The sequence below is a fragment of the Narcine bancroftii genome, chromosome 1 (genome assembly GCF_036971445.1).
Source record: "Narcine bancroftii isolate sNarBan1 chromosome 1, sNarBan1.hap1, whole genome shotgun sequence".
NCBI classification, from domain to species: Eukaryota; Metazoa; Chordata; class Chondrichthyes; order Torpediniformes; family Narcinidae; genus Narcine; species Narcine bancroftii.
Window position 1 is genome coordinate 149,347,093 of NC_091469.1, and position 257,624 is coordinate 149,604,716.

Here is a 257,624-nt window from a genome sequence, read left to right on the forward strand (position 1 = left end):
ATGACCACATTCATGGGGTTGTATTATAGACCGTCCAATAGTCAGTGAGAATTGGAGGAGCAAATTTATAGAGATCGCGGACAGCTGCAGAAAACAAAGTTGTGATAGTAGGAGATTTTAACTTTCTAGATATTGACTGGGACTCCCATACTGTAAAAGGGCTGGATGGCCTGGAGTTTGTCAAATGTGTTCAGCAATATTTTCTGAATCAATATATAGAGGTACATACTAGATAGGGTGCAATACTGGATCTCCTATTAGGGAACGAGACAGGACAGGTGACAGAGTATGTGTAGGGGAACATTTTGGGTCCAGTGATCAGAATGCCATTTGTTTGAAGTTAATTATAGTGAAGGTCTAGGCCTCAGGTTGAGATTCCTAATTGGAGAAAGGCCAATTTTGAGGAAATGAGAAAGGATCTAGAATGTGTGGATTGGGATAAGTTGTTTTTAGGCAAGAATGTGCGAGGTAAGTGGATGAAAGAAATTTAAGGATTATGAGGTAGGGAGAGTTTTTTTTGGTGGGAATATATAGGTAGGGCCCTTACTGTGCTGTAGTGTTCTGAACTAACCAACACCCCTCCCCCCCCCCCCACCGTTTCCTTTGCTCTAGAGAAAAAAAGACCTGTTCTCTCCTTTCAACACAAGCCCTCCAATGCAGACAACATCCTTGTGAATCTTTCCTGCACCCTCTCCAATGTAACCCCCATATTTCCTGTAGTGTGGTGACCAAATCTGCACAAAATACAAAGCGTCGCCTGACCAAGATGTTATACAATTGTAACCTGATGTCCAACTCTTGTTCTCAGGGTCTTGGCCATTGAATAATGAAAGCGATATGTCAACATAGGAAAGTCTCAAGCAAACTCCCAACAAAGGTTTACTGTTTTAACGGAGAATTTAATACAATATGATATAATCAGACTTTCACAGTAACCATAATTAAGCTCACCTTAAGAATGTGAAATTCTAATACACCAAATATAAATTAAAAAATAACATTGAGGATCAGTATTAAATACAATTCTAGGCAACATCGCAGGTTAACAAAGACAAAGCATTCTTCATTAACCAGAAGCAGGGCAGCAGTAACAACTGGACACAGGCACCACCCCAACAGGATCTTCCTTTCACATTTTCTGCTCCAACTGGCGCGAGGAAGCAATTGGAGGGAATCCTTTTCGGTTCTGTAGACATCACATTGCCATATCAAAGCAAAATTTGCCAGAGATACCCAACAAACATTCTTTCCCCAGAGTGGAAAGAGGAGGAACTTGCAACACAGGCAGTTGTTGAGGTCAATTTCCCTTGAAACATCCTCAAAGAGAAGTTACACAAGTACAAAAAAACAATTGCTTATGTTGATATCACTGGTGCAAACTTGCTTTGGTTCTGAACCTCCTAGCTACAGTCTTTAACCACATAAAGAAGGGGAAAAAATGGCCAGATTTTTTCATCGCAGACATCAGAACCATATTTGGCCATGATTTTTACCTGAATTAGTCAATCTACCTTCACCATTTTCAATTGTTAATTTGCCTGCTCTGTCCCCTCTGGTGTTTCACATTGATTTGATTTCCAGTATTTGCATGGTTTTATTTCAGTTACTACATTGTGTTGCATTGAATTGTCAATCCATCTCTTTCTCAAAATGCTATAATTTCAACCACAGAAGCTGTCTGAGATATCTTTTAATTGCATATGCTGTCTGACATGTTAAATTTTACAATGACGTCATCTGGAGATTTTGATCACCTTTGCTAAATTAATTGGCTGATGTACTGCAAGGAAGCAATTAACTGATAATCAAGTAGATCACACGGAGTTTATTTCTGCTCAAGCACATTTGAGATCCATTGAAATCACTCACAAAGGGCTTCAGTCTCCTCCCAGAAGCTCAACAGAACAAAAGAAACACAAACCTATTCAATGCTGCACTGGGATCCTGGAGGTCACCTCCATCACAGTTAGAGACTTAGTGCAAACTTCAAGTTATTTAACAATTGTGTCTATGAAATGTACAATTTATCACAATAGTTTACTGAAATCGAAAGCTACGTGCAAAATTCCAGTCAGAAAAATTAATAATCATACATGAATATTAAAAGTTCAGATATGACACACAAGCAATTATGTGTGATGTAGTGGGTGTAAAATTGTTGAAAATGTAAATGTAATCCAGAGATTCTTAGGAAATCCCTTGTGGGAACAGAAATGGGGCAGTGGGGGTGGGGAATCAATGCACAGAGAAACATCTTATCCTGCAATAACAGACATAACCATTGAATAAAGAAAAATGCAGGACGGATGAAACATTCCACAGATTGCTAAGGCCCACTCCAACTCAGGAAGTGCTTTCTTTAAAAACTTTTTAATTTTGGAGGAAGTACTTTCAGATCCGATGCTGCAGGCAAGGACATCACACTCGGTACTTTTTTTTGATTGGATTCACTCGATCTTAATATTGTAAATTTACCCATGTCAATGACGCAGATATTCCCACAAAATGAGGTCTCTGTTCTCCTTGGCTTCCCCAGTGGAAAAGTGGCTAAACATTCAGGGAAATGAGCACAGCTCATTTTAAAGCAAGCACCCTGTGCCCCATTCTCCCTCCCACAACAAGACTCCAGCTGTCAATATTTCTAGAATGGACTGCATTTGGTGTGAAGATGCAATGCCTGGTAGCAAGTTTTGGTACGTCTGGATACACCAAAAACCAATGACTGAGTATAGTGGTCTAAATACAGCAGGAGGACCATTTACATAGGAATTTTCACCATTTCCCTCTCTTTATCTGTAAATAGCATATCTCAACAGTGAAAAAAAATCTTAGAAGTGGAGATTTTTAGGTTTTTTTTGTAGTGGTGGACATCAGTTTTAATATTGACTTGGACCACTGCTGACACCATCCCACGTTAAAGCAGATTTCAGTGGCACCTGAACTGCAGCAAGATTTTTCTCTTCCTTCTGTGATGCCCTTGAGCTGGAATCTTTGGAGCTGTCAGATTTCTGTGCTCTTTAACAGGTGGACTTCCTCCTCATTTTCCTCGGGACCCTCTGATAAACTGTTCAGTTGAACATGATCGTCTCCGGGTCGAGATCTGCCATTTGAGCCATGTGGCGAAGGATATCTTTCTTTGTGATGATGCCAAGGAGCCGCCTGAAAACAAAAAGAGGAACATCAAGGACCAGGTTCATTTGAGCGACCGGATGGGGACCGCAACGACCAGAAGCCAGGACAGGTTTGGGAAAAAGCAGGTGAAAAATGGTGTTCGTATGGAACCGAGTCTCCAACTAATTGGCTTGGACTTAACAACTTCCAATATTTACATCCCAACAAGGAAACAACATTTAAGATTGGTTTTGTTAATTTCATTGATCCAAAAACGTAAAGGGAGTGGTATTAGCTGTAGGATTTGACAAGGAGATGGTTGGATTTGACAAAATAAGGAAAAAAGAGAGAGTAAAATTGGATAGTGACCAGCCCCACTGATCTGGTTAGTATACACACAGCAGCAGGATGCATGAAACGTGAACTATGAACCAATTAGCAGTGAGCATCTTTGCCTGTGGTGAGCAGGGACAGATGGGGATTGGGGGTGGCAGTGGAGGATGGGACGCACTGATCATTTCCAAATCTAATCAACGTGAGAATATTCAGCACAAGGATTTCATTGGTGCCTAAACACGAGGAGGTGAAACAATGTTTATACATACCAAATGTCACTGTTAAAGAAAATGGAAGGTGATCTCTATGACTTGTACAGTCTCTTACCACTGAGGCAATCTTGACCATGAGCTATAAAGCACAAAACAGAACATGCCTACTGTACACTAATGTTGTAAAAAGGGTTATAACAGTAACAATTAGTGCAAAACGATTACAGCACCGCAACCAGAGTTCAAATCTGGCTGGCGCTGTCTGTTCTCCCCGTGTCAACGGGGGTTTCCTCCAGGTACTCTGGTTTCCTCCCACCTTCCAAAAATGCAGGTTTATTTTGGTGTATTTGGGGCAACTTCTTAGAATAAAACAAAAATAATCAGTTTAATTAATAAAATATATTAAATGGAATCTAATTCACTGCAAATATATATTTTGTGTGTAAGTTGTACATGTTCACACAGGTTTACAACGTACTACTTTTTATGGTCATGTCTCACACACGCAGATACAGACAAATGCGCACGTGCAGACGTGCACATACAAACACACACTTCACTAATAACATTGTAGCTCTCCAGTCCAGCCCTGTACACAAGAGGGTGAATCACCACGCACACAGCCTACACACAGAGACCGCCTCCTCACTGAGGAGAAGTGGACCGCTCCTGAGACTGTGCGCTGATGTCACTCCAGTGAGCCAGCGCGGCGGGTGGGGGGGTTTTTCGCAGTACTGGCACATACGGGCCATTGTCGTACTTAACTCACAGGGCCTAATGGATCGCAACCCCTCTGACCTTATGCAGGAACAAGTGGTGTTAGCAGACAGACACACCAAGTGTTTCCTGTTAGAAGCCCTATTCTTGTCGAAGTTGCCTGTCTATCTTGCCTCAGCCATCTCCGATATGGACTTTGCTCACCCGCACCTTGTGGCCATGGAAGCGGACTGGCTTTTCCGAACCCCTCAGCCAATCTCAATCCATGTCCAGCCTATTTGTGCAGTGGGTGCTACCACACCAGCAGGGACTACTCAACCCCCCTCCCCAGCACTGACAAGGTTACTGGCTACTGCTACTACCACCGTCAAAGGGGCCATCATGCCCGATGTTGCGTCCCTCCCTGTAATATCCCCGAATCCACACCCGGACACGGGGAAATAATTAAGCCAGCCATCATTAGTGGCCTCGGGGCCAGTAAAGGCCTCCTGTACCTTTGGGACCTGAAGACTGGGTGACTGTTCCTTGTGGACATTAGTGCCAAGATCAGCCTCATACTGCCCACATTCTTTGAGAGAAGAAACAAGCCCCAAGGTTTCCCCTTACAGGCAGCCAACGGTTCTACAATCCCCAGCTACGAAACCAAGGATACAGTTTTCCAATGGGAGTGCGCAGTCGCCTCCGTGGTCAGGCTCTCCTAGGGGCAGACTTTCTGTGGGCCAATGAACTGCTGGTGGATTTGACCAAGTGCCGCCTAGTGAACGCAGCAACCTTCCAGGTTTTTCCCTTCACCATACCCCAACAGTCTGGCTTGGACACCATCGATTTCCTGGGTCATCGTATCACCAGCACGGGAGCCGTGCCACTGCCTGACAAGGTAGAGGCCATCTGCAGTGTTCCCAAAGGGGTGAGAAGACTCTCACCTGGGCCACTGAAGCACTCCAAGCCTTTGACGCAACCATAACAGCACTATCTGAAGCCACCTTCTTGGCCCACCTAGACCCAGACACCACTTTGCACTGACGACGGACGCCTCCGAGAAAGCAGTCAGCGCAGCAGTGGATCGATCAACAATGGAAACCACTTGCTTTTATCAGCAAGAACCGGAGGCCACTCGAACTTAAGTTCAGTGCTTCTGGTCAGGAGATGCCTCCTCTGCACATGGCCATACGCCATTTTAGGTACATCCCAGAAGGTCGGGTATTCTTGGCATACACACACCACGAACCACTGGGAAAGATCTCGGACTCATGGTCGGCCAGACAGCAACACCACCTTTCCTATATCTCGGAATTTACTACAGACATCTGACACCTCGTAGGGACGTCCAATGTAGTAGCAGACGCACTCTCATGCCCAACAATCTCCAACGTTACGGGTGGTATCGACAGGGCCCAGCTAGCCAGGGACCAGGCCAAGGATGCAGACACCCAGGCCTATCACACGGCCATCACAAGACTGCAGGTACAGGATTTCGCCCCTGAACCAGGAGGACCACTACTCCTTTGCGACATGTCCACTGGCTACCTGAGGCCCATCCTTTCCGCTGTTTGGAGACGCCAGGTGTTCAACCAAGTGCATGGACTTTCGCACCTCTCCTTCAGATCAATGGTTTGCCTCGTCTCAGATCACTTCATATGGCACAGACTATGCCACGAAGTCTCTCACTGGGTGAAGACCTACGTACAATGTCAACGTCCCAAAATCCAGTGACACACCGAGGCACCTTCCCACCTACTGAAAACAGTTTCCACCATATCCACATGAACATCGTGGGACCACTGCCAATCAGCCAAGGGATGAGGTACCTGTTTACTGTGGTCGACTGTTTCACACGCTGGCCAGAGCCATCCTGAGACAGAGACGTGCGAGCATTCATGTCACAGTGGGTCGCTTGTTTCGGCATCTCCTCACATATTACCTCTGACCGAGGAGCGCAGTTCACCTCCTCCCTGAGGACAACACTATCAAAATTCTGTGATAGCCAGTTACACCACACGACTGCCTACCACCCCAAGCGAACGGACTGGTGGAGCACTTTCAACGCCACTTGAAAGTGTCTCCAAAAGCGCGATTCCAGGGCCTGAACTGGTTGGACAAACTCCCATGGTTCCTGCTCGGCATCCGCACAACACCCAAAGGCCTCCCCACCTCATCGGTTGAGATAGTCTACGGGACGCCATTCACCATTCCAGATGACCGCCATTTCAGCTCCATTGAACCTCAACCCAATGTCATGGACGTCTACAGTGTTTAAGGGACAGCATAGACAACCCACGCCTACTCCTTACTACCACACACGGCACCCAACCCTGCCATGCCCCAAAAGATTTGAAAACTGCGGATTTCATTTTCATCAGGAAGGGCCAGCCAGGAACCCCTTTACAATTCCCTTACGATGGACTTTTTAAAGTGCTTAAGAGGGATGGGGTGGTTTTTACTCTGGACGTTGGGGGTAGACAGGACATGTTCACTATGGACTGTTTGAAATGGGACCAGTTAGATTGCATGGAACCTTTCCCTGCTCCTCAGATGTGGCAACATGGCTGCCCTCCTAAGGACTCTAAAACAATGTGAGAACTGTTTGTGATTCTGGGGTCGGGGTTGGTGTAGCAGTCTGGTCCCATGCACAAGGGGCCGAATTGCCACAACAGACAGCCTACACACAGTGTAGAGACCGCCTCCTCACTGAGGAGAAGCGCCAGGGTTAAAGAGTGGGCTGTGGAAGCAAGTGCTGCTCCTGGGACTGTGCACTGACGTCACTCCCATAAGCCTCCGCTGCGGGTGGGGGGGGTTTGCAGTACTGCTTTTGTAGCGCAGTCTGTTTGAATAAAGACGTGTTCCTTTCTTTTCGCAGCGCTACCATATCGTGAGCGCTACAACTTTACATTTTGGCTTATGTGGAGCATAAAGAGCAAAAGAGACCATTTGGGATGAATGGCTTCTTTTGTGTTAGAAATCGTAAAAAGAAACCACGACATATTGACCGACAGGTCAGGGTAACAGATTTCAACCAGGCTTGGATGATCAGGCTATTATTATTGTTGTGGCGGGCAGACTTCAGTCTCTGAATAGCTCATTGATAGTCAAATGAACCAGGTTTTGATCCTGGGGGATTTTATTTGGAGAATAACACTATCTCATGGAAATGGAAGACAGCAGCTCCTGAGGGTAACCTACAATTTTACTAATAGTTTACTCGCTCAACAAACTGCAAATTCCCTTTTTAAGTTCACCAACTGGGGCCTTGTACGAGGACAGGCTGTTTTGGCAATCATCGTTCCTTTGTACAATTTAGCGGGACAGATGCAAGTTACTGAGCGCTAGCAGCCATAGAATGCTCAAGGGTGCAGACACTATGGATTTTGTTTTAGAACAGAAAACATTTACCGGACAGAACGGGTTGTGCCATCTGATGTAAACCTACTCCACCACAATAATTATTCTCTACCTCACACCCATAACCTTCTATTTTTCTTACATCTACATGCCTAGCTAAAAGTCTTCTGTATATCCCTAGTGTACCAGTCTTCACCAGCATCCCTGACAATGCATTCCAGGCACACACCACCATTCTGGGTTTAAAAAAAACACTTCTGACATCTCCCCTAAACTTTCATCTTTAAAAAAAATTATAAAAATGGAACTTGGGTTCTTGACAGTTCCCGGAGCCTTGTAGGGAGTGGCGTTGCGTTGCCAGATGCAGAATCCACCACTGCAAGGCTCACTGCATGGACCCCAAGCACTACATTGGCAAGATCTTTGGTCTGGATTGTCACTGGCCAGAGCCAGGCCCTTATAAACTTCCCTTCATTAAACAGAAGAAAATAGGCAGAAATATTAAACCTCGTCCAATCATCAGGAAGGAAATAGATTGAGAGTCCTGCCGGTCAACATCTGTCCTAATTCCACTCTGGAGTCTCATCAGTATTGAGCAAATGCAACACTGTTGCTAGATCACTATTCCCTCTGTTATTTGATACATCAACAGTTTAATTATAGACAATTTTCAAAACTGCAGATGTTTCATATTTGCAGGAAATAGGAAGAGAATTCCAGCATTGCTTTGCCACAGGAGAGAGTTCTGATCACTCTGGATGACCCACCAGTACCAATGCCCTCTGAGCTGGTTCAATGCATGGTGCACTGGGTGCGCCTGAAAGGAAGTCAGATGGTCCATCGAGCATAATTCATTCAACAATGACTTCAGGACTCGTTCACTCCACCCACCTTCTCCCAATGATGTAATCACCTGAAGGAAGGAATAAAAATGCACAGCAAATATATGGTGAAAATGTCCTGTGACTTGGAAAGAAGTGATGCTTTCTAAATCACATAATGTCAAGCGTTGAAGGAGCAGGCAGTTGTCACTGGACCAGAAGTCAAAAGGAGCCAGGAATTAATTAGTGGATGATACTTGCTGCGATCAGCACATCAAATGTAATTCCAAACCATCCCACTTGCAACTCATTGAAAGTACCAGGCCCCACGTTAACTTTCTTGCATCAGTAGTCCGTGAACCTCACACCTTTACTGTTAATGAAGGAAAAGAAATATATGCTTGCAAATGTTGGCTGAGAAGGCAACGGAGATCAAACAGTAGATAAACAAGAGCCATAGATGGCGCTTCTAGTTGTTCACCTTCCTTTAAACTGGTCAAGCTTCTCTGGCTATAGAACACACTAGCAGACTGCCGATTTTCAGACCCTTTGTCCTGTGGCAGAAATAAAATGAGCACAGGTCTCGGTAAAAATTAAATAAATCACCAATAGCTGGCGAATTTAATCCAATTAGATAAAGACTTCTTCTTCACAGCTATAGAAGTCAGACCAACTTTTATGCTTCCAATTAAAATACATGATCTCCACTATTCTCAAAAATCAGAACAATTTTGAGTAGAGGGGTTTTGTAATTGCATTCATTTCACAGTTTCATGCTTCCTCTCGCTGTAGTTTTTAAAAGTAGTTAAATAATAGTTCATTCCTCTATTGAGCAGATCTGCCGTGACTAATCACCAAAGGTTCGACGTGTTGTTTTAGTTGCTCGAGGTGTTCTAGAATGTTCTTCTTTGTGATGATCCCCAAGATATTCCTGAAACAGATCATGTGACGCTAATGACTGCATGTTGCAATAAAATGAAGCAAATTATGTTTGGACAACAGGTAAAAACAGGCTGCAGAAAATAAATGTAGCAACTGAAATGTTGAAAAGCTGAAAATAAAAATAACATGCTAGATGGCTTCAAACTTCAGAATTGAGCTTAAAGCACCCCTTCCCTCTCCCCTGCAAGTCAACAGAAATCAATAATTGCATTTCATTAATTACATTGGTTACGATAAGCCTTGAAGGATAGGTTTGCATTATTAGCATTACATCAGCCACACATCTTTGTCTCCAGCACTTGGCCTGACAATCAATCCGTGTGTTACTGATAAGCCATCACAGAAAGAGTCTGAACTACTGACTTTCAATCTGTAAATATTCTCCAGTTCTTAATAACACTCAATACTTTCAAGTTAAACAAAGTGGGCAAATGAATTTCATGCTAAATCCATTAAAACTTTGCACAATAGCATTTATTTCATGCAAATCCATGCATCTATCAATTGGAACACAAGGCGTGTCAGACCTTTGTTGTTACATGCAGTAGGTGAAGCAAGTATGTGGAAGAAGATTCACAGATCGTTTCCAAACAGCTGAATGGAGGAGTCCACCTTACCTTTTGAAGTTCTTAAAAAGGTTCATTATTTATTAATGAAATAATAATGATTTAATGATGAATTATTAACAGTTTCTAAAAGTGATGAAGAATATTTAACTGTTTCTAAAGGCTATTTGGCACAATATTCCCCACAATCCTCAAAATACTTTGATAAATCCACAGCATTGGTGATCACTGAGGATGCCCATGGGAGAAAGTGGCTGAAAATTAAAGCAGTCAGAGCTGGATTAAGCTGTGGCATGTGGAAATGGAAATCTGCACTGACTAATCAAGTGAGCACGCCCTGCTAAAAACAGTACACGGCGAAATTAGAGAACTTAATGCAAAACCCTAAGCAGGATGGAGTGCTACAACATGTTTATCACACAACTGCATGCTGAAGCACACTGTAAGGGTAAAACAGAGGACAGACAAGTCCCGAACAAATATATGGATAGGAAGAGTTCAGATGAAATGCAGGCAAATGGGACTGGCGCAGAATACCCAAGTAGCTAGCATGGATAAGTTCGGCTGAAGGGCCTGTCGCTCTACGACTTTAAATGGTAGACACTTCTGGAGAAAAGAGATGCTGCGAAGGAGGAGAGGTGGGGAAGAGAGCAAACTACTCTAGGTTACTCTTGCATGTTGCCTGTTCAGCTGCCTGTAGTACCACAGATCTCTCAACATGCTACAGGCTAACACATCAGCAAGAATGGCAGTAAGTGGAAGAAAAAGCACAAATTAAGCCATGTATTAGATCCATAAAAATACAATTGATTTTATTCACTAGAATAAAGCCCCTAGTGACTGCTCTTGAAGATACCATTGAGAGGGACAAATTTAAAAAAATGTTTTTGAGTAAATACTTCAACTTGTTCCCAAAAGCATGATCCAAAAGGTAAAAAGAATCTTCAACAATGAATAAGGAATAATCTTTGAAAAGATGGGTTTCACAGAAGGTAATGGAATGAAAGCAGATTAAGCTTTCTTAACTCATGATTAATGAGCAATTTTTAGGGTTAATTTTAAACGAATCCCTCCTTGGATTTATATGCTACATGAATTTTACACCAATCTAATATTATTCGCTAACTTGAAGACAATGACAGGGATGCAAGTTTATAACCATAGAAAACTATAGCAGAGAAACAGGTACCTTTGGACCTTCTAGTCTGTGCCAAACCATTTTTTGCCCAGTCTCACTGACCTGCATCCAGTCCATCGCCCTCCATCCTCTCTCATCTCTGTACCTGCCCTAATTCCTCTTAAATGTCAAAATTAAACCCACATTCACCACTTTAGTTGGCAACTCATTCCAGAAGATCCCCCTCATGTGTCCCCTCAACCTTTCCCCTTTCACTCTTAACCCCATGTCCTCTGGTTTGTATCTCACCTCCCCTCAGTGGAAAAAGCCTATTAACATTTAAACTGTCTGTCCCCTTCATAATTTTAAATACCTCTATCAAATCTCCCGTCATTCTTCTACGCTCCAGGGAATAATGTCCTACATGTTTAACCTTTCCAACTCACTTCTGAAGTCCAGGCAACATCCTAGTAAATTTTCTCTGCACTCTATTGATATTTTCCTGTCGTTAGATGACCAAAACTGCTCACAATACTCCAAATTTGGCCTCACCCATGTCTTTGTACAATTTTATCCTAACATCCCAGCTCCTGTACTTAATACTTTGATTTATGAAGGCCAATACACCAAAAATTCTCTTTACAACCTATCCAACAGTAACATCACTTCCAGGGAATTATGTATTCCCAGGTCCCTCTGTTGTACTACACTCCTCAATGTCCTACCATTCACCATTTATGTCCTTTCTTGGTTTGTCCCTCCAAAATGCAGCACCTCACACTTGTCTGCATTAAATTCCATCTGCCATTTTTCAGCCCATTTTTCCAGTTGGTCCAAATTCCTCTGCAAGCTTTGAAAGCCTTCTTCATTGTCCACAACACCTCCATCTCTTAGTGTAATTTGCAAATTTGCTAATCCAATTTACCAGATTATCATCCAGATCTTTGATATATGTGACAAACAACAATGGTCCCAGCACCGATCCCTGAGGCGCACCACTTGTCTCAGGCCTCCAGACGGAAAAGCATTAATTCACCGCTATTCTCTGGATTCTCCCATCCAGCCATTGTCAAATCCAGTTCACTACTTCATTATAAATACTTAGCATCTGAACCTTCGTGACTGCCCTCCCATGTGGGACCTTGTCAAAGGCCTTACTAACTCCATGCAGACAATATCCACATCCTTTCCTTCATCAACTTTCCTGGTAATCTCCTGAAAAAACTCTATAAGATTGGTTGAACACAACCTACCTTCTCTAATCAATTTCAGGCTAGACAAATAATTGTATATCCAATCTCTTAGAAGACCTTCCAATAATTTACCTACTACTGACATTAGGCTCACTGGCCTAAAATTTCCAGGTTTCTTTTGGAACCGTTTTTAAACAATGGAACATGAGTTTCATTCTGGCAACACACCCAAGACTAAGGACTGCCAGAGCCCCTACAATTTCTACATTAGCCACCCTCAAGGTTCGAGGGAATATCTTGTCAAGTCCTGGGGATTTATCCAACCTTATTTGCTTTGAAGTAGCCATTACTTCCTCCTCTTTAATCTGTATAGGTACTGTGACCTCACTGCTTGTTTTCCTTACATCCCACAATTCTATGTCTGTTTCCTGAGTGAACACTTAAGATCGTCCCCATTTTTTGGGCTCTGTGCAAAGTTGACCAGTGGGTGGTCTCTAATATAACCCCATGAGTGTGATCATACCTTTCCTGTTCCTTATCTCCACCTATATAGCTTAGGTAGATGAGCCCTCTGGTCTGTCCTGCTTGAGCACAGCTGTTATATTTTCCCTGAAGAGCAAAGCCACTCCTCCTCTTTCATCCCACCCATTCTATCACATCTCAAGCAATGGAAGCCTGAAACACTGAGTTGCCAGTCCTGCCCCTCCTGCAACCAAGTTTCACTAATGGCCACAATGTCATAATTCCACGTGCCAATCCACACTCTAAGCTCACCTGCCTTTCCTACAACACTCCTTGCATTGAAGTAGATGCACCTGAGAATATTTCCACCATATTCAACACATTGACTTCTAACAGTGCATGCAATTTTCACATCATCTTTTCCCTCCTCCACCCCTCTATCTGCTCTGGCACTCTGGTTCCCACCCCCCTGCCAATCTAGTTTAAACCCACCAGAAAAGCACTAGCAAACCTTCCCACAAGGATATCAATCCCTCTCCAGTTCAGATGCAAACTGTCCCATTGGAACAGGTCCCACCTTCCCTGGAAAGAACCCAGTGATCCTGAAGCCCTCCTTCCTGCACCATCCTTTTAGCCATGTGAAAAGCTGCATTATCCTCCTATTTCTAACCTCATTAGCACATGGCAAGGGTAGCAAACCTGAGGTCACAGCCCTGGAGATCCTGCCCTTTAACCTAGTGCCTAATTCCCTGAATTCTCCTTGCAGCACCTCCTCATCCTCCCTACCCATGTCATTGGTCCCTCTATGGACCATGACAACCAGCTGCTCACCCTCCCTCCTGAGAATGCTATGAACTTGATCTGAGATATCTCACACCCTGGCACCAAAGAGGTAACATACCATCCGGGATACTCGATCTCTTCCAAAGAACCTCTTATCTTTCCCCCTAACTATGGAATCCCCTATCACTACAGCTCACCTCTTCTCCTCCCATTCCTGCTTAGCAACAGGACCAGACCCCGTGTCATAGACCTGGCTTATCCCTGTTAGGCCGTTACACCCTCTCCCCAACAGTATCCAAAATGGTATAGTGTTCCTACTATTGAGGGGAATGTCCACAGGAATATCTGGCACGCCATGCCAGTTCCCTTTCCCTCTCTTGCCAATTTACTTATAGGTGTCTTGTGAAAATCTCAAAAGGGCACAAAGGACTGGGATGATGAACTAATTATGGCTTTATATTAGCGATACCATGCTATAATCCCTCATGTTAGGATAATTCTTGCATATTTTCTGTGCTAATCTGCAACAATTCAATGTTCTGGACCAGGGAAAAGAGAGAGCAGTGCTATGAAAGGATAACCTAGCAGTTAAGTGTTGCTATCCCATGTGTGGGTGGCACGGTTGGAGTAGTGATCAGTGTAATGCTGTTACAGTGCCAGCGATTGCGACTCCAGCACTGTCTCTAAGGAGTTTGTAGGTTCTCCCTATGGCTGCCTGGGTTTCCTCCGGGTTCTCCGGAGAGTTAGAGATACATTTTTTTTTAATACAGAGAGTAATGGGTGCGAAGTATGGAAGGCTTAGTTTGTGGAGTTTGATTTGCATAGGTCAGCACAACATCATGGGCCGAAGGACCTGTTCTATTACTGTGTTGTGATGTCCTATGTAAAATATAACCCCGGCATTCAAAAAAAAAGTGATGAAAAGAACAGGCAGCCTCAGAGTAATTAGCTTGACGTCCAAAAAAATCTGAAATCGGTTATTAAGCCAAGGACTTAAAAGGCACACAGAATTCCAAGTTCAGCCAAATCAGTATTTTGTTCAGTTGCAATTTTTCAACACCTCTGCCCAAGGATGAAATTCCATCTGCCATCTTCCCACTTAACTTTCCGGCTGATCTGCACCCCCATAGATGAGGAATTTAAATAAATTCCTCTTGCCCCTCTTGAATATGGAAATGACAAGAGTCTTCCAGTATCTCATCCATGGCTGAAGATGATGTCAAAATGTTGTCAGGACCCCAGCAACACTGCAGTGCGAAATATATGCAAAAGATTTAAAGCTCTGTTTCACCACTGTCCCCAGAGGAGCCAGCAGAGGGTGATCACATCATCATTATAATAAATCACCCATTTCTTTCTACAGCCAGCAATTTTCAGTGCGTCTTCTAAAGAAGTGACATTTCTAGAGGTTGACATTCCTGTTCCCAATGAAAAAGTAGACATAGGTTAAAGGTAGTGGGTAACTATTTTCGACTCTTGGAGTCATAATATTATTCTACATGAAAACAGTCCCTTCAGCTGATCAAAATTTTTTTCCTGAGCTAGTCCCATTTCCCTGTATGTGGCCCACATCCCTGTAAACATTTCCTATCCATGGACCCATCTAAATGTCTTTGAAGCATTGCAAATGCACCTGCCTTTAGCACTTTCTGGCAACTCATTCTCATGTACAGTAAATCCTATGGTATCCAGCACCTATGGAGATTGGTAGATGAATTTTCTGGTGTCTTGAGATGGTGTGCTGTGTGACTTGGTGAATTAGCGGAGAGGTCCAGAACTGGGGATTTACTGTGCCTACCACCCTCTGTACAGAGAAGCTTGCCTCTCAGGTCATCTTTAAGTCCTTCTCCTCTCATGTTAAATCTATGCACTCTAGTTTTAGATTCCCCTACACTGGGAAAAAGTCTGTCCACTTCATGCTTCTTGTGATTTTATATATCACTCTACGGTAACAAATCAGTATTCTATACTTCAGGGAAAACTGGAGCTATCCAGTCTTTCAGCTCAAAAACCTGAAGACATCCTTGTAAATCTCAGAATAGAAACCAGATATTCCATGTGTGGTCTTATCAACAACTGTAACCTTACATCCTATCTCCTGTGTGCTACTCAATGCCCTGACCCTGCATGCCACAAGTTTCTTCACCGCCTTATCTAGCTCTGTGGCTATTTTCAGCTATTTACTTGTACTCCTTGATCTCTCTGCTCTCCAATACTCTTCAGGGCCCTGTCTTCTCCAGACCAGCCTACCTTGTCAAAGGCCTTGCCAAAGTTCATATAAGACTACATCCCCCACCCCACCCAACTCCCAAAAATGGCAGAGATCCTGGTGCTGCTGTAATGGCAGAGCTGATGCTGGTGAGGAGGACCCATAAGGAGTGGGGTCAGATCGTTGCTCCTCATGGTTCTACCAGCCCGTCCAATCACCATCAGCTCTGTACAGGCTTTAAATGGTCTGTTAAAGCAGTCAATGAGGGTTTATTTTAAAATCCTGTGACCACGGGGTCTGGGCCTAAGATAGTGTTTGGCAGCGTCCTCAAGAGATCGCAGACTCTGGGGAAACAGAGGATTGGCATAGAGCACCAGTAATGTGGAACACCCTCCCATTTAAGAAGGAGAAGCAGAGGAGACCACCCTATGGGACAATGACCACAACAGCAGACCAGTGAGGTGCTCTGCAAATGGTGGCTGGCCATTAGCAACTCAAACTGAGGAACCCATGCAGGCTGTGGGCTGCTGGGGACTGTGGTCAAATGACTTACACCAGACAGCGGACTGCAAGAGACTGGCTCGAGACTGGCTGAAGGTACTAGCTATCAGAATCGGGATGCAAGAGAATGCCGAGGGTGCTGAAGACTTCCTGATTGTATCGGAGGTTTGGATCTGGAGCTCGGGTTGTTGATGCTTTGGACTGAATCTCATGGAAGATAAAAGGTCATTTTGTGTCATATAACATCGGTTTTATTTCATGTCAATAAAAGAATCTTGAATCAGTGCCTGAACTCATCAATCCTCTTGGGAGACTTAAAAGACTCAATCAGATTAGTGAATCACAATTTCTCACACACAAAGCCATGCTGACTATCCCTAATCAGTCCTTCCCTTTCCAAATGCCCTCCAGTAATTTTCCCTCCACTGATGACCTTACAGCCCTTCTTCAATAAAAGGTATTGAAGCATTCAAAACCAAGTTTTCCCACTCTTTGCGATTCATTTTATTAGGTGTTTACAAACTGGGGCTGCTCGGGACCATGTAGTGGGCCCCTGCAGCCCCTTACACATTGGACCCTAAATTGCCTGGTCAAACGGTAACCAGGCAATTTAAGGGAGCTCCCACCACTTCGGTGACACACTCACCTCACTGCAGGAGGCCCCACAGGGAATCCCCTGTTCCCTGTGTTGGCTTCCAAAAGTTAAGTGGCCAGGGCGGGTGCAGAATCGGGGCGAGGATGCTGTTGGGGTCGGGGTGAGCGCAGAGTTGGAATGCTGATGGGACCGGGGAAGAATGTGGAGTCGGGGCCAGGGTAGAACGCAGTCGAGGCCAGGGAGAACGGAGTCGAGGTCGGGGGGAAATTCTGTCAGGGTGGGGGAAGAGCGGAGTGGGCTGGCGGGAAACAGAATGGGGGCAGAAGCAATGACCGTCCTTCTTACCCATAATCCCCCACACTGCTGGAACCGCTCTGGCATTCTAGCAACGTGGCGGATTATGGGTAAGGAAGACAGCCATTGCACACAAGTGCTGACGTCATTTTCTACACAGGCTGCCATGATCACTTATAAATTGACCAACAGCAGCTACACAGTGCATGTACACGGGTCAGCTATCCACCTCTGAGGTCTTTGTCTACCCGTGCATTTTTTTCAAGATTCTACCCACTAATTGGCCTGTACACAGGTAGAAAACCTGCCAATTTGGCAGGATTAAACTCGTGTTACAATCCAATTTGTAAGAACCATAGAAAAAAGTGTCAGGAATATCACATCCCAGCTGAAGGTGAAACAAATGATTGGCAGATGACAATATGTCAAGATCCCTCTGCTACTGACCAAGTAATAAGTAATTCAGGGAGAGCAGCAAATAAGTAATGAAGTGAAGTGCTGGTGAATGCATGCAAGAACTAATCATTTATGATGCAGTAAAAGCCAGTGGACACCATTTGTCTCCTTGCCTCTCTGATATTTAAAAAATGAGGACTGATCTTTGACCTCAACTCCACTTTCTTGAACTAACCCCATAATATCTTGATTCCTTTAACATCCTAAAACCCACTTATCTTTGTTATCAGCTCTCTTGGGCAGAGAATTGGGTGGATACAGGTGCTTAATCTTTTATCCGAAATCCTTGGGACCAAACACTTTTCAGATTTAGGAATTTTTTGGAAAACGGAATAATATTAAAGCAGCAGTATTTTTAAGTAATTGCAATGGCGGGGGGAGGGTGTCTCTGCGGCATTAGATTGGGGTGGGGTGGGGGGGGGGGGTAAATGAAGTGAAATAAAGATAAACCGCACTTTCCCTGCTTGAGTCCCTGATGGCGCTCTCCCCCCGCTTGCTCGACTGAGTCGCGCTCCCACTGCTCGCCTGCCTGAGTTGCATTACCACTCTCTCATCTACCCGAGCTGTGCAGCCGCTCTCTCCTTGTTCAAGCCACGCTGTCACTCTCTCCCCACTCGCTTGTCTGAACCGCGCTGCTGCTCTTACCCTGCTGCCACTCTCCTCGCTCATCTGCCTGAGTCACACTGCCGCTCTCTCCCTGCTCACCCACCCGAGTTGCGCTGCTGCTCTCTCCCTGCTTGCCTGCCTGAGATGCACTGCTGCTCTCTCCCTGCTCACCTGCCCGAGTCGCGCTGCTGCTCTCTCCCGGCTCACCCGCCCGAGCCGCACTGCTGCTCTCTCCCGGCTCACCCGCCCGAGTCGCGCTGCTGCTCTCTCCCGGCTTACCCGCCCGAGTCGCGCTGCCGCTCTCTCTCTCTCTCCCTGCTCAAACTAAGCTAAACACCTAAAAATATTCTGTACATACAGTAAAAATGTTTGGTTTTTGGAGGTTATCAGTTTCCTGAATTACGGATAAAGGGATAAGCACCTGTATTTTTTCTCATCCTAGTATGGATCTGTGGTCACCAACCAGGGAAAAATCATGTATCAATCATGTAATTCTCCATCAGAATTTTGTGCATGGGGTATCACTAAGATTTTCAAATTACTGGAATGAAATGGGATATTTTCTGAATTATTCAGAATCAAAATCAGAATCAGGATTTATTGTTATGAAATTCGGGGTTTTGCGGCAGCATTTTAGTGGAAATGTTCATATTATATCATCTTACAACATTACTATAAAAAATAAAATAATAACAATACGAGTGCACAAGAAGTAAGTCCGTGTTTTTGGTTAATTGATCATTCAGGAATCTGATGGCAGTGGGGAAGAAGCTCTCCTTGTGCCGCTGAGTGCTTGTATTTAGGCTCCTGAGTGAAGAGGGCATGGCCTGGGGATGGGGGTCTTTGAGGAAAGAGGCTGCTTTTTTAAGACAATGTCTCATGTAGATGTCCTCAGTGGAGTGAACTCTTGTACCTGTGACATAACAGGCTGAGTTAACAACCCTCTGGAGTTTATTCTTGACCTGAGAGTCTGTGCCTCCATACCAGGCAATGAAGCTGCTCGCCACGGTACACCTGTAGAAGGTTGCGAGTGTCTTCAGTGACATACTGAACTGCCTCAGACACCTAACCCAGTAGAGCCACTGGCGAGCCTTCTTTGTGATTGCATCAACGTGGAAGCTCCAGGACAGATCGTCGGAAATGTGGACGGCCAGGAATTTGAAGTTCTTGACCCTCTCCACTACTAAGCCCTCAATGAGGACTGGGTGATGTTCCCCTGACTACCTCCTGAAGTCCACAATCATCTCCTTGGTTTGTTACACCCCTTAACAAGCTGATCTACTAAATATTCACTTGTCTTTAACACATATTCTGATTTAACATAAATCCTGGGCTCTGTTAAGATGGCACAGAAAGGTCTGGGATGGCTCAGTCAGGAACATAGTAGGTGGGAAGACATGGGGCTAGGTGGCCCACTCGTCTCCAGGAGATCTACTCTTGCTCCTTTTTTCTTGTGTGTATTCTTTTGTTGCAGCTGATAAACAACACAACACAGGTGGTGGAATATTTAGGGTACCGACCATCTAAGCTGTCCATTAATGTAGGATGCCAAGTCCCTCATTGTTATTTCACTATAAACGTCAAGAACAATCAAAATTTTTTTTAAATGCTGGAAAGACTCAGCATAGTTAGTGCAATGCTGTTACAGCGTCAGCGACTCAGGTTTGAATCTGGCACTGTCTGTACATTCGCCCCCTGTCTGCATGGGTTTCCCCCATGTGCTCTGGTTTCTTCCCACTCTTAAAAATGTACCGGGGTTGTAAGTCAATTGGGTGCCATTGGGCAGCACAAGCTCTTGGGCTAGAAGGGCCTGTTACCGTATGTAAATCTACGTCTAAGTCTAAATGTATGCATGTCTATGTCTAAATCTGTGGAAAGAGAAATATGTTAACAGTTCTGGTCCACTCTTTCTTCAGAACTGGGAAAAAGAGAAAATACATTTTGACTCTCCACTCTTGATTTGTGCTTTGTATAGTGGGAAAGATAGAATCGTTCACTACTGAGTACCCAGCCTAAATCCTGAACCTAAGTTATCACATTATGGATTCAATTAATTACACAGAATGCAGCACGTTGGAGAAAAAAAAAACACCTTTCAAAGCAACTTGAGATGAATTATGCCTTGAGGTCAGCAATATATTAAGTTGAGATGAAATAAACAAGAAATCAACATGATGGTAAACTGGAGAAAATGAATGAAGAACAGGACAATCTTACTCTAACAAGGTTATATTTAAGTCCAGAATCCCTTATTTCATGGCATTGTGGACCTGCTCAGATTTACAGATTACTATTAAAACTTCCAAATTTTCAAAGGTGCAGACATTTTCCACTTGATTCTCACCATTAGAGATTAATATTGATATGTTAGAAGTTTTAAATCCAGTCATTTGATGAGCTATTTGGTAAGCACTGAAGGCTTCATGGGCTGCAGAATTTGCATGCAGCCCCATATTTAAATCCACTTTCTCAATGAAGAGATGCTGTGTATTCAAGATATATAAACCTTTGACAATCAAGAGGTAGCAAGGCATTTTTCTGTGCTGTAATGTTCTACGGCATGCTTGCCTCTATAACTGTTGCCTAGGAACTTGCGCAAGAACTGTGAAACAAGCAGGTGAGAACTAGATTTCCCTCCCTCATGATGTTGATGAGAAACAGTCTTTGCTCCTGTCCATCACATGTCGCAAATCTCTTGAAACAAAAACAAAATGGCGAGGTCTTTGTTATTCTGCGTACTAATACCAAACAAGGTCTGCTGGATTTCCGTAAAGCCTGACATCTGCAGCTCTGCCCAATTGTCACAGCTCCCTAAATTGAAGATAACTTGAGAATACAACAATGGTATATAGAAATGAATAAATGTATTCCATTAGAAAAAATAACATATAATTTAAGAAATAATATTACAATATTTGAACAAATATGGGAGCCATACATGAAACACAAGAGAGAAAACCTACCAGGGACATCTACCACCTAAAATGACAGAAGGAGAAGGGAATGAAAAGAATTGACTCAGTGGAAATTCTTGTTTGTTTTTATTGAGTGACAACATTGTTTGACGGGTTTAATGTATCTTAGATTCTGAACTTTAAATGAATGGGAGGGGAGGTAGGGAGGGTGGGATGGGAAGAGGGAGGAGGGGGAGAAAACGACACTGTATATATTTGAAAAGGAAAATGTATGTATCTTGATCAATGTGGTTTATAGTGTGAAAAAAAAAATTGAAAATATACAGAGATAATGAGATCCATCGGAAGTAAAGAGTAACCAACACTTTTTAGCCTGAACTCTTCATCAGGAATCCCCCATTCATTGATTAGTGAAACCAACTGAAATGTTGGTTACCCTTCACTTCTTATGGACGCTGTGTGGCCTGCTGAATTTGTCCAGCATATTTATGTATTGCACTTGACCTGCATCTGCAGTTTCTTGTACAGAGAAAACAGTTTGTTCATTCATTCAGCACTGCTATTTGCTATACATACCTGCTGTGTATGACAAAGGTCACAAATTTCAACCTCATAGAAAATTAAAAATAAAACGACCAATAAACTCTTTGTGGTCGCTGGTAACATTATAAAGAGTCACATATACTGTATTTTAATTCAAAACAGAAATGGATGGTATCACTGAAAACTGGCTGCAGAAAGGAGAAAATTTCTTGAAAGCATAGGAATTTTCCTGACGGATGGAACCTCAACCTCCATGTACATGGAGGATGAACACGCATTAGAGAAAACATTATACAGAATACCAAATCCTCATTACATTTGAAGAGCTTCATGGATAACCCAATTTTGAAGCCTCCATTAATTCAACAGAACACTTCAAATGTTTTTCCTCCTTGACTTGTTCTCAGCACGTCCAAAATAGTTTGCAGGTTTCTTCCATTTCGAGCATAATATTGTGCTATTTAGTTCCAGCAAAAGATTCTTAATTTAAAAATCTCAAGGTATTAACTCTGAATTATTCTTTCAATCTCAACATGTATTTACTGGGTGCCATACATTCCCTCAAAGGATGTGATTTAAAATATTACTTACCCATTGTGCGTTACAAGGCACTGCCTCAGACCCAGTTTACGAAAGATGTCCACGACAATCTCCATGGGCGTGTGATCGGTTACTGTGAACGGGCTCATATCAAGAATGCTTCGCAGCTTCAATGGGCGCGGGCTGTCTGCTGGAAGTGTTGGAGCATGCTGGGTGAAATGAACCCTGGAACTGCTGACAATACCCTCTTGCTTTCTTCTAGCATTTTCTGACAAGAGAGAACAAAAAGTCAAACCTGTTGGCATTGTTTAATCTTGCCCTGACTTAAAAAAAAAGTAACGACTGTATCTGCACCAGACATTTTCTATACAGCAATAATCCTAAACTTACAGACTATACTGCAAACTATGAGATGCATGGACACTGAGAATCATCTTCTTAGCATAAACACTGGAGTCCTTTGGCATTATTTTCTCCCTCTTTCTATTAATATTGATCCCCTGTATGTCTTGCGTTATGTACAATCGAAAAACATGCCACAAGATTTTCAGTTGTCAAACTGAAAAGCTGACTCATGGGACCAGGCAAGGGGGTGCTGAGGGCAAGAAGGGCTCCTGAAGGGCCTCAGGCCCTGAAGGATTCCTGATTGCGTTGGAGGATTTGATCTGAAGTTTGGGTTGCCAATAAATTAAACAGGAGTCTGTGAGGCTGCAGAGGCTGGAGGCGAATCCACAGAAACTCAGTGACTCTGAAGGAACTCTCTTTTGCTTCTATTTCTCTCTTACTGTAAGGGGCATCAGGCAACAGTAATGGCGACGCTGAAGGCAATTTTGAGTAATATTACATGTTCTGTACATGACAATAAAGGAATCTTGAAGTTCCAAAGTGATACAAGAAAGCCCAAACAATGCTTTCATCCATTCTTCTACTTCTCCACTAAGCAATCAACCTCCAAACTTCTTCAATCGTGAGCCTCCCACTTTTTAATGAGGGGGTAGCGGTAGGAGGGGTAGAAACTGCAGGCACCTAACATGCTGCATTGGTTTAAAAAAACTCCTTTCAAATCCCTTTCCAGTATCTTTTTGCAGTCTCAGGATACCAACACACAACATATACAAGGTAACCAATCCATTTACTTTATCTTGATTTTCAATCTCCTTTTAAATGGTGATCTACTTTGCTCTGCTTACTTTAAATGTAAATTCTCACACAGTTCAACCTAACTGGTTATGGTTTTAAAATATGTTTCTGAAACTGCATTTTCAAAATATAGGCATTACTGGCAAAATTAGGATTTATTGACCATCCCTGGTTGTGTATTTGCAATTAATGATGTTGATGTTTTTCCTTATGCCAATACCAGTGTGTTCAAAGAGGACACTGCAGAGAACCTCTAGGTTTTATTGAATGACTAAGGACATATGCAATGGAATATAGTGTGGAGAAATATGAGGTCATCGTTTTGGTGAGAAGCAAACTCATGAAGCACATTTGACATTTGTTCCAAAGGACCTAAACATTCTTGTGAATGATGAAACCAGGTTTGCAGGTACAGCAGCAATTTAGAAGGCAAGTGGTATTGCAGGAGGATTTGAGAAAGTTGATCTACTGTAGTTACATCTAACCAGTAAGGCCAAATCCGAAGTACTACTTATAGGTCCGGTCTCTTTGTACGAAGGATATATTGTGTTGGCAAAAGAGAGAATGCATCAGTTTATCAGAATGATTCTTGAAATTATGGTCTGAAGGGAAGCCAACAAGAAAAACACCCAGAGTTTGAAACAAAAAGAGGTGACCTCACTGAAATGCTTACAGGGAGAACCTGGAGGAAACCCACGCAGACACTGGGGAAAAAGTTAAACTCCCTACACACAGCGCAGATGCAGAGATGGTCATTTCTCTGGCAGGGGCGTCGAGAATTGGAGATCAGTCTTAAAATGTATTCAGGATGGAGATGAGAAAACGTTTCTTCACCAAGGGCCAATTATCTTTTGGAATTCACTGTTTAAGAAGGCTGTGGAGCTTTAAGCTCTGAACGTTTTCAATAATGAGGGCAATAGATTCTTGCTTAAGAATATAAGAAATAGGAACATGAGTAGGCCATCTGGAGAATTATAGATTCACCACCTTCTGGGAAAAGCAGTACCTCTTCATCCCAAATCTACTCATCTTAATCTTGAGGCTGTGTCCCCTGGTTCAAGTTTCACTTAACAGTGGAAACAATTTTCTTGCCTCATAAAATTGATGTTTCTGCAAGATCCCCACTCATTCGTCTGAACTTCAGTGAGTCTGGTCCTGGGCAACTCAATCCCTCCTTATTGGCTAGCCCCACTCATTTCTGGAATCAGCACCAATAAAAGATAGATTTCAGGAATTTCGCATTTGTGGCACTGTGGTAAAAGCCCTCAGCTGCCTCAAAGAGCAAAAGCACAACTGAGGATGTAAATGAGAATGAGCCTTTCTTTGAACTCAAAAGTGATTATAAGAATAAGCATCGATTATAAAAGGAGAGGATGGAGAAAATGAGGTGAGATTATTACCAAGGATCACTGTTCTATAAATGCTGCCAGAATACATGTATGCAAACCGGTACATCAGCGATAAACTCACATATGAACAGCCTCACTGCCTATTTCGCAATAGAATGAACCACTCTACTTGAGTTACTGGAGGACTGATTATCAATGGAACTCCCATTATTTGTCATCACTTCACTAGGAGGGGAATAGAGCAGAAAAATAAAACAAGGACATTGAATTATCTTTGGTCACCTTCCTTCATGCAATTTTTTTCGACGTACAGCACCGTAATAAGCCCTTAAGGCCTATGAGCCCGTGCCCCATATATACTACCCCCGTGAAGGGTGGGAGGAACCATAGGAAACCTAGGCAGGCAAACTATAAACTCCTTACAGACAGTGCCGGATTCGAACTAGTGCCAGGTAACTGTTCTGGCAGAAGGCTACAACATTTTCATTATTCATTAAATAGTTCACATCCATTGCACCCAATTAGCCAATATTGGACATTCATGGTTAAACATGCGCAATACTAAAACCATACCTAATGCAATTGTTATATCCCTTCGGAGTGCAAATCCAACCAATCTTTGAGATTCTTTGGATACAATGACAGGAAAACCATTATACGTTGTTTCATTAATCAGCATTTCTAAGTCTTCGACTGTCATATCATCCTGGGTCATGACTGAGAGAGGTGCCTCATTTCTTCGAGGTCGCATCACATCTGCAGCCAATGTTGTATGAGTGAACTCTTCTTTAGCATCGAGGAATGGATACCCATTTAGGCGGATGTGCGACTCGTAAATGCCCTCTCTGCCAAATGCATCCCCCACCCACTTGCTTGTCATTACAGCTGCCATGAGAGGAACAATATACTCCAGCCCACCAGTTAGCTCAAACACAATTATGACGAGAGAAACAGTCATCCGTGTCACACCACCTAAAAAAACAAAAGAAAATAATTATTGCACAAAGTTTCCAATGATGCCATTCCTTTTAATATCACTGTTTTCCATTCATTCGACAAGCTTCTCTATTTGGTGAGAGACAGAATGAGAAGTTTGTGTTGGGAAAAATCTCCTTGTTCAGATTATCTCTCACTAAGACCTCAATCCTTCATCTTGATCCCTATGCAAGGTTCTCAGCAGATGGTAGTTTCAACTTATTAATAACATTTATGCTACATCTTTAATTGTCACATCGTTTTTAAGATTTGAAATTTTATTGACAATTATATCCCATAGAATTCTGGTTTTGAAATGACTTCCTGATATTCGAATCAGTATAATCCCAGTTGGATTGTATTTGGAGAGCTAACTGTAATTTACAAATGTTCTTTTTGGATTACTTGGAATGCATTTTTTCTTCTCTACTAAACACATCGGAAGGTATCTGCTTATCCCATCTTTCTCCGACGTAAGCAAAGCATTTTATTCCCCAAACTCAGTATGATTTACACTGACTTCAGAGGCACTAAACTCAGTTAATTCAAACCAAAAGAGTGATCTTGATTCTGAAAAGAGGCTCACCTGGGACCTAGATCTGGTGAGAGATAACACAGACTAAATCCATGTTCACAAATCAGAGGTGACCTCATTGAAGCATACAGGTTTCTCCCAGGTTTTACAAGTGAGATACTGAGTAGACGTCTTCAATGCAGACACAAAGTCAGATATTGGCCATTCGGGATTCACAACAAAAGAGAGGTGCCGAGGCACAGTTGTGGAATATATTTAATAGAGAGTTGGTTAGATTTTTAATATCAAGGGAATCAAGAATTAGAATATGAAAGTGGTGCAGAGATTAAAATAAAACTGAATGTCAGAGAAGGTGCAAAGAGCAAAATGGTCGACACCTGTTACAATTTTAAGTTCTTGCAAAGCATACCGCACATTTTTCTAAGGTACACTATAGTTTGTTTGGTCAGGTACTTCATAGAATCTTCTTCACCAAAATACTAATCATGGTGGTCTTAAAATCTAATACTAATCTTTAAATATACAAAAAAATGGAGCTCAGTGAAGATCACAGGCTCCCACTCAAAATGTTAACTTGTTTCAGAAAAGTAGCGCAGACAGATATGCTGTGAATTCCCTTCTTTAGAACTTGATCTCGCACCGATTCTATTTCAAGAGCAAGTGCAGGAATAGTTTAATGTCCTGCTCTCAGGTATTTTTAGTTGTTCACCTAACAGGCATGATTAAAATTCTACTGCAAGTTATTTTAGAATCCAAATTTATTGTCATGAATAAGTCATGAAATTCATTGTTTTGCAGCAGTATATAAACCATCTTACAAAAATTAATAAAAATAGTGCTTGAAAAGTCAAAGTGAGGCAGTGTCTTTGGTTTGTTGAGCATTCAGGAATCTGATGGCAATGGGGATGAAGCTGTTCTTGTGCCGTTGAGTGCTTGTCATTAGGATCCTGTATCTTTTTCCTGATGGTAGCAGAGTGAAGGGTGGTGGGGTTCTTTAAGAATAGAGACTGCTTTCTTAAGACACCACCTCCTGTAGTTGTCCTCAATGAAGTAAGGTCTGGTGATTGACTACTTCAAGTGTCTGCATTGTAAAGAGTAAAACACTACACTATAAGCCTTCATAGCTGAGTATAAAAAAAACTGAATAATGGAGAAGCCATTTGAATCCTTGATGGCAAAATGAAGTGCTTTGGTGATGAAATACATCAAAGTGCACCTTCCAATGACATTGGACCCATTCCAGTTTGCCTACCATCCAAACCGGTCCACAGATGATGACCCTCCACTCAGTCCTGACCCACCTAGAGAACGACTGCTTGCACGCCAGGCTGTTGTTCATTGACTTCAGCTTGGCATTCAACATAATCATACCTTATAGGGTGGTGGATGAACTGACTTCACTGGAACTCTACACCCCGCTCTGCCACTGGGTTCTGGACTTCTTCATGAAAAGACCACAGTCTGTCTGGGTTGGCAGCAGAACCTCAAGCCCTATTGTGCTGAGTACTGGCACACCTCAGCTCACTACTGTACAGGCCGCTGACTCACGACTGCACTGTCAGATTTAATTCAGACAGAATCGTCACATTTGCAGAAGATACAAAAGTAGTCGGCGTCATCAACAACAATGTTGAGTTGCAATACAGAGAGGAGGTTGACAGGCCCATTAAATGGTGCAGGAACAACAACCCAAGTCTCAATGTGGACATTCAAAAGAGAAGGCTGTGGACTTCAGGAGGATGAAGGTCAACCGCACACATCAGCGATTCCATCGTGGAGAGAACCAAGTTCCTTTGCTTGCATATAAAGGACGACCTATCCAAGATCACAACATTTCCCCATTAGTCAGAAAGGCAATGCAGTGCCTACACTTCCACAGGAGAACAATGCTACCGGCATTCCTCTCTGACTGCATCATTGTGTGGTATGGTAGCTGCAAAGCATCAGACCAAAAGTCTAGACAGGGGACCATTAAAACAGCTGAGAAGATCACTGGGGTTTCCCTTTACTCAACTAACGACCTTTACTGGGGCCCTCTGCTTAAATAGGGTTCAAGAATTATAGAAGACCCTTCCCATCTAGCACACAGAATCTTCAACCATCAAGGTGGTGGTACAGGAGCATTCAAGTTAGATCTGCCAGGCTGGATGATAGCTTTTTCCCCATAGGCTGTGAAATTGATGAACCATGTAAATCATGCCAAATTTGTATATACATTTATTTTGGTAATTTATCTATCCATGATGTACTGGGCATTGTGTGTATGTGTGCGCACCATGATGCAAAGGGAGGCTGTTTTGTTGGGTTGGACCATGTACAATCAGATGAGGATGAACTTGAACTTAAAGATGGAATGGTTCATTTTTACATTAAGTCTAGTCTTTGCTGATGTAGCTTAGTAAAAATACAGAAATGCTGGAAGAACTCAGTAGATCACACAGCACCCATAGAAAGTAATGATATATTATCAACATTTTGGGCCTGAGCCCTTCTTCAAGAAACGAGTAAAGAGCAGGCAGATTGGAGGTTGCGCAGATGGAATAGGGGGTGTTTTTCTTCCAATTTGTGAGTGGTCTTGGTCCGGCAGTGCATGAGACCATAGACAAAGATGTTGGCAAGGGAATGGGGCGGGAAACTGAAATGGGTGGGCGGACAGATCGGCAAGAAAATGAGCAGGGAAAGACATGTCCATAAGGGAATTGGGCAAATCAATGCCCTCCAAGCTGATGGCATCAACATCGACTTCACCAGTTTTCATTAGGCGTCACCCCCAACTTTCCCTCTCTCTCCTTTCCTCAAGTTCTTTCACACTTTCTCTCTTCCCTTTTCCTTCTCCCTGGTACTGCTTCGACAGAGCTTAAAAATTCCTTCCCCCTGTCATTTCTCACCTTTCCTCTTTCTTGTGTCTCATCCATATCCAATTAACACCCTTTGACTGTTGGTCTGTACTCCTCCCCTGCCTTTTATTTTAAGCATCTTCCCGCTTTTTACTCAAATCCTGAGTAAAGTTCCTCAGGCCAGAAACATCGGTTTTATATCTTTACCTTTTCTGGACACTGCAAGACCTGTTGAGTTCCTCCAGCATTTCTATTTTTACTACAATCACAGCATCTGAAGACTTTTGGGCTTCACTACAATGTGTAGCTTAGACCTCCAGGTCTTTAGATGTTCCCAAATGTTAAAATGAAAGTTTGTTTCTCATCTTTTTGTTCCAACTTTCAGTTGAATGAGCGAACTTTCAAAAGGGAAAAGTATTTTTTTTAATTGATGCAGTCTTGAACAGATTTTGTCACTGTTTTCATGTTCCACAAGGTTGTTTTCCTCTGACCTTCCATGGAATATTCAAAACACCCTTCAGTGCAAAGTGTCCATTTTTTCAGTTGATTAATTTGGCCATTATTTTGCTTTTTAAAGCAATATTTCTTTCATTGATAATGACCTATTCAGTAACACTTCTTTCTCTAACAATAAATGATTTCTGAAATATCTAGATGAGCAAAAGGTTTTCAGCCTTTTTCAGTCGTCCAGTTCATCAGAGCAAGTTTGTTTTTGACCCCCCTCGACCAGAGTATTAAAGCAGTTAACTCTGTTATATGGTTGTCTTGAAAGTGGGAGGTGCAGATATCCAGCTTGAACCTTTCCAGTGAAGATGAGGTATGATGTTGTCACAAACTGAAAACCTGCACAAATATTATGATGAACATACGGCACATCAACATGATTGCAGCGCTGAGATCCCAAGCTCTGCAGATCACATCAAAGCACTCAGAATTAGCTCACCTTCTTTGGACAAGTTCCAAAGTTTGAATTTCTCAGCTTATGGTTTTGCTTCAAGTCTGCAACAGCTGCTACAAGGCAAAGCATTTCCTTTGTGTTCTGGGGACCAGTTGATGGCATCTTGAACCCCTGTATCTCAGCAGTCTAGTCCTCATTGAGGTACCTTGTTGTTCCCAAGCACAGATCATTGAATAGGAACAGGTCCTTTGACCTATGATGTTAACACCGAACATGATGCCAAATTAAACTAATTATGCCAACCAAGGAAAAAAAAATGTAAAATGAGACTGCAGGCAGAATTGCATATAAATTTATGATGCTATAAAGAGGAAGATGATAAAATAATAATGCTCAGATTACTGATGAACAAAACTGTGTAAACTCAACTAAGTAAAACTGAACTGAGGAGAGCCATCTTCTTCTTGGAATTAATTAAAAAATTTTTAAATGTAGTAAATTCAGACATACATCACGGTTCCTGCCCATGCCACCAAATACCTCAATTAACCTACAACCCCTGTTTTTGAAAGATGGGAGGAAACCAGAGCAATCGGAGGAAACTAATGCAAACACAGGGAGAATATACTAACTCTTCGAAGACAAAGTTGGATTTGAACCCAAGTCGCTGGCGCTGTAATTAGTGTTGCACAAACTTCAAATATGGCTTCATTTGTATGAAAGGATAAACGGGTTAGTGTGCTGTTGTTTTAAAATACTTTAGCAATATCAGCCAATAATAATTCATCTGATTGACTCGGAAGAATGAAGCCATGATCTCTCCCAACCTCACCCACACCCCCCCCCCAACAATCTGAATATCCTGATTGTTTGATCCTATCCACTTCAACTCTCATAAAATGGCAGGCATTAACCTCCTCTATTTGTCACTATTGATCAGACCCAAGGCAAATTTTTAGTTTATCAAAAAATAATGACTCTGGCATCTCTTGCCCAGCCTCCCAGTCTCGCAATTCAACCTATCCAAACACTTCTGCTCGTATACCTTCAAGCACTGAAAATTTCAGTCAGCCATTACCCTCCCCTCATTGATCTGGTTTGGGTTCAAATCCATCCACACCTCAAATTTTCCTTAAGCTTTGTTGTAAATGTCTATGGAGCAACTGGGGATATTTTTCAATGCAAAAGGCATTGTGTAATTGCAAAGTATCGCTGATATACTATCCACACACACACACACACGTCTAAAGTTGTCTAATATTAGGATCTCTTTTTAACTTTATGTCAATAACCATAATGAATTTCTAATCTTTGAAATAACTAAACCTACAGATATTGAGCATTTCCCTTCTGTAAAAGAGTCTGGTTTGACAGGATTCCCTACTTTTCACCTTATTTACTCACCTTCACCAGCTCCTGCCTTGTATTTGGCAGAGTTGACTGACCCCACAGTATCCAGCACAGGGAACTGCTCTGTCACTATGCCCTGCTTTTAGTCAGAATGTGAATACAACCTCCTTAGCTTTTTTAAAAATTCACCTCGAGGAAACACATCTACTTTTATGAGGAGAGAATACTCTTGTAGCATGCAAACCTGCGGATAAAGCTCTAAACAGGGTGCTAACAATGAAGATTAAAAACCTACCCAAGCAAGCTGCAGCACCAACCATTGCGTACAGGCCAGGAGTTACGCAATCGGCTCCAACATTACACCATTGGTTAAAAATGAACCAGTCATGGTGATGATAAGCCATTTGTTCCACTGCAATTCCCACAATCCTCCCTGCAATGGCACCAATGGCCATGCTTGGTATGAAGAGACCTGAAGGTACCTGCAAGGAAGAACAAAATACAGTACAAATGGAAACCAACCCGTCGATGTGCACTTTTATGAAGAATTGTGTTCCATGCTATGTCTAATCCTACCTCTGGCAAATTCTTTTTTTTTAAAAATGTTTTATTTTTCACACTATGAACCTTACTGACCAAAATACATAGACATTTTTCTCTTGAATATATAGTGTCATTTTCTCCCCTTCTCCCCCCTCCCTTCCCTCCCTCCCTCACCCTGCTTCCCATTTATTCAAAGTTCAATCTATATTAAACTCATTAAACAATGTCGTCATTTGATAAAAATAAACAAGAAATTTTTGTATTTTTCTTTTATATACTGAGTCAGTTGATTTCGTTGTCTTCTCCTTCTGTGATTTTAGGTGGTGGAGGTCCGTGGTAGGACTTCTCTGTTGTGTTCCATGTATGGTTCCCATATTTGTTCGAATATTGTGATGTTTTCTTAAATTATATGTTATTTTTTCTAACGAAATACATTTATTTATTTCTATGTACCATTGTTGATTTCTCAAGTTGTCTTCTAATTTCCAGGTTGACATAATACATTTTTTTGCTACAGCTAGGGCTATCATAATAAATCTTTTTTGTGCTCCATCCAAATCGAGTCCAAATTATTTATTTCTTATATTACTAAGAAGAAAGATCTCTGGGTATTTTGGTATGTTGCTTTTTGTGATTTTATTTAATATCTGGTTTAGATCTTCCCAAAACTTTTCCACTTTCTCACATGTCCAAATTGCATGTACTGTTGTTCCCGTTTCCTTTTTACAGCAAAACATCTGTCTGATACTGTTGGGTCCCATTTATTTAACTTTTGGGGTGTGATGTATAGCCTGTGTAATCAATTATATTGTATCATGCGTAACCTCGTATTTATTGTATTTCTCATAGTTCCGGAGCATAGCTTTTCCCATGTTTCTTTCTTTATCTTTATGTTTAGATCTTGTTCCCATTTTTGTTTAGGTTTACAGTTTGTTTCCTCATTCTCCTTTTCTTGCAGTTTGATGTACATGTTTGTTATAAATTTTTAAATTATCATTGTGTCTGTAATCACATATTCAAAATTGCTTCCTTCTGGTAACCTCAGACTGTTTCCCAATTTGTCCTTCAAGTAGGTTTTCAGTTGGTGGTATGCAAACATTGTATTGTGAGTTATATTATATTTGTCCTTCATTTGTTCAAAAGATAATAATTTATTTCCTGAAAAACCATTTTCTATTCTTTTGATCCCTTTTCTCTCCCATTCTCTAAAGGAAAGGTTATTTATTGTGAAAGGGATTAGTTGATTCTGTGTCAATATTAATTTTGGTAGTTGATAATTTATTTTATTCCTTTCTACATGAATCTTCTTCCAAATGTTGAGCAGATGGTGCAATACTGGTGAATTCCTATGTTGCACCAATTTTTCATCCCACTTATATAGTATATGTTCAGGTATCTTCTCCCCTATTTTATCTAGCTCTAATCTGCTCCAATCTGGTTTTTCCCTTGTTTGATAAAAATCTGATAGGTATCTTAATTGTGCTGCTCTATAATAATTCTTGAAGTTTGGTAATTGTAAGCCTCCTTGTTTGTACCATTCTGTTAATTTATCTAGTGCTATCCTTGGTTTCCCTCCTTTCCATAAGAATTTCCTTATTATTTTCTTTAGCTCCTTGAAGAATTTCTCTGTTAGGTGAATTGGTAATGATTGAAATAGGTATTGTATCCTTGGGAAGATGTTTATTTTAATACAGTTTATCCTTCCTATCAATGTTAGTGGTAAGTCTTTCCAGTGCTCTAAGTCATCTTGTAATTTCTTCATTAATGGCTGATAATTTAGTTTATACAGATGGCCGAGATTATTATTTAGTTGTATACCTAGGTATCGAATTGCTTGTGTTTGCCATCTAAATGGTGATTCTTTCTTAAACTTTGTGAAATCCGCATTATTCATTGGCATTGGTTCACTTCTATTTACGTTGATCTTGTAACCTGATACTTCTCCATATTCCTTCAATTTTTTATGTAATTCTTTTATTGATATTTCTGGTTCTGTTAAGTATATTATAACGTCATCTGCAAATACACTGATTTTATATTCCTTCTCTTTTATTTTTATCCCTCTTATTTTATTTTCTGTTCTTATCAGTTCTGCTAGTGGTTCTATAACTAACGCGAACAGTGAGGGAGATAGTGGACATCCCTGCCTTGTTGATCTGCTTAATTTAAATTGGTTTGATATATATCCATTTACTGTCACTTTCACCAATGGTCCCTTATATAATGCTTTAATCCAATATATTTCTCTGGTAGGTAGAATTTTTGTAGTACTTTGAATAAATAATTCCATTCTACTCTGTCAAAAGCTTTCTCTGCATCTAAAGCAACCGCTACTGTAGGAGTTTTGTTTCTTTGCACTGCATGGATTAAGTTAATGAATTTACAGATAGTGTCCGTTGTTCGTCTTTTTTTTAATAAATCCAGTTTGATTTAGTTTTACTATTTTTGGTACACAGTCGGCCAATCTGTTTGCTAATAGTTTAGCTATTACCTTATAATCTGTGTTAAGTAGAGATATTGGTCTATATGATGCTGGTGTTAGTGGATCTTTCCCCGTCTTTGATATTACTGTAATTATTGCTGTTTTGCATGAATCTGGTATGTTTTGTGTTTTTTCAATCTGGTTCATTACTTCCAGGAGAGGAGGAATTAATGAGTCTTTGAATGTTTTATAGAATTCTATTGGGAGTCCATCCTCTCCCGGTGTTTTATTGTTCAGTAGTTTTTTTAATATCTCCTGTATTTCTTCTGTATCAAATGGTTTTATTAATTTATTTTGCTCCTCTGTTTGCAATTTCGGTAGTTCAATTTTAGTTAGAAATTCATCCATTTTGTCTTCTTTCCCTTCATTTTCAGTTTGATATAGTTGTTTGTAGAATTCCCTGAAGGTTTCGTTGATCTCCGTTGGGTTATATGTAATTTGTTTGTCCTTTTTCCTTGATCCCAATACTGTTCTTTTAGTTTGTTCTGTCTTAAGCTGCTACGCTAGTATTTTGTGCATTTTTTCTCCTAGCTCATAATACTTCTGTTTTGTCTTCATTATGTTCTTCTCCACCTTATGTTTGTAGTGTTCCATATTTTATATTTTTGTCTGTCAATTCTCTTCTTTTAGTTGTGTCTTCCTTTATTGCTAATTCTTTTTCTGTATTTGTTATTTCCCTTTCCAACTGTTCTATTTCTCAATTGTAGTCCTTCTTCATCTTAGTTACATAACTTATTATCTGTCCTCTGATGAAGGCTTTCATTGCGTCCCATGGTATAAACTTATCTTTCACTGATTCCGTATTTATTTCGAAGTATATTTTAATTTGTCGCTCAATGAATTCTCTAAAATCCTGTCTTTTAAGTAGCATGGAGTCTAATCTCCATCTATACATTCTCGGTGGGATGTCCTCCAGCTCTATTGCCAATAACAGGGGTGAGTGATCCGATAACAATCTAGCTTTATATTCCATTTTCTTAACTCTTCCTTGAATGTGGGCTGATAACAGGAATAGGTCTATCCTTCAGTATGTTTTATGTCTACCCGAATAATATGAGTATTCTTTTTCCTTTGGGTGTTGTTTTCTCCATATATCCAAAAGTTGCATTTCCTGCACCGATTTAATTATAAATTTGTTTACTTTGTTCTTTCTGTTAGTCTTTTTTCCAGTTTTATCCATGTTTGAGTCCAAATTAAGGTTAAAATCCCCACCTATTAGTATATTCCCCTGCGTATCTGCGATCTTCAAAAAGGTATCTTGCATAAATTTTTGATCTTCTAAACATGGCCATTTCATACTTTGTTTATCTTTCCTTTCCGTTTCCTCATCACCACCTTCCCTTCTTATCCATTTCTGCTTTCTTTTTTTGAACACATTGTAAAAACATAAAATTTCTAAAACATAAAATATTTCACTATTCCCACATCTAAAATTCCTTTAACCCCAATAGTCCCTCCCCTCTCTGAGTTGCCCTTTGTCCCTTGTCGGGCAACCACATCTCCCCTCTCCATTTGGATTTGCGAACCCGCTCGCAAGCGTCAACTGATTTCGCAGTGACTGTTATTCTTCCCCCCCAGAAAAGATTTTAATCTTCATATATAACAAAGCTCACTCTCTTAATTCCCTCCTTGCTTTCTTTCTTCCCTTTCTTTCCCTTCTTAGTTCTTACTTATACTTTATTCTTCTTCTTTATATATAGTTTGTTGTCATTTTTGTTCTTGTTACATCTCTTCATCTCTCTGTCTGTTTTGTAGTTGTTCTGCAAATTGTTGTGCTTTTTCTGGATCCGATAACAGTTTGCTTTGCTGCCCCGGGATAATTATTTTAAGTACCGTTGGATATTTTAACGTAAATTTATAACCTTTTTTCCATAGGGTCGATTTTGCTGCGTTAAACTCCTTCCTCTTTTTCAGGAGTTCAAAACTTATGTCTGGGTAGAAAAAATTTTTTGACCTTTGTATTCTAGTGGTTTTTTGTCTTTTCTTATTTTTTTCATTGCCTTCTCCAATATATTTTCTCTTGTCGTATATCTTAGGAATTTTACTAGAATGGATCTTGGTTTTTGTTGAGGCTGTGGTTTAGGGGATAATGTTCTGTGTGCCCTTTCTATTTCCATTCCTTCCTGTAATTCTGGTCTTCCTAGGACCCTGGGGATCCATTCTTTTATAAATTCTTTCATATTTTTGCCTTCTTCACTTTCCTTAAGGCCCATTATCTTTATCTCCTATTATAGTTTTCCATTATATCTATCTTCTGAGCGAACAGCTCCTGTGTTTCTTTAACTTTTTTATCAGATACGCTCAATTGCTCGAATTTCACACCGTTTTAAAAAAAGTCCCAATTCTGAAACACCTTTTTGCAGGACTTCATAATTATATTTGGAATTATAGCATAATCAGGAACATCAGTAATCTGTCAGGTGAACATTCTTGATTGCAATCAAAAGCAGAACTCCCATTATTAATAAATCTCACACTGCTGAATACATAGTCTATTTTTAATTTAATGCTGTAGTTGTTTTATAATGAAGTACCTATTCATTTGCAGCACGAATTTCGGCGCCCATGTACATTGGACCATGGACATGACATTAAATTTATCACCGTTACAACACACAATGAGGATCAAACTAAGATCTACATTGGGTGCAGCTATCTACTTATGAACAAGCATATACAACCTTGGGTACCAATTTCAACTTTAGGTCTATTACCATAATGAATCCCTAATATTTGAAATAACTAAGCACGTTATATTGAGCATTTAATTTGTTCTATCATCTCCTGTGCTAAGCCTCCAATGGAGAATTTGGATTATGAAGTGCATCATTAACAAGTTCCTGGAAACATTTGAAAATTGTATTTAGTTTGAACATAAATCATTTGTTACCTTAATTCCAAATGTGAAAATGGTCATAATAATTTTGAATATCAGTGCTAGTGCCAATTTCCCAATGGCATCGTAAACTCCTTGACCAGCAGGTCGGTCTGGGATGTCGTCCAACAGCTTACTGACATTTGCATCGGTCTGGTAATCACAAAGTGGTGAAGATTCTAGAGGCCCACAGTCAGTGAAAAGCTCTTTAATCAACTCACTCGTGTTCTTCCTTGTATACTGATTAGGAAAGGCAACAACAGCAGTGATGACAGTCACTGTAATAACTTCTAGCACAGGGAACTTCCCAAACTTTGTGGTTTTCCGACGTCTGCACCATGCAATGTTAGCACGGATGAAGAAGGCTCCCCACAGTCCTCCAAATACTCCCAGAAGGATGAAGGGGATCAGTTCGAATAAGTACCAGGGAGTGTGATATTCCACGTAAAAGAGGACCAGGCGGCTGTTTCCAAATGGATTAATCGAGCGCAAGATGAAGGCTGCCACTAATGCTGCAAAGAATGATCTCCAGAGGGTTTTCAAGGGAAAATAGTAGCTAACCTGGAAGAAAAGGTGTTAGAGATAGAGAATTTAGGTTAAAATGGCTTAAGTTAAAATGTGATGATTAATCATAAAAAGGGAAGCCAGAACGGACAGGGAGCTTACTAGCAGCCAAGGACAAAAAGTTCAGCTGGATATGTTTTTTTTAAACATATCTTTTCATGGTCATAGTGAGAGACATGCAGGAGACAAAAGATTGATAAGAAGGGTGAGAAACAGAATTTAGTGTATGTAGAGTTTGCAGCGTACGTAACGAACGTGATAATTAAAAGTGCAGTTGTACTTAGAATGCTTTTGTAATACTAACCAATTAAAACAGTATTAATAAGAAGGGGAAGGGCAAACAACAAGGGTATAAAAATCAATGCACTGTATGTATCGGGGCTTAACTGGTGAGAAGCCAGTTGAGTCCAACTCTGCAGACTTGTAAATAAAGCTTGTCGTGTCATCAGTTTTAAAGAGACTCATGTGTGAGAAGTTTTATTTCTGACAAAAGGGTTTTATATTAAATTTTAAAATAAACCCATCTTTCAAAACTTTTAATTTTCAAGGAAAGCTGGTCAACACATTTTTGAATGGATAATGAAGGGGGAAATTGAAGTATTTAAATGTCTTTCAATAAGCATACATATTTGCCTATCAACTAATATTTGGTCATTTGCTGGACATAAATTTTGTTTTGCATGCTTTTTGATTTGACCATAAATTAACCTCAAACACTCAAATAAACAAGCAACTGAAGGACCAGTTTCTACAAGCATATAACCCATTCCTTTTACCTTGCAAATCACTTGAGCATCCCTGAACAAGCTAGCATTTATTGGCCATTCCTGACTAATCTTGAGAGGGTGAGCTACTCCTTAAATCTTTGGAATTTTTTGCCACAGGTGGTTGTGGGGGTCAAGTCATTGGGTATATTTACAGCAGAGATTTATAGGTTCTTGATTAGCCAGGGCATTAAAGGTTATGGTCCATACTGCCCGGCCCCGGTCCGGGCAGTATGGACCGACCTAGGAGGGGAGGCAGGCCCCTCCAGCCCGGGTAAGAAACCTGCATAGGAGAAGGCCACTCCGATATAAAACCTACGACCCAAGGACCTCGCTGCCACGTCCCAGCTTGCTTGGCCACGGCACACGAACCATGGGTGTAAAGGGTGGGGCCAGTACTGCGCGCACTGCACTCCACCTAAAAGCTCCTTTGCGCAGGCCCGAGGACAGGTCCACGTCCTCCCCCTCCACGTCCTCCCCCTCCACGTCCTCCCCCTCAAAAGATGCTCACAAACTCAAGCTAGCATGCTGGAACATCAGAACCATGCTAGACAAGGCTGACAGCCACCGACCTGAACGTCGGTCTGCCCTCATCGCACATGAACTCCTCAGACTTGACATCGACATAGCCGCTCTCAGTGAAGTCCGCCTGGCAGATGTAGGCAGCCTCCAAGAACGCGGCGTGGGCTACACACTCCACTGGTCTGGAAAGCCTTCGGATGAACGACGCCTATCTGGTGTAGGCTTCATGGTCAAGAGCTTCATTGCCTCCAAACTCGAAAACCTTCCGACAGGCCTCTCGGACCGAATCATGTCCATGCGACTCCCACTTCAAAACAAGCGTCACATCACCCTCATCAGTGTCTATGCTCCAACCCTCCAGGCGGAACCAGCAGAAAAGAACAAGTTCTACACCGACCTGCGCAACCTCATCCAACGTACCCCTACAGCCGACAAGGTTGTCATCCTGGGCGACTTCAACGCTCGTGTCGGCAAAGACTCAGAAACCTGGCCAGGAATCCTGGGCAAGCATGGCGTCGGCAAGTGCAACGACAATGGGCGCCTCCTGTTGGAACTCTGCGCAGAACAGCGACTTGTCATTACAAACACCCTTTTTCAGCAGAGGGACAGCCTTAAGACCACCTGGATGCATCCCCGATCCAAACACTGGCACCTCCTGGACTACATCCTGGTGCGAGAAAGTGACAAACAATATGTGCTCCACACCAGGGTCATGCCTAGCGCGGAATGCCACACTGACCACCGGCTGGTTCGCTGCAAGTTCAACCTTCACTTCTAGCCAAAGCCCAGGAACAATAAAGCCCCCAGAAAGAGGTTCAATGTTGGAAACCTGCAGTCAGACGAAGCGAGAGGAAACTTCCAGGCAAACCTCAAAGCAAAGCTCGACGTTGCAACCCGCCTCACGGACCCGTCCCCTGAAACCCTCTGGGATCAGTTGAAGACTACCATACTGCAATCCACTGAAGAGGTACTGGGCTTCTCCTCCAGGAAAAACAAGGACTGGTTTGACGAAAACAGCCAGGAAATCCAGGAGCTGCTGGCAAAGAAGCGAGCTGCCCACCAGGCTCACCTTACAAAGCCGTCCTGTCCTGAGAAGAAACAAGCCTTCCGTCGCGCATGCAGCCATCTTCAGCGCAAACTCCGGGAGATCCAAAATGAGTGGTGGACTAGCCTCGCCAAACGAACACAGCTCAGCGCGGACATTGGCGACTTCAGGGGTTTCTACGAGGCTCTAAAGGCTGTGTACGGCCCCTCACCCCAAGTCCAAAGCCCGCTGCGCAGCTCAGACGGCAAAGTCCTCCTCAGCGACAAGATCTCCATCCTCAACCGATGGTCAGAACACTTCCAATCGCTTTTCAGTGCCAACCGCTCAGTCCAAGATTCCGCCCTGCTCCAGCTCCCTCAACAGCCCCTAAGGCTAGAGCTGGATGAGGTTCCCACCCTGGATGAGACATATAAGGCAATCGAACAACTGAAAAGTGGCAAAGCAGCAGGTATGGATGGAATCCCCCCAGAAGTCTGGAAGGCTGGCGGCAAAACTCTGCATGCCAAACTGCATGAGTTTTTCAGGCTTTGTTGGGACCAAGGTAAACTGCCTCAGGATCTTCGTGATGCCACCATCATCACCCTGTACAAAAACAAAGGCGAGAAATCAGACTGCTCAAACTACAGGGGAATCACGTTGCTCTCCATTGCAGGCAAAATCTTCGCTAGGATTCTACTAAATTGAATAATACCTAGTGTCGCCGAGAATATTCTCCCAGAATCACAGTGCGGCTTTCGCGCAAACAGAGGAACCACTGACATGGTCTTTGCCCTCAGACAGCTCCAAGAAAAGTGCAGAGAACAAAACAAAGGACTCTACATCACCTTTGTTGACCTCACCAAAGCCTTCGACACTGTGAGCAGGAAAGGGCTTTGGCAAATACTAGAGCGCATCGGATGTCCCCCAAAGTTCCTCAACATGATTATCCAACTGCACGAAAACCAACAAGGTCGGGTCAGATACAGCAATGAGCTCTCTGAACCCTTCTCCATTAACAATGGCGTGAAGCAAGGCTGTGTTCTCGCACCAACCCTCTTTTCAATCTTCTTCAGCATGATGCTGAACCAAGCCATGAAAGACCCCAACAATGAAGACGCTGTTTACATCCGGTACCGCACGGATGGCAGTCTCTTCAATCTGAGGCGCCTGCAAGCTCACACCAAGACACAAGAGAAACTTGTCCGTGAACTACTCTTTGCAGACGATGCCGCTTTAGTTGCCCATTCAGAGCCAGCTCTTCAGCGCTTGACGTCCTGCTTTGCGGAAACTGCCAAAATGTTTGGCCTGGAAGTCAGCCTGAAGAAAACTGAGGTCCTCCATCAGCCAGCTCCCCACCATGACTACCAGCCCCCCCACATCTACATCGGGCACACAAAACTCAAAACGGTCAACCAGTTTACCTATCTCGGCTGCACCATTTCATCAGATGCAAGGATCGACAATGAGATAGACAACAGACTCGCCAAGGCAAATAGCGCCTTTGGAAGACTACACAAAAGAGTCTGGAAAAACAACCAACTGAAAAACCTCACAAAGATAAGCGTATACAGAGCCGTTGTCATACCCACACTCCTGTTCGGCTCCGAATCATGGGTCCTCTACCGGCACCACCTACGGCTCCTAGAACGCTTCCACCAGCGTTGTCTCCGCTCCATCCTCAACATCCATTGGAGCGCTTTCATCCCTAACGTCGAAGTACTCGAGATGGCAAAGGTCGACAGCATCGAGTCCACGCTGCTGAAGATCCAGCTGCGCTGGGTGGGTCACGTCTCCAGAATGGAGGACCATCGCCTTCCCATGATCGTGTTATATGGCGAGCTCTCCACTGGCCACCGTGACAGAGGTGCACCAAAGAAAAGGTACAAGGACTGCCTAAAGAAATCTCTTGGTGCCTGCCACATTGACCACCGCCAGTGGGCTGATAACGCCTCAAACCGTGCATCTTGGCGCCTCACAGTTTGGCGGGCAGCAACCTCCTTTGAAGAAGACCGCAGAGCCCACCTCACTGACAAAAGGCAAAGGAGGAAAAACCCAACACCCAACCCCAACCAACCAATTTTCCCTTGCAACCGCTGCAATCGTGTCTGCCTGTCCCGCATCGGACTTGTCAGCCACAAACGAGCCTGCAGCTGACGTGGACTTTTTACCTCCTCCATAAATCTTCGTCCGCGAAGCCAAGCCAAAGAAGAAGAAAGGTTATGGGGAGAAGCCTGGTCAGTGGGTCTGAGAGGTCTTATTTGAATGGCTGGGCAGATTTGATAGGCTGAACTACTGAAGGTATTTACAAAGTGCTGTTGAGCAAGGAGTTCCAGGATTTAGACCCAGACAGGTATAGTGATAAATTTCAAAATCAGGTCTGTGTGGAACCGAGAGAAAAAACAGACAGACGGTAGTGTCTTCATGAACCTTAAGCACATGTCCTTCTTAGCAGCAGAGGTCAATTTTGGGAAGTTTGGGAGGAGAAGGCTGGGTGAGGAACTGCTATCAGCCAGACATAGAGGGAATGAGTGATTCAGCAAGTGGATGGACTTCAAACCCATTATGCTAGTAAGTCTTGGATGTCATTTAACTTAAGTATTTGCAAAATTATACTCATCAAGGCAAGTGGAGAGTATTTCATCACACTCTTTATTTCCTCTTGGGAAAGATTTGAGGTCTAGCGTGAGTCACTCACTGTACATATCCACAGTCTGGGTGGAGACTATGGTGATCTGGTTGAACATCAAGGGAAGGTGGTTAGACTGGCTTTTGCACTACAGGTACACAATCCTTTATCCGGAACCCTTGGGGGACAGTGTGTTCCGAATTTTGGATTTTTCCGGATTTCAGAACAAAATCCAGCTGACCCAGATTTAAGCCCACCCGAATTGTGCTGCCGTTTCCACCCCCTTCCAGTCGCGCTGGTGCCTCTCTCCCCCCGCCCGCCCGAGTTGCGCTGCTGTCTCTCTCTCCCTCTGCTGTACCAGCACCAGGGAAAAAAAAATGCCAGATTTTGGAGCTTTCCGGATTTTAGATGTCCGGATAAAGGATTGTGTACCTGTACTATTATTACTTTATGGGCCCATGCCTGAATGATGCCTCGTTATTGCTGCCTCTAGGAAAGAATGCTTCATTTGGTGTTCACATGCAAATGCAATTAAATATAACATAATTATCAGTAAGCATCTCAACTTCTGAACTTGCGTTGAAACAAGTCATTCAGAGGGGTCAAACTTCTTTTTGCTCATACCTTGAAGAAGGGCTCAGGCCCAAAATGTTGGTTATATATCTTTACCTCTAATGGACACTGTGTGACCTGCTGAGTTCCTCCAGTATTTTTGTGATTTATACATAAAGTAGTAAAAATGGCTGGGCTTACAACATTTCCCCAATAATGACCCAAGGCAAAGATGATTCACCACCAAAAACCACAACCATCCTCTTTATGCTCAGTGTGACTTCAGCCAGTGAAGTGATTTCCTCATTGACTTCAGTTTTATCTGTCAAATGCCTTTGTAATGCCATGCCTAGACTTTAGTTTTTTGGTTCATATTTAGACTAGATGAGGTGTTCCTATCAACATGAAAGTGAGTTCTCAGGACTCTATCTCATCCTGTTTCATTTGTTATTTTCACAATTCACTGGATCACAGAAAAACAGAGTGGCCATTGAACCTTCTGAGCATGTTTTACCATTCAATACGATTATAGATGATTTGTAACTTAGTCTCAAGTTTCACAACATAATTCACAAAAAGAACCGATTTTAAATTGATGATTTGAAAAAGTGTGCAAAAGTGATTCACATTTCAGCATCCATTACAAGTGCAGGTTGTACCTCTCTTTTCCAACGGTCTGTGGTTCGGCAACTCCTCGTGGTGCAGAACGTTTTGAATCTGCTCCTTACAAAAAGTGTGGGATTTGAACCCTGGTCCCGATCACTGGCGCTGTAAAGGCTAACCGCTGTGCACCCCATGCTGCTCGATGGTAATGAGAACCCTGTCTTCATTCATCACAATCTAGAGTGAAAGGGGCACACCTGTCCACACTCATCTCATCAAAATGCTTCTGCCCAATGTGTGGCAGAAGCTGCTTTGCCCCACACAATTCTTCTCAGAACAAATGGAAGTTGTGTGGAAACAAATCTTCCTCCATCTGGAGGGACTGCGCAGGAGAAAGGTTCTTCTTGTGGTCAAGAGTGGCAGCAGAGAAACTGGCGCAGACCCACCATTAACGCCAGGTGAGAGGAGTGGGTTGCACTTACCACTGGCTGGGCATGGCGGGCACTTATCGACGGCCGGCCAGCAGGAACTTACTGCGAGGTCTGTGCCTGCCCTTAGGTACCCCCACAAATTTGAAGTAACGGCAGAGTCTGCACATGCATATGTTTTCTGACATTTTCTGTGGTCTGGTAATAGTAAGGCCCCAATGTCGCCGGATTCAAGAGATACAACCTGAACAAGTATTCTTTAACTTTACCAATTAAAGGTCTGGAACTATATTGTTACAAAAGCTGCTAGTCCAAGCGTCCACCACCAACAGATAGGATTTCACTTTATCTGTCCTTTCAGTTCTCCTTGGTATCTTTGATTATATTAACTTTTCAACCTCCTGAACTTCAGGAACATAATCCTGTTCACCCAAATATAACCTGATAAATGTATGCTGCACTCTCTCTCAAGACCAATATATATTTTCAAATTTGTGATGCCCAGGAGCGCTCAGAGAACAGAATCACAGTGTAAATTAGAATCTGTAAAAACACAAATAAATTTCATCACTCTATTCTATTCTTCTAGACTTAAAGACCAGCATTTAATCAGTCATTGGGATTATTTTCTGTGCTTATCCAAGATATTATGGTGATCCTGGATTCGTTGCACTCCAAAAGTTAATTCTAGTCTTGAACCATTTTAAAAAGTATTCTGATCTATCCACTTTTAGCACCAAAGTTGATGGCCTCATGCTTAGCTGCTTCAATATCCATTTGCCACAGTGTTTGTTATGCCACCCAGTCTCTCAATATTTTGTAATTTAATGCTTTTATTTATTAGGTTGCAATGCTGCTTATTGTCCAAACCATCAAAGTTTTTTTTATGTGCATTGTTGAGATCCCAAGACAGACTTGAATGCAATACCACAAGTCACATCCTGCCAATTTGATACCTACCTATATATTATCATAAGTCTGGATTCTAGTGCTTGTAAAATTTGCTAACCAGGTGAGTAACTCACCTTCAATTCCATAATCGTCTCTCATGAGAGAAGTTACTGATTAGTCTTTGCAAGTTGATATGAATAATATTAACAGACAGTAACCAGTCTGATACTATAGTCATCCATTCCAAAAAAATTAATTTAAGGTTCATGAGGCATCATCTACTCTTAACATTCCACGCTAGTTGTGGGGTCATCCAGCACAGAATAGACCCTTCAGCCCAACTTGTCCATGCTAAATAAATTGGCATTCTGGGCTAGTCCCATTTGCCTTCATTTGGTCCATATTATACAAAGCTCCTCCTATCCATTTACGATAAAACCACTGGTACCCAGCTGTGACGGAATTGTAATATTAACCTTTAGGTACAGGTAGTCCTTGACTTCCGACCTACACAAGTTACATCCACCTGCACATATGGCCAAAATTTAAACAAAAACATTATGCATGCGCAACATGCACGCAGTTGCCATTCTATAGGTGTGCTAGAAACATGGCAAGCTAGAGGAAAATCCATATCATATGCTGATAGATCTGTTAAGAGACCAAGGAAAACCATAACTTTGGAGGTAAAAATGAAAGTTATTAACCAACAAGACATAGAAAGGTCAATGATATTGCATGCAGTCTACAGTTGTCACATTCCACCATGTCAACGATTTTAAAGGATAAAGAAAGAATACACGAGGACGTAAGAGGATCTGTAAGTTTGAAAAGCACAATTAAAATTTAAATGTCGCCAATCTTTAAACTACTGTACAGGTACATATTTTGTATTAAAAGTTCTGTATATATGTTGAGATTATTTATTATTTACTAGAAGTTCATATGTGGATTATCTTTATTAAAGGTACTGTACTGAACATATGTTGAGATTCTTCATTAAAGGTTCCTTTGTTGACAATCTTTTTTTAAAATTTGCTCTAAGATCTTGTTCAGCCATGCACGGTGGGGTGAATCCAACTCACGCCCAATCCGAGTTGCGACCAATCCTTCGGTCCCAATTACGGTCATAAGTCGGGGACTACCTGTATGTAAAATTCTATGTATATTTTTAGTAAAGTCATATTGTGGGTTTAGACACAGAGAGACAGAGCGACTCACAATTACACTCAGAGAGAAACCATTTTCGGAGTCACAAAATCTGGTAAGCTACCCTATTAAAACTAGAAGTTACTGTTCATTGAAATATCAAGGACAATGGGGTTGCTCAAGGAGGACATCTAATTAAACAAAAGACTCTTTGCTTGTTTACCTATGTTGTTTGAATGGAAACTTAGATGGCATCTGTTTAAACAAAACAGGCTTTTGCTTGTGGTCAGCAGACAGATCGGAGGCAATGGCTTGTAAAACTTTTGGAATTTAACTTCAAAGACAGCAATGATTCATGTCACATGATTAAAGACATTTTCAGAGAACATATTACTAAAACCAGAGACATTTGAAACCAGAAGAAGTGGCTTGGCCATCCTGTAAGAAAGACAGTAACTAGAAAGGTATTCCTGGTCAAAGAAGAATATAGAATAAGTCAATTTTGAAAGAGAATGATCACTTCCGTCTGTCTCTTTAGGAGAGAGAGAGAGGGCAATCTTGCTGTGTCCATTTCTACATGGACACTTCACGTAACTCTTGCCCAGGTTTGTGACATCATCGTGCAGAGATCACAAGTACTGAAACTTCCATTCATGAAGGGGAAATCATTCGTATGAAGAAAGAATTCTCTGAAAGCTACTCTATAAGAATCCGTGAGTTTTGAGAAGTCCGATGCCTCGCATCAACTCCATAATTGCTTTTGAGCAACAAGTTAAAGAATCTGAGTTTCAAAACAAAATTAACTGAACTTTAAAATCATCTCTTCAGAATTATGCCTGAACTATAATAGCTTTGGTTTTTCATAATACCAGCATCTATAGGGATTGGTAGATACCAGATAAGTGAAATTTCTGGTTGCTTCAGATCATGTGATGCGTGATTGGCAAACTAATGGCGAGGTGTGCCAATTTAAACCTATGTATTTTTTAACTTATTTATTTTCTGCTTTTTTTTTAAACTAGATGCTTGAATTCCAGATAAGAGAGGTTTTACTATATTGTATCCAAATGCTTTTTGAACATATTGTATCTGTTTCTGTAGTTTCCTCTGGTAGTTTGTACCACACATGACATTTTCAAGATGTTCAGTCAATCTTAATTATGAACTCCATTTTCTAGTATTAGATGTTACTTTCTTTTGTTCGATTTTATAAATAACTGAGTGAAATGTATTTTTCTTATCCAAAGAGATGCAAAACAAATTCATCAAATTTTGTTGAGGTCATCTGCAATGTTTTTACCTAGTTCCCTTAAAACATGCCACTAATGGATTTATTACTGTTAATCCATTTATGTTTATTTTATTGAATCTCTGTCCTTGGTTTAATTTTAGCTTTGATGGGATGTTGACCCACAATCAGGCTGTGATCATATTGAATGGCAGAGCAGCCTTGATGGATCGAGTGACCTACTTGTACTTCTATTTTCTTGTGTTCAGCAAAAATTGAGCTCACACTAGAAAAAGTGTGAAAGCATTGACTGAAATTGTTCATAACTGTAAATATACTCCAGCAGTCAAGCAAATTCCACATTTCAGAAAATAAATATGTACTTTCTTAGTGGCTACACAAAGTTAAACTACATTCTGGATACCTACCACTCATGTACTACTATAAACCGATTAAAACTAGTGAAGAGCTGACATTCATTACCTCTTCCAAGCTAAAAAGGACTCCACCAATTGGAGCACCAAAAGCCACAGAGACGCCAGCTGCTGAGGCTGCAGACAAAACCTGCAAGAAGAAATAAAAACCTGTAAACTTATTTTAATTAAAAAAAAAGAACAGCCAGGAAAAAGTTCAAAGGGAAAAAGTCCATTTATTTGGTGTTCGTTGCGGTCAAATATTACCAGGCTGATATTTATGATATACAATGGTGACAAAGTTATCAAGAAAAATAAAGAAAATCTCCATTTTAAATGGAACATAGAACATTACTGCAAAGGGCATGTCTGTGCCAAACACAATTAAACTTTGAGCAATTAAGCAATCAATACCTCTCTGGATGATTTTGTTTTTTTTAAAGAAAAGTTTCAACAAACAAAAATCATCCGAATCCAATAATCCACAAACAAAATGTGCCAGTGTTGGGAATCTGAGATTTAAAAAAAGAGAAAGTACTGAAAATATAAGGTCAGGCAGTGAAGAGAGATCCAATTTCAATTGTTTCGGTTCTTTTAATGGGCAAATTTCTCGCAATGAGAGAAACAAAAACATACAGCGATAATATAGGATCAAGGAGGAGGAAGGGAGTCGTATGGACTTGTATCTGAGTTATGGATTGCTTTCTCCACCTTAACACTGATGGCTAAAGCTTCAACTCAATTTTCCTTTCACCAAAGGATAATGAGGCAGACACATAAATGCAAATTGATTTCATCCTCTTTAAAAATTAAAAGGGAGAGGGTGGAGGGGAAGTCATGTAGCCAGGGCCTTCCGGAAGATGGACGGTGGCAAAGTTCGAGACTCCTGGGAGATTGCAAGGGAACATGGCAAACGGCAGAAAATAGCTTGCAAAGGAAAATCACAAAGTTACGCAGCAATATCCAATTATGTAAGTGGACTGACAAGGCAGAACTGTGAAGCTGGCAAGTCTGCTGGGCATTTCCTACAGTTAAAACCAGCAGCTTTCACATCTTCCTTTATCATTAACTTATCTACCACATGGCTTTACCAACATCTTGTCACCATAATAATCCTAATCTCATCCCGTAAGAAATATTCTGTGTCTTTCCATCCCTTTCTACAAATTACAACCAATTATTTTCCCTTCTTTTTCAGTTCTATCAGAGCATCTTCAGCTTGAAAAATCAACTGTTTATCTTTTTTTCAGAAGCTCAATGACTTGCTAAATGTTTATGGTATTTCCTTTTTTTTGCAGGGTGGGCTTTCAGCCGGCAAAGCCCACGCTGGGCGCTTGCGAAACAGCGAACTGGCTCAGCTGGCCTGTCGTGTACAGCGACGTCATGTTCTAACCCGAGGCTGCGCTGTGAATCCTTGTTTTTATTTCAAATGTTCAGCATCTGCAGTTTTCTCATTTTAAGAGAAAAAATCGAAAGCTTTTTATCATTATTTTTGTCTTCATTTACTATTCAAAAGAGGTGTCATGAATATGAATGAAACCAGAAACAAACATCTGCGCATTTGCTGCTTTTATTACAATGTTTTGCATTCATCTGTGGCAATTATTCGCCAACAAATTCAAGTATAGCTATTGAGTAGGGGTAGTTACATCACATACAAAATGTAGAGATGTACAGAAATTCTTACTTGCTACAGGTGTACAGGTACATGGGATACACCAACAATGGAATAAATTAAATTTCCACATTATGCCATCAGACACAAAACAAGATAATAAATGTAAAAGGATAGAGGGAACTCAGCCCCAGTTTCATCCAGGACAGGCTTTAGTTGTGCTGAGCTGAGATGCAGCTCTACACCTGCAATGGAGCACGATTTAAGAGGGGTCACCAGTATGGTTTGTAAAAGCTACAGGTGTGGCATACCATTTGAAAATCTTAGAATCGTGCAACACGAAAATAGACCCTTTGGTCCACTTCATCAATGTTCATCAGATGATAATCTCATTGGCCTGGAGGAAGAGGCCTGTCTTCCTCTATGCCTTTTCTACCAAAAGTCCTTACCCTTGTGCCTTTTAAGCCTTGTAACTGAATCTGCCTTTACCTTTTCTACCATTCCAGATAGCCACCACTCTTTGTGTGAAAAACAAACTCCTTAGATTGCCTTGAAATATGTCTTCTCTCACCTTAAAACTTGGTCTTTCAGCTCTAGACTCGTCTTGGAAAATGTTTCAGACTGTTTATCCTATATATTCCCCTCATAAACCTCCATAAGCTCATTATACAGCCTCTTGTAATCCAGTGAGAATCCAGCCTGTCCAATCTCATCTTGAAACTTTGGCTCTTTTTTCCAAGTAAAAACCTGGTGAATCTCTTCTGTACTCTATTGTTACCAAGTCCTGACTGTTTGGGGATTTGGGCAACCCAAACGCTACACAATACTCCTGAGTGCAGTCTAACCAATATTTAGTATAAATGTAACATGACATTACAACTCCTATAATCCATGCCTCAGTTTATTAAGCATATTAAATGCCTTCTTTACTCTTCCAAAAGAATTGCTAATTTCTGCAAGCTATGGACTTGCACCCCAAGATTCATTGTACATCAACTTTCTGAAGCTTTCTGTCATCAACTCTACATGTCCCACAGAATTTTACTTTGCAAAGTACATTACCTCAAATTAGTCTAGCCTAAGTTCCATCTGCCACCACTCCACCCAATTTTTCACCTGTATCCTTAGCCAACCTTCTTCGCTCTCTACAACTCCATCAACTTTCTTCTTGTCTGCAAATTTATGATACCATAGACATTCTCATCAATGTGCGTATGGTGTATATAGAAACAAAAGTCCCAGCATTGATCCATTCGGTACACCACTTGTTACAGACTTCCAGAAAACAATCACAGTAGCCTACTTCCTATCAACAAGCCAATTTTAGATTCAGTTTGCTGAGCCGCCTTGGATCCTGTTGCCTGAATCTTCTGGATGAGCCTACGATACAGAACCTCGTTACACTAAAAATCTACCACATTTCTAAACAAAATTATCACCCTAGCCGCCACTCCCTTCTTACTGTTACCTTCAGGCAGATGATGTCTGGCTTGCCAGGTTCGAGAAGTATTTTTTTCTCAACAACTTTAGGATTTTGAACTTTACCATAATACCCTAACCAGGACACTGCTCCAGAACCAAAGATTTCCCTGCACTATTGTAACATCACATTTTTGTGCAGTGTGACTGTTATTTGTTTTCACTCTAATGGTAATTTATTTACTGGTGTATTTTAGCAAACAAGAATTTCAGTGCATTTGTTCTTGTATATGACAATAAACTCTTATCTCATCTTTAATTGCTTCAATATTATTTTTAGTCATCAGAGATTATTATAAACAGTTTAAAAGATATTTGTCATGACTAATTGTCAAAAGGTCATGAGGCAAAGCCTCAAATGTTCACTGCCCAAATACTCCAATTACCTACAACACCCCGTACATTTTGAAAGGTGGGAGGAAATCCACACAGACATGATGAGAATGTACAATTGTTTACAGACAGCAGTGGATTTGAACCTGTGTCGTTGGTGCTGTAATAGCCTTGCACTAACCATTCTGCCCTAAAAGAGAAACCATTATGCTCAAGAGACACAAACTAAACACAGAAAAGGCGTCAAAATAAAAAGTACACGAATTTGTAATAGAGAAACACTTGGAAAGCTTAGTATTTCCTACCTCTCGCTTCTTTGCTTCATTTTTGTTGTATTTTGGGAACAAATAGGAAAAGATATTTCCACAGCAACAGGCAACATGTACAAGAGGACCCTCTTTCCCCAAGCTTAGTCCAGAGGCCACAGCTAAAACCAGAGTGATTGTTTTAATTAGCAAGGTCCATTTGCCCAAGTAGCCGCGGATGATGAAGCCACTAAGAATAGTTTTAATCTGCAAAAAAAAAAGGAACACATACATTAGAATAAAAATGCGGTGATACAGGTAAAGAAGGAAGTCTGTATTCCTGTCGAAGTACTCAGGCCTGGCCTGAAATGTTGACTACCTTTTACTTCCTATGGATGGTGCAAAACCTGGTGAGTTTTTCCAGCATTTTGTGTATTGGTGAAGTGATACATTTGGCAGAAAGAATAAGAAGAAACAATATTGACTAAACACAAAATTCTAAAGAGAGTGCAGGAACAGAGGGTTCTGAGTGAGTCTGTGCATTAAGCACTAAAAGTGCCAGGGCTTCTGGAGAAAGTGGTCAATACTGAAAGAGTTCAAGTTTGTTGATCATCTGATGGTACCACCCAATGAAACAGTGTTTTCCAGTACTCAGTGCAACATACTGCAAACAGATATACAGAGAGAAACATAAGGGATCCTAATCTTCATAAATAAAGACGATGAAAAAAGAACAGTGAAGACATACTGAATCTCTCATGAAGCCATCGGCGGATCTATATTCAAGAAGGGCAATTGGCACAAAGCAGGAAATTGCAGGCCAGTCAGTGGTTGGGGAATATACTTAGGGATAAGATATATTCAAATCTGGAAAAGCATAGATCTGGAAAGTCATCAAGGCTTTGCACGATATTTACAAATATAAATAAATACAATTTATACAGGAATGTAGGTGTGCTAATTAGCAAGCTTGCAGACTACACAAAAAATTGCAGATAGTTGTTAGGCAAGGATTTAGCAGGATACTGGTGGAAGTGTGGGCTTAAAAGAAGACAACAAGATAGAGATTAGTTACAGATATGGGTAAAAAAATAGCAAATGGAATTTAATCCACCCAAGAACAAGATGTTGCACTTTGGGAGGTCCAATATAAGGAGAATAATAGCAGGGCTCTTAAAAGCATTCATGTGCAGAGAGATCTGTGGGTCCTAGTCCGCAGCTCATTGAAAATGGCCATGCCAAATAAATAGGCTGGCAAAGAAGGCATACAGTATGCTTGGCTTCACTGCGAGGGGCCATTGGGTATAAAAGTAAATAGTCATGTTGCAGCTACATAAAACAATGCTGAAGCCACACTTTGAATACGGCGTGCAATTCTGATCACCCTGTTACAGAAAAGATGTGGAGGCATTTGAAAAGGAACAGGTCAACCAGGATGTTGCCTGGTTTAGAGGGTATGAGTTGTTTTAGGAGGCTGAAAGAAGACCTTATAGAGGTGTTTAAAATCTAAGGTGGACAGGGCAAAGGTGTCACATATTAGAGGACGTGTTTAAAATGAAGGGGAGGAAGTTTAACAGAGATATGCAAGGCAAGGTGTCGCTCTTTAGGCTACTTAACCAAGAGCCCATGGATTAGGAAATACACTAGCGTGGGTGGAGCATTGACTGATACATTATTTAGTGGTCTCTCATCCTCCGTAACTTTAAAGAAAAAAAAGTCCTAGCACAGTCAAACTTTCTTCATACGGCACGTTCTCTAATCCAGAGAACATTCACCCTCTCGAAAGCTTCCTCAGTCAGAAGCTGTTTCCCAGTGTGGAAATGTTGAATATTAGAGAGCATAGGTTTGAGGTGATAGTGAGAACTTTTAAAGAAGAAGTGTGGGGCAAGTTTCTTTCTCTCCCATGGAAAATGGGAGAGGTCTGGTATGTGCTGAAGGAGAGGTGATGGAAACAAATACGATAGCAATGTTAATGAGGTAATTAGACACATGAGCAGACAGGAAATGGAGGGGTAGAGTCCACATACAGATAGATAGGCAACAGGGTTGGCACAGAAATTATGGGTCAAAGGGCCTGTACCTCTACCGAAATGTTCATTTTCTATTCCATATTATGTTGCAGCTACATAAAACAATGCTGAAGCCACACTTTGAATACGGCGTGCAATTCTGATCACCCTGTTACAGAAAAGATGTGGAGGCATTTGAAAAGGAATAGGTCTACCAGGATGTTGCCTGGTTTAGAGGGTATGAGTTGTTTTAGGAGGCTGAAAGAAGACCTTATAGGAGGTGTTTAAAATCTAAGGTGGACAGAGCAAAGGTGTCACATATTAGAGAACATGAAGATAAAAAAGAGATTTATATAAACTCTGAGATCAGTCAGGAATGGTGGGTGGTGGAATATATTACTATTTTCAAGATAAACTGGATAGACAATGGAAGAAAAATAATCTGCAGGCCTACATATGACAGAATAGGATTTTCGGCATCTCTCTACTCGATAGTCTGAATGGTTTCTTTAGAGCTATGATATTTCTTTGTTTCTGTGAATACATTTAAGAAATAGTATTAACCCCCAATTAATCAAACCTTCCCCCCCAAACAAGGTTAACTTACATAATTGATACACACGGGAAGCGAAAGACGACATTCGGAAATCGGACAACGCTACTCAGGAGCATCTAAACACCCTAATTCTTTAAATGATGGTAAATACTCCATGACTGGGCCCCACATCTTGTAAAAACATTCACCTTTACATCTTTAACATTATATCTGATTTTTTCCTAAGCTTAGGAAGGACATGACTGCCTGTAACCATCGAGTAGGAGTAGGTGGAGCGCTGTCTTTCCACTTCACCAAAATTACACATCGAGCTATCAATGAGGTAAAAAGCTAAAATTCGCTTCTGAGATGGAGTCCATAATATTCCCTCTTCTTGAGAAAAAAACCAAATAGAGCATTTAAGGGGGGGGGGGGGGGGGGGGAGGGTGGCTTCTTTAACCTTAAAAATGACTGATAAAGTTTCAAAGTAATTTTTCCAAAAATTTCCAAACAAGGGCAAGTCCAAAACATATGTGTTAATGAAGCCTCAAAAATTTTACATTTATTAATATCAGAACAGAAGCAAGATAGTTTAACTTTTGCAATATGTGCTCTGTGTACCACCTTGAATTGCACAAACAAATGTTGCACACAAAAGGAGGATTCATTCACCAAATTTAGAGCAATATTCCTGTCCTCATCTGGAAGTGACAGATCCAAGTCAGGCTCGCAATCACTCTTGATCTTATCTAGCGAAACTGTTCTCTCAAATCTATCAAATCATTATAAATAATTGATGTTGAGCCTCGATGAGAAAATTGAAAGTTAAAAAAAAATTAAGTATGTTTGTTTCAGAAATCTTAGGAAAATCAGAGAGCTTGGACTGAAAAAAATGTCTGACTTGTAAATACAGTATCTGAAAAAAATGACTATTGGGTAATTCTTTTCTTCTGTTTTTCTTTTGAAATGTTTTGAAAATGGGTTTTGAGAAGGGTATTATTTGAGAAGTACATTTCATCCCATATATTTGATTAATATGTGTTTTTTTTTTCAATTATACTCAATAAAGATATTTTTAAAAGAAAAAAAATAATAACAGTGGCACAGTGTGGCAATCTGAAATACATTTGACACCTTGTATACGAGATTGGATTATGAGGGCAGACAAGGGAACAAAGGATAAAGCTAGAAGTAAAACACAAAAGTCACCTGACACCGTGGTTGAAGTAAAAACACAATGCTGGAGCAACTCAGCAGGTAAAAAAAAGAGTGTCCTTTATATAGCAAAGATAAAAATATGTTACCAACATTTCAGGCTTGAGCCCTTTATCAAGGTATTGATAAATGTCGACAGGCATCTAAATAAAAGGGTGAAGGGGAAGGTGCAATGGTAGCAAAAGCAGGAGGTCAAAAGGGGAGAAGGGAGGAGGCCACAGCAGAAAGCAGTGGGAGGAGGGATAGCTTGATGAAAAGAGGGAAGGGAGTGGAGAGCTGAGGGAAAGAAGATGGGGGGAGGGAAGGGAGAGCACTCAACAGAAACCAGAAAAGTCACTGTTAATGCCATTCGGCAGTAGAGTACCCAGACAGAAAATCAGGTGTTGTTTCTTCAATTTACAGGTGGTCTTGGTGGGATAATACATGAGGCCATGAATAGACATGTGAGCAGGGACGTAGAATGCAGAAATGAAATGAATGGCTACTGGAAGGTCCCTGTCACTGGAGCAGAAAAAGTGAAAGTGCTCAGCGAAGCAATCTCCGAGTCTGCGCCCAGTCCCTCTGATGTACAGAAGGCCACAAAGGGAGCACTGAATGCATTAAATCAATCATGCGGATACACAACTGAAGTGTTGCTCAACTTGAAAGGCCTGTTTGTTGTAGATTTTGTATCAGAAATTGACCCAAGGTAAGGTGACTTTTCAAAATTTGACAGGATATTTAAAATGATGAAAGAGTCAGTCAGAGAAAAACTATCCAGCATGATTAAACCTCCTCTGCACAGTAATCTTTCTCTGATCCTGTAAACTGAATGCTGCAGTAAAAGATTAATATACATGAAATTTAGTTTGAAGTATACATGGACTTATTCTCTAGCTAATTTTGACTGTCCCGCATTGGACTTGTCAGTCACCAACGAGCCTGCAGCAGACATGGACATACCCCTCCATAAATCTTCGTCCGCGAAACCAAGCCAACTAAAAAAAAATTATGGATCATATTTAATCACACCTCTTGTCACAAACCTGTATATAGAGAACACCCCTATATTAGGGTTATAAAAACATGTCAAAATTATCACTTGTAAAAATGACAAAACCTGCAGTTAATGTCATAACTGACATGAGGAATACAGTTATTTTATTCTGCTCAATGGAAGACTGAAATTACAGAGAGAATGACTAGCAAAACTCCTTTTATTCTAAAAAATTGTTTTGATCCCTAATGAAAGGCCAGCCTTTATTGAAGAATTACAAAATATTTCTACTCACAGTTAAGCTGCTACTGCCCCAAGTCATATGCTAGCTCAAGTAGAATTGAGATAAAACATTGCAAAATATACCTCAGTTCAGTGAAAAGATTATGTTAGCAAGTCAAGCCAAACACATGTAGGTCAAATAAAACATAGAACATTACAGAACAGTACAGGCCCTTCATCCCTCAATGTTGTCCTGACCCATTAAATTCCTTAAAAAATACTAAACTCTTTCTACCCTGTCACCCTCTATTTTTCTTCCATCCATGTGTCTGTCTAAGAGTCTCTCAAATGTTCCTAATATTTCAGCCTCCACCACCATCCTGACAAGGCATTCCAGGCACCCACAACTCTGTGTAAAGTCATAGAATATATTTCATTCCATCTGTCTTCCATTTCAATCTACTACCTTTTTGATCATCTTTCATAATCAAAATTCTTCGATAGAATTATCTCACTCTTGTCCATATTTATTTTACAACCTGATGCTCTTCCATATTTTTCTAATATTGTTTGTAATTTTATCAAGGATTCAGCTGATCAGACATATATAGTAGCAGATCATCAGCCAATAAACTAATTTTATGTTCTTCCTATCCAACTTTGAAGCCCTTAATATCCAAATCTCTCCTTCTAATCTCCACCAGTGGCTTGATAGCTAGGACAAAAAGTGCTGGGGATAGAGGTCAGCCTTGTCTACTCGATCTACTCAAGGGAAAAAAAACACTGACATCTAATTATTAGTTATAATTTTGGCTTGTGGTTTATGATAAAGAATTCTTATCCAATTTATAAATTTTCTGCCTATACCAAATTTTTCCTATGTTTTATACAGGAAAGACCATTCTAATCAGTTAAATGCTTTTTCTGCTTCCAGGGATATAGTTATACTTGGATGCAACTTTGATTTTGCCATATGTTTTATAATAAATAGTCTACCTTGACTATTTGAAGAGTGTCTTCCTTTAACAAATCCCACCTGGTCTATATACATTAATTTTAGTAGCTATTGTCCCAATCTATTAGCTAATGCCTTTGCCAACATTTTATAATCAGCATTCAGGAGTGATATAGGTCTATATGATGAAGTTTTTAATGGGTCTCTACTTTCCTTTGGTAGCATTGTAATTATAGCAGTTGAGAAAGATTCTGGGAGGGACTGGGTCTCCACTAACTGGTTCAATGCATTCATCTTAAGAGGCAACAGATCTTTGTCTATAGAACATGGGAGGAAACCCATCCTCCCCAAGAGATTTGTTATCTTGTAAAATACCCAAAGCATTCTCAATGTCTTCACTTGTGAAAGGGGCATCTAAGTCAACTTTGAAAGTTCAGAATTTGTTAAAAATTCATCCATCTCATAATAATTCTGATTTATATATGCTTCATATAATGTAGAAAATTATTTTTATTTAGTTTTGATTATATGTTATAATATTGGCCTGTTTTCAATGCATTTATCATTCTAGATGAATCCTGTTCCTTTACCTGCCAAGATAAAACTTTATATGTGCGTGTGCATTCTCCTAATTCATCATAGTTTTGTTTGATTTTTAATACAGATTTTTTTTCTGTTCTATACATTTGTTAAGTGTTATATTTCTGTTTTTTATTCTCTAATAATTCATATTTTTCTTGCAACTCTGATATTCCTTTTCAAATTTTGTTAAGTCTTTCTCTAAACCATCCAACTCTGTAGCATATTCCCTCTTAATATTTTTTGTTCAAGAAATAATTTGTCTGAGATAAGATTTAAGCATATCCCATATTAAAAAGCTATTATCAGTAGAAGAAAGATTTGTTTCACAAAATAATTGTCTCTTAATAAACTCACAAAAGTCCTTCCTTTTCAACAGTGTAGCATTGAACCACCATCTATACACACTTTCTTTTTTATCCCATTATTATAATAGCTATTATTATAATATTAAAATAACAAAACAAAGGACTCTACATCACCTTTGTTGACCTCACCAAAGCCTTCGACACCGTGAGCAGGAAAGGGCTTTGGCAAATACTAGAGCGCATCGGATGTCCCCCAAAGTTCCTCAACATGATTATCCAACTGCACGAAAACCAACAAGGTCGGGTCAGATACAGCAATGAGCTCTCTGAACCCTTCTCCATTAACAATGGCGTGAAGCAAGGCTGTGTTCTCGCACCAACCCTCTTTTCAATCTTCTTCAGCATGATGCTGAACCAAGCCATGAAAGACCCCAACAATGAAGACGCTGTTTACATCCGGTACCGCACGGATGGCAGTCTCTTCAATCTGAGGCGCCTGCAAGCTCACACCAAGACACAAGAGAAACTTGTCCGTGAACTACTCTTTGCAGATGATGCCGCTTTAGTTGCCCATTCAGAGCCAGCTCTTCAGCGCTTGACGTCCTGCTTTGCGGAAACTGCCAAAATGTTTGGCCTGGAAGTCAGCCTGAAGAAAACTGAGGTCCTCCATCAGCCAGCTCCCCACCATGACTACCAGCCCCCCCACATCTACATCGGGCACACAAAACTCAAAACGGTCAACCAGTTTACCTATCTCGGCTGCACCATTTCATCAGATGCAAGGATCGACAATGAGATAGACAACAGACTCGCCAAGGCAAATAGCGCCTTTGGAAGACAACACAAAAGAGTCTGGAAAAACAACCAACTGAAAAACCTCACAAAGATAAGCGTATACAGAGCCGTTGTCATACCCACACTCCTGTTCGGCTCCGAATCATGGGTCCTCTACCGGCACCACCTACGGCTCCTAGAACGCTTCCACCAGCGTTGTCTCCGCTCCATCCTCAACATCCATTGGAGCGCTTACATCCCTAACGTCGAAGTACTCGAGATGGCAGAGGTCGACAGCATCGAGTCCACGCTGCTGAAGATCCAGCTGCGCTGGATGGGTCACGTCTCCAGAATGGAGGACCATCGCCTTCCCAAGATCGTGTTATATGGCGAGCTCTCCACTGGCCACCGTGACAGAGGTGCACCAAAGAAAAGGTACAAGGACTGCCTAAAGAAATCTCTTGGTGCCTGCCACATTGACCACCGCCAGTGGGCTGATAACGCCTCAAACCGTGCATCTTGGCGCCTCACAGTTTGGCGGGCAGCAACCTCCTTTGAAGAAGACCGCAGAGCCCACCTCACTGACAAAAGGCAAAGGAGGAAAAACCCAACACCCAACCCCAACCAACCAATTTTCCCCTGCAACCGCTGCAATCGTGTCTGCCTGTCCCGCATCGGACTTGTCAGCCACAAACGAGCCTGCAGCTGACGTGGACATTTACCCCCTCGATAAATCTTCGTCCGCGAAGCCAAGCCAAAGAAAATAATAGCTAATGGTGAATGATCTGATAAGTCTCATCAAACTTTTTTTTTACCACTCTACTTTTTAACAGGGCAGACATTAAAAACAAATCAATCCCTAATGTGAGTAGAACAAATAGTCTCTTTCTACAGGGTTAAGCTGCCTCCATATAGCAATCAAACTTAAATCCTTCATAAATGATAGTGTCACTTTTACTCTTGTGACTGTTCTGGCTGATTTATCTAATATTGGATCTAGAAAGAAATTGAGTTATTCTCTGATCAGTATATTTTGTCTTCCCTCTGCTGTTTTCAAAAAGATATTCTCCACAAAAGTTTCATCATCATAATTTGGTGCATAGATATTCATAAAAGTCCATGATTCTGCATTAATTTTACAATATGCCATTACAAATCTCTGGCTTGCTCAGTCAATGTTTCTTCTATTACTATTGGTATATTTTTATTAATTAAAATCGCTATGCCTCTTGCTTTTGAGCAAAATGAAGATGATATTACTTATCCTCTTTTTAATTTAGCATGTTCCGATTTGGTAAGATGTGTTTCTTGTAGAAGACTATATCTGTCTTTAATTTTCTTTGGCGTGCTAATAAAGACTATGTCTGTCTTTAATTTTCTTAGGCGTGCTTCCTTTTCACCATCCCGTTTATCCCATTAATATTAAGACGACTAAATTTTAATGTTCTATCCATACAATTTTTAAACAAATATTGTTTAAAAATAAAACCTTTTCAATTATTTAAATAATAGTGATCTTTCCCCTTTAAAAAAACAGAATCAATGCCCCTGCCCTGACGGGTGTCATAAGCAAGAAACACCAAAAGCCCACGATAAAAGCCTGTGGAATCATTCAAGGAAGAAGAAACCCTCCCTTCAGCGCCATCATTTATAGATACTCCTCTCCAGGTGCCATTCTCCCCCTTAGATTGAAGTCTCCACCCTGCTACTACTTTTCTCAAGTTTTCACTCTTCTATGAGCTCTCCTTTCAATAAAGTTTACCTTTCAACAATAAATACAATATAGTTTCAAAAATACTACATTGACTTAGTCCCATTGTAAATATTCTTCACAGTCTACTTTTCTTTGGCATCTTTTCATAAACATCACAAGAGGTCTTCCACCTCATTCTTAGTCATGAAAAATCGACGATTACCTTCTGCTACTTTGACCCTCAGTCGTAGGTATATCATCAAATATTTCAAGTTTTTGGATTGCAATTGTCTTTTTACATCATCAAATTCCTTGCTTTGCTTAATAAATGTAGGACTCAAATCTTGAAAAAAGAGCACTTTTTCGTGGTCTATCTCGGGTGAGCCATTATTTTGCTTCGAGTATTCATGCATTGCTCCCAAAAACATTCCTGGTAACACCAAAGACTCACTAGGACCACCAGTTGTGACCACTGATCACCGGCTCTCCTGGGTCCGGTGAGCCCTTTCAATATGTACTTTTTCTCCGAATTTGTTTTCTTCCAGCACTCAAGGGATCCATGTCTCAAAGAAGTTCACCAGATCTCTTCTCTTGACTCCTTCTTTCTGTCTGATAATTCGAACATTGTTTCATTTGCTAAAGTTCTCCAAGTAATTGATCTTGTCCAGCAGAACTTGTCTGTCCGACTCCCTTTTCTTTGCATCTTTTTCCAAAACTTTGACCATATGTTGTGCTTTACCAAGCCTAATTCTGCTTGGTTCATTCTTTCTATTAAGTGTTCAATTATTTCTTTAATTTCAGTCATCCTTTCAGTCATGTGTCTCATTACAGTTTCAATGCCTGCAAATCAATTGCTCAAGTTTTGCACTTTCTCCAGAATAATATTAAAATTAATACAGTTTCAATGCCTGCAAATCAATTGCTCAAGTTTTGTATTTTCTCCAGAATAATATTAAAATTAATACAGTTTCAATGCCTGCAAATCAATTGCTCAAGTTTTGTATTTTCTCCAGAATAATATTTAGTTCTTGTTCCTACTCCCCAGCTCAGCCAGGGATCCGCCAGTCCCAAGGCCACTCTTATGCCACTCCCTTTCGCGCTTTAGCTCGATGTGCCTGGTTGAGTAGAAATATCCTCAATTTTTGTTCTCAGCTGCCCTGGTTTCTTCGTACTTGTTTTGTCCATTTTTATGGTGAAAAAATTCTTAATTATAAGATTTTAATCGTCCTTTGATACTTTTCACAGAGAGCTCAACCAAAACACATCTAAGACCTTCAAATGGCCAGCCCCCTGGGACTTATCAATCTTTATGTCCTCTTCCTTAATGTCAACATCTTCTGGCACACAACCCTGTTCTATTCCAACTTCACCCTGATCCTGGTCCTTTTCTCTTGTGAATACTGAAGCAAAGTATTCATTTATGACCTCCCCAACCTCCTCCGCTTCCAGGCACATGTTGCCACCTTTATCTTTTAGCAGCCCCACCTTCATTTGTCATCCTTCTGTTCTTCACATCTGCATAGAATGCCTTGGAATTCTCTTTATTCCTACATGCCAATGTTTTCTCATGGCACCATGAGCTTTCCTAAGTTCTTTCTTAAGATCTTTCCGTGCTAACATATATTTCTCATGAGCCCTTTCCTGTTTCCTGATTACTATATCTAATGTATGCTTCCTTCCTCTTGGCCAGCTGCCTCACCTCTTTTGTCAACCACAATTCCCTTTTCAAACCATCTTTTCCCTGACCCACTGGGACAAACCTATCCTGAACCTCACAAGTGGTCCCTAAACTGCCTCCACATTAGTTCCTTACTTTCACCTTTGAATATCTGTTTCCAATTTACTCTGGCTAGCTCCTGCCTCATCCCATCGTAATTACCCCTTCCCCAATTAAACACTTACCCGTTTTGTCTACTTTTATCCTTATCCGTAGCTGGGCTAAAGCTCAGGGAGTTTGTGGTCACTCTTACAAAAGTGCTCATCTACGAGAGATCCGCCAACTGACCAAGTTCATTATCCAGAATTGGATCCAGTATGGCCTCTCTTCTCATCGGCTGGTCCACAAACTGTGTAAGGAATCCTTCTTGCACACACTTCACAAATTCAACCCCATCTATCCCTTTTTGGAGTATGGAAGTGCCAGTCAATAACAGGGAAGTTAAAATCACCCATACCTACAACCCTGTATTTCCCACACCATTCCAAAATCTACCTAATTAACTGCTCTTCGGTGTTTCGAGGGCTATTTGGGGGCCTATATAGACTACTCCTAGTAAAGTGATTGTACCCTTTCAATTTTGACTTCCACTCACACCGTCTCAGTAGACATTCCCTCAGCAGTCTCCTCCTTTTCTATAGCCATGATACAATCCCTTACCAGTAATGCTACTCCCCTCCCTCCTCTCTTACCTCCCATCCTATTCATTTTAAACATCTAAACCCTGGTACCTGCATCTGCCAATCCTGCCCATCCCCCAGCCAAGTCTGTAACGGCCACAACCTCTTAGTTGCACAGAGTTATAGAAATAGATCAATCAAAATGGAACAAAGACGCATTATTTTACTTGTGTGAGGTTTGTTCAGGAGTCTGATAGCAGCAGGAAAGAAATTGTCTTTTTTTATTCCAATTCATTTCAGTTCCATAATCCAGACAGCAAAGAACAGAAGGACACCATATTCATCCTTCCAGGTCAAGTCTGAATTTGGGATCCAAGTAAAATTTGGTGTAACTTAATGTGGTGTTATCTTAAATTTAACATAAGAATGGTTACATCCCTAATGTTGTTGATTCATCCCATTTGCACTGAATGCACCGCCCACTTTCTTACCAAGTAATTTGATCCATCCTGCCCACAAATGCAATATATTCAATGTCTCTTTATTCTTCTCAGATCCAGCAGACCGGTCACCCATTTCCAGAAACTTTGTTTCATAGGCAGATATAAACTCTTGTGCAGATAATGATCATAATATAGTAGCAATAAATAACATTTAAAATATTTTTCCAGAAATCTCACCTCTGGAATTCCTGAGCCACAGGCATATGGAGCAAATACCTTCACCAACGAAACGGCCAGGAAGCCAAATCCCAAGGCCCAAAAGATATACATAATGTAGTTCATTATATAAGAACCTGGTCCCTGCAAAACATTACACCAGAAAAGTCTAAATCAGAGCATGCAGACTTTAGGGAATATACTCACGCATCTTTTATCACAATATCAATTCCTATTTCAGGGAAGTTATCAGCGTTAGGAAAGCAATGTGCATCTACCTTTTAGATAAAGCACAAAATAGTTAACAGCTGAATAAAACACGCTCAAACTTTTATTTTCTTTTTCTTCTAGAAGATCATTTTGCTTTCAATTTCTCTGAGGGTGTAAAATCAGGAAAATACAGTCAGGAAGAAAATTAAACCAGCAATACAGAAAGGTTGTAAGAGGTCCCTTAAAACTCAAAAATGTAGAAGCATACCAGAAATGATGTGGTTCACCTAGTGACAAAAGCAGGCAAAATTAAAGAATTGGCAGTTATTAAAACTGTTATTAAAAAGTTATTTTGAACTTGACTCATAAAAGCATCCGAGTTGGGGTCGCAGACAGAATTACATTGGCACAAAAAAAGAATTTGCACCCTTCTTGAGCCCACCAACCATCTTTAAAGGAAGAAAGCACATTAATGGACATCTGCTGCTGTATTGGTCTGTTCATTAAATATCTCTGCTGGAAGCACTCTATGTGCTAGGCATATTCTTATATAATTCAAAGTGCTACGTCGTATACATTTCTCCAAAGTCAAACTTGCTCAAATTTATTCTGATACAAGTTCACTTTGTAACAAATGTAAAATATTTGATGCATCTTTGTTATATATGTTTAGGACTTGCCCTAATCTGCAAAAAAATATTGGACATTTTTAGAAATTTTTTCAACCGTATTTAGGATCATTTTAGATCCATGTTTGGTAATTGCATTATTTGGCTTTTCTAAAGATATAACAATATAACCTTTTAGAGCATGGAAACAGGCCATGCCGGCCCTTCAAGTCCGTACCAGTTCAATCTTTTTTTTTTCTAATCCAGTGGTTCTCAACCTTTTTCTTTCCACTCACATCCCACTTTAAGTATTCCCTCTGCCATCGATGCTCCATGATTAGTAAGGGATTGCTTAAGGTGGTACGTGGGTAGGAAGAAAAAGTTTGAAAACCACTGTTTTAATCGTACCTAATTGACTCGTTATGTGCACGGTTTCACAACTCCAAAGGAAATGGGCCAATGACAATTTTTCTCAAGCAAAATATTTCAGTCACAACTGGGTGTAGAGAAATGGTTCTCAACCTTCCCTTCCCACTCAAATACCACCTTAAGCCATCCGTTACTGATCACAGAGCACTGATGGTATATGTTAAAATGGAAAGATGAGTTCCCACCTACACATCATCAATGGTTATTAGATATTATGTCCTTTTTAAATCTGGAGAAAATAGGCATAATGTCACGAAAATCAAGATTTCTTTTGATAAATTTATCTGACTGATTTTTAGAAGGTCATTTTTGTTCTTTTATAGAATTGCAAAAGAGATTTGATATAAGTGGTTATTCTATATTTGTGTATTATCAGTTAAGATCTTTTGTAAAACAGGTATGCGGTCGTCAAATGAATTTACTGTCTGAAAATGATTTTGAGAAATATGTGCTCTCATTTCCAAAAAAGGGTTATATATCAGGTTTGTATCGTATTTTGTTGGAAAGTGAAAGATAAAGATAAAATGAAATGGGAAAAAGATTTAAGTTTAACAATAACTGAAAAAGATTGGTCTGAAATCTGTCGTAATAGTGTTCGAAAATTAATTAATGCTAGATTGGCGATGATTAATTATAGTTTTATACATCAATTATATTTAACACCCAAAAAATTTAAAAAATTTGGTTTTAGTAAGTCAGATCTTTGTTTTCGTTGTGATCAGGTTTCTGGTACTTTTTTACATGCTGTTTGGTTGTGTGATCGGTTACAACAATTTTGGAAAGGTATTCAATCTGTATTTAATAATCTATATAATCTTCATATTGTATTAGACCCTGATATATTTTTATTAGGGAATATGCAACCGTTGATTGATTTAGAATTAGATAATTACCAGATCTCTTTTATTTACTTAGCGCTGGCAGTGGCCAAGAAATGTATAGCGATTACTTGGAAGAATAGAAATGCATAGTCTTTAGATAGGTGGTATTCAGAGATGAAGTTTTGTTTGGTTATGGAAAGAATATCTTTTTCTATACAAGGTAAGATGTCTTTTTATGAGTTAAAGGGGATCCCATTTATTGATTATATACAATTTAAATAAGTTTGAATTAATAATTTTTTCTTTAAAAAAACTTTTTTTTATTATATATTTTTTCTATATATATGTTTTCTTTTTTTCTTTCTTTTTTTTAGTTTTTTATATAATTAGTTGGTTTTTTTTTCGTTTAAGTTCTTTTTGTTTTTTCATATATATTCTTATACAATAAAAAATTTTGGGATTAATAATTAATACTTAATTAATTTTTTTTGTTTTTTTATATATATATCAATCTTTTTTTTAAGATATATATTTTTTATTTTTTTTATTATACTAATAGTATTAATTCTTCACTCTTTATCGTGGGGGTGGGGAGGGGGGGTTAAGGGGTTAAAAATAGGTTTTTTTTAAGTCTTAGTTTTTAGTTGTTAGGGGGAGATTGGTATTGTATTAACTATGTAAGTTTGTATTTGTATTACTTTATTTTGTATTTTTCCTGTATGTGAATTACTTACTTTCTTCATACGTTAAAATTAATAAATAAAGTTTCGAAAAAAACAAAAGATTTCTTTTGATAAGACTTGGGCCCATTTATAGCTCACTTCCATAATTGGACAACTGAGGTGCGATGATGAAAATGTCACTCAGCGTGTTTGTTTGGATCCCCTGAGGGTGCTTGTTCGGATTGAACACTACACCTCATTTGAATTTTAACCTTGATTGCTGTGGGTTTTATTTTTTTTAATTTAATATTCATTTTTTCTTACTTATTTCTTATAATAATGTATGCACTACCATTTATTGGATTTAGAATTAAGTCATATTGCTATTGTACGATATACTATTATTTGCAAATCTGCAAAGATTTAATGTTTTTTTGTTTGATTTTCTGATAAAACTCAATAAAAATATTTTTAAAAGAAAAGGAAACACATTGCTGTTACAGTATTGAACAAAAGTCATCCAGACGTCTGGACTAAATTCATACTTAAACATTGTAGATGGGTGTTTAAATCTTGTTAAGATAAATCTGAAATTAGATGTTACTGTTAACAATGCTTCTCATCTAGCTTTTGGAATATTGTAAAATCGATCTCAATCATGGTTGTGTCTATGGAAAGGAAATCTGCCTCTCTTACCAGATCAGGCTTGGCGGTTCTGAACATAAACAAAATGACAGACTTTTTAGCAGCCAAGCAAATTGGCTCAGTAAGTTATTTAGTTCTATGATATTGCAGCCAAAACAAACCCACACAAACCTCCTACATTGATCTAGTACTTGATATGACAAAGCACACCTTGATTAAGGCCTCCCTCATAATAACTGGGGACATATTAAATAGGAAAGATCTGTAAATTCATAGCATCAAATCATATTTTCTGATCTCTGTCATTGCCCTGGGTGTATTCTGACCCAACAACAAGACACACCCCATCACACGTAGAGGTGCAGTAGCATATGGTTCAGCACTACAAGTCCACAACACTGACTTCAGACAAGAAAACTCGATGACAACTGACCAGCTTCCCTTCGATGATGAAACCGTGCTCAATGTTGAGCATCAGTTGGAAAACACACCGCAGGCAGCCATGGGAATTTTGAAGTTCATCAGCAAAATTCATCGTTCTTGTAAAGTGAACAGATGAGCCAGCAAGGATTCCTCTCCTCAACGAAACCAACCATCAAGGGCAAACCTAAATGACTCCACGCTCATAATTCAAGCATCCAAAAGCTTCACAGCTGACTCACTCGACAATAACCAAGTTTAATATGGCAGGTGCAGCAATCGACAGACAAGACAAAAAGTACATCAGCCTTTGTACGATTACTGAAGAAGAATACTGGAGTCGTGTTGATGAGCCCATGTCAGCTATGCACTTAAATTTGAGAGAGAGAAAGATTTAAAAGGAACCCAAGGGGTACCTTTGTCATACTTTGTGGGGAAGTGGTGGAGGCAGGTACAATAGTAACATTTAAAAGACTTTCATACAGGTACATGGATAGGATAGTTTAAAGGGACAAGGGCTAAATCAGGGGTGGCCAAGCTTTTAATTTGTAATTGAGACAGACAGCACAGTGACCGGTCATTTCGGCCCATGAATGCGTACCGGGTGGGGGGGGGGGTGTAAATTAATTGGGCGGCACGGACTTGTGGGCTAAATTGGCATGTCTAAATTGAAAATTAAAAGGTTGGCCACCCCGGGTAAATGGTGATGAATGGGAATAACTTAGGGAGACAACTTGATAACCAGATGATGTTGAGGCTTTATAAGGCACTGGTGAGACCTCAATTAAAGTACCATGAGCAGTTCTGGGCTCATCATTTAAGAAAGGATATGCCGAGATTGGAGAGGGTTCGGATAAGGTTCACAAGGATGATTCTGGGAATGAAAGGGTTATCATATAAGGAGTGTTTGACGGCTCTTGGCACGTACCCATTGGAATTTACTAGAATGAGGTGGGGGGGATTCTCATTGAAACATTCTGAATAATGAAAGGCTGGACAGAGTGGATGCAGAAAGGTTGTTTCACAGGGTAGGAGAGTTCAGGACAAGCGGGCACAACCTCAGGATTGAAGGAGATCCACTTGGAACAGAGATGCGGAGGAATTTCTTTAGCCAGAAGGTGGTAAATTTGTTGCCTCAGGCAGTTGAGGTGGTCAAGCCATTGGATGTATTTAAGGCAGAGATTCATAGGTTCTTGATTAGCCAGGGCATCAAAACTTATAGGGAGAAGGCCGGGCAGTAGGTCTGAGTGGGAAAATGGATCCACTAATAATTAAGTGGTGTCTTATGAACATTAAGCGTCTTATGAACATTCTGGGCTGAAGGGGCTTTTTTCTGTGCTGTAAAACTCTAAGACTCTGTGATTAATCTGACTCCTTTCAAAATAGTGTCAGAGGACATACTAGCCTTTAAAATTATATTTTCTAACAGTAACTCACAGAAAAATGTCTATTTTCAAGAAAATAATATCTGTATTTTTTATTTATATTGTCAGTTCTTTTCCCAATGTTGAGGCTGCAGTTTGAACTCAGGAAGGTGCAGCTGGATTAATGAGAGATCAGCCATTGTTTACACCCCCCAGAAAAGGTGCTGGGAGGACGGACTTGTTGTCACAGATCCTCATGGCTCGCTTTCAGGTCCTCCAGTCCACCCCCTCCCAAGATCAGAGGCAGTGTCCTTGATTCATCACCATGCTTGAAGGGGCCTCAATTTTGTAGAGTGAAACAGGAATGGTGGTCGACTTTTATCTGGTGTACGTTTCTTACAAACACAAGCTGACTGGAGTTTCAGCAGAATTTCCTGCTGACGCAGCGTCAATCTCTGCAATAAACAGGATCTCTGCCATCAGCAATTGTTCATTGTGGATCTACTTACATCTGCTTGTCCAATTATTAATTCGGCCCATGTTTTCCACTGAGGACATTTGTTTCTTGCTTCAAACGTTGTCTCACTGGATGCCCAGCAGCACTGCTCATGGTTAAACCACAGTGCACTCAGACATAGTCCCTCCTTTAAATCCGTCATCCAGTCTGCTGCAATATCTATTAAACCAGCCAAGGCTCCTGTAAATAATCAGATGAAAACAGATCCTGAGGTGTCAATTTTGTTCCATTTAAGATGAATGTATGATTTATTCATGCCAGCACCAAAATCAACACAAGTCACAAAATAATCAAATTCCTGTCAAACTAAATTTTTTCATGGTGTAAATTAAGAGCAACTGGAGATCATTCACCCTGAGGTTTAGTCCACCGTTGAATTAGAAAGAAAGCCAAGACACGACACGTGTACTTGCTAATAATGTATTCACTCTAACTTTCACAGGTAAATTCCATTTCTACTGCTCCTTTTAATACAGGGCGTCTTAAGGTGCCTGCATAGAAATACATGATTCGGAGACAAAGGTGAAACGACTGGAAAGTAGAGTGCGAAATGGATGAAATGTGAGACAAGGACAGAGGAATGTGGAGCTATTCAGTGCAAAATTAAATTTAATGGGTGCTTCAAGTCAATCTACAATGACTAACTTTAAGGGGAGATGTGTGTGCAAGGGTCGTGGGTAGAGAAAGGAATCATTCCATTGATGGTATCCTATCTTTTAGATTTAACATTTCTTGATTTTAATAACTCTCTTCACATTAAATTAGTGCTTCAGGAAGTATAGAGTGAAACATGAAAGTCTGTAGATGCCATGATTGTAATAAAAACACAGGCATGGTGGAGGAGCTCAGCAGGCCACTGCAAAACCTGATGATTTCCTACTGCATCTCTGTGCTTTTACTTCAGGAAGTATAATCCAGTTTTGCATTCGATCAGAAGAAAGGAGATAAGTCACAAACTAGCGCAAGATTGGAAATAAAAATATTCTCCCAAGGATTTATCATTTGTTTTTCCACCTCAAACAGTTTGGATCCTAAGAAAGTTGCATATGTTGATGTAAAATAGCACTGATTAAAATGTATGGTGTGCAATCTGGCCAAAAATATAGTGTCAGGTCATACAAGATTAAGGGGGGTAGATCTAGTCTGACGACATGGTTGGCGTAGAGGTTAGCACAAAATCTCCTCCTTAAGCACACCCTCCCCACCTCCAGTTTAAATTCCATACGGAATATTTGGAGGATCAAGAATGCCTTTATGGTGCCAGAGATCGGGACCGGGGTTTCAATTCCTCACTATCTGTAAGGAGTTTGCATGTTCTCCCTGTGATTGCGTGGGATTTCCCCGGGGGCTCCCGTTTCCTCCCACCGATCAAAACATACTGGGGTACAGGATAATTGGGCGGCATGGAGTCACGAGCCAAAATAGCCTGTAACCGTGCTGTATTTCTAAATTTTAAATTTTAAAAAATGAGTTTAACTACAAATATCAGCATTAACCTGGGTTTGCCACAGTGACAACTTTATTTCTACAGCCCAGTCTTGTATCCAAATGTCCTAAAATGTTAGCAAAGAAATAGCTGGTGAGGCTATGTGGGTAAGAATTTAAAATATGTTAAGTCGGTGATCACTTTGATAGGATTCTGCTAAAGGTCCTGGGAAAGCAGCAGAAATTACTGAAGTAAATTTGTAGGGAGATCAAATAAACTGAAGGAATAGAGATATATTTCCAAATAAAGTTAACGTACAACCCAGTAAAACTTTGCAGATGATGGTATTCTCTTCTGCCTGCTCATCTTCATCATTCTTGATAGTGGACTTTGTTGGTTTTGGAGATGATGTTGGAATAGGCTAACACAGTAATGCTATCAAACCTGGCTTGATCAATGGGCATTCAAGTTCCCCCTCTCAAAGTGCATTCCATTTTAGTGCTTATTCATGGAGAAACACGGATTCCTCAGATGAGGAAGAACAGAAGGTAGGTTGACCAGATGCCATGAGACTTCCATATTTCTAAACAAAACTGGTGGTTCTTTCATCCCATCAAGTCAATGCCAGCTCAGGATGGCATGATTACCATAGCGGTTAGCGCAATGCTATTAAACCGCCAGCAACCCGGATTCGAATCTGGCGCTTTCGGTAAGGAGTTTGTACGTTCTCTACATGTCTGCATGGTTTTCCTCCGAATGCTCTTTTCCTCCTATCTTTCAAAACATACAGGAGTGTAGGTTAATTGGGGTATTAGGGCAACACAGGCTCGTGGGCCAGAAGGGCCTGCTAGCATGCTGTATGTCTACATTTTTAAAAATCGACGCCATTTCCAGCTAATTTTCTCTGCAACCCATTCTCCCCAAATTTTCCTCAGAATCCACCATGCACATACGCACTAGGAGCAGTTTACCGTGACCAATTAATTTTGAAACCCACGTCTTTAGGATATAGGAGGAATTCAACACAGGCACAGGGAGAATGTGCAAACTTCTCATTGACCACACAGGATGAACTCTGGTCACTGGAGCTCTGAGACTGCAGCTCCACCAGCTGTTCCACCCTGTTGCTTTCTGCCACAGTGCTGTCGTGGAGTCAATGTTGAGGATTCCTGATGCTACTCCTTCCTGCCAAAGTACCATCATTTTACCATTAAATTCCATTAAAACTCCAGGTATCCGGCACCTACGGGGATTGTTGGATGTCGGATAAGTGAATTTTCCAGTTGCTTGAGTCCATGTGTTACATGAATGGAGAACTAGCGCCAAATTTAAACTTCCATATTTTTTACCCATTTGTTTTCCCTGAATTTGTTTTTGCTTGAGGTTGCCAATTGCTCCAGATAAGAGAGATTTTACTGTATAACCAACCATTTAATTATTTTATTGTAAAAAAATATTTTCTTGTGGCAGCTTAACTACACTGTCAACTACACTGAGTACGGAGAACTTGAGCAAAGTGACCTTTTGATAATATAAGCTAATATGGGAAATTTGTCTGTCAATTGTTTATTGGGAGTAGGAGACAAGTTTTGTTGAAAAGTTCAGCTCAGAGAGAACAAAGTGAGAAATATGCACAGTTCATGGCTTGGGCTGGAGAAGAGTGAGGAATTTGGCTGGGGGGTGGGGAGGTGGAAGAAGCGAAGGACGAGGTGATGAAATCAGCAGGGGCATCTGAATGGATGGATGTATTTCGTCTTTTGACATTTTAATCTATTTTTAAATTTTTATTTTTGAGAAATAGGGCACACATCACTCAATGGTTCACAAGGGCCAAATGATGATCCATGGCAAAAGAGAGCAGATACTTAAAGCAGTAAATTGCGAAAAAAGACTTGATTCCACTGAATTTTAATCACACTAATATTCTTTCACATCTTAAGTTTAAAAATGATTGTCAACAAATATACATAGAGCATGAATACTTTGAGACATTTTGGCACTTTGGATAGATCATACCTATAAATTGTCCACTGTTCATTACAGAGATATGCACAAACTCCTACAAATCAGTATACTGATACTATTATTGAGTTGACCTCTAGCCACAAACAAAAATTTGTATTTCCAAGGCTTTACATAGCAATATTATCCAAAAAATGTCTCTTCAAGAGATAGTAAGGAGGAAAATTGCTTTTAAACAGAGCCCTGATGCAAAATCTTAACCCGAAATACTAACCATCTCTTTCCCTTCACAGAAGTTGCTCAACCCACTGAGATCTTCCACCTTTCAGAGAATCTCAAGTTTAGGAAGGGCAAAACAGGAAAGCTAGACAAAAGTCCATCGATATAATTAAGAATCGAACTAACAAGCTTTCAACAGCTAATAAACTAAGGTAGGTACAGTTAGTTGATATAATTGATATTGAAATAATGATGTGAATACTTCATCCAAAGCTCAGCTCAAGGTCAAATATGTGATCAACTAGGGAGCTTTCCAAAAAGAAGCCTGAAGGAAGTGGAAAGTGACTGCAGTTTCTGGAAGGGACCAAAAGGAATAGTTTCCGCCTTCCTAGCATATAACTGAGAGGAAATTTCTTCACATCCATTATGGAACTTCAAAAATAAATCAGCCTGACAGATTTGAGACAGAGCAGGGGTCCTAAGAGGAAGTGCAAGGTAGAACTGGTGCAAAGTTGCCAGTGTATATGAGGAAACTTAACTTTTCAACTGAATTAAAGCATAGCAGCAATTTAAACATGTTTCAGTGAAAGAAAAGGGATGAGTGTACTACAGTCAATTAAAAACTGGATCTTTTTACGTATTAACTTACGCAAAAGATTTAAAACCAGGATTCCAAGATGGGTCTTAGTAGCTCCAGGAATCTATTTCCAATCCAGCTTAGAGCTCAGGTCTTAAAAAGTTATCTTTCATTTCTTTTTCCCAATTACTTACACATATTCACATATCAATGAGTTTAATCAAGAATTAGGTATGGATATTTCACATTCAGAAGATATATGCTTACAATTTATGATATTGCATTCATCTCTTTACCTGATGCCAGACCAGTCAGTGTTACAACCAGCCATCCGGACCATGCATCATATAAACTTTTGACAAACTCCCAAACAGAATCTTTTTTCTTGCTGGTAATCTGCAATTTAAAAAAGTATTGCATAATACACTGCAATTGGAATGGATTGCTATGACTTAAGTACTCAGCTTTCGTCCATCAAGATCAAAAAAAATTTTATTATATATTTTAATGAATTTTGATCACTAAATATTTTAGCATTCATGTTGCAACTTTAAAATAGGTACAGAAATCAATGTTGCACTAATACACAAAAATAGCAATTGGTCTCAACCCCCTTCATCAGAATAGGCTATAATATTACTTTCCCTAGTAAAAATAACAATTGGTAACTGGTTAGCTCTGTCCATCTTTGACAAGCTTGTCAACTGCGAAAAAAGACTTGATTCCACTGAATTTCAATCACACTAATATTCTTTCACATCTTAAGTTTAAAAATGATTGTCAACAAATATACATAGAGCATGAATACTTTGAGACATTTTGGCACTTTGGATAGATCATACCTATAAATTGTCCACTGTTCATTACAGAGATATGCACAAATACCGACAAATCAGTATACTGATACTATTATTGAGTTGACCTCTAGCCACAAACAAAAATTTGTAACAAGGTTATAATGACGGTAAACAAGAAAATGTGCAGATGCTGTGGACTAGTGCCGGAGAAATTCCAGGTTATACATCATTCATAGGAAGCAAAAGCCATTCGACATTTCGGGCCAGGGCCTCTTGTCAGGTCAGCTAATAATGACTTGTAATGACTATCCTGGTTAGAAAAATATTATTGCTGTCCTATTCTCACTGTTTTCCCAATTCAATTTGACGTGTTTCTTAAATGGTCAGCCTGCTGATGTATTGGTTGAATGAAGATGAATGTGGTGACTTTGGAATGCAGGTCCGAGAAAGGCACAAGTTACCAGCCAGTTTCCTTGCTCTAATTGGAGGGTCAAAACAGTTAGTCAGGGGATGAGAAATTGAGTACAGATTCAAAATGTGCCAGAGAACGGCAGCACCAGACATATCCTTGACTTCCTCATCAGAAGACCACACTCAGCACAAATTCTAAACATCTCCTCCTCACTGACCTATCAACACAAGCATGCTGAGCCCACTGTGCTTCTCACTCCTCCCCCATGACTGTGGCTAGACATAATTCAAACGCTATCTGCAAATTTACTGATGACGCCGCAGTTGTTGGCAAAAATCACAGGCCGCAAATGGGGAGGTGTACAGGAGGGAAAGATAGATTAGCTTGTTGAGTGGTGTCACAACAACAACCTTGCACTCACCGTCAGCAAAACCAAGGAGATGATTGTGGATTTCAAGAGGAAATCAGGAGAACACGACCCAGTCCTCATCGAGTGGTCTGCAGTGGAGAGGGTCAAAAACCTCAAATTCAACATCTCTGAGGGTTTGCCCTGGGGCTTCCACGTCGACGCAATCATGAGGAAGGCTCGCCAGTGGCTACATTTTGTGAGGAGGAGATTCAGCAGGTCATCAAAGACTCTGGAAAACCTCTACCATGGAGAGCATTTTGCCTGGTTGTTTCACCTGGTTGGTAAGGAGGTGCCACACTCAGGACAAGAAAAACCTCCAGAGGGATTTAACTTGGCCTGTGACATCACAGGCACCAGACTTCACTCCATTGAGGGCATCTACAAGAGGTGATGGCTTAAGAAAGCAGCCTCTAACCTAAAGGACACCCACCATCCAGGCCACACCTTCTTCACTTTGCCACTAATGGTAAAAATGTACAGGAACCTGAAAACGAGCACTCAGTGGCACAAGGACAGTTTTGTCCCCTCGGTCATCAAATTTCTAAATGAACCACACAGACACTTTGTCTTTTTCTTGCACTATTTTAATTATTTTAAAATGTGATTCATAAAAATGTTTGGACTGTGATGTTGCTATGAGACAACAAATTTCGTGACATAAAACTAAAAACAAAATGCTGGAGAAACTCAGAAAGTCGAACAGTGTTCTTTATATAGCATGAGCAACATTTCAGGTTTGAGCCCTTCATCATGGTAAGTTTTCTGATTCTGATTTTACTATAGCTTACGACAGCTAGAATCTTGTTGGCAGTCAAAATGTTGGAAAGAAAATCCCAGGAACTGTGCAATTTATAATTTCTAAGTGTACAGATTAGTCAAGAAGAGTCAGCAGGAATTTATTACATGAAATTGATGCTTAAAAATTACAATGCTAGAAATCCAAAACAGAAAATGCCACAAGTCCGACAGCATCTGTGCAGAGAGAAAATAAGTCAATGTTTCAGATCTATGATCCTGCACATTGGGGTTCAAATCCATTGTTCCTTGAAAGCATCCACACCGATAGATAGGGTGTCTAAGAAGGCAAATAGCTTCATAGGTCAATACAAGTGTTAAGATAAACACTGGTTGGGCTGCACTAGGAGCAATTATGCAATTCTGGTCACCACATCACAGGAAGGATGTGGTTCCACTGGAGAGATTGAAGAGAACATTCACTGCAATATTGCCTGGATTAGAGGAATTTAGTTATAGGTCAAGATTGGTGTGTTTTCTCCTGCAGTGAAGGAGGTTTAATGGTGACCTTCTAGAGCAGGGGTGTCAAACTCAAATTCATGGAGGGCCAAAATTAAAAACTTGGACTAAGTCGAGGGCCGAACTAAATATTTATTGAAAATTTTCAACAACATCTGCATGTTTTCTCTTCTTTCAACATATGTAATGTTAAACTTTTTCTTATTAAAATAAATGTTTAATAATAGTTTTGGATAAACTCTTTCCAGAAGCATTAACAAATGAGAAATAAAATATTCAATAAATAATATTTCTCTATAGAGGATTTGTCAAATGTTGCTAGTGTGCTGTCGAATAGTAAAATCTGAGGCCTATTGAGAATGTGGGAGAATAACATGATTCCTGAAACAATCAAATGGGTGACTGATTGTGGGCATGAACTCTAGCAGGGTTATTTGCCATGCCCTTTTTCCATTGGTACAGATATCCTTTGATTTACACACTTTTCAAGTTTTATGCCTAATGAGCTTGTATCCAAGTGCAGGACCATTTTTAACCAGAAATATATTTATCACTGTGACATGAAACTATTGGAAGATCGTTTTATTCTGAGATTAAAGTTCATAATCCTTACTCAGGCCTGTGTGCGGGAGGGCGGGGTTTGCGGGCGATCGGGTTGGACAACGACAGTGTGGGGGCATCAGCTCTGGCTGCAGGGCGGCATCTCGGCGGATCAGCGGCCCCGTCATCGTGAGTCGCGGGTTGGCCTGCGGCAGGGAGGGGGAGTGGGCAACGGTCCTGGCGAGGTCAGGCCCGAGGCCTCCGGTTCCGGACGCTGGGAAGCAGCCTTGGCTTCCTCTGACACCGGCCAGGCCGCGCTGCGGTGGGGGGGGCGGGCGGGGGGACACGATAGTGCGGGGGAATCTCGGCGGATCAGCGGCCCCGTCACCGTGAGTCGCAGGTCGGCCTGCGGCAGGGAGGGGGAGTGGGCAATGGTCCTGGTGAGGTCAGGCCCGAGGCCTCCGGTTCCGGGCGCTGGGAAGCGGCCTTGGCTTCCCCTGACACCGGCCAGGCCCCAAAACCAGAGTCCACGGTGAGTCCCTGCAACGTAAACAGAGGAGGTGGGGGCGATTAGCAGGCTGACGGCAATGCATTCTGGGATTTATAGTATTAGCTGTGCATGCACTATACTGGCGCGGCGGCCAGCGGGCCACCTCTAATACATTTTTGAAATGATCTTGCGGGCCAAATATAATTATATCGCGGGCCAAATTTGGCCCGCGGGCCAAAGTTTGACATGTGTGTTCTAGAGGTCTGTAAAATTATAAAAGGAGTACAGAGGGTCAACAATCAGAATCTTTTTTTCAATGGAAAATCAAAAGCAGGACAGAGGTTTAAGGTGAAAGGAAGAATAAATATGTGAAGGCAAATTTACAGGACTGAGGAAAGAACATCTGTGGAACTCGACAATAAGCTCTTGCAGAGCGTGCACTGTCATAACTTCTTGTGAAATTTTGTCATTCTCTGATGCAAAAGATAACAGATTTAATTTACATCTGGTTTTCAGAATCAAATCCGATCTCCTCCTTTGGGACAACTATATTTGGTCAACTGCATCAGTAAAAACTTCATGCAGTGGTCCTTTTTCATACTATCTTAATCCAAAATAAAATCAAAAGGTAATGGAAATACTCAGCAGACCAGGTTACATCTATGTACATAAAGAATCAATTCATGCTTCATGTCAATGACCTTTCATCAGAATCTGAAATGTTCATCAACCAGAAATACCTTTGATCTCTCTTTCTGCCCTGGTGAAAAGAAAATCCCAACTATTTAATATTTACCTATTAAATGAGTTACATCAATAAGTAACAGGCTACACCTGTGGGAGGGAGGAAAGGAAATAGTGACATTTCAGGTCGAGACCCTGCATCAAGACTGATGGTGGAGAGGAAAGGTAGCAGGTATAAAATGAAGATGGGGGGTAGAGGGAAGACAGAAGGTGTCACATGGACTGAGTGAAATATGATAAGAATGTGGAGACGTGAGAGAGTATGAGGGGTGAAGATGGGAGATAGAGGCAGGTGGTGAACAGGTGGAAGCAAACAAGGAGAAACAAAATGGCAGAAGGAACTGGGTAGTTGAGGGGAGATAGACTTCAAAAACAAGAAGACTTCTGAAAAAGGTGTCAAGGTGAACAGTCAAGGGTGAGGAGAAGGGAAGATGAAGCCAGAAAAGGGATGCAGTGGGTGAACTGTGTGGGTATTGGGCAGATGGAACCTGGAAAGCGAACTAAAATGAGAGGCCCTGAGGTGGATTGGAAGGAGAGCACAAAGGGAACACATGAGCTTAGGGTTGCCTAAAATTTGAAAATTTCAAAACTTTGGGTTGTACTTTACCCTGGTGGAATAAGAGATGCTTCCACCCATCACCCACCTGCCTCTAATTTCCACCCTCCCTCACCTCGTTGCACCTGCTCTTCATCCTGCACCTCTTCCTTGGTCCACTTCCTTGGCCACTGGCTCATCCCATTCCCCCCCCCACCCCACTTCTCCTCATTATGCAGACAATCTTCACTCTCAGTCCTGGTGCAATGTATTAACACAAGATGTCGAGAATTCCCTTCCCTTCACAGATGCAACTCCACTCACAAAGTTCCTACAGCAGTTTGTTGTTTGCTCCAGATTCTTGAATCGACAGTCTCTTGTGTGTCTGCTGCAATGCAAGATGTGATTGCAACTGCTGACCTAAATCTCAAAACTAGTTACAAATAAAAGACAACAAAAAAATCGTGGATATGACAATAGACAATAGGAGCTGGAGTAGGCCCTTCGGCCCAGCACCGCCATTTTACAGATCATGGCTGATCACTACTATCAGTACCCCTTTCCAGCCTTATCCCCATAACCCTCAACTCCTTTGCCCACTAGAGTCTTATCTAACTCTCTTTACTTAGATGAACCACTCCCCTGAATTAGCCAGTTTTCTCTTATTATTCCATCAAATATTAATGATGCCCACCTTTCTGTGCCTTTCCCGGTCTTTGCATTTCTCTCGCACCCAGTCAATGGTGTGAAAATCATCATAAGTTCCAACACCTGGAATAGGTTCATCCAAAAGGTCCAATAAATGTGTTGTGCTGTTAATACCACCTCCGTTGGTCATAGTGTAGTGGACTCCTTTAACAACAAAAAAAAGGAAAATTCATATTAAACCTTTAAACAACAAATTGCAAGATTTTAAAAATGTTCTTATGAATATTAAACCTTGAAACAATTAAATGCATAAATGATTACATTTCAATTTTACAATTTCACATATATTTGAATCCAATTGCAATAGCATCTTTACATTCTCTCCGAATCACCTCCAACCCAGAAAAATACAAATACAAACCCAAATACAATCGCACTAATAATGATAATAAAAACAGCGGGGACTTCTACCTAGCCTGATGCAATATGGTTGTCCACTTCAGAAAAAGGCCCTTCAGTCCACCATGCTTATGCTGACCTCCTTGCCCATCTAGTCTAATTTTTCAGCACCAAGTCCAGAAGGAGAATACTGGATCTTGAGCATCGTAGATACTGACATTTCACAGAAGTATCTTTCCATAGAATTTTAGATAATTTCCCTCAAATTTGCTTATCTGCTAATCCTTTTGCATGAAACCAATAACCATTATTTGCAGTACAAGCTTCTTCATTTTAGGTCACAGGAAACTCTGTTACTGCCGAACGTTGGTTCAATTTTTTTTAAATTTTAGACAAACCACATGGTTAAAGGCCCGACTGGCCCGCGAGCCCACGCTGACCAAATATCCTAATTGAACTACATTTTTTTGAAAGGTGGGAGGAAACTGGAACACCCAGAGAAAACCCACATAGACAAGGTGAGAACATACAAGTTCCTTACAGACAGAGTTGGATTTTAACACGGGTCGCTGGCATAGTAACAGCGCTGCTCGGCCATGTCGCCCAACTGAGCAGTTTGCTGACCTTTGCAGGATACAGAGAGTCAACATTACGGACTAAAATTAGCAGTTGGCCTTGCATGCATCCAAGTAAGCATTTCAGGTCTGGCATTTGATCAATTTTCTAATCCCCATCTTTGAATTTCCAGATTTAACTGATCTTCACAACTTTTCAAGACAAAATTTGAAATGATCACACCACCAGAATCATTCAAATTGGCACATGAAAAGTGCATTTTAATGTTGTATTGAAAACATTATAATATTAGAAATAAATTCTTAACACATCACTCACTTTGACAAAGCAAGTCCATTAATCTTACTGAAAAAAAACAGAAACCATTGTCATCTTTGTACAACTCTGTCCAAGAAAAATAAAGATGTCACATTCTGATGATACTAGAATGGTGCAGAGTACATCACTAACTCGGAGTATTCTGAAAATATGAAACAGATGGCTAACTGACATCCCAAAGAAATTAATAGAATCAAGATTGAAAACATTCGATGTTCATGTTGTTTAAAAAAGGCTCCAAAAGTAACCCAAGAAATTATAGGCAGGTGAGCCTGATGTCAGTAGTCGGTAAATTATTGGAAGGTGTTCTGAGAGATCAGATATACAATTATTTGGATAGCCATGGATTGATTAGGGATAATCAACATGGCTTTGTGTATGCAAGGTCATGTTTAACCAATCTTAGAGAGTTTTCTTGAGGTAACCAGGAAAGTTGATGAAAGAAAGGTTGTGGATGTTGACTACATGGACTTTTGTAAAGCCTTTAACAAAATCCCACATGGAAGGTTAGTCAGGAAGGTTTAGATGCTAGTTATTCATGGTGAAGTAGTGAACTGGATATGACAATGGCTGGACAGAAGAAGCCAGAGAGTAGTGATAGATGATTGATTCTCAGACTGAAGGCCTGTGTCTCGTGGTGGGCCTCAGGGAATGGTGCTGGGACCATTGTTGTTTGTCATCTATATCAATGTTCTGGATGATAAGGTGGTAAATTGGATCAGCAAGTTTGCAGATGACACTAAAAATGGAGGTGTTGTGGACAGCGAAGACGCTCTTCAAAGCTTGCAGAGAGGTCTGGATCAGCTGGAAAAATTGGCTGAAAAGTGGCAGATGGAATTTAATGCAGACAAATGTGAGGTGTTGCATTTTGGAAGGAGAAAGCAAGAATGGACATACACTGTAAATGGTAGGGCACTGAGAAGTGTGGAAAAAGAGGGATCTGGGAATAGAGATACATCATTCCCTGAAAGTGGCATCACAGCTGGATAGGGTTGTAAAGAGAGCTTTTGGAATATTGGCCTTCATAAATCAAAGTATTGAGTATTGGAGTTGGGATGTTATGGTAAAGTTGTATAAAACATCAGTAAGGTCAAATTTGGAGTATCGTGTGCAGTTTTGGACATTTAACTACAGGAAAGACATCACGAAGACAGAAAGAGTACAAAGGAGATTTACTAGGATGTTGTCTAGACTGAGTTACAGGGAAAGGTTAAACAGGTTTGAACTTTGTTCCCTGGAGCATGGAAGAATGAGGGAAGATTTGATAAAGGTATTTAAAATTATGATGGGGATTGACAGAGTAATTGTAGAATGGCTTTTTCCACTGAGGGTAGGTGTGATAAAAACCAAAGGACAAGATTTAAGAGTGAAAAGGGTAACGTTTAGGGGGAACTTCTTCATACAGAGTGGTGGGGGTGGGGGGAGGAGGTGGAATGAGATTCCAGCTGAAATGGTGAATGTGGGCTCAATTTTAACATTTAAGAGGAATTTGAACAAGTACATGGATGGGAGAGGTTATGGAGGGCTATGGACTGGGTGCAGGTGAGTAGGACTAGACACAAAAAATGGTTCAGCGCAGATTAGAAGGGCCAAAGAGAAAGACTTCTGTGCTGTAATGTATGTATGCATCAAGAGTCAAAATGATAACATTTATTTTGCAGTAAAATTTCTTGTTAAATATAAAAAATCATTTTGTTATAGGGAATATGATTTCTTCATGGAAATTTTCTTGACCATGCCAAATTTAATCGACTGATGTTCTTGATGGCATGTCAGTACCTCCCATATCTCTTCCAGAGTTGAAAGTTTTTGTCTATCTTTTCAAAATGTATTCATTTTATAGAAAATTGAGGCATCCAACATTCATTGACCATCCTATTTGTTCGAGAAGGTAGAGGTTTGAGTTGCTGTGGACCTTTCATGGTGACCATTGTGCCACGCCACTAATGGGGAGGGTGTTCCACATTTGAACCCAGAGTTATTGAAGAGCTGCATATATTTCCAAGTCAGGATGGTATGCAAATATGGATTGTGTTTCTATATACTTGCTGCCCTTACCCTTGTTAGCAAGAGGCTTGGGGTTTAGAAGATGCTGTCAGAATAGTCTGGCAAGTAACAGCTGAGCATTTTATTGAAGATACACATTGCAGTTGCAACAATGATAGATGGGGTGGCAATCAAACAACTTGCTTTGATCTGAATGCTGTCAAGTTTCTTGAGAGCTGATAGAACTGCACTTAGTCAGCTAAGTGGAGAGTGTTCCACCACATTCCCCACTTGAACCGAAGAAAGCTTTTGGGATGTCAGGAGGATTCCCAACTTCTGACTAAATTTTGTATCCATGATATTTATGTTGCTGGCTCAGTTGAGTTTCTGGTTGATTCCACAGGCTTGATGGCATCAAATAAATGTTTATGGTGGGTGGTCAGATTCTCTTGTTTATGGTGGGTGGTCAGATTCTCTTGTTTATGGTGGGTGGTCAGATTCTCTTGTTTATGGTGGGTGGTCAGATTCTCTTGTTTATGGTGGGTGGTCAGATTCTCTTGTTTATGGTGGGTGGTCAGATTCTCTTGTTTATGGTGGGTGGTCAGATTCTCTTGTTTATGGTGGGTGGTCAGATTCTCTTGTTTATGGTGGGTGGTCAGATTCTCTTGTTGGAGATGGTTACTGCTTGGCACTTTATTGGCATCAATATTACCTATCACTTACCAGCCCTCACATGAATGTTGTCAAGGTCTTGCTACATATGGACATTTGCTGAAGAAATCTAAGTGGCATTGCACATTCTGCACACACCAGTGAGCACCAACCTTTGCCGATATAACTGGACAGGTGCAGTGTGGCCCTCTCAAATTAATCCTCCCATCATCCCTCCTACTACCTCCCTCCCCATCAGGTGGCATTCCCTTGGATTTGAGCTCGAAAGAAGCATCAGGGTATGTACTTCAGAAACATACTGTGAACAGCAGAGACCCCAAGCTGTAAAGCCTGGTAGTTGGACATGCAAAGTTTCATTTAGTCAAGTACAGAACTGCCCGAGATCCAAAACATTTGTGAAACATGATGGTGGGGGTGTTATGGCCTGGACATGTATGGCTGCCACAGGTCCGCATGCACTTATCTTCATTAGTGATGCAACTGCCCATGTAGCAAAATAGATTTTGAAGTGAATAGAAACATTTCATCTCCTCAAGTTCGAGCAAACACTTCCAAAATCATTGAACGGAACTTCATACTACAGGTCCTCATCCTTTACCCGGAACCCTTGGGGGACAGTTTATTCAGAATTTCAGATTTTTCCGGATTTCGGAAAGCCAGATTTAAACCACCTGAATTGTGCTGCCGCATCCACCCACACCCATTTCCAGTCGTGCTGCTGTCTTCCCCCACTCCACCCCTCACCGACCCGACTCGTGCTGCCATTCTCTCCCCCACTCGCAGCCAGACTCGCACTGCCGGTCTCCTGCCCGCCTGACTCGCACTGCTGGTCTCTCCCCCTCACCCTCCTGACTCACACTGCCGGTTTCTCACCCCCCCCACCCCCCGCCTCCCGGCCCGACTTGCACTGCTGGTCTGACTCGTGCTGCCGATCTCTTCCCCTCGCCCACCCAACTCGCGCTGCCGTCTCTCTCCCCACACTTGCCAGATTTTGGAGCTTTCTGGATTTTAGATGTCCAGATAAAGGATTGTGTACCTGTACAGCGAGATAATAATCTCAAACATACTGCTAAAACAAAGGAGTTTTTCAAAGCTAAAAATTGGAAAATCCTGGAATGGCCAAGCCAGTCACCCGATCTAAATCCCCTTGATCATGACTTCCATATGCTAAAGAGAAAACTTAAAGGGAACAAGCATACGAAACAACAAGGAGCTGAGGATGACTGCAGTTGAGGCCTGGCAGAGCATCAACGGAGGATACTCAGCACCTGGTGATGACCATGAATCAGACTTGAAGGAGTCATTGCATAGAAGGGATACAAAACAAAGTACTAAACATGACTAATATACAGTTAAACCTCATTAGTACGTGGTAGTTAGGATCCAAGATTTCATACCAGCGTTGTCTCCGCTCCATCCTCAACATTCATTGGAGTGACTTCATCTCCAACATCGAAGTACTCGAGATGGCAGAGGTCGACAGCATCGAATCCACGCTGCTGAAGATCAAACTGCGCTGGGTAGGTCACGTCTCCAGAATGGAGGACCATCGCCTTCCCAAGATCGTGTTATATGGCGAGCTCTCCACTGGCCACCGAGACAGAGGTGCACCAAAGAAGAGGTACAAGGACTGCCTAAAGAAAGCTCTTGGTGCCTGCCACATTGACCACCACCAGTGGGCTGATATCGCCTCAAATCATGCATCTTAGCGCCTCACAGTTCGGCGGGCAGCAACCTCCTTTGAAGAAGACCGCAGAGCCCACCTCACTGACAAAAGACAAAGGAGGAAAAACCCAATACCCAACCCCAACCCACCAATTTTCCCTTGCAACCGCTGCAACCGTGTCTGCCTGTCCCGCATCGGATTTGTCAGCCACAAACGAGCCTGCAGCTGACGTGGACATTACCCCTCCATAAATCTTCGTCCACGAAGCCAAGCCAAAGAGAAAAAAGACAGATGCATATATGTCAGAGTGCGGGGCTGCCGGACCGGGACGACGGGGCAGGGGCTGCTGGCGTGAGACATAGGGCAGGACGCCCCTGCACTGATGTCCCTCGGTGGCCGCCCCTGCCCCGCAGTCCCATGCTGGGGGGCAGGGGCAGTGGGGAGGGGGGTGTCAGGCGCGGGGATGGGGGGATAATTTTCCCAGTCCGCCCTTTAGCAGTTTGGGGTCCACAGACACCCGCGCTATAGGCAATTCCACGGATTAACAAATCTCATTCTAACGAGGTTTCACTGTACATACCATTGTTATTGTGACAGAATATAGATATATTTTTGGGAGATAAATTGGGGCAGGGTTTGTTGGTGTAGGTCACAAACACTTTAAAACAGATCTCATTTAAAATACTGTAACTCTGCTCATGCTAGACATGTGGGGGCCTCAGAGCCTTTGCAAAAGCTTTGGAGAATACCCAAGAGACTTCACTAATCGATTGTTGTTTACAAAAAGGCAACAGGTGAAAGAGCTGGTCGGTGCCGCAGACAGCCCTCACTCGACTGAGCCTTTTTAGTGTTTAGTATGTTTCAATGAGATTCCCCCCTCATCCTTCTAAAACATCAGTAGGTACAGGCTCAGAGTCATCAAATGCTCTCTTTCATCCCCAGATTCGATCTCGTAAACCTCTCTCATGCCAGCAGGATCCTTCTGAAAATACGACGTTCCAAATTGTTCACAATACTCCATATATGGTCTAACCATAACCTTATAAAGCCTCAGCTTTAGACCTTTGCTTTTATTTTCTAGCTCTCTCGAAATGAATGTTAACATTGCATTTCACCTCCTTACTACCGACTCAACCTGCAAATGAACCTTTAGGGAATTCTGATCTTGGAGCCCAAGACCCTTTGGACCTCCGCTTACTTGTATGGACCACACATTATGTATAGAAAATCAATCTTAGCCCCGTTATGGTCCGTTAGGGCTTACTTTTGAAAGTGAAAATTATCTTGAGTTGGCTAGGGTGCTAGCATCCCTTTCTAATATTTTGATGTAATAAAATTCTGGAGTGTATCAAACTGGTTGGAATACTCAAATTCATTAAACTTTACAGTGGTTCTCAACCTTTTCTTTTCACTCACATACCACTAAGTATTTACTTATGCCATAGGTACTCTGTGATTAGTAAAGAATTGCTTAAGGTGGGTTGTGGGTGGAAAGAAAAAGTTTGAAAACCACTGTTTTAAATTGTACCTAATTGACTCGTTATATGCACCGTTTCACAACTCCAAAGGAAAAGGGCCAATGACAATTTTTCTCAAGCAAAATATTTCAATAACAAATGGGTCCAGAGCAGTGATTCTCAACCTTCCCTTCCTACTCACATTCCACCTTAAGCAAACCCTTACTAATCACAGAACACTGATGGCATAGGGATCACTTAAAGTGGGATGTGTGTGGAAGGAAAAGGTTGAGACCACTGCTTTAATAGAATTAAAGACTATTTGAACTTTGTGACTGCAGTCTTAAGCTTTACCATCTGCTAATGTTTCCATTTTCAGTCTCTTTTTTCTTTGATCTCACGTCTACAACATTTGAAAGATCACAGCAGACCATGCTGATATTCTGTCAAGTCTTTAAAGGGAATGTTGCCCTGTGTTATACATCTCTGCTGAATTAATAAGCATTTTTACTTTATTTGGCATGACAGAAGAGCAATGTAATGCTCCATTCTTTAATCTAGCTTTTTTTTCATATACAAATGCCAATTAAACCTCTCAATTTAAAAACGAGAAATAAAATTTAATTAGAATACTTGGACCCAAGATCTAGTTTAAGGGAGGAGAGTGATTTGCTCAACAACAAATTGTTTTAGAAAATTGGACATGCTGCTACAGTTGGTACAGACCTTGTTCCAAGATCAAATGTAATCTCTCTGGTGAGAAACTGCTCTTTTAATTTTGACCCAAATTTTTGTTTGTTGCCCAGTAATACTAAAATGATTAAACACATTTTTATTCTTCTCACATTCCCACCAACAACATCACATTCTACCAATCATCTACATAACAGGTGCAATTTAGTGGACAACTAACCAACATATTTTTAGCATGTAAAAGGAAACCTGATAACTTGTCAAAGTTATTGTGAGAGGACATGCATAATATCACATACAACCTTGAGATTATTTTTCCTGTATAGAAGTATGTAAACTGTACTCAAGAAGAGATCGGTACTTAAAGGAGTAGAAGTTATGGAATTGAAATTCTTTGCAAAGAACATCATGAGAGGTATTTGGTTAAGGACAACCAAATGCATCAATGGATCAAATATGTGAGAGCAGTTGTCTACAGGTAATAGCTACTCATCTTTTGGCAGCAGCTCAAATAGTGACAAGCAACTTGAAACAAGCCCTTCAGCCCATCATGACCAATAAACATGCATTTACACAAATGCAGAGAAGAGCTGAAGCAACTCATTGCACTACACACACAGCATCTGTAGACTTTCCAGCTTAATTGCATTTACACTAATCTTATATTAATCCGTTTTTTTTAAATCAAATGAAATAAACTCAATTATTTTCTCACAACCGTGTGAGAGATGGGAAAACTGATCTAAAATTATGAACATGAAGGAAACTAAAATTCATACATCAGTTAATGGCTGTAACCAGTACAAACAGGATGAGCTTGGGAAATAGGATGCAGGAAAGCAGAGTCAGCACGATTAACATAAGAATCTTCTAGTCTTTGTGACAAGAGCCACCATAAGACTAAGATAAGGAGCGGTAAGGAACAATAGAATGTAGGAAGTTGAGGTAGTCTGGATAGACAGAAGTGCCAAGTTCTACATATCTAATTAGTTAACCTTACACAGATTTACAAAGTTATACATATTAAATTAGCCAACCCTAGACAGGATGAGCCAACTCTGCATACCAAGAGACTGTAGCCCCGAGAATCAGGAAGGTGTGAATAAGGACAATAACATGAAGGGACACCGACAGGATACCCCCTGGTCCTCCAAGTATACTGAAACTGCACGTAGGCAGGAAGGATTGCCTAATGCCAAACCTTTCCAGCAGGAGGCAGAAGAATGTAAGGGGGAGGGTATTCCTATACTGAAATCAACTGTATAAAAGTTGGGTGAGCCCCAGTGTATGTGTGTATTCCCAGGGTAAGGGGAAGCACCCAACTTTGCATTGTTGTTGTAATAAATGTTCTTTGTTCTCAATATTTGTCTCGAGCAATTTCTTTAAAGGTACTTCTATTTCTAACAACCAGAATTTGTTCCAGAAATCAACCTAATAACCTATATTACCCTCCTTAAAGAAGAGCCACCAAAATGACAAGTGGCCTATCTGCAGTTGCACCAAAATCTCTCAAGTGATTTGAAGATTTCTGCACTTATTTTCAATCCTGTTAAATAAAGGCCACATTCTATTTACCATCCTAAATGCATGCTGTACCTGGATGCTAACATGTGCAGACAGATTCCTCCATATAGCAGTTTTTATTTTCCTACACAGATAAGATAGTTTTACATTTCCCCACATTATAATCTATCTGCTAAAATTTTACACACTTGCACTGGCATTCCACGAATTATAGTAGGCCTTGTCACACCACGGGCGAGCAGTGTCCCTACTTGGAACCAGATGAAATTCCCGAGAAGGCAGGACCTCATGGGCCTTTCACACTGCAGTCAAAATTCCATGTAATTTGCCCTCCCAGGCAATTTACGCACTCACAGGAAGTCCTACCGGAAGTCAGATCACACAGTAATGGCGGACAAGACTGACTTAACGACAGTGGCCGATGACGCAGACATGCAAGCACTGAAGTCACACGCTTCTCCTGCACAGCCATTTGCCAATTCAAACCACAGGGAGAGGGGGTAATTTTCCCAGGCCGACATTTTCACACCGCCAGTTCACGGGAGGATTTCTGGGAAGATTTTCCGGGAATCCTCATTTTACACATGGTGTGAAAAGGCCTAGTGTGTCAACCTGAAAATTATACTGTCTCTTTTCTGTTAGTGTGTTAGCCCCATCTCCAATGTCACAAACTCTAAGCCTGTGCAATAGCCTTTTATGTCCTGTCAAATGTGTTACAGAAATCCACATACACTATATGTAATGGGTTTCCCAATATTTTCCTGCCAGTTATACCTTAAAAGAACTTCTAAAATCTCCATTAGCATTTACCTTTTATTAAATCACGCTGACTCCATTTAACTGTATTATGAGATATATTCTAACATTTTTGCAATGTCATAACTTGTGTAACGAGCCCAAAGGACCCCAAAACCCAGCAGCAATAGACATTCACCAAGACACAAGTGGTTTTTAAAACAAAAGTTTTTTTTAATCAACTTTAAACATGAAACAGAATCAAACTTTAATTTATCTCTCTACTTAACTAACCCAAATTAACCCCTTTCTAATTCTAAGCACACGTGTATGTAATGTGTGTATAAATTTAAGAAAAGTTCTTTGGTTCAGTTCAGTCTCAATTCTCATTCCTTCAAGTTCTCTGGTTGCAGGCAATTCTTATACTGTGCATAAAATTTAACATGTATAAAGTTCACCAGGCGGATGCTCGAAAGGCAAATGTTTACCGCTCAGAAAGGTTCTTGTAGGGTTTGCAGCGAGAGAGATGTTGTTCCAAGATTTCCACAACTGAACTACCACCATAAGTCACCTCAATGTTTCGCTGATGAAACTTGCTCCATCAGGGTTTTCCAGATGGTAATCTCTTTCTTTCAGGCCACCACAGAGTTCCGTTCTGTTCCTCTTATTCCAAGAGAAATATCAGACAACTGCTTTGGAACTTTGTTTCCAATCAGCTCTTCCTGGCTTGATTTGTTCAGCTCCTTTACTGTCACACACACTAGCTGGGAGAGCTTATTGAGATTGCTCTCTCTCTCTCCAACTGAGACAGTCAGAAAGCCCATGTGACTTTCTCACTTGCAAAAACCCCCACCTTCTTCAGCAAACAACACAAGTTCTTCTCCTTAGTCAAGATGTTGCCTTAGGTAAACAAAACCCAGGAGTGACCTTTCTGTGAGCACTTTGCAGAAAGGTACTTGGAGCCACTTTGTCTCCTCCAAAACAATTTTATGACATCAGTTCAATTAACACCTACTTGTGAAATGTGGTTAGCATTCTCCATTCTTTCTGCAATGTTATTGAATATGAATTCTTCAGTCTTTCAAATAAGATCTGTTTTAAAATGTGTGTATGTATGTAGCCCCCTAATCTTACCAAAATTCTCCCAGATATTTATAATCCATTACACTTGTTCTAACTAGTTTACAATTCCTGCATTCTGCCCACCTTCTTTCTTGAAGACATTACATTTGTGTTATTCCAATTTGCTTTAATTGGTCCAGGATCTAGTGAACTTTGGAAGATCTTAACCGCATCACTATCTCTGTAACCACTTTTTTAAGGACCAAAGATGTAGGCTATCAGATCCAGTTTGCCTCGGATTTATTTACACAAGCAAAAAAATCAGGTGAAATATCACATGTATCAAATGAAAATTTGACCAATCAAATCAGCTATTTAAAATAGGCTTCCTTCAAAATTTAAGATGATTCTCCATCTAATTCATTAAACAATAATTAAGTGTTCAGTCGTTCTGAAACAAAATCTAACCAATTTGATGAATTTGTTCAAACACCTGGCAGCAAGACATCAAGATTAAACAAGAGAACAACACGTGCAGAAACATGCCCTTTAGTCAATCAAATTTGCATCAGCATCTCTATCCACATTGAGACCAGCAGATATATCATCAGAACTGAAGTTAGAATTGTCAATAACAGTTGAAGCTCAGAAGAATGAGGAGTCATCTCAGTAAAAACATTTCCAAAATAAATGGAAGGATTAGTTTAGAAAAAAAGTTGTTTCCTTTGGCTGGTGTTGAGAACCCAGCCTATTTAGTCTCTCTTCATGGCTGAAAACATCCTCCTGAATTTCTTCTGTATGAGAAGTCTTTCTTCTAGTGGAAGAATCTCTTTCTTTCAGGCCACCACAGAGTTCCGTTCCAATCATTTCTTCTAGTGTAATGATTGGAAGTGCATATGGCACTCTAATTAGTGTTGTCAAACTAATGGTTTACATCATTGTACAGTAAAAGTCCAAAAATTCAGATGCCAGATAACAAGACCACCCAAGAATCCAGACTCTCAAAAATACTGCCTGAGAATCCAGAAAATCCAAAAATGTGGACCAACCCAATCGCTGAGCAGTCCAGATTTTAGGACTTTTATTGTACCACAACTTAAATGGGCCTTGTTCATTGATTCCTCAATCAATTTCAATCATTTTTAAAGAAACCTGCATAAAATTCCTGGCAAATGATACAAAACTGTTGGCTGGTATACAAACATAGGCTATTATGTAGTAACCAAGCAACACAAAAGAGTCTAACCACTTATTCTTGACATTTAATGCAATATTCTCACTAAATGCCTCAACATTGACATCCCAGAGCTTCAGCATCGACCAAAAAAAAACATCTGGACCAGTGACATGAAGACTGTGATTGCAAGACCAGCTCTGACGCTGGGTACCCTGCAGCAAATAATTCACTTCCTGATAGCTCAAAGACTTTCCACCATCTCCAAGGTACAAGTCAACAATGCGATGTAACTGCCTTCCACTTTGATGAAAGCAACTCCAAAAATATTTTAAAACCTTTACATCATGGAGGACGAAACAGCTCACTTGATTCAAAAACCGTGCTGGAGAAACACAGCAGGTTGAGCAGTGTCGGTGGAAGAAAAATAATCAATATTTTGCGCCGGATCCTGCATTAAGACAGAGTGCAGGGGGAGAGGACAGGTTGGAGGGTGCTCAATTGATTGGTATTCCATCAACCATTTTATGCATTCAACATTACCTCACAGTAACTGCCTGTTTGCCACTTGAATAACTTGCTTGACACCTCACAAAGCCAAAAAGGACAAAGGCTCTAGCTGCAATGAGAACATCAGGTCCTGCAGGTTCCCTTCTCAGTCACAAACCATCCTGACAATAGAGTCCGACATTCTGGAACTAAATATCCAGGAGCACCTTCATTGCAGCAATTTAACATGGTGCCTCACTGCCAACTCCTCGGGGATAACAGGCATGAATGAAAAATGCTAACCCTTCCAAGCAGCAACTATTTCCCCCAAAAATTATCAGATAAAAAATGATGCTTTATAGAAAATTGTATTAAACTTGCACCACTTACATTTTTTGTTCCTAATGGAAATAATTCTTTTATGATTTGTGCTCCTACAATTTTGATCTTACTTAAAAGCCCATTTTCTTCAGTCCACCATTGTTCCAGCCATTGCACTGGAATGCTATTGTTCCAGCCAACCGAAGATGCTTATTGCCACAGCTTTCATGTTCTCTTGATAATAAAATGCACAGGACTCCATACAAAAGTCTGTGGCATGGCAAAGAGTTCAAGATAAAGCATCACATTTTTTTTTCGTTTTCATTTCCCTTATTTATAAAGCAGTAAATGGTTCTGGCATTTATTTTTAAAGACCTTATTTATCTACCATTCCAGAAAGTTTTGCTGCATTTCTTCACATCCAGATTTTACTTAGATTAGCAAAATTAACATGGCAACAGCAACTGCTAAGTCGGCAGCTCCAAATTACCAGTAAGTATCCATTAAGTTAATGAGATAGAATTTACAGCACAGAACAAAGACATTTGTCTAGACTGGAATTGATGCCAAACATAAGCAGACATCTTTGCTGGCACACCTTTGAAAGGCAGACATTTTAAAGCCTGCCAGAAATTAGACAACTGGACAGTTTCATGACTTTGCACACTGAACATGTTAATTTGCAAAGCAATATTTTACTCGTCTTCCGTGGAAGTCATTTCATGCCACTCCTAACAGTGACTGTGCAAGGATAGGCTGATTGTCCAGAAGAAATGCTGTATATTACTGGGCTAAGAGAGGAGGACGGTAAAAGGCAGGTTAATTGCAGCTGGATCAGGTGTGAACAAAATAGGAATGAGCACAGAAAAGAAAGAAATACCGTGCTGGACATATGAGGCACCAAATGTCGCTGATCAGGGATGTTCCTTTTTATTGCAATATCAAAAAGAATATCAAGGCACCAATTCTAGAAATACACCCTTTTCTACATTATGTGAGGGAAGAGAGGAATTTTGTAATCGGCTTCTCCTATCTGAGTGATGGTACAACTATGATCAATAAAATTAAAATTTAGCAAAGATTCATCAGAATCACGTCTTGTTGGTTACATTATTATTTAAGAAAGATATAATATAATAATTAATATAACTTTGCTTGAGAAAAATTGTCATTGGCCCATTTCCTTTGGAGTTATGAAACCGTGCACATAATGAGTCAATTAGGGACGATTAAAACAGTGGTTTTCAAACTTTTTCTTCCCACCCACGTACCACTTAAACAATCCCTTACTAATCACGGAGCACCGATGGCAGAGGGAATACTTAGAGTGGATGTGAGTGGAAAGAAAAAGGTTGAGAACCACTGGATTAGAAAAAAAAATAAGATTGAACCGGTACGGTCTTGAAGGGCTGACATGGCCTGTTTCCGTGCTGTAAACGGTTATATGGTTATGGTTAACACAAGACAGGAACAGAATTAGGCCATTTGGCCCATCTCATTTGCTTTGCCCTTTGAATCATGGTTCTTCTCAACCCTATTCTCTGACATTAAATATACCTAATGCCCTGGCCTCCACAGCCAACTGTGACCACAAATTCTTTGACTGAAGAAATTTCTTTTCATCTGTTCTGCAGGCTTTATTCTGAGGCTGTGCCCTCTCGTTCTAGACTTCCCTAATACGGGAGTTATTTTCTCCTCAGCACCCAATCCAAACCTCTTAATATATCGATTTCAATAAGATTGCCTTCATCCTCCTAAATACCAGCACAGAGCCATCAAACATACTTCAGCAGAATGGAATGATCTTCCGAATGAGATAGTTGCGGCAGGGTCCGTTCTGTTATTTAAGAAAAGGTTGGATCTGTACGTGGAGGTGAGGGGGTTGGAGGGTTATTGGCAGAGCGGGAGGTTTGAGCTAGTGGAGCTGTTCTAGTGAACCGGTGTGGACTCGAAAGGCCGACGTGGCCTGTTTCTGCTCCGTAAATGGTTATATGGTTATTCTTTAATCCTCTCATCTCCAGAACCATTCTCATAAACCTCTCTCATAAACCTCCTCTGGAGCCTTTCTAACAGCAGCACATCCTTCCATACACATGGGGCCCAAAATTGCTTACAATTTTCCAAATGCCTTATAAAGCCTTGGTTTATATTCATTTATATACATTCAAGCCCTCTCGAAATGAATGTGAACATTGCATTGGCCTTCCTCACAACCAACAAAACGCAAAGCTAACGATGGAAATCTATGCTCAATAATGTAAGTGTTGAAAATAAACGACTTGGCTGATTTTTAAAAAAATTCTTTTCTAAACTTTCTACCCATTTATAACATTTTAAAAAAATGGCATAGCAACAGGCACTTTTGGCCCATGAACCCATGTTGCCCAATTATACCCTATTGACCTTCAACCCTCATACGTTTTTGAAGAGTGGGAGGAAACCAGAGCGCCTGGAGGAAACGCATGCAGAAAAAATGCTGTACATTACTGGGCTAAGAGAGAACTTACAAACTCCTTACAGACAGCACCAGATTCAAACCCCAGTCGCTGGTGTTGTAACAGTGTGGCACTAACTGCTACGCTAACCGTGTGGCCCCTTTTGAAGACTTCTCTTTTTTTATATTAAACAATCTCATCTTAAGATAATCTGAGTTCGTTATACTTTGTGGATAGCTAATAGTCAGCCTTGCTGGCAATGTTATAATTCAAGGAACGTGCATAACGAAGATATCACTTGTAGCTGAAAGTCAGTTTCCTCATTGCTTCCACATCTTTTTCACTGCAGTGTACTGCATTCATGATCAGTGTGAAGAACGTTGTAAGACAGGGTTAAATGAACAGACGGCCATATTTCTGTGCCAAGATTCTCAATAGAAAATGGCATCCGCCACCGAGTACCAAACAACCACATAATTAGCTTAATTCTTTAAATAGTTGCAAGTGGGGTATTTTTTTCGGAAAAATAATTGATGTTAAGTACATCTTTTTTATTTTTTAATTTATTATTTTTAACACCATAAATCACGTTAGCCATGTTATACACTTTTTCTTTTTCACACATATACAGTGACATTTTCTTCCCCCCCCCCCTCCTCCCATGCCACCCCCCCACCCCCCTCCCCTCATCCATTTTAGGTATACAATCTAGATTGCATTAAGCCAGTCAGACAATGTTGTCATTCAACAAATATACACCAGAAATTCTACGGAGTCCATTCTTTTCTTTTCTTCTCCTTCCATCAACTTAGGTAATGTTTGTTCCCGGTAGGTTTTCGCTATTGTATTTAATGTAAGGCTCCCATACTTGTTCGAATATTTCAATATTATTTCTTAAACTATATGTTATTTTTTCTAATGGAATACATTTATGATGTTAAGTACATCTTGATGCATTCCTTTCATTCAACCCTGTGGTGTTGGCTCTAATTTCATTGCAAGTTGAACCCGACTCAAAAGTATGCAATAATATAGTGAATATACTCAAGAATTTTATCTTGACTGAAAAGGAAAAAAAAACTGCAGATACTGCAAATCCAAAATGAAGAGTAGAAAAGGTTGGAAATGGTCTGATCAGGTCACACTGAAGTCTTGTTAATTATAGGTGATCTATTCGGAGGAAGAGAAGATGGAAAACAAATGAGGACAAAGGAAAGTTTATTTTAATTCCTGGATAGGTTGAAAAACTAAATAATAATTCAGCAGAAATAAACAATTTAATTGAACTAGCCAGCACAGTGTTTTGTGAATTTTAGTGTCTCTGTATTTCTATTTCATTGAACCACCAATCAACCCCAAGTTCTGTAAATGTGGCCCATTTACAGAATGTACTCTTTCAACAAGAACACTAAATCTACTTTGTCCATGATATTAATTATGAAACCATGATTCATCATGCAATGACATCCAGGAATAAATCTATAAATTTCTAGTTGATGTGCAGACTATCATTTGTTGCCCAAGACCTGCAAGTTTAGGTCCCCTGAAAGTACTAGCTACTCAATAAATTGAAGTGCTAAAAGTAAACACTTTGTTGATTAAATTTGGTCCGTGATGTGGAATTTTCTGGATCTTGAACGAAGCAATTTACAAAATAATTTGCAGAACCACTATTTTTTTTCCCCCCCCGAGAGCTGCACCTGCATGGGTTTTCCCCAGACGTTCTGGTTTCCTCCCACCATCCAAAAATATATGAGGTTGGTAGGTTAATTGGGTGGTATGGTTTCAATGGCCGAAATTGGCTTCGACCATATTTCATGGAGGCCTTGCTGATTTTTAAAAATTAAGTCCACTGAAGTGTCCAAGCAAGGGAGAGAGTACCTGCGGCTTCCTACGTAGCCTCATCCGTAGAGGAGTACGTATATACATCCTCAGAAATATCATCGAACCATAAACACTGCAGCACAGAAACAGGCCCTTCTGGTCTAATCTGCCTAATCTCACTGACGTGCACACTTTTCACTACACATCTGTACGAGTTTGCCATGCCAGATTTCAGGTTTATTGTCAGAGTGCATACATGACATCACATACATCCCCCAATGATCACTGGATCATAAAGATTTGGTTTTCACTACACATCTGTAAAAGTTTGCCAAGTATGTGTGTAAATAAGAACTACATTTCCCAGCTTGCAATGCGCACAGATGCCGGAAACACAGTTGTCATGAGCCCAGGTGACCCCAAAACCCAGGAGCCATAGAAATTTACTAAGACAAAAGGTTACTTAAACAAAAGATACTTTTAATCATCTTTTAACATGAAAACAGGATCAAACTTTAATTTATTACTATTAACTTAACTCCCTTCTAATTCTAAGCACACGTGTACATAATGTGCATACGAGTTCAAAAAAAGTTATTTGATTCACAGTCCAATCTCACTTCTCACTCCTCCAAGTTCACTTGGTATCGGGCAATTCTTATACTCTACACAAAATTTAACATTTATGAATTTCACCAGGTTTTGGTGCTTGAAAGGTAAATAGTTACAACTCAGGAAGTTTCTTGTTGGTTGACAGAGAGATTTAATGCTCGTAGGACACCCACAACTGATTCCTTCTGATCAGCCATTTCAGTTTCTTGCTGAAGAAACTTGCCCCATCAGATTTTTCCAGATGATAACCTCTTCCTTTCAGGTCACCACAGAGTTCCTTTTTGTTTCTCTTATTTCAAGTGAAACATTATGCAGCCAGTCCTCTCCTCTTGTATGGACCACAAGGGCTTTGACCAGGCGGAACTAAAAACTCACAACCCGTGGGGTGTTTCCACAAGCTTGCCATGCTCCAGTTTGCTGCTGAACTGTATTCTCTCACACAGAAAATAAACCACATGACTCTCTTAGAACAGCAAACTACACTCAGACTGTGGCACCGGACCTAATCTTCTGAGTTTGTTCATCTGTTGCTATCCAAAACAATAATCCATAACTCCACAGCAGGTCCAATTAACCCCTACTCGTGAAGTCCTTGTAGGCATTCTTCAAAGTTTGTATAAAGGCACTCGGAGCCTGGACTGTCTGGCTTGAGCAGAGCTCCAGCATTTTAAATGAGATCTGTTTTGAAGTGTTTGTATCTGTATGTGACCTCAACTAAAAAACCTGCCACAATTTATCTCCTATAAAACATATCTATATGCAATCTAAAATATAACATAATCTGTCACACAGTGGATGAAGGAATAGAGGAATTCTTCATGGATTCACTACACACTGCTGCAGGCAAAATGGAATGGATCGTTTCAGTGACTGTGAATGAGACAGTAATTCCATTTAAGTGTGACACCGGAGCCCAGGTGAATCTGTTATGTATGGACAATTACAAAACCCTCACTGTAAAGAGCAAGATTTATCCTGTGAAATTAAAAGTGACAGGCTACACTGGAGAGAATGTTCCAGTAAAAGGGGCTGTATGCTGACCTTCAAACACAAAGAGCAGCATCTAAAATCACAGCTACTGATTGTAGAAAGGAGAGCATAGCCAATATTAGGTCTGTGTGCATGTGAGGAGCTTGATCTGGTGAAAAGAGATTTCACAGTAGCTTCACAGACCAAAGACAAGTACACACACTTGTGGAAGAAAGGATAATTACATTGGAGAAGGGATACCTGGAGGAGTCTCTTCAAGATAAGGAATTGAAAATGCAAATCATTATCTTTCAACTACAAAGCTTAAAGGAGCCGCCACACTGTAAGAAGAGAAACTGGCAGCTCTGTCGCCCTCTGCAGCAGCTGTGGCCAAGATTGTGAAGCCTGGAATGAAGCCCATAGAGTTGTTTAATGGATATGTTGAAGCTCAAGATCAATTGCTATTGGCAAAACAGGAAAATAAGAGAGGGAATAAATATGTGGATGAAATTGTGAAAGAAGTGGAGATGAAATCTCTGTGAAGAATATGAAAGTGTAAAAATCTGTGGCAAATCTCTCAGCTAAATTAGAAGATGCCATGGAGTAAATTTGCCGTTTAAAAATGCACTGATGAGGCAAATCAGCATGCTTCATTAACTCAACAGGGAGAATCAGAGATACAAGATGCAAGTGTCAGATCCTTCACAGCAGAATAGGGTACCTTTGATGGAACATGAAGATGAAGTTAGTTCTGGTGACATAAGCAATTCCTCTTAAGTAATTTCTCAGCATCTGGCAACCTATCATAATGTGAAGGAACTTCAACAGCAAATTCTGTTGAACTTTGACAGTTCGTGAACTTTCTGATAAATAGGAACTTCTTCAAGGATTTCTGAACTTCAAATAAGCCATGAGTCTTCAGATGCACTGGTAGAAAGAGACTGACCACAGAATGTAGATACTTTTGTTATGTAGATACAGAATTGTGTTTTGTGCTTTTGGTTTCTTTTTAAAAGGGGAAAGATGTGGTATTATGTGTGTAAGAACTACATTTCCCAACATGCAATGCATGCGGCTGTGTGGAAACCGGAAGTGACATATGATGGAGTGGTTACTGGAAGTCAGTTGAAGCAGCTCAAGGAAAATAAAGTCGGTTAAGTGCTAAACCCACATAAAGTTATTCTTCTTGAAAAAAACAAGCATAACACCAAGGATCCATAATCTCTCCTCTATCTGTACAAGACCTCGAGACAGCAGCACTGCTGGAGCTGCTATAATGCCAGCACTGCCTCTGGTGTGGACCTGGGAGAATGGGGAGCAGAGAAGCAGCACTCCTCCATGAAGTCCTGCTGTCCAGTCTTAATGCCAATGGCCCCAAATAAGTTTAAAACGACTGTTAAAGAAGCAATTTTTTTTTCAAAACGTGCTGAAAACCAGGCCTTAGATGGGTTGTAGATACATTATACAACCTGATGAAACTGCAGTGCACAGATCATATGGCGTGAAACACAAAAGTCTGCAGATGCCATGAATGCAGTAAGACACAAAAATGCTGGAAGAACTCAGTAGGTCATGCAGAGTCCATAGGAGGGTAGTAAAATTACAAAAATGTTGGTTAGGCAGCATCCATCAGCTACTCCACTGCTCAATCTCTTCGTCTCCTATAGGCGGTGTGTGCCCGAGTGAGGTTTTCCAGTGTTAATTGTGTTTTTACTACCCTTGTGTGGATATTACATGACCTGCTAAGTTCCTCCAGAAATTTTGTTTTTATTGCATTCACAGCATCTGTGGACATTCATGTTTCACTCTATATGGGTTGCTCCACTGCTCAATCTCTTCGTCTCCTATAGGCAGTGTGTGCCCGACTGAGGTTTTCCAGTGCTAATTGTGTTTTTACTACCCTTCTGTGGACATTACATGACCTGCTGAGTTCCTCCAGAAATTTTGTTTTTATTGCATTCACAGCATCTGTGGACATTCATGTTTCACTCTTTCTGGGTTGCTCCACTGCTCAATCTCTTCATCTCCTATAGGCGGTGTGTGCCCGACTGAGGTTTTCCAGTGTTAATTGTGTTTTTACGACCCTTCTGTGGACATTACATGACCTGTTGAGTTCCTCCAGCATTTTTATGTTTTACTGCATTCATGGCATCTGCAGACTTTCATTTCACTCCAAATTACCAATATTGCAACTGCACAAAGTGAAGAAGTCCAAAATTCCAGAATATACCTTTGATTTTACTCAGATGAATCTTCCTGCTGAATGTATGCTAGTTTAGACCAAATACAATTTCATCAAAGTTCATTCATTCCAATGGAGATGAATTGTGAGACAAGTTTCAATTTTTTTTTTTTTTTACTCATCATACTTAGCAGTAATGATGTTACTTTAAATATATTTGTTTTTACTGTTTTCTGATGTTCTTTTCAGATTTAAAATAATTTTCAAGAAGAATTTTATAATATCTGTAGAATTTACAATTACAACCTTGCCATTTGGAATGTCACCAAGTTGGAGCCAGCTTTGTTGAAGACAATCACAGCACAGCTGGTTATACAAGCAGGTGAGCTACTCACCACTGAAGAAATTACCATAAACTCAGTAGTTCGTTACTTGAAAATCTATGAAAAAAGGATATGCTTCATCTGCCTGCATACAGACAGAGCCTAAAGAGAGGCTCTAGAGATTGAGACTGATTGTGGTCGTGGGAGGTTGAAGAAAGGTTACAGGACTGTTGAGTCAGTGGACTGGATGGTGTTCAAAATCTCAGCTGAGAATCTGAACGATTACACCAATGTCGTTACCAACTTTATCAAAACAGCTGTGGAAGAGTGTGTCCCCACCAAATTGTTCAGGATTTCCCCCAACCTTAGATGAACAATGAAATCTGGAACTTGCAGAGAACCAGTTCACAGGCATTTAAGACAGGAGATCCAGAACATCACACAAAGAGCAGGTACAACCTTTTTTGCCCAATTTGATCACAAGAGGTTGGAACAATGAAGAACCACTGTGAACCCTCATATCCCGTGATGATCCTCTACTGTCAGTATCCAAGGATGACATGCGATCTGCCTTCAGGAGAGTGAATCCAAGGAAAGCATACGGTACAAATGGATTATCCAGCAGTACTGAAAACCCCGTGCTGACCAACTTGTCAATGCATTCACAGATATCTTCAATATCTCAATCCAGACAGATAAGTTCCCACCTGTTTCAAGCAGGCCTCAATCATACTTGTGCCTTTTGAGAGGCTGATGTTAGAGCTTAAGAGGTCCTGTCTGAGTGACAACATGGACCAGTTCCAATTTGCCTACCACAGCAATAGGTCTACAGCAGATGCTATCTCATTGGCTCTACACATGTGAATACATATCCCTCCCTGCCCTGGCACTGAAGAACAGCACCAGAGCAAACTGCACTTCTAGCCAAGTTGCCCCATTCTTGATACAGGTTCTAGACCTGAAATCTCCACTTACACTTCTTCGTCTCCACAGATGTTGCTTCACTTGCTGAGTTCTTCCAGCGTTCTACTTTCTGTTTCAATGTGGTTAATCATTTTCTTCTCAGGTCGTCTCTGGGAAATCAAGGATGACTTGTTTCCACTCCAGTTTTAAGGCTGATGAGGCCAATGTGGGAACTACAGGTTCTTCCACCAGAGGTGAGGGGGAAAATAGGATGAGTAAGTTGGTAGTTCGTGAAATTGTGCTTTATTTCTGCTGTTTGCATGGGGATCCATGTGCCCCTGATGCACCTCCTTGAAAATCTCAATATTATTCCAAATGCTCATTCTCCATGCTGAGCAGTCATGGGCAAGATATTCCCAAGAGTCATTGAGGATCCAGTACTTCAAGGAAGCTTTCAGTGCAACCTGGAATCTAGAATCAGTTTAGCTTGTTGCCACATCCCAGAATGAGTCCTTAATGCAAAATTGTTGGACTCAAAAGTCCTCACGTCAAATTAAACTAAAACTTAATTGAAAATGGAAACAAGCTACCTCTATTGGCTGCATGAAACCACTGATGGGGAGGAATATTGAAGGTAATTAACTAAAAGCTGCAAACTACTTGATATTAAAGTTCAATTTAGACATATGCCATAATAACAGGCCCTTCTGGCCCACAAGCCCATGCTGCCCACATAAACCAATTAACCCACAGTCCAGGTACATTTGGAAAGGTGGGAGAAAATCAGAGCACCCAGAGGAAACCCACGCAGACACGGAGAGTGAACAAACTCCCGACAGGCAGTGCGGGATTCAAATTTCCTGACTTTTACCTCCGTCTTCTTAAAAAATTGAGTGACATTTCCAATTATTCCTGACTCAAGAGATTCTTGAAAAATCACTGCTAATTCATCCACAATCTCTTTATCTACCTCTTTCAGAAATCTAAGGAGTTGTCTGGGTGACTTAGCCAGCTTCAGACCTTTCAGCTTCCCAAGCACCTCCTCAGTAAGGGTGACGACACTGAATTCTGCCCTCTGAGTCTCTCACACATCTGGCATGTCACGGGTATCTTCCACAATGAAGATTGATGCAAAATACTGATTCAGTTCAAGAGCCATTTCTTTGTTGTCCATGACCACTTCTCCAGCATAATTTTCCAGAAATCTGATGTTCACTTTTGCATCTCTTTTATATATCTGGGGGGGAAAAAAACTTTTGGTGTTTTCTTTTTTGTTGTCAAATAAGTTACCTAAGTATTTCATCCTTTTTCCCTTTATTACTTCTTCAGGTGCTTTTTGCTGGTTTTTAAAAGCAACCCAATCCATGGCAGACATTAAAGACAGTATCTTGCAAAGAAGGTTGAAAAAGATGATTAGACATAATAGGGCTTTCAAGATAAAAGTTCTGAAATTAAAAAAAGGCCTTCTAAATTGTGCCCATATTCTCTAACTACGTTAACTATCAGATTATCAGTGACTTTAAAGAGGATACAAAGACCCTTGAATTGCCAATATAGAAGTACTTTTAGTAAAATTCAGATCCATTTCTACCCATGAAGAGCAGTCAAGTAGATTCTCAAAGTGTAACAAAAGAAGCAAATTACATATATTGACTGCCCAGTAATAAAATCTAAAATAAGAAAACACCAATCCACCATTCATTTTAGATTTCTGAAGATGAGCTTTATTTAAGCAGGGGCATTTTCCTTGCCATATGTAGGAAGATACAAGTGAATCAAGTGAGCCAAAAAAGGATTTGGGAATAAAAATTGGTATAGATTGGAAAAGATATAAAAATTTAGGTAAAACATTCATTTTAATAGAATTGATGCGACCAATCATGGAAATAGATAAATGTGACCATCCTGATGGCAATAATTTAACCTAATTTTACCTATCTCGGCTGCACCATTTCATCAGATGCAAGGATCGACAATGAGATAGACAACAGACTCGCCAAGGCAAATAGCGCCTTTGGAAGACTACACAAAAGAGTCTGGAAAAACAACCAACTGAAAAACCTCACAAAGTTAAGCGTATACAGAGCCGTTGTCATACCCACACTCCTGTTCGGCTCCGAATCATAGGTCCTCTACCGGCACCACCTACGGCTCCTAGAACGCTTCCACCAGCGTTGTCTCCGCTCCATCCTCAACATCCATTGGAGCGCTTACACCCCTAACGTCGAAGTACTCGAGATGGCAGAGGTCGACAGCATCGAGTCCACGCTTATGAAGATCCAGCTGCGCTGGATGGGTCACGTCTCCAGAATGGAGGACCATCGCCTTCCCAAGATCGTATTATATGGCGAGCTCTCCACTGGCCACCGTGACAGAGGTGCACCAAAGAAAAGGTACAAGGACTGCCTAAAGAAATCTCTTGGTGCCTGCCACATTGACCACCGCCAGTGGGCTGACAACGCCTCAAACCGTGCATCTTGGCGCCTCACAGTTTGGCGGGCAGCAACCTCCTTTGAAGAAGACCGCAGAGCCCACCTCACTGACAAAAGGCAAAGGAGGAAAAATCCAACACCCAACCCCAACCAACCAATTTTCCCTTGCAACCGCTGCAATCGTGTCTGCCTGTCCCGCATCGGACTTGTCAGCCACAAACGAGCCTGCAGCTGACGTGGACTTTTTACCCCCTCCATAAATCTTCGTCCGCGAAGCCAAGCCAAAGAAAGAACCTGATTAAATAAAGTAGAAAATTTCTCCTTAAAAAGATGTTTATAACTCATAGTAATTATAATCACGAGATAGGTAAATTAATCCTTCATAATTTTAAAATAAAAATTTGAATATCTTGGTATAGAACCATTTAAAGATAAAAGTGCATTATTATGCAGATTCAAATTGTACCCAGAGAACTGACTAATATGAGAAAATAAAGCTAATATGCTTGGTAAAGAAACACTTTGATTAGATACAAAACACAAAAGATCATCTGCATACAAGGAAACCTTGTGTTCAATGTCATTCCTGTGGATCCCTATAAAATCTCTATTTTACTGAAGTGTAATTGCTCGAGGTTCTTAAAGGACAACCTTGACAAATATCCTATTGAAGATTAAAAGGTTTTGATTGCTGTAAATTAGTAAGAATTGAGGCAGATCGACATAAATATAATAATTTAATCCATTTAATAAAACATGGTCCAAATTTAAATTTTCCCAAGTGTCAAAACGATAATCCCATTCCACCTGATCAAAAGCCTTCTTTGCATCTAGAGAAAGAACGCATTCAGGGGCAAGAGTGGGAGGTAACGATAAAACCTTCAATAAATGGTGTGTATTAAAATAAGAATAATGACTGGCATAGATCAGATATTAAATATTTTAAAGGCCTTTTTATTCAAAACAATTTTTCTTCCTTTGAACAATTGGTGGTAAAATTTAACTTGCCGCTCATTTTTTTTTTAGATATTTACAAGTTCGACATTTTGCTCAATCTCAGATCCCTGACTTTCCATGAATTCCTGAGGCAAACATCCTTGATATACTTTTTGATTTACAACTTTCTCATAAAGGTTTAATATCACTTATTTATAATAATTTGCTTGATTTAAGGATAGGCTCAAAAGTTAAAATCAAGAATGACTGGGAACAGGATTTGAATCTTTCATTCTCAGATGAGGTGTGTAATAGACAATAGACAATAGACAATAGGAGCTGGAGTAGGCCATTTGGCCCATAGGGCCAGCACCGCCATTTTAGATCATGGCTGATCATTACCATCAGTACCCCTTTCCAGCCTTATCCCCATAACCCTTAACTCCGTTACCCACAAGAGTCTTATCTAACTCTCTTTTGAACATAGTCAGCGAATCCGCCTCTACCACCCTCTGTGGCAGAGCATTCCACAGATTCACACTTCTCTGGTTAATATGACCTCCTTTTGTACACCGCAATTTAAAGTGGCCCATAGAGTACATATGTCAAAGTTAAATTGTCCCATTTTTATTCAAATATAAATCCTCTATGAGACAAATGGAAAATTGGTGATGCTTCTTTGGTTCTGGACTTGCCCTAGTTTAGAAAAATCTTGGAAAGATATCTTTCAAACATTATCGGTGATTCTCAAGTTCAAATTAGAACCTTTCACTTTAATTGTTCTATTCGGGACATTTCAAGATGATGTTTCACTGTCTCCAACTCAAAACTGAATTTTATCTTTTACTTCAATGGTAGCCAGATGTGCAATTTTGATTAAATGGAAAGATAATACTCCACCTACATATACACAATGTTTAAGTGATATTATGTCTTGTTTAAGTTTAGAAAAAATTAGATATGCCATAAAAGAGTCAAATATTAACTTCCAAAATTTGTGGTGCCCATTTATGGACTGCTATCATAACCAAAAGAACTGGGGTTGTTCTGAAGCTTTGGCGCTGTGCTGTCCATCTCCAGGTTGACGACTCTGGATTCCTACCTGTCAGCTTTTAACCTTGCTTTACAGGTTTTAAATTACACGGGTATTTTTTTTTCTTTTTTCCTCTTCTTTTGAATCTTACAATACAATATATAACTACTGTTCAATTGTGCATAATGTAAATATCAATAAAAATATTTAAAAAGCAACCCAATCCTTTAGTTTCTTGCTTATTTTTGTACATCCAAGGATACACATCCTTTTTTGGAGACAGGCAGAGGGGTGGGGTTGCTCTTTGGTACGAAGTCATCTTTATGTGAAATTAAACCTTAGCAAGAAGGGATATAACATTAGATAATAGAGAATCTTTGAGGAAGGACTTAAGAAACTACTGAATTTTCTCTGTTTACTTGCACATTGAAGGTCTTGCATGCCTTAATATTGTAATATTGTATGGCATTTCTTTTGCTTTTACTTAGTTGTTTTTTACTTCCCTTGTCAGCCACCATTGCCTTCTCCTCCCTTTAGAATGCCATTGGCACTCCACAGGCTTCCCAAGCAGGGGCCCCTTCCAATCAACTTTACTCCAGATTCTCTTTTATACCTCTGTAGTTACCTTTACTCAACAAATCTGGTTCATTGCACAGCACCAAATCCAGAATTGCCTTTTCCTGTGTGGGCTCAACCACTCTAAAAAGTCATCTCATCCTTCTACAAATTCCTTCTCTTGGTATCCAGCACCAATTTGATTTTCTCTGTTTACTTGCACATTGAAGGTCTTGCATGTCTTCCTTTCCTTTTTATTCCAATCTTTTTATTGGTTTGAACATATGATAATAATGATAAAGTTAATTATATCAAATTGCAGTGAACAAGATACATATTATTAAAATGGAATAAAAGGAGAGAAAGAAAAAAAATCACATTTCCAAACAAAAAATGTAGCCCCATCCTATAGAAGCTGCCGGCCAAATTAAGGAGTCCACTACTTAATAATAATAACAATGGGGTCAAAAAAGACCAAAAATAATTAATCTAAGTTTTGAAAATAATTGAGAAAAGAACCCCAAAGTGAAAGAACATTAAAATCCATTGCAGTAAAAGAACAAACATGCCTTCCTTTTAATTTGCGCCCCACATCCTGGATACTATTTTGAGGCCTGTAAATAACTCACATCAGTAGTTTCTTAAGTCCTTCCTCAAAGATTCTCTATTATCTAATGTTATATCCCTTCTTGCTAAGGTTTAATTTCACATAAAGATGACTTCATACCAAAGAGCCACCCCACCCCTCTGCCTGTCTCCAAAAAAGGATGTGTATCCTTGGATGCTTAGCTCCCCAGCTGTGATCTTTCAGTCATGATTCTGTTATGCCTACATTGTACTTGCCAATTTCAAACTGCACTTTAAGCTCATCTACTTTGCTACATACACTCTGTCCATTTAAAAACACCTTCAGTTGTGTATTGACCACCCTTCTTTTATTTTAATCCATGTTGCACAAGGTTAAATTATTTCCAAAACATGTCATCTTTATTTTTTTCTCTCTCTGGAGACTTCAATAACCTATCCTTCCCTTTTGCTTTATCCATCATTTTCCAATCAATTGAACCCACTCTCCTCAACTATTTAACGTCCTATCTACAGATGTGCTTGGCTAAATAAGCAAGTTGCAAGTTTAAGCAAACAGGCAACAATTTATTTTGAGCATTATGTACAGTTCTGGGACATTACACTGCAACAAAACAGGAACATTGCGGCCTCAGACAAAGCAGGATCAGGTTCTATCAAATTGCCTATTAAGCTAAAATTCAATCCCTAGACAGTTAACCATGCAAATAATAGGAAACGTTAAATAGTCCACCTAAAAGAAACAAATGAATTGGACTTAAAAATTCTTAAATAAGGCAGTTGAGGGTTATTGGACAAACTGTGTGTTGCAGATATGACACGTGAAATTTGTTGAGCTGAACATATACACGCACAAAAAGGCTTCGATACAAAAGCAAAGAAGTTTCCAAGTATGGGTAATAATTATATTTGTTTAGTGGTCAGAAAGAAGGAATTGTGAATCAATAACTGAGTGCAAAGAATTGGAGATGAGTCACATAAATTGATGAGTAGGATTTTCTTCTTGTGGTCCAAGAAGGAATTAGGCATGTGACTCATTGGAGGGGCTATGTTCCAAAATGATAAGCATAAGCTCAAAAAATAATAACCTCTGTCTGAGTAAACTACTGGAGCCAGAGAAAATGGTTTAGAAAGTCAGAATGCATCTGAAATAAGGCAAGAAAACTAAGATGGAAAATTGAAATATTTAATAGCAACTATGGAGACATGACCACATTGTGATGAGGGTTGGGAATGGTAAAGGGAAATGAAATGATTGGCTTCTGAGATGTCAAGCTTTGACCCAGATGTCATCTGTCCTACTGGAAAGAATATAAATCAGAGTCTTTAAGAATGCAATAATTGTGCATTTTATAAATCTTGATTCTGAACAGGGAAAGCAAACTGCCTAAAAAGGTTTTAAGAATAAATTAGAAATATACGGACATGTTTTCTGGAACAAAATATGCAGAATAATCAAAAAGCAGTTTATTTTAAATCTGGTCTTGTGGAATGAGATTTGGCTACTTTGTCAATTTCATTCCTGGCTAATTAGAGGTGAAGGACATCATTTAAAGTGAAATTCTAAAAAGAATTATAATCCTGAAGATCAGAAGACTTCTAAATTTGGAAATATTGAGCAAAATAATTAGAAATGAGAAAAGACTAATGCAAAAAAGCAATATAGAACCATAGAACATAACATGACTGACACAGGGCCTTCAGCCTATTTAGTTCATGCCAAATTATTATTCCACCTACTCCCATTGACCTACACCCAGACTCTAGCCCTCTATACCTATCCCATCAATTAAACCTTCTATTAAAGGTTGAAATCCAGCCCACATCCACCACTTCCACTGGCAGCTCATACCACACTCTTACTACCCTGAATGAAGTTCTCCCGAATATTCTCCTTAAATATTTCACCTTCTCCTTTAACCCATATTCTCTCATTCTTGTCTCACCCAACCTTAGTGGAAAAAGCTGCTTGCATTTACCTTATATAATTTTGTATACCTCTATCAAGTCTTCCCTCGTTTTCTGATGCTCCAGTGAATAAATTATTCAAAATAAATAAATCAATCTGATTCTATGGGTCGAGCATTCTGTTTCAATCAGCCCTCCTCATTCTCCTACACTCCAGAAGATACAAGCTTCATCATAAGACAAAGTCACCATTTGCTAAACTGGTTAAATTGAATTTGCATTCTTTCTTAATCAAGATCAATAGCAGATGCAACATGGTTCAACAACCTCCAAGAGAATGAAAGCATAAATTCCATACATGGTATTTAATTCCTTTAGCAATAAATGATAATGTTCCATGAGCTTTCCTGACCATTTGCCATTACAGCAGTCATGTATTACGGTGCCCAGATGTCCATAGGAATCATCCTGGGAAATTTTCTCTGCACTTTCTTCAACATCATTATATCCCCTTGAAGAAAAGGTGCCAAAAACTGCACACAGTACTCCAAATGAGGTCTCACTAGTGTCCCATAGAGTCTCATTAACACCTCTTTACTCTTGTACACTATTCCTCTTGAATGAATGCCATTATAGCATTTGCTTTCTTTACTGCCAATCCAACCTGGTGGTTAACATTAAGGTTATCCTGCACGAGGATCCCCAAGTCCCTTTGCACTTCCGACTTTGAATTTTCTCCCCATCCAGATAATAATCTGCCTTTTTATTTCCTCTTTCAAAATGTACAGCAATACATTTCTCAACATTGGGCAAAGAAATAGCAGACGAGATCCACTTTCCCAAGTTGTCCAAGTCGCTCTGCAACCTTTCAGTTTCTTCGACACTTCCTACTCCATCACCTATCTTGGTGTCATCTGCAAACTTAGCCACAAAACCATTAAACCCAAAATCTAAATCATCAATATGCATTGTAAAAAGAAGCAACCCCACACCAATCCTTGCTGAACACCACTAGTAACCGGCAACCAACCAGAATAGGATCTCTTTATTCGCACCCTTTGTTTCCTGCCCATCAGCCAATGCTCCATCCAAACTAATATCTTTCCTGTAATTCCATGTGCTCTTACCTTATTATGCAGCCACTTACGTGTTACCTTATTGAAGGCCTTTTGAAAATCCCAATACACAACATCCACAGCTTCTCTCTTGTCCATCCTACCTGAGATTACCTCAAAAAATTCAAATTTCAGGCAGGATCTTCCCTGAATGAAACCATGCTGGCTTGGACCTAACGTGCCATGCACCTTGAAGTATTTCGTAACCTCGTCCTTGAGGATCGACTTCAATAACTTTTCGACTACCAACGACAGACTAATTGGCCTATAATTTCCTTTTTTCTGCCTTTCTCCTTTCTTAAACAGTGCAACAACATTTGTGACCTTCCAATCCTCCGGAATCATGCCAGAGTCTATTGATTTCTGGAAAGTCATTTCCAATGCCTCCACAATCTCTAATGCCACCTCCTTCAGGACCCGTGAGTGCAACTCAACCACTTCAGGAGAATTGTCTATCTTTAGTCCATTCAGCTTCCTAAGCACCATCTCTCTAGAGACCTTGTCTGTACCTCTCACTATCAGGTGTATTGCTATTGTTTTCCTCAGGGAAGACTGAAGCAAAATACTCATCTAGTTCCTCTGGTATCTCTTTGTAACCCATCATCATTTCTGCACCATCATTTTCAATCGGTCCTATATCTATCCGTGTCTCTTTTTACTCTCCATATAGTTTCTACAGTATCCTTTTGCATGTTATTTGCCAACTTCCTTTCGTAACTCATCTTTTCTTTCCTAATGATTTTCTTTGTTTCTTTATGTATGTTTTTAAAAGTTTCTCAGTCCTCTGTTTTTCTACTAATTTTTGCTTCCATTGGTTTATATTTTATCCTCTCTTGTTAGCCACATTTGTGCCATATTTCCATTCATATTTTTCTTGGAATATATCTATCCTGCACTTTCTTTATTTCTTGGAGAAATATCCAATTCTGCACTGCCGTCCATCCATCGAGCTGACTTTTCCAGTCAACTTGGACCAGTTCCTCGCTCATACCACTGGAATTTCCTTTGTTCCACTGAAATATTGACAGACCTTATATCAGCTTTTTTTTCAAATGTGAAACTGAATCAATCATATTATGATCACTACTTCCTAAGAGTTCCATTACCTTTAATTCTCTAATCACCTCAGGTTCATTACACTTCACCCAATCCAAAACCGCTGATCCCCTGGTGGGCTTATTGTCAAGCTGTTCCAAAAAGCCATCCCTTAGGCATTCTACAAACTCTTTCTCCTGACATCCAGTACCTTCCTGATTTTCCCAATTCCCTTTCATGTTTAAATCTCCCATAATTATTTTGACAATTTTCTTCTGACATGTTTTTTCTATTTCTATCTATAACTCGTAGTACACTTCCCAGCCTCTTTTTGGGGGCCTGTATATAACTGCTAATAGGCTTCTTTTACTCTTGCCACTTCTTAACTCAGCCCTTAAGGATCCTACCACTTCTGACCCCATGTCCCTTCTTTTAAGTGATTTAATATCTTTGCTTAACATCAAGGCCACTTCACCCCCTCTACCTTCCTGCTTATCTTTCCTATACACTATGTTCCCTTGGACATTCAGCTCCCAATCACATCCATCATAAACCCATGCCTCGGTGATGGCCACAATGTCATATCTTTTAATCTGTAGCTGCACAACAAGGTCATCTACTTTATTTCTAATGGCCCATGCATTAAAGTACAGCACCCTTAGACCAATTACCGATCTGTTACCAATTTTGCTCTATTTCTATTGTACAGCAAATTATCCTGACTTTTCACCTGTCTGTCCTTTTTGTCATCTTTGCTGCACATTATTTTTGACCTTTTTCCTCTTTCTTGACCTTAATAACCTGGTTCCCTTCTACTCTAATCTCCGCACTCACATTTTGATTCCCATCCCCTGCCAAACTCGTTTAAATCCTCCCCAAAAACTCTAGCAAACCTGCCTGCCAGGATATTGGTCCCCTTCCCGTTCAGGTGCAGCCAAGTCAAGGCATGGACAAGACATCTAATCTACTATCACATCCTCAAACATTCCATCAGGGTGTCAAACGATTTTCCCTTCATAACTCTACGTTGTCCATGTCAAGGTACTTCCACATTGCTATTAGTTAGGGATTTCATAATTTATTTTTCAATATTATTAACATTGAAACTTCACATCCAAAAATACAAAGTACATATGGATATGTTAAAATTCAAAAATATACATTACACTTAAATCATATAATTTCATTCAAGGTACTCCTCATTTTAATCAAACCGGTTATATTGTATTGATACTATATTATTTTATTATAGAAAAAAGGAAAATCTAAACCCACTACCAAGAAAGAAGCTGTTTGGCAAAAAAAAAGAAAGACAGACAGAATTCTTATCAGAGTGATGAATTACCTCATTAGTCAACATTACTTCCTTCATAACAAATCAAAGATTATTTAAGTAATTCAAAAAGGGTCCTCACAGTGTTTGAAATTTTAAATTTGAACATCTAATCTTCTCTAAATTCAAACATGACATGACATCACGTAACCATTGAGCATTATTAGGCCAGGTAACGTCCCTCCATCTAAGCAACACCACCTGCCTGGCCATAAGATAAATAAAAGCTAATATATGTAGTTCAGATGTCACTAATGCTATGTCGCTCTCTCCAACAATAAAGCAGTTAAAATTAACTTTAAAAAGTGCAGAGGAAGTTTGAAATAATCGATCCAATATTTCGCAAGACTCTGGCATGTCCAGAACATATGAATTAATTAAGCATCTCCATTGTTACATTTTTTTTTAAATACCCTTTTCAGGCTTTGTCTGTTTTTTTTCCCTGTCTTTTTTTTATTCCCTTGACTCAATCTTCTTATATATGGAAGAATAAACATCCTCGCCTAAATAAAGTCCACTTACAAAAACTTCAAAAGAATGGAGGTTTATTATATAACCGTGAAGACTGTCCAATATGGATCTCTCTAAACTCTAATTCTGTTACAAAATTTTCCCTCATTTCTCTTCTTGAACCCTCACTTCCTTTATCTCTAAATAAATTAACTAATAATCAGGTGGTTAAACATACTTTGAGGATATGGATGCAATTTAGAAAACATTTTAGATTAATAAGATTTTCTCTCTCTAGTCCTATTTTTTCTAATTATTTCTTTAAATCTTCCATGATGGAGGTAACTTTCAAAGAATGGAATAGGTTGGCTATTAAATGTTTTAAAGATTTATTTGAACAATTTTCAGTTAAATATGGTCTACCACATACTGTACTCATTTTTTTTTTTAAGTTATCTACAAATCAGCAAATTTTTATGATCTCAATTACATACATTTCTTAAGAGTATTGATAAGAATTTAATTGATGTAATTTTTTAACTTACCACCTTTCTATAATGGTTCGATATCTCACATTCATAATAAGTTGTTTTGAACAAGAGAGGCTTCCCCAGATAAAATATGTTTAAAAGCCCGGGAACAGGACCAACAACTTTTAATTCCTGAAGGAATCTTATTTTCAAATTGGTTAATACCTCTTTATGTGCCCATCACTCTCTCCTACAATTTAAAGTAGCCCATTGGGCTCACATGTCCAAAGTCAAACGATCTCATTTTTACGTGGATGTATCTCCTTATTGCGAGAAAATGCAACAATGGAGATGCTTCATTAATTCATATGTTCTGGGCATGCCAGAGTCTTGGGATTTCATAATTTATCTATCATTTTAGTTATTATAAATCTTTTGAATATACTGCTCTCTTTTTATGCTTGCCCCTTAAAATGAAATTAACATTACACTTCTGTGATACATTCTACCTTATCCTGTCGTACTTAATCAGGACACACACAGGAGACTGCAAAAACAGGAATCTGAAGCAAAACACAAGCTGCAGGAAGAACTCAGCAGATGAAGCAGAGTCAGTGGGAGAAAAAGAAAGACTGACCTTTCTGGTCAGTGTCCTTCATGATTTGTCAAATGTTCAATTGTTCAGCTACTGCTCGAAGTCCTGTAGTATCCTTTTACCAATTATTTCTTTTGTTATTTTTCTCCACCTAGAATATTTATATGCTTGCTGATTTTGTGAGGAAGGACACTTCTCACCATTGTCTTAACATCATCCATTATTAATGTCAGAGCACCTCCATTCTGTCTTCCCTCCAAAATGCTAAACCCTGTAATATTCAGACCCCATCTTTTGTCATCTTGGAACCACATACTTTATTGGAATGATAATTACATTATACCCACTGATCACCATTTATGCCATCAATTCATTTACCCTGGCATAAACCAACAGTGGTGAAGTCATATTTAAAAAGTTAGTCAAATAGAAGTGAAGAGAAACGTGATAATTTATTGGTCAATCACAGTAAACTAGCATCAATATTCATAACCCCACTGACCTATGCACGATAAATAATTAGATCAGTGAGCCATGAACTGCCTAATTATTATCAGCACAAGTACCTTATGAATAAATCATCAAAACAGAACTGCAATTAATTAGAAATGAACAATCCAATTTCTATTGCAACCCACGATGGTTGCACATTCCATGATATCCTGCAAACTGAATATTTAAATACCAGATCAAGAAAACAACCATCAATACGTAGACTGAACAAATAACTGAAATCATTCATGCTTTTTGACTTCTGTACGAATGTTGTTTGGATTTGCATCCCCCATGAATAACCTGTTCTGTAACTGTTAATTCATTTTGGCCCACAACAACCTGTTCTTCCATAGAATACGATTGTATGATCCAATTTTGGCACCAACACCTCCTATCCAGTCTCTCCCATACCTCTTGATCCCCCTTTAGTTTAAATGTCTGTCAATGCCCAGCTTAAATTTATTCAACTTTGTGACCGCTGTTGTCTGTGATAGAGAATTGTAAAAGATAATGATCCTCAGAAATTCTTCCTCACTCCCAATTGAAGATCAAAACAATGCTGGAGAAACTCAGCAGGTCAAACAGCATCCACTAGATAGCAAAGATAAAGATACATAACCAATGTTTTGGGCTTCAGCCCTTCTTCAAGGTATGAGCAAAATGTAGGCCATGAATAAAATGGTGGAGAGAGGTGCAGGAGGAAGAGCACAGGCCCATAGACAAAAGGTTATAGGTGGATAAGGGAGGGAAGGCACAAGAAGACAGCTCTGTGAATGGAGAGTGAAGGGGTTGGAGAGCTGGAATAAAGAGGGCAGAGGGATAGGGAAGAGTGGGAGAACGAGCAGAAACTGGAGAAATCAATGTTAATGCCATCTGGGTGGAGAGTGCCCAGATTGAATATTAGGTGTTGCTCCTCCAATTTACAGGAGGCCATGGTTTGGCAGTGCACGAGGCCATGGACAGACATGTCAGTCTGGGGGTGGGGTGCAGAATGGAAATGGTTGACGACTGGGAGAATCCTGTCACTGATGCAAGAGCAAAGGTGCCTAGTGAAGTGATCTTGCAATCTGTGTCCAGTCTTTCCAAAGGCCACAACAAAAGCACCAAATGCAGTAGATATAACTCCCGCAGATTCACAAATCAAGTGTTGCTTCATTTGGAAAAAACTGGGTCCTGAATGGTGGAGTAGGGAGGAGGTGTGGGAACAAGTGTGGTCGCAGGAGAAAGTGCCAAGGAGGCAAAGAGTGGGAAGAGATGAGTGGACAAAGGAGCCGTGGTGAGAGCAGTCCCAATGGAACGTGGAACTGGGATGATGATGATTATGTTGTGGGGGACGATCATATGTTGTTGGTAGGTGAGGACAAAGGGAAATCCTGTTTTTGTTCCATAAAAGGGCAAAGGAGGCCAGGGCAGATGTGTGGGAAATGGAAAGGATGCGGGTATGGGCCACTATTTTATTCAGGTGCCTGTCTACATTTTGATCATACCTTAATGTAGGGCGTAGACCCAAAAACGGTGGTTATGTATCTTTATCTTTGCTATATAAAGTTAGCTTTAGTTGCCCATTCAGAGCCAGCTCTTCAGCGCTTGACGTCCTGCTTTGCGGAAACTGCCAAAATGTTTGGCCTGGAAGTCAGCCTGAAAAAACTGAGGTCCTCCATCAGCCAGCTCCCCACCATGACTACCAGCCCCCCCACATCTCCATCGGGCACACAAAACTCAAAACGGTCAACCAGTTTACCTATCTCGGCTGCACCATTTCATCAGATGCAAGGATCGACAATGAGATAGACAACAGACTCGCCAAGGCAAATAGCGCCTTTGGAAGACTACACAAAAGAGTCTGGAAAAACAACCAACTGAAAAACCTCACAAAGATAAGCGTATACAGAGCCGTTGTCATACCCACACTCCTGTTCGGCTCCGAATCATGGGTCCTCTACCGGCACCACCTACGGCTCCTAGAACGCTTCCACCAGCGTTGTCTCCGCTCCATCCTCAACATCCATTGGAGCGCTCACACCCCTAACGTCGAGGTACTCGAGATGGCAGAGGTCGACAGCATCGAGTCCACGCTGCTGAAGATCCAGCTGCGCTGGATGGGTCACGTCTCCAGAATGGAGGACCATCGCCTTCCCAAGATCGTATTATATGGCGAGCTCTCCACTGGCCACCGTGACAGAGGTGCACCAAAGAAAAGGTACAAGGACTGCCTAAAGAAATCTCTTGGTGCCTGCCACATTGACCACCGCCAGTGGGCTGATAACGCCTCAAACCGTGCATCTTGGCGCCTCACAGTTTGGCGGGCAGCAGCCTCCTTTGAAGAAGACCGCAGAGCCCACCTCACTGACAAAAGGCAAAGGAGGAAAAACCCAACACCCAACCCCAACCAACCAATTTTCCCTTGCAACCGCTGCAATCGTGTCTGCCTGTCGCGCATCGGACTGGTCAGCCACAAACGAGCCTGCAGCTGACGTGGACTTTTTTACCCCCTCCATAAATCTTCGTCCGCGAAGCCAAGCCAAAGAAAGATAAAGTACACTGTTTCTCCAACATTGTGCTTTTACTTCAATCACGGCATTTACAGACTTTTGTGTTTTATTCGCATCTCCCGATTAAATGGGCAGCCCCTTATTCTGAAAGCAAACTAATGAAAGAAACTTAGCGGTTGAGCAGCATCTGTGAAATAAGTGGGACAATGAATTGTTGAAATTGAGGTTGAAAACCTACATCAGGACCTGATAGAGTCTCTCAACCCCGAATATTGAGAATTCATTCTTGCTTCTACCCAACAGATGCTGCCAGACCCATCGAGTTCCTCCAGATTGTTTTCCAGCATCTGGAGACTCGTGTCACCCCTTCTATTGAATCTACATTTTTTGGTTATTTCCCAATGGGGGAAGAAACATCCTGTCAGCATCCATCCCGTTAATTCCCATCAAAAAAATTTTCAATCAGATCATCTCTCATTCATCTAAACTCCATTTATTACAGGCCCAACCTGATTTTTTTTTTTTACCTTCCCCAAAGATTCACCTCTCAATCTCAGGAATCAGTCTGGTGAGCTTTCTTTGCATTTCCTCAAATATGAGTATTTTGTTCCTGAAATGCAAGCATCTCATGTTTTAAATATGATAACCAAACCTGTACGGAAGGAAACAGGAATAATCTTACCAGTAACTTGTGAAGCTGCCTCAAATCATCCCTGCTTTTATCGTCCGTACCTTTTAAAGGCCACCATTCCGATTGCCTTCCTAATTATAGTGTATTTGCTTGATCACTTTTTTGTGTTCTATGTTGAAGTATCCCCACAACTATTTCTTACTTTTAAACTTCAACCTCTTCCTCTTTATAAGTTTGTCATCCTTTGCTAGTTTCTATAAATTTCCTAATCCTTTTGTCTATTACCATTTTTTTCAACATTCAATGCTTTCTTTGCAAAATAGTTTTAACTTCCCAATTAGTCATAGATGCTGCATTCTTCAGCAAGTGTTTTATCCACAGTGATATTGTCTAATTGTACCTACGTGAGGCACGTCAGACCGACGTGCAGCAAAAACTTAAACTGATCAAGGTTGAGTATCTTCACAAGCAATTAGCACACCAAGTTTCAGAAACTATACAAATTATGATGACACATATTATCAGCTTTAACTCTGACCATTGTAGTTTTGATTATAGACAATAGACAATAGGAGCTGGAGTAGGCCCTTCGGCCCGTCGAGCCAGCACCACCATTTTACAGATCATGGCTGATCACTACCATCAGTACCCCTTTCCAGCCTTATCCCCATAACTCCACCATATTCACAATGCAGTGATATATACCCAAAGCCTTAAGATAAGCTTTTGAGTTGAAAAAAATCTATACAAGAGCATTTTAGTAATCTAAAGATAAAGCACCTATAGAGGAAATTCCATTGCACCCAGAAGACTGGTTTATTTAAATATGTGTGAAACCCAGTGTTAAAGGAAAAGCTGTAATTACATTAATTAACAATGAAAAGAGTTTTACTATAAAAAGCTAAGAGCTCTTAGCCACCAAGGTGCCATGACCTGACTATAATAGCCCAACATCCACCACTGGGAGACGAACTAACACGGAGGCTTGGGTCAGGGAGAAGTGACCTGTTGCATCATGCCTCATCAGATTGATCCTAGAGAATGTCTTAAGTACAGCCCAGAGAAAAGAGAATTGAAGAGAAGAGGGTGTCGTCACCTGTCACATTAAGGCTACTATTAAGTAAAGATGAATCACCACAGAACAAAGAATTCCAGTCTCTCACCATTTATTAAATCCTTTGACACAACCACCAGTAATTCAATTATCAGCCCATTGGAATCATGGGGTAAAAAATACCAGTTCCACGTCTTTTCCATAATGACTAAAGCATGAGCATGCTTTGGTCCAGTATTCAGCATTAACATTTTTAATTAACTGCACATTTTGCATGTACTTCCGAATGAATAAAACAACATTGAAATGCCACTTCAGTGAGACTCAGGTGGTTCATTAGGCCTTCTACATGCTTATAACATGTTGATTTGAGAGATTTTGCAGATTCCAAATACTAATACACTTTGAGCACTCATTCACCGATTTACCAGAGTCAATGGGGATATTACGTTTTTAATGAGGCTTTGAAGTTAATCTTGAATCTATTCCTCTCCTTTCCGGCTAATCTCTTCTCATAATGGAGCTTGGAATGGAGGGAGTTTGTTGTCTGCCATGTGAATAACACGACCTGATCAAAAGGTGCTGACATCATGTCACTGAGGCCTCAGTTATGTGGACATTGCCTTGGGAGAGAACATGGTTCACTTATAGTACCATGGATTTGGAGATTTTTTTTTAAAGCAAATAAAAATAAACAGGATTGGTATTCCACGTTTTGGATGTGAAGATTTCAGATGTGAAAAGTTGACTGAAGATTTCCACTCATGGATTCCAATCAGCTGAGTGGCTCTAGCATTTCTTTGTTAGCTCAAGATTCCAGTGTCTGCAGCTTTTGCATTTCTCCATGAATAGTATTCTGTTGGGATCTTCATATAATATCTACAGAATTGAGCATTTTAGTTAATGGGATTGGTTTTAAGGTGCTTGGTAGAAAGTATGTCAGAGGCAAGTTCTTCACACAGAGAATGGTGATGCATGGAATGTGCTGCCAGCAATGGTGGTGGAGGAAGGTACAATCAGATCTTCATTAGATAGGTACATGGGACTGAGAAAAATGGAGGGCTCTGCAATTGGGAAATTCTAGGCAGTTAGTAGAGTAGGTTACTATGTCAGCACAACATTGCAGAGCCAATGACCTAAACTATGCTGTAGATTTTCATCCTCTATTTTCGATGTTCATCTTCATTTTGGAACACAAGAAGAATGAGGATGAAGTCTTGAATGAGATTCCAATTAATCCTCAGAGCAAATTAGAGTTTTATAACAATGCTGTAGGCTTGATCCGCCACTCTGTTCTCACCCAATGGGGAATGTCTCATACTCCAGTCTGTTGTTTGCCAACTTCAGCTCAGCATTCAACTTGATCATAACTCAGAGGCTGGTGGATCAACTGTCCTCTCTGGAACTCAACAATCCTCTCTACAACTGGATCTTGGACTTCTTGACCAAAAGACCACAGTCAGCCCAGGTTGCCAGAAAATACTGTCCCATCAGGCTAAGCAATGGCACCCCTCAGGGCTTCCTCCATTGATAACATTCACTGGGAGCATTGCTTAAATGGGGCTCAAAGAATTATTAAGAATCCCTAACACACATCCACAGTACCTTTAACCGACTAACATGAAGTAGGAGGTACAGGAACAATAAAATTAGGACGGCCGGGTTTGGAAAGAGATGCTGTGAGATTGATGAACAGTATCATGTAACCTTGAGTCTCTTATAAATGAAATGGAGTATTCCAGAATATTTATTCATGTTGATTTTATATTTTATTGTTATGTTTCTTTGTGATTATTCTGTGCTGTGTTTTTTGTGATAAATGTGCGTGCACCGTGGCCTGGAGAAACACTGCTTTGTCTGGTTGCATATTTAATAAGCATGAACTACACTGCAGGACTTATGACATATAATTTTAGAACTGGCGTATGCAACTAAAAGGTAAACTACAAGAACTCACCAAGGTTGTTTATCAGAATGATTGAATTTTATTATCAAAAAACTCTACAAATTCAACCAGTTTTACATTTATAGTACCCAAACATCAGCAATTGTGTTAAAATCTGTCTCACATCCAAAATCTACATACATCTATTGCACCAGGCAAATAGCTTTGTCTTTCAGTTGCCAAAATGTTAACGTAAAGATATATATGCATTGCTCTTTGAAGGTTAAAAGTTAAATTGCTTTCATGGTGACAACAAGCAGCCAGTAAGAGGTAAAATGTTACTCCTGAAAAGAATGCTGTAGTGTGCTCTTGTTATTGTTAAAACAGAATATAGTAAAACATTGGACAGACCCTTCAGCCCAAGCATATGTGCTGAACTTGATACCCAAATTAAACTAAAACTATCCATCTCTCTCAATCCACTTCATGAGTCTGTCCAAAAAGCCTCTATAATGCTAATATTGAATCTGCAGCCATTCCAGGCACCTACCACTCTCTATGCAAAACATTTGCCCTGCACAACTCCTTTAAACTTCCTGACTCTGACCTTAAGTGCATATCCCCTAGTATGTGACATTTTTTCTCTGGACAAAAGATTCCAAGCATCTACCCTATTCCCTCTCATAATTTTATAAACTTCTGTCAGGTCTCTCCTTAACCTCCAACGCTGCAGAAAAGTACTGCACTTTTCTTAATTTTGATCTCCACCTATATTGTCTCAATTTGGATGAGTTTCCAGTAAATTCTGAGTGTAGCTGTGACACTCTCTGATTAACAATGCAACCCCTCTTTACCTTTCTATCCTGTTTAAATCATTTCAACTCTGGTACATTTAACTGATGATCCTGATCCACTTGCAGTCAGTCTCTAATGGCCACAACATCATAATTCCTATAGGTAAAACACAGGATTCTGTTGACACCATAAGTGGAAAAAAAACACTCAGCAAGTCAAACAGTGCCTTTATGTAGCAAAGCTGAAGATACATCACCAACGTTTCGGGCTTGAGAATTTTCCAGAGGATAGATGTTTTGAATTGCAATTGGAATTGGTGAAATTGAGGGTGGTGGAAGAAAAAGAGAAACAACTTTGAGTTGCAGAAACAATAAAATGAGCCAGATGAAGCTGAAAAACAGGAGGATGACTTGGCAAAATCAAAAGAGACAAACTGTTTCAATTCGAAGTTAAAAATTGAGAGTGAGAAAGAGAATTGAGGCTCTCCAGGGGAGAGGTTTTTGGCTAGTAGAGAGGTAAATCTAGTTCCTCCTTTTCATGAAGGAGATAAAAGATCCATATTTTCACTTTTTGAAAAGGTTGCTGAGACCTCAAGGTGGCCAAAAGAAAAATGGCCTCATGCTCCAATGTGTATGGAAGGGAAAAACACAAATTGCATACTCTATCTAGTTTGACGACAGAACAAGTGGCAAATTAAGATACTGTTAACAAGAAGTTTTGAAGCATATGAGTTGGTTCCAAAAGCACAGACAAAAAATTAGGAGTTTGGTGGAAACATGGAACCAATCTTATATGAATTTTGCTTTAGGAAAATCTGTATGTTTTGACTGTTGGTGCACCTCAAAAGGAATAAATAATGATTTTGACAGATTAAGAAACAATATTAATTGAGGAAATTAAAAGCTGTGTGGCAAATTAGATTAAATTATACTTGGATGAGAAAGATGTGGGGACAAGGCAACAAACAGCTAGGTTAGCATATGAATATGACCTGATTCACAAAAACAAACTTCAGAATAATAAGCCTTTTCAGATGGTTAATGTGGAGCAGACGAGTAAGCCTGAAATTAAGTCTGGGGAGAATATTAAGAAAAAAATTAATGTAAGGTGGGAAAGGACAGATCTTCTCGATCTATATGTCAGTTTGTAAGAAACCTGGTCATGTTATTGCAAATAGTTGTGTTGAAAAAGAGACAAGAAAAGGAGGTATTACCAGAAGTGTGTATTCAGACAGTTGAATTTAAGGAGAACAGATGTTCCATACCTGGTAAGGATGCTATGGATATATTCAAACCTTTTGTGGGCGAGGGCTTGGTTTCTGTAAAGGAGGGAAAATCACAGCTTCCAATTAAGGTTCTTGGAGATACTGGGGCTGCCCAGTCACCAGGTGATATTAAGCTGTAGTACTTGGGTAGCTCTCCTGGGACACAGGTGCGATTAGTACGGCAAAAGTGCTTTCAGCACCTTTTAAGCTACAGGGGGATTGACCCATTAAATCGCTAACCCAGTGATTTAAGGAATATCCCACCCTTGCAATGACGCAGTAAGTGGTGCGGCACACACTCGGGAACGATCGGTAAGTCTTCCCCAGCCTCAACTGGCCGTCAGTCAGTCAACCCATCTCCTCTCCTCTCCTCCCCGCGGCAGTGACCACTCTCCTCTCTCCCCATCCTCCGAGCAGCAGCAACCCCTCTTCACTCCCCCCATGGCAGCCAACCCCTCTGCCCCCACTGAACTTGACATCCCCCATGGCAGTGACCTCTCTCCCCCATGTCAACGATCTCACTCCCCCCAAATTGTACCCCCTATGGTAGCGACCCTCTCTTCCCCCAACCACGGCAACCATTTCAGCTGCGGTTTCCCTGTGATGCCAGCGCGCGAGCGCTATCACAGGAGTAACTGGGTTAGCCATTTTTATTTTCAAGCCATCAGTGGACGAGACCTTGTTAAGTTTAACTGGGTTCCCTGACTACTTCCAAGGTAGGACAGGGATCCGGTTGACTTTGGAGCCCACTGACTTGGTCAGATCCTTTCAAGCTGCCTTGTGAGTTGGGCGATAACCAGACAAATTGCCCAGTTAACCTCATTTTACAAGGCAGCTTGAAGCACCTACTGTTGTTGGAGAATGTTTTAACTCTTGATCAAAAGACTGACACAGGGGAGATGTTGGAGGTGATGTAGAGTCAAAATCTCTTCACAAAATAGTGTTGAATTCAGAATTAAAGGACCTATTGTAGAAGGAGTTATTTCAAAGTTACCCATGCAAGGAATCTCATTTTTATTAGGGAATGATTTGGCAGAGGATAAAGTTAGGTCAGTTTTGAGATTAACAAATAAGCCAGTAAGGATGAGGTTGAAGAAGATTGTGAGACATCCTGCATGTGCTGTAACAAGGTCTTTGTATAAGAAAATTATGAGAACAGAGGAAAATCCAGTTGAGAGACTGGTGCAGTACTTCTGGAATAGTCCTGAAAGAGGTTAATTGTGTCAGGATTTCTCTTTGTCAAGAGAAGAGTTAATTGAGCAGTAAAAGACAGATGATGATCTTATTGACTAAAGGGACAAAGCTGTATATGAAGAAGAGATTAAAGAAGTGGCCTGTGGATATTACTTGAGGGGTGAATTGCTAATAAGGAAATGGAGACCTCTTGATATTTCTGCTAATGAAGAGTGGGCGGTGATTCATCAGGTGATCATTCCAAGAATTTACCAGACCCAATCTTCTGAGCCTGTTCACAGGTGCTTTCAACACAATAATCTACTTACACCTGCTTTTGAAATTCTTTAGCAAAGAAGGCTCATTGTTTTATTGTCTTTGCAAAGGTTCTTGGTGTCTGCACGACTGGCTTCAGCCAAGCTCTTGCATTTTAAATGAAATCTGTTTTGTGAAGTGTTTGTGACCTACACACTAAACTCTCTCTTAAAAACATATCTATATACAATATAAAATATATATCCATCACAATGGCCTTAGACACCTCTAATATGTGATAGATTTTATAAGACAACATGAAATAGGAGCAGAAGGCTATTCAGCCCATTGAGTTGACCCTACCATTTAATCATGAGTTTGTGGCGACTCACTTACCAGAAAGCACACCAGGTCCCAAAATGGTAGACGGCCTGTGGAAAATGCAGGAAATTGGGCTGCAGCCAACACAGCTTTTCAATCGGAGCTGATGACATCACTGATAATGTCATTTTCAGTCTATGTGGCAGAAGCAGTGATGTCAAGGACCAGTCTTGTACTAGATTCCACAGTGGATACATCAACTTAATAACATGTACAGCAATTCCACAATGCGTACACCAGTATAAAATATTTCACTACATTGGTAACGCCAATGGTCCAAATGACATTTGGACCCCAACATGGAAAGTTTTTCTTCAATGCATGCCATGGCTTTGAAACTGCCAATGTTTTGGACTTCCCAACCATATGTAAGGTTTGACCAAGCAGAAGCCCAATTCCAGTTGGGGCAGATAATATTTGATTCCACACAGTACTACAATGTAGAAAGTGCCCGAGATGAAGAGATCGCATGCCGAGTTTCTAATTTTTTGCAGAAGCCTCCAGAGGAGGGCAAGTATATGGTGCTCAAGAGTTTGCACAACCACTTCTTTGGCTTCTCATGACATGAGCGAGCGCCCCGTTTATTTCATTTGGGTGGCTTGGGAGACAGGACCCTTCCGCGCTCATGATGAGTCAATGGTATAAAGATAGCACCCATTGGTGTTTCTATCATCAATGATGGGGCGCAGAAGCTCGCTGCTGCCAAGCTCTCTGTGCTGTTACGAGCCCAAAGGACCCCAAAACCCAGCAGCAATAGATATTCACCACAACAAATGGTTACTTAAACAAAAGTTGTTTTTAAATAATCTTTAAACATGAAAACTGAGTCAAACGTTAACTTATCTCTATTATCTTAACTAGCCCAAATTAACCCCCTTCTAATTCTAAGCACACATATATGATGTGTGTGTAAATTTAAGAAAAGTTCTTTGGTTCACAGTTCAATCTCACTTCTCATTCTTCCAAGTTCACCGGTTGCAGGCAATTCTTATACTGTGCACGGAATTTAACAAGTATAACGTTCACCAGGCTTTGGTGCTCGAAAGGTAAATGTTTACCGCTCAGGAAGGTACTTTGGAGGTTTGCAGAGAGAGATTTGTTGTTCCAGGATTTATACAACTGAGGTACCACCATTAGTCACCTCAAGATCTTGCTAATGAAACTTGCCCCATCAGGGTTTTCCAGATGGTAACCTCTTTCTTTCAGGCTATCACAGAGTTCCTTTCTGTTTATCTTATTCCAAGAGAAACATCAGACGGATAGCACTTCCAGCTGCTCTGCAGCTTTGTTTCAATTCCAACAAGCTTCCTGCTTGCTTCAGCTGTGACTATTCAGTCTCTCTCTCTCTCTTCATCTGAGAGACCAACTGCCAGAAAGCCCATGTGACTCTCTCACTTGCAAAATCCCTGACCTTCTCCAGCAAACAATAGGAGTTGGTCTTTAGCTCCCATCTGTTGTTTTAGGTAAACAAGAACCCAGAAGTGACCTTTCTCTGAGGACTTTGTAGATCCTTGCAAACAGCCAAAGTGTCTCTACTCCAAAACAATGGTCTATTCATTTTATGACATCATTTCAATTAGCACCTACTTGCATCATTTCAATTAGCACTTACTTGCATTGCATTCTCCATAGTTTCTGTAAAGTTCACTGAAAATGAATTATTGTATTACAAAAATAATGGTTTTAAAATGTGCGTATGTATGTATGTAACCTACTCTAATTTTACCAAATTCTCCCAATATTTATCTGCATTACAGTGCGTTTCGGGGAAACTGTTGCTAATGGCTGCAGCGGCAGGCCATCAAGACAGCCTTTTATATGTCTGGGATAAATATTCTGGCCAGCATTTATTGGTGGACACAGGGGCTGTGATCAGTGTGTTTTCCCCTTCGGGGAAAATCTGGGCCATCACTGAAAGCTGCAAACTGCAGTACTATCCAGACATTTGGCACGCGTAGGATCCTGCTTCAGTTCAGCAATACTAAGTTCACGTAGACGTTCACATTAGCCACGGTCACACATCTGCTACTGGGAGCTGATTTTCTCAGAGCACATGGCCTGTTGGTTGTTCCAGAGAGACGAAGGCTCATTCATACCAACACTTTCCAGTCCTTCGCCCGAGGGGAGGACAACATGCCAGCCCGGCATTTAGACTCCATTACTCTTTCAGAGAATGAATTCGCCAGATTGTTAGCAGAATTTCCCACAATAATTATGCCGCAATTCACCTGGGCAATGCTGAAACATGAGTGCAGCACTACATGCTAATCGAAGGGCCACCACTGCATGCCCAAACTCGCAGACTCCTTCCAGATCAACTTTGTCTGGCCTAAGAGGAGTTTGAAAGGATGGAGGATATGGGTATTGTACAACGGTCCCAATAACTTCTGGACCTCCTAGCTCCACATATTACCCAAGGTCATAGGCGGATGGAGACCCTGCGTTGATTACCACAGGTTGAACTGGATCACTACCCAGTACCGCATTTACAGGACTTCGCGTCCAACATACAGGGAGCCTGCATCTTTTCCAAGGTGGACCTGACCTGGGGGTATCATCAGATCCTGGTCCACCCATATGACATTCCAAAAATCAGCCATTATTACACCCTTTGGCCTTTTTGAATTCAGAAAGATGCCTTTTGAGCTCAAGAATACTGCGTAGACTTTCCAATTTTTAATGGCAGAGTGGGACGCGATCTCGACTTTACCTTCATATTCCTAGACAACATACTTATTGCTAGTCGCAGCCTTCAGGAACATCTGTCCCACCTGCACAAGCTTTTCACTCATTTGAAAGAGTTTGGGCTGACCATCAACTCAGCCAAGTGTCAATTGGGGGTTAGCGACCATCGACTCTGAGCCATTTTATTGACAAACATGGAGCAAAGCCATTACCAGTGAAGGTCGAAGAAATTCGGGCATTTGCTAAGCCCAATAAGTAAACAACCTCCAGGAGTTCGCTGGAATGGTCTTCCATCAGCCAGCTCCCCACCATGACTACCAGCCCCCCTACATCTCCATCGGGCGCACAAAACTCAAAACGGTCAACCAGTTTACCTATCTCGGCTGCACCATTTCATCCGATGCAAGGATCGACAACGAGATAGACAACAGACTCGCCAAGGCAAATAGCGCCTTTGGAAGACTACACAAAAGAGTCTGGAAAAACAACCAACTGAAAAACCTCACAAAGATAAGCGTATACAGAACCGTTGTCATACCCACACTCCTGTTCGGCTCCGAATCATGGGTCCTCTACCGGCATCACCTACGGCTCCTAGAACGCTTCCACCAGCGTTGTCTCCGCTCCATCCTCAACATTCATTGGAGTGACTTCATCCCTAACATCGAAGTACCCGAGATGGCAGAGACCGACAGCATCGAATCCATGCTGCTGAAGATCCAACTGCGCTGGGTAGGTCACGTCTCCAGAATGGAGGACCATCGCCTTCCCAAGATCGTGTTATATGGCGAGCTCTCCACTGGCCACCGTGACAGAGGTGCACCAAAGAAGAGGTACAAGGACTGCCTAAAGAAATCTCTTGGTGCCTGCTACATTGACCACCGCCAGTGGGCTGATATCGCCTCAAACCGTGCATCTTGGCGCCTCACAGTTCGGCGGGCAGCAACCTCCTTTGAAGAAGATCGCAGAGCCCACCTCACTGACAAAAGACAAAGGAGGAAAAACCCAACACCCAACCCCAACCAACCAATTTTCCCTTGCAACCGCTGCAACCGTGTCTGCCTGTCCCGCATCGGACTTGTCAGCCACAAACGAGCCTGCAGCTGACGTGGACATTACCTCTCCATAAATCTTCGTCTGCGAAGCCAAGCCAAAGAGAAAGAGGAATGGTGACCTTTTATCACCAGTTTCTACTATCAGTGGCTCGCATCATGCGCCCCCCCACTCCCCCTTCACCCTAGTGTCAGGCAAGGCAAGGGATGTCTTTTGGGATGAAGAATCGTTGGCAGCTTTCAGGAAAGCCAAGAAAGCACTGGCTAAAGCTGCATTGCTAGTCCACCCAAAAACAGATGACCTGACAGCCTTGACAGTGGATCTATTCAGTACAGCAGTAGGAGGCGTGCTTGAACAGTACATTGATGAGCATTGGAAACCATTGGCTTACTTTAGCAAGCATCTAAGACCACCAGAACCCGAGTACAGGGCTTTTGATCAAGAATTGTTTGTATTGTACCTAACTATCAGACATTTCATGTACTTTCTAGAAGGCAGACATTTCACGGTACCACAAGCCGCTTACATTTGCCTTCACTAAGGTATCAGATCCATAGTCAGCTTATCAACAGAGACTCAAATCTGCAGCTAGAAGAAATTTTGGTAGGCCCAGGGGAGCTCAAACTCCTACGTGATGTATCTATAGGTCATCCTCGCCCAATCGTTCCAGTGGCCTGGAGGCAACCGGTATTTGACGCGTTACACGAGTTGGCACATCCATCGATCAGAACAACAGTCCGGATGATAGCCAACAGATTTGTGTGGCCTGACCTTTGAAAACAAGTCAGCAATTGGGTGAAGATATCTACTCGTTGCCAGACATACAAAGGTCAGCAACACATAAAAGCCTCATTAAAATCTTTTGAGGCGACGTATTGGAGGTTTGACCACGTACACACGGACATTGTAGGCCCCTTGCTGGTGCCATGTAGCTCCCATTTTCTCCTCACTATAGTGAATCAGGCCACGTGGTGGCTCGAGGGAGTTTCACTGACAGCATGACTACCAACACCTGAGCCGGAGCCCTCATTTCCACCTGACAGGTGCCCAATTCACGCCAGGCTTGTGATCAACAATGGCCACCCTGCTTGGAACGAAGTTGCACCCACCCACAATCCAATGGACTAATAGAAAGGTTCCACAGGCATTTGAAATTGGCCCTTATGGTGTGTCTGGAGGGACCTAACTGGGTTAACGAATTGCTGTGGGTACTCTTGGGTTTTCAAATGGCACCCAAGGAAAATATAGGTGCCTCATTGGCAGAACTAGTCTATGGCGAGCCCCTGAAGAATTTGTATCACGAGGACATGAGGAGATGCCCTCAGCGATCCTAAGCAAGCTCCACTAGAAGCTCGGTCCTTTAGTGCCCATACTGACATCTCAAAACAGGCAGGCCAGGTCCTATATACCCCAGAACTTGCAGGACTACAAGTACATTTTCGTACAGAAAGGAACACACTGAGCTCTAATCCAGCATCCGTATGAGGGTCCCTTCAAGGTACTAAGACGCAATGGTTCGACGTACATTTTGGACATCAGAGGTAAAGAGGAAGTTTTGGCAATTGATTGCCTCAAACTTGCCCATCTGGATCTGAACAGACCAGTCATGATTCAGGCAACTCAGCAGAGAGGAAGGCCAGCCAAACAAACAAAAATATACAGACTGACTTTGGGAGTCCACAGCAGGGTTGCCAGTTCTGGGGTGGGGGTGATGTGCCGATCCACTTACCAGCAAGCGAATCAGCTCCCAAAATGGCGGGCATGCTGTGGAAACATGGGAAATTGACCAGCATTCAACACAGGTTTTTATCTGAGCTGATGACATCACTTCCTGTCCATGTGGCAGAAGCAGTGATGTATACAAGCCCAGCATGCAGGCCTGGAGGTGTCAGTCTTGCATTAGACTCCACGGGGTATCCATCAACTCGACAGTGTGTACAGTGATTCCACAACGTGTACGTCAATGTTTATAGTAGCTCAGTATAGAATACTTTGCTATTAGCTTATCCATTTTCCCACTCAGCCCCAATGCCTGGCCTTCTCCCAATAAACTCTGATGCCCCAGTTTATCAAGAACCAATCAATCTCTGCCGTAAATACACCCAATGACTTGGCCTTCACAACCGCTTTGGCAACAAATTCTATAAATTCACCACCCTCTGGCAGAAGAAATTCCTATGTATCCCTGTTGTAAGCAGGCACCCTTCAATCCTGAATTTGTGCCTTCTTGTCCAAGATTTCCACCATGAGAAACAACCTTTCCATATCAATTTTGCCCATCCCTTGCCCTTCACCCTGACAGGAACATGCAATGCTAGAAATCTTGCTGTTTCGTACATATGGAGCAATACCTGACTTGCAGCTGGACACACTGCAGCCTTCCTGCCTAAATATCAAATTCTCCAATTTGATGTTACTCACGTTTTCTGTCTGAATCTCAGATGGCCATTTACACTGCAAGCCATCCATCTGGTCCAGTTTTTTTTCCTGTCTATTGGTACCACCAACCTGCTGGCCATGTCACATGGCCACATAGTTTGTACATATGCTCTGATGTCTGCATTATCATCTTCTAACTTTCCCCATGAACCCTGGATGTCCCCAACAACTCATCTCCATGCCAGCCGTGGACTCATCTGGTCACAGATATTTTCCTAGTTATGTTCCTCCTACCTGCCATCTTCTCTGCAAGGGATATATTTACATATCATCTTTCACAACTGAAGAGCATGAGGGAAGCTCTGCAACCAATGGATTGCTTTAATGTCGGAAGCATAACAAACTCTTTGAATGCAAAATTTCCCACAGAGATTAAGAGATAATAACAAACATGTTTAAGTCTCAATGATTGAGCACAAATTTTCATCTTCCAAAGAAAGCAATGGTACCTTTAAAAACCTTTAAAGTCAAGATCTCAATTTAATGCTACTTCTGAAAATGGACTTCTGCAATCGCACGGCAAACTTCCATGTTGTACTTTAGTCTCAGGCTAGATTTGACTTAAGTCAACTTTCACCAATGCCAAATGAACAGAAAAACCCTACAAGATGCCTACTTAATAAATGGTTCGTAGCCATATGAGAAATAGAGCTCAATACAGTAATGTGGATGATGAACTTCGAGCTCATATATTACAAGCGCCAGATATATTCATGCATCATCTAACACGGTCAAATTATTTCTCTGAAATATTGATTCAACACATCTCGGAATTACTTCAGCAAACTGGAGGTGAATGTGGAGGTAGCTCACTCCTATCTCCTAACGAGCAATACTGGATGGGCTGTATAAAAATTGTACCAAGAAACTGTAAATCCCTTGCACTGCGTGCTATTCACACACCACACCATATACATAGTAAAGCAGATAATGCAAGAATCAAAAGAGGGCAGGGCATTTCTTCAAAAAAACTCCACATCTTGTAAAATGGCTTTAAAAATTGAAAGGGTGGGGTGTCTAGTCCAAACAGCAGCATGTTCCGCAGCTTCCCTAAATTTACAATATGTTGTTTCTGGTTTCCTCCAATTCCAGGATTATCAGAGGAAGGACATATATATAAACCAAATTTCTGCCAAAGCACGACACAAATAATTCCCGTTTCCCAATATTTTAACAAGACAGCAGGCATAGGCCTATAATTAAGAGTGTGCGCATCGAACCTCCCACTCTCATGGGAAGAGATCAAATCCTTTCCTCATCTCTGTGACACCCATAACATGCAAACAAAAACTTCCAGATATTTGGCTAAAGATGTGAGGCTTTACTGATATATATTGATATAAAATCAATTGATTTTACTGGCCCCTCTATCTCTTTGTGCATTTTGGTGCTCTAATATGAATTGATCAACGACAGAGTGAATCAATTGGAACCATTTCAAAATTACACAATATTTAAGGATTTATACGTTTCAATTAAGGACTAAATTAGCACAAATTCCATATTTTCTACTTTGGATTATCAGAGAACTTGTACAATGCATTGCAAACATTATTGCTCAGTAACAATAAAAGAACAAGAGAGTACAAATAATAGATGTCATTACATTTGAACTTGGCCTGTGGCAACAAAGACTGTTGCAAACACAGGATCAATGTTACGTGATTTTTGTGAACATTAAAAAACAAAGTAATTAAATAAACAGCACAAAATATTCTTAAAACAACACAACTGTGAAAAGTAATAAAGTCCCTTGAATATTCAAAAAAGCACTTGCATCACATGCCACAACTAGATCGACAAACAAACAGCAGATTGCAATCTTCCTATTGAAAAAAACAAATTTATCAGCTTGGGAAATAAAGCATTCCAAGATTATTGATCTATCTGGAACATGGCAGTTACGCAATTCTTACACACCAGGAAAATTGCTCCAGGAATTTCGACACAGAAGAAATGTGACCACATTGGGCTGCCATAATCAAAATTGCAGCCATGCATCACCCTGTGAATCACACTGGCAGATTTTAAATTTTCATGCGCGTTATCAAGGGTGGTATCTAGTTTTACCCTGCAAGAGGGTGAAACTAACCTTGCACAAATCTCCAACTGCATTCCACCATGATGTCATTCATACTGCATTATCTAAAGAATTAACTCAGATAAAAGCAGGTGAAAAATGAGACACAAAAAAATGTAAAATATACACTGTTTAAAAAATGGCTTGAAACTATTTCTTAACCTCCAGGCTGAAATAGCATTCCATTGGTGTGGAGGTGGAGAGGTTCAGCTATAGCAATGAGATTAAAACGTAACAGTGGATTTCTTTGTGAAACCATTTTAATCTAATACTTAAAATGCTTGGCGATGAATGCTGGTGAACAATTGCACATTAACAACACAAACTTGATATATATTGTAGGAAATCCTTATAAAACTTGTATAACAGTGGCACATCCTGTTTTTTTAAATTAATTTAAGGCACACAAAAAAAAGGTACGGCAAAATAACAGCAGCATTTGTGGAATAAGTAAAAACATTAATGATATCACTAACTGACCAGCGTGATCTGGTGGGACTAAACCATTCATCCAAAAGAAATGGAAACGAGAGGCAGCAAAGCAAAGTCACACAAGATCAGTTTTAGCTGCAGAATTGATTTTACTGGCCAGTAAAAGAGAAAGTACATAGAAATGAAGAAATGCTATTTTAAAATGCAGTTACATATCCTGCCTGCTAGGAACACATTCTCATTTACAAAGGTTAAATGAGAAAACGGCATGGAACTAAAACTCACCCTTCCTATGCATTTCTTGCAAAGGAATGCAGTCTCCACCACCACCATCATAAGGCAAGTATGGATCAGAAGGCATATCCATGAGAAAGCAATGAGTGTAAAAGTATGCTGCTCTGGAATGCTCGTCTTACATGATCCTCTCAATCTGCAGTCAGCAGAGCTGCCATGTTAGCTCAGGAAAACAGACTGTGGGCGTGAGCTTGGATTCTGCGATAGGCTATGATGTCAACAACAGGAAATTGGTCCTGACAGGTTGCTACCGGTTACCAGTCCACTGATCCCAGAAGCTGAACAGAAGAGTAACTGCATCGTCATCTCATTTTGTTTGAAGGTGATATTTTGGCAGATAACTACTGTTATCAAAGTAACTATTAAATACACAGGGTATTTTTTAAGATCACTGAAGTGAGGAAAAGCAAGAATGGTGAAATAGTTAAAGAGTGTACCACTGGTAATATTTTAACATCCCTCAATATCTCAGGTTTATTAACGACCAGAATAAATGACAGAACATATTAGTTGAGTAAGAGCACATAACAGTCACACAAAAATGGACAGGTGATTTAGACACTTCTTGAACTATTAAAAAAGTATCGACTTCAATCACATTCAAGATATTGCGGCTATCCCTCATCGTCGAGGATGATGGCCTTCGTTCCATTGATCCACTGAGCGAAGAGGCTTGTGCGTGTATTGGTTTAATGAGTACTTGACGTTGCATTCCAAGAGGCACACCATACTTCGCAAATCAACCAACTCGTTCCAAAGGCGAGAAAACCACGATGATTGGAGCGGATGGATTTGTTGCAGCCTTCGTCGCTCTTCAGTTTGAAGTTACTTCGTCCTCCTGTTCCACCATCGAGGACTTAGTTGGATTGTTCTTGGTCAGGGACCTCACCCTCAACCTTAGTGCCATGGGTGACCCTACCAGGAGCCTAACTCCAGATGGCATCACTCTCGGGATCACAGAACCACACCAGCTTCTCCACCATGACAAGGTGACAATCCATGGAAATATGGTTTTACTCCAAGGATGCACCTTAATGCTGCAATTTTGAGCAACCAGGCTGTACTGAGCATGCAACAGGATTTTAATTTAATTCGGGTATCACATTCGGCGTGGACACATGGCCAAAGATCTTATTCCTGTGCTGTAACTGTTCGGTTTTAAAATCTAAATTCCTTAAGTAGAACTTAAACTGACAAGGAAGGATGTTGTCACAGAATAGCTGTATTTGGGTTTCAGTGGCTAGAATCTGTTTTTACCATCTTGTAAATAAAATGTTAGAAATTTAAAAAGTGAAAGGGAAGGATAACACCATAGATATAAAAATACAATTAGAAATGAATCATCAGGTGTAGGGAGACAGAATGAAGATGATAAGGGAGGGAATAGTGGAAGGAGGATAAAATTAGTTATTGGAATGGAACAGGCATGGAGATTTGGAAGAAGAGAATGCCCATTGGAAAAGTCAAGTCTGGGGTGCTGGGGTGGGGAGAGTTTTGTCATGAAGAAGGATAACAAAGATACAACTTCTAAAATGTCATTCAATGTTGTTATGCAAAACTGCAGAAAGATTCCAGTCAATCCAGGGCACTAATGCAAGGAGGAAACAGAAATTCAGTAACCCTGCATCTCTCAAACTTGTGTAACTGGAAAGACCTTGAACAAAGTATTGTTCGCTCAAAAATATTATTTCTTAAAAAAAACTACAGCTAGTGAAAACCTGAGATTTATTAAGAGAAAATACAAGAAAACTTTGTAGGTCAGACAAGCATAGAGTGAGAAGGGGGAAAAAGTTAACATTTCAAGTTAATCTTTCATCAGAATTGCTGAAAGGTCATCAACCTAAATTGGATTCTTTCTTGTTATTAATTATTTACTACTATTATTTGTTCATAGAATATCCACGTCATTGCCAAGCCTGGTATCTTCCTGCTCATTTTTTTTTTCCAGAACTCAAGAAGCAGTTAAGAGTTAATTACTTTTAGTGGGTGTGGAGTCACCTAAAGGCCAGATTGGTTAGGAAATGGCAGATTTCCTTTGTGAAAGATGTTAATGAAAAGTTGATTGTTAACAACAATCCTTTAATTTCATGGTTCCCATTATTGAGACTGGTATTTTAATTCAATAACAGCTTTTTATTTTACAACTTCAATTTAAAATTTCTCAGATGCAATGGTGGGATTCAAATTTGGTCACTTAACCACTACAACACCACCACCATAGATCATCAACTAGTGCTAAATTTCACTAAAATGCTTCAGATTCTTTGAATATTTCCCCCATTTCCAAAAGGCACCTTTCAAAAATGGGTTGTACTTTTACTGCAAATATGCAAACCAGTTGAAAAAAAATACAGAAATGTTTAAAAGCAACCAGTCTGTTATTATGTCGTATGAACTATCATTTTGTCCGCAGCATACTTAGCTTCTACTTCAAACCCAAGCCAAAGAGAGAAGGCGCTCCAAGGAAGAAGTTCCAGGTTAACAATCTCCAGTCAACTGAAGTGAAAGCTGACTTCCAGGCAAATCTTCAGTCAAGGCTCAAGGATCCCAGTTTCCCTACAGACCCCTCTCTGGAAGAACTTTGGGAACATTTAAAAACTACCATTCTGCAGACTTCAGAAGATGTCCAAGCAAGGGTTTTCCACTAAGAACCACAAAAACTGGTTCAATTAAAGCAACCAGGAGATCCAAAAATTGGTGGCTCACCTTACACAGCTGTCTTGTCTTGATAAGAAAGCAGCCTTTCCACCTTGTATGCAGAAATCTCCAGCACAAGTTTCAAGAGATTCAGAACATGTGATGGACCAACCTCACATAGAGGACTGAGCTTTTCGCAGACTCCAGTGACTATAGTGGATTTTATGAAACCTTGAGGCAGCGTACGGCCCTTTGCACCGGCCTGGAGTCCCTTGCGCAGTCCAGACGGTCAGGCTCTCTACACAAACATTCTGTCATATTGTCCATCATGAAACAGTGGTCAGAACATTTCCAGACTCTCTTCAGCACCAACCACATGGTACAAGACTCACCAATTCATCATATCACACAACAACCAGAGAAAATAGAACTGGACAAGATTCCAACCCAAGAAGAGAGTGTCAAGGCTAAAGAAAGCTGAAAAGAGACAAGGCAACAGGAGTCAATGGAATCCCACTGGAGGTTTGGAAGTATGGGGGCCCTGCGTTACACATCAAACTCCATGATTTCTTTGTCAGCTGCTGTGAACAAGGCAAACTACCTCAGGACCTCCATGATGTAGTCATCATCACCCTGTACAAGAATAAGGGAAAAAAAATCCAACATCTCCAACTACCGGGGGATAACTGCGCTCCAACACAAAATATTCTCGCAAGAGTAATCTTGAGCAGATTGGTCCCCATCATTGTAGAAGAACACCGCCCAGAGAGTCGGTGTGGCTTCAGAGCCAACAGGAACACCATCAACATGGTATTTGTTCTCAGCCAGCTCCAAGAGAAGTGTAGGGAACAGAACAAGGGACTGTACTTGACATTTGTCGACCTTACCAAAGCATTCGACACTGTAAGCACGAAAGGCTGATGGCAAATTATGGATTGACTGGAATGCCCCCCAAAGTTCCTCAGCGTAGGCATCCAGCTACACGAAGCTCAGCATGGCCAAGTAAGATGCAACAACAACCTCTCAGAGCCCTTCCCAATAGGCAACGGGGTAAAGCAAAGCTGCATCCTTGTGCCAAGTCTCTTCACCATCTTCTTCACCATAATGCGCCAAAGGGCCATAGAAGACCTTGATGATGAGGACAGTCTCTATATCCAGTACCGCAGCCTGTTCAATCTGAGGCCACTACAGTTCCATATCAAGACAATGGAGCAACTCATTCGAGAGCTACTCTTCACCAACGATGCTGCCCTTATTGCCTATACAGAGACAGCCTTGCAGCGTATAATATCCTGCTTTGCGATGGCTGCCGAGCTCTTTGGACTGGAAGTCAGCTTGAAGGAAACAGAAGTTCTCTATCGGCCCGCACCTCAGGATGAGTACCACCCTCCCCATGGTGCCATTAGCGAGACTGAGGGAAAACAGTCCAACGGTTCAGCTGCCTGGGGTGCACCATCCCGTCAGATGCCAAGATCGATAAAGAGGTTGACAACAGACTGGCGAAGGCAAACAGTGCATTTGGCAGGTTGTACAAAAGAATCTGGAACAACAAGCATCTGAAGAAAGGCACAAAGATCAGTGAGCACAGAGCCATTATACTGACCACCCTCAACATCCACTGGAGTGACTTTGTCATCACCTTTGAAGTCTTCGAACAGGCAGAGGTTGCCAGCATCGAGACCATGTTATTGAAGACATAGCTCCACTCACATCTCTTGGATGATCATTGCCTGCCTAAGATTGTGCTGTATTGCAAACTCTCTTCTAGCCACTGTGACAGAGAAGCTCCAAAAAAGTACAAGAAGGAATTACAGTTAAAATCAAGCTAGTTCTACTTGCTTCCTCAAGAGAAAAGAAATGATTTGGCCTTTGCGTGATTCCATTTGCTATGGGTGATTTTATTTTTACAAGCACCCTCCAAAGTTAGCTATCACATATTGAGTTGCTCATCTGGCAAAGAGCTAGTTTCATCAGAAATACAACATCCCAAGAATGATATTATTTATATAAAGCTACTTTTTCTCCGCATCAAAGCAAGAAAATGCAAACTAAACATGATGTAAACTATTTCCTTGATCTGTTTGTTTAAAAGAAACAGGAATATTCTCCATATATGAAATACGGTTTGGGAGTCGCATTAAATTTATTGGGACAGTGGTCTGCTCTTGCGTCTGATCGCGTGGCCTGGCAACACACCATTCACCAGTCTGCCTTCTCCTTCAAGAAGGCACACAGGGCTGGCCTTGAGGACAAAAGGAGATGCAGGAAGAACCGTGACAGAGCAGCACCAAACCCAGAACAGACTTTCCCTTCCAGCCAATGACACTGGACAGGTTTGTCCCGCACTGGCCGTCAGCCACCAGCGAGCCTGAAGCAGACGTGGACAGCGCCCTTCCTGCGTCTTCGTTTGCGAAGCCAAGCCATGTTGATGATTATAGCACCCCTCACGCTACACATATAATCATTGCCTCCATTAAAAGCAAAATAATAGGAATGGCAATCGTCACAGAATTCTGAGCACACACCCAATATCAAAATGTGACACACACACATCCCGTGATCACTCACTAGGAACCGCTGTGACCAATAAACAAATGTCCAAAAATGTCTAAACACAATAAAACAAGAGCACACAAAGACAAGTAGGTGAGGCAATTATCCAGATACAATCACACTTGATACAACATCACAGAGTTTATAATGACCTCTCTTTCATTAACGTGCTTGGACAATCAAGGGATGGCAGTAAATTTCAAACCTTATTAGCTGGATAAAGGAGCCAGCCATTTTAAGTTTAGTCCCAATAAATTTAATGCGACTCCCAAACCGTATTTCATATATGGAGAATATTCCGGTTTCTTTTAAACAAACAGATCAAGGAAATAGCTTACATCATGTTTAGTTTGCATTTTCTTGCTTTGATGTGGAGAAAAAGTAGCTTCATCTAAATAATATCATTCTTGGGATGTTGTATTTCTGATGAAACTAGCTCTTTGCCAGATGAGCAACACAATATGTGATAGCTAACTTTGGAGGGTGCTTGTAAAAATAAAATCACCCATAGCAAATGGAATCACGCAAAGGCCAAATCATTTCTTTTCTCTTGAGGAAGCAAGTAGAACTAGCTTGATTTTAACTGTAATCCAACAGCTTCATTATTGGGTTTTTTTTTAATTCTCCAATAATCCAACCAATTTGCTCGTTAAATTTATTAAGTTATTAATTTAGAAACAACCAGACCTTTGAACTATTGTTAAATGCTCTACATTCCTTTTCACAACAAGATGAAAAACTTCAGAACTCTTGATTCCAATAGTTCTCTGAGCAATACATAAAAATATAGTTTTTCATTTTTTCAGACACACCTTCAAATAGAACAAAGGGTCCTAATTTCATGTCTCACTTTCTCTTAAAAAAAAGACAATCTCGATAAAAGGTCCCAACCTGAAGTACTGACTGACCATTGCCACTGATGAATACTGCCTGTCCCTCCAGCTTCTCATTGTTTGTTTAAGATTCCAACATCTGTAGTTTTGTCTTTTCTGATGGGTTAACAAATTTTCCATTCGAAAAGGAAGATGGAGGTGAGGCAGCATCCATGGAGAGAAAAGGTCAGTCAATTATTTGGGGCCTTTTTTGAGACAGCTCTTCACTGAAAGACAAAGCTCAATTATAATCTTTATTTAAAAATTATCTTGGGGGAAAAAAAAATCAAGGGTATATCACAGAAATAAAAACAATGCTGGAGAAACTCAGGTTGTCAAACTAGATACTTTATTCACCTGTAGAAAATAAAAACATACATAACCAAGAGTTTCTATTGATAAATTATCTGGAATTATGAATTGGGAGGATTTACACTCCCAGATTTCAAAAAACATTTATGGGCAACCCAAATGAAGTTTGTCACTTCCCTCTTTCACAGAGGAGACAAGTCTTCATGGGTAAAATTGGAGTTGTATAAGGTTGGTGAGAAGATAGCATAAATGGTATTCTAAATTATTATCTGACCCTAAAGAAGCCTCCCTATTAAAGCATATAATTACAATGTGGAATAAAATTAATGGTCAAATTGAGGTCAAGGGCAGGGGTTCTTTCACCTAAAACACCCCTGGCTCAAAATATGTTGTTAATTCCATTAAGAGCAGGGACAATTTATGACATTTGAGCAAATTAGGAATAAATATGGAGTTTTAAATACATCCTTTTTTTTTCTGCCATCTTCAGTTAAGATCTTATTTAAGGTTCAAATTAGTGCAGTGAAATAGAGACTCTGGTTCGAAATGGCAGCACTAAAAATTTATTTCAATAATGTATTCCTGATCACTCGCTCACCTTCCCCCCCAGCGGGAGCCAGTGCTGCGCTCTCACCCCACAGCGGGAACTCCTTTTATTTCCCAACCCCTCCCCTCCCCTCCTTTTCTTTTTTTTTTGCAAATGCATCTTTGTTTTAGCGCACGGGATACTGTCAAGTTTCAACGCAGACTTTCGCCGCAGGACGCCAATAATAGACAGTGACACAGGAAGTTACCTCAGAGGCAATGACACTACCCTGAAGAATGCAGCAAGTGAGTGGGTGGGGGGGGGGGGGAGGGGAATGATAAATAAGCTGCCTCTTTGGGGAGCTTCAGCCCCAAGCATGGAGCTACGGGCTGGTCATGGCAGATAAAATTTTTCCCCCTCTCGACACACTGAATCCCAAGGCAGTTGGAAATTGCCTGGTCCTACTTGTCGGTCTGGATTCCCAGTCCTTTCCTCCCCCCCCCCCCCCCACCCCAGCCAGCAAACTTCCTGCTTGTCTCAGGCCCGAAACGTCGGCAGCACAGCTTTGTCTCCTATGGACGCCGAAAAGACCAGCTGAGTTCCTCCAGCATTTTGGTGTGTTTTTACTAAAATCACAACGCCTGCAGACTTTCGAGTTTCACTCAGCTGGAAAAGCAACCAAGGCCACCTGGTCGAATCTAATCTTGCACACAGAAATTCTAACCCCCCCACCGCAACTCGCCCTCAGCCACAGGCCGCTATCCAAGGGTTTAACAGCATACTTGAATTTGTACACAAATGGCATGAACTATAATAAGTATTACGGCTTCACTGTTGTCATTTGGTTAAAAATTCTGCCTCACAAATAAACCACCACCTCTTCATGTGTGTGTTCTGTTGAAATAAAAGATGTATTCCTGACTTCAGGCAGGAACCCCTAAACAAGGACAACAAAGATCTGAATCAGATTTGAGTATAGAAATTGATCCAATTTGCTGGGCTGATTTTTGTCGGGAAAGCACGATTAACACGATTAATGTAAGATATCAGCTGGTGCAATATTATATCAGCTATACCTCACTCCACAAAAGTTACATAAATTCCAATCAGAAATATCAAACCAATGTTTTCAAGAAATAGGGACTTTCTTGAAATCAACCTGGTCATGGCCCTAAAGTGAGGCCTTTCTGGGAAGGTTTGGGTAATCTGGAAAAAAAATACTGGAATTTGATAACCTCAAGTACCTGAATTATTTTTATTGGGGAATTTAGAAGATGCAAGACCTAAAATGAGGTTGTCGAAATATCAATTAAAATACATTAAGCAGTGGCCAGCAAATACATAGCAGTTATTTGGAAATCTGATTCCCAATTAGGTTTATCCTGCTGTACGACAGAAATGCATAATTGTATTCTCCTGGAGAAGAACACCTCAGAAACAGGTATGATGTATTTTTAAGAATATGGAATTCATACCTAAAGTACAATGGGGTAAATGTTTAATGATTCCCCCCACCTCCCATCCCAGTGCTCTCAGTGCTGAGGAACTTAGGTAATTTGTCCCTTGATGGGAGAAGGTTTATCCTCGGTGAATCAAATCTTTCTCTTTTCTTACTTTTTCTTCTTCTTGTTCCTGGGGGAGGGCGTGGGGAGAGAGGGTTCCTCTAATTTTGTTCTTCTTTCTCTCTATTATCTTTTTCTCCCTTTGGTTCAACATGGACATTGAATTCGCATTTTTTAGTATTATTGTAATTTTTCTTTTCTTTCTTTATAATACTGCAATTGAATCACGTTGACTTCTTTTTTCTCACTTCCTTTAATATCGACATGCGGATCGATACTTGCACTATTTAGTAATTTTATGGATATTGATGTTTTACTTTCCGATTATTCTTAATTTTGATTGCATGTTGATTGAAAATTCTCAATAAAAGATTAAATAAAGATATACACACGTTTCAGGCCTGAGCCCTTCATTAAGGTAGGGACAAAACGTAGACAGGCACCCAAACAAAATGGCTGGGAGGGGAAAGGGAGGAGCACACACAGTCCCACAGCAGGAGGCAATACGTTTATAAGGGAGGGAGGGCGCAGCAGCAAATAAGGCGTGGGGTGGGCTGTCTCTGTGAATGAAATGGAAAGGGAGGAGGGTGAAGAGCTGGAGGAAAGAAGACAGTAGGATGGAGAAAGAGAGGAAGATCAGGGAGTAGGCTAGCAGAAACTGGAGGTCAGCATTAACCCCATCAGCTGGAGTACCGAGCTAGAAAATTCGGTGTTGCTCCTTTAATTCCTGCACGGTCTTGGTTTGACACTATGAGGTCATTTTCAGACATGTCAGCATGGGAGTGGGGCGGAAAATTAAAATGGTCAGCCACTGGGAGAACCCTGTCATTGATGCAGACAGAGCAAAGATGCTCTGTGAGGCAATCTCCCTGTCTGCATCCAGTCTTTCCGATGGAGAGAAGACCACAATGGGAGCACCAAATGTAGATGCCTCCCACAGATACCCAAGTGTCACTTCATTTGAAAGGAGCGCTTAGGGCCCTGAATGATAGGGAGGGAGGAGGTGTGCGCACAAGTGTGGCACTTCCTGTAGTTGCAGGGGAAGGTGCCAAGGGGGCGATTAATAGGAAGGGATGATTGGACAAGGAAGTCACGGAGGGAGCAGTCCCTATGGAAGGTGGAGACAGATGTGTTGCTAAGCAGTATTTTTATAATGAATCACACAACAGGCATTTAGGACTAAAGATAGGTCACCAAAAGAAAAGCTGTGAGGGTAGAAACATGAATTACTGGAATTTTTAAACAACCCAAACCTATTTAAAAACAATGAACAAAATGTAATACTGTATTGGTAAAGCTGAAAATTGTGCAAAAATACTAGTAGCAAAATTTTTCCAAAATTACCTTCATTTTTATTGTATACTAATAAATCATATGTTGAAGTTGCACAGGAGTTAAGATTGTTTTAGAAAAGGGACGTTGGCCCTAAAACATTAGCCTGATTTAATGCGTGTGCGTGCGTATCTGTGTGTGCGTGCGCGCCTGTGTGTGTGTGTGTGTGCGTGCGTGCCTGTGTGCGTGCGTGCCTGTGTGTGTGTGTGTGTGCGCCTGTGTGTGTGTGTGCGCGCGCGCGTGCGTGCGTGCGCCCGCTCAAAGACAATGCAAACTTTTTTTCCACAATCTACTAAGCTTAAAACAGAGCTTTTTAAAAATTAATATATTTATTTTTCTATATAGCTCTATAAAAAAGGTTAACTGAAAAATAATCTATTCTCTATAAAAGATCTTCGTTTTTCTTTGCAAATCAACAATAAATTATTTCATGCTGTTCAGCTTTGCTGGGAAATAGAATTGCAACACAAACTTGCTGGTGGGAATCCAAGTTTTGAGTTTTCTGTGTTCAAAGTCTTGAGCTTAATTACTGAAGAAAATTGTTGGATTCAGCAATCAAACTTTCCAATTAAATACTTTTTCCTCCATCTTGTACCATTTCAGAGATTTGTGGATTCTTCGACTCATCAAGTCACACAAAGGTATCACTACATCCTGACAGCTTTCTGTAACCTTCTCACAAGTCACATTTCAACTTACCTTGGTTATTGCACAGAAATAGTTGAAGTTGAGACAAAAGAGAGGCATATTCAAGCTAACTTAAGATCAGTAGTCAGGAAAACACAGGAAGCCATGTTAGAGAAGTGATAACAGAGCATTTGGAAACCACAATATGATTGAGCAAAATCAATGCAATACATTTTTTATGAAAAGGAAATGTGCAAGAGCCTCAAATGTTTACTTCATTGCAGAATTTCCTTAAAGTTACCCAACACCCTCAACTGTCATTTCAGTATTAACTTAATGAACTGCTATTTTAAACAGGATCCCTTTGATGCTCCTCAATGATGCCTGCTCTGAGCTGACCATTAATGCACTGTCCAAGCTTGGGCCTTATTGCAAAGGGCCTTATGATGCGGGGTCAATGAAACTCCTTGTGCACCCATTTAAACTCAGCCTCAGGTTAAACCACAGAAAATGCCTACAACATTCATAAACTTTCATCAACAACCAAAAGCACAAACCTGCTCAGGTGACAAGCTTATACTTTCACTAAGGTTAAAACCTCCATAGAGACTGCTGGCATGTGTTTTTGCAGAGATGTCAACCTCATCTTTATGAATTAATTAAATGATGGAACAGAGAGCAACTTAAAGCTTATTGATGATCCCAAAATAGGTGGAAAAGGACACAAAATAAAAACAGAATCTAGATCAACTGGGAAAGTGGGGAAAAAATGACAAATGAAATCTAACACAAGTGTGAAGTGAAGCAAAGTATTGAGTACAAGAGTTGGGATGTTATGTTAAAGTTGTATAAGACATTATTTGGTAAGGCCAAATTTGGAATAGTGTGTGCAGTTTTGGTCACTTAACTGCAGGAAAGATATCAATAAGATAGAAAGAGTGCTGAGATTTACTAGGATACTGCCTGGACTTCAGGAACAGAGTTACCTGGAAAGGTTAAACAGATTATGACTTCATACTCTAGAGCATAGAAGAATGAAGGAAAATTTGATAGAGGTTACCTGGGTTTAAGCATCTAGAGTATAGGGAGAGATTGGACAGATTAGGTCTTTATTCTTTGGAGCGTAGAAGGTTGAGAGGGGATTTGATAGAAGTATTTAAGATTATGAAAGGGATAGACAGAGTGGATGTGGATAGACTATTTCCATTAAGAGGAGGAAAGATTAAAACAAGAGGACATGAGTTAAGAATTAAGGGGCAGAGGTTTAGAGGTAACATGAGGGGGAACTTCTTGACTCAGAGAGTGGTAGCCGTGTGGAATGATCTTCCGGGAGAAATAGTGGCGGTGGAGTCAATTGTATTATTTAAGAAAAGGTTGGACAGGTATATGGATGAGAAGAAGATGGAGGGTTATGGGCATTGTGCAGGGAGGTGGGACTAGAAAGGGGTGTTTGGTTCGGTGCGGACTAGAAGGGCCTAAAGGCCTGTTTCCGTGCTGTAATTGTTATGTTATGTTATGTATTTAAAATTATGAGGGCTAGAGATAGTGTAAATATTGGTAGGCATTTCACAGAGGGTAGATGAGATACAAACCAGAGGATATGGGTTAAGAGTGAAAGGGGAACATGAGGGGGAACTAATTCACACAGAATGGTGGGAGTAATGAACAAGCTACCAGCTGAGGTGATGAATGCAGGCTCAATTTTAACATTTAAGAAGAATTTGGGCAGGTACATGGATGAGGTAGATATGGAGAGCCATGGACTGGGTGCAGGTCAGTGTGACTTGGCAGTAAAATAGTTCGGCACAGACAAGAAAGGTCGAAGGGCCCATTTTTGTGCTGTAGTGTTCAATAGTTCATCTTAGGAACTGAAACTAGGCTAGGACATTCACAGGGACCTGGGAATGTGGGAGAACAGAACGCCTCAAGTCTAATACATTTATTGTAAATACATAAGAAAAATGTACAAATGCACCAAAATTCTTACTGCAATTAAACAGACACGCAAGATATACCAACGACAAAAGTAAAAATTTAAATGACCACAAATGCCAAGACAGAAAAAGGATTAAGTATCAAATGATAGATAAATATTCACATTGTAATTAGTGCAAGAAAATAAATGGTGTGTCAGTACAGCAGAAAACTTTTTTGGTGGTCGCAGAGTAGTGAAAAGGTGCACATGGCATAGTTCTCTCAAGAGCTGTGAGGTATCGTGGCAGTTCTATAAAGCTCTGTATTCCACAGTTGGTTTTACTGTGTTCCATTCTGGTCACCTCATTACAAGAAGGATGTGAAAACTTTGAAGGTGCAGAGGAGATTTACCAGGATGTTGCCTAGATTGGAGAATGTGTCACATGAGGCAAAGATTTTTTTGAATACTTTATTAAAAATTTTGAATATACAATACAAATGAATTCTCCCCCCCCCCCCCCACAACCCATACTTCCCTCACCCCAAAAGACCCCAAAGAAAGAAGAAACAGGAGATTTCAACCATCAAAAACACAATAAATGGCCATGGATCAAAGCAACACCACCACGACGAGCTCCGGGGAATTCAACATTTTAAACCCATGTACTCCAAATAAAGGCTCCACACTTTAGAAAAAAAAGATAATTATCATGTAAATTGTACATAATTTTTTCCAATGGAATACATGACCTCAATTCCATATGCCATTTCTGCAATGCCAAATCAATCTCCAAGTAATGGCTAAACATTTTCTTGCTCCTGCCATTGCCAATCTTAAAAACACAATTTGATACTTGGTTAAACTCAACATTTTAACATTACCTAAGAAAAATAATGTTGAATCCATTGGTAATTAACCATACTATAACCATATAACAATTATAGTACGGAAACGAGCCATCTCGGCCCTTCTTGTCCGTACCAATCAAAGGGATCTCCTCTAGTCCTGCCTACCTGCACTCTCCCCATAACCCTCCAATCCCCTCTAATCCATATACCTCTTCAACCTTTCCGAAAATGATAAAATTGATTTTACTGTGACCACCTCTTCCGGAAGGTCATTCACTCTCTGAGTGAAGTTCCCCCTCATGTTACTTCTAAACTTATGCCCCCTAACTCTTAACCTCTTGTTTGAATCACATCTATCCTCAAGGGAAAGAGCCTATTCACATCTACTCTATCTATCCCTCTCATAATTTTAAATACCTCTATTAAATCCCCCCTCAACTTTCTACACTCCAATGAATAAAGACCTAATCTACTCAATCTTTCTTTGTAGTCTATATTTGAAATCCAGGCAACATTTTGGTAAATCTTCTCTGCACCCTCTCTACCTTATTGATATCCTTCCTATAATTCGGTAACCAGAACTGTACACAGTATTCCAAATTTTGCCTCACCAATGCCTTGAACAGTCTCAACATCACTTCCCAACTCCTATATTCCATGCTTTGATTTATAAAGGCCAGCATATTAAAAGCCTTCTTCACCACTTTCTATCCACAAGAGATTCCACCCTTCAAAGAATGGTGGACCATTATTCCTAGATCTTTGTTCTGCGTTCCTCAATGCCCTCCCATTTACTGCACAAGTCCTGTTTTGATTATTTTTTCCAAAATGAAGCACTTTGCACTTCTCAGCATTAAACTCCATCTGCCATCTCTCAGCCCACTCTTCAAAGCCATCCAAATCCTCCTGCAATCTCTGAAAACCTTCACTATCCATAACTCCACCTATCTTTGTATCATCCACATATTTACTAATCCAGTTTACCACTCCATCATCTAAATCATTCATGTAAATGACAGATAACAAGGGACCCAATACTGATCCCTGAGGCATACCACTTGTTACCGGCCTCCATCCTGACAGACAGTTATTTAGCATGAATCTCTGGCATCTACCTTCTAGCCACTGTTGAACCCATTTGACGATCCCAAAATTAATACCCAACGCCTGAACCTTCCTTACCAACCTTCCATGTGGAACCTTATCAAAGGCTTTCGTGAAACCCATATAGACAACATCTATTGCTCTACCCTCATCAACATTCCTAGTCATCTCTTCAAAAACTTCAACAAGATTTGTCAAGCATGACCTTCCACGCACAACCCCATGTTGAGTATTCCTGATCAGACCCTGTCTCTCGAGATACTTATATTAACTCTAAGAATACTTTTCATTAGCTTACTGACCACCAACGTCAAACTTACAGGCCTATAATTGCCAGGCTAACAACTCGAACCCTTTTTAAACAAGGGAACCACATGTGCGATATGTCAATCCTCTGGCACTATGCCCCTCTCTAATGACTTTTGAAAAATCACTGCCAGAGCCTCCACTATTTCCTCCCTGACTTCCCTCAAGGTCCTGGGGAAAATCCCACCGGGACCTGGAGACTTATCTACCTTTATATGCTTCAAAAGCTCCAACACCCCCTCTTTCCTGATCCCTATATTTTCCATAATTACCCCTTTTGCTTCCCTTATCCTGCACAATTCAACATCCTTTTTTCCTAGTGAATACCAAAGAAAACTGCTTGTTCAATATCTCTCCCATCTCATTTGGCTCCGCATAAAGTTGTCCTCTTTGATTCTCTAAGGGACTAATTTTACCCTTCACTCTCCTTTTGCTATTTACATATTTGTAAAAACCCTTCGTATTTATTTTCACCCTTTTTGCTATAGCCACCTCGCTTCTTTTCACTTTCTTAATTTCTTTCTTAAAATTCTTTTTACAATCAATGTATTTTCCAATCATCTCATTTGCACCTTGTTTCTTATATTTAATGTAAGCCACCCTTTTAATTCAAAGCAAATTTCTAATCTCCCTTGAAAACCATGGCTCTCTCAAACTTTTGGTTCTGCCTTTTATCCTGACAGGAACAAAGATTCTGTACCCTCAAAATCTCACCTTTAAAAGACCTCCAATTCTCCTCCAGATCCTTCCCATAAAACAAATGATTCCAATCCACTCCTCACAAATAGTTTCTCATCTCTTCAAATCTGGCTTTTTCCCCACTCAAAAACCTCAATCTTTGGACCAGACCTATCCCTTTCCATAATTATATTGAAACTAATGGTACTATGATCACTGGATCTGAAGTGCTCCCCAACACATACCTCTGAAACCTGCCCTATCTCATTCCCCAACAGTAGATCCAACACTGCCTCTTCTCTAGTCAGTACCTCAACGTATTGCTGCAAAAAACTATCCTGCACACATTTTACAAATTCTAATCCAGCCTGCCCTTTCACAGAATGTGTTTTCCAATCTATATTAGGAAAATTAAAATCCCCAACTAACATAACTCTGAGCTTATTACAAATATCTCCTATTTCTTTACAAATTTGCTCCTCTATTTCTCGCTCCCAACTAGATGGTGTATAATACACCCCTACAAGTGTAACTTCTTACCCATTTCTCAATTCCACCCATACCACCTCCCTTGATGAGCCCTCCAATCTATCTCGCATCAGCACCGCTGTAATATTTTCCCTGACAAGCAATGCTACACACCTCCTCTTGCCCCTCCAATTCTATCATACCTAAAGCAGTGAAATCCAGGAATATTTAGCTGCCCTCCCGCAGCCACGTCTCACTGCCAAGTGTCTATCCACACCTTAAGCTCATTCACCTTCTTTACAACACTCCTAGCATTAAAATAAATGCATTTCAGAGATTTCACACATCTTTCTCTCTTTGTCCCTATCTATACACTCAACTCTGTTATTTCTTTCCATCATCTCCCGTCCATTACTGGACTGATCATTTTCCTTCTCAATCACCTGTCTATCCACCCCAAAACCTTCTCTGTTTGCAGTCTCACCCTCTTCTTGCGGTTCTCCTTTATGTGGACCCCTTCCCCCAACCATTCTAGTTTAAAGCCTCCTGAGTAGCCCAAGCAAATGCCCCCGCCAGGATCCTGGTCCCTCTGGGATTCAGGTAAATGTCCAACCTCCTCCAAAAAAAAGGTCCCAGTTATCCAAATACTCGAATCCCTGCCCCTTGCTCCATTCCTTCAGCCACGCATTCATCCTCCCCTTTGTACTAAAAATTCCTTGTATCCAAAAAAATGTAACCTTATCACATAACCAAGTCAAATGTAAAAAAGAAGCTACTTCTTTAAAACATCTAAAACATAAATCTGAAGAAATTAAATTAAATTTCTTTAATTTCTGAGTTAAATACAATTGATGTTAAAAAAATTATAATGAAATAATCTATATCAAAATTAATAATCTTTGTCATACTATCCATTCAAATCGATCTCCAATCATCTTGATCAATTGTAATTCCCAAATCTTTTTCCCATTTTGATCTCAATTTATGAACATCTAATTTAAACATCTTACTTGTTAATAATTTATAAATTTCAGAAATATTTTTTAATGACCTTATGTAAGCAAAATTTCAAATTTTGATTGTCTTAGTGATCTTAAAGCATGTCCAAAATTGTCCAATAATAAACCTTTAACCTGAAATTAACAAAATAAACTATTGTTTGGAATTTCATATCTGTCATTCTTTAAAAAGAAATAAAATAACCAGCTTCATAACAATCTTGTACTGTTTTGATTCCTTTCTGTTCCATATTTTCAAAAACTGATAATTAAGAGTAAAAGGAAAAAGTTTATTCTGATATAAAAATGTTTTACCTGAAATTTTCCCCTGCGTATCTCTCATCATTTATCTTATTCCATAATTCAATTAACATCTCAAAATAGGTGGATAATTATTAATAATTAATAACTAAGTATTCCACTTATAAATAAATTGTGCCATTTTTTCTCACCAACATTAATTAACTCAATATTAGCTCATATTAACAGATTATTAAATCAAATATTCTATCAATCAACCTCAATTGTGCTGCTTTATAACTTTGAAAACTTGAGAGTTGTAAACCTCCCAATTCGTATTTCCAAGTTAATTTTTGTAAAGATACCCTAACCATTATACCTTTCCACAAAAACTTCCTAATTATAGAATTTAAATCTTTTTAAATTTTTGTTAAACTTTCCAAGGAATAGATTGAAAAAGATACTAAGTTCTAGGAAAAACATTAATCTTAACCATATCTATTAATGTTATAGGTAAATTTTTCCATCTATTTAAATCCTCTTAATTTTATTAAATAAAGGTAAATAATTTAATTTATATAATGATCTAATTCATTATCAATTTTAAAACTAAATATTTAATTTGATCTGACCATTTAAATTGAACAATTTTCTTACATTGAGTGCAATCACCAGCAACTAATGGCAAAATCTCACTTTTATCCCTAATAATTTTATAACCTGATATTTGTCCATATTGTTTCAATCTCTCATATAAATAACTTCAATGAACCTTGTGGTTCTATTAAATAAATTAAAACATCATCAGCAAATAAATGAATATTAAATTCTTCAGAATTAACTCTAATATCCTTAATATTACTATCCTGACTTATCAATTGTACCAAAGGTTCAATCATTAATACAAACAATGCTAGGGACAAAGGGCATCCTTATCCAGTAGATCTCTTTAATAAAAAAGGCAATGATACTTGGCCGTTTGTCACCACTCTGGCAGAAGGGTTTCTGTACAAAGATTTAATCCAACTAATTAAGATTGGTCCAACCTAAATTTTTCCAGTACTTTAAATTTTTAAAAATCCATTCTAACTTATCAAATGCCTTTTCGGCATCTAATGATAAGACGATCGGTAAGTTAGATTTCTTCTGAGAAATATTAATCAAACTAATTAATTTTGCAAGAATAACAGTTCTTAATAAATTCAGTCTGATCTAAATGAATTAAACTTGGTAAATAATTCACCAAACTATTTTCTAAAAACTTAGCTACAATTTTATAATCAACATTTAATAAGGAAATAGAGATCCATTTAAAAACTGAGTCTTATAGACCTATCTTTCTTAAGAATAACTGTTATAATTGCACTAGAAAAGGAACTTGGTAAAGAATGAACTTCCATTGCTTGTTTCAACACATCCATTAAAAGAGGCATTAATAAATCCTGATCCAATTTTTATAAAATTCCATCTTCACCAGGAGACTTTCCATTCAGCAAAGATTTAAGTGCATCAATAATTTCTCTGAATGTAAACAGAGTCCAATTCTTCATGTTCTCAAATATTCAAAGATAACTGAAGATGAGCTAAAAAAAATCATTAATTTTAACATCATTTTCAGTCTCAGATGTACACAATTTCATACAAAAATTCCTTAAAAGCCTCATTTATGTCTTGAGATTTGCATGCAATCTTTGAATCTTTTCTAATAGCATTAATTATTCTAGAAACCTTTTCTGTCTTTAATTGCCACACCAATACTTTGAGCTTTCTCCCCTAGTTCATAATATTTTTGTCTAGTTCTTTGCAATAATTTCTCCGTTTTACAAGTCTACAATGAATTATAATGCATTTTTTATTTTTAAATTGTATCTTTTTAGTCTCTGTCGAATTGTTCTGTATATCTTTCTCTAAATTCTCTATCTCCTCCTCTAATTTACCAACTTCTCTAGAATATGGTTTCTTAATTTTAGTCAAAAAGCTAATAATTTGTTCTCTTAAATATGCCTTTAAAGCATCCCACAAAATAAATTTACTCTCAACTGAATCTGTATTTACTTTCAAATATTGCTGTATTTGATCTCTTATAAAATTACAAAATTCAACATTTCTCAACAATGAAGAATTAAATCTCCATCTATAAGTAGTATCTATTTTTTCAGAACCTATTATTATCAAAAGATATTATCAAAAGAGAATGATCTGAATGTTCTACTCTTATATTCAGCAAATACTTTAGGACCTTGCAATTGAGCCAATAATAATAAAAAAAACTATTCTAGAATAATAATAAATAATCCTTCTCCAAATATCAACTAAATTCATTTCTTTCATTAATGAAAAATTTGTTTTGCCATTTTAGTTTTGGTCACCGTTTTCAGAGATTTATCTAATAATGGATCCAAAGAACAATTAAAATCTCCATCAATCATTACATTTTCATATGCTTGCACCAAATTAAAAAAAGCAATCTTAAATAAACTTCTCATCATCAACATGAGGCAAGGTTGACAGAGCTAGGGCTTTTCTCTTTAGAGCAATGAGAGACGAGAGGTAACTTCATTGAGGTCTACGAGATTATAAGAGGCAATGATAGGACTACCAGCACCTTTTCCCAGGATGACAGTAGCAAATACCAGAGGACATCTGTACAAGGTGAGGGCAGGAAAGTTCAGGGGAGAAGGGTACATTTTTTTTTTAAAATAGAGAGTAGAAGGTGCCTAGAATGCATTGCCGAGGTGGTAGTGAAGGCTGGTACAATAGGGACATTTAAAATACTCTGGGTGTGAGGTTGTTAACGTTTAGATTGTTGAGTAGGTTTCCAAAGGTCCTGATAAATACAAGGTGATGAACTTTGGGAAGACTTCCACACGCAACGAATGGCAAGATCTGAGGGACAATTGAGAACAGAGAAGCCTCAGTGTTCAAGTCAAGGATCCCTCAATGTGACAGCACAGGTAGAAAAAGTGAAGGATTATGGAGATTAAGTAGGCAAACAGGGTCACATCAGACCTTATTAAATGGCAGAGTAGGCTCAAGGGGCAAACTGGGCTACTCCTGTTCTTGTCACTTTTTTCAACTGCCCAAACACAATAACATTGAAAGATTAACAGGCTTATTATGTGACATGGATGAAAGTTAAAGCTGGTTTGACAATGGCATGCATCTCTTTGGCTTGGCTTCGCGGACGAAGATTTATGGAGGGGGTAAAAGTCCACGTCAGCTGTAGGCTCGTTTGTGGCTGACAAGTCCGATGCGGGACAGGCAGACACGGTTACATCTCACTACATTAGAAAATATAGCATGTCCTTAATTTGACAGAAAAGAGTCTGTGGATGTGTAATTAAAATTCACTTCTCAGAAAGAGAGATCAACTAGGCATGATAGAAGACAGTAATGTCACTGCCTCCAAGAAAATCTCTTCATTGTTCCAACTCTCATGATGACCTCAGTTCCCTGATAGCTGGATTTCAGAAAAGTCTGCCAGCAAAGACAGGAGAGCAGCTCCCCCCAGTGGATGGCTGAGCTTCCAACAATCTTCCCATTGCTTCAAGGAACATAAAGGATTTTGCAACCTTGAAAGAGACTTGTATCAAGCAAACTGAACTGCAAGAGGTGCACAAAGAGTCAGACATGGGCACAATTTTCAGTCAACGTTCGGGCCAATACCCTTTCACAAAACTAAAATAAAAAAGACGAACGAAGTTGGTGAGGGGCCCAGAGGTAGTACGAGTAGAGTGTGTAGAATAGGAGAGAGTTGGAGGAACAGGTAGAGGGAAACAAAAAGTTAAAGGTTCCATTATCGTCTGGTAATTCTATATTTAGAATGTAACACATGAACTACTTTAACTTTTTGTCTACCGTAAGTAAGAGAGTTTATTCACTTTGTCCAGCGCCCCTCACAGAAACCCACAGCACCTGATGTTCCCCTCCAAGTACTGATCAGTCCTGAGCCTGTTTAGCTTCCAAGATCAGACTGCCTAGAAACACCAGGTGCTGCAAAGAGAGAGGAGAAAAAAGTACAGGAGAAATAATAGAGAGAATGGAAACTGTGGAACCAGATGGTAGCTAAAATTGGAAAAGCAAATGTTCATTCCATTGAAATTTAAGGCTGTCCAGCATGTGATTGACTAAGGGATCCAAGAGTGGGTGAAGGTACAGAAAGTACCACTGATTGCCACTGATGCTCAGGCTCTGATCAGCTGGATAATATTGGAATCACACAAGTAACAATTCATACGTTGGGAGGTGGAGGGGAGGCATGGCCATGCGAAGGATGGATAGACATGTTTTGGTTGAGCTCTTCATGAAGAGTGTTAAATAGTGCTAAATAGACAGTTAAAACTTGAAAATTAAGATTTTCTTCATCAAAAATTGATAAAGCTAGCAAAAAGAAGCCAAGGCGACTGAGAACAAAGACTGAGGAAGCTCCTCTTAAACTGGGAACTTCAGGGGAAAGTCCAAAAATAAGTGGTGCAAAAATAGCACTGGGACTGGCTGAACCAGGTAAAACTGGAGAGTCGGGTCAAGAGCTGAGCATCATCTTGGAAAAAAATGGAGAATTTGGGTAACCGATTCATAAGTGTTGAAACTATGATGGGAAAAATGAACAAAATAAAAGATATCACTGATGACCTGATGAAGAGAATGGGTCGAGCAGAGGGTGAATTGACGAAAATGCATAAAGAATTTGAAGCTTTGGAAAAACAAATCCAAAGAATGGGAGTCGGATAAACAAGGACTGCTTGACAAAATTGATCATATTGAGAACTTCAGTCGATGAAACAATATCCAAATTATCAGACTAAAGGGAAGAGACTCTGAATTTTTTTAAAAAATGGATCCCACAATTGTTGGGAGAAGACAAATATGTAGAAAAACTGCACAATGAGAGAGTTCCCCAAACATATGGACCCAGAAGAAACATAACCAGAGACCAAGACCAGTTCTGGTGAGGCTTTTAAGCTACTGAGAACAGAAGTTAATTCTAGGTGCAACATAATAATTACTCTAAACAGAATAATGCCCCCCCCCCCCACCAAAGTTGATCATGAAAAGGTGCTATTTTTGCCAAGGCTTTGGCTTGACCTTAATGAAACAAAGAAAAGGATATGAAGATGTGAAAAGACAATTACGTGCTTAAAAACTTGAAATATTCAATAATATACCCCGTGGCTTTGAGGGTCGAAGGACAAGGGAACCAGCAATTTTTCAAGAACAAGGTGGAATTTTTTTCTGCCAAGTTTGTAAAAAATTGAGGTTGCTGAAGGAGAAGATTGTGAAAATATTTAAGTAAAAGTAGCAAAAGTTGTACTTTTTGCTAAACTGTCTTGTATTTATTGTTTAAAAATAAAAGGTATAGAAGTGTTCACAGAGAGCTCAGTAAAAGGGAAATAATCTGTGAAAAGTAGAAGGAGGGTGGAGACTCCAGTCTAAGGGGGAGAATAGTCTTGGAAAGGAGTAACAAAAAAAAATGGAGCTAAAGGGAGGGGACTTCTTCCTCAAGAGATTCTGTGGGCTTTCGGGGCGCCGCGTGTACGGCACCATCGGGCAGGGACATGGTCTGCTTTTCTTAAAGGAAAAGGATCAAGAGTCAAAGAGGTATTGTTAAAAAATATTGTTTTAAAGAAAAATATGGAAACAACATTGGAATTTATTAGTTTTAATGTTAAAGGAATTAATGGGAGGGTGAAGAGAAAGCAGGTCTTGGCATACCTAAAAAAAAAATTAAAGGCAGATATAGTCTTTTTACAAAAAAAGACGTCTTACCAAATTGGAACATGATGGGTAGGGCAAGTAATAGTGTCTTCATTTGGATCAAGCTGGAAGGTATGTAATGGGAAATTGTAAACTTTATGCAGATTCTTGGATGTTTATGAACAAGAAGCCTTGATGAAAGAGGTATTTTTAAAATCCGCAGGGGGAAGACAAAATATATCGATTGGAGGAGATTTAAATTTTTGTTTAGGTCTAATATTGGTCAAATCAGCAAGAACAATAACAAGGGTGAAAGCTGCAAAAATGACATTATCATTTATGAAGGATTTAAATTTAATTGAAATATGGAGGTGGTTGGCACAGCCCCTTAGAAAGAGGCTATTCATTCTATTCAAGGGTGCATGACTCACGTACAAGGATTGACCTATAGCAAGCAAACTGAGTGATCTCGGGATGGATGGGGTCTGGACTGTGACTTTGCCTGAGATCTGGTCAGCTGACCGATGGTTGGCCTGTTTTCTCCCTTGGTCTTCCATAGGATGTTCGACCTTTCTGGCATCGCTGAAATCTGCATCCGCCAGCAGCAGGCTGAATGTCATTGGGCAGCTGTTCTCGAAACGCCTGCTCAAACATGAGGCAGGATTTGTGTCCCTCTGTCACCATGAGCATCTTGCGTTCTGTCCCCCAAGCCATCTAGGTTCATGAGCCTGGCTGCCTTCTCATGTTTGGAGAGGTCACACGTGCTGATGGGCAATGCTTTCATCGTACTGTATTTACCTTCCTCCAGTGGGGCCTGGATGAGGTTGTCTACTCTGGCTGTGGTCTCTTGGTCCAAGGAACTCACCACATGGTAGTACTTGATAGAGTCAGAAGTGATTTGTTTAATCTGGAACTGTACCTCTACCTGTCTGAACCATGTGCAGGGTCAGAGTGTCCAGAAGGTGCGTAATTTAGCACAACAGCCCTTCCTGCTGCAGCATCCACGTTGCGCAGTCCAAAAAAAATTTGGATTCGTTGGGGTCACCAATGTAGCGAGCAAGCTAACTGAGTGAGTGAATGAGACCAGCAGTCAGTGGGTTCATCTGAACTCATGAATTTTTTTTAAGGCTCACGCGCTGCTCCTTTAAGAGATTCAAAGCTCCTCCCCCACGCACTGGAAACCATGTCATCGTGATATAAGCACACTACCTGCATGCATGCGGGCCCTGAGCTTCTGCCAGAAAAGAAAGACTCGCATGGCGCCATCTTTAATGTGGCTGCTCCACTGACATGCACGTAACACACGCAGCCAGTTCACCTCTCCATCAATTATGTGCGTCGCCAAAGCCCCATTTTTAATGTCTGCTCAGTTACAAAGTAGTGTGGTAAAAACGGAGTACTTGGCAAGGCTCTTATCAAGACTATTTGCCATTAACATTAACTATTACAATAATGGAAAAGCAAGTATGTATAGATGGCGTCTTAATGCTACATTACTAAAGAGCAAGGATTTTTGTGAATTTATTAAGAGACAGATAAAAATATTTTGTCAAAACTATCTTCCTTCGACTGATATGGGATACACCAGGGAGCAAATTATTTCTTATACTAAAAATCTTGAGAGAATATGCAAGAGAATTAGAAGGTTTAGAGAAGGATGTAACAAAATTAGAAGAGGAATATCAAATATAAGGAACACAAGAAAAATATATAATAGAAAATAAAAAGTTATAATATAATACTCTGCAGAATGGAAAAATGATACCAAAAACTAAACAAAAATATTATGAGCTAGGAGAATGGGAACACAAAGTGTTATCTTGGCAGGTAAAAGCAGAGGAGTCAGATGATAAATGCAATAGAAACAGAAACTGATACCATAACATACAATCAAAAGGAAATCAATAATGCATTTAGACAATACCATATAAAAATCAGTATTAGCAGATGAAAATGAAATGGAAGAATTTTTAAACAAATGTTGAACTTCCTAAGTTAGAAGAGAGAGAGAAAAAGATGAATTAGATGCACCCTTTACAAGGGAAGAATTAGAGAAACTTTATGTACTTTACAAGCTAATAAGTCCCCGGAAAAAGATGGGTTCCCTCCCGTGTTCTATAGACAATTTAAAGATTTGTTAATGCTTCCTTTGGTTGATGTGTTGGACCAGGCAGTGGAGACCCAAATCCTCCTGGAAATTTTTTCAACTTCTATAATTAACAGATTATGTTAGATTTTATATTATGTAAAGCTATGTTTTTGGAAGATAAGTTGTGTTTTTTTAGTGTAGGTCACAAACAAACACAAACACTTCACAACACAGATCTCATTTAAAATGCCAGAGCTCTGCTCAAGTTAGACAGCCCAGTCTCCCAATGCCTTTGTAAAGACAATGTAAACTGCTCTGCTGAAGGACTTCACAAGTAGGTTATCATCTGAAAACCCCAATGGGGCAAGTATCTTCGGCAAGGCACTGAAGTGGCTGATCAGAAGGAATCAATTTGTGCGTGTTCAACGAGCAACAAATCTCTCTCTGAAAACCGACCAGAACCTTCCTGTGAAGTAACCATTTAACTTTCAAGCACCAAAGCTTGGTGAAGATTCATAAATGTTAAATTCTGTTCACAGTATAAGAATTGCCTGATACCAGTGAACTTGGAGGAGTGAGAAGTGAGACTGGACTGAGAATCAAAGAACTTCCCTGATCATATACACACATTACATGTGCTTAGAATTAGAAGGGGTTTGTTAGGTTAAGTTCATAGTAATAAGTTAAAGTTTGATCCTGTTTTTATGTTTAAAGAAAATTAAAAGGAACTTTAAGTTACCATTTGTCTTGGCGAATTTCTATTGCTGCTGTGTCTTGTGGTCCTCTGGGCCCATCACAGCTACGAAAGGTAGAGATCCACTAAAAACCTCAAAATAACACTTCTGAATGCAGACTATAAAATTATAGCAAAGCCATTAGCTAATAGATTTGGTGAGTATTTATCAAAATTAATACAAATCAGGATTTCTTAAAAAGAAATTCTTCAAATAGTCTAAATAGATTATTCAGGATAATACATATGGCAAAAATCAAGGTATTAAGAATATTTAACAATAATATTACATTGTAGCGAGCTGCTACGAGCTATGGTTCTGTGGACCCTATAGCACAGGAGAGGATATAGCTACGTGCAGGTCAGCTCAGAAAGAACACGTTGTTCCCAGAAAGAACGACACGAACCCCAGCTGAGAGTACTTAGCACTGAGCTTTATTGGGCTCACAGCCCTGCTTTTATTCTCAAGCAGAAGAGCGTGGACAAAGCCCCCTCAACGCTGATTGGTGCATTTACGATCCTCTTTCCTCAATAGGCCAGTTAGGCTCCTTTAGATGTGGCCAATTGGAGGGCAGCGCTGCGGGCCTCGTGCAGCCTGCTGGATCGTCATGTTCGTCCTTCATTTTGAGGTACCCCAAGGGAGCTGCCAGAAGATAATTTACAGAACTTATATAAGCTTAAATATATCCCTCTACTAGAAAAAATAGAAAAAGTTTTACAGAAATGGAAAGATCTGCGATTAATAGGAAGGGTAAATTGTATAAAATTAAGGTAATGCTAAGACGACAGTATCTCTTTCAATTGTTGCCTATTGTACGAACTTAAAAAAAATTTTAATTGTTACATTGACAATTCCTATGGAATAACAAAGTAGCAAGAATTGCACTGGAAAATTTAACGTGGGACTATAAACTGGGAGGACTTAGACTTCTGGATTTTAAGAAGTATCTATGAGCACAAGCAAGAATTTTATCATCTTTCTTTGAAGAAGACAGTCAGCCTTCGTGGATTCGAATGGGACTGAAATTCAATAAAAGCCAATGAAAGACTTTTTCTTTGGGGAAAAAAAAGTGGAATGTCAAGTCAATAACAAAAAAATTGATAATCTTTTATTAATACACATGATTAGAATATGGCAAGAAATAAATTAATGTATCGGGAAGGGGTTGGGGCAGTTTATAGTCCCATTTCAACTTCTCCAGTGCAACTCTTGGTACTGCAGCGACGCGCAACTATGCCGTGACGAACTGGCCTCAAATGTTACACATGGCCACCAGGGAATTCACAACAAAGATGGCGAAGCACATCAGTCTCTTCCACTCCAGATTGGAAGTTGGCGTGCATGCTTGCATCAACATGACGCAAGCAGCAGGACGTACGCGCGGTCCGACTCCCAGCCTGGTAAGCGAGTGAAATTTAAATCAACATTCTGCTGTGACACTTGAGCTAATGGCCTGTATCTCCAGTCTGTTCAGCCACTTTCTCATACAGTGCCTCGCTCCCCAGTGCCCCACATCCAGGGCTTCACGGTGAACCTCAATGGCGCCCGGCTCTTCTCCAAAGTCGACCTGATCCGGGGATATCATCAAATACCAGTGCACCCGGATGACGTGCAGAAGGTGGCCATTATCACCCCGTTTGGCTTCTTCTTCGAGTTCCTCAGAATGCTATTCAGTCTGAAGAATGCCGTGCAGACGTTTCCAGTGGCTTATGCATGCGGTGGGGCATGACCTGCCATTTCTTTTCATTTACCTGGATGACATCCTGGTAGCAAGCAGCACTCCAAAGGAACATGTGGCCCACCTCCGATGACTTTTCGCTCGCCTGACCCAGTTTGGGCTTACGATCAACCCCGCGAAGTGCAAATTAGTCAGAGAGCAGATTGATTTCCTGGGACACCGCATCACCAAAGACGGAGCAGTATCCCTCCCAGACAAGGTGAACGCTATCCACCAATTCCCAAGGCCGGACACACTCAAAGGCCTGCAGGAGTTCATGGGGAAGGTCAACTTTTACAACAACTTAATCCACAATACTGCTGCCATCATGCGTCCCTTTTTCGACCTGATCGACCAAGGATTTCCACTGGACTGACAACTCTTGGCCGCTTTCGCCGCTACCAAGGAAGCCCTGGTATGTTCCACCATGCTCACGCACCCACAGCCCTCACGGTCGATGCATCCAGTACAGGAGTGGGTGCGGTCCTCGAACAATTGGTGGACGCAAACTAGAAGGCACTTGCATTTTTCAGCTGACACCTTTACCTACTGGAATTCAAGTACAGTGCTCTCGACACTCGTGGACATTGTCAGCCCACTGCCCGTCTTGCAGGGGTACTGCTACTCCTCACAATGGTAGACCGGTACACCTGTGGCCAGAGGTAACCCTACTTCATGATATCCCCTCTGACACTTGTGCATGGGCCTTCCTGTCCACCTGAGTCTTCAGTTTTGGTGTCCTCTACCACATCACCACCGACCGGGGCGCACAGTTCACGTCCACCTTGTGGAGTGAACTATTCAAACGCCTGTGAATAGTACGACTGCCTATCACCCGCAATCCAACGGCCTGGTGGAACGAATCCTAAAATCGACCCTCATAGCGCGTCACAAGGGTCTGAACTGGGTGGACGAGCTACCCTGGGTGCTCCTGGGAATCCACATGGCCCCCAAAGATGACATGCATGCTTCCACTGCTGAGCTGCTTTATGGACAGGCCCTCAATGTCCCAGGGAAGTTCTTTCCCACTCCTACTGGCCCAGCTCAAGACAAGAAAGCCACACTCGTGCATATACAGGAGAAACTGGGTTCCCTTGCCACTCCACCACTTTCACAGCATGGTCACCCCCCCACTCATGTTCCCTGTGATTAGATGTCTTGTGCTTATGTCTTCGTGTACAGGGGTGGACCACCGAGCACCTTTTCAACGTGCCTACGAGGGACACTACAAAGCGTTCCGCAGAACGAGTTCCACTTTCGCCTTAGCTATCGGGACAGAGAAGAACTTTTCACATTGGACAGCCTGAAGCCGGCTCACTTGGACGAGACCCAGCCAGTTAAAGTACAGCAACCAGTGCGCAGAGGCAGGCCTCCAATAGCAACACTCAACTATGCCGTGACGAAATGGCTCCGCTTGTTACGCACAGTCAGCAGGGCAGTCACGACAAAGATGGCGAAGCACATCAGTCTCTTCCGCTGCAGAACGGAAGCATGCTTCAGCATGACGTAAGCATGACATTCGTGCAATCCTATAGCAGCCCAAAAGCAAGCGAAGTTTAAATAAACATTCTGCTGTGACACTCGAGCTAACTGCATGCGTCTCCAGTCTGCTTGACTGCTCTCTCACAGCACACTACAGTACTTAGTTATTTTATAGGAAATGTCTTATACAATTATGTAATAAATTAGAGAAATTTAAGTTTATACCACAGGCAACAATTGAAAGAGTTACTGTAGTCTTGGCATTACCTTCATTTCTTTTAAACCCAATTATAAGCCCGACAGTGTACGGATTTATACTGGGAAGAGGGAGGGAAGAGATTGTTGTGCTTTGTTTTATAAGAAAAATGAAAGTTAAATACATATATATTTATATTTGTATATTTTGAAATTGAAAATTTTGATATGTATATTTATGAAAATATAAACAGAGTGGAAAGAGTGCAGAGAAGGTTTACCAGAATGTTGCCTGGGTTTAAGCATCTGGAGTATGGGGAGAGATTGGACAGATTGGGTCTTTATTCTTTGGAGCGTAGAAGGTTGAGAGGGGATTTGATAGAAGTATTTAAGATTATGAAAGGGATAGACAGAGTGGATGTGGATAGACTATTTCCGTTAAGAGGAGGAAAGATTAAAACAAGAGGACATGAGTTAAGAATTAAGGGGCAGAGGTTTAGAGGTAACATGAGGGGGAACTTCTTTACTCAGAGAGTGGTAGCCGTGTGGAATGATCTTCCGGGAGTAATAGTGGCAGCGGAGTCAATTGTATTATTTAAGAAAAGGTTGGACAGGTATATGGATGAGAAGAAGATGGAGGGTTATGGGCATTGTGCAGGGAGGTGGGACTAGAAAGGGGGGTTTGGTTCGGTGCGGACTAGAAGGGCCTAATGGCCTGTTTCCATGCTGTAATTGTTATGTTATGTTATAAAAGTGGTAATTCATATAACTGCACAATCGGAAGGATTGCCAGCATACTGGACTAGAGCATCAGTGAAACAAGAAAGTCTGTTGTTCATGCACAAAAGTACTGGAGAAACTCAGCAGGAGGAAAAGATACATAACTAATATTTTGATTCTGAGTCCTTTGTCAAGGAATGAGCAAAAAGCAGGCAGATGTATGAATAAAAAGGGGGTGTGGTGGGGAGGGAGGGAAGAAGGGGCAGAGGAAGGAGCAAAGACCAATAGCCATAGCTACAGCCATAGGTGGACATGGATAGGAAGGCAGGAGAGAAAATCTGAGAATTGATCAAGGAAGGAACGCAAAGCTGTAAGAAAGAAGGCAAGGGTATAGGGAAAGAGAGTGAGGCAAGCTAGAGGAAAGGAGACAAAGGGATGAGGGAAAAAATAAGAGGCGGGGGGCCAAACGGAAACTGGAAAAGTCAACATCAATGCCATCAGATTACAGGGTACTAAGACGAAATACTAGAACCAGTTAAAAAAGGATAAGGGGATGTCTGAAGGAGAACCATTTCAATTCTTTCGCTGATCAAGAACAGATTCAAAAAAATATTTTTAATTAACTGAGACATTTTAAATTTAGACTGAATTAATGCTCAAGATTCACATTCTTCATCTTATTTTTTTGATAAAATTTTCTGCATTTTGTACTGCATGCAAAAATGGGGAGGGCAAGGAGCAATGGTACAAATTGGTAGCAATGACATTGGTAGAAAAGATCCAGGAGATGGAAAATTGGGAATTCGGTGGAAAGCTGAAGGCAGGAACGGAGGAATAGTAATCTTGGGATTGTTGCCGGTGCCATCCACCAATGAGGGCAAGAATAGGATGGAATAGCAGATAAATGAATTGCTGAAAAATGGTGCTGGGAGGCAATTATATTTCTGGATCATTGGGATCTCTTCTGGGGAAGGCATGTACAAAAAGGGCAAGTTACACCTGAACTTGAGGGGGACCAAAATCCTGGAGCACAAGTTTGCTACAGCTGTTGAGGAAGGTCTATTCTAGTTTGGTCGGGGGAGAGACGGTTGAAATAAGAGGGTACGGCAGAAAATGGGGCAGGTGAAATACAAATAGATATGTCGTGAGATTGTGACAAATGGATAGGGCAAAATTGCAAGCATGAGGATAAGAATTTAACCGTGGAGACAAAATTGAAAAGAGTAATGAATACAGGTCTGTAGGTCTTGTATTAAAATATACACAGCACATGTAATAAGGTAGATGATCTTGTAACACAACTGGAACATGGCATGCATGATATAATGGGCATCAGTGAGACTTGGCTGAGAGAACATCATTGCTGGAATCTAAACATCCAAGGATATGCGATGTATCAAAAGAATATGAAGGGATGGTGTTGTGGCTCTGTTGGTAAAAAATGGAATAAAATCCTTGGAAAGAGGATCATCATATCAGAAGCTACAGAATCCCAATGGGTCGAGTTAAGAAAATGCAAGGATTTAAAAAAAAACCCTAATGGCAGTTGTATACAGGCTTCCAAATAGTCGTCAGAAGATGGCAAAAAAATTACAGTGGGACAAAGAAAAGTCATATTACAAGGTCAATGTTACAATAGTCATGGAGGATTTAAGTATGCAGGCTTATTGGTGCTGGATCCCAATAGATTTTTTCAAGCAATTAGTGGCTGAGCAGAATAAGGAAAAGGCAAATCTGGATTGGGTGTTGTCATGAACTAGATGTTGAGATGAGCCCAGACGACCCCAACACCCAGTAGCAATACATATTCATCAAGACAAATGGTTACTTAAACAAAAGTTGCTTTCAATTATCTTTAAAAATGAAAATAGAATCAAACTTTAACTTAACCCCCTTCTAATTCTAAGCGCATGTGTATGTAATGTGTGTGTAAGTTCAGAAAAGCTCTTTGGTTCACAGTCCAATCTCACTTCTCATTCCTCCAAGTTCACTGGTTGCAGGCCATTCTTGTACTGTGCACAGAATTCAACATTTATGAAGTTCACCAGGCTCTGGTGCTTGAAAGGTAAATGGTTACCCCTCAGGAAAGTTCTTGTCAGTTTTGAGAGAGAGATATTTGTTAATCCAGGACATCCACAACTGATGTACTTCTATCAGCCACTCTAGTGTCTTGCTGACGAAACTTGGTTCATCAGGCTTCTCCAGATGATAACCTCTTTCTTTCAGGTCACCACAGAGTTCCTTTTAGTTTCTCTTATTCCAAGTGAAGCATTAGACAGCCAGTCCTCTCCTCTTGCATGAACCACAAGGGCTTTGACCAAGCTGTCTTCCAAACGGGCTTGCCAGCTTGTCCTGTTCCAGTCCCAGCTGCTGTCTGCTGGCTGTAACACTGTACAAGTGATCTCTGTCTGTGTGTCTCTCTCTATCTGAGAGAAAGCCTGTTTGACCCTCTCTGCTTGCAAAACCACATGACCCTCTCATAACAGCAAGTTCTCCTCTAGACATAGTGGCTCCAACATGCTCTTTCACCTGTTGCTTTTTGCAAGCAACAATCCATTAGTGAAGTCTCTGAGCACTCTTCAAAGCTCTTGCAAAAGCTCTGGAGCTGATACATCTACCATTGGGCACAGCTCCAGTATTTGAAATAAGGTCTGTTTTGAAGTGTTTGTGTGTAACCTACTTGAATAAACCTTTCCCAATTTATCTCCCTAAAACATATCTATACACTCTATATACTCTGTCACAATATGATAAGGGAACTAAAGGGAAAGAAGCCCTATGTAGGCAATGGTCATGATATGACAGAACTCACCCTGCAGTTTGAAAAGATAAAACTAAAATCAAATGTCTCAGTATACTGATGCAATAAAGGGTACTACAGAGATATGACAGATGAGTTGGCCAAAGTTGATTGGAAGCAGACACAAGATGGGATAACAATAGTGGCTGGAGTTTCTGGGCTTAATTCAGAAGGCACAGGACAAATTGATCACAAGGATGAAGAAGTGTTCCAAAAGGAGGATGAGGAACTCATGGCTGACAAGGGAAGTCAAAGACAGAATAAAAGCGAAATACAATATTGCAAAAATTAGTCGAAAGTTCTAGGATTAGGGACACTTAAAAGCCAACAGAAGGAGACTAAAAAAAGTAAAGATGAAATACGAAGGTAAACTGGCCAGTAACAGAAAAAAAATCTGAAAGGAGAATCAAGGACAGTTGGAAAAAATGGCTGGGAGATAGTAATGGGGTTGGAACAAAGATATAGATATTTTGCATCAGTTTTCACTGTGGAGGACGCCAGCAGTTTGCCAGAAGTTTGTGACAGTTAAGGGGCAGAAATAGGTGTAGCCGTTATCACAAAGGAAAAGATGCTGACAAAATGGAAAAGTCTGAAGGTGGACAAATTACCTGGATCAAATGGACTGAACCCCAAGGTTCTTAAAGAGGGACCTGAATAAATTATGGAAACAAGATGCAGTGATCTTTCAAGAATCACTAGATTCTGGAATGGTTCTAGGACTGGAAAATTGCACATCTTACTCAATTCTTTAAGGGTAAGAGGACAGAAAATTTTAGGCTGTTTATCTTGACTTCATGGGTGCCAAGGTTTTAGAATCTATTATCAAGGATGAGGTTTTGGGATACTTGGAGGCACACAGTAAAACAGACTGAAGTCAGCAAGGTTTACTTAAGGGGAAATCTTGCCTGACAAACTTACTGGAAATCTTGGAGGGAATAACAGGAAGGAGAGGCAAAGAAGAGTCAATAAATGTAGTTTATTTGGAATGTCAGGCCTTTGTCTGTATATGAGGCTGCTAAGCAAGATACGAGGCTGCTAAGCATGGTTTTACAGGACAGGCATGAATAGAATATTGGCTGACTGGAAGGAGGCAGAGTTATCTTGTACAGAATGGCATAAGAAATAATTGCTTGCCACCGGAGGATATTTTAGTGTAGTGACAGCAATCAGGATGGTGAAAAGTGACATGCAAACTGTAAACCGGACAGAAACTGAACTGTATTTAAAAATACAGGTCAGCAGTAACTATTGTTTCATCATCAACGATTTCAAAGTCCTATGTTAGAGGCCGAAGCGAGAAAAATAATTTAAGTTGTACTACAGAGAGCAATGGTCCAGAAATGCTTCATAAATTCATTGAAAACAATAACTTTTCAGTATATTCACAGCTGCAATTCAAAATGTATTTCTTCAGCAAAAGCCACTTGACAAATTTGACTCAAGCCAATTTCTCATTTTTATTTTAACCTCATCATATTTTATCCTACAATTAAATGAAGAACATCATCAAACCCTTTAAAATTCAAGAATACCAAAGCCAAATGATTACGATTATCACTGCCCACATCAAATACTTCAAAAGGAATTTATTTTATTTTTAAAATTTAGATATACCCTTCCAGATTGTGCTGTCTAATTACAGCCATCAACCTACTAACCCCATACATCTATGGGGGAAACTAAAGCACCAGGAGGAAACCTATACAAAACACGGTGAGAATTTTCAAACTCCTTGGATGTAGTAGCAGTTTCTCCGGCTCCCTCTCCAAAATCGAACCTCGATACCCCATTACCCTCTGGAACCATGGTAGACACGCGTGGTGAAATCAAAAGTTGATAGGGGAAGACATTCCAGTGCCTCGTATCGATTTTGCCTCATGTCACTGAGCAGCATTTATAATTAATGAAGCACTTTAAAATGTTTAGTTCACTGCAATAAAAACGTCAGCCAATTTTCCAGACCCCCTGCAGAGCAGTCATACAATAGACGATACAATATATTTTTTTTTAAATCATTTAGGAATAAATAACTGGAGCAGCAGGGGACCAAAAATAAACACATTTAAAATAATACAATGGGATTTATTCCATTTCCATGAAAGGAGGAATAATGTGTCATCTTCCATCTGACTCAAGAGTGTGGCATCATGGAATCAGAATCACGGAATTTGTTGCTTTGTGGCAGTAGCATCATGCATTACTGGTGGAAAAATTGCTATAAATTACATTTCCATAAATACACTATTTAAAAATAAATAAATTAGTGCAAAAGAAGAGGAAAAAAAAAAAAAAATCGAGGTAGTGCCTAGGGTTCATTGTCCATTCAGAAATCAAAGGAAAGGAAGAATCTGATGTTGTAACATTGGGTGTTTGCTTTCAGGCTTCTGTACCTTCTTTCTGATGGTAGAAACGAGAAGAGGACATTGTCTGACTGGTGAGGGTCTTTGATGATGGAGACTGCTTTCTTGAGACACTGCCTCTTACAGATGTCCTTAATGGACTGAAGAAAACCAGTGCCCATGATGCTACTGCCTGAATTCACAACCCTCTGTAGCCTTTTCCTGTCCTGTGCATTGGCACCACCACACCAGATAGTGAATGCAACCAGACTGAATGCTCTCTACAGTATGCCTGTAGAAATTTGCAAGGGTCTTTGTTGACATGTCAAATTTCCATAAGCTCCTCAAGAAATATTGCCACTGGTTAGTCTTCTTCATGATTGCATTGACACAGGATAGATCATCAGAGATGTTAACGCCCAGGAATTTGAAGTTCTTAACCTGTTCCACTGCTGATCTCTACATAAGGACTGGTTTGTGTTCTCCTTGATTCCCCTTCCTGAAGTCCACAATCAATTCCTTTGTTTTGCCAACATTGAGTGCAAGGTTGTAATTGTAACACCACTCAACAAGCTGATCTCTCTCACTCCTGTAGGCTTCCTCATTGCCGTCTGCGACTCCGCCATCAAAGGGGGTGTCATCGGCAAAGTTGGAGGTAGCATTTTACTTGTGCCGAGCCACACAGTCATGGATGCAGAGAGCTGAGCAGTGAGCTAAGTGCTCATCCTGTGTTGAGTTTAAGTGGAGGTCTTGTACCTATCTGCACTGACTGTGGTCCTTCTGATGATGAAGCCAAGGATCCAGTTGAAGAGGGAGGTACAGAGGCCTACGATTTGAAGCTTGCTGACCAGTACTGAGGGAATTATGGTGTTGAAAGCTGAGCAGGGTATTCCACTGTTGAACTAACCACAATACATTCCAGGCCAGTCCTCTCAGCTAACTCTGCATGCACAGTCATTGATTTGCCTATCTCTCATCACGCGGTTAGCTGCAGCAGGCCATCAATTTTTGAAAGTTTCAAGTGCTCATTGGGATAGCTTGGACTTTCACAAGTCGATTAAGAGGAGCCAGCAGCACGGATTCAAAATACCCTCTTTATTTCCTGAGTGGATGTACCAATTCCCCATTTCTAAATTTATTGAGGTGTTTTCTTGGTTGAGTCCAAAACTCAGGGGCACAGTCTTAGAATAAGGAGTATGCAAAAAGACTAAAATAAAGCAAGGCACTGGCCATGGCAGCCATTTCTTATTTCTCTCTCTCGATTCCATGGGCGGGGGCGGGGCAGCCAGGGCGGGGGCGGGGCAGCCAGGGCGGGGGCGGGGCAGCCAGGGCGGGGGCGGGGCAGCCAGGGCGGGGGCGGGGCAGCCAGGGCGGGGGCGGGGCAGCCAGGGCGGGGGCGGGGCAGCCAGGGCGGGGGCGGGGCAGCCAGGGCGGGGGCGGGGCAGCCAGGGCGGGGGCGGGGCAGCCAGGGCGGGGGCGGGGCAGCCAGGGCGGGGGCGGGGCAGCCAGGGCGGGGGCGGGGCAGCCAGGACGGGGGCGGGGCAGCCAGGGCGGGGGCGGGGCAGCCAGGGCGGGGGCGGGGCAGCCAGGGCGGGGGCGGGGCAGCCAGGGCGGGGGCGGGGCAGCCAGGGCGGGGGCGGGGCAGCCAGGGCGGGGGCGGGGCAGCCAGGGCGGGGGCGGGGCAGCCAGGGCGGGGGCGGGGCAGCCAGGGCGGGGGCGGGGCAGCCAGGGCGGGGGCGGGGCAGCCAGGGCGGGGGCGGGGCAGCCAGGGCAGGGGCGGGGCAGCCAGGGCAGGGGCGGGGCAGCCAGGGCGGGGGCGGGGCAGCCAGGGCGGGGGCGGGGCAGCCAGGGCGGGGGCGGGGCAGCCAGGGCGGGGGCGGGGCAGCCAGGGCGGGGGCATGCTCCTCTTAAAGAATGTGGATAGTCTGAGAAGCTAACAATATCCTTGACAACTTCATCTATGAGAAATGCATCCAGCTGCAGCTCCTTACAAATTGTGTGAGGAAACTGGAGCTGGATGAACTCCGGATCATTCAGGAAGAAGCTGAGAGGTTAATAGACAGGAGTTACAGGAAACCAATCATACTTAGGAGGTAGGAAGAAGGTACATGGATGGCAGTCAGGATAGGGAAGGGAAACAGGCAGTGAGTGCAGAGTATCCCTGTGGCTATTCTCCTCAATAATACGGAAACCATTTTGGAATCTGTTGAGGGAGACAACCTATCAAGAATATCAAACATTCACTAATACAGTTTAAAGTTGTTCATAGAGCTCACATGTCTAAAGATAAACTCCATCGCTTTTATTCTCATATCGATCCTATATGTGATAAATGTCAACTGGAAATAGCTTCCCTTACACATATGTTTTGGTCCTGTCCCTCTTTACAGAATTATTGGAAGGAAATTTTTTCCATTATATCTACTGTTTTGAATATTGATTTACAACCACATCCCATTACTGCAATTTTTGGATTACCTATGATAGATTTGACTTATTTATCTCTTCCTGCGGATCGTATGATTGCTTTTCTTAAACTAATGGCTAGAAGATCTATACTATTAAATTGGAAAGAGGTAAATCCTCCCACTGTTTTCCAATGGTTTACCCAAACTATACTATGTTTAAATTTAGAGAAAATTAGAAACTCTGTCTATGAATCCCCTTCTAAGTTTGAGTTAACCTGGCGACCATTTATTCAATATTTTCATTTGTGGTGAGTTGATCTGGCTCTGTTTTCTTTCTATGATTATGTATGATAATTGGGCTGTAAGATGAGATCGGAGTGATCGGCGTGGTTTAGCTATATCTGTAGATTTTTTTTTAAGTTTTTTTTTAAGTTTTTTTTAATTCAGATTTGTTTTTTCTTCTTTTTTGGGGTTTTTTTTTTCTCTCTTTTTTCATATATTGTTATTAATTATATTTTTTTAGAGATAGTTCACACCCTAAACTGACCAAAATTTTTTTTTATGATATATTTTTATTCTGTAATATTATTGTTTAATATCTCTGTATTAATTCATTACTTACTATGTATTTTTTTAATATCTCTGAACTGTATGTGTTTATAAATTATAATAATAATAAAAAGATTGAAAAAGAAAAGAAAGAAAGAATAGCCCACGGCAGTCAGGTCTCTGGCCTTTTGGCTCAGAAGGGAGGAGAAAATGTGAGCTATAGTGATAGGAGACTCCATAGTTAGGGTAAGAGATAAAAAGTTCTATGGAAGTGATCGAGAATTCCGAATGATATGTTGCCTCCCAGGTGCAGGATCCAGGATATTTCAGATCGAATTCACAGCATTGTCAAGAGGTGGGGAAAGGGGTGAGCAGCCAGATGTCATGGTCCAAGTAGGGACCAATGACATGGATTGAAAGTGACGAGGTCTTGCGAAGAAAGGTCAGGAATTAGGCACTAAGTTTAAGAACAGGACATTGAGGGTTGTGATTTCATTATTGGTATCCATGTCATGTGTTAGCAGTGCCAGGATAATGCAGCTTAACACATGGATAAGAAATGGTGCTGGAGGAAGGGCTTCAGATTTCTCAATCATTGGGATCTCTTCCAAGGAAGGTAGGACTTCAACTGGTGGGATGGTTTGTATCAAAACTGGAGGGAGGACTAATACCCTCGCAGAAAGGTATGCTGTTGCTAGTATGGTGGGGGGGGGGGGGATCTAAACTAGTTTGGGGAGGTGGATGAGAAACAGAAGGAGAAGGCAGAGAATAGAGCAGATGGTGGAAAGATTGATGCAACGTGTGGCGTGTTTGTGGGAAGGACGGGCAGTGGAGGGTTTGAAATGTGTTAATTTCAATGCAAGAGGTATGAAGAATAAGGAAAATGAACTCAGAGCCTGGATCAGTATGTGGAATTACGATGTTGTAGCCATTGCAGAGACTCGTCTAACACAAGGACAGGAATGGCTGACTCAGGTATCGGGGTTTAGATGTTATTAAAAGGATATGGGGGGGGGGGGAAAGAGGGGAAGGCGCAGCATTATTAATCAGGGATAGTACCACAGCTTTAGAAAGGGAGGACATTGTGAAGAGTTTGTCGACTGAGTCAGTGAGTGGAAGTCAGAAACTGGAAGGGAGCAATCGCTGTATTGGGAATAGTCAATAGCCATTGGGAAACCGAGGAACAAACAAGTAGGCAGATTGTAGAATTGTGGAGAAATGTTGTTGTGATGAGAGATTTCAATTTCCTCAATACTGCAAGAGGGAGAGACGGGGCAGATTTTCTCAGATGCATCCAAGAGGATCCTGACAACAGTGTATGGAGAAGCAGACAAGAGATCAAGCACTGGGTAATAAACCTAGTCAGTTGACAGGCCTCTCAGTAGGGGAGCATTCAGTGAAAGTGACCACCACTCCCTGACCTTCACTATACCTAATAAGGATAGGAGAAAACCAAATGTTTAATAGGGGAAGAACTAATCAGGATGGGATTAGATAGGAACTCAGATGAGTAAATTGGGAACAGAAGTTCTCACATGAACACAGAAGTAATGTGGAGGACGTTCAGGGACCATTTGCATGGGGTTCTGGATAGGTTTATCCTGTGAGATAGGGAAAAGATGTAGAACAGTCGTTGACAAAAGAGATGAGACAGCAAGTTAAGAGGAAGAAGGAAGCGTACAGAAGCTTTAAAAAACAAAGGCAGGAAGGGCCCATGCAAATTATATGATAGCCAAGAAGGAACTTAACAAAAGACTAAGAGAGCAAGAAGTGGGCACGAGCACAATCAAGGAAAACCCAAAGGTGTTCTAAACATGGGTGAAGAGCAGCAGGACCAAAATAATGATGTTTAGGTGAGGGGATGGTTGCGATGGGAAGCAATCTGTGTGCGCTAATTGGACAGAAACATTTCCTTCAGCGAAGGAAAAGCAAGCACGCTAATATAGATAGACCCTGACTCACCTTCATTCAAAACAGATTCTGATGATCATAACTTTAAAATATTGTAAGTCATAACATTCTAAGTCAGGGTCCATCTGTACTTGCAGAAAGTGCAGGGTAGAAGTAGATGAGCATATTCTGCCTAGAGGTCAGTGACTTGTGGCATTTCACAGGAATGTGTTCAGAGACCCCTGCTCTTTGCGATTTTTATAAATAACCGGGATCAAGAAATAGAGGGATGGGTCAGTATATTTACAAATTACACGAAGATTGGAGTTGTTGTGGATAGAGTAGATAACAAAAAGATACAGACAGGATGCAGAGTTGAGCAGAAAAGTAGCAGTTGAAGTTCAATCCTGATGAACGTGGAGTGATTTTGGAAGGTCAAACTTGAAGGGAGAGTACATGGTTAATGGCAGGATTCATAAGTGTGGAAGAACAGTGGGACCTTGAGGTTCAAATCCATAGATTTCTCAAGGTTGCTGCACAGGTTCATAGGGTAGTTATGAAGGCTAATGGTATTCTGGCTTTCATTAATAAAGTCATAAGGTAATGTTGCAACTCTATAAAACTCTGGTTAGACCAGAGTGTTCACTTCTGGTCACCTCATTACAGGAAGGATGTTGAAGCCATGGAGGGGGTGCACAGATTTATGAAAATGATGCCTGGATCGGAGTATGTACCTCTGGAGGCAAGGTTAATTGAGCTTTGCTCTTTGGAGCAAAGAAGAATGAGCAGTAATTTAAAAGAGGTCTACAAGATTATGATAGGCATAGATAGGGTGGACAGCAAGCACCTTCTACCTGGGGCAAGAGTAGCCAACACCAGAGGACAACATGTACAAGGTGAAGGGAGGAAAGTTGAGACAAAACATCTGGAGTACTTTTGTTATTTTTTAAATACAGAGTAGTGGGTGCTTGGAATGCATTGTGGTGGAGGAGGCTGGTACAATAGGAACATTTAAAAACTCTGACAGATACATGGATACAAGAAAAATAGTTACGGGTGTAATGTAGGGAAGGTTTCATTTGCTGAGCATGCTTCTCTTAGCCAGCACAACATGGAGTGAAGGGTCTGTAATGTAATGTAATAGTCTATGTTCAATGTTCTATGAAGGGAAATTTGTCACTCAGCAAGGAATGGAGCTGATGAAATCTCCACCCAAGTGGGCTGCAGACATAAATATGAAAATAAAGGCTGGAGTTGAGTGCAATGCACAAAGGTGCTGGAGAAACTACTCAGGTATCCACAGAAAGTAAGTCAGTCAATGTTTTAGGCCTGAAACCTTCGTTGGAAATACCAACCAAGTTAGTATTCTGAGCTAATGCCATTTGCCTACAATTAGTCCATATCTTGTTCTAAATCAAATCTTAAGATTATTTCTTACATTTTTTTTAAATAAAGAGAATGTCTCTCTCTCACACAGATGCTGCAAAGAGGTGTTGTAAGCAAACCAAATGACACGCAATATCCTAACTTATACGATGTTGATAATGCTGCAATACATTCCAAATTCATCCTCCATTTAATGTGCATCCTTATTCATTATGAATGACATTTTTTAACCATTGGATTAGAACCATACAAGGTAATTAGATGAGAAAATGGATTTTTTTTTAAAAAGGCACAAGAGAACACAGATCCTGGAATCCGGAACCAAAAAACGCTAGAGGAACTCAGCAGTTTCAGGACAAATTCTTGCATTAGTCCCATGAATGGGGAGAGAGGATAGCCAGTATGAAAAAGAGAAGGTTTGGGAGGAGGTGGGGGGGGGGGGGGGGAAGAGGGGTGGTAGAGAGATGATACAAACAACAGTTGCTAATATCACCAAGAGAGATGAAGTCAGGAGGGTGGAGAGGAGGGTGAAGATGGAGACATCTACTCAATGGTGACAAGCTGAGCATAAAGGCCAAACAGGGGTTTGGCAAGAGGTCGGCAAAAGTTGATGAACTCGAATAAAGGCCAATACATGAGAGGGATTGGATAAACTGAAAACATTGTACTCACCTGAAGAAACATCTCCATCCAACAAATTATCATCCTCAGATCCTGTGAAGTCCATGATGACTCCTGCTCCATCTAGCAATTCCTCATCACTACTTGCACTGGTGATACTGTTGTAACTGTTTCTGTAATAGCCTCTAGAAAACAACTGTTCCGACTCCATTGAGCACCTTGGTGATCTGAAGAGAAAATTAGATAAGATAGAACTCAGGACATTACAACTATAAATCAACTTCACTCTGCAAATTTCTAAGCACACTTTTAGCATGGTATGAGTGTTTATCTTTTCATTTCAGTCATTCAATACCTGGAGGTAGACATTTGTAAACTTAAGCCAATTGTTGGAATAAATAACAATGTAATGAGCACACTGTCAGTTACCAGTCTTCTTGGGCAATGAGGCCCCACTTGAAACACGTGGGTATCATGCCCGCCGGACTGAAAAGTTGAAGATTTCTGTGAATACATTGGCAAATTGGTCAGCACAAGTTTTCAGTATTCGGCCAGGTACTCCGTCCAGGCCTGATGCTTTCCTAGAATTCACTCTCCTGAAGGCAGCCCTCACATAATCCTCAGATACTGACTGTAGAGGATCATCAGGGGACATGAGGAAGCATAGTCGTTCTGGATTTCATTGTTCATCTCGGGCTTCTGGTTAAGAAAATCCCTGAACGATTTGGTGATTCTATTCCTGTCCCCCATTAACTCTCAAACTAGGATTGACTTTTGTTGTTGTCAACACAGCTAATTCATAGAATATTAGAATCTGAATACTTATCTAGAACCCTGTTGGATCATTCACTTTTGACCCTGTCTATCTTGGTGCCAGAAAAACCAACTAATTCATATAGAGATGGCATTTGAAACCCACCCCGTTTTGAAAATCATCCAAATCCTCAGCTGAGTTTTTGAACACCAATCAATCTACTGACTCAAGACAGTTCTGCAACCTTTTTTCAGTCTCCCACCTTCTGGCTGTTTTAATCTCTGGAGCCTCCCTTTTTAGGCTCCGTCTGTATGCAGGCAGAAGGAGCACATCCAGGTCATCCGACTTGCCAAAAAGCGGTATCATAAAAGAACGGTAGGCCTTCCTTCTCTTGGTGTAGCAGTGATCAAGTCTGCTGGTTTCTTAGGTGCAGCAGGTTACATGCTGGTGATATTTAGGAAGGGTTTTCTTGAGAAAGGTCTGGTTAAAGTCACTGACGATTATTTGTTTTAAGTCAGGGTGGAACGTCTCTTGTTTCCTCATTACATCTTGCAGCTCTGCAAGTGCCCGTTTGTAATCGGCATGGGGAGGCATAGAAACACTTAAGAATTACTGATGAGAACTCTCTGGTTGGATAGAAAGGTCTGCATTTAATCGAGATTTGTTCCAAGGCAGCAGAACAGGAGATTGACATGACCCCAATGTCCATGTACCAGCGAGTATTAACTAAAAAGCACAAACTACTCCCTCTCTTTTTGCCAGAAATTGAGTCCTGATCCAGTGTGTGAATGGCAAAACCCTCTGGTTGGATCACAACGTCCAGTGCGTTCTCTATTAGCCAAGTCTTGATGCAGCAAACAACTGAGATTTGTCTCACCTGTCTCTCATGAAGCAGCCTTGCACTGAGGTCATCAATTTTATTTTCTAATAAGAGAGCCAGGAGTATGGATGGTAGGGGAGGACTCCGTCCCCTCTGGTTTGAATTTCAGCCCTCGCACCACATTTTCAGCCTTGGCCTTGATGGTGGCCTGTCCCTTTAAGGCCTCTGCATTCCAGCAAGCCTGACTCAGCCATTGCCCAAGAGAGTTTAACATTATTGATGCAAATAATGATTTCACTATTCCTGCTTACAATTCCCCATGAAACAATTTAAAATTCAATTCAAAAACAGCAGCGGCTTCTGACAGAGCAGTTGCCCCAGTCACAGCCCCTTAACTCCAAGCACTGGTCTGGTTCCCCCATTCCATCATCACACACTACCTGGTCACACACTGACCTCCAATGCCATTAACGTTCCCCTTGCTGTCCGCATCCACCACCATCTTAATCGCCTCCAAATATCTACTCGCTGGTACATGGACATTGGGGTCATGCCAATCTCCTGTTCTGCTGCCTTGGAACAAATCTCTATCCCTGCCTTCACTCGTGGCTGAATAGCCCACTGACACCTCTTACGACAAATAGATGATGATCCCATCATGGTACAGTTGACTTTTCTTTTAACTTTATCTTAAAGTTACCCAAATTTCCACCACTCAGTTAGAAGTTGTCCAGCCATGTACATTCATCACTCCTGCACTTGTTGAGCTTGTTTCTCTCACATTATTTTGTTGATATTTGAATTCCTTCTATGCAAAGTAATCCAGCTTCACAATGACTTGCACCAACTGGAAATACCAGTTGACAGCTAATTTATTCCTCTCGCCATTCCCACAGCTGTCCGTCTGTCCTGGGATTAATCCATTGCCTGAATCAGGCTCCACACAAACTGGAACAGCATATCGTATTTTGCCTGGGTAGCCTGTAACCTAACCACAGAACATGGAAGCTTCCAATTCCAACTGTCTTTCACCTGTTCCCATTTTCTTAACCTTTCCAGCACTCACGTTTCACTCTAACCTCACTCCCCACAATCGTCTCTTCCTCAAACCATTTGCTCCAATCTTCATTTGTCCAGTAGCATATTACCTCTTCATCCTCCACCCATTTTTAAGTGTGATGCCTCCTCTCTCCACCTTAGTCTTGTCAAAGGGTCCTAACCAGACTGTGCATTTCTCTCCATGGATGCTGCCTGAATCTGTCTTCTCAACTTACTTACGATTCCAGCACCTGCAGTTTCTTGTGCCTCAAGTAAAGCCATTCTCAACGGGAGCCACAGTATATTTAAGTAAAAGCCTGGTTTTCTTTTCACCTCCCACAACACAAATGTTTTACATAATCGGTAGGAGAGAAGTACAAAAGAAACCAAAACTTGACAGGGAAGCAAGTCCATAAACTTTGAGCAAAGACCTAAAGGGGACCACAGATTAAAAAAGGTGGAGTATGGCCCTTCCAGAGCATCACAGATTATCACTCCTGGTACCCTGCTGTTGACCCTCCAATCCCACTAACAACTTAAATGTAAATGTAGTTGTTAGAATTAGCAAGATTGCAGATGACATGAAAATTGGTGCTGTTTTCAGTAATGAGAGTAGTCTTCAGATCTGGAATTAATTGGACAGATTGGAGGGGGGGGGGGAGAAAGCAAATAGATTTTACTTCTAAAGGAAGGGGTGATACATTTTGGGAGAAGGAAGAATACAATCCAGTAATTAATTGGACAGATTGGGGGGTGGGGGGGGGGGGGGGAACCAAATAGATTTTACTTCTAAAGGAAGGAGTGATACATTTTGGGAGAAGGAAGAATACAATCCAGTAATTAATTGGACAGATTGGGGGGGGGGGAACCAAATAGATTTTACTTCTAAAGGAAGGGGTGATACATTTTGGGAGAAGGAAGAATACAATCCAGTAATTAATTGGACAGATTGGGGGGGGGGGGGGGGGGAAACCAAATAGATTTTACTTCTAAAGGAAGGAGTGATACATTTTGGGAGAAGGAAGAATACAATCCAGTAATTAATTGGACAGATTGGGGGGGGGGGGGGGGGGGGGGGAACCAAATAGATTTTACTTCTAAAGGAAGGAGTGATACATTTTGGGAGAAGGAAGAATACAATCCAGTAATTAATTGGACAGATTGGGGGGGGGGGGAACCAAATAGATTTTACTTCTAAAGGAAGGAGTGATACATTTTGGGAGAAGGAAGAATACAATCCAGTAATTAATTGGACAGATTGGGGGGGGGGGGGGGGGGGGAACCAAATAGATTTTACTTCTAAAGGAAGGAGTGATACATTTTGGGAGAAGGAAGAATACAATCCAGTAAATGGTAGGACTCCAGAAAGTGCTGAGCAGATGGACCTAGGTATACATGTTCAAGGATCCCTGAAAGCAGTGGCACAAGTAGATGAGGTATATGGGATATGGGATGCTGATTTTCAGTAATTAGAATAGAGAATGAGATTCGAAATGTTTTGCCGGAAAACTGGAAGCCGACATTGCTGGATCCCACTGCCCCTGCCCCCACGCGATTGCTTAATCCTTTCCCATTTCCTCACACCTCTCCCTATTCCTCACCAATGTTCCCTCTAATTTTTAGTCAGTAGGCGCAAAAAAAATCTGATGTCCTGTTATTTCCCTCCCCCCCACCCCGAGACAGAAGTATGTGCACATTGAATGCTTGTGCAAATGTAAACTTGAAAATGTTTCAAGACCATTTTGGCACAGCCTATCTCTCAAGGCTAATAAAATTGTATTGGTATGCGGTATTTGAAAAACCAACCAGTTAACAGAAACAATTAGCCAAGAGATTATTTTCAATAAGTATAACTATTAATTATTACATTACTTTAGGTAACTCACCTTTCGTGCACAGATACATTTCCTTTGTGCACCGATTGCAAAACGTGCACATGCGCTCAGCTTAGAGCACTGGTCCTCAAACTTTATCTTTCCACTCTCATCCCACTTTAAGTAATCCCTATGCCAGCGGCACTCTGGTGATTAGTAAAGGATTGCTTAAGGTAGTATGTGAGTGGGAAGGGAAGGGTGAGAATCACTGCACTAGACCCAATTATTACTGAAATATTTTGCTTGAGAAAAATTGCCATAGGCCCATTTCCTTTGGAGTTACGAAACCGTGCACATAACCACTGTTTTAATTGTACCTAATTGACTAGTTTTCAAATATTTTCTTTCCACCCACATACCACCTCAAGCAATCCCTTACTAATCACAGAGCACCTATGGCATAGGGAATACTTAAAGTGGTATGTGAGTGGAAAGAAAAAGGTTCAGAATCACTGGCCGAAAGGGTACAGTGCTCCTCACTCCCCGATCTACTCTTCTGAGCTCCCCCTTTCTCCCCAACCCCTAGCCTGCTGACCCTCTCATCTCTCCCCCAACTCCCCTCTGACCACCCCCCAATCCTCCACCAAGCTTCTCTGATCTCCTGACACCCTCCAACCAACTGACCCTCACTCTAACCTCTGCTAGGTCTCAACTACCCCATCTAACCTAAATGAACATAGACTAGGAGACAGTTTTGTTGAGCACCTTCACTCTGCTGCAATAACTGGAACCAGTGGCCAAGTATTTTAATTCCACATCCCATTCCCACATCAACAAGTCTATCCATGGCTTCAAGCACTGCCAAACCAAAGCAACCCGCAAATTGGAGGAACACCACCAAAAATTCCACCTGGGTACTCTCCAACCAAATGGCATTAACATTGAATTTTCCTGTTTCAATTAAACCCCTTTCCTGCTTCTCTTTCCCTATTCCTTTGACTCTTTTCCTCCAGCTCCCCACTTCATTCAGAGGTACCCACTCCTCCCATCACCTCAGCTTTTTTTTTCTTCCATCCTCCCACCTATAACCTCCCTTCTTTCCTTCCCCACACCCCCCCACCCCACCCAACCCAACCCAATCCAATCCACCATGTTGCCTGCCTGCTTTTTGCTTATCCCTTGATGAAGGGGTCAGGCCCGAAACGTTGCTTACCCTTAACTTCCTATAGATGCCGAGTTTCTCTTGGAATTTTGTGTATTGCTCAATAGTCTTGATGCTGGGCCTCAACCTAAAATGCCGCCCATCCCTTTGCCTCTACAGAGCAGGTCCTGTTGTGATCCTCCGGCAGCTCAATTTTTCTGTTCCAGTTTCCAGCATGTGCAGTCTTGGGCACCTCCAATAGGATTTACATTGCTAAACTCCTGATAGCCAGCAGGGCCCATTTCTGTGCTGATTGACTGTCCATTAATATGATGAAAATTATAATTTTTGATCCATTTTTAAAATGTGATAAAACTGTCACTTTTCAGGATTACCCTGAGGAATTCAGGAACATGCAGTTCAAAAAGCAGTCCTTTAGCTAACTCTGAAACTCCAATACAAATGGACATTCTTGTCTGCTTTTTCCACACGATCATGCAAACATTTTTTTTAAAACACCCAAATTCTCATTGAAAGTAACTATTTAACCTCCTCTTCATCCATTCAAAAGCATATCTTGTTACACAGAGAATCATCTTCCATTGAGCTATTGTGAGCGGTAACAAAGCCCAATTCTTCTAAAAGTTTAAATCTACAGTATTTTACATAGATACTGTACCTCACAGCCAGGAAAGTAAATTAGCTAAGCTGCATATAATGATGGAGTCATTTCCTAGAGTGAGTTAATGAAAGAATAAACATTCCACAAGGTTTCTTTATTTTTTTTAAGCCATAAAATAACACACAAGAAACAGATAAGAGATAAGCGGTAGTCAGAGGATTGCCTCTCTGACTGGAGGCTAGTGATGAGCGGTATGCCTCAGCAATTGTCTGTCATCAATATCAATGATCTGGATGATATCGTGGTAAATTGGATCAGCAAATTTACAGATGACACTAAGATTGAGGGCATCATCGACAACGAGGAAGGCTTTCAAAGCTTTGTACTTAGAAAACTACAACACAGTACAGGCCCTTCCAATAATCAGAGATAAAATGGAATCATCACAGTAGAAAAATCAAATTAACAAGGCTCATGTCGAGGGAGAGTTCATGAAATGTCTCCATGATAGTCTCTTGAAGCAATCAGGGAGCAAAATACTTGGACTATATTTGTGCAACAAAATAACATTGCCCATAGCATGGCAGTAAACAAAGATTTGTGAAAAGTTCACAAATTGATGTTGCGCTGACCCAAATATTCCTTTAAAAAAGTTACTAAACCCTCCATACCCCATAACCCTCTACTTTTCTTCCATCCATGTGCTTGTTTAAGAGTCTCTTAAATGCTCCTAATGTTTCAGCCTCCACCACCATCCCTGGCAAGGCATTCCAGGCACCCCTGATGTCTCCTCTAAACTTTCCTCCCTTCATTTTGTACATATCTCCTCTGGTGTGCTATTCCTGCCTTGGGAAACACACTGGCTCTCCACCCTATCTATGCCCCTCAATCTTGTAGACCTCTATTAAGTCTCCTCTCATACTTCTACATGCCAAAGAGAAAAGTTCAAGCTCTCCTCACAAGACTTATTTTGCAATCCAGGTAACATCCTAGTAAATCTCCTCTGCACCTTCTCCATAGCTTCTACATTCTTCCTATAATGAGGTGACCAGAAACGAACACAATACTCGAAGTGTGGTTTCACCAGAGATTTGTAGAGTTGCAACAGGGCCTCTCTACTCTTGAACTCAATCCCCCTATTAATGAAGCCCAGCATCCCATAGGGCTTCTTAACTATCCTATCTACCTGTGTAGCGACCTTGAGGTATGCATAGATTTGGACCCCAAGGTCTCTCTGCTCATCCACACTCTTAAGTAACCGACCATTAACCCTGTACTCAGCCTTCTGGTTTGTCCTTCCAAAATGCATCACCTCACACTTATATGGATTAAACACCATCTGTCACTTCTCCACTCAACTCTGCACCCTGTCCATATTCTCTTGTAACAACCTTTGACAACCTTCAGCTCCATCCAACCTTCATATCATCTACAAACTAACTGACCCATTCTTCCGCCTCTTCATCCATGTCATTTATAAAAATTACAAAGAGCGGGGGCTCCCAGAACAGATCCTTGCATTTCCACAAGTCACTGACCTCCAGGCAGAATACTTTACTTCCGCTACTACTCTCGCTTTCTGCATGCAAGCCATTTTTAATTTTTTAATTCACACTGTCAAAGTTCCATAGATCCATTACCTCATGACTTTCTGAACAAGATTCATAGGGGACCTTGTCAAATACCTTGATAAGATCCATACAGACCACATCTACCACCCTACCCTCATCAATTTCTTTTGTTATTTCTTCAAAATGCTCAATTAGGCTCATGTGGCATGACCTCCCCTCTTCACAAATCTTGAGTAGACTGTACTCTCTAAATGTTCATAGATCCTATCCTGAAGAATCCTCTTCAGAAGTTTTCACACCACTGACACAAGACTCACCAGTGTTTAATTCCCAGGATTCTCACAATTATCTTTTTTTTAAAAAAAAGAGGACTACATTTGCCATTCTCCAATCTTCCGGCACCTCCCCTGTGGCCAAAGAGGATTCAAAGATCATACCATCATAGTTACTGCTCTCCCCTCACTTCCCACATTGCCCAGCACACAAGCCTGTTCTATTCCAATCTCACCCTTATCAATGTTCTCTTGAGAATACTGAAGCAAAGTATTCATTTAGGACCTCACCAGCCTCCAGGCAAATGTTGCCTCCTTTATCCTTTAGCAGCCCCACCTTCATTCTTGTCATCTTTCTGCTCTTCACATATGCACAGAACACCTTGGGGTTTTCCTTAATCCTTCATGCCAAGGCCTTCTCATGCCCCCTTTGAGCTCTCTCAAGTCCTTTTTTAAACTCCTTCCTGGGTATCATGTACTTCTCATGAGCCCTTCCTGTTTCCTACTTCAGATATTTAATGTATGCTTCCTTTTCCTCCTGACAAGCTGCCTCACCTACTTTGTCAAACATTCCTACCATTTTTGCCTTGTCCCAGCAGGACATATCGATCTTGAACTCAATACAAATGGCACCTAAACTTCATCCACAATAGTTCTGGCCTTTCACCCTTGAACATCTGTTTCCAATTAACTCTCTCTCTCATTCCTGCCTCATCCCATTATAATTACCCCTTCCCCAATTAAACACTTTCCCATTTTGTCTACTTTTATCCTTATCCACAGCTGTGCCAGGGAGTCTTGGCCACTCTCACCCAGTTCAATATCCAGAATTAGATCCAGTATGGCCTCTCCTCTCATCAGCTGGTCCACATACTGTGTGAGGAATCCTTGAACACAGCCAACAATTCAGCCCCATCTCTTCCTTGCAGTCAGGAAGTGCCAGTCAATATTAAGGAAGCTGAAATCACCCATAACTATAACCCTGTATTTCCTGCACCATCTGCCTACTTATCTGCTCTTCAGTGTACTGATGGCTGTTTAGCAGCCTATAGACTACTTCTAGCACAATGATTGCTCCCTTCCTATTTCTGACTTCCAACCTCAATATCTCAGTAGACACTCCCTCTGCAGCAGCCCCCCTTTCTATAGATTGCAGCAGGATCTGGATTATCTGGAAGAATGGGCTACAAAATGGCAGATAGCATTTAATGCAGACAAGTGTAAAGTGTTGCATTTTGGGAGGACAGTAAATGGATGGGCATTGCAGAGTATGGTAAAACAGATGGATCAGAGAATACATATACAATTCCTTGAAAGTGGCATCACAGGAAGATGGGCTCAAAAATAGACCTTTTAGCACAATGGCCCTCATAAATCAAAGTCTTGAGTATATAATTAAGATATTAATGTTCAAATTGAATGAGACAATGGTGAAACCAAATTTGGAGACTTGTGTGGAATTTGGTCACCTTCAGGAATACATGTTTACCTTCTATGGACACTGCAAGACCTGCTGAGTTCCTCCAACATTTCTGTGATTTTTTACCTCAGGAAAGATGTTAATAAGATTCCAAGAGTGCAGAAAAAATTAACAAGGATGTTACAAGGATTTGAGGAGCTGACTTATGAAGGAAGGATGACTCAGATAGGGTTTTATTCCGTGGAGCATTGGAGAACGAGGGGAAATTTGATAAAAGGATACAGAACTATGAGGGGAAAAGACAGGGTAAATGCAAGTTGGATGTTTCCACTGAGGTTGGAGGAAATAAGAACTAGAGGACCTGAATCAAAGGCAAAATGTTCAAGGAGAGCATTAGGAGGACCTTTTTCACGCAGGGTGATGAAAGTGTGGAATGAGCAGCCAACAGAAGCCTGGATGCTGGTTTGATTTTAATACTTAGGTATATGGAAGGAAAGGGAAAGGAGGGTGTGCAGATCAATGTGACAAGTTAGAAAAATAGTTTGGCACAGTTACAATCAGCCAAATCGCCCTGTGTCTGTGCTGTAGTGTAGAGTTCTAAGCAAAAGCAATGGACAACTCAGGAAACATGCAGTGCATCAGAATGCTGGAGAAATTCAGCAGGTCATGCAGTGTCCAGAGAAAGCAAAAGGCAGTTAACTTTTTGGCCCTGAGCTCTTCTTCAGGAGTGCCAAGAATCAGGCAAATTGCCATTTTAAGTTGAACAGTATAACAATTTTCATAATTTAAAAATAAATATATTTAATTGTTTTTGTACCTGGACTTTAAGACATTTAGGTTTTATGCCAGGCCTTGCCATCCACAATGAAGCATCAAAATACAATTTATGTTCAGCCAGCCTTCAGTAGTTGAGAAGGAATTAGTAAATTCTTTTAAAGAATTTAGGTAGGAAGATGAGGGCGACCTGATGGAAGTCTATAAAATCATGAACGCAGACTGTCAGAATCTTCCCGCAAGGGAAAAATAAAGCTTCGAGCAGATGGTACGCCTGCAGATGTTCCAGAGAAGGTGGAAGGTGGAGAAGGTCAGCATCAAATTAAATACTCTTTGCATGAATACAAGCAACATTTGTCACGACACAAATGAGTTTATGGCACAAATAAAGGTAAATGGGGTATCATCCAATAGCCATAGCAAAGACACTGTTGCAAGCTAACCAAGACTAGGAGCTGAATCTTCAAGGATATTTGGAATTTCATAAGAACAGTGCAGAAACTCTACTCATCAGGATGAAATGATTGCAGCACTGAGAAATGATATTGATTCAATCTCAAGGTGTGCAATCAGTCTGCATCAAGACAAGAAATTGCATGGGTAAATGTTAATAGAAGTTGTAAATTGACCCCATAAGAGTCACAAGCAGGATACAAATCAAAATATAATCTGGACTTGCATGGAATGTACTCCAATAATCAGAGATAAAATGGAATCATCACAGTAGAAAAATCAAATTAACAAGGCTCATGTCGAGGGAGAGTTCATGAAATGTCTCCAGGATAGTCTCTTGAAGCAATCAGGGAGCAAAATACTTGGGCTATATTTGTGCAACAAAAAAACATTGCCCATAGCATGGCAGTAAACAAAGATTTGTGAAAAGTTCACAATTCAAAGCACCAAGTCATGAATTGTAAAGATGGGACTACTTTTTAATTGAGAGATGTAGCATGGTAACAGGCCCTTCCAGCCCATGAGCCCATTACACCCAGATGACAAATTAACCTCCAGGCCCCATACATCCTTGTGAGAAACAAATATTGTGAAAGCTTCTAAAGAGAAGTGTAAAGAAAAATATTATCTGAAGCAGATATCTAACAGATGAAGAAATTATATTGTTACAACAAATTAGCAGAGAAAATCCATATTTTTCATACATTGTAGGAGGGCATTCAGACCTCTGTGCCAGCACCAAGAGGAATCCCATTTTCCTACAATCTGTTCTCTCACATTCTCATTGATTTCCACCTTCTCTTCCACCCCCCCACCCCCACTTACAGTAAGGCAAATAACCTGAAAGCCAGTTTATCTTTGGAATTTTGGAGGAAACAGGAAACATCTAGGGGAAACTCATGCTGTCAGAGCAAGAACACAGAAACTCCACACAGAGGGCTCTGGGGTGTGGATTGAATCCAGGTCGCTGGAACCATCAACACTGCATCACGATGCCATGACTAAATAATGTACAATTAAACCGAAATTAAGCCTTCACAGAAGTCAGAAAACCTCTAAAAATATTGGAGATAACAGGTGCACAATGAATAAGATCAATGGAATTCGTTTAATAAGTAGTATTCAGAAAATGAATGGAATTGAAAGGCAAATAAACCCCAAGTTCTGACGACCTGAATCTTAAAACCTTGAAATGGACAGGAACATAAAATCTGCCTTCTATCAAGACTAGTAGGGAACTGGGTGGGCACTAGTTTCCAGAAGTCATCAGCTACCTGTGAGTTATCTCACACCCAATATTTTGGGGGAGTTACCGCTTTGGGCGGTTTAAACAGGAGGAGGTAGTTGTGTCCTCCGACCTGTTTTTTTTTTTCTTTTTAATTTTTGGGTTAAGAAGTGAAGGTTTTTTTTTATTATTTTTTTTTAAATAAATATTTTTTTTTAAACTCTTTTTGTTTTCTGATTGTAATTGAGAGGGAATTAGGAGGTTTTTTTTCCTCTCCTTTTTTTTCTCTTTTTTGGTTTTTTTTTTCTCTTTTTACTTTCTTTTTTAAGAGGATGATGTCACAGAAGATAATAAGTCAAAAATTGAGGATGTTGAATTAGATGAAGAGGAAGATGAGGGGAAAGGTGATAACAAGAAAAAGAAGAAAATTAAGTACAAATACATTGAGGGAGAAGAGTTTAATAAAATTAAGTTAATTTCGATAGAGAATTTTGAAGATGTTATAAATGAAGAATATGGAGAATTTTATAAGAGTTTGAACTTTTTTCTTTTTTTATATAAGGGGAGGGGAAGGGAATAAAAAGTTTATCTGATTGTTTTTCTAAGGGATGTTTTTGTTCTCTCGATGAATTATAAAGGAAACTTGGTATTAATGGAAATTCTGTATTTATGTATTATTAATTATGATTTTTTGTATAACAGATATGTGGTTGATATATGATTTTAATATTTGAACTTAGTTTTAAAGTGGATTTCATTTGTTAAATACATGTATTATGTTTGATTTAAATATATGTTTAAGGGTATTATTTTAGTATTGATTTTTTTTGTTAGTAATTTTTTTGTTGTTAAGTTTTATCCTTTTTTTGTAAGTGGGGTTTTTTCTATTTTATTTACAATATTGTTAATTAATTCTTCACTCTTTATTTTGGGGGGAGGGTTGGACTAATTTTAAATTAGATGATTAATGTGTTATAATTATTGGGGGGGTTAATTTGTGTAGTTTAATGATGTAGTATTCTAATTTTTATTATCTTATTTTTTATTATTTCTTTAAATGTAATTTTTATTTTATTCATGTCATAAAATTTTAAATAAAGTTTAAAAAAAAATCAAGACTAGTGTTACAGGTTATATTATATTTTATATATATATATATGTGTGTGTCTTTAAAAGAGATAAATTATTGGGGGAGGTCCGTATGGGTCACTTCACAAACAGAGAAACAAAATACATCTCATTTAAAATGCAAGAGCTTTGCTGAAGCCAGACATTCAGGAACCAGTGATTTTTGCAAAGACAATGGAACTGCTTTGGAAAGAAATGGGTCAGGTATAACCCATGGAATTCTTTCCAAAGCAGGTGCAAATGGAAACGTCTGGGCTCAAATGCTGATAAAGATCTTTCAAGGATTGGGTTTGGAGCCTTGGGAAGGGTTCTGGTTTTTACAAGCAGAGAGAGAGGAAAGAAAAACAGGATTCTTCTCTTGGAGAGAAAGTCAGTTCTGCAGGAGCTTTTGAGGCACATGTGTGTGCTTTGAGGCAAGCTGGCAGGCTTGTTGAAAACCCCATTTTGAAGACGGGTTGTGAGTTCTGAGTTCAGCCTGTTCAAGACCCTTGTAGTCCTTACAAGGGAAAATGGCTGGCTAGAGTGTTTCTCCTGAAATAAGAGGAACTCTGTGGTGACCTGGAAGAAAAGGCTATCATTTAGAAAATGCATGATGGGTAAGTTTCTTCAGCAAGACACTGAAGTGACTGATTGGAGGAAATCAGTTTGTGTGTGTCCAACAAGCAAAGAATATCTCTCTGAAACCAATTAGAACCTTCCTAAGTGGTAACCATTTACCTTTAAGCACCAGAGCCTGGTGAAAATTCACAAATGTTAAATTCTATGCACAATAAACAGTAATATGGTATTACTGAGCCTGATACTGGTAAACTTGAAGTGAGAAGTGAATGACTACAGTATTAAAGCAAAGAACTTTCCTAAACATATACACATTACATACACATGTGCTTAGAATTAGAAGGGGGTCAAGTTAACTTAATAGTAACAAGTTAAAGTTTGATCCTGTTTTTATGTTTGAAAGAAAATTAAAAGTAACTTTTGTTTAAGTAACCATTTGTCTTGGTGAATTTCTATTGCTGCTGGGTTTTGGGGTCCTCTAGACTCGTAACACTAGATAAAGGATCCTGATCCAAAACTGACCTCTTCCATGGGTTATACCTGACCCAATTCCCTCCAGCTTCTCTATTCGATTGATTGAACTAATTGTCATTATCCAGTTTCTAGAACAATTCCCACAGATATGAAGGTACGAATGCATCTGAACCATAGAATAAATGGACAGAAAAAGGAAATTATAGACCAATTATCATGTCAAGACTTGGACAAAATGGCAAGAATGTCTGATTAAGGAAATGCTACAGGGTTTAGCAAATAATAAGATTCAGCTAATTCAACATTTATTAAAGGAAATACATTATTTTTCAGGTTGTGACTGACAGGATAGACAATTGAAGCCAGTTTAAATATAGCATTTCTTCTTTTAAAAGGTCAACAAGGTATCACACAATGTAAGTGCACACAATAGACAGAAGATGATATATTGGGATAGATTGATCATTTATTATTAATGACTAAAAATAAATTGATCACTTTTGTTTTGGAGGGCTGTGATGAGCAGCTGTTGTGTGGATTGGGACCACTACTCGTGTTTGAAGAGAACTATCGTGTAAAAGCATATAATGCTGAGGCTTTATATGGTTTTGGTCAGACCATTGTAGTATTATGAGAAATTTTGTGCTCCATATCTAAGGATGTGCTGAAAGGGTCCAGAAAAGCTTTTATGAGAATGATCCGAGGGATGCAAATGTTAACACCCAAGGCGTCTTTGTTGGTTCTGGGCCAAAACTCTAAAGTTTAAAAAGGTAAGGGAGGAATCTCATACTGAATATCAGAAGGGTTGGATAGAGTAGATGTGGAGAAGATATTTCCAGTAGTGAGAGAGTCTAAGACCAGAGCACACATCCTCAGAATAAAAAAGATGTCCATTTACAAGATAGATTTCTCAGCCTGAGAGTGGTGAATCTGTGGAATTCATTACCACAGATAGGTGGAGAGGCCAAGCCATTTGGTAGGTTTAAAGTGCAGGTTGATAGGTTCTTGATTAGTAAGGGCATCAAAAATTATAGGGAGAAAGCAGGAAAATGGGGTTGAAAGGAAGAATACAGTCGATTTGAATGAGATGGATCAAGTGGTCTCATTCTGACCCTAGCTCTTGTGGCCTTGCTATGGTCTTTCTGATAACAATCCATAAAAACAATTTTGATAAGAGGTTCAAGGATAATATTTCCAAATTTGCCAATGAATACCAAGATGGGTGCCAGCATTAGTTGTGCAGAGGATGCAGAAAGGCTTTCAAGAGGTTGCATGAATGCAAAGTGAAATGGTCAAGGGCATGGCAGGTAGAATATGTGAAAAATTGTGGATGATAGCTGATAGACATAACAGAAGGGTAGCTCAGCCCATTGAGATCCCAAAACGACAATCCCATCAGCCCGTTCTACCTCATTATTTCCTCATACTCCAACATCTGAAGAGATTGAACAGGCCAATTTTGGAGCTGCAGGCTCTTACACCAACACACAAGGAGGTAAACGAAGTGGGTAGTTGGCAAGCTGAAGTAATCAACATTTACGCGCAACTTTTCCATACCATCACAGCATGAATTAGAGATTCACAATTAATATATTAGAACCATAGAACACTGTAGCACAGAAAGCATCCCTTCTAGTCAGCACTGGTCCCACTGACTTGCATCTAGTCCTTAACCCTCTTGACCTCTCCCATCCATGTATCTATCCAATTTATTCTTAAAACATGAGTGAACCTGCATTTACCATGTCAGATGGCAGCTCGTTCCACATAGTGTTCCCCCTAATGTTTCCCCTAAACCATTCCCCTTTCATTTTAAAGCCATGTCTTCTCAAATTTATCTCTCCTAATCTAAGTGGAAAAAGCATACTTGTATTTATTCTGTCTATACCCCTCAATATTTGGTAAACCTCTATTAACTCTCCCCTCATTCTTCTATGCCCTATGCCCCAAGGGATAAAGTCCCAATCTATTTAATATTTCCCTGTCAATGAACTCCTAAAGACCCAGCAACCTCCTGGTAAATCTTCTTTCCAATCTTTCAATCTTACTAATATCCTTCCTCTAGTTAGGTGATCCTTCCTGTAGTTAATGTCAGATCACTCGCCTGAGTGCTACTGGTACCATGTAACCCAGTACTGCCTGTCACACGGTCAAGTGGTCGGAGACTAAACCAGCTCCCCACCAGGCTTGCCTCATATGGAGGGTGGCTTTGCACCCTGCAGATTAAAAAAAACAAGATCTATCAAAAGGCAGACGAACCCTCTCATCGAACTAGTGAATGGCCATCTAACAAACATGTGCCATGAACCACAGAAAGGGCATTCCTTGCATCAAAGCTTGGTCTGGCCATTCACTGCAAAAGAAATTCCACCAGCTGTCTTGAACTTTACCATGCTATGGATCTGGCAGGGGATGTCAAGAGGGGGCAACCCCAGCTCACCCAAATCCATTCACGCACATGCTGTATCCTCATATCAAAGCCACAAACTGACTGAAAGGAACCATCATCACCTATGGTATGGATAGCCAGAAGAAGAAAGTTAGGCATGCAAAACTGCACACAATACTCCAAATTTGGCCTCATCAATGTCTTTTACAACCTCACCAGAACATCCCTACTCCTGTACTCAATACTTTGATTTATCAAGGCCAAGGTGCCAAAAGCTTTCTTTACAACCCTGTCTACCTGTGAAGGCACTTTCAGGGAATTATGTATCTGTATTCCCAAATCACTTTGTTCCTCCACACTCCTCAGTGCCCTACCATTTACTGTATATGTCATACCTTCATTTGTCCTTCCAAAATGCAAAGCCTCACACTTCTCTGCATTAAATTCCATCTGCCATATTCTGGCCCATTTTTCCAGTTGGTCCAGATCATTCTGTAAGCTTTGAAAGCCTTCCTCACTGACCACAACACCTCCAATCATAGTGTCATCTGCAAACTTGCTGATCCAATTTACCAATTATCCAGATCATTGATTTAGACAACAATGGTCCCAGCACAGATCCCTGAGGCACACCACTAGACACAGGCCTCCAGTCTGAGAAGCCTATCACCCTCTGACTTCTCCCAAACAACCAATTTCAAATCCAATTTACAACCTCTCCATGGATACCTAGTGTCTGAACCTTCTGAAGTAACCTCTCAAGTGTGACCTTGTCAAAGGCCTTACTAAAGTCCACGTGGACAACATTCACAGTCTTTGCTTCATCTACGTTCTTGACAACCTCCTCGAAAAACTCAAAAAGATTGGTTAACTATCACACACAAAGCCGTGCTGGACTATCCTTAATCAGCCCTCGATTGTCCCAATATTTGTATATCTGATCTCTCAAAACACCCTCCAATAATTTACCTACTACTGACATCAGGTTCACTGGCCTGTAATTTCCTGGTTTACTTTTGGAGCCTTTCTTAAACAATGGAACATTATGAGCTACCCTCCAATCCTCTGGTACCTCACCCGTGACTGAGGACATTTGAAATATTTCTGCAGGGTCCCTGCAATTTCTACATGAGTTCCGAGGGAATATTATGTCAGACCCAGGGGAATTATCTACCTTTATTCACTGTAAGACAGCAAGCATCTCCTCCTCTTTCATCTTTATATGTTCCTCAGGCTTGGTGTCAGAACAAGTCTAATCAGGGAACATTAGGGTAACCTAATGGGACTGGTGGGGGGAGGTGGGCACAAACTGCCATTCAAGAACTCAATTGGGGGAGGTGCAGGTGCCATATCAGCCATGGACCTCCTCTGTCCGCCACCGTCACAGTTCCCCCTCCCTCTGGTGTACCAGACAAACGTGTGTGCTTACAGCGCATCCAGATGAAACCACGATTAATTTTGGTTAATAGTGTCACCCAGTGACGCTAGTGCTGCAGATGTTTGGGGGAAGGGAGACAATAACCCATGGGGGGGGGTGGGGGGGGGGCAGGCATGGCCCGTAGATGGTCCCTATGATCCTGCACCTGATGTTCCATGACACTACTGTTTCCCTTCCTTATACACTATGCCAATTTCCCGAGTAAATACTGATGCAAAAAATACAGTTTAAGATTTCCCCCATATTGTGAGGCTCCACATGGAAATGACCACCTTGATCTTCTAGGGGACCAATTTTGTCCCTTACTATGCTCTTACCCTTAATTATACTTAATTATACTTCAGGTTTACCTTTACATTATCTGCCAAAGCAACCTCACATCTTCTTTTAGTTTCCTGATTTTTTTTCTTGAGTTTTTCTTGTATTTTTATACTCAAGTACCTAATTTTCTTGCATCTTTATACTCCTCAAGTACCTAATTTTCTTGCATCTTTATACTCCTCAAGTACCTAATTTTCTTGCATCTTTATACTCCTCAAGTACCTAATTTTCTTGCATCTTTATACTCCTCAAGTACCTAATTTTCTTGCATCTTTATACTCCTCAAGTACCTAATTTTCTTGCATCTTTATACTCCTCAAGTACCTAATTTTCTTGCATCTTTATACTCCTCAAATACCTAATTTTCTTGCATCTTTATACTCCTCAAGTACCTAATTTTCTTGCATCTTTATACTCAAGTACCTAATTTTCTTGCATTTTTATACTCCTCAAGTACCTAATTTGCTACATATTGCCGATACCTGTTATACAGCTTTCTCTTTTTCTGAACCAGATCCTCAATATCCCTCAAAAACTTTCTAACTTTGCCTTTGATCCTGACAGGAACATACAAACTCTGTACTCTCCAAATTTCTCCTTTGAAGTTCCTCCACTTGCCTCACACATCCTTGCCTGAAAACAACCTATCCTAATCCATGCATTTTAGATTCTTTCTCATTTCCTCAAAATTGGCCTTGCTCCAATTTAGAATTTCAATACAAGGCCCAGACCTATCCTTTTCCCATATTTAACTTGAAACTAATGGCATTACGATCGCTGGACCCAAAATGTTCCCCAACACACACCTCTGATGAGCAATGCCACTCCTCCCCCTTTTATCCTCCTCTCCAACCCCCACCACCCCCCCACCCAACCGTTCTATCACGTCTAAAGCAATAAAAGGCCAGAACATTGAGCTGCCAGTCCTGTTCCTCCTGCAATCAAGTTTCACTGATGGCCAAAATGTCATAATTCCATATGTCACTCCACGCTCTAAGCTTGTCTGCCTTTCCTACAATACTCCTTGCATTGAAATAGATGCAACTGAGAACATTTTCACTATGTTCAACCCGTTGACTTCTATCAGTGCATGCAATTTTAACATCTTTTCCCTCCTCTCCACCTGCTCTGGCACTTTTAGCAAGGCTTTATCTGTTTACTTGGGTGGGGGTTAATTTTGATGATATTGTTTGTCTTTCAAGTGGCTCCGTGGAGGGGGAGGAACCTGCAGATGCAGCAACTGTTAAATGTTTACAAAAAATGTGACTAAAAATAAAGCAAAATGCTTTAAGGTTTATAAATTCATGCAAATGAAGTTTGTTCAGTGTGAGTATAGTACTTTTGTCTTTTAAGCTGTTTATTCTTAATGCAGATGTTAGGCATTGCAAGAGTCTCAAGAAACCAAAAAACTCACTTATCTGGCATCTACCAATCTCAGTTTGTGCCAGATACCAGGAGTTTTACTGTACATTTTTAAAAATGAATCTTGAATCAGTTAAGCCAACCAATGTTGAGCAAACAATATTTTCTGTCAACTCAATAAGATTGGAACAGAGTTTTTCACAAGCATAACTTGGGCTGGAAGATAGAGGCTGACTGAAAGTGCATTGGAATCTTTCAGTCTTGTGCATCACTAGAGAAGATAGATGAAGGTGGACAGCACACCATCCAGCCTGCACCACAATTCAATACGATCATGGCTGATCGTGTAATTTCAGTATCCTATTCTTGCTTTCTATCCACACCATTGACCTCTTAAGCCAAAAGGCTACTTTTCATATCAAATGAACTGACCTCAACAACCTTCCGTTGCACTGAGTTCTACAAGTTCACAATTGTGACAGAAGAAATTTCTCCTCATCTCAGTCTTAAATGGCTTCCCCTTATCTTTAGATTGTGACCCTCTTGTTCTAGACTTCCTGCTTCTAACCTGTGTAGTTCTGTCAGAATTTATTACATTTTTCATTCTTCCAAATTCCAATGAGTACAACTCAAGTCTATCCTGACTTTTTTCATATGTCTGACCTAACATCTCAGAAATAAGTCTGGTGAACCTTCAGTGCAAGCCCTTAACAACAAGAATGTCCCTCATCGGTTAGGAGACTAAAACTATACACAATACTCAACATGTGGCCTCACCAGGGCTCTATCAACTACAGAAAGCCCTTTACAATAAATATCAACAGGTCATTTGCTTTCTTCATCTCCTGCAGTTGCTGTGTTTCAATATTCAATGACTGATGTACCATGTCATACCGGTCTCATTGCACCACCCCTGTTCTTAATTTCTCACTTTTCAGATAATCAACTGCCTGTTTGTTACTGCCAAAGTGGATAAGCTCACATTTGCCTACTTTATACTGAATTTGCCATGCGTTTGCCACTCTCCCAATCAGTCCTAGTCACCAGTAGCCTCTTGTAGCCTTCTTCGGTGCTCACACTATTTCAGATATCAAAGCTGGAGATATTACATTCAATTTGTTCATCTAGAATTCCAGATCATTAATATACAGCAAACTCCCTGGTATCTTACACCTAGAGGGATGGCAGATGCTGGACATATAAATTTTCCAGTTGCCTAAGACACAGTCTTACAATGCCCAACTAATATACCTGCATAAAGAATAAACAGTTTAAAGAGAAGACAGTGCAAAGGCGGTAGCATTTTATCTCTGGAGGAAATGCAATCCTTCAGAGTATACGACTCAAAAACCAAAGTAATTTGAAAAAAACCTCATTAACTAGTCCTTAATTATGAAAAGTTCTCTTTAATTAGATAATTCCAGTAGCTTACTATATAACCATATAACTGTTTACGGCGTGGAAACAGGCCATGTCGGCCCTTCAAGTCCACGCCAGTCTTAAAAAAAAAAGTCCACGCCAGTCTTTCGGCTTCACCTGAATAGTTCTATCTATTTGCAACAACCAGTTCATTTAGATATGGCTGCATGTTATGGCGACTGACAAATGATGGATGAATGCACTCTGAATTGGCCAAGCCTGGATTAACCATTAAGAAAAATAAGCACACATGCTTAGGGCACCAAGGGAAGGGGGAACCACAGAGTTTTTTTTTCCAGTGCTGGATTCACCATAGTGCAGCTAAACTAGGGCCCCACAAAAAGCCCCCCCCCCCACAATAAATGAAAAAAAAACCCATATATATATAAAAACATTATATTTAATATTTAATAGTTGTGGGGTCCAGCTTGGAAGAAGGGTCCAGCCTGGAAGATAACTAAATTTCTAATCTATTATTTCAATTAGACAATGGAAGGGTTGGGGGGTGGGGGGGGGGAAATGCAATCCTTCAGAGTATATGACACAAAAAGCGAAGTAATTTGAAAAAAACCGTTCCTAAGGCATCAATTGGCCTTAATCTGGTCCTGGAAGTAGCCATTGAGAAAATCCCACTTTCACAGAAGGGCTGCCACACAGCCACACCCTGCAGCCCTACAACCCACCAATCTACATTCATGCACGTTAAATCCTGAAAATCTGCAAGCTAAAGATCTGGACAACACAGCCCAGCCTCAAGTCACGATAGGTTTCAGGCAACCAACAGAGAAGGAAAACCAATATATTCATACCCGTTTATTACATATGTGATTATTATGTGCAATGTGAGAAATGTATTATAAGTGTATGTGTGTGCTCTGTGCCCCAGAGAAAAGCTGTTTGGTCTATTTGTATATGTACAGTCAGATGATCATTAACCTGAACCACTCTTTCTCAGAGGATTTTTAATCCAGGCTTTGGGAACTCAACAACAACATTTCTCATTCTGTGGCAGGAGAACAGCAATACATGTGTTTATGCAGGTGTATGTTTGTGTGTGTATGTTTATACATGTGTATATGTGTGTTTGTGTACTCTACATATTATGTGGTTGTGTGTACTGTGTGTTTGTGTGATGAGAATGTGTATGGGAGGAGAAGGAGTATGGGTGTGTGTTTGTGTAGAAGTGTGAGTGCAGGTGCCTGTGTGTGTGCGTACATGCGTGTGTGTGCAGTCATGCAAAAGCATAAGTGCATGTGCCTGCCTGACCTCATGTAAATGAAATTAATGTTTTTGGTTGGACGTGGGAGAGAGAGAGAGAGAGAAAACTGACAAAGTAAGTATTATGGCTCCTTACCTTGTGGACATTGTCCCTTTCCATCCAATTTAATGATATTGCTTGAAAAGAATATTCCCTCCAAGAAAACATCTGTTACCTTCAATAGGATTCGTTTAACCAATTGGCAAAGGTAAGAGTCAGAAAATGGGAAGACATTCTGACCAAAAAAATGCCAAATCATCTTTAGCCCATAGGAAAGGACCTGCTGCACCTTGCCAATCAAACTCAGCATCAGTGATTGGATATTAAAACCATCCTTCCGCATCCTGGAGCTATCTTCATGAACTCCAGATGCAAAAAACTCCTGGGCAAAATCACTTAAGGAACTTCTTTTCACAGTAAAAGCAAAGTAGCAAGCTTCCTCCTGCAAGGATATCCGTAGAGCTTTCCAATTGAATCCCAAAAAACTCAACAACTCCTCAAGAAGTGCTAAGAGAGGTCGGATGTCTTTAATTTCCTGAAACATGTCCACAAGCAGCTGGGGAAGCTGTTGCTGTAATCCCAGACCAACATCTCCAAGCTGACCATGATGCAGGGCTTATAACAACAGGTGATACAATTCCCATTTGCTCTCTGGAAAAACTTTGGACATTGTCAGTCGAATGATCTCCAGGAGATCAGAATCTCCTTGGGTTGTCTGAGCACGGAACTCTGCGGCCAAAGGCTTCTGCTCAGATTTGCTGTAATAACTGGAATGATTTAATTCACGGGATAACTGGGGACTATTGTCCGAAATCTTCACTTGTGTTTCCCTTTCTACTTTTCTTGTTGAGGTCGGTGTTTCGGTGTGCTCCTTGAGAATTGTGTTCACAGTTCCCTGTTGACCTTGAAAATATCGGAATTCTTATTGGAAGAGCTGGTATCTTGAACCCAAGTTACTGGAACTGTAACAGCACTGCGCCTACCATGTCGCTGTCATAATTAATCCCCACCCTGTTCCCTGGATTTACTAATATACTTAATACAGTATTAATAAAGACTTACGAGGCAGGGATAGGGAGGCACTTTGGGAGTCGCCCCAGCGGCTTCAGCCAGCATCTCATTTACTTTTATTTTTTAAATTTATTTTTAGACATACAGCATGGTCACAGTCCATTTTGACTCACGAGTCCATGCCGCCCAATTTACATACACCCCCGCATGGCATGTTTTGAATGGTGAGATGAAACCAGAGCCCCCAGGGAAAACCCACGCAGACACGAGGAGAACATACCAATTCCTTACAGACAGCACGGGATTCAAGCCCCGGTACCGATCGCTGGCACTGTAAAGGCGTTGCACTAGCCACTACGCTAACTGTTCCATTCATCCTGGGCACTACCATTTTATTCAAATACAACTTTATTGAAACTTTATTCAAACAGCTTCTGCGGGCAGGGCACAACTGGGCACTCCACTGGCTGAATGTTTGCTCCCATCTTCATGGTTTGTGTGATGCCTCAGAGAACATTTACTTTTACAATTTTAAACTTCTATTTAAATGTTTATTTATTCTTATTTATTTTAACTTTTAAAATGTATTTATTGCCTTGATTTTTTTTGCTGGTTGCTTAGGTTTCCGGTTGCTTGAATTCCAGATACCAGGGATTTTACTAGATAGTATGGGTCCCAGCATTGAATCTTGCTATACCCCACATTAATAACTACTCTCTGTTTCTCACCTTCCAACCAGTTTTTTCAATACATTACCTCCTGGACAATGTTCTCTTAATTTTGCACACCATTTGTGTTGGACCTGTCAAAAAAATAGGGGTTCAACAGCAGTCGAGGTCAGGCAGGCTCTACGTTGACCAGAAGTGGTGGGAATGATCAAAAACCAAGGTCAATCTTCAAACACGATCAGTATGGACAGGGAAATTGTGGAGAAGTCTGAAGAAAATAGCTTTAGTCTTTCCACTATAAAAAGAGATGTAAATTTTACCACAACACTTTAAGATTAAAAAAAAATGACTACTCAGTTGTTACAGCCAAGGGTTGCCAACCAAAATAGTGAAGTTTCCTCTCAAAACAGATGGGTAAAAATACAGTGGAAACAATGTCTTGGGAAGGCAAGTGACAAAGACATCGACCCAGAGGGTCACATAGGAAACTATCCTTTTGGACAACAAGGGCGGTAGCATTTTATCACTGGAGGAAATGCAATCCTTCAGAGTATATGGCACAAAGATTCAAAATTTGGCTTCAGAAGGGAGTTGAATAAATATATGAAGGAGAAAAGATGGTCATTATGTGGGAAAGGTACAGATGGAAGGGCAAACTGAATTGTTATTCAAAAGAGCTGAATGATCTCATGTTCTGTATTATTCAACAATACTTTCCATTCCTTTAATCTCTTCAGCGACATCAGCCCCTTGTTAATAAATTTAATTTTTGTTCTTCAGAGGAAAATGACAACTTGCAAATTGTTTGTCATTCTTTTCTGGCCACCTTTAAAACATCAATTATATTTTAAGCTGCTTTCAGGTGAATAGCTGGGAGAATGCGGCTCCGGAGCCGGCTGCGGGCGTGTGCGAAGCGACATTCAGGTGGCAGCGCTGAAGGCACTGTTCTGACAGCCGAAAGGTCCGCAGCAGGGAGAGGCGCCGTGGATCAAACGCCGGCTCCTGTCGACTGTGGCCGTAGTTCTGCCCACTTTCAGATGCCTAGAAGCGGAGAATACATCTACCAGAGGAGGGTTGAGGTCAGGGTTCTCCGCCTTCAGGTTGCCTCCCAACAGCCACACTCAGGTATTTTAGGCAGCTTTGCGTTGGGGTATTCTGGCCACCTGAAAGCAACTTTAGATGGACATTAAGACATACCATCAAAAAAACCCAAAGTACTCTGGTTATTGAAAAGGAAAAAATTCCCAGATGTTTGAAATGTGAAATAAAAACAGAATTCACAAGGTATTGAGCAGCATCTAGGCCAGTGGTTCTCAACTTTTTTCTTTCCACTGACATTGCACTTTAAGTATTCCCTATGCCATTGGTGCTCTGTGATTAGTAACGGATTGCTTAAGGTGGTGTGTGAATGGGAAGGGAATCCCTGCTCTAGACCCAATTGTTACTGAAATATTTGGCTTGAGAAAAATTTCCTTTGGAGTTATGAAACAGTGCACATAATGAGTCAATTAGGTATGATTAAAACAGTGGTCTTCAAACTTTTTCTTTCCACCCACATACCACCTTAAGCAATCCCTTACTAATCACAGAGCACCTATGGCATAGGGAATACTTAAAGTGCTATGTGAGTTGGAAAAAAACGGTTGAGAACCACATTTTTAATCACCAACTTCCCCATCACAATTCATACTTGTGAAATCAAAACCACTCGAGCATACTTCCAACCATTCTTTCCAATTCTTCAGGAGTCTAGGTTCCAATGTCCTCTACAATCTTCCATCCATTAAACATTCAAACATATGAGATGTGCCAACTAGAAAACAATCAACCAATGATATTGCAGAGGAATAAACAGTCCAGCACTCCCAAAGCAAGTGAAACAATATAAACAGAATAAGGCAATCATCTGGAAAGGTGTGAGTGGCAAGAATCGACAAGAGTCCTTCTCTTGATAAAATGCTCAGATACAATTTCATCTGAAGTAAAATAATTTTGTCAGAAAGTACAGAGATTTTCCTGAATTAGGCAAAGACATCTGATGATTTGGTTAAAAAAAAAAGGATGTCCATGTTATCTTGCTATTGGTAACTCTTGCTTTTTATATGAACAAGAAGCGGGAGTTGACCAACTCCAGGCCAACTGCTCAGGCCAATTCCATATTTAATAAGATGATGGCGAATAGAATTGTCAAGTTCAACTTCAAATTTATTGTCAGCGTACATACATGACATCACATACGACCCTGAGATTTATTTTCTTGCAGGCCAGGCAGAATCTTTACTGATCAGTACTTGTAAACTGCAAGAAAAAGATACATATACACAGGAGAAATGAAAAGAAAGAAATGAAAACAATCCGACTGTCCAAACCCAGAAAAAAATAAACATTCCGTCATAAATAATGTGCAAAGTTAGAGTCCTTAAACAAATCTCTGATTGAGTCGGTTGTTTAGGAGTCTAATGCTGGAGAGAGAACAACTGTTCCTGAACCTGGTAGTTTGAATCTTGACTGTGATGCCCATCAGCAGCATTCCATGTTGATGTTCTCGATGGTGGGGAGAGTTCTGCCTCTGATGTGTAATGGGCTGTCTCCACTACCTTTTGCAAGGATTTCCACTCCAAGATATTGGTGCCCTCATACCAGGCCAGGGAGCACACTTTCCACCACCTATCTGTATGTTTGCCAAGATTTCCAAACCTCCACAAACTCGTGAGCAAGTAAAGGCACTGACATTCTTTCATCACAATTACATTAGTTATGCTGGGTCCAGGAATGGACCTCCGAGATAGTGACTTCCAGGAATTTTAATTTGCTTTCCCTCTCCACCTCGGATTCCCCAATGACACTGGATCGTGCACCTCTGGTTTTTCCTTCCTCAAGTTCACAATCAGATCCTTGGCTTTGGTGACATTGAGTGAGAGGCTGTTGATAGTACACCATTCAGCCAAGTTTTAAATTTCCCTCCTGTATGATGACTCATCACCATTTTTTTTAAATACAACTCAGGACCGTGGTATAATTGGCAAGTTTGTAGATGGTGTTGTGACAGATTATATATTTTATTTTGTATATGTTTTAAAAGGAGAAATTATGGCAGTTTTTTTTGAAGTGTTGGTCACATACAAACACTTCAAAACAGATCTCATTTAAAATGCCAGAGCTCTGCTCAAGCCAGACAGTCCAGGCTCCGGGTGCCTTTGCACAAACTTTGAAGTGTGCCTATAGAGACTTCACAAGGAGATGTTAATTGGACATGCGGTGGAGTAATGGATTATCGGTTTGAAAAACAACAATGACAGACTCAGAAGATTAGGTCTGGAGCCACAATATGAATGCAGCTGGCAGTTCTAAGAGGTTCATGTGTTTTTTTCTTCAGAGAGAGAGAATTCAGTACGACAGTTCAGCAACTTGGACTGGAACTTGACAAGCTGGCAAGCTTGTAGAAAAAAAACCATTTTTAAGCTGGGTTGAGAGTTCTTAGTTCAGCCTGGTCAAAGCCCTTGTGGTCCATCCAGGAGGAGAGGACTGGCTGCATAATGTTTCACTTGAAATGAGGGAAACAAAAAGGAACTCTGTGGTGATCTGAAAGGAAGAGGTTATCATCTGGAAAAATCTGATGGGGCAAGTTTCTTCAGCAAGAAACTGAAATGGCTGATCAGAAGGAATCAGTTGTGGGTGTCCTACAAGCAACAAATATCTCTCTCTGAAAACCGACAAGAACCTTCCTGAGCAATAACCATTTAACTTTCAAGCGCCAAAGACTGGTGAAATTCATAAACGTTAAATTCTGTGCACAGTATTAGAATTGCCTGCAACCAGTGAACTTAGAGGAATGAGAAGTGAGATTGGACTGTGAACCAAAGAACTTTTCTGAATTAACATACACATGCACTTAGAATTAAAAGGGGGCTAAGTTAAGTTAATTAAGTTAATAGTAATAAGTTAATGTTTGATCCTATTTTCATGTTGAAAGGTAATTGAAAGCAACTTGTGTTTAAGTAACCATTTGTCTTGGTAAATATCTATTCCTGCTGGGTTTTGGGGTCCTCTTGGGTCATAAGTGTTGTTGTCATATCGAGACATGGACTCGTAGGTGTAAGGAGAGTTCAGAAGCAGCTACGTACATGGCCCTGTGGTGCAAATGGAGATTGTGGAGGTGTTCTTACCAATCCTCACTAATTGGGATCTGGAGGTGAGGGAATCCAGGATCCAGTCACACCATGGGGTATTTCTTCTGATCAATTTTGAGAGGATGATGGTGTAGAATGCCAAACTATCGTCAATAAAAAGCCTCCTGATTCATGCATCTTTGCTGTTCAGCTGTCTCAGGGTTTTGTATCAAGCCATTAAAAGCTCTTTTAAGTTCAACCTCACATTACTACCTATCCAAAGTAACATTCCATGCCTTTCTTTTCAAGAATGTCTTTAAAACATTGAAATATTCTGCTTCCATCATTCTTTGAGGAGAGCATTCCAAAAACTCACAGTCCTTCTCGCAATTTCTTTTTTAATTTTTTTTTTTTTTAAATCATACAAAAATTTACAATAAAAATCTTTAAAATAGTCTAATCCATTATACATGTGGTGTGTTATATCCCCACTCCCTTCCCCTAAAGCCCTCAGGAAAAAATAGTGAAAAAATGCAAGATGTCAGAAAAAAGACCAGAGATTCTCCAGAGAGTCCTTTTCCAGAAATCATATTTACCATCAAATAAAGGTCACCAAGGATTGAGGTTACTAGAGAAATTATTAAACATTCATGCCAATATTCTGCAAATATGGGTGCAATATCTTCCAAAATATATGGTATCTATTACTTAACCTATATGTAATTTTCTCAAGTGGTATACAACTACAAATTTCTGCATTCCATCTCTCCATTCCCAAGTCTGTATCTGATTTCCAAGTTAGAGCAATACATTTCCAAGATACTGCTAAGGCAATTTTTACAAACTTTATTTGATACATATTTAATTTTAATTTAGGCATAATACCTTTAATATTACCCAACAGAAATAACATTGGGTCCTGAGGGAATTTAATTCCTGTTATTAGTTCTAATCAATTACTCACATCAAGCCGGAAAGGTTTTACTTTAGGACACTGCCAAGTAAAATTCAAAAATGTACCAACCTCTTGCCCACATCTAAACCACAAATCTGATCATGTATAGTTAAATCTATGCAAGGTATAACCAGCGTTGTCTCCGCTCCATCCTCAACATTCATTGGAGCGCTTTCATCCCTAACGTCGAAGTACTCGAGATGGCAGAGGTCGACAGCATCGAGTCCACGCTGCTGAAGATCCAGCTGCGCTGGGTAGGTCACGTCTCCAGAATGGAGGACCATCGCCTTCCCAAGATCATGTTATATGGCGAGCTCTCCACTGGCTACCGTGACAGAGGTGCACCAAAGAAAAGGTTCAAGGACTGCCTAAAGAAATCTCTTGGTGCCTGCCACATTGACTACCGCCAGTGTGCTGATATCGCCTCAAACCGTGCATCTTGGCGCCTCACAGTTTGGCGGGCAGCAACCTCCTTTGAAGAAGACCGCAGAGCCCACCTCACTGACAAAAGGCAAAGGAGGAAAAACCCAACACCCAACCCCAACCAACCAATTTTCCCCTGCAACCGCTACAACCGTGTCTGCCTGTCCCGCATCGGACTTGTCAGCCACAAACGAGCCTGCAGCTGACGTGGACATTTACCCCCTCCATAAATCTTCGTCCGCGAAGCCAAGCCAAAGAAAGATAACTGATGTAAAAAGTTATACTGCACCAACCTGTATCTTACATTAATTGTATTTGTCACGCTATCCCTACACAATTCCATCCAATTTTGCTCACCTATTTGCCGATTCAAATCAACTTCCCATCGCTCTCTTGACTCATGCATCCCTTCTTTAGAAGATTCCTTTTGTAACAAAACATTTAATGCAGAGATAAATTGTAATAGTATATTACTATCACAAATCAACTATTCAACCACACTACAATTTGGTCATGTCAAATTTGTACCCTGTTTTTCATTCAGAAAAGCCTTTACTTGATAGCAACAGAGAAAGCTATTATTAGATATTCTACTTTTATTTGATTATTATGATTTGAATAGATGGAGCACATTACCAATAACTTTAATTTGTAAACTGTATTAAGATTAATATTTTTTTTCCTAATTACAAGACCTTTTTCAATTTAATGAATATCAGGAAATTTTTATGGAATGGTAAAATGGCAAAGGTTTCTTTGGAAAAATTAACTTGGAAGTTTGATTTGGGAAGCTTGCAACTCCCTAATTTTAGGGCTGCCCAGTTGAGATTTATTAATGTATTGTTTGACTGAGAGAAAAACCCCACTTGGGTAGATATTGAACTCAATAAACTAGAGAAGAAATGAATTCACAAGATTTTATTTATAAATGGAATTCTAACTATTTTGAATCATTTGATTGAGATCTGGAGAAAGACTGATAAAGAAATAGGTTCAAGAGGTGACTGGATCCTGGATTCCCTCAACTCCAGTTCCCAATTAGTGAGGATTGGTAAGAACACCTCCACAATCTCCATTTGCACCACAGGGCCACGTACGTAGCTGCTTCTGAACTCTCCTTACACCTACGAGTCCATGTCTCGATATGACACCTTTAGCATAGAAAGACATTCCATTTTCTATAGTTAACCAATCTTTAAGGATTTGGTCATGTCAGAATATTAAAAATATAGAAGATTGATTTAAAAGAGGTCAATTTTTGATCTTTGAACAAATGAAGAATAAATTTAATCTATCTCGCACAATTTCTTGTGGAACTTAATATTTTAGCTTGGTATTTGATTAGTACTTCTTTTATGGTGATGTTTTTCAAGGGGCTTGTCAATCTACCGACTCCACATCCCTCACGAAATGCATTTATCTGAAGTCCAATCTCAAACGAGACAGAAAAATCAAAATCCAACACACAGTGCACATGCCTACACACTTGTATGCTTCGAACACCTACAGCAAACAACTCAAACTAGTGCAGAGGTAACACCAATGCTGTGCCACAAAATTCACTAAATCCACATGCAAGGTAAGTGAGGGTCAGCACCCATCAGAAGAACAGTTCCAAATTATACTTCGTTGATTGACAAACAGGGCTCTTGTTCTTATGCCGAACACGAAGATTTCTGAAACAGGAGTTCCTCTTGTGCTTTGAAAGGGCAGATATTACAAAGTAGATGGAGGAAAAGATTCTAGGATTGTCCCAAAGCCTCCAAGGTGGAACAATCCCACCATCCTGGTCCATGACAACATTGACTGAAGCTACACACCAGCCCAAAGTAAAAGATGGAGGCATAACACCAAATTATCCTCCTATCCCATAATTCACCTTCTATCCATATAACATAACAATTACAGCAAGGAAACAGGCCATTAGGCCCTTCTAGTCCGCACCGAACCAAACACCCCTTTCTAGTCCCACCTCCCTGCACAATGCCCATAACCCTCCATCTTCTTCTCATCCATAGACCTGTCCAACCTTTTCTTAAATAATACAATTGACTCCGCCGCCACTATTTCTCCTGGAAGATCATTCCACACGACTACCACTCTCTGAGTAAAGAAGTTCCCCCTCATGTTACCTCTAAACCTCTCCCCCTTAATTCTTAACTCATGTCCTCTTGTTTTAATCTTTCCTCCTCTTAACGGAAATAGTCTATCCACATCCACTCTGTCTATCCCTTTCATAATCTTAAATACTTCTATCAAATCCCCTCTTAACCTTCTACGCTCCAAAGAATAAAGACCTAATCTGTCCAATCTCTCCCTATACTCTAGATGCTTAAACCCAGGTAACATTCTGGTAAACCTTCTCTGCACTCTCTCCATTCTGTTTATATCCTTCCTATAATTAGGCGACCAAAACTGCACACAGAACTCCAAATTAGGCCGCACCAACGTCTTATACAATCTCAACATCACCTCCCAACTCCTATATTTCATGCAATGATTGATAAAGGCCAGCATACTAAAAGCCTTCTTCACCACCCTATTCACGTGAGTTTCTAAACTTAGTTTAGGAGTAACTTAGTTACTCCTAAATCTTTCTGCTCTTCTGTATTCCTCAATGCTCTCCCATTTACCACGTATGTCCTATTCTGATTCTTCTTACCAAAATGAAGCACCTCACACTTATCAGCATTAAATTCCATCTGCCATTTTTCAGCCCACTTTTCTAAGCAGCCCAAATCCCTCTGCAATCCTTGAAAACCTTCTTCATTATCCATTATTCCACCTATCTTAGTATCGTCTGCATATTTACTAATTTACTAATCCAATTCACCACCCCATCATCTAGATCATTAATGTATATAACGAACAACAATGGGCCCACCTTTACCAGCCTACAGGTACCACAATGATCATTCCAGACACCATAGACATTCAAGAACAGTTTCAGACGATGATAATCTTAAAGTTTATCCAAAAGACTCCAAAAAACTCATCCTCAACTTATTGAATGACACTGTAGAAATCAAAAATAAAAGACAACATACAAAGACAACTGCTCAGTCCATTAAGTCCATATTGACTTCCAAAATAGCAGATTTCATATTTGTTGTCAGAATACACACATGACATTACATACATGAGATTCTTTTCCTGCAGACGAGGCAGAATTACCACTTATTTTGTAGTGCAAAAAACTGTACACATGCAAACAAAAACAATTTTTAAAAAAATCAATAAAGTGTAACGGTCCTTAAATGAGTCTCTGAGTTTGTTGTTGAGGAGTCTGATGGTGGAGGGGGAGCAGCTGTTCCTGAACTTGGTGGTGTGGCACCTATACTCTTTCCTCATGGTAGCGGCAAGAACAGGGCGTGTACTGGGTGGTTTGGATCCTTGACGATTGCTGCTGCTCTCCTACAGCAGCATTCCCTATAGATGTTCTCAATGGTGAGGAGGGTTTTGCCTGTGTCCATTATCTTTTGCAGGGCATTCTTCTTTCTTTGGCTTGGCTTCGCGGACGAAGATTTATGGAGGGGGTAAAAGTCCACGTCAGCTGCAGGCTCGTTTATGGCTGACAAGTCCGATTACATTCATTACATTACATTCAAGGTAAAGCCCTGCAAAAGGTAGCAATCCCATCAGTCCTATTTCTCCCTTCTATTTTTTTCCCCTATAATCCATCAGATCATCTTTCACATGGCTCAAATTCACCTTTCATTCTTTTTTCTGTATATTGGCTAATGTAGATCAGTCAACTAACACACCAGCATGTTTTTGGGATGTGGGAGAAACAGATGGAAATCCATGCTGGCAGAGGAAGAATGTATAAACACCAGGCTGTCAGTATTGGAGGCAAAGCTTGAACCTTGGACTCTGGAGCAACAAGACAATAACACTCACTGCTGAGCCAGATGCAAGGAATTACTGAGGGTTGTAAACAAGGCTCAGGCCAATACACAAACCACCTTCCCCTCCATCTACAATTCCAACTGCCTTGGAAAAGCAGCCAACATATTAAAAGATATATCCCACCCCAGCCACACACTCTTCACTCCTCCCATCAGGAAGATTCAGGAGTGTGAAATCACACACCACCAGTTTCGTTCCTCAATGAATTTCACAAACCAAAATGCTGCACATCTATTCAGTGGGTACATGGATGTCAAGCTGAACTTCTCATAAAACAAACTTCATTACTGCATCTTGATATGTGACCATAAAGTTAAACTTGACATCAGTGTGTTCCTTACAGAACTCTAATGCCAAGGCTATTTTTCTTTAATGATTAGCAAACCTCATCCATTTCAACGATTTCCACAAAGTCCAAGTGGGAAAAAAAAGCAAATGATTAACAGAACAGGGCACTGTTCCAAAGAAGTTGAGCATAAATGACAAATGCAAAATGGTCAGCATGGACACAGTGGGACAAAGGGACAGTTTCTGTGCTAGACCACTATAATTCCGTGCCTAACTTTAAAAAGAACATTTTTATTATACAGTCAAAATATTCAGCACCTTCTGCAATACCATCTCTCCATACCAGATCCATTTCCTGCACTTGATATCGATCTTTAGTTGTGATGCAATTAAACATTACATAAAATTGTGAAATGCATTTGGAGAAAATTGGGATTTACGAAAGAACAAGGTTTCTTGTTCTTCCTTGGTTCTCATTGTGTACCGTCACAGTAACGTACTCCATTCCCACCCACCACCATAGGATACACATCAGAAACAGAATGCACAACACAGAAATAAAGCCTCCAGCCCAAGGGAGTGTTTGAGTTCTTGATGTCTTCCCTTTTTCCACAGCTATCAACTTCGTCTACTAAATACTTCGTCTGCCATTCTTGTAAATCTCAAATCGTTCGATAGTCTTAAAAAATGCAGTCATGCCAAGTTCGATGCAGGTTTAGCTCCACTTTGAAACTATCTGCCCAGAAATAGACACTGCTTTCTTTCTTTATGGCCTCAATAACCAGAGATGACACTTCAAATGAGTTGTGTATCTGATATTTTAAATCATACCATTCCTCCACCCCATCTCAATTTCACCTTCCAGCCCAAACACAAGGGTTGAATATGATTTACTAATTATTTGGCAATTACCAACTAAAACTTGCGATTTTCTTCAGTACAAAATATCCACAATTTTAGAAATCAGGTCTTGATTGGAGTTTAAAATAGCAATGCTTCCCACACTAATTGTGTTGGAACAGAACATTTCTTTAACCACAACTTCTTTTACTCTCACTGATGGCCTTCTGTCCCAATCAGAGATTAGTGATGCCACCTCAACGGCAAGTCAAAGGGCCACTTCCTCTTCAGGTGCCTTCTTAGCAGAGAAGGCACCTGAAGAAGCCTCAAGGGACCAAGAGACTGATAACAGAAGCTAGACATGCATTATTAGACATAATTCAGCATTTCATTGTAGAACATTATACTGAAGGCATTTCAAAAGTCTATGTGAATTAGCACATTACTCTTGTCTATTCTTTTGCTCTTCAAAAAAATGTTCAATTGACAGATTGTAACCAATGTTCAACATCTATCACTGAAACAGCTCGCTCAAAACCACCCAATGTCCCCCACACAGCCCAAGCCAGACCGATGCACCTATGGTCCCTCCCACCATTATCATTCAACCCTCTTCCCTCTTTGCAAATGCATCACAATCATCCCACTCATGTCCATATCTGGTCCCTGTTCTGAGGCACCAGCTTCATGAGGACCAACTTCCACTCCCCCTCCCAATGTACCACCATCAACCATCACCCCCCCCCATGCAACCCCTATTCCCCTACATCACCATCAACCACACCTCACAATCCTGTTCCCAGTGCAAAACTATTAACCGCCCCAATAATTCATTACTGCAAAATGCCCCCATCTCCCAACCCTTTTCCTCTTCACCTTCCCACCACCCCCTCCCCCCCCCACCCCCTCCCCCTCCCCCCCCCACCCCCTCCCCCCGCCAGCCCCTGCCCCCCCGCCAGCCCCTGCCCCCCCACCACCCCCTCCCCCCCACCACCCCCTCCCCCCCACCACCCCCTCCCCCCCACCACCCCCTCCCCCCCACATCCCCCTCCCCCCCACATCCCCCTCCCCCTCACATCCCCCTCCCCCTCACATCCCCCTCCCCCTCACATCCCTTCCCCTCACATCCCTTCCCCTCACATCCCTTCCCCTCACATCCCTTCCCCTCACATCACTTCCCGCGGGACCACTTTCTCCGTTCCCCCCCCCCCCCCCTATCATTACGCCGTTGCTCCCCTCCCTCTCCCCCCCCCCCCCTCTCCCCCCCCCCCCCTCTCCCCCCCCCCCCCCCTCTCCCCCCCCCCCCCCTCCGGGGCTCTGACGCCCACCACCAAAGAGAGGCCGACAGCATCAGGCGCGGTACCTACTGTGCACATTATCTCCGCAGCTCCTGTTGTCATGGGACGCCGCCGGGGCCAAGTCACACAGGCAAATATCGCGAGACCGGCGGGGCGGGGCGGGGCCGCTGTGGACGTTCGCGCGCCGCCGAGCAGCGCCTTTGTTCGGGAGAGCGCGCCGATCGTTGGGGGAGAGCGGGCGCGCGCGCCACGCATGCGCTCCAGCAAGAGCCTGCTCGGGACTCCGAGGGGTCCGGGTGCAGGGAGCTCGGGTTAATGGTCAAGGCGCAGCTTTGGGAGGCGAACTTTGTAACCCGCCCCCGAGAGGGATAATCGCCGCAGCCCAGTGGCCTCCCCGGTGGCCAGCTGGTGGCGAGCGCCTGACCCCTCCTCTCCCAGCTGCCCCTTCCCCCGGCGCAGGACATCGGGGCAGGGGCAGCTGGCTGGGCTGTCAGCATAGGGACTGTAGGGCTAGAGTGGCCAGAGTGGCCGGCGGGGGGGAGAACCGGGGCGGGAGCGGCCGGCGGGGGGGGGAGAGAGAGCACCGGGGCGGGAGGGGGGGAGAGAGAACCGGGGCGGGAGGGGGGGGGAGAGAGAACCGGGGCGGGAGGGGGGGGGGGGGAGAGAGAAAACCGGGAGGGGGGGGAAGAGAAAACCGGGGCGGGGGGGGGAAGAGAAAACCGGGGCGGGGGGGGGGAGAGAAAACCGGGAGGGGGGGGGGAAGAGAAAACCGGGAGGGGGGGGGAAGAGAAAACCGGGGCGGGGGGGGGGGAAGAGAAAACCGGGGCGGGGGGGGGGAGAAAACCGGGGAGGGAGGGGGGGGGGAAGAGAAAACCGGGGCGGGAGGGGGGGGGAGAGAAAACCGGGGCGGGGGGGGGGGGGGAGAGAAAACCGGGGCGGGGGGGGGGGGGAGAGAAAACCGGGGCGGGAGGGGCCACGTAATCGACCCCCTGGGACAGGTCATGGGACATGACAGAGCGTCGGCGACCACAATGTCTTTCCCCTGCGATATGTTGAATGTCCCTGGTAAATTCAGACATAGGACAAGTGTCGGGCCGATCACGGGTCCGAAACCTTATGGGTGAAAGTCGGTGGCTTGTGATCAGTGAACACCCTGAATTGCCGACCTTCCTGAAAGTAATGGAAATGTCTTACCAGCAGGTACAGCGCTAACTGCTCCCTGTCCAAAGCACTGTATTTGAGTTCTGGGAGGCAGAGGTGGCAGCTGAAAAAGGCCAGGTGTTGCCACTGGCCCTCCATGAGTTGTTCTAGCACACCCTCTACCACTGTGCTGGAGGTGTCCACAGTTAGGCCGATGGGTGCCTCCGGTCTGGGGTGGACCAGGAGGGTGGCGTTGGCCAACTCATCTTTGGCAATCTGGAATGCCCTGGAGGACTTCTTGTCCTAAGCAATGTCTTTTGCCTTGCCTGCCATCAGCACGAATCGGGGGTGTATGATGTGTGCTGCTGCCAGTATGAACCCGGGGTAAAAGTTTATCATATCAGCAAATTGTTGCACCCCTTTTACCCTATGTGAAATTATGCTCAACCTTCTCGGGGTGGGTGTTGTGGTGATATGAAATTACACCACTAGGTCACCAGGGATCATCCCGGTGACCTTGTATATAAAGCAGTCCAGAGGTACAGTCTAGCCTTCCAGGTTCGTGTACATATTAGTTTATTAAAGCTGTCTTTATCCTCGTACTGCAGGTGTGGTTATTGTCAGTACAGGTGTAGCCCTGTGTCTGTTAATCCTGTACTCCAGGAAACCTCGCCCGAAGGTAAACATAATGGCCCCACTAAGTCAATGTGTACATGTCTGAACCTGGACCGCACCGGCTCAAAAGTCTGTGTGACTGAACTGGCACTTTGCAGAGCTGATAGCCCAAACTCATTCAAGCAAGTGCACAGTTGCCTCAGGTGGGCACCGTGGTCCTTGCAGCTGCGGCTGGTGGTGGGGATATCGTCCAAATAGATGAATGCAAATGGGAGGTCAGACTGCATCCATCAGCCGCTGAAAAGTTTGTGCCACGTTCTTCAGACCAAAGGGTATGCAGAGAAATTCAAACAAACCAGAGGGGGTTAGGATTGCAGTCTTGGGGACGTCCTGGGGATGAAATGGGATTTGGTGGTAGCCTCAGATGAGGTCCACCTTGGAGAACACCATGCCTTGTGCAGGTTGGTGGCAAAGTCTTGGATGTGGGGCACAGAATATCTGTCGTGCATGGTGGCCTCATTGAGGCCGCGGTAGTCACCACATGCTCTCCAGTCCCCTGCTGATTTGGGCACCATGTGGAGGGGAAGGTCCAGGGACTCTCAGAGCACAGTACAATCCCCAGGTCCTTCATTTTTTTTAAAACTCCTCCTTCAAAAGGCTGATCTTTTCAGGAGGGAGTCAGTGTGCCCTGGCATGGAGCTGGGGGGGGGGGGGGGGAAACACTTGGACAGTACGTGGTGTGTTACACTGTGCTTTGGCTTGGCCGCGAGAACTGTGGCGCTACTATCGAGGGGAATTCCTCCAGGATGTGGGTGAATTCATTGTCCGAGAGTGTTATAGAGTCCAGGTGGGAGGCGGGTAGCTTGGCTTCCCCCAGATGCAGAGTCTGAAAGGTCTTGGCATGCCTTGAGGTACCTGTGGGGTCACTAATGTAGTGTAAGTGCTATGCGAGCTTGGAGAAAAACAACATGCACCGAAGCCTTGGAAAACGAGATTAATTTATTGTTCTGGCCGTCATGCTCATATGGGCCCCTGACACTGATATCAGAGCCCCGCGTCATTGGAGCACTGGCCTCAGATTGGCCAGCATTCCCACCAAAGTTCCCCATCTTCCTGCTGTGTGGAGGTCACCTGGGTCAACAGTCAGTGTCACCCTTTGTGGAAGGGAACATGACGTTAATCAAGTAGACACCAAGACAGAAGAGGGTGAGGGAGTAACTCACACAAAGTTGTTGGAATGTGATAAGGATGCGTCCTTGTATGTTTCCTGCTTTTCAATCTGTCTTGTAACCATACTGTGCGAGAGGGAGTACATATCCTGTAGCAATTGATTAAAGACTTGTTTGATTTGGGTTAGAAAAGCTTGTTCCCTGCCTGATACGGGCAGAGTCTCTGTTGTGGACTCTCCAAGGTTAACCTTGTCCATAAACTCATCTGAAACGATCTCCCGGGCTGTGTTTTCTATTTAAATAATTATAGAGTCCCAAAGAAATCGGCGACACCTTTCCCCTGGTCCATGTGGTCACTGCGTTTGTCTGCCATTTTGTGGGCCGGTCCGTGTCTCCACGCGTGGGCCGCGACAGAAGTACATTTCCCATTGGAACCAGAACTGTATTTATTGAGCAATCTTTTGGTTATTTGCACAAAAATATCAAATACAGTTCCCGAGGATTGCACTAGCAGGAGCCAGGAGATGTATCACTGTTACATGGAAGTCTGACTCCCACCTACTTATTACTCACTGGAATATGGAAATGCAAAGTTGTGCCCCCCCTGGAAAAGATAACTCATAATCTTAGAAAGAAATATGACGTATTTGTTAAAAAATGGTAACCTTATTTGAATTGTACTGGCTTAAAGATATTATAAACTTCCCTGAAAAGGTTTAAATAATATAGTGAGGTTAATAGCGTTGAATTCCTGAAGATCAAGGTCTGGACTAATTAATGAAGGCGGCCCAAACACCCTTTTTTGGACAATTTTTTTTTAATGTTAGCAGTTAGGGGGTAGTGAGATTTGGACAATCATATTAGACTAATTTTAAAATACTATTTATATATGTATGTAATAATGTTCTCTGAGTCTTTGAAAAATTAAAATATTCAAAAAAACTATATTTCCATCATCAGGATATTGTAAACAAGAGAGAAAACATTTAAGGTAAGAAGTTTGCAGAGACAATGGGAAGTGCTTGTGAGAGTTTAACAAGTAGGTGTTAATGGTCTAGCATGTTTGAACAGTGTTCAGGCTCAAGTACTGAGAAATCCTTTGCTGCCAGATTTGTGCCAGAGTTTAATTTCTGGTTGAAGTTTGTTGTCCTAGGAGGGGCCACATGGAAACATCCGTTGTTTGGGAGAGAGAGAGAGTATTCTGCAGCAGTTGATGGTGAAGACTGCAAGTTGGCAGACCTGCTGCACGACCCCATTTCAAGACGGGGTTTGTGTTCAGAATTCAGCCTATTCTAAATCTCTAGTCAATTACAGAGGTTGTTGTTTCTCCTCAAACAGGGGAAAAAGAAGAACTCTTTGTGGTAACCTGGAAGAAGAGGTTATCTCTTGGAAAAACCCAAGAGGGGTCAAGTTTTTTCAGCAAGACACCAAAGTTGCTGATTGAAGGAGATTAGTTTGTCTCTCCAGAGAACAATGACCTTCCAAAGTGGTAACAACTTAAGTTAAAGCAGCAGAGCCTGGTGAATGTAATATCTGTTTAATTCTATGCACAGTATGGAAGATTGCAAGATACCAGAGAACTTGGAGAAGTGAAAAGTGAATGATTGGACAGTGAAAATGAACTTTCCTGAACACATAAACATTTCATACACATGTGCTTAGAATTAGAAGGGAGTTCAGTTAATTGTAATAAGTATTGATATTATTATGTATGAAGAAAATAAAACCATTTTTGTTAAATTAATCATTGTCTTGGTGAATTTCTATTGCTGGTTTTTGGGTCCTTCGGTATAATACATTTCCCAGTAAATTCAATAATCTTAAAGGGAGGGTGGGCACCCAAATACCAGTAGGTGAAAGAGATTGCATGATCAGCAATGGTCCTTGTCACAATTCATCCCAAGCAGCATCTGTAGGGACCCACACAGAGTCAGGCATCCAAAGCTGTTGAAAGACCATCAACTTGGTGAAAGATGCACCTTGGCCTTCCCAGAACCTCTTGGTCTTTCAGCACACGGAGATATCCGTGCAGGAATGCTGCCGACTGGTACATTCCAGACTGCAGGAGGACCTGCTAAGGCATGCACCCAGGCTTGGTGCGACCAACAGGAGGACCGCAGCCCAGAGTCCTCCCATTAATGGGTACTGAGGGGCTGAGCCCCTCAAATAGCAGAGTAGGGGGGGGAGGGAGAGAAGTGACAAGATGCCATAGTGATTACAATAATGTGAATTGAAATTAATGTAACAGCATAGTGATGGAAACGTATGGCTACAAAACTAAGGTTTGAAAGAGACTTTAAACAATTTTGCTTTTGTAAATATAATTTATTGTAAATGAAGTCTATTTTAGGAAAGAAAAAATCCAAACCATTAGATGGCAGAGTATCAGAGTGATTATCAGTTTGGTGATACTTCTATTAACAGTTTTTTTTTCTGGCTATGGAATGTAATGTGTTTTTCCTCCAAAATAAAAGCTAATAGGAGGAACAACATCTTATATTCTGTATGGCCACTCTCAAACCAGATAGTATTAATATTCGACTTCCAATTTCTGTTAACCTGCTCTTCCGGTCTCTCTCTTTCCCAACCCCTCTCTCTTTTTTCCTTCATCTCCCCACCCATTTCCCTTCCTTCTGTCAGAGCTACCCTTATGTGCCCTCTGCCCTCCCCATCACTTCTTTCTCTTCCACTTTCCCACCTGTATCCACTGTGACAGATTATAGATATATTTTTGGGAGATAAATTGGGGCAGGGTTTTTACGTATAGGTCACATACAAACACTTCAAAACACATCTTATTTCAAGTATTGGAGCTCAGCTCAAGCCAAACAGGGCGACTCCTGGGGGCCTTTGCAAAAACTTTGCAGAGTGCCCAAGAGACTTCACTAATGGATTGTTGATTTGAAAAGCAACAGATGGAAGAGATCGGAGGAGGAGGAGGAAGAGCCACAGGCTGTTGGGAGTGCCGTTTGCTGTTCTAAGAGGGTCATGTGGTTTTGCAAGCAGAGAGAGAGAGAGTTGAACAGCTTTTTCTCAGAGAGAGAGAGAGATCAGTTCTATAGTGTTACAACCAGAAACAGCAGCTGGGACTGGAACAGGACAAGCTGACAAGCTTGTGGAAAACCCCATTTGGAAGTACTTTGTTCAGCCTAATCAAAGCCCTTGTGGGTCAGACAAGAGGAGAGGACTGGCTGTCTAATATTTCACTTCGAATAAGGTAAACAAAAAGGAGCTCTGTGGTGACCTGAAAGAAAGAGGTTATCATCTGTAGAACCCTGAGGGGGAAAATGTTTTTTCGGCAAGACACTGACATGGCTGATTAAAAGGGATTAGTTTGTGTCCAGGAACAACAAATCTCTCTCTGAAAACCAGTAAGAACCTTCCTGAGCGGTAACCATTTACCTTTCAAGCACCAAAGCCTGGTGAACTTTATACATGTTAAATTCTGTGCACAGAATAAGAATTGCCTGCAACCAATAAACCTGGAGGAACGAGAAGTGAGATTGGACTGTGAATCAAAGAACTTTTCTGAACTTACTTACACATTACATACACGTTCGCTTAGAATTAGAAGGGGGTTAAGTTAGGTTAGTTAAGTTAATAGTGGTAAGTTAAAGTGTGATTCTGTTTTCATGTTTAAAGATAATTAAAAGGAACTTTTGTTTAATTAACCATTTGTCTTGGTGAATATCTATTGCTGCTGGGTTTTGGGGTCCTCTGGGCTCGTAACATCACTATCTATTATCTTATCTATTCGCCTGTGCTTTCCCTTCTTCCTCCTTCCTCACCTCTTCTCCTCCCCACACATTTTAATACCTGTTTTTCCCGATTCCTGGCGAAGATCTCAGTCCCGAGGCATTGATTGGCTCTGACCTCCTCTGGATGCCTGAATTTTTTTTCCAGCACTCCACACCAGCTCTGCAAATGTTCTTTTTTAAATCCTGAAGACTGAGAACAGCCCAATATTTTTCATCACAAATATTGTTTGTCTCATTTGTAATCTTTGGCTTCAAAATGGTATGACAGTCTTCTAAAATCACATTTGTAATGCAGATCCTGGGTACTCTCCAGCTTTTCTCTCCACTTGTAAATCAGGAGTGTGGAACATCTCATCATGGAAGATGAGCCCCATGACATGAAGATTTGGTTTGCAGAATTGTCGTGGCATATGCCTTGGGGTTGTTCAGCTGACTGAAGATAATATCAGTTAACAAAGCCTAAGAAGTAAATGTCTTGACCTCTGTTAGAGAGGAACACAGTGTAGTCTCTGTTTTTCACATGAATTAGTCATTTTGTTTCCTCCTCTCACTTCAGACGATCTGGAAGAAAATTGGTGAAAGCTGTGTTATCATGTGAAAGAAACAACTGCATTGTGTTCTATATATATATATATATATATATATATATATATATAATCTCGTGGTTGGTTTCCAGTCAGTTGATATTTTGTTCCAATGTAAACAAAATGAGTTGTGACAAGATGACAGATGAAAAAATAGTTTAAGTTCAGGATCTGTGGTGCAAGCTCAAGGGATTTTATTCTACTGCTTCTGCTGTAGTTATTTTTTAATGTTTTTCATAGAACATTTGAAATGCCGTTAGAGAAAAGGAAAGCTGCCATGTCAAGTTAGTCTGTGATACCGCAGAACGTAGCTGTTACAAACTGCTGGCATCTGCTGTTACTTGCTAGTCACTGATATGAATGATCTGCATGTCTTTTTTTTAATATTTTAATTTTTTTCCATACATGTAATAGTCAAATTTGATATATTAATACAAATTACAAATAGAAAATACACCTAAAACTATAAAGATGATGGTATATAATCCCACCCCACCCCCCAAAACCTCCCTCTCACAAATCCTCCAAACTCAGGATAGTTAATATGAAAATAAAATATAGTTATATAAAGTGAAAGAAACTTTCAGAATTGCACATTTAAACAAAATCTTTTAAAGCATTCAGAGGAGATTCTAGCAGGCACAGGAAGTTCAACATTATAAGTTTAAACCTAATATTTGAGTATACGGGCACCAAATTGGTAAAAACACAGCATATTTATTTCTTAAATTGTATGTAATTTTTTTCCAAAGGAATACAATTTTGAATTTCTGCATTCCATCGTGCCACATCCAAATACTTATCTGATTTCCAAGTAACTGCAATACATTTCCTTGCCACTGCTAAATGAAATTTTAACAAATACTAATTGGAGTATTGACAGTTTTAGTTTAGGTCTTGTTCCCTCAATATTTCCTAATAAAAATAGATTGGGGTTTTGTGGAAATACGACACCTGTAACTTGTTCCAAAAAGTTACCTAAATCCAAATAAAAAGATCTTTGAACAAGATGAAGTTGAATGTAAAAAAAACGTTTTTATATCTTCACCACATCTGAAACATTGGTCTGCTAAGTCTGATTTCAATCTATTCAATTTTTGTGTTGTAAGATATAACTGATGTAAAAAAATTATACTGAACTAATCTATATCTTACCTTAATAGTATTAGTCATACAATCTCTACAAAGATCTGCCCATCTTTGCTCATCAATTGTGATATTTAAATCTAGATCCCACCTCTGTCTAGATTTATGAACCCCATGTTTAGGAGTTCCTAATTGTAATAAAGAATAGATTGTAGAGAAAATTTCTTAACAATTCCTCTCCTAATAAAAATTCCTACTTCACTGCAGCCAGGAATCAATATGGTTGGTGCAAACTTATCTCTCAAATATGCTCTCAATTGGAAATAACAAAAAACAGTATTTGGGATATTCCATATTTATTTCTCAATTGTTCAAATTTCATTAATTTACCTCTTTCATAACAATCTTCAACATTTATAATCCCCTTACAAAACTAAATATCTAAAAATTGATTGTCTTTTGAAAAAGATATTAGGGAATTTTGGGTCAAAGGCAGGTTCAGCGATGGACGTCCTCTTTCACCAATTTCATCATTTATTTTATTCCATGTATTAATCAGATATTTCAACAATGGTGTTTCTTTTCCTCCAACCATCAATTTTGAATCCCATTTATATATAAATTCTTCTGCTTTTCTCTCTCCAATTTTATTCATTTCTATTTTAACCCATGCCCGTCTTCTTTTTCAAGCTGTAAGCCTCCTAATTCATATGTCCATGTTAACCTTTCTACTGAAACTCTTAATATTTTACTTTTCCAGATGAATTTCTTTATATATTTATTCAATTCTTGGAAAAGTTTTTGAGGTATTAAAATGTTTGAAAAAGATACTTGGGAATGTATTCTTTGGCTTGGCTTTGCGGAAGAAGATTTATGGAGGGGTAATGTCCACGTCAGCTGCAGGCTCGTTTGTGGCTGACAAGTCCAATGCGGGACAGGCAGACATGGTTGCAGCGGTTGCAAGGGAAAATTGGTTGGTTGGGGTTGGGTGTTGGGTTTTTCCTCCTTTGTCTTTTTTCAGTGAGGTGGGCTCTGCGGTCTTCTTCAAAGGAGGTTGCTGCCCGCCGAACTGTGAGGCCCCAAGATGCACGGTTTGAGGCGATATCAGCCCACTGGCGGTGGTCAATGTGGCAGGGACCAAGAGATTTCTTTAGGCAGTCCTTGAACCTCTTCTTTGGTGCACCTCTGTCACGGTGGCCAGTGGAGAGCTCTCCATATAACATGATCTTGGGAAGGCGATGGTCCTCCATTCTGGAGACGTGACCTACCCAGCGCAGTTGGATCTTCAGCAGCGTGGACTCGATGCTGTCGGCCTCTGCCATCTCGAGTACTTTGATGTTAAGGATGAAGTCGCTCAATGAATGTTGAGGATGGAGCGGAGACAACGCTGGTGAAAGCGTTCTAGGAGCCGTAGGTGATCCCGGTAGAGGACCCATGATTCAGAGCCGAACAGGAGTGTGGGTATGACAACGGCTCTGTATACGCTAATCTTTGTGAGGTTTTTCAGTTGGTTGTTTTTCCAGACTCTTGTGTAGACTTCCAAAGGTGCTATTTTCACGAGTCTGTTGTCTTTCTCGTTGTCTATACTTGCATCCGATGAAATGGTGCAGCCGAGATAGGTAAACTGGTTGACCGTTTTGAGTTTTGTGTGCCCGATGGAGATGTGGGGGGGCTGGTAGTCATGGTGGGGAGCTGGCTGATGGAGGACCTCAGTTTTCTTCAGGCTGACTTCCAGGCCAAACATTTTGGCAGTTTCCGCAAAACAGGACGTCAAGCGCTGAAGAGCTGGCTCTGAATGGGCAACTAAAGCGGCATCGTCTGCAAAGAGTAGTTCACGGACAAGCCGCTCCCGCATCCTGGCGCGAGCCCGCAGGTGCCCCAGACCGAAGAGACCGCCATCCGTGCAGTACCGGATGTAAACCTAATACAATTAACTCTTCCTACAAAAGTTATAGGTAAATTAATCCATTTTAAAAAAAATTTCCTCAACCTTTTTAAGTAACGATAAATAGTTCAATTTATATAAATTCTTCATGTTATTATCTACACAGATCCTTAAACATTTAATATCATCATTTGTCCATTTAAATTGAGTGTCCCTTTGGCATTGAGCATGGTCTTCCGTTAATGGCATAATTTCTCTATTATCCCAATTTATTTTATAACCCGAAATTCTCCCAAATTCTTCCAATTGAATATATAATTTTTGTAAAGAAGTTTTGGGTTCAGTCAAATATATCAAAATATCATCTGCAAATAAACTAATTTTATGCTCTTCTTGACCAATTCTAAATCTCTTATTTTCTAAATCACTATGAATTTGCTTCTGCATGAGGTTCTATTGCTAAAATAAACAACACTGGAGATAAGGGGCATCCTTATCTACGTGACCTTGCCAACTGAAATGGTGCAGATACTTTTCCATTAATTACTACTTTAGTCTTAGGATTATTATACAGTGCCCAAGTCCAATTTACAAAGGTCAGTCCAAATTCAAATTTAACCAACTCCTTAAACAAAAAGTCCTATTCCAGTTTATCAAACACTTTTTCTGCATCTAGAGCCACTGTAACACTCAAATCTCTTTTTTACGAGTGTAGTCAGGTTAAGCTATGTGTTTTATTGGGGGCTCAGGCCCAACTATTATATCTCTGTTTCCCCCTTTTTACTGACACAACGACCCGCATAACAAAAGTGGGTTTCCTGTGTGCGGGTTCCCTCTTGCATGACAATCCCTTCTTCGCCGCGCACTGTCCCTGTCTGTTAGCTGTGCAGCAGGCCCAGCACCATTTTGGGGTCACCAGCCCTTAAGCTGCCCTTGCCATTCATCCGCTGGTTTGCTTGCAAGTGCTAGTGCTGTTGTATGGTCTGCTGGATTTTAGTTGCACCAACCACTCAGAGTGCTAGCCTGATCATCGCGGTGGTGGGCCACTACATGGCACCCCCCCCCATAGAACCGATGGTATTAACTTTGCTGCATGAAGGCAGAGTCTCTGTAGGCTTCAGTGGTCTGCCTCTTTTGCATGGTGCTGGCGTCTTGATTGGGCGCACTTGGTCCAGTTGTGCCAGTTTTAACCTGTCCGTGGTGAATACCTCCATCTTGCCTCTGACCTCCAGCTTGAACGTAGCTCCATTGTTACGGATGACCTGGAATGGACCTTCATACGGTCTCTGCAGTGGTGGACAGTGAGGATACCTGCAAATGAAAACATATGGTCTTTGGGTATGTTGGCCCTCACGTGTCCGTGTCTAGCAGGTAGAGTTGGGCCAGATTGCTGACTCTTTCCCTCAGTTTATGAATGAGAGCTGCCACGTCATCCTATTGTCTGCCTGGAGATGGTATGAATTCCCCCAGGACCACCAGTGGAGCTCTGTAGACTAGTTCGGCCTAAGAGGTATTGAGGTCCTCAATGGGTACCGTGTGGATACTCAACAGTAGCTCATCTACACAGTTAGGTCCATGAAGTCTCATCATGAACACAGCCTTGAGATGCCGTGGAAGCACACCACTAGCCCATTTGACTGTGAATGGTCGGCCATCGTGTGGTGCAGCTGGGCACCCCACAGGCTGGTGAGGTCAGACCACAGGCTGGAGGTGAACTGAGCCCCTATGTCTGATATGATGTGGGATGGAAACCCAAACCATGCCACCCAGGAGGAGATGAGAGCTCTGGCACACGAGGTTGTGGAGGTGTCAGCCAGCAGGACTGCTTCCGGCCACCTGGTGAAACGGTCGACCATCGTGAACAGGTAGTGGAACCCCTGGGATATTAAAGGTCCTAATATGTCCATGTGGATGTGGTTGAACCTTCGCTCCGCGGGCTTGAAATGCTGAGGTGAGATCTTGGTATGCCACTGCACCATGGCTATTTAGCACTGCGTGCACGCCTTCACACACCCGCTGACCTATTTCCATCATCCATACTACTGTGGAAGCCCGCAATTGCGGAGATTGGGCTAGCACATCGCGCGGCAACAGACATGGACAGAGATCGCTAAAGTGACTCCCAGGACTACAAACTGGCGGGGTAGAAGCTGGGGCAGCATCAGACCAACACCACTAAAATGGCATTGGTCAAGTTGCCCAGCTAACTCAACAGAAACAGGCTGGGGAAGAAGGGCAATCATATGCATGGATGTTCCCGCCCGCTATTGTTATCCATATGGCTGACTCAGTCAATCAGCAAAAACAGTATAAAAGTAGCCTTTCCAGCCCTAATAAAGGAGCGAGCTTAACCTGCCTCATTGTGTGTGTGTGTGTGTGTGTGTGTGTGTGTGTGTGTGTGTGTGTGTGTGTGTGTGTGTGTGTGTGTGTGTGTGTGTGTGTGTGTGTGCGTGCGTGTGTGCGCGCGTGTGTGTGTGTGTGCGCTTCTTTATAGCGGTCGGTTACACCACACATATTTGCTGGCCACCAGCCACACAGTGGTCCTGATGGATGGGTGAGCCAGTCCATGGAAAGAATCGAAAACCTGCCGGGATGATAGGGCTGACCTGGCCGGTGGCTACGCCACACAGGAGGGTGGTGTTACCTGTGCCGACTGGGTTGTCCTGGACACGTAGTCGCGATATGGCTGTCCTGTACTGGAGTATCTCCTTGTCGTCTTCCTGCACCTCCACCAGCGCCACAAAGTCCACTCCCCTTGATAGTGTGTGGATACTCTGTCTGGACAGTGCATGGGCCACCATGTTGTGCTTGCTGGAGATGTGCCTTACATCTGTGGTGTATTCCAAGATGAAAGACAGGTGTGATTGATGGTGGGCTGACCAAAGGTCTAAGATTTTAGCCAAGGTGAAAGTCAGGGACTTGTGGTCTGTGAAGGCCATAAAAGACCTGCCCTTGAGGAAATACCTGGTGGCAGATAGCCTCCAGATGGGGAGCTACTAGCACTGAGGCCACAGATGTTTGCTGAAGAAAGCCATCAGCCACCAACTCCCTTCAATCATCATTCCTGAGGCATCACCGTCAGAGCCATTGGAGCATCTGCCCTGGTGTGTGCCAGGGCTTCCTTGGCCTTCACGAAGGCCTCCACTGACTACTCATCCCAATGTGATGTTCACCTGGATGGCAGGCAAGCCAAAGGACATGGACCACATGTTTAAGTCAATCATCCCCATAAACATCTGTAGCCTCCAGTTGTGCTGGGCCTAGAAAACTTTCAGATGGTCTCCACCATGCTTGGTAGCGGCATGGCCCCTTCCTTGGTTATCCTATGGCCCAGGAAGTTGATGGCCTCCAACCCAAACTGGCATTTGGCTGGGTTAATCGTCAGTCCAAACTCGCGCAGCCAGGTATAGAGGTTGCTGGTCCCTGCTCTCTACGAGGATGTCATCAAAGTACATGAAGGTGCCATCCAGGTCTCAGCCCTCAGCATCCATTAGCAGCTTGAAGGTTTGTGTGGCAGTCTTTAACCTGAACAGCATTCGCAGGAAGTCGAACAGGCCGAATGGCGTGATATTGGCGGTCTTGGGGATATCATCAGGGTGAACAGGATCTGATGAATCCATGCATGAGGTCCACTTTGGAAAAGATTTTTGCCCCATGCAGGTTAGCCACAAAATCCTACAGGTGCGCCACAGGGTATCGATCTGATGTTGTGGCCTCACTGAGCCGACGATAGTCGCAGCATGGTTTCCAACCTGCCATGGCCTTGGGCACCATATGCAAGGGAGAAGCCCATGGGCTGTCTGACCACCGAATGACCACCTGACGGCCAAGCTCTTCCAGCATCCTGAATTCCTCCTTTGCCAGCTGGTGCTTCTCTGGAGGGAAGTATCTTACTCGTGCATGGTGCGACGGGCCCTGGGTCAGGAAATGGTGCTGTACTTCGTGCCAGGGCATCTTGTGGTGAATTGTGGGGTGAACATTTTCGGGAACTTGGCCAGGACCTTGCCATATTCATCGGTGGATCACTGCACGGAGTCAAGGTGGAGTGCTGGAAGTTTGGCGTCTTTGAGGGAGAAGGTTTGGAAAGTCTTTGCGTGGACCAGCATCCAGCCCTTGAGGTCCTCGAGCAGGCAATGGGTGTTCAGGAAGTCTGCCCTGAGGAGCAGATGTTCCACTGCAGCCAGCGTGAACACCCACAAGAAAAGCCTGCCTCCCAACTTGCATGTACCGTAGGACCAGATGGTGCAGTTGTTGGCATCCTTCAGCACCGGTTCTGACTGCCTTTTCCTGGTATCCTGTCCCGACGGGGACAGGACGCTGACTTCTGCTCTTGTATCCACGAGGAATTGCTGTCCGAATTGGCGGTCCCACATGTACAGGAGGCTGTCTTATTGGCCAGCTGTCATGGCCATTATTGACGGACGGCCCCTGGAGAATGTGCATGGTGGCCTGCACCGATGGGCTCTGGAGCCCCACCGCTGGTGGTAGAAACACCACTGATCATTGGGATCGCCTTCTCCGCGGGGGTGCTGCTCCTTCAGCAGGTCTGCATGGGTCTGGCTGTGGGGTTTTGCGACAAGCCCCACAGATGCCAAGCACTCTCTTATCTGTTTCCACAGAATGTCTGCTTGTACAACAACTTTCCAGGGGTCATTGAAGTTGGCATCTGCCAGAAGCAGTTGGATGTCCTTGCACAGTTGCTCCAAGAATGTTTGCTCAAACATGATGTAGGGCTTGTGTTTGCCCAGGAGGGCCAGCATCTCATTTATGAGGACATACAGGAGCCTGACCCCTCGGCCATCCAGATGGAGAAGATGTATCTCTCTCTCATGCTGTGAGAGCCCGAAGGTCTCGATTAGCAAGTCCTTGAAGGCAGTGTATGCGCCTTCCAATGGGGGCTCCTGGATGAATTTGGCCACCTTGCTCACCGTGTCCTGGTCCATGACGCTCACCACATGGTAATACCGGGTGGACTCTGCTGGATCTGGAATTGTGGCTCAGCCTGGTCAAAACACGTGCGTGGCTGATTCGTCCAGAAGGTTGGCACCTTGAGAGCGACTACACGCATGAGTGTAGTCAGGTTAAACTCTGTGTTTTATTGGGGGTTCAGGCCCGACTTCTATATCTCTCACTTTCCTGCCATGTCCCCCTTTCACTGACACAATGAACCGCACAACAAAAGTGGGTTTCCCATGTGCGGGTACCCTCTTACATGACAATCCCTTCTTCCCCACGTGCTGTCCCTGTCTGTTGCCTGTGCAGCAGGGTCAGCGCCATTTTGGAGTTGCTGGCCCTGAAGCTGCCCTTCCCATTTGCCCGCTGGTTTGCTTGCTAGGGCCAGTGTTGTTGTCTGGTCTGCTGGCTTTAGTTGCGCCCACCGCTCGGAGCGCCGGCCTGAACGCCACGATGGCAGGACACCACACTAGCCACGTTTTCAGCTGACTGCCTCTTTTTAGCAAAGCCTATTGATCCATATTGATTCATTTGGGTAAGAATGCGGTCATTCTGTTTGCCAAAAATTTTGCAACGGTCTTGTAATCTACATTTAATTATGATATGGGTCGATAAGAGGAAGGCTTTTTTTGGTATCACTATAATTATTGCTAAAGAAAATGTTTCTGGAAGAGTCTGGATTTCTGAAGCCTGTTCTAATACTTCCATAAAAATAGGAATTAATAAGTCTTTAAATTCTTTGTAAATTCAGACAGAAGACCATCCTCTCCTGGGGACTTACTGCTTTGTAATGAACTTATAACCTCCCTTACCTCGAACTAAATAAAAGTTTGCTTTTCCAAACCTAATCGAAGCAAAGTTTAACTGTGATTAAATATCTATTTTATGTTTGTCTTTCAGAGATTCTGAACTATACAAGTTTGAATAAAAATTTTAAAGGATTCATTTATTTCTTGAGACTTATAAGTAATAGGTATTGTTATGGAATAAGTTAATATGATAAAGTAGCTCTTAAAAGGGTAAGATTGGGAAGTTTAGTTTTCAGATCACATTTCACAAACAAACATCTCATTTGCTATGCAAGGGCTATTGCAAGGGTAGACTTTGTGTCTGCTGTGGCTTTGCAAAACAATGGGAAGTGCTTGTGAGAGTTAATGGACCAGTATATTTGAACAGTGTCCAGGCTCAAGAGCTGAGGAATCTTTTGGCTCTTTGACTTGCGCCAGAGTTTTAAATGTCTGGTTGAAGTTTGTTGTCCTAAGAAGGTCCACATGATTTTGCAAACAGAGAGAAAATATCCATTGTTTGAGTAAGTATTCTGCAGTAGTTTGCGGTGAAGGCTGCAAGTTGGTAGACCTGCTGGATGGCCCCATTTCAAGATGGGTTTTGAGTTCTCAGTTCAGCCTATTCTAAATCTCTGTAGTCATTTGCAGAGGTTGTGGCTGGTTATTGTGTTTCTCCTGGAATAGGGGAAAAAGAAGAACTCTTTGTGGCAACTTGGAAGAAGAGACCATCTTTTGGAAAAACCCAAGAGGGGGCAAGTTTCTTCAGTAAGACTCTTCAGTTGCTGATTGAAGGAGATCGGTTTGTGTGTCCAACGAACAACGAATATCTCTCTGAAACCAACAAAGACTTTCCTGAATGGTAACAACTTAAGTTAAAGCACCAGGGCCTGGTGAATATATTATCTGTTTAACTCTGTGCACAGTTTGGAAGATTGGCTGATACCAGTGAACTTGGAGAAGTGAAAAATGAATGATTGGACAGTGAAAAAGAACTTTACTGAACATATTAACATTACATAGAGGTGCACTTAGAACTCGAAGGGGGTTGTTATGTTAAGTTAATAGTAATAAGTTAAGTATTGATCTTATTATGTATTAAGAAAATAAAACCAGTTTTGTTTAAGTAGCCATTGTATTGGTGAATTTCTGTTACTGCTGGTTTTTGAGTCCTCTGGGCTCGTAACATTATCATTTTTAATTACATTAATTGTTCTCAATTTTTGCTCTGTTTTTAATTTCCAAGCAAGTACTTTATGTGATCTGTTTTGTTCTTGTAATTGCTTTCTCTCTCCTATAAGTCTGAAATATATTGTACTGAAGTTTTTTTAATTAATTAATTATCTACACTTATCTTCAGAACTCCCTTTTTGAAGATCCTTTCCAAAACCGCTATTTATCTTTCTAACTGATCAATCTCTCTCCTACTTTTAAATTTTTGAAGTAAAACTTGTCATTTTTCCTCTTAAATACACTTTCAAAGCATTCCATATAATAAACTGATTACAGAGTTCAAATTTATACCACAGAATGTCCAAATTTATCTTCTAACAAACTCACAAAAAATCCTTTCTTCTCAATAACATGAGATCAATCTCCATCTATAAATCACTCTCTTTATCAAGCATTTCAATCATTATTAATGGAGATGAATCATCAGATAAGATCCTCGCTTCAAGAATCAGAGCTTGTCTTTGTGCTGAGATTAAAAATAGATAAATTCTCGAATAAGAGTCATGTCTACTTGAATAAAATGAATGATTTTTGTCTCGATAATGAACCCCCCACCATATATCTATTAAATTCAAGTCTCTCATTAATACCAATGTAGCTTTTGCTGCTTCTGTTCTTGTCCTTACTCGATTAAATCTAATCAACAATGGATCTAAACAAAAATTAAAGTCTCCTCCTCTTAAAATATTTTCATGTGCCTATGCTAGATTAAGAAATGTTTCTTGAATAAATTTCTCATCATCAACATTTGGAGCATATAAATTTAAGGAAGTCCACAATTCAGAATATATTTGCCAATGTATCATTACATACCTTCCTGCACAATTTTGAATTTTAATTGGAAGGGTTTTTTTTATCAAAATTGCCATACGAAAAAGACAATACCTATTCAACCCAATCTCTTTTCAATTTCAGATGTCATTAAATGTGTTTCTTGGAGAAAAGCCACATCAGCTCCCATTTTCTTAATATGTGTTAATACTCTTTCCTTTTTACATGTCTATTTAACCCATTAACATTAAAATTTTACAAGTTTCATTGTTTTACTCATCTTGATAAATTATATTCAATCCCTTTCAGGTTACTTCTGTAACCTCCTTCCACTAATCTCCTAATTCCATTGCTTAATATCACTTATGTATATTTTCTCCGGCAATCCATATAAAATAAAATTCTAACTAAATATATGAAAAACAAAACCCTCCCTATAAATGTTGCTTAAATAATACACAACACCGCCCCCCTCCATTTTACAGGTTGTGACCAAGGTCACAAAAACACACATAATCTTGCAGTAAGCAGTACAACCCACTGCTCCCAGCTCCCTTGGTACGTTTATTATATCATCTTTAAATAGTCAGTTAAACACATCTAAAATAATTTCTTAATGAGCACTTTTTACTCATTAACCAAGGGAGTGGAGTGCTCACGTGCTGATCCTACGGCATCACGCATTGTCCCCCTATGATCAGTGTATCTAACATTTGGTGGTGCATCTGCACTGCCCACTCTCTACCTCACCTTCAAGATAACCCATGAGCCAAACAACGACTTGTGTCTGGCAAATTTCCTCACCCTCCTCTGTCAAAAAAAAGTTCACAAATATAGAAAGAGGGCAGTTCACAATGTATCAGACTGTCTCTACTTGTGAGGACTACATTGGTCTTCTTGCTGTCATCAGGAATGTCTTGATGATAAGAGCAGAGGTCGCAGCCCTCCTGGATCAAAAGAGGAAAACTTAACACAAAAGGCAAAATTATTAACCCTCCAGTCAGAAGCAGTCACCACAAAATTGAATCTTAAAAATGGACCTGAGAAATTTAAAACAAACGGTAAGTCGATAATGCAACAAAAAAAAACATCCCAGCATTCACTTTCATGCCTGGTACGATGATTTTCCTTCTGTAAGGCAAAGACACTCTGTGGCTTTGCATGGCTGAGATAGAACCGTAGCTGTGTCCATACTGACATTGTAGAGCCGCTACCAGTCTCCTGCAGGGTGATATATCTCCTCATCATTATTGACCGCTCCTCGAGGTGGCCAGAAGTGGCCCCACTGGCTGGCACAATTACCAAGACCTGCACCAGGGCACTAATTAACACCCGGATGTCGAGATTAAGAGTCCCAGAGCATATGACATCTGATAGAGGTACACAGTTCATTTCGGGACTCTGGGCAGGGCTGGCCAATTTTCTGGGAACGCAGTTCATCCTCATGCCAACAGGTTGGTAGAGCGGTTCCACCTAAAGGTGGTCTTGAAGGCCCAACTCAAGAGGCTGAACTGGGCAGACAAACTTCCCTGGGTCCTCCTGGGGATCCGCACTGCACCAAAGGAAGATTTCAATGCCTCAGTAGCCGAGGTGGTGTACAGCACGCCATTGGTGATACCGGGGAAGTTCTTGGCTGCCACCAAGGACCCAGAGGACCCGATGGTCTCATTGACAAAGCTGAGGGAAATACTGGGTCCCCTTAGCTCCTCCGCAGCCTCTGCCACACAGCCAGGCCAAGTCCTATGTCCCCAAAAATTGAGAGTCCTATGAATATGTTTTTGTTTGGTGGGGGGCACACCGGACACCTCTGTAACAGCTGTATGAGGGGCCGTACAAGGTAGTCAGATACAACGGGTCAATATGTGTGCTGGATATCAATGGTAAAGAAGAGACTTTCACCGTCAATTGCCTCAAGCCAGCACATCTGGACATTCACCAACCAGTCTCAACTCAGCCCCCGCGATGCAGAGGAAGGTGATCAAAAGCGGCGAACAGCACTCTGATCACCAGTTTTGGGGGATGGGGTCATGTAGCGTCCCAGTAACTGGGACGCGACCCGGTATACAAGATGGCCAACAAATGTGAGGACTGCTCAGACTCTGCAGGGGCCAACAAGCTTTGTCCCAGGTGACAGCCCACATGGCAGAAAACAGCAAGTAATGGAGGGAACGCGGACCGATCTGAGGCGGCTTTGCTGCGACGTCACTCCTGTCATCAGCAGCGGGGAAAGAATATAAGCAGAGATCCCAGTGCAATAAATCAGTCTTCGACTCCGACTTCTTGGGTGTGTGTCCTTCTTTCCACACTTATTGGTAGCGCACTCGCTACAATGTGTCTTTGTGCACCATAGTCCAGAGAAACACTGTTTTGTTGGGTTGTGTACATCCAATCAGATGATAATAAACTTGAACTTGGAGATTGAGTTGGCGCTGAACTTGGTTTTGCAGTCATAGGAATAGAGGAGGAGGTGATGTTGCTGATCTACATGACTGGGGTCTGCAGATGAGGAAGTCAAGGACCCAGTTGCAGGGGGATGGACAGAGTCTTGATCATGAGTTTTGCAACATGATGATGTTGAATGCCAAACTGCAGTCAATAAACCGCATTTTATTGTAGGTGTGCCAGAGAGCTGGGTGATCTAAGACAGAATGGTGGGCCAGCGAGATGACATCTGCCTTGTGATTAGAGGTTTCCAGGACCCAACCTGGTGCACTGTTTGGGCTGGAAGCCTTCTGAGAATTCATCTCAGCCTCAGAGACGAGGAGCACAGAGTCACGGGGGGGTGAGAACTTATGAGGGATTTCCTTTCAAAGTGAGTTTTGAAACAAAGCATGGTTATGTTTACCATATTTAAGAGTATTCTTGTTAACCCACTTCTTGATAAAATTCTCATCACTTGAATTCAATGAAGTTCACCATAACAAAGAAAAACTTCCTCAATCTGCTCCATTAAATGTGAACAAAAATCAATGACACCAACAGAGGGCAGAATATTCTAAGGCAGAGATGGTAGAAAAATAATTTGCATGTTATACTGACAATAACTACACCAGCAGTGCGAGTAGAAGACAGCTTTAATCAACTAATATGTACCCTAAGAGGGTCTTGTCTCTCTGCCAGACGAACCTGGAAGGCTAGACTGTAGCTCTGGACTGCTTTTTAGACAAGGTCACTGGGATGACCCCCTGGTGGCCTAGTGGTGGAATTACATAGCACCACAGCTGGTGTGGTTATTGTCAGTACAATTTAATCAACTAATATGTTCACTAAGAGGGTCTTGTCTCTCTGCAAGATGAACCTGGAAGGCTAGACTGTAGCTCTGGACTGCTTTTTAGATAAGGTCACTGGGATGACCCTTGGTGGCCTAGTGGTGGAATTACATAGCACCACAGCTGGTGTGGTTATTGTCAGTACAATTTAATCAACTAATACGAACACTAAGAGGGTCTTGTCTCTCTGCAAGACGAACCTGGAAGGCTAGACTGTAGCTCTGGACTGCTTTATAGATAAGGTCACCAGGATGACACCTGGTGGCCTAGTGGTGGAATTACATAGCACCACAGCTGGTGTGGTCATTGTCAGTACAATTTAATCAACTAATATGTACACTAAGAGGTCTTGTCTCTCTGCAAGACGAACCTGGAAGGCTAGACTGTAGCTCTGGACTGCTTTATAGACAAGGTCACCGGGATGACCCCTGGTGGCCTAGTGGTGGAATTACATAGCACCACAGCTGGTGTGGTTATTGTCAGTACAATTTAATCAACTAATATGTACACTAAGAGGTCTTGTCTCTCTGCAAGACGAACCTGGAAGGCTAGACTGTAGCTCTGGACTGCTTTATAGACAAGGTCACCGGATGACCCCTGGTGACCTAGTGGGGTAACTACATATCACCACACATGCCCTTGGGAATACTGTATGATCTTTCATTTTGACTCAGTGCTGAATAAGCATATTTAGTTGTTTTCAAAATCTAGGTGCTTTTCAGTATTTATTAAGTCACGGTTGATATTTCTTCTCCGGAGACTTCTGAAAACCTGTTTCACCTGCTTGCCTCTGAACATGAAAGCCAAAGATTCAGCCCAAAAGCCAGTCTTTGGTGTTACGAGGCTAACGCCCTGGAGGAATACCAAGTGAACCGCTTCACTGGAGACACTCCATTTTAGGTGAAACATGAGCATGAAATTGTGATCTTAAGATTCTCAATCATGTTAAACTTTCCAGTTCAGTATTTTGAGATCAATTATCTTTTTTTGTGTTACATGCTTCTCCTAACAAATAGCAATTCCTTCATGTTGTTCATCAAATCTTGCTGTATACAAATTGGCTGCCAGGTTTTCCTGCAGAGCTGTTTTTAAATAATTTATTGAAGTGCTAAATAATTTGTTCAAGTACTAAATAAATACATTCCCCTTTCCTTTTTGTACTCCTAACCCTCGAATAGGAATGGTCTCCTTTGCTAAACAGTGCAACTTTTAAAATATTGAAGACAGATTTCTTGTCGTGAAATAATTGCCGTCACCTTTTCTGCTGATGCCTTTATTACGCTGTTGTTGTGCAATGTGTCTCCTGCTATTTCTGTCACAACCACCCAGATGCTCTGAAAACAAGGCCATTCACTGACCTAGAAACCAAGGTGAAAAACAGTGAAGGTGGGGCCTGGTCATGCCATGAGTTCCAATTCACCATTTGAGGCTGTTGGCCTCATTAAAACAAACCAATTTCAGGTTCCCTCTGCTGACCCTATCAATTTCATCAAATTCTGTCAAGTTTTGGATGATGTTGCAATTGTGAATTGGATCCAAGTTAGCCACTTGATGAGTTAGAAGTTCAACATTCAGATGTGGTTCGGCCACCACGTCCCTACTATTCCTGGATGTGATGTGTGCAGTTCCAACAAAACACCTTCTTGGAGCTGTTGGGGAATGACATCACATACAACCCCAAGATTCTTTTTCCTGTGAACCAGGCAGAATTTCTCATTCCCCGTCACTGTAAGCTTTACTCAATAGAAAGAAATGGAAACAAACTGTGTAAAAACAGAAATCTCTGTCTTTCTGAGAACTCTTGAAGACGTTGCTCTGCCCTACAATCTCCTGGATGATGATGTTGATGATGTCTTTCCTGATATTCATTCCAAGTGTGCCTTTAAAGTTGTTCCATGAACTTTCTTGTTTCCTTTCTCCATTGAACAGTTGGGTGTACAACAATTGGTTTGATGGGCAAGCATCAAGATTCCATTGATTGTCATGCACATGGAATATGCAAAAATCTTTTTACTTTGACCTGTAAAGGCATATAAAGAGGTGTCATGAGAAAAGGAAGCCAAAGAGAAACCCTTCAGAGACATTGAGCATCCATGAATACCTACTCCAATGCTGCGGACACCTGACAAATTACATGGTGTCTGCTCCATCTTAATTGGCATTGGATAATCAAGACAACAACAGCATCATCGTGGAGGTTGGCCTCTGCAAGAACCTCACAGTTTCTGTTGAGGATATTGCAAGGAAAATGCAGATGCTGGTGTCCCAGGTTTTTCAGGGTTTTTTTTGTGGTCATCCTAAGTCTTGCCTGTGTAAGATTACCACTGCTTTGTAAACTTAAATCTGCTATTAATTCTGCTGTCATGGTTAATGAGCACCTGACCAGTCTGCCAGCTGGTTGCAAAGCTGACACCACGGATCCCATGTCAAATGTTGCCAATCTGGGTTGTCCCTCCAGAAGAGTTGGCTGTCAAGGTTGGCAAAGTGTTCAACGTTTCCAGTGCTGTCCTTGGTTTGCCTGACGATTGACTGGGAACAGACTGAATAAGGGTTTTTGCTGATACTTGGGGTTAGCCTAGACTGTTGGAAGGTTCATAAAAAGAGTAAGGGCTGTTTAAGCGTCCTCCTTTCAACATACTGGATGTTTGTGCTCTTTGACAAATTCATAGCAAAATGAAGGGCAGGATATCAGGACACCAATGCATCTACTTTCCAAGGAGTCTGAGGAGATTGGGAGTTGCCAGTTTAGTAAACCTGTTTAGGCTAGGTTGCAGGTGCAGCAGGTTATTAAGAAGGCAAATGGAATGTTGGCCTTCATCGCTAGAGGAATTGAATTCAGGAGTAGGGAGGTAATGTTGCAACTGTATAAGGTACTGGTGAGACCGCACCTGGAGTATTGTGTCCAGTTCTGGTCTCCATATTTGAGGAAGGATACACTGGCTTTGGAGACGGTCCAGAGGAGGTTTACTAGGTTGATCCCTGGGATGAAGGGGTCGACTTATGATGAAAGATTAAATCGTCTAGGATTGTATTCGCTCGAGTTCAGAAGAATGAGAGGAGATCTTATAGAAACATATAGGATTATGAAGGGTATGGATAGGATAGATGTAGGAAGGTTTTTTGCGCTGGCCGGGGAAACTAAAACGATAGGACACAGTCTCAAGATTCGGGGGAGTAAATTTAGGACAGAGATGAGGAAAAATAGTTTTTCCCAGAGAGTAGTGAATGTTTGGAATTCTCTAACCAGGGAAGTGGTTGAGGCTGCCTCATTAAACATATTTAAAATTCGGTTCGATCAATTTTTACATGATAGAGGAATTAGGGGATATGGGGAGAAGGCAGGTAGTTGGAGTTAGGTCATAAATTAGATCAGCCATGATCGTATTGAATGGCGGAGCAGGCTCGATGGGCCATTTTTGGCCTGCTCCTGTTCCTACTTCCTATGTTCCTATGGGCAAATGGTCAACTACTCTATAAAACTTCTGCACTTGCACAGTCAAAAGTATACTAACTGGTTCCATCATCACCAGGCTTGATAATTCAAGATCCCCTGAATGCAGAAGGCTCCAGAGGTTGGCAACCATAACCAGGTCTCTCATTGGCACAGATCTCCCATCCATTGAAGACATCTATGTGAGGGGAGCTGCCTCAAGAAGGCACCCAACATTGTAAAAAAAGCCTCTATGCAGTAGATACAGAAGCTTAAAGAGCAGTATCTCAAGCTGCAAGAGCAGTTTCTTTCCAACCGCTATCTAGCTCTTGAATCTCCCTGTTACAGTAATCAGGGACTGCTCCAACTCCCCAAAAGGACTGTCTGCACTATTGCAAAGTCATTTCTTTTGCATCAGATTACTATATATTTTTTATTATCTTGTGTATTTATTGTCTCATTTACTTTGGCTAAATTAGTTTATTGCACAAAAATAGTATTGCCACCTATGGGGATTGGTAGATGCCAGTTAAATGTATTTTCTGGTTGCTTGAGACTTACTCTCACAATGCCTAACTATCATATCTGCATCAAGAATAAATAGTTAAAAAGACAAAAATACTCTATTGTACTTACACAGCTTGCATGAATATATAAACTTTGAAGCATTTTTCTTTATTTTCAGTCACATCTGCAGGTTCCTTCCCTCCACAGAGCTTCCCGAAAGATGAATAATAGCATTATAGATAATTAACCCAACCTCCCCCAAGTTTGTGGAGTATGATGGTATACAATAACTCCACATTCAATTGGAGGAAGGTTCAAACAGGATGCTTTATTAGACTCTTAACTATGTGCAGTTTGCTGCCATGGAGGGCCTTCGACACATAATAAAACATCAGGTAATGATGTCATACACATGTGCCATTTGCATACTTTACGCTCCTCCCTCCTAAGCTTTCTTGTCCTATGTCAAAAATATCTAGCTTTCCACAATAATCTTTCTTACCCCTCGCCCCCACCCTTTATAGGAATCGAGGTTAACTATCCACCTACCTCCAACACACATAACTCGTTTACATTGCAAGAGTAACATCTACATTTACAATCTTCAGCCGTTTATTACATCTCTGCAATAAGCCTCGTTGGTTTTCTCCTTATCCTGCCAGAACATCATGGTAGCTGAGTCGCCTGGGGCACAGACACTCCCAGGGACTAATTTTTGTTAAGCCTCTCAGATTCTGCAATCTCCTCTCTGATTGGCTGTGACGGTGGCGATCGTATCTCACCTCCTGGACCAAAAGATAACTCTCTTGCTTCTTGATGATCTTGCCACAGTGTTCGTTCAGCGGTCGATGGCTCAATGTGGACTTGTTTCTTGGTTATCTGTGCATCCAGTGCAGAAGACAAGTTGAAATCCACTCTTCTCGCCTGGTCAATGTGGCATCTCCACACACGGCCGTCATCCATGCTGACAACGTATGACTTGGGCACCGGGCGGTCAGCGATTGTACCCCTGTGCCAAATACCTTCCACCTTGAAGTCTTTCTCCAGTACTTGATCAACTGGATGGAATTCTCACAAATTCTGCCTCTTGTCATGGCGTCACTACTGATCATTTTGTTTGACTTCTACTGTGGTTTCCACCCTGGATTTAATCAGGGACAACCTTGCGCGAAGTTCACGTCCCAGGAACAAACTGGATGGTGTTTGTCCTGTGGTTGGGTGCTTCGCTGATTGATATGACAGCAGAAAGCTGTCCAAACACTGCTGTGTGCAGTGACTCGTGCTTTTGCTGGCACTCAACGAACGCTTGAATGATTGGACCATTCTCTCTGCTGCCCCATTGCTTGCAGCATGGTAGGGTGCAACTAGTATTTGCTTCATACCGTTTATTTTCGGAAGTGCTGAAACTCTTCACTGCAAAACGGTGGTCCATTGTCGCTCACTACTTGGTTGGGTATGCTGTACTTGGCAAACAAGTCCCTCAGCCGTCCGATGGTTGCACTTGCTCTTGTTTGAGTCATCTTGATTTCTGGCCACGTGAATATGCATTCACAATGACTAGGAAGTCCTGTTTCTGCTTCCAGGTGAAACAAATGTGGATATGACTCCATGGACTTCTTGGCCAGACCCATGGCATCAATGGTGCCACTGTTGAATCATTGCAAGTCTGTTGACAGGTTACAATTGTTTCACTAGTCCCTCAATATCCCTGTCAATGTTCGGCCACCACATCCTTACTATTCCTGGATGTGATGTGTGTAGTTCCAACAAAACACCTTCTTGGAGCTGTTGGGGAATGACTACCCTGTATCCCCAGAGGATACAATCTTGCTCCACTGTTAACTCATGATGTTGATGTATGAGTGGTGTGACAGAGTATATAGAGTATAATAGATATGTTTTGGAGAGTTAAATTGGGAAAGGTTTGTTAGATTAGGTTACATACAAACACTTTAAAACAGATCTTATTTAAAATACTGGAGCTCTGCCCCATGCTAGACCGATCAGAGCCTCAGAGCTTTTGCAAGAGCTTTGGGGAGTGCCCAAGAGACTTCACTAATGGATTGTTGTTTACAAAAGGCACCAGATGAAAGAGCTTGTTGGAGCCACATATTGTCTGGAAGGGAATTTGCTGTTCTGAGAGGGTCATATGGTTTTGCAAGCAGAGAGAGTCAAACAGGCTTTCTCTCAGAGTCAGAGAGAGAGAGAGAGACAGAGAGAGAGAGAGAGAGAGAGAGAGAGAGAGAGAGAGAGAGAGAGAGAGAGAGAGAGAGAGAGAGAGACACAGAGATCAGTTCTATAGTGTTACAACCAGCAACAGCAGCTGGGACTGGAACAGGACAAGCTGACAAGCTTGTGGAAAACCTCATTTTGGAAGATGGCCTGGTCAAAGCCCTTGTGGTTCATGCAAGAGGAGAGGACTGGCTGTCTAATGTTTCACATGGAAGAAGGGAAACAAAAAGGAACTCTGTGGTGACCTGAAAGGAAGAGGTTATCATCTGGAGAACCCTGAAGGGGCAAGTTTCGTCAGCAAGACACTGTGGATGCCCTGGAACAACAAATCTCTCTCTGAAAACCGACAAGAACCTTCCTGAGCAGTAACCATTTACCTTTCAAGCACCAAAGCCTTGAGAACTTTATAAATGTTAAATTCTGTGCACAATGTAAGAATTGCCTGCAACCAGTGAACTTGGAGGAATGAGAAGTGAGATTGGACTGTGAACCAAAGGGCTTTTCTGAACTTACACACATGTGCACTTAGAATTAGAAGGGGGTTAAATTAGGTTAAGTAAGTCAATAAAGATAGGTTAAAGTTTGATTCTATTTTCATGTTTAAAGATAATTAAAAGCAACTTTTGTTTAAGTAACCCTTTGTCTTGGTGAATATCTATTGCTGCTGGGGTTTGGGGTCTTCTGGTCTTGTAACAGTGGCTTCAACTGCTCATTGTGGATATCATTAGTTCAATTCCCAGTCTTGACCCATCTGAGCAGTTGTGACAATATTGGATCTGTACATGTCCTCCTTCTCACATCATCACTCGGAACTTGTAAATTTTCAAAACGATGTATCACGATATTGTACAAGGAATCTGCTCCTGTCTCTGTCTCAGGTAGCGGGAAACATGACATAGCATCTGCCTATACATTGCCATTCCCAGCCACAAACTTCAACTCATAGTCAAAAGCAGACAGTATGATAGCCCATCGCTACAATCTCTAAACAGCCAGTGGTTTCTAGTAGTTTATGATCTGTGTGAATGATGAATTTTCATCCATACAAATAAGTTCTGAAACATTGTACTTTGAAAATGATAGTCAATGTCTCCTTGTCCAGTTGCATGTAATCTTTTTCATGCTTGTTCAAACTTCTCGATGGATAGGCAATTGGTAGGTGTCTTTCTTGGTCATTGATATGACAAATGACTGCTCCTCTGCCATAGGGGGAGGCATCTGTACTCAGTTCCACCTCCTTTAAAGGGTTGTAGTGAGTCAGCAATATCTGAACTGATCGTCTTCTTCACAGCGTTGAACGACTGCTCTTACTTATCTGTCCATTTCCATGGTGCATCACCCAGTAGTGCGTTCAGTGTGTGTAGCATTGTGGGCAGATGTGGGAGAAATGGAGCTTGGAAGTTTACCATCTCAAGCCATGACCTCAACTCTGTTACATTTTTAGGTGCAGGTATCAACCTTGTCCTGCATTGGTTGGATCCCCTTTGCTGATCGCTTCCTTCCCATGTAGATTACTTCATCCTGCATGAACGAGCACTTCTCTGGCTTGACAGTAAGATGGTACTTCGAGAATCATGTGAACAGGTTGTCTAGGTTCTGCATTTGCTCCTTATCATCAGCTTCAGTGAGAGGCAAATCATCCGTGATTGCACAGATACCCTCTAATATAGCCAACACTTGCTTGATGAAACGTTGCCATATTGCAGGGCTGAATGAGATCCCAAATGGAAGTCTGGAGTATGAGAAGAACCCCCATTGCATGTTGATAGTCACTAACCATTGTGATTTCTCATCGAGCAGAATCCACTTATAGGTGCATTTGAGATCAATGTTCGAGAACTTCTTCTCTCCTACCAACTTGCTGAACGCTTGGAGTGGGAATCGGGCACTGATCACAATATATGTTCTTGTTGACAGTTACCTTGTAATTTCCACACAATCTAACTCGTCCATCCACTTTAGGAATGCACACTAGTGGGGTTGCCCATTCACTGAATTCAACCGGAGCAATCACCACTTCACATTACACACGTTACATGCGCTCCAATTCCTTTTCAACAGCGGGATGTAGAGCATTCAGTACATTGCGGGCCTTAAGGAAAACAGGAACCACGTTCTCCTTAACATGGAGTGTTGCCTTGAATTCCTTCACTGTACCCAATTCTTGCCTGAATATGTTAGCATACTTCTCTTGTAGCAATGATCCAACATCTATGCTGATAGCATACTGATTCATGAAAAGATCTTTGACCAATCTAACTAGAGCTCCGCTAACCACAAGGGTCCTAACAAAGAAGGTGCATTTCTGTCAGCCTAGACTACCAGCAGAGGAAATACCTTTCTCTGTCCCTGGTAGCATACATTGGCTGAAATTTCTCCTGCTACTTCTAATTGTGGAGTAAACTTCTCCTTGGTTCAAGAGGACAATGCTTGAATTTCTCCTTATAATCTCAGAAATTGATGACAGACACCTCTGTCCCCATATCAAGTTCCTTCTCCAGGTCCTGTCCATTCACTTGCAACACCACCTTGAATGCCGCAGCTGACAACTTCTGATCAATGCTAAACAAATTCTTGTGGCGGCATGCCACTAGGCAGGCAAACCGGCCCCGCTTGTAATCCACACGGCAGGGCAGCCGGCCAAAATGGCGCCATCAGGGGTTTCCCCTTCTTCTCAGCACTGGCCTCAGAAGCTCGCACGGGGGGACCACGTGATGCCTGAGTGACATCGGCGTCCCCCAGCGCGGTTCTCAGCCAGGTCTGGGTTGGGAGTATAAATCCAGCCCGACAGCCAGCAATAAACCAGTTTTCTGCTCACTGAGCTCAACCCATCTGCTTGTGTGTTCTTTCAGTAGCAGTGTAGCTGCCGCTACAATTGGTGACACCGACTGGTTCAAATGTCTTTGAACCCAACATGCGCAAACCTGGGATCAGTGCTATATCCGTCAAGCTGCCTGACTTCTGGATTCAGGAGCCAGAGACCTGGTTCGGCCACATGGAGGCTCAGTTTCACCTCCGCCAGATTTTGTCCAACACGACCAAATTCTACCATGTGGTCACTGCCCTGGACCAGGCCACCGCCAAATGTGTGCTGCACCTCGTTCAGCACCCGCCCACCGAAGGCAAATATGGGACCATCAAGCGAGTGCTCACTGGATCCCTCGGACTATCCAGGGGTCAGCATGCCGCTCGGATGCTGCACCTCCACGCACTGGGGGACAGGACCCCAATGGAGCTGATGGGCGAGATGCTCGTGCTCATGGGTGATCACACCAATTGCCCATTCTTTGAGCGAATTTTCCTCGACCAGCTGCCCGACGACATCTGGCCGTTACTGGCCCAAGAGAGCTTTACCGACCCGAGGAAGGTTGCTCAGAAGGCCCAAGAGCTATGGCTCAAGCGATTCCCGGAGGGCTCGGCAGTCCAGCAGGTCATGAGGCACGGGCATGACCATGTCAAGCCTGCCCCTAGTGCTGTGGTAGAACAACCAGCCCCTGCAGGGGCCACCAAGAGCATAACCAGGGCCTTGGCATCTGCTCCAGGCCTCTGCTTCTACCACCAGCACTGCGGAGCCAAGGCTTGGAAGTGTCGTCAGCCCTGCTCGTTCCAGGGAAACGAGCAGGCCGGTCGCTGTTAATGGCTGCGGCGGCTGGCCAAGGACACAGCCTCCTCTGCCTGTGGGACTCAGTCAGTGGCCGGCGCTTCCTTGTCAACACTGGGGCCCAGATCAGCGTCGTTCTGGCCACGGACATCAAGTCCAGGAACCGACCTCGAGGACCTCCCCTCCGTGCGGCCAATGCAACAGAGATCCAGACATATGGGAACAAGACAGTTCACTTCCAGATCCGGCAGCGAAAGTTCTCATGGAGGTTCACCGTCTCGTCCCTTCTGACCGCCATCCTGGGTGCCGACTTCCTCCTTGCCCATGGCCTCCTGGTGGACATTCGAGGTAGGCGCCTGGTAGATGCCTGGACTTTCCAGGCCATTCGCCTCGACACTTCCCACACAGAGCAGCTGCAGATGGCCATGATCAGCATGTCCAGAGACGAGTTCCAGTGAATCCTGGACAAGTTCCTGGCCCTCCTCAAGCCACAGTTCTCCGCTGCCTCACCGCACCACAGGGTGTTCCACCACATCCCCACCCAGGGTCCACCGGTTCATGCCAAGGCACGTCGGCTCCCACCTGACAAGTTCCAGGTGGCGAAGGAAGAGTTTTCACATCTGCTGGAGCTGGGGATCATTTGGCGCTCTGACAGCCCGTGGGCCTTGCCGCTCCACCTGGTCTCAAAATCCTCTGGCAGCTGGCGCCCCTGTGGAGACTATTGATGGCTTAACGAGGTGACAGTTCTTGACCGTTACCCCATCCCTCACATCCAGGACTTTACGGCCAACCTGAATGGTGCGAGGGTTTTCTCCAAGGTTGACCTGGTGCGTAGGTATCACCAAATCCCGGTGCACCCTGAGGACATACCCAAGACGGCCATCATCACCCCCTTTGACTTGTTCGAATTCCTTCGCATGTCGTTCGGGTTAAAGAACGCCACTCAAACCTTCCAGCGCCTCATGGACTCAGTGGGCAGGGACCTGGATTTCATCTTCATTTACTTGGAAGACATCCTCATTGCCAGCAGGTATCGGGCGCAACACAAAGCCCACCTGCGCGCCCTCTTCTCCTGGCTGGCCGACTTCGGCCTCACCATCAACCCAGCCAAGTGCCAGTTCGGGAAAGAGTCCATGCAGTTCCTGGGCCATAACATCATGGCCAAAGGAGCCATGCCCACCACTACGAAGGTCGCCGCTATCAGGGACTTCCCACGCCCTGACAACCTCAAAGGGCTGCAGGAGTTTGCGAGAATGGTCAACTTCTATAACCGATTCATCCCAGGAGCCTTGTGCATCATGCAGCCACTATTCAACCTCATCACAGTCAAGCACAAAATGCTCACCTGGACCCCAGAGGCCTGCACCGCATTCGAGGCCACCAAGGACGCCCTCACAAAGGCTACCATGCTCGCCCACCCACACACCGACCTGCATATGGTGCTCTCCGTCAATGCTCTGCCACAGCCGTTGGCGCCATCCTGGAGCACCAGGTGAATGGACAATGGAAGCCGCTGGCATTCTTCATCCGGCTTCTCCGCCCACCAGAGCGCAAGTTTAGTGCCTTCGACCATGAGTTACTGGGCATGTACCTGGCGGTGTGGCATTTCTGCTACTTCTTGGAGGGGAGGACTTTTATCATTTTCACTGACCATAAATCCCTCACTCAGGTGCTTGCGATGGCAAAGGATCCCTGGTTGGCCCGCCAGCAGCGTCACCTCTCTTTCATGTCGGAGTTTACTACTGACATTTGGCACAAGGCGGGGAAGGACAACATGGTCGCTGATGCACTCTCACGACCGCCCATCTGAGCGCTGACACCCGGCCTCGACTTCAACCAGCTCGCTCGGGACCAGAAGTCCGATGAGGAGACACAAGCCTTCAGGACTGCCATCACGGGCCTGCGGTTGCGAGACCTCCCGACTCCTAGCGGCGAAGGCACCATCCTGTGCGATGTCTCCATGGGCACCCTGCAGCCAGTGGTTCCCCAGCAGTGGCGCAGGCAAGTCTTCCATCACATCCATGACCTTTTGCATCCATCCATCAGGTCCACGGTCCATATGGTGGCAGAGCGGTTCATCTCACATAGGCTGCGGAAGCAGATCGCAGGCTGGGCCAAAACATGCACCCATTGCCAGATGTCCAAGGTGCACAAGCACAGCAGGGTGCCGGGCAAGAGTTCGAGCACGTCTGGGAACGGTTCATCCACATTCATGTGGACATAGTCAGGCCCTTACCAGTTTCCTGGGGCAACCTTTACCTGTTCACGGTGGTAGACTGCACCACTCGTTGGCCCGAGGTGATCCCAAAGCCAGACGCCTCCACGGACTCCTGCTCCTGAGCGCTGTTGCACGGTTGCGTCGCCTGGTTCAGTGTTCCGAATCACCTCACCAGCGATCGGGGCACCCAGTTCATCTTTGCGCTCTGGGCACAGCTCGCCAACAGGTTGAGGATCGAGCTACACCGCACCACGGCCAATGGGCTGGTCGAGTGTCTGCACTGCCACCTTAAGTCGGCACTTATGGCTTGACTCACCAGTCCCATCTGGGTGGACGAACTACCTTGGGTGCTCCTGGTCATCCATTCCACGCCCAAGGAGGATCTGCAGGCGTCATCAGCTGAGCTGGTCTACGGCGCACCACTGGAACTGCCCGGTGAGTTCATCAATGCGCCTCACAACCCCCAGCAGTCACCACATGAGCTACTTTCCCACCTCCGGGCCCACTTGGACTCCTTCTCACCCCTACCACCGCCCAGACATGGCACACGACCATCTTACGTCCCCAGCGAGCTGCACTCTGCAGAGTATGTTTTTATTCGGCAGGGTCCGCCTGCGGCACCTCTGCAGAGGCCTTATGAGGGGCTGTACAGGGTTGTCCAGCATTCAGGGTCTACGTTCATGCTGGACCTCGGCAGCAGGCGGAAGCTGTTTTCTGTGGACAGGCTGAAGTCAGCTCACCTCGACCCCACCGAACCAGTGATTGTGGCCCAGCCCAAGAATCGAGGCTGCCCAGATAAAAAGGACATTGGCACCGGTTCTGGGGGGTGGCTGTGTGGCGGCATGCCACTAGGCAGGCGAACCGGCCCCGCTTGTAATCCACGCAGTGGGGCAACTGGCCAAAATGGCGCCGTCGGGGGTTTCCCCTTCTTCTCAGCACCGGGCTCGGAAGCCCGCGCTGGGGGACCACGTGACACCTGAGTGACGCCGGCGCCCCCCAGCGTGGTTCTCAGCCAGGTCCGGGCTGGGAGTATAAGTCCAGCCCGGCAGCCAGCAATAAACCAGTTTTCTGCTCACTGAGCTCAACCCGTCTGGTTGTATGTTCTTTTAGTGGCAGTGTAGCTGCCGCTACACTCTCCACAAAACTGCTCTCATCATATTGCTTGATGGATCCATTTCCTTTCTGTCATCCTCGTGCTGCCTTGCCTTGTTGTCCTGCTTGAAGAGGTCTTCCCCCGACCGACCTTGTTCAACAGGTTTAGCACGACACTCTGATCAAAGATGCCCCACCTTCTGCCATCGATAACAGGTTACTTCATCCTGCATGAATGAGAAATTTGGGTACAGAGATAAGTTAAAGTTTGATTCTGTTTTCATGTTTAAAGTTGATTAAAAATAACTTTTGTATTAAAAACCACTTGTCTTGGTGAATGTCTATTGCTGCTGGGTTTTGGGGTCCTTTGGGCTTGTATCAAAGGGCAAACCAAGATAGGACATATACCGTAAATGCTAAGTGTGGAGGATCAGAGGGATCTAGGAGTGCAGATACATTGTTCCCTGAAGGTGGACAAGGTTATAAAGAAAGTTCTTGGCACCAATACAAAGGCATTGAAAGTGCAATGTTCTTTGTTTAAGGAATATAGCAGTGTTACCGGAACTGCTGCAACGGCAGTGCCCCCTGCTGGTATGGAACTGGGAGACCGGAGACACTGCAATGGATTTGACCACCTGGTCCTAATTCCTCATGTTGGTGATTCCTTTAAACGGCCTGTTAGAGGAGCCAACGGGGCTTTTAAGTGTGGTGTCTGTGCTCAGCAGCGGCCACGAGGGGTTGCAGGCTCCGGGGAGCAGTGTAAGGCATTAGAAATGAGGAGAACAAGTTGAAAAGAAGCACAAGAGACGACCCAAAAGGATGGTGACCACAGCAGTGGATTAGAGAAGAGCTCAGTGGCTGAGGGACTCACACAGGCTGCATGCACTTTGTGGTCGAGGGACTCACAAGTGCTGTGGATTGCTGGAGACTTGCTCATGGGGCCCAGGTATCAGAGCTGGGTTTCAAGAGGGTGCTGAGGGCAAGAAGGGCTCCTGAAAGGCTTTGGATGCTCGGCTTCCTGACCATGTCGGAAATTTGGATCTGGAGTTCGGGTTACTGATGAATCACACAGGAGTCTGTGTAGCCGCAGAGGCTGCAGGAGCAGCCGGAGGAGAATCCACAGACACTCAGTGACTCTGAATGGGCTCCCTTTTGGTTTTTCTTCTCTCATACTCTCAGGTGCGCTGTGCAACACTAATGGCGACTCTGTCTGCCTTGCGGCAGGCAGAAGGAAGTTTTGTGTAAAATTACATGCTCTGTACAATTACATGACAAGAAACCTTTGTTTTTTTAACATAGCATTGCCAGCTAGGCCTCTGCAATGTTTATCCACTATTATTCCCTTTGATTAGTTTTGAAGTTTGCCTGATCTTCCAACCTAAGGGAAAAATCTTTATGAAGATTAAAAGATTGTATTAGGCCTGATGCCAGGTCTTGGATAGCTGAGTTGTGGATAAAGTTTGAAAAGGTTATGTCTTTATTCCCTCGAGTTTTGGAGACTTAATACAGATATATTTATTGGAGGTAAAAAAAAATGAATCTCAGGGTTGCGTGTGATGTTATGTGTATACTTAGAACTTTGAAAAATTATGAGAGGTATGGATAGGGTAAATACATCTGGGCTGTTTTCCACTGAGGACAGGTGAGACAAGAAGTAGGGGACATGAAAGGGTGAAATGTTTATTTGGAGGATCATCTTCTCTTAGAGGGTGCTGAGACGGTGGAATGAGCTACCATTTGAAGAGGTGTATCTGGAGTGGATTTCAGCATTTAACAGAAGATTGGATAGAGGTACTTGAAATGGGAGGGGTCGAGAGAACTGTGGTCTGAGTGCAGATCACTAGGACTAGGTGGAATAATAGCATGGGCCATAGGGGCCATTTCTGTACTGTAGAGTTTCACTGTCTCAGCACACTCTAAGAGAAGATGATCCTCCAAATAAACATTTCACCCTTTCATGTCCTCTACTTCTTGTCTCACCTGTCCTCAGTGGAAAAAAGCCCAGTTGTATTTACCCTATCCATACCTCTCATAATTTTTCAAAGTTCTAAGTATACACATAACATCACACGCAACCCTGAGATTCTTTTTTTTTTACCTCCAATAAATATATCTGTATTAAGTCTCCAAAACTCGAGGGAATAAAGACATGACCTTTTCAAACTTTATCCACAACTCAGCTATCCAAGACCTGGCATCAGGCCTAATACAATCTTTTAATCTTCATAAAGATTTTTCCCTTAGGTTGGAAGATCAGGCAAACTTCAAAACTAATCAAAGGGAATAATAGTGGATAAACATTGCAGAGGCCTAGCTGGCAATGCTATGTTAAAAAAACAAAGGTTTCAAGATTCCTTTCTTGTCATGTAATTGTACAGAGCATGTAATTTTACACAAACATTGAAGTACTCGAGCTGGCAGAGCCGACAGCATCGAATCCATGCTGCTGAAGACCCAACTGCGCTGGGTGGGTCACGTTTCCAGAATGGAGGACCATCGCCTTCCCAAGATCGTGTTATATGGCGAGCTCTCCACTGGCCACCGAGACAGAGGTGCACCAAAGAAGAGGTACAAGGACTGCCTAAAGAAATCTCTTGGTGCCTGCCACATTGACCACCGCCAGTGGGCTGATATCGCCTCCAATCGTGCATCTTGGCACCTCACAGTTCGGCGGGCAGCAACCTCCTTTGAAGAAGACCGCAGAGCCTACCTCACTGACAAAAGACAAAGGAGGAAAAACCCAACACCCAACCCCAACCCACCAACTTTCCCTTGCAACCGCTGCAACTGTGCCTGCCTGTCCCGCATCGGACCTGTCAGTCACCAACGAGCCTGCAGCAGACGTGGACATACCCCTCCATAAATCTTCATTCGCAAAGCCAAGCCAAAGAAAAAGAAAGAGAGAGTTTTATGATTCTATGAGATACACTGCTTCAGTCAACATAGGATATAAAGTGAAACCCTAGTATCCAGCACCTATGGGGACTACTAGATGGCGGATAAGTGAATTTGCTGGTTGCTTAAGATTATGTGTTTGTGTGATTGGCGAACTAACCACTAGGTGGTGCCAGTTTTTAACATCTTTTTTTAACCCATTTATTTTCCACTTTTTTTTGCCCGTTGCTTGAAGCTGCCAGATAATGAGGATTTTAATGTACAATACACTGCAGTAAAAAGAGATAAGCAACAAAATCTACAAAAAGTAATAAGCTGTGCTTTTTGAAAGTTAGTAGTCAAAAACCAAAGGGCAAAATTTCTCCAGTCAGTGCAGATTTCCAAACTACGAAGGAAACCTTTGGATGAATATGGGCCAAATGGCAGTATCTCTGCTTTTTCTTTCTTTTTCTTTTCTTTTCTTCTTTGGCTTGGCTTCGCGGACGAAGATTTATGGAGGGGTAAAGTCCACGTCAGCTGCAGGCTCGTTTACACTTTCCTAAATGACTATCAGCTAGTGTCACTCACATCACAGTAATGAAGTGTTTTGAAAGGCCGGTGTTGAAGCATATAAGCTCCTGTCTGAGTGGCGACATGGATCCATTCCAATTTGCCTATCATAGCAACAGGTCTATGGCAGATGCCATCTCACTGGCTCTACACAAAGCCCTGGAACACCCGGACTGCAAAGATGCAGACATCAGGGCGCTCTTTATCGACTCTATTTCGCAATTCAACACCATCATCCCTTCAAAACTGATCAGGAAACTCCAAGATCTGGGCTGCGCGCCCCACTGTGCAATTGGATCCTGGATTTCCTCACTTCCAGACCACAATCAGTGAGGAATGGAAAGAACATCTCCACCACAATCTCAATTAGTAGCGGAGCACCTCAAAGCCCCTTCCTGTACTGCTCAATACAACAACACCACCATTTACAAATATGCAAATGATACCAAGCGGGTTGTAGAAAATAAGGTGATGAGTCAGATTACAGGAAGGAGATTGAAAACAGCTGAATGGTGCACCAACAACAACCTCACACTCGATTCAAGTGGCGCAGTACCCATGGTCGACCAGGACCGATGGAGACCATACAAACTCAATGTCAGCAAAAACCAAGGAGCTGATTATTGACTTCAGGAAGGGAAAACCAGAAATGTGGAATTGAGCGATCATTGTGGGATCAGAGGAGGTGAGAGTGAACAAATTTAAGATGTTGGGAGTCACCATCTCGCTGGATCCTTCCTGGACCCAACATACTAATGGCATCACGAAGAAAGAACACCAGTGCCTCTACTTCCTTAGGAGTTTGCGGAGGTTTGGTGTGACATTGGAAACCCTGGCAAATCTTACAGAGGTGTGGTGGAAGGTGTGCTGACCAGATGCATCACGATCTGGTCTGGGGACACCAATATCCCTGAGCGGAAAGGCCTGCAAAAGGTAGTGGAAACAGCCCAGGACATCACAGACAAACCTTCCCCAACAACGAGAACAACTGCAGGGAACGCTGCCGTCAAATAGCAGCAGCAATCATCAACGATCCACACCACTGAGGACACACTCTATTCTCGCTGCTACCATAAGAGGTATAGGTGCCAAAGACTCACACCAACAAGGTCTGGAACAGCTGCTCCCCCTCCACCATCAGACTCCTCAACAACAAACTCAATCAGGGACTCATTCAAGGACTCGTAATTTTTGCAATTTTTGAGCAATACTGAGAAAAAAAAATCAGTTTGTTTACATTTCTTTATTTGTTTACATGTGCACGTTGAGTACAGTTTTTTTTGCACTACTGATTTCAACAGATTGTGGTAGAAAGGGTGCTGACCAGATGCATCATGGTCTGGTACGGGGACATCAATACCCCTGAATGTAAAGGTAATTCTGCCTGCAGGAAAAGAATCTCAGGGTTGTATGTGATGTCATGTAGGTCCTCTGATAATGAATCTGAAGTTTGAACTTTTAATTTTTAATTTTAAATTCAATTTATTAAAAAAAAATATGTACAGTATGGTAACACACCATTTTGTCTCACAAATCCATACTGCCCAATTTACACCAAATTAACCTGACACCCGATACGATTCGACAAATCTTTGGAACACAACTTGGTCGGCATGAGTAAGTGGAACTGAAGAGCCTGTGTCTTTTCTGTATAAGTATTTCACTCTTGTACAAGTTGCAATCCAGAAAGAAAAATAGCTAATTTTAAAATAACACCCATTTATGAGAAGCATGGTAGAATAAATGATGCTCTGCATACTACAGAAGCGGAGTTAGAATTAAAAAAAACTACAGCTCAGAAACAAGCCCCTTCAGCCCTTCTAATCAGTACCAAACAATTTTTTTTGCCTTGTCCCATTGACCTAGCCCTCCATACCTGTCCAATTCATGCACCTGTCCAAATACTTCATGAATTTTAAAATTGAGCCCACATTCACCACTTTAGCTGGCAGCTTGTTCCACACTCCCACCACTCTCGGTGTGAAGAGGTTCCCCCTAATGTTCCACCTAAACATTTCCTTTTTCACACTTAACCCATGTCCTCCCCTATCCTCAATGGAAAAAGCCTATTTACTCTGTCTATTCTCCTTGATAATTTTAAATACATCTTATCAAATCTCCCCCTCATTCTTCTACGTTCCAGGGAATGAAGTCCTAACCTATTTAACTTTTCCCTGTAACTCAGTTCATGAAGTCCAGGCAACATCCTAGTAAATCTTCTCTGTACTCTTTATATCATCTTGATATCCTTCCTGTAGCTTGGTGAGCAGAACTCCGCACAACACTTCAAATTTAGCCTTGACAATGCCTGATTCAACGTTACCATAACATCCCAACTCCTATCCTCAATACTTTGATTTACAAAGACCAATCCCCCAAAAGCTCTCTTTAGAACCCTATCCACCTGTGACGCCACTTTCAGGGAATTCCCACCCAGATCCCTTTGTTCGACAGCACTCCTCAGTGCCTACCATTTACTGTAAATTTTGTTTCCTGGACAAAATGGGAAACTGGGGAAGAAACTACAGAAGCATTTGCAGAGACATTTGTGTCATCTTTCAGCACAGGTGAACTGCTGGAACAATGCAGGATAGCTAACGTGCCTCTGTGTTAAAACGATTGAAAGGATAAGCCAGGAACTACAGGTCAGTGAGCTTAACATCATTTGTCGATCATTACTGGAGGAGATTCTGAGAGATAGGGTCAACTTGCATTCGGAAAGTCAAGGGCTGATAGGGAGAGTCAGGATGACTTTGTGTGCGGGAAATTGTGTCTCACAAACTTGATTGTTTTTTTGAAAAGATGATTTATTAGGGCAGGGCAGTAGATGCTGTTTACATAGAATTTAGAAAGGCTTTTGACCAGGCCCTGTATGGTTGTTTGGTCCGGAAGATCAAATCACATGGGATCAAGGCAAGGTGGCCAGCCCCCCCACATCTCCATCGGGCACACAAAACTCAAAACGGTCAACCAGTTTACCTATCTCGGCTGCACCATTTCATTCGATGCAAAGATCGACAACGAGATAGACAACAGACTCGCCAAGGCAAATAGCACCTTTGGAAGACTACACAAAAGAGTCTGGAAAAACAACCAACTGAAAAACCTCACAAAGATTAGCGTATGCAGAGCCGTTGTCATACCCACACTCCTGTTCGGCTCCGAATCATGGGTCCTCTACCGGCATCACCTACGGCTCCTAGAACGCTTCCACCAGCGTTGTCTCCGCTCCATCCTCAACATTCATTGGAGCGACTTCATCACCAACATCGAAGTACTCGAGATGGCAGAGGTCGACAGCATCGAGTCCACGCTGCTGAAGATCCAACTGCGCTGGGTAGGTCACGTCTCCTGAATGGAGGACCATCGCCTTCCCAAGATCGTGTTATATGGCGAGCTCTCCACTGGCCACCGAGACAGAGGTGCACCAAAGGACTGACTAAAGAAATCTCTTGGTCCCTGCCACATTGACCACCACCAGTGGACTGATATCACCTCGAACCGTGCATCTTGGTGCCTCACAGTTCGGCGGGCAGCAACCTCCTTTGAAGAAGACCGCAGAGCCCACCTCACTGACTAAAGGCAAAGGAGGAAAAACCCAACACCCAACCCCAACCAACCAATTTTCCCCTGCAACCGCTGCAACCGTGTCTGCCTGTCCCGCATCGGACTTGTCAGCCACAAACGAGCCTGCAGCTGACGTGGACATTTACTCCTCCATAAATCTTCATCTGCGAAGCCAAGCCAAAGAAGGAGACGGAAGGTAGAACCACAGAGCGATGAAGCACAGAAAAGAGGCCCTTCTAGTCTGTGCGAAACTGTTATGCTGCCTAGTCCCACTAACCTGCACCCAGTCCATCGGCCTCCATACCCCTCCCAGTGGACAGAGTAAAAAGTTATCTAAAATAAAACAGGATCAAAACAAACTGGGGAAAGTAGGCCAAAACATGTTGGATGGAATTTAACTTGGACACGTGTAAGGTATTATGTTTTGGTAGGTTAAACCAAAGTGGGCAAATGGCAGAACCTAGAAAATATAGCAGAGCAAGGTGCCTTGGAGGTACCAGAACAGAGTCCTATGAAGGTGGCGATGCAGCTAGGCAGATTGGCGAAGAAGGTGTTTAGCACACTTGCCTTCATTGGTTAGGGCATTGAGTATAGGAATAGGGTCATGATTTTACAACTGTGCAAGATAGTGATGAGACTGCATTTGGAGTATTGTGTGCTGTTTTGTTCTCCCAACTCTTGGAAAGACATCACAAAGGGGAAAAAGTTGCAGAAACGGTTCAGGAAAATGTTATCAGGGTAGCGCTGGCTACACTGCTAACTGAAGGATCGCACAACCAGACGGGTTGAGTTCAGTGAGCAAAACAGCTTTATTGCAGGCTGCCGGGCTGGTCTTATACTCCCAGCCCAGACCTGGCTGGGAACCGCGCTGGGGGGCCCGACGTCACCAGGGCGTCACGTGGGTCCCCAAGCAAGGGCTTCTGAGCCCGATACTGAGGTCGGGAGGAAAACCCCAACACCACCATTTTGGCCGGCTGCCCCACCGTGTGCGTGACAAACGGGGCCAGTTTGCCTGCCTATTGGTGTACTGCCACACCAGGACCTGAATGCTTGATTTCTAAGGAGATACTGGAGCCTTTTTTTCCCCCTGTTGATCAGGATGCTAAGGAAGGGGGGACCTGATGAAACTTTATAAAATTCTAAGCTGCATATCTATGGTTAATACTCACAGCCTTTTTCTCAGAGCAGGGAAATCAAAAGTTCCAGGGCATAGATTTAAGGTGAGAGGGGAAAGATTTCAAAGCGGTCCGTGTGGCACCTTCTCCACACGATGGTGGTGGGTATTGTACTGACAATAACCACACCAGCAGTGCATGTTTAAGACAGCTTTAATAAACTAATATATACACTAAGAGGTCTTGTCTCTGCAAGTCGAACCTGGAAGGCTAGACTGCAGCTCTGGACTGCTTTATATACAAGGTCACCGGGATGACCCATGGTGACCTAGTGGTGTACTTACATATCACCACATTCACCACCCCCCACTTAAAAAATTGTTATCTCCCCCCCACCCCGGTCCTCCTTCCCTTGTTTGTAAGTTCATAAGTCCAAAATTTTTCATGGCTTCTGTTGCCTTCTGGACCTCCTCGGTAGTGGTATAGGGTTGGGGAGTGCGGTCTGCCTTTCGGCCTTTCTTGGTGGAGGTGAGGGAGTGGGAAGTACTTGATGGCCATGTGGGCTGGGGATCCTCTTGTATGGGATTAGGTCCTGTCATCGTCTAGGGTGGTGATATTTTGTGGGGCAGGCGTACCCATGGTCCTGATTTCCGGGGTGGGTGGGATAGTCCTCTGGGGTGACTTGATGGACCACTGTTCTAGTGACTGCTGCTGCGGTCCTTGTTGACCCGTAGACATCTGTGTTTCCTCCGCGTTGTTCACACATCAAGCCGGCGCGAGATCCCAGGTGGCCACCAAGTCTTCCCTTCCATCTGGGAATGTGACAAAGGCGTACTGAGGGTTCGCGTGCCTCAACTCCACTTGATCCACCAGCGGGTCTGCTTTGTGGGGTCTGCAGTGGTTCCGGAGGAGAACAGGTCCCGGTGTCATCATCCATTTAGGCAGAACTGTGCCCGTCGTGGCTTTCCTTGTGAATCAAAAGATATGGTCATGTGGGGTCATGTTAGTGGCAGTACACAACAAAGAACGTTTGAATGTCGGGCTTCTGGCAACACTTCTTGCCATCTAGTAACAGGCAGGTCTTTTGCTTTTAAGGTCAAGAGGACTGTTTTCAAGATAATGGCCTTTTCCCTTTTGACTTGTCCATTCCCCCTGGGATTATAACTTGTAGTGCGGCTGGTAGCAATCCCTCTCTCGTGCAGGTACTGCGGTACTTCTGCGCTCATGAACGCAGCCCCCCTGTCTGTGTGTATGTAGTTCAGGTACCCAAATATGCTGAAGATGGGTTAGAGGCATTTTATAACAGTGGGTGCTGATACATCAGAACACGGGATTGTGAAGGGCAAGCGAGAATATTCATCTATTATATTTAGGAAATAGACATTTCTATGATTGGAGAGGAGCGGGCCTTTAAAATCAAGGCTGAGACGTTCAAAAGGTTTGGTAGCTTTTATCAGGGTGGCTTTGTCTGGCCGGTAAAATTGCAGTTTGCATTCCACACAGATGGGGCAGCTCTTGTTCACAGACCTCACTTCCTCTACCGAAAATGGGAGGTTTTGGGTTTTAATGAAGTGAAACAGTCTAGCGACCCCCGGGTGTCCCAGCTCATTGTGCAAGCTCTGCAACTGGGACATGTGGTTAAGGATGACACAAGTGCCTCTCGACAGCGCGTCTGGGGGCTCGTTGAGTCTCTCGGGGTGGTATCGAATGTCGTAGTTCAATGTAGACAATTCTATCCGCCAGCGAAGGATTTTGTTGTTCTTAATTCTCCCCCTGTTCTGGTTATCGAACATAAAAGCCACAGACCGTCTGTGATGAGGGTGAAGTGCTTGCAAGCCATATAATGTCGCCAGTGCCTTACTGCTTCCACAATGGCTAGGGCCTCCTTCTCTATTGCTGAGTGTCTTACCTCTGACCCCTGTAGGGTTCACGAGAAAAAGGCCACCGGTTGTCCACCTTGGTTTAGGGTGGATGCCAGAGCCACATTGGATGTATCCGTTTCTACTTGAAACGGGATCGACTCATCTCTGGACCGCATGGTAGCTTTAGCGATATGGTCCCTAATGTCCCTGAATGCTCTGGTGGCTGTTGGGCACAGTGGGAAAACTGAGTCTTTTATAAGTGGACGGGCCCTGTCGGCGTAGTTGGGGACCCAGTGGGCGTAGTAAGTGAACAGTCCCAAACACCTTTTTAGTGCTTTCAGCAGGTATGGCACTGGGAGGTCTAGGAGAGGGTGCATACGGGCTGGGTTTGGACTGATTTCCCTGTTCTGCACTATGTAGCCCAGGATTGGCAACTTCCTGGCGCTAAAGACGCATTTGTCCCTGTTGTATGTTAGGTTCTTTTCCTCGGCTGCCTGGAAGAAGCGTTTTAAATTCGTGTCATGATCTTCCTGAGTTTGGCCACAGATTGTCACGTTGTCTAAGTAGGGGAACACCGCTTTCAGTTGGAACTCATGTACTATTCGGTCCATTTCTCTCTGAAACAGGGACACTCCATTGGTGACACCGAAGGGGAGGCGCAGAAATTGATACAGCCAGCTGTCTGCCTCAAATGCCATGTAAATGCGATTTCTGTTTCTAATGGGCAGTTTGGTGGTATGCTGCCTTCATGTCTATGGTGGAGAATGTTGTTGACCATGTCTGCTATGCGTGGCAGGAGGTAGGCATCTAGTTGTGTAAATTTGCTGATTGTCTGGCTGTAATCCACTACCATGCGCAGTTTTTCTCCTGACTTTACTACAACCACCTGGGTTCTCCAGGGGCTGGTGTTCTGCTCTATGATGCCCTCCTGTATCAGCCTGCAGACCTCTGTCCCAATGAAGGCTCTGTCCCTCGGGCTGTACCTCCTGCTCTTTGTGGCCATTGGTGTGTATTCTGGGGTCAGGTGTGTGAACAGCGGAGGGGGTTCTATGTTCAGGACAGACATGATGGAGTGTTGTTTCTTAGTAAGGCGTAGTGAGGGGGGCGGGGGGAGGGTGAGGCCTGTTGTCCACTATTGTAATGCTTTCTAACTGGCATTGAAAATCTAACCCAGTAGTACCGGGGCACAGAGGTGAGGGAGTACTAGTAATTTGAACCCTTCGTATTTTGTGCCCTGGATTTCTAGAGTAACCCTGCAAAACTGTTTTACCTCAGCCGCAAGGCTGCTGGCTGCTAACAGGATCTGGTGCTCACTCGGGCGTGTGGGGAGGGCAAGGCGGTTGACTAACCCCTGGCCAATAAAACTTTCAGTGCTTCCACTATCTTAATTTTGATGCACACAGTGGCATCAGATAAATTGTGTGGACTCGCCTGATGCATGCGTGGGGAAGCAAGTCTGGTGTGTCCTTCCATCCGATAGTACTTGGCGTCATATTCATCTCCTGAAGACTGTGTCCTCTGCTCTGTAGCATTTGTCCAAGATGGCCGGCTGCACATGGCATTCTTCTTCTTGTTTGTCTGTGGAGAAAGAAGAGCTTTCCTGCCTCTCATTAACATGAGAATGGGCCCTGGGGCTTTTGCATAATACCCACCTTTTCCACAGTTGGAACAGACATTTTCTCTGGCAGGGCAGAGGGCTCTGGGGTGCTTTTTTTATCCATAGAAAAAGCACTTGGGACCCTCAAGGTGTGCTGCCGCTGCTGTGAATTCCTGTAAGGCAGCAAACTTTTCTTTTCGTGGGGCTAGAGAGTCCAGCAGTGTGACATTTGTCCCAGCCCCAGGGTCCTGTGAGTACTCCTCCAATTCTTTCCTGGTGCTTTCTAAAGCTTCTGCAATAGTCTCTGCCTCATCTACCCCCACCATTCCTTTCTCCAGCAATCGATGTCTTGTCTCAGTGGACCGTATGCCCGCAACAATTCTGTCCCTAATAAGGTCCTCCGCATACTCCTGAGCTGATACTGCTTTAAAGTTGCAGCCTCTCGCCAGGTCTTTCAGAGAGGGTATAAAGTCTCTGGCAGACTCCCCTACTTGTTGTGATCTGGTCATGAGCCTGTACCGGGAGTGGAGTTTGCTATGCCCCTCATTGTAATGCC

General features: G+C 41.7%; 1 protein-coding gene across 12 annotated transcripts; it reads right to left on the reverse strand.

The window, feature by feature from the left end:
• Positions 1-878: 878 nt before the first annotated feature.
• Positions 879-217,917, reverse strand: clcn3 (chloride channel 3). 12 transcript variants are annotated; one of them, XM_069941445.1, is made up of 14 exons: positions 217,899-217,917; positions 175,458-175,633; positions 79,676-79,833; positions 74,097-74,196; positions 69,609-69,796; positions 63,962-64,084; positions 51,739-51,945; positions 48,077-48,157; positions 37,258-37,803; positions 31,638-31,824; positions 25,321-25,719; positions 22,310-22,526; positions 9,392-9,467; positions 879-3,159 (listed from the first exon to the last, which is right to left on the reverse strand). In XM_069941445.1, the coding sequence occupies exons 2-14, from the start codon at positions 175,615-175,617 to the stop codon at positions 3,001-3,003; spliced, it is 2,601 nt and encodes an 866-aa protein (XP_069797546.1). In that variant the 5' UTR covers positions 175,618-175,633; positions 217,899-217,917; the 3' UTR covers positions 879-3,000. The 12 variants fall into 12 exon arrangements, 11 of the variants coding, with proteins under 11 accessions (XP_069797546.1, XP_069797528.1, XP_069797538.1 ...); XM_069941427.1 differs by lacking the exon at positions 217,899-217,917 and adding an exon at positions 211,228-211,577; XM_069941437.1 differs by lacking the exon at positions 217,899-217,917 and adding an exon at positions 205,181-205,198.
• Between the last annotated feature and the right edge of the window lie 39,707 nt (positions 217,918-257,624).

Coding starts and splice junctions, on each gene's coding strand:
- clcn3 (XM_069941445.1), bottom strand. CDS start 175,617: ATGGAGTCGGAACAGTTGTTTTCTAGAGGCTATTACAGAAACAGTTAC. Junction 79,834..175,457: donor GGATGGAGATGTTTCTTCAG/GTGAGTACAATG, acceptor TTGTTGTTAAAG/GAGTCCACTACACTATGACC. Junction 64,085..69,608: donor TAATAATTGGACAAGCAGAT/GTAAGTAGATCC, acceptor AATGTTTTGCAG/GGACCAGGTTCTTATATAAT.